Source organism: Rhipicephalus sanguineus, chromosome 1 (assembly GCF_013339695.2).
Source record: "Rhipicephalus sanguineus isolate Rsan-2018 chromosome 1, BIME_Rsan_1.4, whole genome shotgun sequence".
NCBI lineage: Eukaryota > Metazoa > Arthropoda > Arachnida > Ixodida > Ixodidae > Rhipicephalus > Rhipicephalus sanguineus.
In genome coordinates this window covers 278,569,683-278,858,040 of record NC_051176.1, presented here as the reverse complement: position 1 = coordinate 278,858,040, position 288,358 = coordinate 278,569,683, and the positions used below count along the sequence as shown (strand labels likewise).

The 288,358-nt window shown below is 45.3% G+C and overlaps 11 protein-coding genes across 20 annotated transcripts in view; 5 read left to right on the top strand and 6 right to left on the bottom strand.

Annotated features, from left to right (window-relative positions):
• Window positions 1–11,900: 11,900 nt before the first annotated feature.
• On the top strand, window positions 11,901–16,561 carry LOC119379072 (eIF-2-alpha kinase GCN2-like). The gene has a single exon (XM_037648237.2). The coding sequence runs from the start codon at window positions 12,085–12,087 to the stop codon at window positions 16,483–16,485; it is 4,401 nt and encodes a 1,466-aa protein (XP_037504165.1). The 5' UTR covers window positions 11,901–12,084; the 3' UTR covers window positions 16,486–16,561.
• Window positions 16,562–17,729: 1,168 nt separating this feature from the next.
• On the top strand, window positions 17,730–27,011 carry LOC119379073 (unextended protein). The gene is made up of 6 exons (XM_037648238.2): window positions 17,730–18,398; window positions 18,673–19,922; window positions 20,404–20,547; window positions 20,608–20,751; window positions 24,827–25,075; window positions 26,427–27,011. The coding sequence occupies exons 1-6, from the start codon at window positions 17,836–17,838 to the stop codon at window positions 26,702–26,704; spliced, it is 2,628 nt and encodes an 875-aa protein (XP_037504166.1). The 5' UTR covers window positions 17,730–17,835; the 3' UTR covers window positions 26,705–27,011.
• On the bottom strand, window positions 26,973–39,837 carry LOC119379074 (exocyst complex component 6B). Of its 2 annotated transcripts, XM_037648239.1 has the most exons (16): window positions 39,601–39,837; window positions 39,018–39,183; window positions 36,773–37,345; window positions 33,554–33,600; window positions 33,332–33,452; window positions 33,180–33,251; window positions 32,888–33,091; window positions 32,719–32,828; window positions 32,535–32,646; window positions 32,388–32,467; window positions 32,260–32,317; window positions 32,131–32,203; window positions 31,960–32,066; window positions 29,551–29,692; window positions 29,413–29,486; window positions 26,973–27,267 (listed from the first exon to the last, which is right to left on the bottom strand). In XM_037648239.1, exons 1-16 carry the CDS (start codon window positions 39,717–39,719, stop codon window positions 27,040–27,042), a joined length of 2,286 nt encoding a protein of 761 aa, XP_037504167.1. In that variant the 5' UTR covers window positions 39,720–39,837; the 3' UTR covers window positions 26,973–27,039. The 2 variants fall into 2 exon arrangements, 1 of the variants encoding a protein (XP_037504167.1); XR_005181106.1 differs by lacking the exon at window positions 31,960–32,066.
• A 5,442-nt stretch (window positions 39,838–45,279) lies between these two features.
• On the bottom strand, window positions 45,280–77,460 carry LOC119379071 (UV-stimulated scaffold protein A). 2 transcript variants are annotated; one of them, XM_037648235.1, is made up of 10 exons: window positions 77,237–77,460; window positions 76,820–77,030; window positions 76,626–76,745; window positions 71,670–72,234; window positions 71,459–71,609; window positions 71,348–71,383; window positions 71,117–71,288; window positions 70,918–71,034; window positions 49,743–49,975; window positions 45,280–46,827 (listed from the first exon to the last, which is right to left on the bottom strand). In XM_037648235.1, the coding sequence occupies exons 1-10, from the start codon at window positions 77,341–77,343 to the stop codon at window positions 46,728–46,730; spliced, it is 1,812 nt and encodes a 603-aa protein (XP_037504163.1). In that variant the 5' UTR covers window positions 77,344–77,460; the 3' UTR covers window positions 45,280–46,727. The 2 variants fall into 2 exon arrangements, with proteins under 2 accessions (XP_037504163.1, XP_049267814.1); XM_049411857.1 differs by lacking the exon at window positions 45,280–46,827 and having other exon boundaries at window positions 49,738–49,946; window positions 77,237–77,431.
• A 15,204-nt stretch (window positions 77,461–92,664) lies between these two features.
• LOC119379066 (protein phosphatase PP2A 55 kDa regulatory subunit) lies at window positions 92,665–148,054 on the bottom strand. 6 transcript variants are annotated; one of them, XM_037648221.2, is made up of 8 exons: window positions 147,796–148,054; window positions 125,734–125,799; window positions 125,043–125,170; window positions 117,899–118,337; window positions 117,315–117,479; window positions 116,994–117,255; window positions 93,283–93,406; window positions 92,665–93,207 (listed from the first exon to the last, which is right to left on the bottom strand). In XM_037648221.2, the coding sequence occupies exons 1-8, from the start codon at window positions 147,854–147,856 to the stop codon at window positions 93,055–93,057; spliced, it is 1,398 nt and encodes a 465-aa protein (XP_037504149.1). In that variant the 5' UTR covers window positions 147,857–148,054; the 3' UTR covers window positions 92,665–93,054. The 6 variants fall into 6 exon arrangements, with proteins under 6 accessions (XP_037504149.1, XP_037504151.1, XP_037504147.1 ...); XM_037648223.2 differs by having other exon boundaries at window positions 125,043–125,140; window positions 147,796–148,051; XM_037648219.1 differs by lacking the exon at window positions 147,796–148,054 and adding an exon at window positions 126,501–126,627.
• On the top strand, window positions 127,163–129,397 carry LOC119379065 (clathrin interactor 1). The gene is made up of 3 exons (XM_037648217.2): window positions 127,163–127,453; window positions 127,559–128,404; window positions 128,462–129,397. Exons 1-3 carry the CDS (start codon window positions 127,413–127,415, stop codon window positions 129,117–129,119), a joined length of 1,545 nt encoding a protein of 514 aa, XP_037504145.1. The 5' UTR covers window positions 127,163–127,412; the 3' UTR covers window positions 129,120–129,397.
• LOC119379070 (bridging integrator 3) lies at window positions 131,429–136,261 on the top strand. The gene is made up of 7 exons (XM_037648234.2): window positions 131,429–131,774; window positions 131,934–131,991; window positions 132,071–132,111; window positions 132,169–132,230; window positions 132,293–132,429; window positions 132,741–132,781; window positions 135,712–136,261. Exons 1-7 carry the CDS (start codon window positions 131,767–131,769, stop codon window positions 136,109–136,111), a joined length of 747 nt encoding a protein of 248 aa, XP_037504162.1. The 5' UTR covers window positions 131,429–131,766; the 3' UTR covers window positions 136,112–136,261.
• A 328-nt stretch (window positions 148,055–148,382) lies between the features above and the next one.
• LOC119379067 (cytochrome c oxidase assembly protein COX15 homolog) lies at window positions 148,383–166,319 on the top strand. 2 transcript variants are annotated; one of them, XM_037648227.2, is made up of 7 exons: window positions 148,383–148,803; window positions 148,907–148,975; window positions 149,042–149,184; window positions 149,277–149,396; window positions 153,781–154,354; window positions 158,992–159,105; window positions 166,103–166,319. In XM_037648227.2, the coding sequence occupies exons 1-7, from the start codon at window positions 148,750–148,752 to the stop codon at window positions 166,241–166,243; spliced, it is 1,215 nt and encodes a 404-aa protein (XP_037504155.1). In that variant the 5' UTR covers window positions 148,383–148,749; the 3' UTR covers window positions 166,244–166,319. The 2 variants fall into 2 exon arrangements, with proteins under 2 accessions (XP_037504155.1, XP_037504157.1); XM_037648229.2 differs by lacking the exon at window positions 148,907–148,975 and having other exon boundaries at window positions 148,384–148,803.
• LOC119379069 (zinc transporter ZIP13) lies at window positions 166,261–227,817 on the bottom strand. The gene is made up of 7 exons (XM_037648231.2): window positions 226,965–227,817; window positions 226,141–226,245; window positions 180,596–180,789; window positions 174,123–174,212; window positions 171,725–171,908; window positions 169,259–169,358; window positions 166,261–166,455 (listed from the first exon to the last, which is right to left on the bottom strand). The coding sequence occupies exons 1-7, from the start codon at window positions 227,266–227,268 to the stop codon at window positions 166,380–166,382; spliced, it is 1,053 nt and encodes a 350-aa protein (XP_037504159.1). The 5' UTR covers window positions 227,269–227,817; the 3' UTR covers window positions 166,261–166,379.
• An 18,076-nt stretch (window positions 227,818–245,893) lies between these two features.
• LOC119379064 (hexosaminidase D-like) lies at window positions 245,894–252,748 on the bottom strand. Of its 2 annotated transcripts, none has more exons than XM_037648216.2 (2): window positions 252,619–252,748; window positions 245,894–248,397 (listed from the first exon to the last, which is right to left on the bottom strand). In XM_037648216.2, exon 2 carries the CDS (start codon window positions 248,383–248,385, stop codon window positions 246,715–246,717), a length of 1,671 nt encoding a protein of 556 aa, XP_037504144.1. In that variant the 5' UTR covers window positions 248,386–248,397; window positions 252,619–252,748; the 3' UTR covers window positions 245,894–246,714. The 2 variants fall into 2 exon arrangements, with proteins under 2 accessions (XP_037504144.1, XP_037504142.1); XM_037648214.2 differs by having other exon boundaries at window positions 252,316–252,718.
• Window positions 252,749–272,677: 19,929 nt separating this feature from the next.
• LOC119379062 (mucin-4) overlaps window positions 272,678–288,358 on the bottom strand; it is a 16,479-nt gene continuing 798 nt past the window's right edge. Inside the window, exons 1-3 of the mRNA XM_037648212.2 lie at window positions 285,171–288,358; window positions 278,029–278,081; window positions 272,678–272,781 (exon numbers count right to left, since the gene is read on the bottom strand). The exon at window positions 285,171–288,358 is cut by the window's right edge and continues 798 nt beyond it. Of these exons, the coding sequence (XP_037504140.2) occupies window positions 272,746–272,781; window positions 278,029–278,081; window positions 285,171–288,358 (3,277 nt within the window). The 3' untranslated portion in view covers window positions 272,678–272,745. The remainder of the gene's footprint in view (window positions 272,782–278,028; window positions 278,082–285,170) is intronic.

Genomic DNA, 288,358 nt, shown 5'->3' with positions numbered 1-288,358 from the left:
TGCACATGGTCGAGGTTAAGGAAATGGGCCTGAAATTACATACATGTGACGTGCGACCAGATTTATGCAGGATATGATTTTAGCAGTTCTCCACTCGGCAGGAAGTGAGCCCGTCATTAAAGGTCTGGTTCTGTGATTCTGAGCGGTTCGACATGCTAAAGGAATTTGCGGAGTTTCTATTATCACTGGAAGCAGCGGGTCTGTCATGGTCATTGGCGTAGCCAGGTGGGGGGGATGGGGGGGGGGTTCAACTCCCCCCCCCCCCCCCTTCCGCCTCCGAAGATTTCCAATTTTACATGAATATATATACGCGCACACATACAAACGCACGCACGAACGTACATAAAGTACGGTTGAGCCCCTGCCTCCAAAAAAATTTCTGGCTACGCCAATGGTCATGGTGTTCAGGACTAAGGTCATTCCAAAGGCATTGACCATTCCAAAGACCAGTTGGTCCTTTCCCAGGGCTTAAAGTCTCCCTTCAATGGAGGGGGGGGAGGGGGGGCTCAGAGGGCAGCGACCTATATACATACATACACACATACATACAGCCCCACCTTAAGAAATGGAAGGGGGGGACCCCCGAGACCTCCCCCCCCCCCCTTGACTTTAAACCCTGTCCTTTCCACAACGTTTTTTTTAAGTGCGAATGCACTTTATAAGCGACCCTGAGTCCGCCGTCCCATAGCAACGGCGCGAGGAGCGGAGAGGAGCGTCTGTAGCAACGGCGCAGCGACGTCACGCCCCACGTGACTGCGCGCGCTCCGCCCTCCGCTCCGTGGCTGCGCGCGCCCCGCGCATTGCCTGTGGTGATGAAGGCCGGCGGCGAGACGCCGAACGAAAGTGTGCGAAGCGAGCCGAGCACCCCGAAGCCGATCTGGCGCGGGGACGCGCGATGCGTGAGCGAGCGCGGGCCCTCGAATTCGATCGGCCGGACGCGCGCTTCAAGCGAGACTTGCTGGACTGCAGCTTCGGATATAGCTGCGCGGTGTGCGATCGACTGTGGTTCGACAACAACCTGAGCCCCATCTCGGGCGTGCGCAACGCCGCCAACAAGTTGAACGCGTTGCGGGTTCTTTGGAACGAGTTCGGAAGACAGATCATCATCATCAGTAAAAGTGCTTTGCACTTAAAAACGGCCAGACCTCCGTGGGTCGGCTGGCGCGTGCTCTCTCGCTGCCGTCTCCTTCGCTCGGCCAACACCACCTAGCTCGGCTCTGCAGTTTAGTCACGCGCGCCCCCTCATAGCATCACCCCGTGCTTCGCACTTCCTCATACTCCCCTTCGGGGAAATGCGGGTTTTTTTTTTCTATACTGTTTTTCCGCAATTCCAAAATTTCCGTGGCCGGCTTTTAAAAAAGTTACGAAGGATTTTAGAAAAAATAGTTATTCTTAGCTGCCTTAACGTTTTTATTTCATATTTGAAATAGAGGACTTAAGCGCGTATCTGTTTACAAGGTTTGGGTTGCGAGTTTTACGAAGCCTTTTTACTTTTCGCTTAGCTTGGATTATTTCGCGCGTTATACCTGGATTTGTTTTCTTTGACTTTTTCGTCTTGACTGGCACGTACATTGGAAGGCTGAAAATTGCAATGTTACAATGTCTGCGTATTTTTTCCACTAAGCGTCTATACTATGGAAACGTCCGTAAAAGCTCTTTAAATGTAGCGTATTCAAAACTCAGATGGTCGATAATACTGACGTCTGGAATAGGCGTTTCTGAGCGAACGGTGCATTATATTCCGCCGTTCGGATATACCTTACAATTTATGTTTTCAAGCGGAAAGTCATGACTGAGAAACGCCAGATTAAGAACATTAGGTGTAGTTCCCTTAGTGCGCGTGAGAATGAGTAACAACTACCCGATTCACGTTGAAATGCAACATCATATCACCGATTATTTCAGATGATTCCGATGGAAAGTGCATGACTTTCCAATCAATATCGGGTAGGTCGAAGTCGCTCACTGAGAATGGCCGGTCACATGGCACATGACGTTGTAGGGTAGTCACACAGTGAACGGTGACGCTGCAGTAAGGTGTGCGACAGTGGTAAACGCACCTCACGATGAACGCGTGCTGGGCCAACGTTAGCTTGCAAAAGATTGCTTCAACATGTGCTACATCAGGAAGCCCTGAAAAAGGAGCAGCCTTCTTTGTAAATACGGCAACGCGTCCCCACCACTTATCTGTCTGTCTTTTCGTAGAACTGAATAGTGTGGTGGGGCCAATCCAACGTTCAGGATAGCCAGAGGCGTGTGCCTTCCCTCTTCCCAGCCCCTCCCACTGAAGCCCTTACGATGCAGAGCAACAACGAGGTATTAGGGGAGGGAGCCCCCTCCCCCCTTCCTTCCCCTCCCCCTTGTGCGCACGTGTATGAGGATATCATGCGTCAGACATGTTTCTGTCACTGCAACAAAATCCGGTTCTAGACTAATTAAGGCCGACTACAGTGAATCTGCTTTAGCAACAATACTAAGTGCATTTAAATCTATGAAGCTTATTTGGAATGCTGCTGGATTCGGAGTGGGCGCAGCGACTTTAATCCGCCTTATTGTTCTGTTTTTTTTTTCAGACTCTCATCCCAGCAGTGCAGCTCACCGTTAGTTCTCAGTTTGTCGTAAGTTAAAAAAAAATTACAGCATATCCACGGGTGAATGATGAAGAGCTTGGGCGCAGCTCCTGAAGCAATCATGGTCTCGGGATTCGCTGCTCGTTGAGCCCGTTTCGCAGCGGCGTCCTTGGCGCGCACCGTCACGGGATCCGCCTGGCTGCCGCCAAGCGAGCGCCCGCCGCTGCGCATCGTCCATGCTCCGCCAACGATCCGACACGTACGGCGACGATCGAGGAGAATGAGAGAGGCGCTCGCTCCCCGCGCATCCCCGCGCAGCCCGCGCAGCAGCCAATCGGAGAGCAGCGGCACTTCCAGCGCCATCTAGTATCGATTCACACAAGCGCCATATTGCACACAATTCTATTGGACCAACGCCATCTAGGAAATGAGACGAGGAATGGTGATGACGACACAGATTGTGTACAGCGCCATCTAGAATATCGTCCCTGAACTGCAGTTTGTATGTACGTCTATGAGACAGCGTCATCTATTGCATCATACGGGAGATCCGTTTACGCCGGACAACGGAGACGTGACAAGGTTAGACTAAGAGGAGCTACGCCCCTAAAAAACACTCTCTCCTGCTTCCTTTTTTTTTTTTTTGCTGTAGTTCCAGAGTTCTTTTTCTTACGTCTCGAATATAAACTAAGAAAATTTCACATATTAAATAAATAATTGGTCTCTTTAAACCTGCGACAGCTCGTAACACCCCAGTTTTATCTCGAAAGTTGGCAAGTCTCATAATTACCGGTCGATTTTTTTTTTTTTTTTTAGCGCAGGTTTCGCGAAATCTGAATTCTTTCTGTCTCTTCTCTCTTTTCAAAATGCTTTTAACGATTGCTTCATTTATAACTTCTTCAATGGAGCTATAACTTTCTTTTTCATTTTCAGGGACACCATAAAAATATTTGAGGTTAGACCTTCTAGAACAATTTGTGTATGGTTTCCTCCAAACTACCCAACTCATTAATACAAGCCGCTATTTTACCACCTGCCGTCAACAGCTCCAACTTGGATTCAACTGCGGTTAGTAGTTATCCCTCGATTTCCTTCAGGTCCTCAGCAGTCAGTTGCAGTTGCTTCGAAATAGCAGCGGTATCAGAACCAGCGTTGGTTTCAATGTCACCACATAATGACAATAATGTTATATTCATATTATATTTGAAAATAACAATAACGTTTTGAAACACCAACGCATTCACGCACCAGCTCAATGAGCAGCCTTGGGCACGGCAGCACAACCAAAAACACATTATATGACCGAAAACACTTCTCACGACGTTTTCTCACCTGCGTTGTGGTGGTCCTGCCGTGCCCTTTGCGCGAGACGCCTTCGTATGCGCCAGGGGCGTAGCCTAGGGGGGGGGGGGGGGTTCAAACCCCCCCGAAATTTTTCAATTCTGCTTGCGTATATATATACACACACATACAAACGCACGCACGAACGTACATAAAGTATGGTGGAACCCCCCCCCCCCCCCCCGAAAAAAATTTCTGGCTATGCCCCTGCGTATGCGCCTTTTATATGTAACGATGTCAACTTTGCCACTAGGGGGCCGTTGATTCCAGCTTCAGTTCTGATCTCCTCCTGCCAGGAGGAGATCAGATACAATGGGCCACTGAATATCGGTACCTCGGGGTGGTATTGAGCACCTCTGGCGACTTGTTGGGGTTGCATGAAGAAAATCTGCGCAAGACTTCGCAGAGAGCAGCAAACGTGCTGCGCCGGAAAAGCCTATGGGGATGCAACCGTTTCCTCCTCACCCGAGACTTGTGGAAGGGTGTTCACGTCCCAGGCCTCACACTTGCCAATGCCATATTGTGCCTCACTGTGAAAACCAGGCAATGGCTAGAGCGTGGCCAACGGGAGGTGGGCCGCATGGCCCTTGGATGCCACGGGCGTGTCGCCTTAGAGGCCATTCAGGGTGGCCTGGGATGGTCCTCATTTGAGGCGCGCGAGGCGAGAAGTAAGGCTACATACGAAGGACGCCTGCGACTCATGGACGACGAACGCTGGCCCAGGCGACTGACTGTTCAGATATTCAAGCCTAACCGGCACACAAACGCAGTGGTGCAGGCGCCTGGGCAACCTGAAAAGAAAATTTGGCTTCTCTGCAAAACCTGTGATTGAGGACAAGATGTACAAGTGGGCCCATGCTGTGAAGACGCAGGTGTGTGAGGAGGAGACGGAGCAGTGGCGGCGTGCCATGGAAAATAAATCCACACTGCTCATACCGCACTCACAAGGCCGACATTGGCACGGAGCCCCTTATGATAACAGCGGTGGCAGTGCACTCGTTTTTGAGGCACGTGTAGGAGCGCTGCGTACGTTAGGATACCGTCGCAGGTTCGAAACATCTGTCGACGTGGCCCGGGCCATATGCCGAATATGCGGCGTTGAGGAGGAGACCACAGAACACCTCGTCCTCCGCTGCGCTGACTGGTGCCCGGGTCACGTAGAGGGCACTACTTTCCCGCTGGCACTGGGATTCCGAGGAGATACGGGGAACACAGCGGTGGCCAGAGTGGTCGTCACAAAACAGAGATTGCTGCAGTGGTGGTGCAGAACGCGCAGACAATGCCGACGCGCAGACAATGTAGACGTTCAGACAATGTAGCCGGTCTGCAAGGAGACACTGGCTGGCTGTTGCAAACGTGATAATTCGTTTTGTGTGTGTGTGTCTATCACACTTTTTTTCCCTTTCTTTTCTGGTTAAGGCACTTGAGAGCTGCCTACCCGTTACAAAGGGCAGGACCACAATTCATCCTCATCATCATCATCAGTTAGGGTGCCTCGATGTGCGCGTGCCTCCGTTTGGAGGAGCACATCGAGGCACCCCAGCTTCACTGCTGCTCTCACAGAGCGCGCAACGTTGGTGACGTTGTTCTGTATCAGTGGCCTGGATGACACGAGGATTTTCCCCATCGTCGAATACCTGCATCATGCTGCCGTGTGCATCAGATGCTGACTCTTCGCAGCCCGTCGACTGTAGTATCGGACGACCAACAACTGCGCAAAGAAGCAAGGTTTAAGACTGGGCTAGTTGGTGATTCACAAAACAGCGCACAAGCGGACGACGGACAGAAAGGCGGGGACGAGGACAAGCGCTGTCCTCGTTTCCGCCTTTCTGAACATCGTCGGCTGGTGCATTCTGGTGGTCTTGCCATGCCATTATTATTAATATTATTATTATTATTATTATTAATAATAATAATAATATTATTATTATTATTATTATTATTATTATTATTATTATTATTATTATTATTATTATTATTATTATTATTATTATTATTATGTGTCCTCGTCCCCGCACCATGGCTCCCAGTCGGGATGCATGCTTGCTATGCTCCTGCCCGTTTTTCGGTAAGCAGCAGTTTTTCCGCTGTGAAAGTTGTTCTAAACGTGTTCATGCGAAGTGTGTAACCTGGCCTGATGAAGAGCTGCTACTTCTGAAGTCTGGATCGCGCTCATTTTGCTGCAATTTATGTGATCTGAGCAGTTCTTCTGGTAAGCCTAACGAAGACAACTCGGCGGCGTGCAGCGATGAGCCCTGCAGCTCTCAAACCGGTTCCCTCTCCACGTGTGCCCCTCCAGGTGGTGACCTCGCCGGGCTGCGCCGCCTCCTCCTCGACGCGTTGGAGGGAATCTCGTTCCTCAGCGACGAGGTATCCCAACTACGCGAAGAAAACGAGCGCCTCCGTAAGGATCATTCCCGCGGTGTTGAACAACAAGCCCGTGTGGTCGCCTCCCTTCGTGCAGAGGTCCGCTTCCTGCGTGAGGAGCTGACGCGCCGCACGGCCGCCGTGTCAGTGAAGGCACCTGTGATCCCTCCAGAGCAGGTGACCGTTGGCCGATCTGTGACCTCCAAGCAACCTGCGTACTCTGAACAACCTCTGTCCAAAATTCTGTCATCTTCGAATTCGCTGCCATGTGACGTAGACACGTCCGAGCGTGTCAGTGTGATGCCTGCGACAGCCTCTTCTGCAGCGGTAACTGAGGGTGTAAGAAAGAAGAAACCCGCCTCGTTTGGAGCATTGAAGACATCCACTATATCTGTAGCTCAGCGGCCACAACGGCCACAACGGCCAAAGGCCATTTTTGTTACGAAGCTGAGCCCGGAGACCACTGCTGCTGACATCAAAAAACATATTGCTTCATTCGATATGTCTCCCATGTCCTGCCGGCGACTTCAGACAAGATTCCAGTCATATTCTTCATTCTATATCGAAGTTGACGAGGAAACGCTACAACGCCTGAATGACCCTTCGATGTGGCCCCTCGGATGCCTCTTCAAGCCATTTCGTGGGGAGCTGCGCGATGACATGCTTCATCCCTCTGAGCAAGTGACTGGAATCGAAAGTGCCGTGTAACGTAGACATATTCTACCAAAATGCTCGGGGTCTGCGTACCAAGACACTGGAGTTTTTCTCTAATGTTCTTTCGTCTTCTTTTCCTGTTATCGCTATTTCTGAAACCTGGCTCGGCACTGAAATTCCCTCATCGGACTTTTTTCCCCCGACCTACACCACCTTCCGCCGTGACCGAGATTTCAGTGAAACCAAACAGAAAGGCGGTGGCGTGCTGATTGCCATTGACAATTCACTGAAATCCGTTAGACGGAAAGACCTAGAAACTATCAAAGAATCCATTTGGCTAGAAACCAACCTTGAGCGCAGTGAAAAATTGTTGATTGGATGTCTCTATTTACCGCCCAGCATGTCCCCTGCCTCGTTTCATGATGTCATGTCTTCCATTGAACTTGTGGTATCTTCTCATAGTGGGCACAGAATTATTGTTCTTGGGGATTTCAATGCACCTGGAATTGACTGGAGCACGCTTACCTTTTCTCATTACAATCATTTCATAGAGAAAAAGTGCAGCCTGCTCTTGGACTTTCTGGCGTTTAATTCCCTAGTGCAACATAATTCAGTCGTCAATTCCAGTGGCAACGTCTTAGACCTGTGTGTGTCAAACGATCAGCCCCTTGAAGTTTCCCGCTCCAACATCTCTCTTGTACGTCCTGACAAATTCCACCCACCACTTAACGTAAGATTATCTGCATCAGCCGAAACAACGAGCTACAGCAGTTACGTAAACAAATCTCCCAGATTTGCGTTCAAGCGAGGTGATTACACGGGCCTCTATCATCACTTGTCCACCGTTGAGTGGTCACAGGTTACTGACAAACCTAATGTTGATGACCAGGTTGATCGGTTTACGGAGCTTGTACTGAGCAGCATGCTTAATTTTATTCCCCAGTATACACCTAAACAACGTAAATATCCCCACTGGTTCTCATCTGAACTTATCAGTGCACTGAAGCATAAAGATCACGCACACAGGAAATCTAAATGTTCTCCATCCAGCGAGTGGAAGGAAGAGTTCAGCTTTTTTCGAACTCTCTCTAAACGCCTATATAAACGGGATCATAGTTCGTACATTCAATTCTTAGAAAAAAGCGCCTCTGACAGGCCGGCTGAGTTTTGGAAGTATGTACGTAAACGGTCTAGCAAAAGCGGAGAGTCCTTCAGACTACTAGACTCAAATGGGGTAGAAGTGCATGCCGTTTCTGACTGTTTTGCCACACATTTCTCATCCGTTTATAAGGCCTCAGACTCCAGCACTGATATCAGACAACAGCCCAAGGCAGTTAGCTCATCCAGTGCTTTGTCGCTGGATGAAAATCTTATCAGCGAATGCATTAAGCGCTTAAAACCATCCTTGTCATGTGGCCCAGATGGCATCCCCTCCGCCATACTAAAAGCATATGGTACTATATTTGTCCCAGTACTGACTACGATATTTAATAACTGCCTGGACACTTCCACATTTCCTAGCATGTGGAAAACTGCTCGTGTTTTCCCAGTATTTAAGTCGGGCTCTAAGACAGATGTTTCTAATTATCGCCCGATTTCTCTACTATGTGCCACATCAAAGATCTTCGAATTGGCTCTTCACAAAATATTGTCTTTTAGTGTGAAAAACTCACTGATTCCAAATCAACATGGTTTTCTTGCTGGCCGCTCAACTACCACAAATCTTGCTAGTTTCATGACGCAGATCTCCACACCTATTTCTCAGAGAGGACAGGTTGACGTAATCTATGTGACCTGAGCAAGGCTTTTGACGTAGTCAGCCACACACTGATTATGGTTAAACTTGCGAACTTTGACGTTGACTTGTCGATTGTGAATCTCTTGCACAGCTATCTGCTCAATAGATCTTGTTATGTTGCCGTAAATGGCCAAACCTCTTCTTTGTATAAAGTGACTAGTGGGGTCCCTCAAGGGTCGGTATTAGGCCCACTCCTATTTTTAATTTACGTTAATGATGTTTCTTTTGCCATTCGTAATTCTTCTTTCCTCTTGTATGCCGATGACATCAAGATATTTAAGGAAATTCATTCAGTTAACGACTGTCGCTTGTTGCAGTCAGATTTGTGTTCTTTTTCCGAATGGTGCAACGGCAATAACCTTTCTCTAAATACCTCAAAGACAAAATTCATGTCTATCACTCGCAAAACATCTAGCGTGTCATTTCAATACTTTGTCAATTCTGTGCCGTTATGCAAGGTTTATGAAATCAGTGATCTTGGTGTTGTTGTTGACAGCGCGTTAAACTTTTCTTCTCACGTTAAGCGTGCTGCTATGCGGGGCCTTCGTTCTCTCGGATGTGTTTGTAGAATATCTCGAGAATTCAGGTCTCCCATGGCCCTACACAAATTGTACACGGCAATATGTCTTCCGCAACTTGAGTATGCGTCCGTGATATGGAATGGCATTGCTCAATCCAGCGGTAACACCATTGAACGAGTCCAGAAAAAATTCCTCAGCATATATAACCATCGCTTTGCTAAAAATGACTCTGGATCTCGTTCAAATACTGCTGAGTCATTATCACTGCCATCACTTCACTGCCGACGAAATCGTTCTGATCTCTTATTTCTCTACAAGCTAGTCCACGGTTTCATATCCTGCCCTGTACTTCTCAATTGTGTAAATTTTCGAATTCCGCGTAAGTTAACCAGAGAGAACAGACCGTTTCATGTACCCGCCTGCTTCTTCCAACACTCTACCGTTCACAGAATACAAAGTCTTTATAATGTTAATTTTCTTGATCTTGACGTTTTTCATAGTCCACAATCACTGTTTTTATCCGAGCTTTGCACTGTTTTGACATAGTATGGCACAGTGTACATAGTCTTCCCTTCTCCGTCTTTCCGCATAGTTGTATATGTGCAATCTAATTTTTTATTCCCCTTCAATATTTCTCATATTGTCTTATTTTACTCCTCCCCTTTAGTGTTCATTTCTCTTTGTCTACGTGTTTTTGCTCTTTTTTATTTCTGAAGACTGTCTGTATTGTATTGTTTATTTTTATTGATTTTATTTTTGCGTGCGCCTGCACAAAGACCTCACGGTTGTTCCTGGGCACGTTAAATAAATGAATGATTGATTATTAGTCACGTGTCGCACTCGCAAAACTTCTAGCGTGTCATTTTCATACTCTGTCAATTTTGTATCGTTATGTATGGTTTGTGAGATCAACGACCTCGTTGTTCTCTCTGAGAGCACCTTACAATAATTTTCTGCTCACACTAAGCGCGTTGCTATGCGTGGTCTTCGTTCTGTCGGCCTGGTTTGCGTACTATCGAGAGATTTCAATCTCCGTAAATTTTACACAGCAGCATGTCTTCCTAAACTTGAATATGCGTCTGTGATCTGGAGTTGCCTTTCTAAATCCAGCAGTAACACCATTGAGCGGATCCAGAAAAACATCCTAAGCATATAGTATAACCATCGCTTCGCTAGGAATGGCTCTGGATCTCGTTCTATCACTGCTGGATTATTGTCATTGCCCTTACTTCCCTGGCGACGAAATCACGAGGATCTTCTTTTCAAGCTTCTTCGGGGTATCATAACGTGCCACAAGCCCATAACCTGTTCGGTGGTATTGTTTTTCGAATCCTGCGTAACATAGCCAGAGAGAATAGACCTTCTCACGTACTTACCTGCGTGCTTCTGCCAACACTTACCGTCCGCAGGATACACTCTTTATAATGCTTATTTTCTTGATACCGACGTTTTTCATATCTCGCAGTACTTTTTTCCTCTGTTTTAGGTCGCACATTGTACAAGTAGTTTTCTCCTTTGTCTTTCAGCCTAGCTTGCGCGTTGTTGTATGCTATTTTATTTATCATTGTCCTTCTATATATTCCTCTTGTTGTGTTACTGTGTTTTTGCCCTGTTGTCCAGACTTTTTTTTTTACATTTTTCCTCTTTCTGTTTGTATTTTCTCCTGTAGACTGTCTCATTGTATTGCTTATTGTTAGTAATTTATTTTTGCGTGCTCAAGAACAATGACCTTGCCGCTGTTCCTGGGCACGTTAAATAAATCACTGATTATTATTATTTTTTAATTTTTATTATCATTATCGTAATCGAACTACCTATACCTTTATAAATGAATACCAGTTTGCTAAATTCCGCTCTCTAAACACATCATGCATTTACTCTTTGGTTAGGCAAAAAAAAAAATGAGCCGAAAAAAATTTGCCACAATGCTTTATTAGAAGTATAATGATCGCGTCATTCATTTGCATGGTGCCCGGGATCATTTGCACCGTACAAATAACAATTGACTACTACAGAAAATTTAAGTTTAATCATTTATGTCTGAATTACGTTGCCTCGTCTCATCCTAAGCGCGACGCCGTATAAGTGTCTTTGACGAGTCGGTCTTAGTCCTTACGCAGCGGCGAAGGTATGCGACCTTGTTTCAGTGCTAGAGCGAAAGGTCCTTCCGCTGATTATGAGGGACGCCGTAGTGGAGGGCTCCGGAAATTTTTAACGTGCACCTAAATCTAAGTACACCGGCCTCAGACATTTTCGCCTCCAGCGAAAAAGCAGTCGTCGCAGCCGGGATTCGATCCCGCGACCTTCGGGTCAGCATTCGTAGCGCCATAACCACTAGGTCTGCGTACAAACTATCAACCTGGGGTGCTATCGCGGAAGGATTCTATTTTTTATTCCAATGCTATTCGTGCTTTTCGCGCTTGGCCATTGGTCAGAACGACGGTCCGTCCGCGTTATCAACGCGATCAGCCAGCCGCAAGTGGTGGATGATAAGAATAGCATAGAATATATGGCATGGAATCGGAAATAGCATCGTTCCGCGATTGCACCCCTGCTCTTTTACGTCTTCAAGTTCCCGCGCCGGCTCCCCACGTGAGCGTGACGCAATTCCGGACGTGAAAACAGGCGTTGAGCCTATATTGCGCGCAAAGCGCTCGTGCGTGGTGCGGTTCAAAACTTCGCTGACATGTGCTGTAGTATTCTTTGTCACTTTAGAAATCATGTGCGGGGACAGTGAATCGGTTTAGCGTGCGTTGTACTGGCTCTGAAAAACACCGGTCAAATGTTGCCGGTCAGTAAAATAAATGTGAGGCCATTCCTGTGAGCGCATAAGATGGAAGAGGAAGATCTCAAGGAACGTCAGGAGAATGAGATGAAAGTGCTACAGTCGATGTTTCTGGATGACGTGAAGGACCTACGGAAGAACGACAAATGGAAAACGTGGCGTCCGCCCGAGCTTTTGATCACTCTGAGGCCTCAGCAGAGTATGACACCCTTCCAAGCGCACGTGCAAGTGGATCTTCACGTCAGGTGCAGTAGCCAGTACCCGAATGATGTGCCGTGTGTGGACGTGTGCAATCAAAAGGGACTGTCGAAACAAGCCTTGGCAGAACTTCGCAAGGAACTGCAAGAGTTGACAAAACAGCTTGTTGGGGAGGTCATGGTGCTTGAGCTTGCCCAGCATGTGCAGTGGTTTCTTCGCCAGCACAACACTCCCGAACGTGGCTCCTTCTACGACGAAATGCTTAAAAATAAAGAAAAGCAGGAGGCAGAAAAGGCACGCGAGCAGCAGAAACAGCTAAACCTGCAGCGGCTAGAAGAGGAAAAACAGAGACAGGCCTTTGAACTCGAGATATTGCGTCACCGTCAGGAGATGAAGGTGGAAGCCAGGAGGAGGCGCACTGATTCCAAGGCTTCTGAGAGTAAAGAGCGCACCAACTGCGCACATAAACCTGAGCTGCTCAGTTTCTTCTCGAAGTCTGCTGAGCACACGGTGCAAAAGGGTGCTTGCCTTGGTCACAGTGAACGTGGACACAGTACTTTCGGAGGCTTTGACTCGACGACAGGTGAACTTGTGTGTATTGTACAGTGGACCTTGAAAACCGACTATCATGTGGCGACTGTTGAGCAAGAGCTACAGACACTTATGAAACTAAAGCATACAAACCTAGTCCACTACTTAGGTAGCTTGTATATTCCTGAGCAACGGACTTTCTACGTACTGCAGGAATTTGTTAAAGGCTGCCCATTAAGTTCTTTCATAGCTCAAGGCATTCCACTTGATGTGGCCCTCTTGCGTGGCTACACGACCGGCATCCTTCAGGCATTGCAGTACCTCCACTGTAACTCTGTTGTGCACAAGGATCTCAAAGAATCTTGTATATTTGTTGACTGCTCTGGTGTTGTAAAGGTGGCTGATTTTAGCATACCTAGGAAAATTGTAGACTTGTGTCTACCAGCGTCCTATGATGCAGGACCTGCCTGCAAATCTAAAAAGAAAAATGACATCTTGCAGTTTGGAAAAGTGCTTCTGTCCTTGCTTCGTGGAGAACATGCAACCAGTACAGATGTACCTAGCAGTCTCTCGTTGGATTGTCGAGATTTCCTGGAGCATTGCTTGGCTGCTCAAGAACAAGACCGATGGTCATGTGAGCAGCTTTTAAGTCATCCCTTTCTAATGGAGAGAGGCCCAAGTGTTGAGAATGAGCCTCTTGACGATGAAGGACCGGATGAGTCTGGTAGTTGTGCACTGAGTTCTGCAGGTCATTCACGTCTCCAGGGAGAGTTTGAAGTGCTTAGATGGTTAGGAAGAGGTGGATTTGGAGATGTCTTTAAAGTGCGTAACAAGCTTGATCGTTGTGTTTATGCAATCAAGCGCATTCAACTCAACCCATCTAGCAAAGTGCTTAATCGGAAAATAATGAGGGAAGTGAAACTGTTGTCAAGACTTAACCATGAGAATGTTGTACGTTATTACAACTCTTGGATCGAAGTCACAACGCAGGAGGAAGTTCCTGAAACGCTGGCATCTTCAGGTGTGAGTACAGAGTCAGCTAAAGGTACTTCACATGAGTGGAGCATGCCAGGTGTCAATGCAGAAGATTCAAGTTCTTCAGACAATGTTTTTGGATGTGCTTTTGGTGACTCCTCATCAAGTGACAATATTGTTTTTGAAGGTAGCAGGGAAGCTGTATCAGAGGTGTCGGAGGAACCAGCAGCTGTGGCCCAAACACGACAGTTTATGTTCATTCAGATGGAATTTTGTGAAAAGAGCACTCTGCGCACAGCAATTGATAATGGCCTCCACAGGGAGCCAAGCAGAATGTGGCGTCTCTTTAGAGAGGTCATTGAAGGATTAGCACACATTCATCAGCAAGGCATGATACATCGAGACCTAAAGCCAGTCAACATATTCCTTGACTCAAGTGACCATGTCAAGATTGGAGACTTTGGACTGGCAACCACAGCATTACTGTCAAGGGCAGAAACATCTGAAGTGCCAGAGCACATTGACCAACTCACATCTGGCAGCTTGACAGGCCGTGTGGGCACTACACTGTACACAGCACCTGAGCTTTTTGTCTCAACGGGTGGCCGTGTTGTGTACAGTCAGAAAGTGGACATCTACAGCCTAGGCATTATCCTCTTTGAGATGTCCTGGCCTGCACCCAACACTGCTATGGAACGAGTCAAATTGTTGGCGAACTTGAGACTTCCCAGCATTAGTCTTCCTGCTGATGCCTGCGACTTCCTCAGCAGCCAACAAATAAGCCTGATATGCTGGCTGCTGCAACATGACCCATCACAAAGGCCTAGCGCAGCAGAACTGCTTGCTTCACCTCAGCTGCCGCCACCACACTTGCAGGAGGCCCAAGCAACAGAAGTGCTTAATCACACCGTCTCCAATCCACAAAGTAAAGCTTATAAGCATTTGGTTAATGCACTGTTCCAACAGGAGGCTACTATTGTCCAGGACTATGCCTATGATGTAGATATGCGCAAGGGCAACCCATTGCCTCAGTCAGCATTGCTTTTCCGTCATGTGAGGACATCTTTAGAGCACGTCCTTTTTAGGCATGGTGCTATGCCGGTGGTCATTCCAACACTGCTTCCAAAATGCCCAAGCAGTGAAGAAGATGACAATAAGGTTCATTTCATGGACCATGGAGGGTTGATAGTGTCATTGCCTCACAACATGAGGGTTCCCTTTGCTCGTTACATAGCTAGACGCAGTGATGTTGTATCACTGAGACGATGTGCAATTGAAAAGGTGTATCGTTCGCGAAAGGTATTTGGTTGTCATCCCCGAGAACTGCACGAATGTGCATTTGACATTGTTTGTTCAAGCCATCAGAGTGCCTTAATTCACTGTGCAGAAGTGCTTCACATTGGCAGTGAAATAGTAGCCGAGTTCCCCGAGCTGCAAGCACGAGGATATAGCATACGCTTAGGTCACACAGGCCTTTTGCATTCATTATTGATGCATTGTGGTGTTCCTGAAAGCAAGTGGTCACAAATATCGGCAGCATTGCGTACTGTTCAGTCTTCTTCTAAGGTACAACTCCAGCAGGAACTTGATGCAGTGAACCTGGGGGACCAGGCTGTGGCACTGCTGACTCAGTTTTATGAAGTTGAAGACAATTTGACTAAGGTGTCCTCTATGTACCGGTTTGTGGTACGCCAGAAGGGCCCTGCAGCTGCCCTTGCCAGGCAGGCTTTGTATGATCTTGAGGCAGTGCTGCAGTCATCCTCTGCCCTGGCATTCCAACTGCCAGTGACTATCGTGCCTTGTCTTGTGTGTGATGAGCGCATGTACTCAGGCATTGTGTTTGAAGTTGCCTGCCAGTCACACAGAAAAACACATCGTCAGGGCCGTGATTTGTTAGCTGTGGGTGGCCGTTACGACAAACTGGTGGCTTCTTTTGCCGTGGCTGGTGCAAAGAGGGACCTAGCCGCTGTTGGAATCAGTTTCTCTGTTGAGAAAATCGTACAAGCACTGGCTGAAGATGGTGAGACACCATCTTTAGTCGAATGTGTTCTTGGGAACATGAGTGAAGTATCCACTTCACTACGAGATCAGCAGCTTGCACTCTTAGCACGACTGTGGAGCATGAATGTTCCAGCAGTCATGGCACCTCAAGATGGCCTTGAAGAGGCCTCCTCATTTTGCAGAGAAAACTTTGTTCCTCATATTGCCCTCCTTAAAGAAGCTGAACCTGGTTATCTGAGGCTGCGAAGCCTTGAAAAAGACCGCTTTACTGAAAAAAGACTGTCTGTGTCTGAGCTTTGTGAACTTTTTGATAAAGCTCCCCAGGCTGAATCAACAAGGCAAGACACCAATTCTAGTGGACCAACTTTACGAATTGTGTTTAGTGTTGCAGAAAAGATATCAACAAGCAACAAACGGAGATATGAATCTCAGATTGCAACTCAACTGGCACCGTTGGCTCAAGGGCTTCTTGGAAGGGTTTCCGTAATAGATGTCATAGCAGTAGAGCTTACAGGAGATGTACTGCGGTCAGCTGTTGCTTTGCTCAACATGGAAGCTGACAGGCGCAGTTATGAAAGCAGTGTGACTGCCCTTGTAGAAAAGCACTCCAGGTGTAAAAAACAGTTGCTTTTGCTTGCAGAGAAAGTCTACAGCCTGATATTTGAGATTAAAAGGACAATTTTTGTGCTGTATGCACTACAAGATAATAACTACAAGGTTGTTGTTGTTCCTTCGAGAAGCTAACACTGGAGTTTGCGATGTACAGTTGTCTAATGCTGCCCTGTATTGTGCCAAAGCACTGGCTGGTCATTTGTTGTTTGTTAACATATTCATCTTGTCATCTTCTGCATCCTAGTCAGGACATTTCTGTTACCCTGTTTCCAGTATGTTCTTTAATACTGCCCTGAGATTTTATCAATAAATAAATTTTTGTATTTCTTATTGAGTGCATTGAATCAAATATTGTGCACTGGACTTTTATTGTGCACTCTAAAAATGATAAAAGCTGTTCGAAGTGAAGCTGGACAAGAACACTCATTTACTCAGATTTTGATCCACATTAACAAACCACAGGTAATCAAAATTAATTTAACGTCGTTCCCCATGGTGTGCTTCATAATCAGATTGCGGTTTTTGCACTTAAACCCCAGAATTGAACTTTTTCTTTAAGGCTTAGGTGCCCGATGGCCCCGTTCAATGCAAAATAAGTTTGCCAAGGTTTCAAGTTTTTAATTGATAAGCTTATTCTCGCTAAGACTGTTCTTTATCGAGAAATTGTACACAATCAAAATTTTGGAGAATATGCAGAAAAACAAAAGGCTGTGGACTGTGCACAATGCATTTCTACACAGTTTTGTGTGATGCATTGTGACGCCTCAATGTAGCATTGGAAATTTCGTCAGTTACTTGACCAGCTAGCAAACAAATCAGACTGGAATTCGAGAAAGTGGCATATATTCAAAAGATAGACCCTGCAATGTCAAAGTTTAGACTAGTTGGTTCTGCATGATTAATAAAAATTGATGAAACGATGAGAACACATCCCAGTCTTCAGAAGTTGCGTGATTTCCCTTGACTTATACGAGTGCGTCTGCATAATTTACAGTAATACAGAATTATGCCGCGGATAAAGCTCAGACTGTGCGTTTCATTGTGTTATAATTAAACGTGTAGTTTCATTTTGTCGCATGTCCCACACATGTGCTTTTACGTGCACAGTGGCTCGAGTGCTCAAGCTTACGGCACCCAAATTTGCGAGCTGGCGCATTCGGAGCATGCAAACCACGCTTCCGCGAACGTTCGTAGCTTCACAATGCTGTCGGAGGTGGAGAGGCGCGCCGCCACCGCCGCAGCCGGCGCGCATGACGCGGAGGCCATGGGAGCCGTCGACAGACAGGGATCAGGTGCACATGATGTGGTGCAGCGCGGAATCGCGCGCGCGCTGTCCGATCACAAAACAAACCTGCGTCGAGCGCGAGCGGCAGCTGCGAGCATCGCGCGCGCGGAGACAGCAAGGAGCGCGCGGAGCCCCGACGGTGGCGACATCGCACGCCTCTGCATTCTGCTGCAATGTTGATGGTGTAAAAGCGTAATATGGCGTCTGCTAGAAATGGGCTTCATAGATTTCTAGTTCTCTGGCTTTGTAGTCGTTGCTCAGCGCTTTATATTGGTCAACCTCTCGCGAATCGTGAGGATTTTGTCACCGTGGACAGGATTGAAGCTGTCTGCACGGACTGGAGTTCTGACAGCGTGCGTGTTCCCAGAGTTTTTCCCAACTCTCGTGTGGCTGTGCGCTTGCGAGGCACGGGACTGCTACCGAACAGGACCAAGATTGCGTTCACCAGCGAAAGCTTGGAAAACGGTCAGGAGTGCCATAGCCAGCAATTCGTCGGCAGACAGCTTCGAGTGCGCGCTGACAGCAACGGAGATGTCGTCGCCCAGGGCGTCATTCCCGCGGCTGCCTCGCACGACTCGCTCTACCTGTGCACGCGCAACCGCGGCCGTTGGAGGCACCAAGGTAAAGCGGTCAGGCTCGTGTACGCCGCCGCGCCGACGAGGCACGCCGGCCCACTCAGAATGCGTCGCAACCTGGGAATTGGCAGGCGCTCGACTGATCGCAACGGAACGGGCTTCAGGCGCAACCTGTCCAAATCCGCGTGAGTGTGCTTACTTTCGTTTCTTTTGCCACCTGACGCCATAGCAAATGCGCGCGCGCTTCTAAACGACGCACCAGGAGCAATGTTGGCTGGCGTTTTAGTAGGGTTGTCTATCCGAGCTCGTAGTACGCAAAGTGACTATATCGCAACTGATTTCCTTTCGATGCTGTACGCTCTTGCTGACACAGTCAACGGCGCACGAAAGGCGCCGTGCACGTGTTGGCGGTAGCGGCATGCACGGCAACCTGCCTGACCTGTGCCGGTTGCATTTCAGGCTGGACGACGGCGAGACAGCGCAAGTGGCGAAAGTGCTGGGCCTGCGGGCTTTCGGCGAGCGAGTGGCCACCCTGGACTCCGGCATGACGCAGGTGCCCGCAGGTACTACGGTGGAGCTGCAACTGTTCGGAAACGGCTTCACCAACCAGAGCTCGTTTGCGTTCACTCACGAAGCCGCGCCAAGGGGTTCTGCGTGCGACGAGGTGCCTACAGTGGCCGTGGCCCACGCCACTAATGTGGGCAGCGGCAAAGCGTCAGTGTTGGTGAGCCTTCCGGGCTCCAGTGTGCGCTACTACGTATGCAGCAAGGCGCCCCTTAGTGAGGATGTCAAGTGGGTGCACCAGGGCGACGAGCCCTGGGTGACGCTGGTGACACAGGGGCGGCTCATGCCCGTCTGGGTGCAGGCTATCATCCTGGCTGGCCTGCTTGTGCTGTCGGGCCTCTTCAGTGGCCTTAATCTGGGCCTGATGGCTCTTGATAAGACAGAGCTACGCGTCATTGAATCGTGTGGGACACCCAGTGAGCGCAAATGGGCCAAAGTCATTGCACCTCTGCGAAACCATGGAAACTACCTTCTCTGTTCACTGCTTCTGGGAAACGTGCTTGTTAACAGCACACTTACTATCCTTCTGGACGACCTCACCTCAGGTTTGGTGGCTGTCGTCGGTTCCACCATCAGCATTGTCATCTTTGGTGAAATCATTCCTCAAGCCATCTGCTCCCGACATGGATTACAGATTGGTGCACGCACACTGTTTATTACAAAGGTGTTCATGGCCCTGACACTCCCTCTGTCATGGCCCATTTCTAAGATCCTCGACTGGGTGCTCGGGGAGGAGATAGGCCATGTCTATGACCGGGAAAAGCTGATAGAGTACATCCGTCTCACCAAGGAGTACAACAAACTAGAGAATGAGGAAGTGGACATCATCAGTGGGGCACTAGAGCTCAAGAAGAAAACTGCCAATGAGGCCATGACTCGTATGGATGACGTGTTTATGCTGCCTGTTACAGCAGTTCTGGACTTCGAAACAGTGTCTCAGATCATTGGACAGGGTTACACTCGCATTCCAGTATTTGACGGTGATCGCAATAACGTCGTTGGACTGCTGAACATTAAGGATCTGGCTTTTGTGGACCCCGAGGATGAGATTCCTCTCCGGACATTGTGCGAGTTCTACAATCATCCTGTCACGTTTGTCTTCGAAGATGAAACTCTTGTCAACTTGCTCAACGAATTCAAGAAAGGTAACTGTTCGGGAACGATTGTTCACCACTGCATATATTGCAAACAGACAAGAACGTTTTCTATAGAACAGGCTACGAGAAGCATTAATTGAATGTGACTGTTTATATTCTGCACTAAAACATATTGTGCATCTTAATCTTTTCACCAGTGAACAGCAGTAAGGCTTACACATATCATTATAGTACAGTGCATCATGCATCATACTTGTAAATTGTGTCATATTGTTAACTTTTAACTGCAGTTTGTCCTCAGCACTGCCATTGTTAATGCCTTGCTTGCTTGATTATACTGTTACAACAGCTTATTGGACTTGCTACTTGTGATCATCCCAGTCTCCCCTTCTTGTCATGTTCTCTGGCACTGTTATAATGACCAACTAACCAAACAATATGATTTGCTTGTCTCTCTCTCCGTTTTAAGTAGTCCTGTATCAGCTGAGCATTTTTCTTTTCTTCGTCTTCTTTTCTTTCTTTTTTACAGGGCAGTCCCATATGGCCTTTGTCCGTCGTGTGAACACAGAAGGAGATGGTGACCCATTCTATGAACTTTTGGGCTTGGTCACCCTTGAGGATGTAATTGAAGAAATATTACAAGCTGAAATCATTGATGAAACAGATGTTTTAAGTAAGTGTGTCTACTACTGGCAGTGTTGATAAAAGTATTCACACACATATTTTGTTGCAGTGGATAATCGGAGAAAGCAAAAACGAAAAGAGGCTCAAGTGCGCCAGGATTTTTCCGATTTTGCCAAACTTGGCTATGGCCGGCAAGGCAAGCACAACATCTCACCGCAGCTGGCTCTTGCGACGTTTCAGTATTTGGCTACCTGTAAGTGAACCAACTTTCTGCACAGCTAGAATTCAGTTCCTATAACACTTTGTTTCATGAGCACCTGCATTACTGCCTTCTTGTTTACGTCAGTTGCCTGAGTGATGGCTTATATGTGGGTCTGAGCGTGGCAGCTGCGCCTAGTTGGCGATTTCATCTATTTTAAAGAATTTGATAAGTTGAAATGAGTGAATAGCTGTGAAATTCCTACACTATCATTCAATTTTAATCATGCCACTACCCACCTTCAAACCACTAAACTGGCATTTATTGTCTTAATTTGGACCACAGACACTTTGTCAATGCTGTCTAGCCTCTGTCACATGGATGGAGTTGCATATAACAATGTATAGAATGCGGCATAGCTTCTCACAGCCGGGCCATGCATTCTCGCAGTGTTTTCATGCAGAATCTGCAGGCGGACGTGAAGAAAGCAAGACCTTGCCTTCTTCAAACCCCCATATATATATATATATAGCATGCTGAAGCACTACAGTACTGCCATACGAACAAGGCCAAAAATGAACCTATGTACTTGGATCTTGGGTAGTGCTTTGTGTGTTTCGTGCATTTTTAACCGATCACCTTCAATTTATTTTCATTTACTCAATATCCTCAATCCCTATCACCTGTTCTGTCTGGTGTGCCTTAGGGCTCTGTTCTTCGGCCTCTTCCTCATTTATATTAATGACCTCCCACTTATCATCCAAGATACGACTCTCTGCAGGCAATTGCATTTTATACCGACTAATAGCAAATCTGTTAGTGTTCTGCTCTTCAGGATGATCCCTTACAAATCCATTTGTGGTGCTGGAAAAGGTTCTTGTCCTTCAATGCCAGTAAGTGCTCATGTGTGTGTATTTATTAACAACTCTACTTTAGCACAGTGTGAGACAACTTGAATACCTCGGAGTTTATCTGTCTTGCGATTTATTATCGATCCACCACATAACTAATTCCTGAATTGCATTTTAGATTTTCTACATTAGCACTTGCCTCAGTCAAGGTACTTGTATACGAAACCTTAGAAAACCTTAACGGTTTTCTAAGGTTAAGGTTTTCCAAAACCTTATTGGAAAATCTTAGAGCACAAGAGAGACAAAAGAAGAAAAAAAAAAGATGCCACACTGGCACACCCACACGCATCTGTTCTTTTTTCCTTCACATTTTACCTTTCTTGCATTCTAACGATTTCTAATAATGTATAGTTGTATACAACTTAAGAAGTCCGGAGAGGCCCTGCCCAGACGACTGAAGCGCGGCAGTTGATCGCCTTCGCGACTAAAGAAATAGTCCCACTCATGCACTTGGCAATGTTCTACGAAGGTGGGGTCACCGGCTGTCCGGCTCATGATGTCAGTCTGGAGTACGCGCCCATTGGTGCAGGCATTCTGTGCACCCACCTTTGCGGAGGAAATGCCACGGAATTCTAAAGTTGTATTCGACTATAGTGCCTGTTATCCCACCTATTTAAAATGTATTGTCTTTTTTTTTTCTTGCAAAACTGGTCTGGTAATCGAAAGATGTTTACTAGAAATACAAAATGAGCACTTTTGACACCAAGAATTCACACCAAAAAACACTGTGTTTGTGGCAGAATAGTGAATATAACTATGTACCACTACAGCACAAAAGACATGGAGCTGTACTACAGCCCAGCGTTGTCCATACAGCTGCATTGGTTAAAAAAAAGCATTTATTCAGAAAGAGGGAGAACTGAGGCAGCTTTATTTTTCTTGCATAAATACATTCACTACAATGTAAATATTGACCCACATGGCAAATATTTAATTAGTATCTGTGTATGCATGTATGAACTAAGCATCAAATACATTTGACTGGTTACCTAGCACACCTAGCTTAAACAGCTAGTGCTGTTTTACTGTTGCTGGATCTGTTGTGTTGCTGTAAGCAGTAGGAAGAGCAAGCAAAAATATCATTTTTGGGGTGGCACATCCTGCTTATTGAATACTATTAGGGCTGTTTATACAGAGTCACTTGCCTAATTCTCCATGTGATTCTACTGTTTTCCATTAGTTTTCCACGTATTTTTTCTTTTAATGTCTTCTTGCTTTCGCGATTCTTTTCTCTTTTTATTGGCGCCAGTACTTGGCAGATTTATCTTACTTGGATTAACTTATACCAGCGTCCATAGGTGTGTGCACGGGGGGAGGGGTGGGCAGCCGCCTTCCCCATACCTTTACTCAGTTGGACCTGTCCCGTCATTGTTTAAAGTGTAGGGTTATGGCCATGCAAGTTTTTGACAATGGTGGCCGAGGACCCCTGATGTTGCAATTCAAAAACTGTTTACTTCCCACTTTTACCTCCAGAAATCCGGGAACCAGAGGCAGGCCATTGTCAGAAGCACGTAATCACTTCATTTTCATTCTTGCATCCATCGCAACATTTGTTTTTGTTCATACTCGACCAACGGAGAGTGGGGCTGTGGTGAAACTTCGCTCCCCCTAATGGAGAATCCTGCGCATGCCTATGCCGTTGTCCCATGTTCATTTTTGGTCAAATTTGTTGATCGTGATTGGCTTTTTTACCCAAGCTGTAGAAGGGAGCCAATCACTGCTGCAAAAATTCAATCCCGATCAGGCTTAATCGCAACTCAGATATGCAACTCGTGTTAAAAAAAAAAAAGAAAATGTGTCACCACCATTTCTCTTCTAGCTGACATTAAAATCGGTTGCTGCAACCAGTTTTTGACCATTTTTGCTCATCTTCGTCATAGGTTCAACTACTTTCCAAAATGCTCATGAAAATTCAAAGGCACAAAGTAAAGTTTTCATTCAATCACACTTTCTAACATTGCATTTCCATGAAATGACCTGCTTATTTTGGACGGACCACACTATATATGTGGGCTTGCTTCAGGGGGCTACTCGCATCATGACTTATGCCGTCCAGCCACCTCATAATGAGTATACATTTTACATCTCAGAGTTAAAAAAGAAAATATAGTGCACAATCTTGCTTGTAAGCATCTAAGGCTCATCGTTAGGTGCACCAAATCCTAATGATTATGTATACACTTTTTTTTTTGTGTGGGTGACAGATGCCAAGAGCCAGATACTAGCTCGTACCCATTTAGATAACAGCATCATTGCTGCAAAAGGTGTTCATGTCTGTATTGAATTCTGGGAACAGATAAAAGTTTAACCAAGCCTTCATATCACTTCATCGCCTACCTGGTCAAATTTCTGCATTGTGGTAAGCATCTACAGGTTTTTCCGCTCAATTTAATCCAAGTGCCATCCAATTTGGCTGGCGCTTGCATTAAATTGAGCAGGAAAACCTGTAGTAACCTGTAGCATTCTGTCCTCTTGTGTTGGTCTGCTCGGCCGTTCCTTCTTTCCCCGTAATGCACTATACCAGTTCAACAAAGATGGTTGTCCTGAAAGAAAATGACGGCCCTTTGCCAACTCTTCTCACCGCAACTTTTAGATGGATGCACAAAATTTACACAGAACATTGTATTAGTTTTTGGTGTTTGCCGTGACTTCTTGATGAATATAACCAATGTGGATCATTCCTTCTACATACCAAAACGCTGTTGCCATCACTTTGGTAGTAGACTTCCGCTGTAAAGTCTTCGGTGCCCTTGTGAACCATTACGTTTCTAGATTGTAGTGTTAAAGCCACATTTCACTGACATTCACCAAATGGCTAGAAAGAGGAGGAATTCCTCTTTCTAGCCATTCGAGCTGTGGTCACTGTTCAACTGTTCTTGCAAGCCGTTCTTTGGTCCTATTTCTAGCCATGGTGATTGATAGCTACTAAGTTGGAAGCCCATTCAATATCTTTTACCTCTTCAGTAGGCCTTTTTACACACTTTTGAATGAACAATCACAATCAAACTATCTTATTTCTTCACATAAGGATCCTAACATGTTAGTGAATGAATGATCACTCCACTGCACTTTTTGTCACAGCTTTGCACAATTTGTGATCACCATTGTACATAAAGTAGCGACATAGGACATGTGACTCTGACACATCCTATCTCAGTATGCAGAAGTTGCTGAACGTAAACAATGTTTTAATGGAATGCTTTCATGTTTTGATGCAGCTGTGGAGCCATTCAAGAAGAACCTCATCTCAGAGTCTGTCTTGCGGCGGCTAATGCTGCAGAACATCTTCATAAGCATTAAGATGCATTCTCGCGATGACCCAGTAATTTATGTGGCTGGCCAACCAGCAGACTACTTCGCGCTGGTGCTCGAGGGACGGGTCAGTGTCACAGTGGGACGCGAGAAGCTGCTGTTCGAGACAGGGCCATTCAGCACTTTTGGCATTCCAGCCATATACCGTAGCCCAGGTGAGCATACCCAGTGCACACAACCGCTGGTGTGTGTCTTTCACTTCTTTAAGTACATCAATGATTTCCCATACGTACTAGGAACGCCACGAGCTTTGACTGCTGCAGTCATTTGAAGCAAATGGTGCTATACAGCACTAATCCAGGCATTGCAGGGTGCTCATAAATATATCAGATCCTTCCTCTTTATTGGTCATTAATGTTGTTTCATCATAATTGCTATGAAAGATATAATCCGTGACAGGTCAAAAGTGCAGTAGCAAACAAACCTCAAAGGCAGTCTTTGCGTAGCAGCTGAATCATGCATGTCTGCTTGCTGATGTTACATGAAGGTCACTCGCAGCGCTACTGTTGCATGCTCACACATGCATGTAGCCACTACCCTACCTCACTGGGTAGACATAGTATTTCGATGACACAAGCAGGATAGCTTTCATGGAAAACACCCACTAGAAAACTTTCCTTTGTGACACAATAGCTGTGTCCCAAATTCTCATTATAGAAAATAACTTGGCCATTTGATGAGACTATGTTCTATATACAGCATACTGTGTAGTGTTTCGTCTAAAATGTATGAAACCACTGCTGCAGAGGCATGCTAGTTCCTTTTCAAAAGCAACAAGTTTTTAATAAACAAGAAAAGTATTGTCACTGCAACATAATTCATGTGCAGTTGAGTAATAAGTTTCTGTGGTGTGTGCTACGTCCTAATCCCTTCTATCTTTGAATTGTTGTGCCACTGATGCTGGATAGGTTGTTTTATACACTATTTGGAAAAAAAAAAAAAGAAGAAAGAAAGCACTTCCTTGCTTCTATCCACAGGCAGTATCTGTTTCAAGCAACTCACTTAAATTACATTCAGAGCAGTGCTTCTGCATGGCCAATGTGGCAAAATTTCACTTTGGTTGTAAGTCAGTAGTGTGGGCTATTGTAGTAATCTTGACAGTGAAATTATGGCATACTAGTTATTGTGCAGTCAAAACACTGCAGGTCTGTTAATTGTCCAATTTTCTTTCAACAGCATCTAAGAAGACGTGCACTTGGTTCGTGAATATGATTTAAGTCCCAGATTATGGCCTCCCGAGGCTTGGAGGTTATGCCAGAAAGCCGTATTAGTTCTCAACATTTCGGGTTCTGTATCATATCCAGCAAGTGCTAACAGTGGCGTTTTTCCCTGCTTTTGCAACACATCCAATTACACTTCAGATAAAAGTTTTGTACAAAGGCTGCTCTATATCTACACTATTTGAAGCTGTGCTTTTTATGCAGTCTTAAATTTCATTGCTGTTTATTGCACCATTATTTCCTATAAGTTTAGCAGTTGTCACTCCAAGAGAGACCTTTTTTACAGACACCTCCGAAGGCGCAGCACAGCAGAATTTGGCTTCCGGTGAGCCTGCTAGCTGGCCAGTGCCCGAGGAGCCCTTTGTGCCAGACTACAGTGTGCAGGCGGTGGCAGACACGGTGTACATGCGCGTGCACCGGTCTGTGTACCTGGCGGCCCTCAAGGCATCGCGCCTTGACCGGCCAGTCACACGGACAGATCTTGAGGTGGACCACATGCTGCGCAGTAGCGCACCAGAGCGGCCCAATGACAGCAGCTCACCCCTCCTGGGCGACAGCAGCTGATGGCTCGTCAATGCCAATGCTACTCCTAGTCATCGCCCCAAAGACGGTCTATGGGCCGCATGCCACTTGGCTGGCTTCCTCGCCTATGCCAGTCTTTCAGCAGCAGTCTTTCTTGCTCGTTACGCCCAATTTTGGGCCTCGTGCCGACGAGCGCCCTTGCATTATTCCATGTTAGCAGATTCTTATCTCTGGTAGCCAACATTCTCTTGCTGCAGAGTTACTGTTACTGTTTTTAGTAGTGTATACAAGAATGGTCACACAGCAGTAGTATGTTGCCAAAGCGATCAATAAAACATGTTTCAGATTTGTTTGTTCACTGGCACAAAGCTTGTCGCTCAAGCTACCAGCTGCCGCAGCTGTTTGAGCACAGTTTCTTGCAACTTTTTCTTGTCTCGTTCCTTCTGCTTTAACGATGAGAAAATGTTCTTCTTTTTGTCAGCCTCTCGCACCTTCTCAAGAAGCAGCAAAGCAAGGCTTGGGTTTACACGCAGGTACCGGCTGCTCTCCTTTCCATGGTCATGGAAATATGTCGACCAGTCCTCTGCCATGAACAGATCTAGAAGCTGCAAAAACATACGAACCTATTTAGCCAAATGCATTCCTTCAAGTATGCAAGCTCACACAAGTGAGTGCTAAAGAATTTAGATTGCCTCAATTGAAGTACACAGTAGTTTTTGTAGTCTGCCCCCATAAAAACGCCAACGTCACTACCACAGCAACAGAACATCACAGCAACACTGCAAAAACATTTTGTGTTTACGAAATAAGTAATACTACGTGAAACTAAGTAACTGGGCCAGGACAACTGTGAAGCTTGCTTCTGCAGGAAACCACACAGGCTTTTTTGCAGCTCTGTGCTCCTTTTGGGTGGATACCAACTTTCCCCTTCAAGAAGCATGCTCCTGCTTACAGCCTGATCACAATTAGACTGAGTGCACTCATTTGCAAATGGAAAAGAAAAGGAACCCAGCCCACTCTTCGTCTGAACATATGTCAGTAATAGCACATTACAAAGACTACTAAACATCGAGAAATAAAAGGTAGTGCGTCTTTTAGTTGGCAACAATGTGAGCTTACGCTTTTGAACTATTCAACCAAATAAAGAAGAGCAGTTTGCAGAGCTACCAATCTTATATTTTGACAGATACTAAAGTCAAAGCTAAAGAAAATACTAGAAATTTCTCAGTTATGATATTAACTGTTAATGCATTATTTACAGAATATTCATGAAGGAACAGCTAAAATTTCAGTTACTGTTGTACACTGCTGTCGGTGCTGCACAAGTATGTTCATATATATGTAATCAAGCTAGAAAAAACCGTCCTATAATTGCACTTTTATTCCATCAAAATCCGTTTTCCTGAAACCTACTGTAGTTGTGTACAACTTCATTAGTCTGGAGAGGCCCCACACAGATGACCAAAGCACGGCAGCCGATCGCCTGCACGACTATAAACAAATATTCCCCACTCGTGCACTCGGCAATGTCTTTGGCCGTCCGGCTCATGACATCAGTCTGGAGTGCACACCAATTTGTGCAGGCTTGTGTGCATCATGCTTTTAAGAGGAAATGTCTAAGTTTTACCCAACTAGAGATGCAAATAAAATATTATGGATGGAAAAGTGTTGCAGGGCCGCTTTAAAAGTTGCCAGGTATGAGGTTGCATATAGCTTCAACACACAGGGTAACTATGCAGTATGCACTGACAACATCCTATGATATTTTAAGAAATATTTTTATTTAGCAGCACTTTCCCTTCATGTATTAAGCAATAACAAAAAAAGGCAGCCACCTAGTCTTAAAATTATTTCAGGGGTAGTGCTCCGATATGTCAATGAGCTGAAACATCCCTAAGGAAATCCTGTGGAAAAGTATAGCACTGTACTAAGTATATATAAAAAAACGCTCACTGACACTTTCAATACATCAAATGCTGCATCCCTGCAAGAGCACTTCTATAATACTGCGATCACTTCTCACATAATTGAAAATATTCAAATTGCTGAAATGGCCCTGTTTTGGCAGATGCTGTAAAACAGGGCATTGAATCTGAAGGGCAGTACATGCCATGGAAGGAAAACGAGCAAGGTGACTGTCACAAAATATGAATGCCTCGTGCAGCAAGTGTATGACTTACACTCAATGACTAGCAAGCATCACTGCAATACAGCCATGCAATGTGGTGAAGCATACTATTAGAAAATGTTTTCTACTAACCATCTCCATGCAGTGGAGAATGTCATCTAGTGCTATGTCTAGTATTGAATTTGCATTTCACTATTTTGTGATCCCCTCGAGATTCTACATAACCATGTTCAACCGTAAACATAGTTAATGCTTGGTGCGAATGGTCCTTAGTTCAAAAAGCACTTTTTTCCTCCTCTTTCTCTCTACAGAGATTTCGTGCAGAGGCTTGGAAGCCATGTTGAGCCAGTGGCTTCAGCCAACTTTTTCCTTTTAATCTCTCGTCTCTCTCTCTCTGAAGTCACCATAAAGACAGCATAGCTTAAGCAGCAAATTCATTCTAGCAAGAATCGTGCAGCTACGATCATATTACCAATGACTACTGCAATGTTTCTGTTACTTCACTTAACCATGCAGAAGCAAAATGTTCAACAAACTTTTAGAGTACATCGTAGCCTGCATTCATATGTTAGACAGGCGGCAGCAGCAATCAAAAGCTCAAAACAACATTTTTCTGACATACCTGACGCAGTTCTACAAAGAACATCTGCAGCACACCCTCCTTGAAGCCTTTTACTGGTTCTGAGCTCGCAAACTCTGCAAACACATGGGAGAAAGCTGTCAGTACTAGTTCTACTCAACACTGCAGTCAGTTACCCACGTTCACACTGAATGACGTCCAAGTTGAACTGCTGCAAGGCACCCATGGAAATGTACTTGACATCGTCTGAGGTGAGGATGTTCAATAGAGATGTAGCAAGGTGCTGGCAGGCAGTCATGCAAGCTGTTTGAGCCACTTTGTCCTGCGTGTATGCAAGCAAAATTGTGCACAAGAAAAGCTCACTTGAACATTATCCACTTCGCTACATCTTGAAGCTGCAACTGGACTACAATGGATGTCATTTCAATTACCCATGGCTATGGCCAACACAAACTTGTGTTTGCTTTTCATTCCCACTGGAATGTAGCCTTTCAGCCAAATTTGCGACTTTGTGCTCACTAATAATACCATAGACTGTGGTCTGCGCAACAGCGGGACATCAAACATACCCAATGATAATGGCTAATACAAAGTGATGTGCACAAATTTGTCCATACATGACTCGGCAGCAGGGGCATAGCCAGGAAGGGGCTTATGGGACTCCAGGTGTGTGGCCGAGGCAACGTCCCCCACATGGCCCAGTCAAAGCAAACAATTCTTTGAGGATCTTCAAAGCGAGGGGGCTCATCATGGCAATCCCTGGTAGCCACAATACCTAGCTATGCAGTGCATGGCCATCAAAGATGAAAGTGACATCAAAGTTCCCATCTTCATTCAAGCATCTGTGTTTATTACACAGTTACCGAGACCTGTAAACACACCAGTTGTATCAGTCCATTCCCTGCTGTTCTACCATTACACTAAACACCTCTTGCTTATCTCAGCTTCTGACCAGTTAATATGCACTTGCATCCACTTTGACTCCCAACTCCTATGACAGGTGGGCACGTTCTACGAATCTTGCTGGGTGAATATCATAATAAATAATATCTAGGTGTTTAGGCGCCAAAACCACATGATCATGAGGCATGCAGTTGTGCAGGGCTCCGCAAATTTCAACCACCTGGGGCTCTTTAACGTGCACCTAAATCTAAGCACATGGGCCTCTAGACTTTCACCTCCATCGAAATGCGACAGCCGTGGTCAAGATCAAACCCGCATCTTCCAGGTCAGCAGCCAATGTGAATATCATGGCGCTCCATTATAATTGGCTGAGTAGTCTCCAATCTTTTGTTGCAGAAGACACATGCCTCATCATGTTGCGTACATTTGCTCCGATATGTTCTGTCCTCAGGCAGACAGCTCGAACCTCAAATAGCAAAGCACTGCATTTGTGTTGTCATATATATTGTGCCTTTGTCATATTTGTACATTTCCATGGTCTTCTTTGTTTCCATCCTATATATCAAACTTACCATCCCCATTTAATTATGTCACTTCCTTTTTGTGGACTCCTGATTGTCTATTGACACTTTCGGTTACCCTGTACTTGGTTGCCAACTTCCTTGGTCTCTTCCTTGATTATGCATAATGTACAATATGCATTATGCCTCCGAAACAGGGCCCCCTTGATTTAAAAAGAAGAAAGAAAAAAGACGTAGGGGTAGAACAGTGGCCTCACTGTTCTGCTGTCTGCATGCGGCAGAAGTGATTGCGGGAGCCAGAAACATGTCACAAACATTGCATCATGAACACTACCAACTGAAACACACCCTCATTTTTGCCTCATGGGAAGCAAAGTGAGATTAACAAAGCATGCAGTGAGATCCATCACCACAGACACCTTCATGTTTGTGAGCAGAATTATGGAGCCTTCACCCTTAAACGTGCAAAGAGAGGCAATATTTTAATAATACAGAATAACTGAAAGAAACAAAACATTATAAAACAATTCTGACCGATGACTTCAAGGTTACGAGCACAATGCTTTGGTGTGGCGCTGCAACATGTGATCGGAAAGTGTGTCTGTTAAAGTGTATTTGTCTGCCATCAGCAATTTCGTCCATATTTCTCTGTGGTACGGCTATGGATGAATGGAGCCAAGAGCACTCTTCTTCTCTAGCACTTTACAAAAAAAAATGCAATTCCCTAGATTTTTCTCTTTAGTGACTTCCAGTCAAATGTGAGAAATAAGCTCTTGTGTCAGGGAGGAATGATGCGGTGATTCATCTGTGGTCAAGTCATACACTAGGATAATCTGTGACGCATTTCTTTGATTATTTGACTTCAAAAAGCAGGAACAAGATATATGTACATATACACACACACAGTCATCCTCACATCCCCCTTCTCTACTCTTGTTTACATATAAACTGCCCCCCCCCCCCCCCCCCCCCCCACGCACACATCATACACACAGGCAAAATTTCCTGGCTAGGTTAATATAGGTGTGGAAAGCTGAATAAAAGCTTCTGTACATGCAATGCACTGTCATAGCACACTACAATTTGCAGTAGTTTTTGTATAAGATTACCTTTCCTTAACCCATATGTTTAAGATCAGTGAAGCACACCTTTATAAAATACATACCGGCAAATTTGTGAATGCTTGAAACACATTGTTCAAGAATGCAATCAGATCCATCATGTAATTGCTGGCTTGGCCTTCGGGTTCAACCAGAAGCCAGTCATAATGGGCTGAACAGGAGAACAAAACACAAGTTGGTTATTTCTCCTACACCATCGCTACTTTTCAACTCACCAAGTTCCAAAAACTCTCCTATCTTGGCCTTCAGCTGTTCATAAATTTGGTCCTCAGCATCTTTTCGGGCATCCTGCATTTTATTTCAGTGCACATTGTCACTGGGCATTGACATCCTCTCTCTCTTACCTTGAACATTGTCCGCCCTTGCAGTTTAGCCACATGATGGCTGTCACCACACCACCGGCTGTAAGAAGCAACAGTTGCCTTGAGCACCATATGTGAGCATGCGGCTGCATTTCCAGAGTGATACTCACTTGAAAATAGAGGAGATGAACTGCTCCAAGTACACACTAGCATCTTCAAGGTAGTTTGTATTTATCGTGATTTGTATTAGCTATACAAGAAGACAAAACGGGTTATACTCTTCAATCGGGGCAACTGAAATTGGCCATTGTACACACCTGCAGAAGACCAACATTTGGTTTTTTGATGAGTGATGAAAGGCAACCTCCTAGTGTTCGGGTCAGTAGCAGGTTGGTAGCTTTCCGCACCATGTCCTCAACTTCAGTTTGACTGCAAGGTACAACACCAAAAGACAACAAATAGTCACGCCTGTCAACGTTTTCTTTTTTTCCTAGCACACACCTGACATTGAGGTCTTCAGAAAACTTGAGGCATTCGCGAATAAAGCCTTTGACTTCGTCAAAGATGCCAGGTACGAACCGTGAAAATGGAAACTTCTTTGGGAATGGTGCCTGAAACGTAAGAGCAATACATACACTCTCCAGCCACATACTATAAAAACTTCACATACCAGTTCCAGTGCCTCATCTCGAAATGGGAAAATGGCCACAACATTCTGGTATTCCTCTTCAGTTGCAACTTCAATAGGGTGGTAAGAGTCATCATCAAAAATGCTGCGGAAGGTCTGAACACAGTGCTTCATGAGGATCTCATTGTAATGCTCCTGTATCTCAAGTAGCAAGTTGTGCACTGGGTCTACATGATATCCATAGCTCTGCAAAAGAAGAAAAAAGAGGGGAACGGGTGTTAGAGTCTAAAGCACTAGTTTCACAGAGTTCAAGGCTGCCGAAGGAACACCTTACCCGCAGTGTTTCGCTGAACAGGAGAATGAGTTTCTTAACATCAAGCATCAGGCTGGCTTCTGTGCAGTAGGCCTAGAATTAACCAGATGCCATTCAAACTGTCTGCACACTCAAAAAAAAAAAAACAAAGAAATTCTTAGCATGCTACTTACAGTGTGTGTCCTTAATGCTGCTGTTATCTTCAGCAAGGCATTCTCCCAGACTTGGTCCAGGTATGCCTGGTTCACAAGGCCACTAGCTGTGTTCAAAATGTGGTCCTCAACCACAAAGAACCTGAGAACATAAAAATGATGCATCAATGACAAGCTGTCTGAGAGAGTGCATTAAAAGAATAATTGCTTCTGCAATTATTCTTACTTGCTTGCACAACTCACCCAACAATTTCCGCAAAATATTTACGATATCCATCACTTGTCTCGTGCTGAAAATCATGAATGTATTAGAACCGGCATGCTAAGAAATGGCAGAAAAGTACTACAAGCGATTAACAAAACTGAGCCCTCACTAAAACCTACCAGATAAATACACATTCAAACTTAAAAAATTATGCAGCATATACTAGCAAAAACGTGATACTGGAGCACATTTGGCCATCCCGTGTTATTAAAGGGCCCCTCAGCAAAATGGGAAAAATATGGCTGCACATTAAAACTTGTATGTCATCAGAAAGCACATTCATCACAATAATCTTTATAGACTTCACAGCAAAGCTACAGCAAAGCGAAGCAAACAAAACGTTAAAGGGGCCATGAACCACCCCTCAGGCTTGGTGAAAAACGCATCCTGCAGAAAGCTCAGTCAAATCTTGCAGTCGTGCGCGACAAAGAGAGTTTAGAAGCACAGCATGAAGTTGCCATTTTCTCCAGTGCCCTCTCTTTATACAGAAGCCTGTGCTCACGTTCTTCAGAGATGTCACTGTCGGCTCTTTGGCATCACACAACAGATAGCATGCTATTGGCTAATAGCCGACATAAATCAAGAGTGGCATTTGGATGAGAGCTCTGGTGCAGGGAAGGCAACTTGTCTTTTTTTCCATGAAATCATGGAAAAAGAGGCAAGTTACCTTCCCTCCACTAAAGTTCTCTCTCACAGCCTCAACCAGCAATACGTAGATATGCCACTACAGCTATTTCCTTTGTCAGACCCTAGGGTCAACACGACATTCATTTCACGACCTGCGACTCCTCTCTCTCTCTCTCTAGTCCTTCATTCTGCATCACATATGCAGAGGCGACTTCAAAACGCTCTGTGTTTCACGAGAATCTCAGAGTTGCCTCCATCAACACTGGCTATTCACACGCAGAGTGTGAGCTCTGCTGATGTAGGAGCAGGTGGGCTCTTCTGAGGAGGAGGAGGACAAGTAAGCTTTTGCTGAAGGGCACAGGGCAGGCCCTGTACCTCCCCTGTATTTTAAGGCTTCTTTAAGACCCATTTTCTCTGAAACTACTATATGTAAAGCGTTCGGGTTTATTTCATTTTATTCGTCGGCGTTTCTTCTTGGAATTACAACTGTATTTCAAGTGTTGACATTTCTGAAATTTTTTTTAGCAAGGCAAGTAAATTTTGTCATTATTTTTTAAATAAAATTGCTGAAAAATTACAACTATTCTGCATACATACACCATTCTAGTTCAGTAGCTTAGTATTGATGTTTGGTTTATTCTAGTGAAAAATCAGCCTTCTGTTTTTTTTAAGTTATTTAGATAATGGGGCAAATGTAACCAAAACATCGATTTCGAGATATTGGGAGTTAAAGAGGAAAAACCAGTTTATATCATGTTTTGTTCAAAAAGATGCACTGCACAATTTAATTAATAGCAACCTGCCATATAGTCATCACACGAATCAGCTTTTCCCTTCTTTTCTTGCTTTCTTGGTTCTCTGCTTTGTTTTGTCATATCTTCCGTCTCTCTATTGGCCAAATACTGATGATTGCGGTCGTTCTCACCCAACCATATCACAGTGTGCGCCTCGGTGATATGCCAAACGGCCTTGAGAACGTTTACTCGGGCCATGCAGGCCTTTTTGAAAGAACGGTTTCAAAGGTGGCAGTTCTGACGCTTTCCATTCCAAGGGACACGATCCATTGTGTTCTCTACGAGTGCCACGGTTCTTCCGCATTCTGTGCAGACACAGTTACTCATAATCATGGTTTGTAGAAGCTCCACATCAATCAAAGCGTAGCCATTTTCACAACAGGTAACATTTTGTCCTTGCGACAACGTGGAATTAGGACAAAGCTTACTTGCTGAAGTGCTCGCGTGAGTGCTCCCGGTCTCGTTTCTGTTAGTAGCCGAAGCGTGTCGATTTCCAATTACGCTGCGCTTTCTAAACAGTTTCTTTGATTTGTCAACGCGAGAATATCTTTTGCCACCGCAACCGCAACAAAATCATCAAAGGCGCAACCAAACTCAAAATAAATGCACAGAACCGCGTCTCCATGCGCGTCTCACACACACAAGGCAAGTGGACTCGGTAATTGCCACGTGTGTTAAAAAAAAACTGCACGATGTGCCTTTCAGTACCCTAAATACTTTTTTAAAAACTTGCTAAGCTCAGAGAAACTACCAGTTTCGATTTTTTTTTTATTCCCTCGAGGCAGAAAGCTCAGGTTGTGCACGGCCTGAAAAAAAGGGGGCTTGTCTGCTCCTGAGTAGGTCTCGAAAACCTGAACGTTCTGGCCCAATCAAAACGCAAAAAAAAAAAAATGTGTGGGGCACTGGATAGCGTTAAGGAGGGCCTTATCATTCCAAACAAGCAAAAAACCAAATTTCGATTTTTCTTTTAATGTTACCTCCCCTACCCTTCTATCCCTAAACTTCATCTGTTTTTCCAGCAGCATCACCTATTTTATTTACACTGCAGAACAAAAGCCTTGCACAGTGATCTTCAAATACTCCTGTCTTCCCACTATTTGGTGCAATCCTTTATGCTTTCCCTTGCACATTTCTTAATTTCATCACATTATCCATCCTCGACTACTTTTCCTTTACCTTGGCATCCCAATTCTTTAAATATAGTATACCACCAGTTATCCGCTCTGTGTATCACACAGCAAGAAAAATTCCCCTTCCACATCGAGTACACCCACTTGCTCTTTAACGATGCTGCAGTAAACCTAGCACTTAACATGCCTATCATTTTTAATCCTATTGCACATTATTCAGCCCTTAACTTTTCAAGTTTCTTATCTATCCCCTATGCTTCAAGCCCACTGGTTAGTACTCTTACATAGACTTTTACAAACCTTTAATGAAGTGTCCAACTCTCCATAAGAGTATCATAATATTGGTTATCAAATGCTTTCAGACGACAACCATATATTAAGAGGATGAAAAATTACATGCAAAACTTGAAAGGTAGTGGTATTGGAGCTCAAATAAAGAAATGTACTGTACTGGAGTTTGAAGTACTACTACAAAAATAAACTTTTTTTTTGTGAAGCAAAAAGTCTGCACAACGAAAATGAGAAGTGTGCAGTATGTAATAAAAACGTACACAAAGAAAAACAATAAGAGACCTTTAGCACTAGAAGACAAACCCACACCATCTGTGAACAAAGTTGGTGTAACCTTTGGCCAAAAATTTCATACCATGTTCATCTGCGGTTGTAGGGCAAGCCGAGCCTGGTGCTTTCGTTGCTGTCGGTAGTAAGCTTCGAATGTTTCCCGTGCTCCCAGTACACTGTATATGTGGTGGCAGCGGTACACTGGGGAGAAATCTACCAAGTCCTGCGCGCTCATATCTTCGTCCTGGTTCTGTTCTTGCTTGCAGCCCTGGTTCAATGCCACCTCACCAATGCGACCTGAATGCTTGCGAATGTTCTCAAGGAAATCTTTCAGCTCTGACAAGGACGCTTCCTTTATACGGTCACGCAGTCGTGGTATACAGACTGCCATGGACTGGGCAAATCGATGCTGCGACACTCGTGGCAAATATGTGTGCTCTAGCTGTTCAATAGTCTTAAGTGCTGGGTAATACCGACGTTCTTTCATCTGTTCCATTAATTTGGCATAAACATCAAGTACAGGAAGGCACACACTTAGGCTTCCAATTGTCCAGGCTATGTTACTTTGAATGTGACCATACTTGACTAATTCATCAGCCCTTTGTAGGACACGCTTTGCTGTTTCTTGCAGCTCCTGGTCTGTTCGGGTTACTTCATTCTGCAAGAAAAAAAGTTCGGTATGGACCTGTAGGCTAGATTTTTCACAATTTCAGCTTTAAGCATTTTCAGTGTTAGCCCCAGAACCTATCGCCATAATTTTATTTAAAACCATTAGTTTTGCACTAAGCTGTCTCGTTAGCTACACTTGCAGCATGCTTGCTATTAGTGTTTGTGCCATAATAGCTTGAATACTATTGCTTAACCTACTTCCTTCAAACTGTGAGTCTTTTTTACAGCGTAAGCCGTTATGAGCTCACAACAACAGCCAATTTTGGTGGTGCAGTTGTCTGCCGCCACTGCCGCCAGTGCCTGTCGCAGCTATCGCACAAAATGAGAAAAAAAACTTGGGTTTGAGCGGGCATTGAACCCAAGAACTCTGCGTGGCAGTTAAGTATTCTACCACAGAGCTAGACCAGTGCTTGAAGCTTCTTCACAAAAGGACCCTATACAGGCATCACGTCGGCGAAAGAACAGAACAGATGTGATATTGCATAGCAGAACAGTAAAATCACACCAGGCATCACACAAGGTTTAATGCACCACGAGTGGGTAGTTTGAAGCTTCCCACCCATTACGAAGGGCTCAGTCACAATTGTTCATCAGCCACAGCATCAACAAAGTGTGCAGCTATGTAGGTGCTGTATTGCCTTACAGATGCATAGTGGGTACATTGTTACTTTGCAAAATTATGAATTATGATGTAGTGGGTACTTCCCTACTTTGCAAAATGATGATTATGGCACAGTGGGTACCTCGCAACTGTGCTTGTAGTAGTTTCCCTAAGAGACTTTACAAAGGGCTCTATGAAGGCCGCTCCTCCAACTTACACTGGGACTGTGCAGCATGTTCTGTGCAGGCCTGGCGTTTTCTTTACCATTTGTGAATTCTCGTGAAGTACCATCAGGTCTCCCCACATCTTCCAGTGCCTCAGCAGGCCTCACCAAGTATCGTCAGGTCTTGCCAAATTTTGCAAAGTCTCATGACATATACAATGCTTTCGCCTAAGTAATTTACTAAATTATAATGTTTGGGCAAGTGATGGCTCTGGATATGCGCTGCATTTTGTAGACGGTATTTTTTTTTTTTACAGGCCCCTGCCACTTAGTGCTAGCTTTGATTGTTGCTAAACTTAATGCGACAATGGCAACCGGATTACCAACTGTTGTCAGCTTTTCCAATGAGCCAAGGCAACATTATTTATAAAAGCATTTATTGCTTTTAAGCAGGGTGTTGCATTTTTGGACGGTAAAATTCGAAAAGACTTACTAGTAACGAGTTGGACTTGTTCAGAAAACTCAGAATTTTAAAGCCCCCGGTAGTGATCAAATAACAGTGTACGAAATGTTACCATCGACATGTGTACCATGTCAGTGATGATGCCTGGTGCTGCTAAGTGAATGAAATGACACATTTGCGTGAACGTAAACTTCATGCTAACACCTCAAGAAGTGCTACGAAATAATAAGCAGTTTCTGAGCAAGAATCATTGCTAAGTGGCAGTAAAATGGCAACAGTAAGGCGCGCACTTTATCGTTACATCAGAAGTTAACTGAATACAATGAAAAATCAGGGGAGGTGTTTATTCAGACTCACAGAGCAACTGGGAGCCCGGTGGCGAACTTAATGTACATTTACGCATACTCTGGTATAAGGCACAAAGCAACACTCACTTTCAGCTTTTGTGCTTTGCTCCGTACTTGCAAAAGCTCTCTGATGCAGTCAATGAAGCCCTGGTAGTGGAAGTTGCACATCTTTTCAATCTCTCTGTCATGATCGCTGATGCGAGCGTCCAATTTTTCGAGAAACTTCTCATGTTCGTCTCCATCATAAATAGCCCTGTGCACGAGGTCAGAGTGAAAAGTGAGGAATCAAGGAATATTAGAAGCTTTGGACACATATACCGAACACACCCCCTTTTTGTCAGACATGTTCACCAGTGACTCCCGACAGCAAAACGCAATAACAATTACATCCGTAGTGGATCGTGCACAATTTTTTAAAACGCATTAAGCTGTTCTGACAGCAATTCTATGGGTTTCATGATCGACATTCCTAGGAGCAAGAAACTGGAGCATAAAGTTTAACACTTAGTGAGATTTAATTTACAGACTGCAAAGCTTAACATGCATGCATGACGACTTCCATCAAGGATCGCGACAAATACTACTAGAATAATTTCCAGACACTGTCGAGTATTAACGCGGTATTAGTGTTTTAACACACAATGATGTCATCAAGTGCCAGGAAGTCTACCTGAGCACCAGACCGACGCTGCTCGAGTCGCTCGTTTCCAACTCAAAAAGTAGGTGCTCATGTTCAAGTCGACCAGTCGTGCACGGGTCTGCAGTTGCTTCTGGTTTGCTCTCGATCATCTGGTTGCGTTAAGGAAAGCAAGCTCCACTATGTAACGGGCTTAGAGGGCCGACAAGACATCAAAACGGCGAGCGACAGGACGTCCTAAACCACGACACTGCAACCCGCTAATGCCGCTAACGCGCGCAGCGCCCCAAACGTAAAACCATTGTAATTATTTATTTTTTGATTAATATTTAATCCATAGCTATTAGGTATACACACTAACAAGAAAAAAAATCTTTGCGGCTGTGTTTTTTTTTTTGCATACAGGTCTGATTGACCTCTGAAAAATTCATTCGCGCGCTTTGACGGCCGACAGCGCGCCAATTCAAATCGGCTATAGTAATCACTGATAGTCTCTTGTTCTGTGCTGGAACGCAGAACTCTCATATTGTGTCCGAGGCTTGCACGCGAGCGGAATAAAAAGGAAAAGCTCCCATGTATGGAGGCAGCCGTCACAAAGGTGTTTTACTAACTTTTTCTAGTTGGTGATCATCATCATACCGTACGATGACGGTGTGATCATCATACGCATGATCATACGATATGATCAATCACGAGGCTACACGACTGCGCGCAAGTTCTCGTCCTTCTTCCTGCTTTTCTGGGGTGTACAAGAGATCACACACACACACGACTCCACAGTAATGTGGCATCCTCGCAGACATCCGCCGCAAAAGCAGCGAAACCAAGCTGAAGCCGTGTTGTTCGCAACGTAAGTGAAGTTAAAGAATGTCCAAGAATCATCAATCATCCGGAAGAACTAAACTGCGCCCGCTCACCTGGCAACTGGCGAAATTGCGACAACACCGTCCACCGTCTCCACTTCGTAGATGTGGTGCTGTATTTTCTTGTTAAGAAGGTCTGTTTCGCTGTCGATATGTATGTCCGCCATTGCATGAGCAACGCACGTGAGCCTCGCGTGCATGCATGAGCAGTGGCTTGAATGGGAATCTATAGTAGCACGAGCGTCTCAAGCGAGCCAGCGAGCTGTCAAAGTCTTCATTGATGATGTTGATAGCTGCGGTTGTGGATGCTCACCGTATGACAGGATTGTAACAGTGCGGCACACGTACAACATGCACTCCGACATAACATATCAACGCACATCCTGTAATACAGCTTAAGCATGTGGCTAGTAGTTGACCCAGCAAACGTATCTAACATTTAAATAACGAAGTGCAGTTACGAGGCAGTTGCAAAAACAGCTCGCCAGCAAGGCTGGCGAGCCGACTACCAGACCTGGTGTCGCGGCTGCATGCCACCCGAGAGCGCGGAGAAGGCAGAGGAACCAGGCCAGTAGCCAGGAATTTTTTGGGGGGAGGGGGGTACTTCACCAAAATTTCGGGGGGGGGGGGGTGAATCCCCCCCCCCCCTGGCTACGGGCCTGAAAGGAACTACCCCGCTACTGCTATCTACTTCTCGCGAGGAGGCAGGGTTTTCATAATCCGAGGGTCCGGGTGGGTGCCACTGCATGACACTTTTTTTTCCTCCCAGTGTGCGAGGCCCACATGGAAAGTGTGGAGTACAGCTATGCTCAAATGTATATTTTCCGCAGGTGTAACTTCATTTTTTTCAATTACAATTTGACCAGGCAGGCAGGCAGGCAGGACCAGGCAGGACTCAATGAATATGCGGATGCACTGGCAATATCATCCTATGATGGCCCTATTTTGTCTGTATTGCCCACGTCAGCGTATGTCACAGCAGCGAGATTTGAAAAGCGTACCACGGCCAATAACTTCGATAAATCTCCTTTGTTATCATCAAATTTCCCACAGCTAAAGTTTCCTTGGAAGAGCAGGTGGTGTTCATCTAGGATGGAAGAAATACTAATTACAAGGCTACACTGTCGAGTCCCACCACTGAACTTTTACCTTCACAGGTCGGGTCTGGCTCAGTCACCGTTATGCCTCCACTGTAATGAGAGGGAATCTCTGGAGCACTTCTTTTTGACGTGCCAAAGATTTAAAACACAAAGAAAAAGACTACTAGAAGAACCCCTGCGGAAGTTGGGCTTGAATTTGTCACTTCCGGTGATTCTTTCATTTGGGGCAACCATATTTGGTTTTAGCCACAGGAGCGTTTTCAACGCTGTCTCTAATTTTTTATGAGAATCCAAAAGAATTGAATGTTGAGTGTAGCCTCAGTTGTCTTATGTGCAACTGTATATATTCATTTTTATTATTGTTCTTGTTGTTTCCATATAGGCGGTTTTTTTTTCTTTTTTTTTTTCTCTTCTTTAAATCTTGCGAGTTTATATGTAAAGGATAAACATTTCATTTCAACTTTTTCCTTCACTAAGTGAATTAGTTTCCTAAGCAAGGCACCGTCCGCTTCATGGCCTATCCCCCGCAGTGGGTTGAGCCAAAGTACTGAGGAACCAACCAACCAACCAACCAACATCAACCAGTCCTTAAAGTCGAGGAAAAAGGGGGTCTCAGACAACCCACCAGTATTTACAAGGGATCTGCGAGCTCCCTCGCTAGATTGCATGGTTGTATGTTGGCAAAATATAAATTTCAATTAGTGTACAGGCAGCCATGTATGCCATGGACCGATGAAATGTAGGTCTCTCAAGGCTAATTAAATATTGCATTATTGTATTTTGTGTAATAAAGCACATTTTTTGCTAACATTTACATTTCCCAAGTTTTAGAAGATCTCTGTTGTACAAGACCGTCGAGGCTGTTCGAAAATGTTACCTTTGTCCTTGATGTAAAAATTCCTATTAAATAGTGGTAAAGCGAATAATATTACATGCGTTACAAGTGCCAAGACTTCGTTTCACTGAGCTAAGCCAGATATTGTAGAGCTCACTGGCAGCGACTGGAAATCGCTTGTTTCAAGTCTGCATCATAAATTGAGAAAAAAAAAAGACAACTTTAAAAATTTCATCTGTTCCTATAAAACTGTGTGTAAGACAAGCTATCAACTACTTTTCCTCTCTCCCTCTTTATTTCCCTCTCCACCTTTGCTCGAATCACTAGGAGCCCCCCTTCGATGGAACCAGACTTTACGCACAGACATCAACAATGGCCACTGCTTACTAAAGTTGCAAAAGATTTAATTACACTACATGAACAAGCGTACAGTGTGTGTGGTTGTGCAAGGTGTCAGTCGCTGGACATTGTTTCCTGACAAAGCCACTGTGACAACACCAAGCTGGAGCCATGCCATATTCCAGCCGTCACATAGCAAGACCACGTGATAAGCAATAAGACTAACAAATTAATCCTTTAATGCCTAATATGGCATATATGTAGCGCCTTTGCAAATGTTTTCAGGTAAAACTCGCGTCTTACCCATTGCTTGCACACCGAAATTCCTTTAAAATCAGGTTAAACCTAATTTCTACCCGAAAATATGCCTTGCTGAAAAAGCATTCAGCAGAAAAAGGAAGCCCTTCATTGCAGACAGGCCAGTTTCCCAGGCAAACATTGCTTTGACATTGTCACGTATTCAAAACGGCAGTTGTGATACATACAAACACTGTGCAGATCTAGCATGGCTAGAGAATTCCTGCAAATGCAGATGATGTACGTGAAATAAAAAAAGTCCGATAAAAGAAAAGCTTCACATAACGTGTAACAAACAAATGTACATGCTTTGCAAAATGAACCAATGCTTTTTTTTTTTTCTTTTTGCAAGGATATAAAAAAAAAAAGCACACCTAATAATTTCTGACTAAGATTATCCCCCTAATACTACAAACTGAATATAAAGCCCAATTTTTACCCTCCACATTTTGAAAAAATAACACTAAAATTAAGGCCTTAAAAGATATGTTATGCTGCTTTGATAATTAAAGTTCAGATTTAAGCACATGAAATAATGCATAGCAGTGTTTTGGGTATACTATAGAGCTTTCAGTAGCCAATGGCTAATATGTTACAGCACTAACTTCAAGTTTGAGGTTGATTGTGAATTTTGATGATAAATGATGAGCCACGACTGTCATGGCACCAGACTTGAAGGAAATACAACACATGCGCGACTAGGCTCCTGGTGCCATGAGTCTAGCCATGCAAGGTGCCTGGTCAAGGTGCAAGGGGCCTGGTCATTTGAGATTACTCAAATAACATGGCATTTTCTCTATTGCAAATGTACTGCTCATGGCCAGAAATGAAGTGAAGAGTAGTTTCCTCAACGTGTAAACCTTAAAGCGTTTTAAGGATGCTAATGTCTACTATTCACACGCTCACTTTCACGAACTTCAATATCATACTGACCAATTGTCCAACTATTGCCAATCCCACCAACAGTGATTAAGATCTTAAGCAATGACACAGCTTTTACTTGTTTTCAAAAACTTGGACGCTTTAGCTTCGCCTTCGAGACTAAAATGCGATAGCATAATCGGGCCCTGTTCACATCGCCTTCTCGGTCACTAGCCTGGCTTCGCTTCTTGGTGGAAACCTCAACCGTGCCGCAAGTAAAAAATGACCATACTTTAGCAATCTGCAGCATTTCCTCCTCAAAGGTGGATGCACACAAGCCTGCACCAATGGGCCCGCACTCCAGACTTACATCATGAGACGGACAGCTGGGACCCCGCCTTCGGAAAACATTGCCGAGTGCATACTTTAGCCGCACAGACAATCGGCTGCCATGCATTCGGTCATCTGGGCGGGGCCTCTCCGGACTTCTAAAGTTGTATCCGACTATAGAATGCCAACTGCAAGTACAGCTGGGAAGTTCCCACTGCGCCATAATTCTTCCTTTGGCAAATTAGTGAAGTACCCACTATGCATCTATAAGGCAACATGCGCACCTGCACACTATGTTGTTGCCGATAATGATGATTAATTATGCCTGTGCGCTTTGTAATTAGTGGGCCTTTAAACCAACCACTCCTTGCACAAGTCGCATGTTTTGACACCTGGTGCAATTCCATGCTTCTGCCACACAATATTACATGCATTATGGACACGCCTCGCACTAAATGACATTCATATAGGGTTATTTTCCAAAGCAGTCTCAAGCACGGGAGTGGCTCTGTGGTAGTACACCTGCTTGCCACACAGAAGTTCTAGGTTCGATTCCCATTCGAACCTAATATTTTTATTTGCATCTATGTATTTCGAATTTTCGCTCACAAACAACGCTGACTTTTCACTCATAACCAATGACACCGAAACTCCCGCGAAACAAGCTCTTTAACACTATCATGTTAAAATCAACTGAAATGGGATATAATCATGATTGCACTTTTATACTACACAATGCATATAATTTGCATGCAACCAACCTCACCCAATTTACTATACATCTCAACCTGAAGAAAAGTCAGTTCACTGTTTCTTACCTAAAAGAAATAATTTGATAGCAACATGCATTTGTTTTTACAGAGTGTATAGGTAAACATGAAAATCCAGCAAGAATTTTTAATGTATTAGTTTGTGGTTGCAAAAGAGTTGGAAGTATGTTGGTACGCGTTACTACAATAACAAGTACACACAATTGCTCTTACTTTTTATGTTGTCTATGTTGAAACAAGTTTCATCACCATATTTGTTTACTATCTGGACCGATTTAGAACAGCTCCTCAAAAGAAAAAAGAACAGAAGCATTCGCTAACCTTAGAGAACCATTTTATTTTCATACTCTTACGGAAAAGAGATCCAATGCCATTCAACTTCCCGCCAACTCAACCATTGCATTCTAAACAAGTAACAATGCTATAAAAAGGATTGTGGTGAATTCATGCTTCAATGGTTTGTCACATTTCCACTGACATTATCTGTATGTATAGCGTGCATCTGATGAGACAGTGCAAGAAACGGTTCATTCATGCTTTACAAGGGGGAAGTGATTCTTGATAATAATAAAAAAACAGGAAGTGAGGAAAAATGAGAGCCCCGCAACTGTCTATCTCAAGGATGACACCTCAGCAGTAGCTCTCAGGGGGATGGGATAAGAAGGGATTAAAAGAGTAGTAATAGGAAAGAGTAGGAGTGGGGGATCCGGTCAGCGGAGTTCATGGACGGGGCACGATGAGCCAGTGCACGAGGACATCACGGAAGGGCGGGCCTTAATCGGTGAAAGGTGCTCTACTTGGCTGACGTGGGAGCCGTCACGGCACGACGATCAGCCAGAGGCACGGACATCACAGAGAGTCGAAACTAAATCCGAGAGAGGTGCACGGCGTAGCGGACAACGCAACCGTTCGTAGTGACACGACGATCGGCAAGAGGCGGAGAAGACTCGGCATCGCGGACGACGCGACCACCACGCATGAAATCCACCGAGCGAATCATGCTTTACAAGCATAAGCATCTCTTGTTCTTTGACACGTTTCAGCGAGTATTTATGTATTTCCTCCTCTATACAGGTCATAGTGGTCAAACATAAATGCCAGCAAAAAGGCAGACCGAATTTGATCAAATGAAATCACAATAGTTTGTGACAAAGTGACAGATCATTTTCAAGATGAGACAGCAATAAGCCTCATGAAAAATGTTCACTGAAGAACATACCATAATTTCTCGCATACAACCCACACCAAAAAATCGAAAAAATGGGCTTAAAAAGTGGGGTGCGGGTTATACTATACAGGGGTTATATATGCATAATTTTTTTTTTCTTTTTGCAGAGTTAAAGTTAGGGGTGCGGGTTATATGCGAGAAAATACGGTACTTGTTACTCCAAAATGGTGGGAGGTCATTGCTGCATAGAGAACATGTGTGTTCAATGTGACGAATGCATTAACACAGTAGCACACTACCTCCTGAACAAAGCTACATGCTGCTCACAAGGTATTTCAAACATATATGGAGAAACCATCAACCACACGGTGCTTTCTCGATGGTCAGTTTAATTTTATAACAAACCCACCCAGACATTTCAGCTCATTGTGCTCAGCATCACTGCCTTGGCAATCACCCATGTTTGTGCTGAGGTCATGCTCAGCACCAACTTAATGCGATTAGAAATTCAAAAGGTGTTCTGCAGCAGGTCCCTTCATCCAAGTTCATAGGAGGCAGAACTATGCGAGCCTATCATACAGCAAATTGTTAGCTCTCTCATGTCCCTAATGCATAGTTCCACTGATGGCCAAACTTGTCCTGGAACTTCTTGCTGTCAATAGAATCCATTGATTCAGCCACTCTTTTTGCTGCCCGTCTGCACAGAAAAAAAAAAAATTGCTTCATATGTGAAAAGCAAACAACACAGTGACACAAGAAATGACATTACACGAAAAAGCAGTGACTATTATTATGATAGAAAACTGACCGTTCAGTTTTCATTGTAACAACTTTTTTCTTTTATTGTGTATCTGGAGTGGGTGACTGAAAGCATGCATGCGAGTACCCTAGTGCACTTTTACCATATTGCAAAGTGCACATTCTACAAAAAATGTAGTTCTGTATTTAGCGCTGCATGTGCCTTGCATGAGCACGAGATTCACTGTGTTTGTTGTTGCCATGTGTCAATTGTGACAAGTGTGAGCAGCTGTTGAGTGTTACGTTTGGCCTAAAAATTCATCGAGGCCGACGCCATTGAGCGTACAGCTGTCTACCGGAATGCTGTCCCCCCCCCCCCATATCGGCGCTTAGACGGAGGCAGGAATGCCGATTCTTCCTGGAGGAGCTTTTGCCGGGCGAGCGGACATGTCGCCGTGGATGGCTTTCCCAGAAAAAGGACGTCGGAATTCGGAGACCCCTTTTTGGCTTGTTGTTCTCTGCGTGAGATAGCACCACGGGAGATTTTCTCACCCAGCCACATCTGCCTTCTACCCTACCGCAGCAGGGAAAATTAACCTGCGCCGGAGGGAGCGGTCTGCGTGTTTTCCGGAATTCGACACACCCGCTTTATCGTGCGTTTTGGTCAGCGTGGGAGTGCGCCGTTGAAGACGCTCCCATCAACCCAGGTGGGGCCTTCACCCGAGGCAGCCATCATTCAACGCTTCTTCCAAGTATTACTGGCAGTGGAAGCGGAGGTCATCGGCCCTTTCCCCTTTGGACTGAAACTCCTCGCCGACCTTCTCACCTACGAGTCTTCGGGGCGTGGCGAGTGTATTGTGTGACTATTTGCCTCCTTTCGGGAGGCCGGACGCCAAGACGACAGGTCACCGGATTGGCGGGAGACGCTGACACCGGTTTGCCAGTGCTTCTGCAGTGACGTTCTCGGGGCTATAAAAGCCGAAGACTTTTGATGTTACTCTGCTCTCTCTTTTCACTCCAATCTCTTAACCATGTAAATAAATCTACGTTCCTTCCTGAAAGAACGCGCCTCCTCACTGGAAATCATCGGCTATGGGGACGGACGGCGGGAGCCAGCTACCGTAACGAGACCCGCCGAACCCGACTCCTTACATGAGGCAGTAGCACGCAATGAGGTCTTGCTTATCTTGCAAGTGATCGCGAGTGTTCAGGATACGAATGTCACTGATGTAAGTGCTTTCAGGTGGGGAGAAAAAGGAAGTTTCCTCTTGCACCTTACTGCTTGTTTCAGAATATCACAGACCTCACTCTCCATCATACCAAAGTTGAAAGAAGCTATTCTGACCACTCTAAAGAATAGGATAAATTCCCGCTAAAGATATTAGAGCAGGCACTTCTACCGCAAATAAAAGCTTTTTGGTGAGTGCATAGAACAATTTCAATGTAGCCAACTGATTTTTCGGAGCTGCTCACACCTACCAGCCGCACCGCTACCAAACCTACAGGATTATGTGAGTGTCCTGTGGTAAAGCAGACTTACGACATTGTAGCGGGTCTTGCTCGATCCTTAGAACATAATGCGCGCGCTATGTCGCAAAACAGAAAACGTGGCCACCACAAACAAAAGTGCTGAAATTCAGGTTGTCGCCTTGTTCACATGCGATTTTAGACCGCAGCTCTTTTGTTTTTGCAACATGCAACAGTTCTGACATTGCGAGTTCAACAGACTAAGTGGAGAGCAAGTGGTTCAGTTCAGTGAACATAGTAACAGTGGCATCGCATGACTCAGTGGCATCACAAAACATCCAAGGTTTGGATGGCAAGCCATGGCAGCAGCAGAATGGACACAGTAGCTTCTTTAGGTCACTCTAGCTTTCACACAGCATTGGAGCTGCATCTCTTTTGGCTTTATGCATGACAAACAGCCACTGTGAAGAGGACTTTGCCAGCTCGGCATGAAGTCATGGTCACCGTATATCAGGTTAAACAAACAACAAAGTTGATTTATGTATGTTATCTAAATTAGTTTTCCGTACTGCCCTATTATATGAACATTTTTGCGGCACCTTCCAAGTAAAAATGGAATCTGTCAGTGACCATACTTTGCATAAAAGGTCGATTTCAATACAACGAAATGTGAATGTAATAATACAGGTTGCAGATTTTACTGACTTCGTTATACAGTCCAACCTACATATGCCAAACTCACAGAAAAAAAACGCGAATTAGTTTGATATATTGTATAAGTTGATATAAAACTTTTAAAGAATCTACAGAATCTTCTATGCGAACTTCAGTGTGCAAGTTGGCTGCACAGCACTACACGATAATACAAGGAAGGCGGTTTTACGGCAATAGGAAGGGATTCATTATTTTTCCTTTAGTTTTTATTTTTCCACAGTTTGCAGTAGGGGTGAAGGTTATATGCAGGGGCGTCATACGTGACAAAATACAGTATCAATGTAAACAGTGCCTCAATATCTTCAAACACAGCAGCATGTACTCGTGGGGCGCCTGGACCCTCTAGTCCATCTTTGCACCACTCGTGCTCCCAAATGCGTGTGGGAAAGCCCCTTCCACAAGAAAAAGCCATCATTTTATGAGGGAAAGCCAACTTCTTGGTGAGTTCCTCGCCGCTCAATGTATGGAGTGTTCCGGCTTCGATATAGCCCTATATTTTCGTATGAATTTACACTAAAGCATTCAAAAATTGTTCAACATAAAGAATAATTCGATACAGATGCAATATCTGCACAAAGAAGTTTTACTCTTGTAAACCGTCTTTAAAACATGCACAGATCAGTGAACCGTGTATGCCAACAAGATACTGCATCCTGTTTGGATTAAGATGAGCTCCCTCCTTACGGCACTCACTTGTTGAAAACCTTCTTCTCGAGGCGCTGCCTCGCAGTGGTTACTGGACCACGACGAGTGCGCTGCTTCCGTACTGGTCGGCCCACACGTAGCTGGACACCTGTGGCAGCCTCAAGGTCCCGCAGCAGCTGAGGATCTTGCCACTCAGGCACACTCGGAGTTGGCTGCACTAAGCTTGAGTCCCGTGGGTTGCCAAGATCATCCCTTGCAACAATGAGGCCATGCAGAGGGCACTGCATGTTTCCATCTCTAAAGCAGGCATCCACAACCTCATACCTATGACCCAGCAATCATCACCACCATCGACACAAGCAATTTATTCAAGTCCGATGTCACAAAAGAGGAGGACATCAAAAGGGCCATCTTTCCAACCTTACAATGCTACATGGCACATGCAGTGATGCTACCGAGAACTTCTGATTTGGAGCAATTTTTGGAACAGCAAAGTTTTCATTTTGGAGCATTTTGGAGCAGCGAAAATTTCCATCTTGGAGCAGGTAATTTTGCATCTGGGAGCATTCTGGAGCAGCTAATTTCACATCCCGTAGTACACTGGAGAAGCAAGTTGCATTTACATTCAAGCACCTTAATAATTAATGTGGGGCTCTAATGAAGAGCTAGAAATATTTCGATTCATTGCAAATCGTAAGTAAAAAATCATCTCAGGAGCACTCCATATTTAACTCGATAATGCAAAAATAAGGTCATCATGCAGTTGAGTGTTCTGGAATAACCTATTCAGCGAATATCATTGAGACTAGCAAATAAATAAAATTGTACTTCATGAAATAACACTCTAAATACATCTATGTGGTTATCAGCAGACGTGGTAGACAAATGCCGCGATGTACAATGCCTCAATGCAAAACAGTCACACTGTCTCTAATGCATTCCTCTAAGACGACTCCAAGGCGAAAGCCAGGTTCTTTTTCTTCTCAATCGATCGTATTGCTGGGTGCAACATGACGTGCCTTAGCTAGTCACAAAGAGCCAACTTCCTCCGACACTCCCTTCCCTCTTTCTGAGGCCTCTCCGTGCGGTAGCAAGACCGTTCTCCCAATGCTTCCATACTATCGTTTGCGCATGTGCCATGTTGCCTGGAAGATGGAGGTCCGCTTCAAGTCAAGCTTTCGCGAAAGTGTCCGAACATGCGTTCAACGGGGTACGTGATTTAACAAACTTCGTTCTTCGTTTAAAGTGAAGCTCTATATATAGCTAAGACATTCCGTTGGTATGCCGAAAACCCCCTAGTGCCCTCTAGGAAGCATGCAAAAAAAAAATTCACAGGGTCCCTTATGCATTCGCCTAAGACGACTCCAAGGCAAAAGCCATCTCTTCTTTTTCTTCTCACTTGATATATTGAGCCTGTGGCCCCTTTTGAATGCTTTCTGCACCTAACGTGGTTTTGCACCGCCACCAGGATCAGAGATGTTGCAAGCTTTCTGCACCCCGTCTGGTTTTGCACTGCCTCCATGATCGGCACACCGATCACAGAGGCAGTGGAAAGCTACAATGTCATGTGACGATGTCATCATGTGACTTCAAGGTGTATGACATGACAAGTTTTAGCGATCTATGAGGTCACGATGGCATCATCACACGATTTTTTGCATCACTCCTGTTGATGCCACCGATGGTCAATTTTCATGTTTGATGAGGCGTCTACGGCTTTCACATTAATATTGCATATTGAACGTTAACAGCGTGGCCATTAACAACCTGGCTTTACATACCAAACTGGCTTCCACCATGTCACCACTGTGGCATGCGCTCAACAGCTTTGCTAGTCATCCACCTCATAGAGTGGAAGGGCTCCTCAATTTCTTTTTCTTTTTATTGCGATAGCAACTATATGGACACTCTCGATGGGCTTTTGTCATTGCCGTCGTGTTCCGTATAAATTACAAATTGATAACATCACCCCGCACATCATCGTACGTTCTACCCTCGAGTAAAAGATTGCAAGCTCTGGTGACGAAGGCAGCTTAAGTGGAGATGAAACAAGTTGGCCGTCTCTGTCACATGGAGGGCACATGCGATAACATCAACCTGAGTGCGAGACCTGCCGTCGATTGCTCATCAAACTGAGAGGAAACGCCCTGCCCGTCTTTCGTAAGGTGCATGAAGGGACGCCACGGTAGGGGACGGGGGGGTGGCTGCGCCGCTCGAAGGTTGCTGGCACGCACACTATCTCGAGGCATCAGGAGACTGCTCGTAAACTTGCTGTGCTCTCAATGCTTACTCCGCCTTTACAGAACTGACAGTACGAAAACCGCTTCGGTCCCTTGAGTGGCCATATCAGGGGCGTAGGCAGAAATATTTTTGGGAGGGGGGGCACCTCTTTGATCTGAAGTGGAAACCGGGCAGGCAGATGTGATCGAGTGTCATTTTGGGCCTGTATAGCATGGCAAAACAAAAAAAAAAACAAAAAAAAAACAATGGGTGCATGGGTGGGGGAGCGCACGCGCCCGATGTGCCACTACTTGGCTACACCACTGCCTTGAACCAGCGTTTTGTTGAGTTATACAAGATCGGATCTAAAAAGAGTTAGCTGTTAGCCTTACTTCGCATAAAAATACAATTTGTTAGTATCGCATGCATTACTTCGACCTTAAAGGAGTACTGACACAAAATTTTGAGGGCAAGATAACTTGTAGGATAGATTTGTGTGGACACACACGCATCTACAAAATATCAATGGATAATACAGCCAAGGACATATTTAAAATCAATTTTAATGTGTGTGTCACGCCACTGCATGCGAAACGCGCCTTTGGTTTTCGTGTAAACAACCATTCGCCACCTGCGTCACGAGATTGTGTTGGCTGCTATGATCATTGCGAGCGCTTTCTCCTAGCAGACCTTTTCAACGGAAAAAGGGCGCAGACTTTCACAGGAATACAAAGGCTGATGTCCTTGCCTCGGCAGTGCATTTTTGAGGGTCACGCATATTTACAACACCTCAGAGGGGATTATAGCAGCACCCAGGAAGCCTTCGTTGAAAGAGTTGTCAACGCGAGGCTCGTGTGCACGTGGTTTTGTGCGCTCACGTAGCCAGCTATGTTTACATGAAAACCACTCTAGGTCCCGCCCCACTTGGCGCTCACTGAAAACGAAACTGTGAGTGAGCGCTACAAAACCGTCTCCAAAAAATTAACAGTTGCGCACTCGAGCAAACGAGCTTTCCAGCTGTGATAAGTGGGTCGTTAGCTACCTATTGCAACAGAAAAAACACGGTGCAAAATTTTCGTGTCATGCTCCTTTAAGCGAAACTGTGATTTTTTTTTTAACCGCCAGCAAGTGACCCTGGAAAGCAAGGGCGGACGTATAACATGGCGTAGCCACTTCACAGTGGGCCTTCCGACTCTAGGGCTGTCAGCAACGAGCCCGCTACTGACAGCTGCACATATTAAAACCAAATTGCGGCTGCTCCAACCAGGAGGCATGCGTTTATTAATGAGATGACATTTTTTAAAAACGCAAGCAAAAAATTCGAATTGAGACGTACCCTAGCACTCACAAGCTCAAAAGGGCAGGACTGCAAGAGCGATTACAAACCCGGATGTGCTGGCGGAAGGAATTACGAAAAAGCTCTTCTGGATGAAGATCCATGGTTAAAGTATATTTTTCAATCCGCGATGCCCATAAAGAGAAGCGACAGACATTTTAGCGGCACGCATGTAGTTATTAGTGAACAATGTTTTAATTACATGCCCTGCGACGCTTGAAATGAGCTATCAGCAGCGTTTCTGGAGCCGACGACGTCCGCCGATGAATCGCCGCCACACGGTGAAAAATCTTCGAATTAAGCGGGTTTTCAAGGCAAGGAACTTTGAATTACTGAAAGTAATCAGAGATGGTCATTTGCCATGTCTGCTGGCTTGCGGCTCTAAGGGTTATGTTTTCCAGCAATATGCAATGCCGATTTTGCCGCAATATCGGGGAAACGGCGGCCGTTTGGAGCCACAAGGCAATGACATATAGCAGTGTTGATTATTCACAGCTGAAGACCTCAGCCTCGCTGTTGCCAGCGCAGAAAAAAAATTCGGCAGATCCCAGGTACCATGGGAGTCGATGTTATGCGAAGCATGTGGCGGGTAGCCGACTGTGGCGTAAGCTTTTTTTACTGAGCGACACGTTACAAAATGACGCTAAAGATTTGTATAAATTTTATACGCACACATATATATGTTGAAGAGCCGCATATGTGTAATATAACCAGTTGTTTACGGTTGGGTAACGCTGCCAATGGCAACGTGGGTATTACTAACACCAGAAGAGGTAAGCTGATATGTAGTGCTTATACGTGTCCCGAGAACGCACGCACGTTTCACGAACCCGTGTGCATGTGTGCAAAAAGTTCTTGACAGTTCTTGAACAAGGGCATCATCACCGTGATCAGTCAGCACCAGCAGCTGGTTACGACTTGTCATAGGATCCGGTCGTGATCGTGGTGACGAGGGGTCCATGTGTAGTGAAGTATGTGGTATAGTAGAGCTGTTGGAATTCGTGGATGCCTCGGTCATTTCGTCGACAAATCGTCTGTCGACAGAGCCGGCGACATGTCGGAACCGGAAGCCACCCTTCGCGTTGGTGAGGTATAAGCCGTTCAGGCTCGTAGGCCTGGATAGTGCTACGTAGACCAACATCAGTGGATGGTGTTTGTCGTATTTGTAGACTACCTGGGCGTATGTGGCCTACGTAGCTTAGTCTACAAAGCGGCTGTCAATCAATCTGGCGTCATCCTCGGTCAGCATGAGGCCATCGCCCAGCCTTGTAAGAAATGAAGAGGACACTGCGTCGTTCTGGCGGACCAAGTGCGCTTTACGGTGCGGTGATGTGGATATCATATGTAACTTTCGTTAATGTATTCCTCCGGGGTCGAGCAATGCTTAAATATAGCTTGCTAAATCATAGGAATACAAACGTAATGTTTATTAGAATGCTATAAAAGCGGAGCCAACACTGGAACTACAGACGTTAATCTGATATGACGCCTGTATCGTAGGAGTAGACATCGTGGGAGTATCATGTAGTGTTGATTGCTTTCTTGTAAAATTAGATAGCCAGCACCACAACCACAATTGACATTGCACCGATATTACGCCAGCGTAGGCTGTTTTTCCAAACCAATTTATAGACCTGGCGTGGCTCAGTGGTAGAATACCTGATTGCCACGCAGAATGCTTGGGTTCGATTCCTGCTGGGATCCTAACTTTCATTCTTTCCATTTGTTGCGTCAACGCTGCCGATGTTGGTTTTCCTTAACGCCTAGCATTTAAGTTAACAATGTTTGTTCTCGCCGTTCCTGGGTAGATATAAACTGTCAATCACCTGTGGCGCATACCCGTACACCGCGGCCCGTGGTAAACGGGTATGTGCCACACGTGTCTAGTGGAAAGGGTTTGACGACGTACGCGACAAGATTTTAAAGTTATTCATGTCATGACCCGGCAGTCATATTCGTCAAATCCTCTTACCCTCCCATGCAAAGTTTGGTCTACACCAAGTTAAGGAGGCGATCATGAGAGCACCCAGACGTAGGCGGCTAGATAGATAGATAGATAGATAGATAGATAGATAGATAGATACGTAGATAGAAACGCTCAAAGTGCCAGAGGTTCGCTAAGAAATGCTTCGCATTTAAAAAAAAGAAGGTCTCGTGGTCAGCTGATACGCGTGCCTGCGGAAAAGAAGACGTGTTTCACTGCAATGCAGTGGTGACACGCGGGCAGTGTGTCACATGCACCTCACAGCGTCAGCGCATCATGATTTACCCATTCTTTCTGAAAAATAAAGAAAATAATAATGGCCAGCCTGACAGAATTTGTGATGTGTTCTTGCTGGAAAACATGATCATTCAAGTTTTGGAAGTAGGTGTTGCAGGCAAGAACTCTGCCAGCAGAGCAAGTCCACAAATTGCCGGAGCAACCGCCAAGCGGAGGTTCGCATACATCGCGAATTTCGTCGGAACATCCTTTATATCCTTCATTATTTTCTTTATTTTACCAGAAAGAATGGGTAAATCACGACATGCTGACGCTGCGAGGTGCATGTTACATGCTGCCCGCGTGCCACCGCTGTGTCGCAGTGACGCACGTCTTCTGTTCTGCAGGTGTGCATATGAACTGACGAGACTTTTTTTTGCGCTGGCAACAACGAGGCTGAGGTGCCTTACCTATGATTCATTAGCAATGCTACGTGACAATGCCTTGCAGCTCCAAAGGGCCGCCGTTTCCGCGGGTTTGCGGTGAAATCAGGATCTGGAGGGTGATTCCACGTAAGATCGAACAAACGATGGCTGGTCGACCTCTTAAATTTATTTCAAAATTTTATATATTGTTGCCCGATGAGTGGAAAGAAGAGATCCGCAATTTGTTTTGCCGCCAAAAATTTTTTCGAAGCACAGGAAATCAATAATGACGAAGAGGTGGAGTGGAGCGCTCATCAGCTCTGCTGTTTTGGCCAACTTTCGTTATGAATTGCACAAAATATATTAAAGTTAGGTAGCTGAAATTTATTTACCTAAATATATGCATGTTTTTGCTTCTGCTCAGGTATTTTTAGTTTTTATGTGTAGTGTAGATGTTTTTATAAAAAACCTCAAATATGGACCAATTGGCAAAATTTTCTTTACTTTGAAGGTCTTTATCTCCATAAAGCCTTGTAGCAGAGCTACAAAAATTCCGCATTACGTTCTTCGCATGCTTATCTACCAAACTGCCAAATCTTGTATTTATATAACTTTTCAGTAAAGAGATATGATCAGGCTAAGTTCAAGAAAACACCGAACAATGGAAACTTCTGACAACAATTAAAAAAAGAACATTTTTTAAATTTCTTAAACTTTGTCCACTTATTCTCTTCCACATCAGCTTTCAAAATCATTAAAAACATGTTGCATAATGTCGTTGCACTAATAGTTATGGCCCCTCCAATGAGACCCTTAGGCAAGGATGGGCAATTCCGACTTCTTGCCCAGCAAGTGTATACAATGCAGGCAGGATTGAATTTCTTTTTATTAAAAGGCCAGCAGGTACCTAAAAAGGTGTCACCGGCACTGAAGACGCTAATTTTGAAAATATTTGGTCACTGCAGCGGCCACGAGCGCGGGGCTACCGATCAGGCGCGCGGGCACCCGAGATGCTCGTTCAGTGATGCTACCGAGGACTTCTGATTTGGAGCAATTCTTGGAGCAGCAATATTTCCGTTTTGGAGCACTTTGGAGCAGCAAAATTTTCATCTTGGAGCACTTTGGAGCAGATAATTTTGCATCTGGGAGCACTCTGGAGCAGCGAATTTTACATCCTGGAGTGCACTACAGAAGCAAATTGCATTAACATTCAAGCATCAGAATATTGCTATGGGGCTCTTATGAAGGCTAGAAATATTTCGATTCATTGCAAATATCATGGAAAAAATCATCTCATGAGAACTCCATACTTCACTCGCTAATGAAAAAATAAGGGCTCATGCAGTTGAGTGTTCTGAATTAACCTCTTCGGCGATTATTTTCGACACTAGCAAATAAACAGAATACCAGATCAATAAAATTGAACTTTATGAATAACACTCTAAATACATCTATGTGGTTATCAGCAGACATTGTAGACAAACGCCGTGATGTACAGCAGTGCCTCAATGCCAAAGAGCCACACTGTCCCTAATGCATTCCCCTAAGAAAACTCCAAGGCGAAAGCCAGGTTCTTTTTCTTTTCGATCGACGGGTTGATCCTCCCCCTCCTCTGCAAGCTTTCTGCACCTCACCTGGTTTTGCGCTAGCTCCATGATCGGCGCACCGATTGCGGATGCAGTGTAAAGCGACGATGTCGTGATGGCGTCATCACGTGACATCACGATATATGACGCAATGATGACGTCACAAGTTTTGACGATCTATGACGTCGTGATGGCGTCATCACGATTATTTTTTGCATCAATCGATTGACGCCGCCGACGGTCAACTTTCGTGTTTGATACAGCATCTGATGCTTTCGCATTAATATTGCGTATTGAACGTTAACAACCTGGCCTTACATACCAAACTGTCCTCCACCATGTCACCTCCTTGCCATGCGCGAAACAGCTTCGCTTATCATCCACTTCACAGAGTGAAATGGCTCCTCAACTTTTTTTAAATGTTTATTTTGATAACAATTATACGGACGCTCTCCGCGGATTTTTGTCGTCGACATTGCCGTAATTTTCTGTATAAAGACCGAATTAATGACATCACCACGCGCATTCTAGCCGCGGGTAAAAGCTCGCGAGCGCTGGCGACGAACGCGGCTGAAGCGGAGATTAAGCTAGCCGGCCGTCTGTCTCCGTCGCACGGACAGCGCATGAGATAACATCTTCCCGCGTGCAGGCCTGCCGTCGATTGCTCATCAAACAGCGAGGAAACGCCCCGCCCGTCTTTCGTAAGGAGCATGAAGGGACGCCAGGGGAGCTGAAAGGGGGGGGGGGGGGCGCATCGTTCGAAGGGCGCAGTCGCTTGCGCGCGCGCTACCTCGAGGCATCAGGAGACTGCTCGTAAACTTGCTGTGCTCTCAACGCTTACTTCGTGTTTAGAGAACTCAGAGCAAGAAAACGCTTCGGTTCCTGGAGCGGCCATATTCCCTTAAACCACTGTTTTGTTGAGTTACGCGAGATCGAATCCAAAAGAGTTAGCTGCTAGCCTTACTTCGTTTAACAATACAATTTGTTGGTATCGTATTCGAGTTTTTTTACCCGTCAGCTATTGACCCCCGAAAGCGAGGGGCGGACGTGTAACATGGGGTAGCCGCTTCACTGTGGGCCGTCAGCGACGGGCCCGCTATTGACAGCTGCGTATTTGCGGCTGCTCCGACCAGGATATATGCTTTTATTAATGAGATGACATTTTTAAAAAGCAAGCAAAAAATTCGAATTGGAACCCTAGCACGTGAGCTCGAAAGGGCAGGGCCTTTTAGGGGGTATTCACCGCAGAGTGATTAAACTCGGACGTGCTGGTATAAGCAATTGAGAAAAAGCTCTTCCTAATGAAGATCCATGGATAAAGTATATCCGAGGAAAAGTGTGAGCGCGTTTCCACCGTTCGCGTGCTCTTCCATAAACGCGAAGCAAGGAAAATTCGATATTGTTCCATATATATACTGCTAGCGATCCCAGATTTCATTCCGCGATGTCCGGAAACAGAAGTGAGAGACATTTAGCAGCACACATGTAGTTATTACTGAACATTGCTTTCCTTACGTGCCGTGCGACGCTTGAAACAAGCTATCAGCAGCGTTTCTAGCACAGACGACGTCCGCCGATGAATCGCCGTCGCACTTTCTCACTACCGAGAGGCCTAGACGTCACGAGCCTCTGCGGAGAGCGCGTTTTGCTGTCGAGCCGACTTGCAGAACAGAAGCTGCGTCGGCACCGTGCTTGGCATCGTGGCTTATTCGGGACGCACGCGCGAGCGCTGTTTATTCAGCGGAATAATTCTTGGTCCATGGTTGCGACTTTGGCAACCCCAAGATCAAGCTGCACATGTTCTGACGCGCCGGCCGTGCAATTGCCGGTGATAGACGCCCCCAAACCCGAGACTTTGGCGCAGTTTGGCGCAATTTTCGTCGATATTATCAGGATGGCGCAGTAAATACAATTTGGCGCACTTTGGCGCAGTTGGCGCAGGAGTGCAATCACTGCTCGTTGTAAGAGACGGCGCAGTGAGAGCTCGTTTTCGCATCCTCAGACCAATTGAGTTCGAAACAGCAACACCTCTCGGGTGACTTGAACGCACGTGCACCGGTAGTCGCAGTGATCTGGTTAATTGCGTCGATTTATTTTTCAGGGGGCATAAGAATGTCATCGTTAAACTGTGCGTTCCGTGAAGATCTTTCACTGCAGTGGTAGCGAAAGCACGCGTAGCACAAGTAGTCCGTCTCACTGACAGTCACTGATCTTTCAGACGTTAAACGTTCCTTCAAAGCATTTATGTCTAGGTCGGTAACTCTGCGAAATTTTGGCTTCTTTGCAATAATTAAAGGATTACTGACACGATTTTGAGACATCGCAAAAGGGACATTTTTTGCTTCGTTGGTATGCAGTGTCCACGCTGTCCACACACTGGAGTCGGAGAACACGTATAAAATATTTTAATTTGACTTTGAAGTTTTCGTCGCTGAGCATTTGCAAGCCAGCCACACTGCAAGGACATTATCCCGACGAGTCAAGACAGTTCCTCCGAGTTCGCGAGTTCTGCGTTCTGCATGCAGCCTAAATCGTAGAAATCACTGTCAGGGTCACTGGACGACAATTCACTCATCGTTGTCTATTGCACCACGAGCAGATGACGGATTTCCCGCTAGTACAACGCGAGTTTCTGTATCTCCGTGATGTCACACTGCTATGAAACGACACCCCCTCGATATCGAAACCGAAAGTGTCTTTTTAAGGTGGCGCTAATTAAAATATATAGGATGCATTCCCAGGCACCACAATAGTCGTTTTAGGTTTCTCGACACCAGTATTTTTATTTAGAGCAACAATCCGAAATTTTTTAAAATTCGTGTCAGTACTCCTTTAAGCTTCTTGTGCTTCGAAAGGGAGTCTCCACAATAGACTCATTCAGAGCTATACTTTCTCGTCATGAGACGCACAGGAAGACTAGAGTAAGAGCAAAGCACAAGAAATATCCGCGCCGAATGAAGTGTGAACAGCGCACCGAACGCGCGGCCAGTTCAGGCCGTCTGCTGCCGACATCTAATATAGGCAAGCGCATCCGGTTACCGATAGTTTTGCTTTTCTTTCCTTTGCCAATCCATATTTTGCTTTGCCACTGGAGTGCCACGTTCATGCTTTCCACTGATCGCAACTGGCGCAGCGCAGTTTCTGTGGCAGCAGCGTGCGTGAAGCGAGCACTCATAGCTCCCTTATAGTTTTCATCTTGCTTCCATCTACGCCGTGTTATCAGCGCCTAGCTGAGATGCGAACAGAGGGCGGATAGAATAGCGAAGCTCCAGTGCACGTGCGTTCAAGTCACCCGAGAGGTGTTGCTGTTTCGAACTCAATTGGTCTGAGGACGCGAAAACGAGCTCTCACTGCGCCGTCTCTTGCAACTTGCATCTCGGGTGCACGCGCGCCTGCTCGGTAGCTCAGCGCTCGTGGCCGCTGCAGTGACCAAATAATTTCAAAATTAACGTCTGGAGTGCCGGCGACACCTTTTTCGGTACCTGTTGGCCTTTTAATAAAAAGAAATTCAATCCTGCCTGCATTTTATACACTTGCTGGACAAGAAGTCGGAATTGCCCATCCTTGCCTAAGGGTCTCATTGCATGGGCCGTACCTATTAGTGCAACGACATTATGCAACATGTTTTTAATGATTGTGAAAGCTGATGTGGAGGAGAATAAGTGGACAAAGTTTAAGAAATTCAAAAAAAGTTTTTTTTTTTTTATTGTTGTCAGAAGTTTCCATTGTTCGGTGTTTTCTTGAACTTAGCCCGATCATATCTCTTTACTGAAAAGTTATATAAATACAAGATTTGGCAGTTTGGTAGATAAGCATGCGAAGAACGTAATGCGGAATTTTTGTAGATCTGCTACAAGGCTTTATTGAGATAAAGACCTTCAAAATAAAGAAAATTTTGCCAATTGGGCCATATTTGAGGTTTTTTATAAAAACATCTACACTACACATAAAAACTAAAAATACCTGAGCAGAAGCAAAAACATGCATATATTTAGGTAAATAAATTTCAGCTACCTAACTTTAATATATTTTGTGCAATTCATAACGAAAGTTGGCCAAAACAGCAGAGCGGATGAGCGCTCCACTCCACCTCTTCGTCATTATTGATTTCCTGTGCTTCGAAAAAATTTTTGGCTGCAAAACAAATTGTGGATCTCTTCTTTCCACTCATCAGGCAATAATATATCAAATTTTGAAATAAATTTAAGAGGTCGACCAGCCATCGTTTGTTCGATCTTACGTGGAATCACCCTGGAGTAGCCACATAGCAGCCAAAGTTTTCGAATTAAGCAGGCTGGTGCTGACGGCTGCTTCAAGTTATCCACTCAAATTTACATTACAAAACATGGCAGAAACTCTTCGAATCAAGCGGGATTTCGAAATAACCATGTTCGAATTGGCAGGACACCAGTTGGATGGCCTTATCAGACAAGTCAGCACTCCAATCTTATTTAATATGGAACGAGAAATGTCTCTCAACAATCTCCAGTTAGCTTTGTCCAGTGCAGGGGCGTAGCCAGAAATTTTTTTCGGGGGGGGGTTCAACCATACTTTATGTATGTTCGTGCGTGTGTTTGTATGTGTGCGTGTATATATACGCAAGCAAAACTGAAAAATTTCGGGGGGGGGGGGGGTTTGAACCCCCCCAACGCCCCCCTTGGCTACGCCCCTGGTCCAGTGCCATCTGACTCCATCTTAAACCAGCAGATTTCCCAATATGTATCAAAATCCCCTGTTGCCGTCCTTGGGCACACTTGATTCATTACACTGTGAATATCAAACAATGCTTCCGTACACAAAAAGGTACAAGGTGCAATATCATGATCTGCAAGGCTACAAATGCCTAGCCTTCTTGCTAATTAGACCATAAATCTGCACATTCATAATAAATCGACATATATTTGCCTCTAGTGTTTATTAAGATATAGTCAGTTACAGACAATATCATACTCACAGTAAAGTAAAAAGTTGGGCGAGTTGGTATTTGTTCATGACTGAGGGGCGCGAAAAAACGGCACACAACGAAAAGAAGTACACAACGAAAAGAAGTACACAATGAAAAGAAGTACACGGGACGACGCGCTTTCCTGAATAAAAATATGTCTTTCCTGAATAAAAATATTCCAGTTGCTAGTAAGCGCGTCGTCCCGTGTACTTCTTTTCATTGTGTGCCGTTTTTTCGCGCCCCTCAGTCATCATACTCACAACTGAAACAGCCTGACCTTTAGTGCAACTAATACAATAACCAATACCAGCAGCAGCAACATTCTCATGCAAGTGAGGTACAAAAGACTGTGCTGAAGAAGCAACAGCTTAGGTACATATATGTCTAGGATGGCATACCCCTACATTAAACAAATTTCTGTGCTTTTAAGATGTAAAAGGCTTATTCCTGTATTCTCGAACGTCCCCTCACTCAACGCTCCATCTCGACTTCAGAAATTGGATGGCAGTGCCACATCTCATCAAAAGTGGCCACTGCGTATGAAAGATAATTGGCAGAAATTGTTGCAAAGTGCGCTGTCATTTCCAGTCAAGCAGTGATGCAGTGCTCAACTCTGTCAAGTAAAGACAAATTTCGAGTCAAGGCTTGTTTGAGAATACAGGGATCAAAGAGATCAAGGAACAATGCTGTACTTTCAAAAACATTTTTTTAAAACTTTATAACTTACACAACAATGATATCTACAAGAAGGAAGAGTAGCTGTGCTGCCTTATTGGACACCACTCGAAATTCCTACCTATGATGCACTTATCACCTAGCATACATTCAGCAAATAGTTAAGGTGGATTGTTGGCATTCAATGTTTCAAAGCAACACACATGCTATGACAGATGCCACAGTGGAGGTCTGGATTAATTTTAACTACATGGGAGTACTCAAACAAGCACCCAAAGTATGGCACATGAGCATTTTTATATTACAACAAAATGCAGCTTTCTTGCTGGGAATCAAACTTAGAACCTCTTGCTTAGCAGCAAAAAGCCATTGAGCCACCACAGTGACCTTAAAGGGCCAGTAAACAGGCTCTGACTTTTTTTTTACATCTCCCAAACAAGCTCACCAATTCGTGCACAGGGTGTCTACCGAGTTGACTTTTCTAAATTCCCTGAGTTTTCCAGGTTTTCCCTGAGTGTTTTTGCTAAAATTCCCCAAGTGAAGCAGAACTTTGTTTTATGTCAAGATGGGTAGAGACCATATTGCTCGGTGATGTCACTCTCTAATACGCACATTAGAAAATAAAAACGACTTAATCCCATTTGAATAGTACAAAGGCTGAAGCCCCCACTCAGCAGTGCATTTTGGTGGGTCACGCATATTTACGACAGCCCAGAGGGGATTATGGCGGTGCGTAAGAAGCCTTCATTGTAAATGTGCATAGGGAAGCAGGAACAAGATTCTCTTTACCCCTTTTGGGCAGTAGCAGGCAAAGCAACCTGAAAAAGGGGGCAAACTCAACAGGCAGCCTGACAAAGGAGGTGGACGACAGGCACTGAAGGGAGGGGGCGGAAGCTGGCTTAAGGGGGGGGGGGGGCGATCGCCGCTACCCCCCCCCCCCCCCTGGATCCGCCACTGCTATGGCTTCAACGGAAGTTTTGCAATTAGAGCACAACACCTGCAAAGGTATTAGACGTCTGCCGATCCCCACTAAAGATACCGCGGCACACGCGGCCACGCCCGCTGGTACAAAGTACGCACTTCCTGTCGGACTCACGCAGCCCCCCCCCCCCCCCCCCCCCCCCAAACCGCCGGCTCCTATCATCATGTGCCCATCGCGCGAACGAGACGGTCGGCTTTAAGCCCCGTTCGTCGGCAGCGCTCGCGCGCTTTCACTCGCGCATGGAGCATACGACGCGCGGGGTGATGTAATCGCGATTTGGACTTGATAAGGAAGATCATGGCGAAGGCATAAAATTCGCGTCGGAGTGTCTATACAATTGCTATCGCAAAAAAAAAAAAAGGAATATAGCTGCGGGCTAAGTTCTCATGAAAGCACGGCAACAGCCTGAATTACGGCACATCCGATTATGGTGGAAACGTTACTGTTTTCCGACATCGCGCGCCGAATCGAGCCACGTGCTGGTGTCGCGAATTTCGGCCGCCGCTATGCCTTGGCTCTGAAAAGTTCTGTAATTGGGCTTTGTAGCAAACATCCACGTGGTGTGGCTGGTAAATGCGAGCTGCAGCCCCCCAAAATATCGGTCGACTGCCTAAAACTTGTTTCAGCATGTGCCCTCATCGGGAAAAAAAAAAAAAAGAAAGCTTTCACTTGCTGTGAGTTACGCTAGCTCTTGCCTGGAAATTTATTATATTCTTCACGGAGTCCTAAATAGCATCTTTGAAGCTCGGGATCCGAGCGAGTGAGCTCTCCGATAACAGCCAACAAGCGTCGTCTTTTTTCTCGCCGATCGGGATGGCTTGCCAGATACCGGCCTTGTCGAAGACATCCGCTTCCTGAACGATCGCGATCGCTTGCAAGATAACTCAAGCTCGTTACATCTACTGCTACCGCTTCTACAACTAATCATGCTTGTTACTTGACACGCAGCGATAACAAAAACGCCATATCGGGCGCTAACGCACAGCACGCGCGAGAAAGAATACAGAACTACACCGCGTAGTCACACCCTGACAACATTGCGCGATACGATGTGTCGTGGTTCATGGTTCCCGCATGCCGCGCATTAGCCTGATTCTCTCCCACTCCACCGCTCCGAAGGCGATGACAGCATCGAGGTGCGCCACTTCCCCGCAGCCGCAGCGGCCGTTTGATTTGAAAAATGCGTTCACAAAATATCGAGCCAGCGCTACCGCGACTTTCGTTGCCTTTCAATAAAGTTACTGTGGATTTTCCCTGATGGGAGCACAATTTCCCTGAGTTTTCCCTGAGAATTTCCAGACTACCCAAAATCCCTGAGAATTCCCGGTTTTCCCGGTCGGTAGACACCCTGGTGTAGACAGCCACAATGATCACAATTCATGAATATCACAGCGCTGCGCGCCGCACAGGAGTTCCATTTCGAAAAACAACTCCCGCGCCCCCCTCCAGCACCTGTCCAATCCTCCTTGTACGCGCAGTGACGTAAGTTTGCCCATAGCATACCCATAGGCAACATTGCATTGCACAGACTTCGTTGATTGGTCCTCTGCACTACGAAACGGTGCTTTGGCCCTGCGGTGATGCGGTTTTGGCCGCACATTCACGGCCACCTGGATCGGGGCGGCGCCGCGCGCCCCGATCCAGGTGGCCGTGGCACATTTATCGTGCTTCTTCACTGTGCCGCTAGCACGACCTCCTCAGGAGGTCGTGGCCGCTAGAGGGACCCCAGCACCGCCAGGACTGGGGTATAATAAGATCGATTTAATCAATGTAGACAAGGTATTAGGCCAGCATGAAACAAGGAAGTTTTTCTTTTTTCTTCGAGCATGGTGGCAGACATGTCACCGCCCCGTTATAAAGGGGACGCTCATAGCATCCATCCATCCACTTAAAGCCCCTATACTTCGTAAAAGTACCGCCATCTGCTCTCCCCTCCGCCGCCTCCTCTCCTGCGCGCTCTCGCGCGCGACGACGGCGCCCCCTCGAACGCGCCATGCGGACGCGTGAAGCTTTCAGGCCGGTTGCGCGCTGGCGCTGCCACTTCAGCCACAGCTTTTCTAGTCCAGCCGTGGTCGCGTGCCATGTCTGGCATACGGCTGTGTGTAATGACTCTATTATTTCTGCGTTCATTTTCTCAGTTGGTGTAGGTGTGCGCACCATCTAATTCCCTTACAACGCGCCAGGAAAGCTGCTGCAAGCAATGTACAATTTGTAGCAAATTGCATGTCGTTTACGGTTCTTTTCGGAGCGCAGCGTTTCCCCGTGTATTTATTGCATCGGCACGAAATATTTACATGGCAGCTGTGATGTCAAGCCACGCCGTTTGGGAAGGAATAGTTCCCGTGCGTATAAACTATCTCTATCATATATAACTGCAGCAATGCCTGCAACCCCCATGAAGGTGCTCGATCAAAATTTCATGACATTTCATATATGTTACTTCTCCTCGGCCTGCCCGCCGCGGTGATGTAGCGGTTTCGGCGCTCGCCTGCTCACCCGAAGGTCGCGTGTTCGGTCCCGGCCGCGCACGTTAAACAACACCAGATGGTCAAAATTTCATTTCCGGAGCCCTACACTACGGTGTGCCTCATAATCATATCGTGGTTTTGTGAAGTGGAAGATTTATGCTTCAATAAATTCAGTTGTTAGTCTGCGCTCGTCCTGTGTACTACTTCTTCTTGTGTTCCGTCAACCGCGCGCAGTTTTTTACCATTCTATGTTATACCAACTAGCCCCCCAACGCACTTTACTCAAGTTAGGTGGAAATCTTATCACAGCAGCAAAACACCATAAGCGTCGGAGAACGTTCTAAACATGAATGAACGTTTATTAAAATAAGCGCATGGCTGCACTTTAATTGAAATTTTAAATTTATTGCTTTGATCTACTGCGCGTCAAACAGGCATCTGCTGCAACTACCGCAGCGTGTTGAAACTTATGCGCTAAATCTGTGACGCGATAATTCATGATGACACGCCGGCCGATGAGCCGCGGTCCGCTGAACTAAAGCCCCGCTCATGTTCCGAATTTTCAAAAAGTTCCTGACTGTCACCCAGAAGTGGTTCGCCAAATTAGACAATATGATGGAGGAGCTGCACGCAAATGCACTGCTTTCGTAGGTTCTTTTTTTTTTTTCTCTCGCTATCGCACTTTCATTCCGACGCTCGCTCCGTCTTCGCCCTTCCATCCGCACATCACAGTGAAAGGTTGGTAGAATATGTGGAACACAGCCTAGTGTTCTAGTGCACGACATTCGTTCTTTCAGAGTTATTAATATGCGGGGTTTTACGTGCGAAAACCGTGATATGATCAGGAGGCACGCCGTAGTGGAGGCCTCCGAAAATGTCGACCATCTGGTGTTCAAGACAGTCACTTGCTCGAGAAAGTGACTGCCTTGGTGCATGACAAATAACACGAAATTTCGCGTGACATTGAGTAAGTAATACGCCACATATCTCACACGGCAAAGCAAGACGCCTGTCAAGAGTAAAAACGCATGAGCATTTACCTCACAAAGCCGCGCCTATCTCGGCTCGAAGTTTGCTCGACCGATTCTGCGGAGCCAGATTTTGCGACGACCTGCATTTTCTTTTCCGCACGGAATGCAAAAAAACTTTTTCACATGGGTGTCACGGTTATGGCAGCCAAACGCACAGCAACCCGGCATCGCGAAAATACGAGCGAGACGCACAAGCACGCTTCAAACTTCGTGCACTTCACATGGGGCGAACACACAGCGCATGGCACGTCGGAGCGTTCAACATGGCGCCGAGAGGCGAAGGAGATAAAATACCGAGAAAGAGGGCGCGCGCTACCACGTGACCGCAGTCTCCCTATCAGAGGCGTGGAGAGGAGGAAGCGGCGTAGATCAAGAGAAAGCTGTACTTTTCCGAAGGTATAGGGACTTTACCAGGACTACCGGCCACTCACAGTCACCAGCACTATGTACAGACTTTTTACCCAGGGCTGGATCAGTGGATGGGCTGAATATAAAGGGCAGCTTACAGAGCTACAGAACGGTTTTCGCAAGGGGCAGGGACTTGAGGACAACCTTTTTGTTCTCACACAGTGTGTGGAGATCGCCAGGAAAGAAGGGCGTACGTTGTTATGCTGCTTCATGGATGTCGAAAAAGCCTACGACAATGTCCCACATGACATCTTGTTCGCACGGCTAGCCGCACTGGGCATGCCGGAAAAGCTATTGGCGACAGTCAGGCGTCTTTACGCCAACAATAGCATCATTGCCCACTTCGCCAATGTGAAGAGTCGGCCGGTAGGCGTCTGCAGGGGTCTCCGACAGGGATGTCCGCTTTCGCCGATTCTGTACCTGCTATACGTGTCAGGCATGGAACGAGCACTGCTCGAGTCCAGTCTTGGATTCCGCCTGAAGTATAGCACAAGCGGAATCGATGAAAATCGGCGGCTGCCTGGCTTGGCTTTTGCGGATGACGTAGTACTAATGGCTGAGAGCAAAGCAGAGCTGCAGGCACTCCTGGACATATGTGCCACAGAAATGACCTCGCTGGGTTTACGCTTCAACGCCAAAAAGACCAAGGTAGTGCCATTTGCTGGAAACATGGCTGAAGCTGTAGACCTCAAGCTGGGAAGTGAGAGCATCGCAGTGAGAGCTGGGAAGTGAGAGACTACATATAAGTACTTGGGTGTGCTACTCTGCTCTGAGGCCAGTATATACAACCAGCAGGAAGCCCATATCCGCCAAGCCTCACTGCGGGCTCAGTGCATTCTTCGGCGCCGCATCTTGTGGGGGTGCAACCGCTTCATCATGGTGCGGGACATATGGAAACTTGTGCATGTTCCCTGCCTTACATTTGCCAATGCAGTAGTCTGCATGACAGCGGCCACCAGAGAATGGCTGGAGCGGCGGCAATGAGAAGTTGGCCGCACGGCGCTTGCGTGCCATGGAAGAGTGGCGAACGAGGCAGTCCAGGGGGACCTAGGCTGGTCTTGTTTTGAAGCTCGCGAGGCCTCCAGCAAGTTAGTGTACCGGGGTCGCCTTCAATTCATGTGCAGAGAGCGCTGGGCAAGGCAGGTATTTGAATACCTTGCGGCAACATGCATACGTACCTCTTGGGTGAACCGGGTGTACCGGCTCGAAAAGAAGTATGTAACCTTCACAGAGCCGGTACAGGCTGAAACTGCAAGGCTCTATACCAAGGAGGTGCGTAAGCGGGTGCGCGACAAGGAGGAGGAACTGTGGCAACAAGCAATGAGTGGAAAAGTTACCCTCGAACTTTACCGCAGCAGTAAAGGCAACATAGGCTCAGTTCGCATGTACGATAACAGCACCGGGAGCTCGCTTCTGTTCGAGGCTCGAGCTGGCGCGCTTCAAACCCTTACGTACAAGAGAACGATCGACAGGGAGATGGCTTCGGTGCTGTGTCGCGCCTGTGGAAGTACGGACGAGACAATTGCACATCTTGTGACTGAGTGAGGACAGATAGGCCTCCCGCGCACGGAGTCATTGCGCACCGCGCTGGGCTTTGCGGGGGAAGATGGAGAGACTGATCTACAGGCAGCGAGAGTGTCGATGCGGCGCCTTGAACGCTGGAGGGCAGTGGTTGTTGCGCAGCGGTCGAGGACACAGGGTGGCGCAGTGTAGTGACAACATAGTGTTAGCAAGCGCGAACCGAGCGTACCCTTGTGCTTTCTTCTACTGTGCCCCACTCTTTTCTGTTTGTTCGGTTTTCTTCCCCCTTGCTGGGCCCGTCCATTGGGAGGGGTTGGGTTTTTTTTATTTGTTTTTTTTTGTTGTTGTTTTTTCTTTCCGTCTTTTTTTTCCATATCCGTGTGCTAGGGTGTCATTACAACCATAATTACACCCGCCCGTTAAAAAGGGAACAGCAGCAAATCATCATCATCATCATCACACGAGCGACACGTTGAAGAAGCCTTGCTCGGCCGTTGACTGCGTGTCGATGACGTAATTGCTGACGTCGTGTTACGTTGCCAAAGTGGGCATAGTCACGACAGTGGGCTACGCTTACCCCTCTTGGCTGCCGAAAAGGATGGGAAAGCCAAGCGAGAAACCGAAACCAGCCGAAGCGGTTGTTCTATACGCTGCGACTTCCTTATTACAGCACTTATTCGCAAAATTCTTGTGGCAGCGTGTTCACGTTGTACAAGTGTGCAGTTATAGCTTCGTCACACATTTTGGACCGCGGGGTTGTTTACTGGCTCTTTAACCAATAGTCTAAATTAAGCAATCAGTAAACTGTGCACTGATATATTATTCATAGGTGTCAGAATAAAAGTGTGAATCTTTAGAGGGAAATGAGCACCTAGGCAAGGGGCATATGTCACCCCTACCCTTATGTAAGACATCATTGATGAAGCATTATTAATTAATATCTGGGGTTTTACGTCCCAAAACCAAGATATGATTATGAGAGACGCCGTAGTGGAGGGCTCCGGAAATTTCGACCATCTGGTGTTCTTTAACGTGCACCTAAATCTAAGTACACGGGCCTCTACCATTTCGCCTCCATCGAAATGCAACCGCCGCGGCCGGGATCGAACCCGCGACCTTCGGGTCAGCAGCCGAGCACCGTAGCCGCTATACCACCGCGGCGGACTGAAGAAGCATTATTGAAAATAATGCAGAGAGGAAATGAAATGACAGAGGTGAATGTGACAAGCAAAGTGACAAAAAAGAAAGACTGAGATAGAAGAATTACAACAGGTTACCGTTGGGTTACGGTTACCGGTTACCGTAATTACAACAGGTACAATAAATTAATAAAAAAATTATGCAGCCACCCTCTTTGGCACAGCATACAAATGGATATACCTGGCACAGTGGGACAGAATTGGTGCAATGAAGAGTGTGTACTGACCTTCAGCCGATCACGTCGAGGGCATAATTTGCCACTAGGAAGTGGTGCACGGCAGGTCCACTTAACTGGCTCAAATTTCCCACTAAATTCAATGCGCCTCTCCCGAAATGGCAATTCCTGCAGAAAGGGAGTCCATTGAATCTAAAGATTTGGGCACATTCCAAGAGGCTTTCTTTTTTAAAGTTCAGCACTGCCACACCTTTGCTTGCACGTTATCATCTTTGGAGGTCCCCTTCCAGACACAATTCAGGTCACTGAAGCCACTGCCTCCTTCTTTTTCAATTTTGTCTTGTTCCCAGTAAATCAAGTCTAGGTCAATATCTCGTACTGGAGCACTGTTCGATGTGCTTGGACCAGCCTCCTCGAGGTCTCTGCAAGAAATGCTCTTCAGTTCAAACAAATACTTCTAGAAAAAAAAAGAAATACTTACTTAGTACTGGGCACAATCTTACCAATTGGCTTGCCACTAGAAAAGACAAAAAATGACAAAAGGTGATGTGATTGAAAAAACAGAACACATAACACTCATGCCATTACGCACTCATTACTGCTGCATTCGCTGCCAAGAAACTTGTTAAGCCTCCGCAGTTGTGCCTCTCGAGAAGTTGGGTCAGACACTTCATGAGGTTCCTTAGGTTGAGTGGCTTTATCTGGCGTCTTTACTTTTGGCTTTTTCTCTACAGGGCCAAGACCTGTAAGAGGGTCACATGGAAGGCATCAGCAATGGATGTGAAACTGCAAATCAAACTCACCATACTCAGCCCGGCGGCCAGCAGGAACCACAGGTTCATAGCCTTCTTTTTCTGGCACCTCTTCAAGTTCACTGTCAGATGACTCCTCAGATCCCACATTTAAATCTCCAAACTTCTCATGTACAATTTCAATGCGGTGCTTGAGGTCAATTGTGTTCCTCAGTACCTCTCTTGGGTGGTCAAACTTGGCCAGTCCTTTAAGCCACTTTTTAACCATTGGAAAGAACGTCTCCATTAGCTCTTTGTGGAGTCGTCTCAGGGTATCCAAAACTTCTTCATTGTCCGCTGTCTTCAGCACATTCACTTTCCGTGACACTTCTATTTCCAGACTGAATGTCAAAGGCACTGCATGATCTCTAAGACGCTCGGCTAATGATGTTCCTGGCAATGGATCTATGGTGCGTACAGATTCCTTGCCTTCGTCTTCTTCTGCCTCACTGGGCACCAACAGACGAAAGCAGTTTTCCATTTGCGTGACAATCAGCTGCACATCTGGTGTCCGCTCAGAAATCTCAGAAAGAAGCCTTCGAGACCAGGCGGGCTGCTCTTCCGCTCGCTGCACCTTCTGGGACAAAAAAAAAAAGCTATCTTAGCACAAATAAGTGAATGCTATACCTGCTGATTACTATATGCACAAGTGGACACAGCCATAGAAGCACTAAAAAACAAAAGCTGGATTTCAGTGGCACCTTGGCATTTTACCACGATCAAACTGCTAAAATCTGTACATATACCTCTTTAATAAATTAACTGTTACTCACTTAAGTGAAATTCTGACAACTATGCTCATTTGTAATTTCAAGAAGATAGAGTTTGCACGAATTGAGCCCTCCTATTCCCACATGCAAGGTCAAGCACCATTACCATAAATCGGTTACTAGTAAACCATCTGCTGAGCAAAGGAGACTGCACGTCATTTTACCGTGAGTACATATGTACCATTATCCCCAAATAATTCATGAGTATGATGAGTTTAAAGTTAATATAAATGTCTGCAGAACTCAAGCAAATTCTACAAAAAAAATGCTTACATAAATTCAGCATTTACTCAGATATGAAAGAAAGAAGCTGCATATTTGTTTGTCAATGTATTCAATTTGCAATGGCACCTTCAAAAAAGATATCAGTTCAAATGGCTAAGGATGACAATGATTAGAAGTTCACACTTGGGCAAAGACATTGTAATTTATGTATCAAGGCTGCACTATGGGCCATGAGAGCCACTGTAATTCAGGACTCCATGTTAACTTCAGTACCTTGGATTCTTCAAAGTGCCCCTGAATCGCACCCCCATCAGAATATTGCTATTATGGCTAAAAATTGAACCAATAATATCAACCTAAGCAGCAGAACACAACAGCCACTGAGCTGTTGTTATATGTTGCGGGCTTTTCTCTACATGCAGGAAAGAAATAAACAGGCAATGTATATCTTTCTGGAAACATCTCAATTTATGCTTTATGACTCTCTACAACTGTATAAACGACACCTTGACAATTCGAACAAAAATATAATTGTTGGGGTTTTACATCCCAAAACCACGACATGGTTATGAGAGACGCCGTAGTGGGGGGCTCCGGAAATTTCGACCATCTGGGGCTCTTTAATATGCACCTAAATCTAAGTACATGGGCGTTCTTTGAATATCACCCCCGTCGAAATGCGGCCACTATAGACACGAATCAAACCCTCGCCCTCAAGCTTAGACGAACAAAAGTTTTAAAGTTAAAATTTTATTCTGGGGTTTGACATGCAAAAGCAATGTTACAATTATGAGGCATGCTGTAGTCGACTAAAGATCAAATTTGACCATTTCACATTCTTTAAAGGAGCATAGATGCAAAAATTTTTTATCTTGTCTTTTTTGTTGAAAACAGCAGCTAATGACTAACTCATCATGGCTGGAAATCTTGTTTGCTCTAATGCACAACAATATGTCATATGGCACCATTTCTATAGCGCCACATTGCAGTTTAGGTTTCACAGAACAGCAAGAAAGGCGGGTCTAGGGAGGCTTGAATGTAAGTATGGCTGGCCGTGTGACCACCCAAAACTGTGATGTGCATGCCGCGCACAGTAATGCATGCACATACATTGCATTAATAGTTGATCTGCTACACTTGCGCATGCTTTTCAATATCTTCGCCATCGTCAACATCTCCATTGTACAGAGACATCGAAGACAAAGACTGTAACAAGTCTAGGGGCGTGGAATATGCCGACATAAGTGGTTGTGGTTTCTCTACCTACAAGCCAAGTCGATTTGAATGTTGTAAGGTGCTGTGTTTTGCACTCAACTGCCTGCCACACACCTTAAAATTCTGTTGAAATATGTTCTAGGCTATATTTGGCATTGATATTTTGTAAATGACCTGTGTCTGTCCATACAAATCAATCTCGACTTTTATCTCATCTTCAAATTTTAAGGAAGTACTCGTTTAACGCGCACAAAAATTGGAGTGCACGGGCACTCTTTCATTTCACCCCCATTAAAATGGGGCCATTGTGGCTGGGAATCGAACCTGCACACTCATGCCTAGCAGTGCAACGCCATAGCCACTATGACACTATGGTGGGTAATTAAGAAGCTTGATAACAATTTTTAAATAATTCATCATATTTCACAAACCAAAAAAATTCTGGTGGCTTCTCAAGAAGATTCTAAAACAACATGCACATGGTCGTTGACTTTAGTACGAACATGGCACAGCGTGACTGTGCTATGTGAAGTGTGAGAGCACCTGGTGCAGCCACACATCAAAGTGAAGCAGCGCAGCACACTTAGAGATGGGGCCTTGTGCTGTGTGCTACAGCATGGAAGGAAACCATGCTCCCTTTGCTGTGAAGCATACAGCATGCTTACAGTGAGCATGCCTGACAGCATGCAGGAAAACACACTTCACTCAATCTATGTGGTGCTGTTTCCCATGTACGACTGATCAGCCCCTCCTTTTCTGTACCACGACCTCCCTGTATTATCGCAAACTTCTCAGGACTGGTATGATTTGGTTAATACAGATCTTAATTAATTAAGCTCCAGATCATTTCAACCACTTGCGGTTCTTTAACATACACTGATAGCACGGCAAGCAAGATATGGTCCCATGCTTGGTTAAATATATATTTTATTCATTACCAACTGCACCGGTGTGATTTATTAATGGCACAACTTAAAGGGGCCCTGCAACACTTCTCCAAGCAGCCATGGAATGGCTTCACTAAAGGAGCTTATTTCCTAACGAATTGACCACCACAAAAATTTTTAGAATCCATCCAGTATGAGCGGAGTTAAAGATTTGTCGCATGCTGTAATTGCTTTCTCTCGTCCTGACGAAAGCACTGGAAGCTAAGCAGGGAGGGGTGCCACGGGGGAAGAAGGTATGTCACGTCACGCGCGCCTCGTGACCTTCACTCTAAGAAAAAAGCGAGTATTTGGGGAGTATTTCCGCTACACAACAAAATAATCGTCATCTGGCTTGCTCGCGTTTCCTTTCTTGAAAACCCGGCTCTCGTCACTTTCCTATCAAGAATGCTATGCCACGCTGATAACGCGCGCGCCGTTCGTGACCGGCAAGTGCCGGGACCGCGGTGATAACGCGAGGAAAGTACGCGAGGTGGATGACGATTATTGTTGTGTAGCAGAAATACTCCCCAAATACTCGATTTTTTCTTAGTGTTGAGCACTTTTTTTTTTTGTCTTTGAAGGCGCGACGTACTTTCAGTGCGATCGTGTGCATGCGCAGGCAAGTCGTGGCCTCCCGCAGCGGCCGCAGTAACTACCGAGTGCGCCATGTTCAAATCAGCCAGCGGCGTGGAACTTGGGTCAATGACTCAGTGATTTTGAGTAAACAGCATCATTTGTCGAGAGAAGAGGAAGCTATTTTAGCTGACTTTGAGAATTTATTGTAAATCCCAGGCTGCGTGCTGTGCTATGATGTTTGGGTCGCGTGTTCTAGACAGCCTCTGCTACTGATCGGCAGTGTTTTCTGACCATGCTGAAAAAGTGTTGCAGGGCCCCTTTAAAGAGACCCTGCAACACTTTTCCAAGTACTAATCATAAAATGGCTTCATTAAAGGAGTTTATTGCCAGACGAATGAACTGCCACTAATATTTCTCAAATACGTCAAATACAAGCGAACCTGCACCCTCCCGTGCTTGGTTAAACATATATTTTATTCATTATCAACTGCATTACCAACTGCATTACGGCACAACTTAAAGGGCCCCTGCAACACACTTCCAAGTAATTATCAAATGGCTTCAGTAAAGGAGTTTACTGCCTCACGAATCAACTGCCGCAAAAATTTTTTTTGAGTCCGTGAAGTACGAGCAGAGTTACAGGGATTTGTCGCACACTTTTAAGCACTTTCTCTCTGCTTTCGTACCCGCCAGCGTGCTAAAAGCTACGCAGGGGAGGATGACACAAGGGCAAGAAGCTACGTCCATTCGTCAGCGTACGTCATGACCTTGACCACTATTTCTGTTTATATTTGAACGCCTGGCTTACTTTCAGTGTGATCACACAAGCGAGCGCACGGGCACGTGGCGGCATCCCGCGGCGGCAGCGGTAACTATGCAGCTCACGATGCTCAAATGAGCCAATGGCCGTAGACTTTGTGTTTATGGCATGGTCATTTGGGTTTATGGCATCATTTCTCGAGAGAAGAGCGAGCGATTTTTAGCCGACTGAGAATTGTAAATTCCAGGCTGCATGCTGCACTATAATGTTTGGCTCACATGCTCTCAGGAGCCTCAACTACCGATCGGAAGCGTTTTCTGACCATGCTGAAAAAGTGTTGCAGGGCCCCTTTAATAACATGACTTCTGTACGAAAAAATGCTGTTTTTCAAATGTTTTTCATTGCAAACAGTTATGGTATGCCGTGCTTTAACAGCCCAAATTACAACCGCATTACGCAGTGCAAAAAAAAAAAAAAACAAGGATTAGTTCCTCACCTTTTCACAGGTCTTCAAGTATTCCACGGCAAGGGAAAGGATTTTGTAGCTGGCTCCGAATTTCTCGTTCCACTTTTCGATCGTTTCCAATGATTTCGTCTTTAAATTCTTGGCGGCTGCCTGCAAGGCAGATATTGTACACACAATATAAATCAAACGTCAAGCGATAAAGTAAATATCAAGGGCATACGTACCGGAGTTCCGGGAAGCGGCAAGTCTGGGTTTGTTTCGACAAGCAGCTCGAGGATCCTCTGAAAATCTTCCAAGATTAACGTCCGAAATAAGTGCGACCTAGTGAACAGTTCATGAATGACAGCAAGCGTATCTAAACGGACGTCGGCGTCGTCTTCCTCCAGCCTCTCCTTCAACAGATCACAGGCTTCCCTCAACAAACGGTCGGATGAACTGAAACAAAATTAATGCCTCAGACAATTACGTTTTTACATTTTGAACTGGCACTGACAACTTGGCTTTGCACTGGCAACAAGGGCACTACACAAGGATAAAACCAGAGAGTTGTGTAGCAGAGCGCGCGCCCTTCAAATCACGCACAACGCAATAAGGGTAGTATTTTAGTAACTTTACAAACAAGCAGGGCAAAGCTGACTCACCGACACAACAGCTTCAGTTTTGCCATGCACTCCTTTTTGACATGCACCGCTGCCGAAGATGTAAGCGTATCGATAACCTTACATAGCTCTGAATTTACCTGAGCCATTATAGCTTATTTAGCGTTTCGCAGAAAAATTCAATGCATAAGGTGCATAAGGTGTACAGAACCAACTCAACGCCAACAGAATACAACAAGCGCCATGAAAGGTATATGGATTGGCTAGCGTTGGATCGGCGAAACTTGGCTATGGTGCTATACTCGGCGACAACTTTTCTTGACAGCACTGTAGGAGGCGTTGCACTGTTAAAGTGTGTTAATATTCTAGAACACTGTTAATATTCTAGAACACTATAGCACTGTGGAAGCTACAGAACCAAAGCGCATGCCTGCTACCGCACCAGAAAATAGTACTTTAGTTTACTGATAATTCTCTGATTTGCCTTGCTGAAATAAATGCTGCTTTATTTATTATGAGACTCAAACAGTTGCGGGAAGTCGCAGGTAAAATACAGTTATTGTTCACTTTGCAAGAATCCTTTCCTTTTCTTTCCGTTTCTTAGACAGCACCACCTTTTCAGCACGCCCGTTTTCCAAGTAAACATGGCGTCCGTGACGTAGTGGGCCAGTGGGCGGCCGCAAACGTGCTCTTTAGCTCTCCAAGAAAAATATACTCGTATTACGACACGAAAATGTACACTGAACAATCTAAATGTCACCCCGTTCGCATTTTTCGTGTATATGTTTTTCTAAACTGAGAGCGAGCAAAACCGAAATCAGCCGCAAGCTGCCGCACTACTTGCGGAGCAACACGAATGTGCGGAAGCCCCGCCTCCGTAGCCTTCGCTCCACTGTCAAGATAAGTTGTCGCCGAGTATATCAAGGAGGTTAAAATAAAATTTCCTTGGGTGCTATAACTTGGCTCAGACTACAGCTCAGACAAAGGCTCATTCACACTTTCACACCGGCGATATAGTGCCTAGAATATACTTATACCGGCGACTAGATTTTCCTGCGCTTCTGATTGGTTCAGAGGTTTGCGACTGCAGTCGCGCGACTGAAAAATCGAGCAGCGAGCGCAGTCGCTTTGCGACCAAAACGGCCATAATTGCTACCGTTTGCGACCAGTCGCTTTGCGGCTAACTTAGTCGCGCGACCGTTGCTAGTCGCCGGTGTGAACCACGACCTCCTCTATGGTGTGAACGAGCCTTAATTTGGCTGCGACCGGACGTCGTGTGCTAATTTCCGAGAAGTCTGACTATTCACACAGAGGTAGAATGACCAGCCGGCATTCTTTATTAATAAAATATACTGTTGGAAATGGAGACATCGCAGCCAGGTTTATATTCCGCCGGTTGTGTGGTTACACCAGAGAACATATCCTCAGCGGACGGCAATGTAGGTACAATTCTAACCTCTGTAATGTAGGTTCGGTCCCTACCGGCGGCAAGTTGTCTTTTCGTCCATTTTAATTTTTGCTTACATTTATGTCATACTTACTACACTACACTTAAAAGTCCTCTTTGGGCTGCGCTACACTGTAGGCTGCGCTAAACAGGCGTGACCCCCAAAAATGCACTGTCGAGGCTAGGACGTCAGCCTTTGTACTCCCGCGCGCAGCCCAGCATGGCGGCGTTTTTTCTCTCCTTTGAAACAGAAGCCTTCCTGGGCGCCGCCGTAATCCAGTTTGGATTGTCCTATATAAATAGGTGTTACCCATGGCGTTACCCCCCACAAGTGCACTGCCGAGGCTGTGACGTCAGCCTTTGTACTCCAGCTCATAAAGACCTCCCTCGACGTGATGCCGTCCCGTGGCGCAAGCTTCAGACGGGTGTCTTTCCCAACCCGTGACTTTTTAGCAAGGTTTATACCCACACCGCGACACCCTGCTCACAGTTGGACATGCCCACAGTACGGTGATGCTTCCTCCTGCTTAATTACCACCGACTCGGCATAGCAACGCCTCTAACACGTATTGGAGGCCGCGGCGTCCCAAGGGATTCCCGCCGACCTCCCCAGCGTAACCGACCTCTCGGTCGGTCCCCTCTTTTGGGAGAAATAAAGTTTTGATCATCATCATCCCGTACCACAGTCCAGGAGCTGTTTCTTCTTTCCCGTGAAAAGGTATATACCTTCCTTGGGCTTCATTGCATGCCTGTTGGTTTTATTAGGTAACTGATCACTGAATCTAACAGCATTGTTTGGGGATCAACAGATCCAATAATTAATAAAGCAATACAATTTTCATAGCGCTCGCTCGACGCATGAGAAACCTGTTCGAGAACAAGATACCGACGTTGCACTTGGCTGAAAAGCTAAAAGTAACACCGTGATCAAGTAATGCGTGTAAAAACGTCAAGACATCCTCAGTATATATATATGCTTTTTCGATTCAATCTCAGGCATCTTCAGGCCTTCTACAAAATGGTTCACAGGATATATACTTAGAATATTCCTACGACGCGCGCGTTTGTTGGGGATGTATCATCCGAGCCCGTCAATCAAAGCTCGTTCACTAATAAGGTAAATGCTGTTAGTGGCTCTGCCATCGGTAAATTAGGTAGGTGTTCGGGAAAAGACTTGTCCCCTATCTCGCACTTGGAACAGGATTCGAGTTCCGTCAATACACAGGCCATGGACTTTAAAAAAATAAAGTGCGTAACAGATTCGCTTTTGACGCATGCGCGTTGGCGACAACCCGGGGCTATTGTGGCCGCAAAGCTTTGGGTACCCCATTCTAAAATTGTGCCCGAAGTAGAGTAGGCTGTTCATGCACTATATGTTATATGGTACTTGTCTTACACTCAAGCTTTTGTTGGTCATTGCCAAATATTAGTCTGGACTATTAGAATGCAGCCACAACGCCCTATCACATCACTGGTGAATGGAGATGATCAGTTTACTAGACGGCTCTAATGTTGCATTTAGGCATGCCATCGAAATCGTTTTGCTCATAAAGTTAAACTAATTACGCGTTTGCTTCGGGGAGTTGCTCGCGCACTGTCCACTGAAGCCTATACATGGCTTGCACCCACGTCACTTGACGTCACTGCTGGGAGCGAGTCGGCCATATTGGTGAACAGTGGTTAGACCTTGTTCAGCGCTGCCTGGTCGCACCTGCGAGTTTCTTCCTCTACTATGGTTATATGCGCAGTTGTAGGCTGCTCTAATTGTAGCGACAGCTGCGGAAGAAAGAAGCAGCCCACTAGTATAAGCTTCTTTCGAATACGAAAGGTTATTGAAGCTCAGTGCGAGCGTACGAAAATGCTTGGCGCGAACCGTCAGAGGACCTGGCTGGCGCGCAGAGGGCGTGCAAATTTCGACGAACAAAACCCCAACGTTCGTGTGTGTGGAGCGCACTTCGTAGCATGTAAGCAAAAAAGAGAGGAGATATGAAGACACTGATCAGCATGGATGCTCTTTCGTTCGTAGGAAAGCCGTCCGCGTTGTTCGACGAGACGAACCCAGACTGGGCGCCGCCGTCTCTACGGCTCTACAGCTGCAAGCATGCAGGCGCTGCGCGACATGAGTGCACGAAAAAACGGCGTCATGAAAAATGGCAAGCGGAGGCCGAACGGCGCCGAGCACAGGCCGATGCGTGTTGATGAAGCCGAATGCGGTTCGCTCCCGATGACAGTCCGCATGCAGCGTAGAAACGTCCAACTACCATCAGCACTACGTTCACACACACGTGCTGCATCCTTCTATGTTTATGACCAGGGGCGTGGCCAGAAATATTTTTCGGGGGAGGGGGGTTTCAACCATACTTTATATATGTTCGTGCGTGCGTTTGTAAGCAAAACTGAAAAATTTCGGGGGGGGGGGGGGGGTTGAACCCCCCCCCCCCCTCCTCCTGGCTACGCCCCTGTTTATGACATACTGGACAACACAGGAGACGTGCGATCGAAAAACGCGCTGCGGCGTGTGCACCTCGCAGCACTCGCACGAGAACTAAGCGCGAACATCAGCACTTGTTGATTTAGCAGCGTTCGCGCATCGCTACGAGGGTGGTCCGATAAGTACTTAGCCTCACCGCGAGAGCGCGACGCTATCGCACGAGACATATACTGACGTTGAGTATGCTCTCTTAGAGGGACACATGCAAAGGTCCAGTCGAATCGGGCTCGCGGTTTTGTTTTGGCCGCTTGAGGAAGCGGGTGATTTTCGTGTGCCCGTTAAAAATGGAAAAAGAGCAATATCGGTCGGTGATTCGATTCTTGTTTTTGGAAGGGAAATCACGCAGCGAAATCAAAGAGCGACTGGATGCCGTCTACGGTGAGTAGTCTCCATCGATGGCGACTGTCAGAAATTGGTTCAACGAGTTTAAACGCGGTCGCACGTCGGTTTTTGATGAGCCTCGCCCAGGGGTCCCACAAACGGCTACCACGGCCGATAAGGTGGCAAAAATCCACGACCTCGTATTGGCAGACCGCCGACTGAAGGTGCGCGAGATAGCTGAGACAGTAGGCATCTCAAAAGACTGCGCGGTTCATATGCTGCATGAAATGTTGGGCATGAGAAAGCTGTGGGCGCGATGGGTGCCGCGTTTGCTCACTCCGGACAAGCGCGTCTGCGAGACCACTTCAGAGCAGTGTTTGAAGCTGTTTAAGCGTAATCCAAACGAGTTCCTGCGTCGTTTTGTGGCCGTCGACGAAACATGGATCCACTGGTACACACCAGAGACCAAATAACAGTGGAAACAGTGGACTGCACCCGGCGAACCTGCTCCGAAGAAGATGAAGACTGTCGCATCAGCCAGAAAGGTGATGGCCACCATTTTCTGGGATTCTCAAGGTGTGATCTTCGTCGACTACCTTGAGAAGGACAAAACGGTGACAGGACCCTACTACGCGGAATTACTGGGCCGATTCGATGCCGCATTGCGAAAAAAAAAAAAACGGCCACATTTGGTGAAGAAAAAGGTGCTCTTTCACCATGACAACGCGCCAGCTCACACCTGCGCCGTCGCCACGGCCAAGTTGGTCGAACTGGGCGGCCGGTCTGGAGGCAAGCGCTCGCTCCTTCCTTTACGGCCTGCGCACGGGGGGCTGTTGCTACCTATGGCCGCAATTTCGTGGGGGCGCTCCGAGCCAACTGCTACTAAAGCCTTAACTGCTACTAAAGTCCCTCTATTTTTCAAAAGTAGCGAAAGGTCTTGATCCAGCCGCCGCGCCCTGCGATAGGTGGGTTGGCGACACGTGACCTTTTCGCCTTCGCGCCCCGCCCAAAGGGTCCAGCGGCGGTAGCGCTGTGCCGGCGATAGGTACGGATCACTGTGTTTTCAAGCGTGGAGTGGGGCGATTTTAGCACGTAGAGAGTACTTCACGCGCCTCTGTCGCACTGTTGTTGCAAACTAGAAGCGTTTATGTACCTGAAGTTGAGTGGACGCAGGAATTCCGCGTTTGAATTTAATGTTTGGAGCGTGACGTGCTAGTATGCCGGGTCTGTATGCCTTCGGTTGGCTCCCCGCGCGGAGGAGAGAAAAAAGCTTTCTTTTTTTTTCGTTCCTCGCGGTGACAAAAATATATGCTGAAGGAAGGCCCAACAAAATCAGTCGCAAGAAATTTGTGCCCACAGAAAACACCCGGATATGCGAAGTAAGTGATTTTGTAATGGTTATAACTTCAAGCAGCCTTTCGCCTGGCCGGCTTGCTTTTGTTCGTGCATATGCATGAGCATTATCTCAGCAACGCTATTATTTCTTCGGCATTCTTTATGCCGTAGATTTGTGCGCAGTAGTCAATGGGGACCCTTACAAAAAAACATACAGCCAATCTGCAGAAATTCTACAGACCACGAGTCACCCCTGATTCGGAATGCGGAAAGAAAAGTGAAAGACTTTCTGTAACCCCTTGTCACCTCCCAGTAGGCAATTGGAACACCCTTTCTGCAGAAACCTCTTAGAGTATAAAGAAAATAAGCTTAGTTAAAAATACCGTGTAACCGTGGGAAGACTTCCGAACACCGACAAACACAGTCAAACCAATAATAGCGCGTACTTTGCACTACGCAATACAAGAGCGCTAGGTGCCCGATGAAGTTTCCGAAAGTACCAGTACGCTGACTACCTGCCTATTTTATTCGAGCTAGAAAACAAGCACTTTTAACTCACCCAAACACAACCTGTTCTTCAAGTTACGCTGAATGTCAAAATATGCAAAGAAAAAAAAATGCCCTGCATGACTGCTGCTGTGGGGAACGCGCTTGGAACCTGCTTCGGAAACGCACGCGTTGTATTTCAATATTTAACGTGCTCCGTGCTCGTTAACGTTATTTTCCCTGTAGTTTGATAACTGATGAGTATCTTAAGCCACAAATATTAATAATTTAGCGGTTCAAGCGAGCACCGAGTTCGGTTTCAGGCGCCAGCAATATGCACGGGAGCGAGCGGCGCGTCGTCTGCTATCGCTGCTCCTTGGACCCCTCGAGAGGGCGCGCGTGTAGTTGTCGCTACCTTTATAAATATAGGGACCTTAACTGCTACTAGAGTCACTGGAAAAATTTCAGAGTATCGCATCTGTTTTCCGCGCGCCGCCGCCGACGCGATTGGCTTATTCGCATCACGTGACCTCTCGCCGCCATATCCCTTCCAAGCGCTTTTGGTGCAGGCGTGTTCAATCCAGAGCGTGGCCGGACATTTAGCAGTACCGCGGTCCCCAGAAGTACTTCGTCGCTTTTTTAAACGCGTCATGCAGACAGGGGCGTAAGGAGACATTTTTTTCGGGGGGGGGGGGCACGGCTCGGTGTGCCACCCCCTGGCTACGCCACTGCATGCAGATGCCAGAAGAGAGTAGCTCACCATCAATCGAGCGTTACTGGTGAGCTACTCTGGGAATCTCGTTTGCCGTGTGGGAAAGATTAATGTCAAAGAGCGCCGTTCTACGTGGCTGCATAGTTGGCCTGAACGAATTCGCCCCCCTCGAATAACACTCCTTCCTGCAGTGAACTACATTAACTTTGCTGGAAAAGATCTTATGCGACAGGATACTTCGCCTTTTCGGTTCGCTATGGTCAGCGATATTGCAAACTACATACATTTCTATTTGCTAGGCTGTTTATATCTCGATCTGTTGAACAGATTACGCATGCTATCCAAGTTATAAGCGTGTCACGCACGAGAGCGAAATCGAAGATTTAATAAAATAATAAATGTTTACTGGTATACCTTGAAGGAAATTGTGGCATGATCTTTGGCATTGCACAAAACAGAAGCGTGGAACTCCGTTGATAAACTTGGTATAAATCAATGTTATCAAGCGTATTTTTAAATTTGTTGCAAAAAAATGCCGCCAATGCTGCATTGCATCGAGCGTACCCTTAAAATACTGTATAGTTGGTGAGAAATGGTCACAGCAAAAAAAAAAAAAAAGCAGATCCCACGCATTGAGGGAGTCGATTTTATGCGAGCCCTAGGTCTATATACACAATGTGTTGCAGTAGCATGCGCTTTAAAAATTCGGGGATGTGCTATTTCTGATCAAAGGAATATAAAGCACCGTGCCGACAAAGTTTTAATAAGAGTGCATTATGAAAAAAAAAAGTGCAACAGTGCAGAAACCGAACCCCAGCTGTTTACGCGCTGGCAACGCCAAAAAAAGAAATGTTTTGTCGGAAACAGCAAAATATTTGCAAATTCATTGCAACGTTGGGAATATTAAGGAGACAAGAAATAGGAAATGAAACAATTAAGTAGTGATGTCAATCATTTTTGATGGCCTATTTTCTACGTATCGTAAGATAAGATGCACCTTACCTACCGCACGCCGATTCGCCCGTGCGTTCGGCTGCTGGCGTGCCGAATCAAGACGTCGCGCACAACTTCCAATTACCGTACACACAACTTCTATTACACATATCAACCAGTTGAACAGCAAGCACGGTGCGCAAGCAAGCTATGCGTCAGCGATCAGTCGAAGGACGCAATGTTGAATGTTCTCGATGTTGTTCGATAACGTTCTCGAGTGCAGTGAACCTGAACACCGACTGCAAAGCTAGCGCAAACAGTCAAGATTCACCAAATGTCGAAGTAAATGGCATCTCGCACGATGTCACTGCGCTAATGCAACGATGTTTACAGATCCAGACCTAGCGAACACGCCCGGGCGTGACACGAAAAGAGACCGATGAAGCCATGAAGAGAGTTCGCGAGCACATGGCAACATTCGCCGTACGTTTCATTAGTTACACCGCTAACCGCGCAGTCGATCCATACCTGTCGATGACTCGAAATCACTTCTAATATCCTCTTGAAGAAACACACACACACAATGCCGTTCTGCCGAGCGTAACACGGCACCGAGGCTAAAAGATCGGTCACTTCTCAACACACGCTAGCAACGCGCCGGACGGTCTGGAAGGGACATGGCCGCCGCCACCCAATGTTGCCCGCGTGCAGCCTACCTTTGCGGTACTCTGATTTTCCAGTGACTCTAACTGCTACCCAACTCACTCCCGGCCGTTGCGGAGGCTAGCGCGCGCAGGGAGTGCTCGGCTTCCGACTAAAGGGCGAGACAGACGGTACGATTTTTCATGCGACTCCACGTCCGACTGGTCCGACACGGCGGAGGGGGAAACCGGAATGGTGGCCTTTCATAGCATCGTACAGCCACCATTCCCTCTCCCCCACCGCGGCGTCGGCCGTCGGATCGCATGGAAAATCGGACCCGTCTGTCCCCCGCTTTACCGTGGCGCTTTGCGATAGAAACATGGTAGCAAGTATATATGGTGACTCTGGTAAATTCCGCTTTACAGAAGTGGTGGCGCAGGCCGCTCATAAGCCCGCTTCTGTTGCTCGGCAAAGCATCGACGCGGTTATAACACAGCCTTTTTTTTTTGGTTTCTGTAACTTCGAGAATAAGTAAGAGGATGAACATTGCATTTGGTTGAGGAAACGGTTTAATCATGGTTTAGGAAATGTTTATTTCAAATGTATGTGCCGGCCGTCGCTGTACTTGAAAATAACAAAATTGCACATTTTTTGTTGGAGGCATCTTAATTCGTGCTTTAATATTGAAACAAATACTTCAAAAAAAGTGAAAGTCACTGCATAATGGGGATGGCCACGCAGCAGATGGGAAACAGAATGTTTTCCTTGGTACTACAACAATATGCGCATGGAGAACTGAAAAAAATCACTGCTGGTAAAACACTGCAGTGATGATCACAGTTTAAAGGAGTCAAGTCTGTCACAGCCTGATATGCTTCCGCGACGGCTTGTGAATAAAACCGGAAGGCCTGTCATTCTGATCTGTTAACTTTTTTGTGTAGTTAATAAGAAGAATCCGGAGAAACTTCTCAGAAACATGAGCCAGCACTCTCGCGTGACTCTTGTCCACACCTTCCGGACAGTCCAGAAGTGGCAAATCTTCAAGGTATGGCTCAACAGTCAATTGCAGAGTCTCGAGGATTTTCGTTCGAGGAAAATATTTGACTACTTTCTCGAAGAACGTCACAATTGTGTCCAGCATTGATAGTAACTCCGGCTTTGGGTAGTGTAGATCATAGGCTTCTTGCTGACGGAGAAGATGATACAAAGGACTGCTCGCTCTCTGATTTCTTGCGTTCCTTTTCGGAAAAGCGGATTCCGCATCCACATTAAAGTGTTTTCGAACGAGAACGGTATTCTATCGCATACAGTGTGAAGAACTCAACAATGCAGCCTTTCAACGAAGCCCCACCAGGTGTTGACTAATCCCCTCTGTGACGTAAATATGCGTGGCCCACCAAAAATGCACTGCTGTGGCAGCTGGGGTTCTTAACGTGTACCTAAACCCAAGTTACCGTACGGGCCTCAAACATTTTCGCCTCCATCGAATATGAGGTGGTCGGGTCTTAAAAAATATTGTTGTTGCTATACTCGGCGACAACTTTCCTTGACAGCACTGTGGAAGCTACAGAACCGAAGTGCATGCCTGCTACCACGCCAAGAAATAGTACTTACGTTTACTGATAATTTTCTCGTTTTTCTTGCTGAAATAAATGTTGCTTTATTTATTATGAGACTGAAACAGTTGCGGGAAGTCGTAGGTAAAATATAGTTATTGTTCACCTCGCAAGAATGCCTTCCTTTTCTTTCCATTTCTCAGACAGCACCACCTTTTCAGCATGCCCGTTTTCCAAAGTAAACATGGCGTCCGTGACGTAGTGGGTCAGTGTGCGGCCGCAAACGCACCGTTTAGTTCTCCAAGAAAAATGTACTCGTAATATGACACTAAAATGTACTCTGAACAATCGAAATGTCTCTCCCGTTCACATTCCCTTCACATTTTTCGTGAATATGTTTTCTAAACGCGTTAACGATGCGAGCGAGCAAAACCGAAATCAGCCGCAAGCTGCCGTACTACTTGCGGAGCAACACGAATGTGCGGAAGCCCCGCCTCCGTAGCCTTCGCTCCAATGTCAAGATAAGTTGTCGTCAAGTATAGTAGCGCTGCGTGTGCGTCTTCTATTGCCGAGAAAGGCAGACTGTCCCCACACGCACCCTTCACCGCTTGCTACAACCGAAAGAAGTAATTAGCACGAGAAATTGGCCGGGAAAAGCTGGTTTACAAAACGAAGTGCATGCGGCGAAACGCGCTTTGGGCGGTTGGCTCGCGACGCCCTCACGCGGAGCGCGCCGTCGTGACTGTATAGAAGAAGTTCCATTGTACTCCCGGCGGCTGCTCAGGCCGTAAGGGAAGGAGCGAGCGCGCGCCTCTAGACCGGCCGTGAACTGGGCTATGAAGTGGTGTCCCATCCCGCGTATTGTCCAAATTCGGCCCCGAGGGATTTCTTCTTGTTTTCCATCTTGAAAAAGTCACTCGCGGGACAAAAATTTGAGTCGAATTAAGAAGTTATCGCCGCCACAAAAGCCTACTTTGCAGGTCAGGAGAAAACGTATTTTTCTGACGGGATAAAAAAGTTGGAGGGTCGCTGGGTCAAGTGTATAGAGTTGAAAGGGGACTATGTTGAGAAATAAATCGACACCATTCCAAAATTTTTGTTTTTCTTTTGAAGGCTAAGTACTTATCGGACTGCCCTCGTATTTCATAACTCGGAGCTGGCGAAGGGGCCATTTTCACGAACCATTCAACTTACCTTGCAATCACGATCAAATTTACGGTCGCGAAGCTCGTTTTCAGACAGGCTCTTTACCCAGCCGCTGGTAAACTAGCCGTGCGGTTCCATTGATTTGTACGCCTTTATTTCGCCCAGAGTAACCAGGTCAGTGCTGAAAACCAAATAGTCCAGGATGTCCTCGTACCTGCGACACGTCTGGGAAGACGGAGATGTTCGATGTCGTGTCCGTTCCGAGTCGAAGCGTGTAGGGATCCACTCCGTCGCACAACCGCACCTTTTCCTCATAGCGAGAACACGCTTGCCCTATCAGTTCTGAATAGTGCGCCGCATTTAACGGCTGCCTTGTGCCAACCGGCGGCATGATGCACGAGAAACGGCTCGCGAAAAAGAAAATGACCGTGGGAATGCGGTTCTGTCGAACTAGGGTGGCTAGTCGTACTGAACAACACTGTAGTCGTCGTAGGGCTGGTACGTGCGGCTGTTCACCAATATGGCCGCCGCAGTAGGACCGCAGCAATGGTGACGTCACGTGCAAGCCATGTATAGACCTCGTGAGCTGGTATGGTGGCGCTACTGCTCTCGCCCTCTATCGGGCTAGCGGCGCACTGTTAGGATTGTCGCCTACGGGCCCGTCTGCATGTTTCAAGGCGGCGGCTACGGTTGCGGCGGCCGCTGTTCTCCAAGAACGGCCACCGTAGTTCTTTTTTTTTCTGTCTGCGTGTGTAAATACGCTGTGCTAACTTATGTTTATTTTTGTTTTTCTTCCTGTCTGAAAAACCTCTCAAACTACAGCCGTTTAAAGCTGTAGCCGAAAAACCAGCATGCAGCGACTCTTGTTAACGTAAGCATTCAACAAAACATCGTTCCCTTTTTGCATCAAGCCATTCGAGAGAGACAAGCCGCCCTCAGCCCGTCTTTTTGCTGAAAACCGAACTGCGAGCCCTACTAACAAAAAAAAAAAAAGAGAAGAAACAGCCGACAAAACACAGCTGCTTGCGCCGGAAACAAGTTCTTTTCCGTCCCTTGGTCACCACGCGGGGAACAGTAGATTACCGCCCCCCCCCCCCACACACAAACACGCTCACAACGCACACACACACACAGGCGAGCGAGCGCACACACTTTACAGACAGTGAGACTGCAAGAGCCCATCAGTTCGTCACTGGTTGTCGTCTGCCAGGAAAGCGCATCGCCAGCCAAGGCCGCCAGCCCGCGCGGGAACGTGAGGACAAGAAGCGACGATCGTGTGTTGTTCTGCGGTTTCCGTAGGATTGAAATTGCAATAACATGTGTTTCAAAAGAAGTTCTTGGTAGCTTGGTACGAAGTTGCACGCTAGTGGTCGGTGTGTGGTCTGAAAGAAGAATTGTTGTGCGCGATGGAATCTTCCGACATTTGGAAATGCAGAGTGCAATCGAAAACCGTGGACTACGACGTACGAGTGGAGGTGAGCTTTTGATTTTTCAGTGCTCTACGTGTGCTGAGCCATACCGAACTGTTTTTGTTCCCAACGAAGAGGACGCGGCAAATTTGTGTCCGATTCCGCACAGGCTACCCCTGCTCGTCGCTCTGGCTGGCAAGAAATCACGCGTGAGAGCAGAAGACGCAGACAGGCACATTGCCCCTCTAGGTGGCCGTTGTCAGCCTGCTATCTTTCTATTTCTTTGTGACCTTGTAAGCTTGTTTATACATTTAAAATAAATAATAAAAGGCAAAAAAAAAAAACGCACGAGAGTGGGGACACTTATGGACGGAATTCGAGGCGTTGCTTACGCAGCCCCGCACAGCTGCGGCAGAGTTGCCTTTCATTTTCGTCCGACTTCTGAGGTAACCCGCAGAATTTTAAAGCTAGTTGCTTCCGAATGGTGTTCCTACAGCTGTTGTGTTCAAAGCTGCAGCGCACTAGGCCTATATCAGACAGCAACTTACTTGACCGCAAGCGGCAACATTGTAACATGTTACCTACTTGAATGAAAAGCAATGCTGTGATAAGTACCATCGTGCAAGCAATGACGTACCTACATGTACGTCATCGCTGGTATGTTTTAATATGTCTTAAACGCTCCTTTTACGATCATTTCTCTATCTTGGCATGTGCTGCCACGTTGCGGGGATACAAGAATTTGTTTTTATTGCACCGAATGCTGCCGATGTGTCTCCGTTTTTTTTTTATATGCTTTCTACAACAGTGCGCCGACTAGTTTCGGTTACGTCCTTCTGGTCGTTCCCGCTTTTCGCGCCCGCATCCACACATCTGATCGCCGTCTGGTTTAGAATCTCTCAAAGGGTGACCATTTTGTTACGCTCTCGTTTATCGCTCCCCCGGGCACGATTACGCCCGTTTCCTGTAGGCGCTGACTGACACAAACGATGCCGCTGTGGTTGAGTTTCCTGGGGTCCACTGGCCGAAACAGAATTGATTCACTGGATGAGCAGTTAAGAGTTCAGACTCAAATATGATGAGCTAGCGACATTTCAAAAGCGTGTGCGGCGAGACGATGCCGACTTGATCAAAGGCAAAGGTAACTTTTCTTCAGTGTTTACACTTGACGCCACAAACGCCACTTCGTGCACTTTTGTAAGTCGGTGAACTGCACAGATGTTTATTGCAACGAATAATTTTTTTAACAGTCGTATAAGCTTTTTTTCTTTTACAATTTATCTTGGCACTATATACTGGTGAATAAACTATTTGTATGTAACAACACAAACTATTGTGTTGTTACTTTACGGTCGCCCTAAAATTCTTTTTCTTAAACAATTTACCTTAAGAATTTAAATCAGTAATAAAAATCAACCCTGGCGGTCGCATTTGGCGAAAAAATTTTGAATGTTGACAGGATCCAGGGCTTGAGCAGCTCGCAAGGGTGTCAACAGCCAGCTCGCTGCCTCGTACGCATGTCATGCCTCCAACTGCCTTGGAAAGCCATTCGTACACTTGCGTTCACATATCGTGGTCCTCTGGTGCATGCAAAACGTTGGTGCATGCAGGTGTGATGTGCGACAATGCAGACTTTTTGCCACATGACGAATGCTTGTCTGCGTACGCTTTGCCATTCACGTGTCTTAGCCTGTGTAGGCTAGGATAAGTGTTCGGAGTCTGCGCCAGTCCGTTCCGCGTGGTAATCAATCCACCCTCGCATTTCCCTCCACGACCAGCAGCCTAGTACAACCGTGCAGAATCGCAGCACAATTTCAAGCAACACTTTCTAGCAAATAATTAGGAATTTCAGTCTCGCATAATCGCACCGAACAGCTCAATATGTTGCCCGTATATCTACCTTGGAGGCCCCATATACAAATCAACCAATGCAGTAATCAAGGGCGTCCGCAGAACTTTTTGCAGGGGGGTGCATTAGCAGGGGGGGGGGGGGGAAGAGGGGGCTTGCATCCAACACAGGTAGCTTTTCTTTCACTGCCGCGACATCACCGGCAAGATTAGTCAATAATAGTGTGTAACGTGCAAAGATGGCTGGCAGTCCTGAAGGTACTGCATAGAAAAATATCCGAAATTCCAAGGGGGGGGGGGGGGCAGCCGCCCCCCCCTTGCACCCCCCTCCGGACGCCCATGGCAGCAACGCAACCTTTCCAATTTTAACATCAACGTTTTCATAGTGTTGAAAACTGCAACTGAAAATACATCCATAACTTCACAATGAAAAATAGTGTTCTCTGAACTGTACCCAATAATAAATCTAGAGACAAAATTGATATTTACATTTCGCTCCAAAACATATCGCTAATTCGTGCTTCTGCAAACCTTTGAGACCATTTTGACAATTTCACGGAAGCTGTAAATATCAAAATTGTCCACTTGTGATGCTGTAACGGATGCACTTTACAGAACCGATATATATTATTGACAGGAGTTAGTTTTGCAAATGTCGTGCTTACATCTTTTGAAAACGTGACTTTCCACTTTTCTATTGTAAAACAATACTCCCCGAACCAATACTTTGCTTCTGTCACTGAAATTTAACTTTCTCACATGCTAATGTCAGCCAAACTGGCCTATGAATTCTCAAAAGCACTTCTGGTTTTTACATGCATGTGAATAGGTGGCTATCAGAGTTCGCCTCAAATGTCGTCCACACTTAACATCACAAAGCCCACAATTAATCCAGATGTGTTAAAACCACACATTAAGCAATTTTCACCAAATATGAGCACAGTTCTCACAGGACATCACCTGATAAAGCAATTTTTGTAGAGAAGATGTAAAAAGCATTCCTTGCATTTCATGTCCAAATGCCACAATTGTCTTGCCACAAATGTGATATTGTAAATGCCTCACAAAGATAGTGCCCTACGGTGATTTTAGGCACAGAAGTTTTTCATAAGCCACACGATCAAAACCACAAGCACACAAGGAAGGCACTTTCTTAAGACGTCGTTTTATTTTCTCCCTCTTGTCAATGTACGAGAATTCGGAATACGACAGTCTTGTAAACGTTTCGTTCGGTTGTTTTTTTTTTTTTCCGAGTGCCATTGAGGAGCAGCACGCAGCATTTGAGCAACTGCCCCCCCGTCGTCCACAACAACATGCAATGGCATAAACAAAACACCAAGGGGGACCTACGTAAAACAGAATCGGTACGACCTACAAAAACCTCAGTCACCCGTATGGTACAACAACGGGACTGCGGGGGGAAAAAATAAAAATTGCCTTTCTAAAACAGGTAGGGGGAGGGGGATTGGAGGGGGCGGGGAAATGACACTATGTACATTTTTTACATTGTGCTGTAGCATGGCCCAAGCAATAACTAGAACTTCTCCTGAAATATGTACAGGTTGTTCGTGGCAGCTACTGCAACCACATTTTCTTGGGGATGCCACGCTGTGTGCAAGATCTTGCGGTTGAAGTCCAAGCAATCTACACTGATCTCTTCTTTCTTCCGCTTGCCGCCCGTGCACACCTGCAGATAAAAAAAATAGATTGAAACCACAATGACACAGTGCTCACCCAATGTGAATAGTTGTCAGTCACACACCTTCCGCGCTTTTAGCACCGTCCGCGGCTTGGCTATCTCCCGGGACGCCTCCAGAGTCACGTCGCGTTTCGCTGTCCGGTCAAACACCCGGAAAAAGTTATTGTAGGAACCAGTCATGATGTAGCTGAAAACAGCAAGACACCACAAGATCAGTCAACTTGCAAAATAAACTAACACAGTCAATGGAAGAACAGAATCTTTCACACTGCCCATGGTTAGAGTGCCTCTGACACTCCATTCAGCGTAGTTTCATGTGACGACCACCCGAATGCTATCCCTTCTTGTACTGTTATGACTTTCTGGTGAGCTTGTTGCGTCTAGACCATAGTGAATGTAATGGCACAGACGAGTGTCAAAACAAGTAGTAGGTGATACAAATGGGCATAGACTACTGTCATTTCTGGAAGTGCACAAAATATATGGCATATATCAGGCAGAAAAATGAAGTATACAACCATCACATGCATACAGTCATCACTTCATCGAAATGACTTTTGCCTCTATAAACATAGTACTGAAAGACTAATTTTCTGTCAACATTAGGGATGCCACGCTCACACCTAGTCCAACCTCTTTGTACGTCCAAAGGTGCATGCTCATGTCGGCAATAAATAGTAACATCAAACATCAGGAAGCTGTTGAACAACACTGGATCATCTTTCATGCTAAAACCAGTGAATTCTCTCCCGAAGCTCTATCAGTCATTCCTGTAGTGTATTGCTAGGCTAGTTGAAATGAATTCACACCTGATATAAGCATGCAAAACAATAGCAACACAAAAAGGCATGTTGGTTCACATGCCTCTGCATGCTAACCAACTGCAATGTCACTTAGGTGCTGGCTGTATATCATCCACCCCCCCCCCCAAAACAAGGGCACGTGTTTATAGCCTTCGCCTCTAAAGGGGCCCTACAACACTTTTGAGCATGGACAGAAAACAATGCCGATCGGCAGTCGAGGCTCCCGAGAACACGCGAGACAAACTATAAAGCACACAGCCTGGAATTTACAATTCATTCTCAAAGTCGACTGAAAATCGCTTCCTCTTCTCTCTACAAATGATGCCATATACCCAAATTACTGCACCATATACCCAAGGTCACCACCGTTGGCTGATTTGACCACTGTAAGCTGCATAGTTACCGTGGGCGCCGTGGGATGCTGCCACGTGCCCGCATGCGCGCTCGCTATCACACTGAAAGTAAGCCGCACATACGAAGAAAAAAGAAAATAAAAATTGCTCAAGGTCATGATGCATGCTGCGAAGGGCAGCATCTTGCCCCCTTGTCACCCACCTCCCTGCATAGCTTTCAGGGCGCTCGCTGGTACACGAGGAGAGAGAAAGCGCTTGAAGCGTGCGACGAATCCCTGTAACCCTGCTCGTACTTGACGGATTCTAAAAATTCTTGCGGCATGCGATTCGTGAAGTGTCGTGCACTAATGTGAGACTATTCCATTATAACGCAGAAAAGTTTTGCAGGACCCCTTTAAACGTAAAAGGGTACATAGAACTTCAAACCTTTTTTTATTTATTTATTTCTTAACATTTTTTTTACACCTGCCGAGTTCATGTTTATGGGCTGTTTCAAATATGCGATTATTTTTCAAGTGTAAAATGTTTTTAAGATGCCAATTATTTCATGCGCCTTTTTTGGGGTGCAATGATTTTTCCTAAACTGAGAGAGTTAAAAAATCAGCATATCACAATAATTTGGAATCGGAACTGCATACAGTAGAACAAGAATGGATGTTCTAAACCCATGTGCACAAAAGTTGACGTACGTTGAACATCCGCGAGTGAGTATGTCAAGCTGAGATTTCACTCGCGAACGTTCTACACACCATAACTTTTGTGCAAATGTGTTTAGAACATCCATTCCTGTTCTACTGCATGCAGTTCAAATTCCAGATTATTGGGATATGCTCATTTACTTCGTAACTTTCTTACTTTAGGAAAAATTTGCCTCCCAAAAGGCAAATGAAATATTTTATATTTTAGAAACTATATTTTATACTAGAAAAATAATGGCATATTTGAAATCAGCACAAAAAGACACATGAACTCAGCAACTTTAATTAAAATCGATGAAGAACTTAAAAAAAAAAGGAGTTGAAAGAGCAGTGTCCCTCCCCCTATAATGGGCCCGACACCAAAATCGAAGCCTCGAGATTGTGTTGTTTGATTGTCCTGAATACGTGGGCTCTTCTGGCTAATTATTAGTGGAAAATGTTGCCTTCAAAGGGACACTAAATAGAAACAATGAATCGGTTTAGATAGATAAATTGTGCTCAGAGAACTATAATGTCGTTAATTTCGCCATCATAGGTTTATTAATAGAGGAGAAAATCAAGTTCGAAGTTTTATTTTAAAATTTCGCGCCGAAATCTCCCCGCGTGACGTCACAGATTTCGAAGTGTATATCTTATTTTGGCGCCATTGGTTCAACAAAATTACTCCAAACTTGGTTATGTTAAGTCTATGGCCCCCTCAGAGGACAATTTACTTCATTTTTACTGATTAGGAACTACGTAGTCCCTAGTAGGCGCCGCCAAAACATGTGACGTCACGGCAAATGGTGTGGAAACTTCAAGGTGGCGCCGCTACCCATATTTTGTTTTTGCACGTTTTCTCGCTAACTAAGAGTCTTCTCGCCGCAAGCGTGGTTTTTTTGGTTTCGTGAAAGAGTACTTTACTAATATGAGAAAAATCGTTTTGCTCTTTAGTGTCCTTTTAAGGCATTCTAATTTGGTTTTAAGGTAAGCGCGAGTGCTCATATGAGTTGGCAGCACCTCGTGACATCGCCACTAGGCAAACAAAAATTTCATTGTCAGGGGTCCTTTAAAGGGGCCATGACAGTCGCCCACAGATTTGTGGTTTTCAGCGAAAACTTGAAGTAGAGGGTCTATTATGCCTGAACAGATTGCAAAAGTGGGCCGTAAATGAATATTTCAGTGCAAAACAAGCCCTAGAAGTAGCCGGCTGTAAACCCCACCCACTGCCGGCGACTGCCATTTTGCAATGGCACGTGTGCATTGCAAAATGCACACGTGCCAGACACTTGCACAGCTAGCTGCTTGTTACGTCATGGCTCACAAGTGCACCAGCGTTGCCCCGACTCTCGGGCCGCTCGTGTGTTTATAAAAATATTCGATTATAAATTAAGTGCTCGACTAAATGCGCTAAAATTTCACCAGCTTATTTGTGAATGCACAAGGATTAATCCACATAACACAGATTATGATAGGAAATTGGGTGTCATGGCCCCTTTAAGCTGTTTCAGGTTATCAGTCATGCAGTGATGCTACCATGGACTTCTTATTTGGAGCAATTTCTGGAGCAGCAAAAAATTCCATTCTGGAGCACTTTAGCGCAGGTAATTTTGCATTCGAAAGCACCCTAGAGCCACTAATTTCACATTCCGGAGAACATTGGAGAAGCAAGTTGCAATGGAGTACATTGGAGGAGCAAGTCTCATTACTTTCAGGGTCAGACACCTGTAAAAAACTCAAGGGTCCCTCATACCCCGAAGGCGAAAGCCATCTTCTTTTCCTTCTCTGTTGATGTTTTAATCCTACCCCACCCAACTCTGAAAGCTTTCTGCACCTAGCGTAGTTTTGCATTGCCTCCAGAATCTGAGGCATTGCAAGCTTTCTGCACCTCCTCTGGTTTTGCACTGCCCCCGTGAATGGCCCACCTTTGACCAAACGACGATGGCGTGGCGTGACGATTTCATCATGTGACGCCATCACGTGATGACTTTTTGCATCATTCGTGTTGACGAGGCCCAGGGACGCCTTAATTATCAAGGCTGTCTTGACCAGACAATAGAAGCTGTGCTGGCACCGTGCGGTGGTGTTGTGGCTTAATCGGTACACACGCGCCAGGGCTTTGGTATCCCCAAGATCAAGCTGCACATTCTGACACGCCAGTGGTGCGAGTGCCTGTGAAAGACATCAAACCCTTGACTGCCACAGTTTACGTCGGTTATGGATGGCGCAGTGAATCCAATTTGGCACAGGAGTGGAATCACTGGTCATGCTGAAAATATTAGTATGGTCAAACTCAAAACATATCGAACTTTCTAGCTGCGCTTCATGGCTCCTATTAAACGATGGTCCAGACGGTATACTATTAGAACAATTTCCAAGCACAAAATGTGGTGCATGAGATGACCATTAGCACCCTTTCTCTTGCTCTCTTTGATGCCAAGTTTTATCTTCTGGAAGCAGCTATTGGGTTTCAGATTGCAGAGAAAAATTAAAGATGTTTTGTTGTGATCTTTGCTCGGTTGCCTGTTTTCCACTCTGCATTGTTGGCATGTTTTCAACCTAGTTGAGCAATTTCTCTTTATTTCCCATGCCTCACTCTGGGAGGTGTGTTACTTTTGCCAATAAACCCAGTTGTCAGTCAGTGCTAGACGCATGTGTTGTCTCTCTTGAGGGTGTCTGTGCTGATGCTTCCTCTTCAAGATGAGCCAACTTGCCAAAAAAGAAGCATTGATGAACATCAGCCTAGCCAGAAAATATGCAACCCAACCATTAAAAAATTTAAAAGGACCGACAACTGCCCAGAACACGTAATGAGATGACTCCACTGATGGAAAGATTGTCCGTAGCATTGACTCAAACCAACCCTTTTTTCTTTCGTGAGAGGTGGATTTATATGTTTATTTCTTAATTGAAAGTCGCGAAAAATGGACTGTGGCGCCTCTGGCGGCAAAAACATGAACGATCCGATGAACCCAGCCATGTGACTTGATTGCTGTACGCGGTCGATGATCTTTTTGTTAGTATTGAAATATTGTTCGTTTCTTTATATTACAAGGCATTACTCCATAGAAATGTACATACAGGCCTGCGTTAGTAGTATGCATTAAAGTGGCGCTGCCTTCGCGTGACCTAATGATCCCATGCTCGTCAGCGCGTCTTGAGCAACTTTTCGGCGTGCTCATGCAACCGTGCACTAGTGACGCAGAACTATCGATGGTACTATCGATACTATCGATAGCTGAGTCACTATCGAACTATCGATGGTCAAAAATACTATCGATAGCGCTATCGATAGTAAAAAATTCGATGGTACTATCGATAGTGTAAAACCAACAGCGCGGACTCACTGCAAAATAAACTTGGTTCCCCGCGCGTGTGGTACATAGTGGAGCCGTAGGAGCAGGCTGAAGGGCAAGAAAGTTGACATGATTCTGTTTTTCGCCAGAGTGCTTTGCTGACACATCATCATAAAGTCAAACTGTTCATCTGTAGCGGAAAGGAAGCCTTTACATGTGGTGGGACTGCACGGCTTCAAACTGATATTGGATTTTATGATTTCAAAATAAAAAAATATCAAGGAGTTAATTGTAAGGTGTAATTGGTTGCTCTTGTATACAAGTTTATTGATGGATATATTTCGCCATTTTCACGGCGGAAATTAATTTCTCTGCGAAAAATTGCTCACAAATTAAGCGAAGCTGGTAGTAGGCTATCGCAAATATTTTGGCAATATGGCCGGCCAGCAACCGCATCCTTATTCACACCACTATCGATAGCATTGTCACGTGGTTGTGACGGTGAAGAATGCTGCGGCAAGACTGGGAAATACGGAGCTCTTTGTATGCGCGAACTTGTGCCCAGAAAATCAAAACTCAAAATACAAGCGATACATGCTGCGCACTGATAGCGGCGGGAGCAGTCGTCAGCTGTTGAGTGATCTGATCATCGGTGGAACGCGTCGTTCTTTATACATCAGTCATCAAACCTTCCAGAGTTATCGCTGGTGCTCGCGTAAGCTATCGAATAAACTTGACTATTCGCGTTCGGCGCGTGTCTTAACAGAATGATCTCAAACAAATATAAAACTTCTCAAACATTACGGCACGGTCTGCCTCAAACGTTGCTAACAGTCTTTTTGGGTTACTGAACCCGAATACCTCAAAACAAAGCAATAAACGCGCGTGGCAGTAATATCGCTAGTAATATTAACGATGTCACTACCAATTGCACTATCAATATTTTGTCGATAATAGTACTATCGATAGTTTGTTTACACTATCGATAGTTTAAAAAAAAACTATCGATACTATCGATAGTCAATTTACCGATAGTTCTACATCACTACCGTGCACGCAGTTTCCAGGTCTCTAAGATTTTGGAGCGACATAGTTTTGCTACCTACGCTTCGTCTTAGAAATGACGCACACTGCTACGTTTTCGATGACTTGGCTTGGCTCGTGCATCGAGAGAGTAACGACACCGGGACAGGCCACCCATGACATAGGCGCAGGCAACCTTGGACGCATGTGCACACAACGCGGTACAAATACAGGGAAGGTGTATAATGCCACATCATCTCATTGTAATAGCTTGTTATTTTCAAAAATAGTTGAAAAGCTATAAATAAAGGTGGTTAAGCATAGTTACAGAAACTCCCGCGAAAGCAGAACAACGATAGCTTTCACAAATTGGGAAAAGGGCTGGTGGCATCGCTATCAATTCTAAGCGTTGCTGGAGGAAAGGTACGTCAGTGTTTAGAGGCTTTCAGATCGAAAAATACTGCTTGTAAAATAACTGTGTGCTTTCGGGATTAACTACTGCAGCTACAAACACTGCGAAGGGTGAGCTTTCTGTTGCGCCGTACAAAAATGGGTTCAGAAAAATCAGTTGGCGGTCCCTTTAATTTCCCCAGCAAAAACAAGCTAGAGATAAGTCAACTGTATCTTCATTATAATGATTGCGGTTGCCAGACATCTTTTAAAGATTCCACTTTCCATTCAAAATAGCATGACAAACACGCGAAACTAATTTCTGAAGCTTATTATATCCACAATATCGGCGAGGCATGTGTAAGCCTCCCCTCGATTTTCCACCTTCCCAAGAAGTTAGCACTTCTGTCCTATCAAACATTTTTATCGCCTCAGCGCAGGCAGAGTTCTTCATTTGTTTTTTTTTTTCTCTTTCACTGAGATAGTGGTGGTGTATATGCTGACTGGAAGAATAAAACATTTGGTTGTCATTCATTGCCATGGTCTGCGTCCTTTCTTCGTCCCATCTTTTTAGTGCTGTTTTCCTACTGGTAATCATGAACTAACCAGCCCAAATGCGTACCCTGCTATAGTCCATACTCTCAGCAAGCAGCATCATTCTCCCTTAGTAACACTGCCATATTTCACAGGACAGGCTTGTGATTAAGGCATTGTTTTTCAATTATCTAAAATTACCAAAAACAACAGAGTTCACACGATGTAGAAGCAAAAATGGGGACCAATAAAAAAGCATTGCATTTTTAGAATAATTTGTCTTGTATTATTTTGAAGGGTGTGCGAATATTTGAAATTTCACATACAAATAGAATATCTTTCTTATTCAAATTCAATTTAAAAACGCATAATAGGATTTTTCCTAATATTTGGCCACGGCTGAATATACACAGTTCAAGAAGCGAATATTCGGGAAAATTCAAATATTTGAAGCACAACATAACCTAACAGGTTATGCTGTGCTTCGTGGCTGCTGCATACTACCGTTCAGTGCAAATTTATGTTGTTCCCAGCAATTTGCTATGTTTTACAATAATCACCGTAAAAAACACATGACACTCGCATGACCTCTGTGCTCAGTTTCAGCCTGTCCAGCACCCCCATGCAACAGGGGTGGCTTCTTTATCACTAAGCTTCATTCTGCAGGTTTCATATACATCATATGCTGTACTTTCGCATTATATAAACAGATGCAATAAAATAACCACCAAGAATGTTACCTAAACAATGTTTAGACACATGAAAGAAGAAATGGCCATGTATGTGCATCACACTGCGTAAGGGAGAGGGTGCGGTATCAAAGGATAGATGTGCTGCAGCTTTATGACATGCAGTTTCATCAATTTGTTTTAAGGGGTGCTGACACCTTTTTTTCGAAAGATAGTTTACTCTGCCGTACAAACCTCCTGTATGCAGAGATGGCTCTGAGCAAGTATGAAGCTCAGCAAATGCGGATATTTTATGTTGGTATTAAAGTCAATTTTTCCATGGCACACATACAGACATCGACATCATAGTCGGATACAACTTTAAGGCAGGAGAGGCCCCGCCTAGACGACCGTAGCGCGGCAGCCGATCGCCTTCGCAACTAAAGAAATAGTCCCGCTCATGCACGCGCCACTGTTCTCTGAAGACGGAGCCACCGGCCGTCCCGCTCATGACGTCAGTCCCGAGTGCGCGCCCATTGGTGCAGACTTGTGTTCATCTGCCTTTGAGGAGGAAATGCCGTTGCCTTCTAAAGTTGTATCCGACCATAGCTTGACATCAGGCTACAGTGCTAATTCTGGTGACCTCAGGTACCAAAACTCCCAACATGGTCGCTTGTGCATCACCAAAACATTCAAAATGGCCACTTTTGAGTCACCAACCGAGCCACACGGTGCGGAGCGGCCGTGGAGACGTCACTATATATCGTGCGAGCACGTGACGAGAAGCTCATACCGTGTTGTGACGTCAGGGTACAGTAGGAACAGAAACTAGCTTTTAAAAACACACGGTAATTACTTTTTCAGGGTGTACTCGCACTTGGCACTACCTTTTCTAGGCTCTTGAAGGCTTGGCCTTTCATTTGACGCAAAAAAAAAAAAAAAAAAAAAAGACAACTGAAAATTTTCCTGACAGTACCCCTTTAAAAGAGTATTGAAAGCTATGGTCACTTCTCATTTTTAACTATGCACATACGGCCGAGGATAGGAAAGGGTTAGGTGGAGTGACGAAAGTAAGAAATTCGCAGTCATAAAATGCAATCAACTTGCACAGTGCAGGTGGATTGGAGATCACAGGGGGAGGCCTTCATCTTGCAGTGGGCATAAGGTATGCTGATGATGACATATTCCATTTTCGAAAACAGTTTCTTGCCTTATTTATATCCGAAAATTTCAGTATTTGCACACCCTTAGTTATTTTCTTTGCTCGAGCACGGCCGGACTAGAGTGGCGCGCGGACGCTCCTTCTTACGGCCTTCGTTACCGCTCCGGACACAATGGGAGAATTCCTCAGCGGTTAACGGCAGTGCCTACCGCGCAGTGACAAACACAGTGGCAGGGTCACGGCGACACCACGGGAATGCGGCGGGAGGTGGAAACAGCTGCACGCTGCAACACCACTCTTATGGCTAGAATGCATGCGGCGTTTTACCGGCGTCCGAGCGTCGAACTTTCGTCCAACAGCAAGCCCCCAATGCATGGTGCACAGCGAAGATCCTGTGAGGCAAGCATGCATTCGCTTTTGCTTTGCATGGGCGGCAGGGGCGAACACAACGGCAGGGTCGCAGCGACACCATGGCGATGCAGCAGCAGGTGGAAACAGCTGCACTGCGAAGGCCGTAAGAAGGAACGCCCACGCACCTCTCCAGTCCAGCCGTGGCTTGAGACAGCCAACCCTCCTCCCATCCCATCACCGCCTTTCGAGTGTGATTAGCGCTTAATAGCGTTTAGCAAGACTCACCGTGCATAATTTTTTTTTTACATTCTAAAAATAATTTCTCTGAGAAAGATTCTGAAACCCAGAGAATAGTTGAAATTAGAGGCTGAATAAAACTTCACATACCACTAACTTCCCATGAAACTGCCCAAAAAGAACTAAAGTTCCACAATGTATAAGGGTGACGTTTTGGTTTACGTACTATCCTTCCCAGTCAACAACCATATGTGTAGCAAACTAGCACCAAATTTTCTTCCAACCCAGACTGCTTAATCCACATTAGTTTCATCCCAGTTGTATACATAAAAGATGATGTACAACTTCCAATGCAACACCCTTCATACCAGCTCTCATAGCAAGTGCTCGGCTCTTTTGCAACATCTTTTGCAGGGATGCATTGGCCGAGTACCTGCAATGCAGTCTCCAAACCAATGTGACCCCGAGACACTCAGTGGATGCCCCACTTGCCATGCTAGAGTTCAAGATGCATACTGACCCTTTCTTTAGTCTCCATCTCATAGACTGCGATGCAAAAACACAAAACGGGTAACTAAAGAATGTGGGCTGGGCACATAAAAAAATAAACAGATTTCCATATTTCTGACCGATATTGGATCACATGCGTGACTGAACAAGAGCTGCAGAAGCCCAGAAAGCGAGATGTAAATTTTTGTGTTGAAACTGACTTGATGGGTGTTGATAGCATTTCAGAAACGCTTTGAAGTCTTACTACAGTCGTATAAATCAAAGAAGTGTGACAACTCTGCATACCATGTGTGGTATTTGAATCTAAAACAAAATCCAGGGGACGCTGCGAAGTTAGACAACACTGGCAAAGCTGGTGGGCTACGATAAGGCCCATGTGCAGATGGATTGTTGCTGTTGGAAATACTGCGGCTTCTAGATTGTGATGTCAAAACGCAATGTTTTGACGAAGGTGAGAGTGTCCTTGCTCCCGAGTACTTGATTTTGGTTGTCGCGAAAAACAAGGTTGACGACAACATAAATGTTGCACTGTTCATTACAGATCTGCAGGGTTGCAACAGCCAAAACAGGATTTGGAGCAACTTTTGTAGCAGCAATATGTTGCTTTTGGAGCACAAAAATCCAAATTTGGAGCAGCTTAAGGGGAAAAAAAAAAACTTTTGCACAGAACAGCAAATTTGGAGTGGTATAACAAAGATTGCTTACTTTTAGAAATGAAAAAAAAAAAAAAAAAGTACAGACCACTCAACATCAACTAACTCATGCACACAGCACGCGAGCACTGCTATTTCAATAAAAGCAGTGTGTTGAACGACTCAACGGTGCAAACGATGACAAAGTTTCCATTAGCATTCGCAGCGCCTGTCAAATCATCCAACAGGCGCTGCAAATAACTAATGTGGACCTACCAACCTGGCGACCTCGAAATTCAGATGATTCGTAAACAGGAGCGTGTGGGGGTGGCGAAAAAGCAAACTGGCATAAGTTTTTGTTTCGTAGGGCTGCAGAAGCGTCATACACAGCTCTGAATGACTGCCAGTAATTTTTTAGACATCAGCGATCATACTAGCATAGGTCGGCAAAAAAATGTGGAGCTCACCCAGACTCGCGAGTTACCAACATTTTCTTCAACCGGACTCCCTCGGACTCGTGGCTCGAGCTGAGCCCGAGTCGACTCGATTCCGTTAGCATATAATTAACTTTTTCGACCATGGTGTCAACGCTCTTTAACATCAATATCTTACATGATCAGTGCTCAATGTGGTGCCTTTTGATCTCGTGTCTTCAAACACGAGTCATCAGTGGTGCAATCCAGTAAGGACATTTTTACTAAAAGATGCTGCTAACATTTGTATCAAAAACTTCCGTGAAAGAATTTGTGGGTGGGGGGAGGTCAAGGCACACTCCTCCCCCTCCGTAACACATGCCTCTGGATCAATTAAAATTGAACTGGCGTATGAACGCTAGTACGCTGAAGTATGTGTTAGTAGACGTCAGTATAAAACAAAAGCCATCATAAGGCTGACAGTAATGCTGAAGGTGAGTAGATAGTGCAGAACTGATGTTTGGGTGAGTTGGATTCTGTTAAACAGAATCCAACTCTCCTGGTGAGAACAGCGCTAGTGTTCATGTCTCCTCTTCACCTCTGTCCTCGTATCTCGCTGAATCCACTCAATATGAGTAGATAGGACTATAGGTCGGCAAAAAATGTGAAGCTCACTCAAGAAATATTTTGTGCTTAGAATTCACTCGCACTCAGACTCACCAAAATTTTTCTCAACCGCACTCACTCGGATTCAAACTCTCAAAACTATAACTCAGCCGGACTCAGACTCATGACTCGATCAGAGTATGAGTGAAGTCAACCTATGCGTAGTAGCACATGTAATTATACGGCACGTGTATGCATCAGTCAGTAAGGAATAAAAACTTGGAGGGCGCTTGAGCTTCGTTTTCAAGAGCAGAACATGACAGCATAATCGGACCTTGCTCACATCACCTTCCCAATCGCTAGCCTCGCTTTGCTTTTCGGTAGACACCTAAACCGTGCCACAAGGAAAGCCAGTGTGGGCGCGCACCGGCACCTATATCCATGCATGCAGCGTGGCAGCAATTGGAAAACGTGCCCGTGGGCCCATTGCACCATCTCAGAGGTTTTCGGTCAAGCTGCTGAAGAACCTCCTGGATGTCCGTACCACCAACACTAAATGGTGTATATAAATAGCTCGCCGTTAGTATGCTAGAGCATGTGTGCGCAGTGGCCAAGCAATTAACTGCACCGTGCCACGAAGCAAGGGTTGCAGGTTTGAATCCCCAATCCCACTAGAACCGAAGATTTTTTAAATTTATTTGCATCCACCTCGAATTTTCGCTCACGGACAACGCAGATTTTTCGCACGCAACCAAAGACACCGTGATGACACTGGAATTTCTGTGAAACGAGCTCTTTAACGCTATCGCGTTAAAATGCACTGTGTCCCATGACAGCTAATACCAATATCCACTTCTAAATTTTGGTACACTTTTCCGCAAGGCACAGGTGTACTGAGGCAAAAGTGGCTTTAAAGTGTTCCTAACGCGATAGAACAAGGCCACGAATTTTTAGAACCACTGTCCTTTTTTTTCTTTTTTTTTTCCGCTTTGGGGTTAGGGTTTCTTTATCGGGTGGCTTATGGCCATATCCGCACAATCGGGATGTTTGCACAAAATTCGGGAGTCTCCTGGGCAAATCGGCAGCGTTGGCAGGCAGGCAAACGGCCAATGTTTCCACCGAATACACCAGCGAGATGATGTTTTTTACGTGGAGCTTCCGTTTTGATTTCAAATGTCTATGTAAAGCAGCACTGCAACCAGCTGAAAAAGGAAGTTGCCTAAAAACTTCCTTTTCCGCTGGTGCTTGGTGCTTTGTGGCGTGCTTGTCATCTTTGTAAGCTATCTTAGTTATACTGCTCCACAAAGGTGTGCTTTGTGTTGGGCGCCTGAAGCCCAACACAAAGCACGCCTACACCTTTTCTGTGCATCTAGAGTCTCGATTGGATTACACGATGATGCCGAAACTGCAGGTGGGCAACGTGGCCTCCATTTCTTGCTAGAATTAGCGCAACTGAGAAAATTGAGGCTAGTCGGTCATTTGGGCGCAAAGCGGTGAAATTTCACGAATTTCACGGTTTTGGTTCAGCTTGGCGCACAAATATGTCGTCACCCCTTGAGTAGCTGCGTCGACACTGCCGCGATCACCGTGCGTGATGCCACGTTGTTTCGCTTAAGAAAATGGTCAAACCAGCCGATGTTGCAGGCGAAATCAGTGTAGCCCACCGCTAAGTCTAGAGAATCGGCCTGCTCTGCCAATGTTGTGACTGGAAGGGGCTCCTCTCGCACGATGCAACCACACAATCAGCGCCGTTTTGACGTCCGGAAACTTCGAGCCTTGAATCCGCTTCTTTGATTAAGGCTACCTTTCTTTGCAGCATCAGTGACTTGCTTTGGTTTGGCGGAGTTATCCTCACATCGCACGGCCGACGAAAAAATCCGCGCGACGTGCCTTGCGTAAGATAAAATGCTGAAATTGCATCTTTGATGGTAAACAAAACGACATGTACGGCCCGTGCTATTTTGCAGAGTCTGCCTCCGTGCACATCTATAGCGCCACATGACGTGATACAGGATTGCTTGACAAAGTTGTTATGCTGCTAGGTTTCGACTTCACTTTCGGGAACAGTGTCCACTTCGTCGTAAGTGCGGCAGCCTCGCGCGAACCTCGTGAAACATACGACGTTTTGCCGCTAGTATTTTGTGAAACTTCAGCGGCGAAGTTTTTGTTCCAATCTCAGTCAAGATTTCGAGATAACCAAAAGTGGGCACTGAAATACTTTGAGATAAAGCGCAATAAATACATTGCACCTATGGGAAATCGTTTGGTACTATGGAAAATTTTGCAGATTTTTCAAGATATACGAGTTCGAGTTAACGAGTAACGTTTCAGGTTGGTGACTTATTACTTTATCCTGAATTGCCGAGAACAAACAACCATAGTCAAACTAATTTTGCCAATGCGGAGGTTGGTTATTTATGCCATTCTTCGTCAATCGCACAGAAAACGGAAACTTGTGAAAAGATACTATGCCATCTTTCTGCCTCACTAATGCGCATAGCGGAACACACAAAAGCTGCTTCACAATGACTTTTTTTTCTTTGGTGACGAGGAATCCACCCACCAGTACTGCTACTGCACGTGTGAAAGTGAATGTCATCTGCTACATGGACCTCAATAGCCAGTTTTGCGCTCTCCGCTAAGTGGCGTATTGGCTTAAATTATTCGCGAATATGTTGAGCTTACTTGCGGAAACAAATAGACTGCACAATCCATGCATACAATACCATCCACTAGTTGTGCTACTTGCTCCTTAGACTCATCTGTGCATACTGGACACCAACCTGGCTTGTGGAGACTGACATCACTAAAAAAAAAAAAAATTAATTAAAGGGTCATGTGCTGTACGCACCTCACAAAGTCTCACTTAAGCCTGGCAGAAAACACTTCCACATAAAAAGCTTGTCGCAGCATTACTCAGTCGGGCACACATGTCATGAAGTGACGGTTTAAATTTGCAACTATATCCAGTGGCACTATCACACACACCCTCCACATCGGTAGCTTTGGCTGCAGTAGCTGCAGAAAGTTGTCTGAGAGTATTTAGCGTACTAGAATATGGAATAGTGGTATGAGTGGTTGGCACAGTGCATGCTTTTCTGAAAGATGAAAATTATCGAGGGTGCTATGGCTGGTTGACAGGGTCTAATGTCCCGAAGTGACTTGGGCTATGGGAGGCCACATTGGAGGGCTCTGGGTAATTTCGACCACCCAAGGTTCTTTATGTACACTGACATCGCACAGTACACCGGCCTCTAGCATTTCGGTGGAGGCAAAACGTGTCCACCGGGATCGAGCCCACGTCTTTCAGGTGAGCAACCGAGCACTGTAACCACTAAGCCAGCATGGTGGCTTCAGGGGCGCAGTCTTTAAAATCCATTCCTGCACAGATGCCCACTGTGGCTGGAAAAATGAGATGTGTGGCCCAATCCACTAGGTAACGCATATCCTTTGCCACCATATGTCACCGCAGACCTAACGAGGAAAAGTTTACAATGAGCGCTGCAATTGCTCCCGGAAGCAGAGCTGCCAGTGGTCTGAAACTGCTGTGGTATGCCTTTTCGCACACCACCTGAGTGTAGCTTTAGTTGTACTGAGCCTCAGCTGGGGAGGGCTCCATTACAAGGGGTATGGAATGTGAAAGCTACTTCGATGGCAGAACAAGCACAGATTCTAGCACAAGCCTGACTGCAGGCTTCCCAACTTTTGCCATGGCCCTCACAATACAATAGAATGGGAGGTGGCAAGATTGATTATTGTGTGTTCCGTACCTAAACTAGGTGGAACTGATTATGCCATCTGATTTGCCACTTACATTTGTGGTTTTATTGATATTACTTTTTTCTTTTTTTGCACAGACTGGAAAGTCTCCCCTCACGTTAGAATTAAGTGAACATGGTATTCGCAGTCAAGAAAATTCGTGAGACCAAGCCCATTGTTACCATCCTGCACAGAGAGCCTTGCTAAAGGGCATGGTTTCGCTACAAATCAGACTATGAACATTTTGCACTCTATCATTGTCGCAGATTTACATATAGGGCACCAGTGGCGTACCAAATCGTTCGCGAGTGGGGGGGGGGGGGGGGCTGGCTGGCTGGCGTCGCTCACTCTGTCCGTCATATTAAATCTACACAAAGAGATTGTACAGGTTGGGCCTCTATACCACAACAACACAGCAGTGTTTAATTTTATCGCCAAGTTTCATAAGTACAGCCATCTTTAGCCTGTTCTTCATCTGAGCATTCCCCATCTGCAAACTTCACACTCTCAGTCTGGCGTAGTAAATACGGCGAGATTGAAGAATCTGCACATGTGGCTGACAAAGCATGGTACTTCGCAGAAATATTCAGAATAAGCCAGTGCCAATTTTTTTACTGTTAGAGACCTCTAATATAAATTCTTTCTAAAGAAAAAGAACAAGTTCAGTCAATTAATATTTATAGAAACCACATTGAGCTGGTTGTGTATACTATAACATTGTAAATAACTACGAATTTATATGCTAGGTGTCGTTCCTTGCCCTCCTACTTTTCCCAGCTTGGGTGGGGAGTGAACGGGAAAGCGGTGAAGTGGCTCTTTACTGCTCCACTCCGGCTACTCCAAGTAAATTAAATTGCCTACGTAATTCTGTTCAAGCTCAAATATTCTTTGAAAAAATGTGGGCGATTATAACGTTAAACTGCCCCGCATTGTTTCCTTCCGTATAGGTCGTTAGCTGTTAATGATTGGTCGAAATTTTCTGGGTCATGCTCACAGCACCTGCTCGTAACACGACGCAACAAATGATGCGCAAGTGATCCACTGCGTAATTACCACTTATGCATGACTACGTTAAAAAAATACTCTTTTCAATACGGCGTACTGTTTGACATTGGCTCTTCGCTGTTCACCAAAATTTTTTGGTGTGCCATAAAATTGCCTCCTTGTTACGCGACATCACAAGTCGGCGAAAACTCGCGGCGTTAAAACGAAGTGTGCACAATAAGCAGCACATTACTGTGCTGAATAATAACTAAATCTTTTTTTTGGAATAGCCAGACAGTGTCTCATTTTTAACGTAATTCAAGAAGGCTGCCCACCAACCACTTTGGCAGCAGCTACTTATAGCAGTGGGCGAGATGGATTCATATGTGTATAACAGATACTTTCACTTGTAGTATTAACGACGTTGATCTGTTTTTCCGCGTATAGAACTCTCTGAACTCATCGTTGCTGACAGAGAGGTAGAGAGAGAAATAAACTATAAGTCCAGAAAACCATGGACGCTGATCATCTCCCTTGTGAGGTATAGATCAAGCTACAGGGCAAACTTGAAAGCTGGGCTTTTCAATGTGCTGAGTCCACTGCCTTGTTACAAGCCGCCGCGACCGCTCCAGGCTACCGTATGATAAGCAACTTGTGAAGCAGGCTATCGGAGACTAAAGTGGGAATCTTTTTTAGCTCTCCTGGATCGGCACAACCAAAATACTCGACACTTCTGCACACTCATCAGCTCACAGCAGCTTGGATATGAAACAGTGGCGATGCTATTCGTTTTGAAAGAAACAAAATTTCCTGAAATAGGAGAGCGTTTGATCGGGCTATAAAACATTTACTGGTTCCCGTCCATACTTGAGTCGCCGATTACTTAAATTTCAGGCCAGGCCAAACAAAAAATCATGACAGATAGCTGTAATCTTGTAGAGACCCTGCTGAGCGATAGCCTCCTCTGCAATGCTTGAGCACAAGGCGCGAAAGCGTGGAATAGGCAGCCCCGCACTGCAGAGAGCCTACAATGCGTGGCCACGACACAGGGAGGATCGTCACAGCAGAATTGTAGGAAACTTATTTTACATAATGACGTTATTGCTACGTTCAAGTAAAACTTTGCCTCACTTGTTACTTTCCCAGTCTGCAGCAGACAACGACCACTGTCGAAAGTGAGGGGGGGGGGGCTAGCGCCCTCCATGCCTCCCCCCCCCCCCCCCCCCCCGGTAGATACGCCTATGTAGGGCACATAATTAGGTGAATAAAGTCTAACTTGTTTCAGATGAGCCCGAAAATGCCGCGAGAAGTGGTTCTCTATGCAATCACCCTTCAAAACGTGAGCAAATTAACGACCAAGTAGTCTTTTTTTTTTTTCGCAAGTTTTAGTACAAAGTGCTAACAGCCCCTTCAGTGCCCAAATTAAGCCTTTTCACTTTCAAGTAACCCCCACTGCGTGCTTACGAGTAAACTAAGTTAGCCTTTGTAATAAATCTGCTCTACCAGGAGAATGCCTGTGAAGAAATTCTCCGAGACGTCTTCAAAATATCCACTCGTCATAATGGCTTTTAAAGCTACGCATCAGTTGCGCCAGGCTTATCGCGCTGCCGGGGAGCTGTGTTGCTTCGGCCGGAGAAGTACGCTACTCAAAAGGTTGAATGTCATCACTATTCCTTATCAGAAACTATGAGGGCAGTATGCCTTGCGCATACTGCCCTCATACTGACTGGCTGCATGAAGATAGACATCTGGGGCCGTATTCTCAAAAGGCGACAATCGCAAAAGTATCGCCTTTGGTGTGCGCTGATTGGCTATTGACCAAAACAGGAAAAGTGAGGGCGCCATCTAGTATGTCCGTCGACGTAACGGTGCTCTACGACGCTCCTGCAGTGCCTGGAATAAACGAACACACCTTATCACCGTCAGTTGGTGGTGAAGACTAGCATTTCAGTGACGTAGGCGGTAGCTTCTCGTATTCGATCCTCGGTGGATGTACGCAGCTTTTTTTGCGCTGAAGCTTTCAGCGAGCATTACCTTGGGATGTTATCAGTACTCGTTCTTTGCCAGCGCCTGTTTTTTCGTGGTTTGAATGTCCCAGGAACATGAACCGTGCGTTGCTCGCGTGGCTTATTGCGAGCCGGCAACATGCTGAGATGTTGAGACGATATTGCTGCGGCGGCACACTACAGCTGAACTCTCCGAGTACGCCGTGTTAAACTCTCAACGAAAATACATTTCACGCAAAGCTGCATGCTTTAAATATTATACTGTGCATTAAACAATTGCACAAAAAAACATTGAAAGCACTTTCAACACGTCCTATATTTGAAGTAGCCACAGCCAAGCCTGGCCACTGCGTAGAAGCCAGCATATGCTCGAAAACGCCGCACTCCGGTCGCTCTGCGCTTGTACGGTACGCTCACTCCTGTGTTGCGAGACCTTCGTAATACCAACGGTCAGTGCAACAATGACGTCACAGGCAAGTGTTTCTTCAGTTACTGAACGCATCAGATTCTACATCACCAAACGCAATACTATGGCCTTTTGCGATCGTTTGAGAATATGGGCCCTGCGATAGCAACTCTTGAGGGGCAGTTGCCATGAAGGGGTGCACAGTGAACTCCTGTCATGAGCCACTATCACCAACTATCCTTAACTCTTGTGACCGTGGGAAAATTGGCCACATCTTGTGTGTTTTCGTAATTATTTTTTTCGTATGAATAATGTGATAGACACAGTGTAATATTATATATCAATATGAAGCTAAGTGATTGCACTTTTTAATGGTATTAGATTGAAAAATTCATTATGAAGTATTTATACGCAAGAATATGAAAAACTAGATTTATTGATCATTGTGTAGAACATTTTTAATGTCATGCTCCCAACATGAAAAAAAAAAAAAGGTATCCTAAAGCATGGCTTCAGCGCACACAATAAAAACATTCTAAGCTTGTAAGCTACAAAAGAGTTCACATTTCAATGTCTGACATTATCGAAATTGGTGGAACTATATGTCTGAAAAATCTAAGATGTAAAAAAAATTTTTTTCTAAGGTTGGTGTGCTATTGGCAGTGATGCTACCGAGGACTTCTGATTTGGAGCAATTTTTCAAGCAGCAAAATTTGTTTTGGAGCACTTTGGAGCAGCAAAATTTTCATCTTGGAGCACTTTGGAGCAGATAATTTTGCATCTGGGAGCACTTTGGACTGCCCCGTACATTGACCCTTGCGATAGCAATTATATGGACACTCTCGACGGATTTTTGCCGTCGCCGTTGCCGTAATTTTCCGTATAAAGTCCAAATTAATAACATCACCACGCGCATTCTAGCCGCGGGTAAAAGCTCGCGAGCGCTGGCGACGAACGCGGCTGAAGCGGAGATTAAACTAGCCGGCCGTCTGTCTCCGCCGCATGGACAGCGCACGAGATAACACCTTCCCGCGTGCGGGCCTGCCGTCGATTGCTCATCAAACAGAGAGGAAACGCCCCGCCCGTCTTTCGTAAGGAGCATGAAGGGACGCCAGGGAGCGGAAAGGGGGGGGGCGCATCGTTCGAAGGGCGCAGTCGCTTGCGCGCGCGCGCTACCTCGAGGCATCAGGAGACTGCTCGTAAACTTGCTGTGCTCTCAACGCTTACTTCGCGTTTAGAGAACTCAGAGCAAGAAAACGCTTCGGTTCCTGGAGGGGCCATATTCCCTTAAACCAGCGTTTTGTTGAGTTACGCGAGATCGGATCCAAAAGAGTTAGCTGCTAGTCTTACTTCGTTTCACAATACAATTTTTTGGTATCGCATTCACTGCTTCGCTCTTAAGCGAAACTGAGTTTTTTTAACCGTTAGCTATTGACCCCCGAAAGCGAGGGGCGGACGTGTAACATGGCGTAGCCGCTTCACTGTGGGCCGTCAGCGACGGGCCCGCTACTGACAGCTGCGCATTTGCGGCTGCTCCGACCAGGAGATATGATTTTACTAATGAGATGACATTTTAAAAAAAGCAAGCAAGAAATTCGAACTGGAACCCTAGCACGTGAGCTTGAAAGGGCATCCTTTTAGGGCGTATTTACCGCAGAGTGATTACAAACTCGGACGTGCTGGCGGAAGGAATTACAAAAGAGCTGTTCTGGATGAAGGTCCATGGATAAAGTATATCTGAGGAAAAGTGTCAACGCGTTTCCACCGTTCACGTGCTCTTCCATAAACGCGAAGCAAGGAAAATTCGATATTGTCCCATATATCTACTGCGAGCGATCCCAGATTTCATTCCGCGATGTCCGGAAACAGAAGTGACAGACATTTTAGCGGCACTCATGTAGTTATTACTGAACATTGCTTTCCTTACGTGCCGTGCGACGCTTGAAACGAGCTATCAGCAGCGTTTCTGGAACAGACGACGTCCGCCGATGAATCGCCGTCGCACTTTCTCGCTACCGATAGGCGTAGACGTCACGAGCCTCTGCGGAGAGCGCGTTTTGCTGTCGAGCAGACTTGCAGAACAGAAGCTGCGTCGGCACCGTGCATGGCATCGTGGCTTACTCGGAACGCACGCGCGAGCGCTATTTATTCAGCGGAATAATTCTTGGTCCATGATTGCGACTTTATTGGCAGCCCCAAGATCGAGTTGCACATGTTCTGACGCGCCGGCGGTGCGATTGCCGGTGATAGACGCCCCCGAACCCGTGACTTTGGCGCAGTTTGGCGCAAATTTCGTCGATATTATCAGGATGGCGCAGTAAATACAATTTGGCGCACTTTGGCGCAGTTGGCGCAGGAGTGGAATCACTGTATTGGGCAAAACAGGCGTTTCTTGTCCTCTTAGCACCTTTGTATTTTGTCCACTTCGTCAATCGGTATGGCTTGTTCTGAATGTACTTGTTTTGGGGAGGTGTAGTCGTGGAATCTCAACGACGCCCATATAGTTCAACAGGCAAATGAAATTCACCATCTCTGCGGTCGTGACCATTTCCCAAGAACCATCATCTTTGGCATAAGACTGCTTCTACAGGATTTGCAATCACACACACTCATTTATGTTAACACAAATCCTCTTTATTACCTCCACTGTGAAAAAGAAGCCCAAAACGCAGATTTTACATGTGACACATACCGCTTCACTGTGCATCACTACTCCGACGTCACGGCCGGGTAGCCTTCTTGGGCTGAACATTACTCTCTACTGGTTGAAGGTTATGTCACCAAATTTTTACCATATACTGTTGAGACATAATAAAAGATATAGTGCCAACATCCTCACGACATTTTAATTGGTGTAAAGAATAGATGTGCCAGAAAGCGTAACGTATTGATCAACACCCGACTAGGATTCGGGCTCGTTCTATGGTTTTTTTTTATCATCCGAACTATATTTCCATGACTTGACATCAGCCTCAGTCACTTCTGCTAGAAACAGCATAAAAATCGCTTGCAGATGCAACAGAATTCTCCAACGAACAACCTTTCTGAGAGGGTCTCACTACCGTTTCGTCTGCCATTTTCGCGAACAAACCAAGCGATCTGCTATCTTAGAGTAGCTGTAAAAGATCGCGGCTGCTTAGGAAAAAAACTAACTACGCAAGAAACGAAACATTACTGCTTACAGAATGTGCTAGACAGTGCAACTGGTTGATAAGAGCATCCGTATTTTTGAATTCTCGCACGGCGCATTTGGGTCACCGGTGACCCACGCTCTATAGGCGTGGCCACAAAAGAGTTAAAGCAATGACACAGCAAATATCACCTAAAGTACCCACTAAAGTGCCCCTTTTTTTGCCAATGCGTGGAAAATATTCCAGCTTTCTCGCATGACCGTCCAATAGCGCGGAGTCTGGCGCGGTGGCCACGCCAAGGAGCCCTGCAAAACTTCATTCAACGGCTGACAGAGAGGAATGACACACATGTTGGCTTTCTGCTATACATTACCTGTGCATCTGTAGTGCTTTCTGCTACAGAGCAAAAACTACCACAGTTTCACTGAAACACAATAGTGCTGCGTGCAGCTGATAATTCTTGGCTAGTTGCGTGCAGTGCATCAGCTACTCTGCTCACGCTGTCACTGCAGGGCTGCTTGCTGTACTGTACATGCACAATGTCGACCGCGGGAGGGGGGTGGGGAGTACTGCGATAGCAATTATATGTACACTGTCTGTACAGAGTCCAAACCGATAACATCGCTTACGCATCGTCTATTTCACGTGCGGTGAAAGCGCGCTAGCGCTCGGGACGAACGCGGTTGAAGCAGAGATGAAACGACCCGACCGTCACCTTCGCGCGAAGGGCACATGCGATGACATTGCTCCGCATGCGAGGCCTGTCGTCGCTTGTTTACCAGTTATTTCGTCGGGCAAGGGACCATAAGGGGCGCCGTTGAGACGGGGACGGTCGCGAGCGCTGGCGAACGCGCTATCTCGACAGACATCGGTAACGGCTACCCTTTTAAGTGCTGGGCTTCCACTTAAAGCAGTAGTGACACAAAATTTTGAAGGCGAGATAACTTGTGGGATAGATTTGTGTGTACACAAACGCATCATCTGTGTGTGCGTGTATACAAACGCATCATCGATGCCGTCGACAGTCCAGCATCAGTGTGCCGGACTGTCGCCGAGCTCACCAGAGTGAGTGAGTAAGTTAAGCTTATCGAGGCTGAAGCTCTGCGGGCCCCACTTGCCTCCCCGAAGCGCAAGAAATTGAATTCCTCGGGCCAAACTGAGAAGTGCATCACCGGCAAGACGCGGCTGCAGCGCTATGACACGTTTACGTTGGCAGCACTGCGGCGCAAAGTGCACAGCTACTTCATGCGCAATGAAACTGAGTTGAACCTTTCTACCACCATTAAAAAAAAAAAAGAAGATGAATCCTTTCTACTACGTGGCCAGACAACTTTGCTCATGTGGCCAGACAAAGCACTGGACGCGCGGGGCAAAACTGGATTTCCGGGAGATTTTCCTATGACCCGTACAACCGGGAGAAACGTTCAAAATCCGGGAGTCTCCCGGGTGATCCGGGAGACATGGCAGGTATGAGAATTAGTTTTCACCGTTCTCCAGGAGCAAAGTGACAATGAGCCATCAAACACCCACATGCCAACAATGAGCATCAAACACCCACATGCCAAAGACATCCGATCCACACCGAAGAGTCTCAGGCGTTTTGAAAGAAATGACTGCCTTGGTCAAAAACAAGACTACTTCAGCTCGAGCCAGTGCTAACCAATCAGCAGGGCACGAGCAGGAGTCACACTCTGCCCATGAATTCTCTTGCTCTGGGCTCAATAACCACACAACATGTAGCGGCACTGCTCCTGCAGGTCAGGGGAGGTCATTTGATCTGAGTATTGTAAGGCCACTAGTTCTAAATAGGTTCAGATATGTAACCAAGCTTACCTGTCAGTGCCGTTCCAGCAGCACTCAAACTTGTCAAAAATGCAGTCATTCTCGTAGAGGCTGCAAAGCTTGGTGCGCAGATACTCATGCACATTGTAGCACTCCACTGGCTTATTGTCCATGTTTAAGTCCCACACTTTAACAGTTAAATAGTCCCTGGAGATCATGTAGCGGCCGTTGTTGCTGAATTTCACGTCCGAGATACTGGAGATGATCTCGGAGAAGAAGCTGCGGTTGGTTGGATCCTCTGGCTCTTCAAACACTGCCGAATGTAAAGACTTGTGTCACTCTCTCTCTCTAGACAGAAAGCTGAGAACTTACGTTTGGCATGCTGATCACAAAGCGCTGCTGCCCTCATGTCACACAGCCGGATTGTGCCTTTGCTGCTACTATAAACAAACATATGACACTGAGTTGGATGGAATTCTGCTGCAGTTATTACTTCTGTCAGCTCCTCCATATTTGTCGGTTTGATGTCTACAATATCTGAAGGACAATGGTCAAGGAAGGTTCACGCCCCTGGTACACTTCTGGTGAACACAGTAAAACCGCACATGAAAGCCAATTCATGTATACGCACATAAAAAAGAGAACAAACATTACCCTGTAAAGTAAGCATGCCATGTCAGCAATAAGAGTGAGCACTACTGAACAGGTTTAGACTGCGAAGGCATCTTTAGGTGAATGTGCACAAATATGTAGGTGAATTCATGCATTGCAAAAACGTTTTGGATATTCAAGCAAGCATTCAACCCCCTAAGGACTACTAGCATTCTTTAAAGCAGCAATGCAATGGTGAAACTTAATCACTGTTCCGGCATATATACAGTGCAGGCTGTATATACAAGGTTACCCCATTACTTCAGTGACCTTCACAAGTATGTGGGACAGAGCAACAAGGATACTGAAGCTTTGGTCAGTTATTTCCAGATGCCAGAGGTTTATGCGAAGGTCATCTGCAGAGAGGTACGTTTCCTGGTCGCTGTTGACAGAGATTGAGTTGATGTGGTAGGTATGTGCATTGGCAAAGATCCGCCGTGGTGTTGCCTCGACCAAAAGATCCATGGGCTGTATCGTAGGCACCCGCAACGCTGTCATACCACCCACTTCTGTTCGCGAGCTGTAGCCGTCTATGCGCTTGTCCCGTTCAGACACTTTCCACAACTTGATCGTTTTGTCATTAGTTGAAAGCAGAAAGTGTGCTTGGTTCTTACGGCGTAGCCACCGGATTTTGTTGATCTTCTCCTCAATCTCAAGACTCTTGAGGTAGTCAAACTCTGGCTCGTGGCTTTGAAACGTACTGTACACATTGTATTCCCCTCTCCTAGGCTGGCTTTGCCGTGACTGAAACAAAAGAAAAAGAAAGAGTCATGCTGGACTCCACATTTCATAATGCTGAACATGTAACAACCACTAAGCTACAGTCAGCCGGTGCAGTATTCCCAACACATAAGCATAAGAATGTTACAAAACCAGAAGTGAGGCAAGCAGACGTGGATGCCAGAGGGTCAATATCTGGGGTTTAACGTCCCAAAACCAAGATATGATCATGAGAGACGCCGTAGTGGAGGGCTCCGGAAATTTTGACCACCTGGGGTTCTTTCACGTGCACCTAAATCTAAGTACACGGGCCTCAAACATTTTCGCCTCCATCGAAAATGCAGCCGCCACGGCCGGGATTCGATCCCGCGACCTTCAGGTCAGCAGTCGAGCGCCATAACCACTTGACCACCGTGGCGGGGGTGGACGCCAGAGGGGGGAAACTAACACAAACACTCCACTTCTGCCCATGGCTGCACACCAAAACATTTGTTCTAGCGAACTATCAACTTTCTCTGCCCAATGTTACGAATCAATACGAGCTGGTTTAAGAGGCTGCTTTTACTATGTAGAGCATTGTTGCCATATGTGTAAGCTATTCCACAGACTGCCATGGCAGAGTACTACACATGCCTGAGTAACTCAGAAAACCACGTGTGTGCCAACTTGCAAAGAAATGGTGTAGGAACCACATTGTTTCAAGGCCATTGAAAAATGCTTAAAACTAAGTAATAAAATAGATGTTACCACTGGGAGGAAAAATCATCTCTGGACTGTTGCATGCGCCAAAGCATTATGTGATGCTTCGGGACTTGTGGCAGCATCCAGGGACCTCTAATTGAAACAAAATTCAATTCACTATGATATTATGGTGGTAAGAATATTATGTCTATTTGCTGGGTTACACAGCAAATGAAAACTACAGTTCAGTTGGCTGTCATAAAATTGAACCCCTCTGTTCTCTTCTGTGATGAATGGGTATTGATGTCGGTCTAAAACCTAATAAATTAAAGCAGCTCCCTGCCAAATAACCCCATACTATTATGTGTTGTGCAGTCACAGCTGCACGACAAGCGGCTCGCAAGCATTTTTTTCTTTTTTGTGGCTCGCAAGGCTGAATTCAGACTTCCTAAATGTGTTTGTGCTAGAACCGGAGCTTGGTCATACAATGATAAACAATTTCGACAACATCAATTGTTGGCAGTGCCAGGAACATCAGGGTGAAGAAGCAAAATTTGGGATTTGAACCAGGTTTTTATGTAAACCGGTAATTCTGTTCCATGATCTTCAATAATTCACACTCGTGTCTCGGGCTTATCCATGCGATTCCAATACCGCATGCATCACACATGTCAGACTGCATGGTCAGTCTCACATGGCTTGGCTACAGCACTAAGAAATGCAAGAGTTGCAAGTAGTCATCATAGGTCGGCAAAAAATGTAGAGCTCACTCGGACTAACTCATGGAATATATTTTGCCCTTAGGGCTCACTCGGACTCAGACTCACCAAAATTTTCCTCAACCGACTCACTCAGACTCGCGACTTGATCTGAGTCTGAGTCAACTCATGAGTCTGTTAGCGTATAATTAGATTTTTCTATCAGGATGTCAATGCACTTAAACTCGAATATCTCACATAATCGGTGCTCTACGATACTCATTTTTATCTCATACCTTCACATACGAGTTATCAATAATTGCAAGCTAGTCAGGACATTTGTATTGAAAGATATAACTCGCATGTGATATTTTTATCATGAACTTCCTTTGAAAACTTTCGCAAGAGGGGATCAAGGCCCGCCTATGATCAATAAATATTGAGCTGGCGTATGAACACTAGTGTGTTGAAGTATCTGCGAGTAGAAGTGAGTATCAATGTGAGCAGTCATAAGACTGATAGTAATGCTAAAGTTGAGTCGTTATCACCATAGGTCGGCAAAGAAATTTGGAGCTCACTGAAGAGATATATTGTGTGCTTAGGGCTCACTTGAACTAAGACTCATGGCTTGATCTGAGTGAGGCAACTCATGAGTGAGTTTACAGACTTACGGTAGTCATACACTAAGAGGCATGAGTTTAGAAAGAACCACGGTGCTGTGGGCTTGTCCATGCTCAAAATAATTTGAAATGCACTTTCATCAGCGTAAGTGCAATTTTGGCCAATCATGCAAAGGCAATCGGTTTGTTTTCTGGACAGGAGATTGCACTCCATGGTCTGCCATCTTGCTTATGGCAGTGTTTTGCTTTACAACTCTCTCATCTAGTTTTTTTGAAGGTTGACTATTTGACCATTGGCTGTTTGCCTATCACACCATAGGCAAACAGTCAATTCAACACTATAAAGCAGACATTTCGGGACAACTTGGTGTCTGGGGGAGCCAAAGCAGGGCAAAATGCCATCCCCAAAAGCAAGCTGTTGTTCAGCAGGGCCACGACAGTAAAAGCTGGACGTATCCCACCTAAATCGGTACACCTGGTTACCTTACACATGGATCATTTGAGACTGGATACACTGGTTTTGCTGTTCTTGTCATGCAGCACTAACGGCAACATTTACATGGATATGGCAGAAAATATTTAGAGTAACATATTCACTCCATGCTACGATTTATATAAATGCCCACTGATGTCCAGCATGGTGTGCCGTTCGTGCTTTCTTAGAAGCATGGGTTGTTGGGCGAACTAGAAATTCACTATGAAATAAAGAAATTTAAAAACAAGGAGGGGGAATGTGGGGGGAAACAAGATACAAGGTGGTGACAACATGAGCCTTTCATTGCCACCTTGTCCCCCCGCTTTTCCTTGAGAAAAGGGGGGAAAGGGTGGGGATGGTGGGGGGGCTTCGTCTCACAATTACCTAATTCTCTATAAATCTGCTCTTCTGATCATGCAAAGTTCAAAATAAAGTCCCCACTTGTGAGCATACTGTAACTAAGCAGTTGAGCATGCATACTACAAGACATTGGTTCTTTATAATTCAACATAACCCTTGAGCAAGCTTTGTGCCACAATGGTATGAGCACTAATGAAATTACGTGCAGTCAAAACAATTGTACAACAGGAATGCATCAGAGCATTTACTAGCAACCAAAGAAGAAAAGTGGCCGTTTGGCAGCACCGAAACAGACTACATTTGCAACTTTTTTGATAATGATAGCATTCTTTAGGTATCAGGTTGCTTTATGGCTGATGCAGCATCAATACATGGCTTGCACGTGACGTCACCATTGCTGCGGTCCTACTGCGGCGGCCATATTGGTGAACAGCCGCACGTACCAGCCATACGACGACTACAATGTTCAGTACGACTAGCCACCCTAGTACGACGGAACCACATTCCCACGGTCATTTTCTTTTTCGCGAGCCGTTTCTCGTGCATCATGCCGCCGGTTAGCACAAGGCAGCCGTTAAATGCGGCGTACTATTCAGAACTGATAGGGCAAGCGTGTTCTCGCTATGAGGAAGAGGTGCGGTTGTGCGACGGAGTGGATCCCTACACGCTTCGACTCTGAACGGACACGACATCGAACATCTCCGTCTTCCCAGACATGTCGCAGGTACGGGGACATCGTGGACTATTTGGTTTTCAGCACTGACCTGGTTACTCTGGGCGAAATAAAGGCGTACAAATCAGTGGAACCGTACGACTACTTTACGAGCGGCTGGGTAAAGAGCCTGTCTGAAAACGAGCTTCGCGACCGTAAATTTGATCATGCTTGCAAGGTAAGTTGAATGGTTCATGAAAATGGCCCCTTCGCCAGCTCCGAGCTATGAAACAGCGATGCACGAACGCTGCTAAATCAACAAGTGCTAATGTTTGCGCTTAGTTCTCGTGCGAGTGCACCGAGGTGCACACGCCGCAGCGCGTTTTTCGATCGCTCATCTCCTGTGCTGTCCAGTTTGTCATAAACATAGAGGGATGTAGTACGTGTGCGTGAACGTAGTGCTGATGGTTTAGTCACTGCATGCGGACCGTCATCAGGAGCGAACCGCATTCGGCTTCATCAACACGCATTGGCCTGTGCTCGGCGCCGTTCGGCCTCCGCTTGCCATTTTTCATGACGCCGTTTTTTCGTGCACTCATGTCGTGCAGCGCCTGCATGCTTGCAGCTGTAGCCGAGCCGTAGAGACGGCGGCGCCCAGTCTGGGTTCGTCTCGTCGAACAACGCGGACGGCTTTCCTACGAACGCAAGATAATCCATGCTAATCAGTGTCTTCATACCTCCTCTCTTTTTCGCTTATATGCTACGAAGTGCGCTCCACACACACAAACGTTGGGGTTTTGTTCGTCGAAATTTGCACGCCTTCTGCGCTCCAGCCAGGTCCTCCGACGGTTCGCGCTGAGCATTTTCGTACGCTCGCACTGACCTTCAGAAACCTCTCGTATTCGAAAGGAGCTCATACTAATGGGCTGCTTCTTTCTTCCGCAGCTGTCGCTACGATTAGAGCAGCCTACAATTGCGCATATAACCATAGTAGAGGAAGAAACTCGCAGGTGCGACTAAGCAGCGCTGAACAAGGTCTAACCACTGTTCACCAATATGGCCGACTCGCTCCCAGCAGAGACGTCAAGTGACGTAGGTGCAAGCCATGTATTAAAGGAGGCCTTCATTCTTGTGCACCTTGCACATGGCTTGGCCCATTTTCCCATTAAAATGCTGTTTTGGAAAACGATGGTGCAAAGGACTGCTCTTTGTGCAACTTCACTTGGCTGTTACAACCCTTGATATCGTTTCCTTGCCACAATTTGGTACAGACAGTCTCACATTCAACCAAAAACAGCACAAGTAAAGCTGCACTTTGCAATAATAATAATAAAAAAAGAGCGAGAGAGTTCTAATGCAAGTATTTTTTGTATTGCAGTAAACAAAACTTTTATTATGAAGGGAGAGAAAGAAGGCTACATTGAACACTAGTGCTTGAATTCCTTATTTTGATATACATTTCTCATGCTGACCATATAAAAAAAAAATGCTCTTCCATCAAGTTTTTCTTGCATGAACAATTTTAAGCAATTCATTGGCAGCATGAGTAGTGTTAGTAGGCAGCACTGCCTTCCGCCGTGGATCTCTTACAAAACACTACTTGTTAAAAAGGTGTTAAAACAACGAAAGTATCAAAGCTTTTGAGCCTTCCCTGAAATGTGACCTAGGCAAATGTACTGCATGAAAAACGAGGAAAACTGCAACTGGACAGATCCATATGTCATTGTCCACAAAGAAGCACACAAGCAGCTACTCGAGCATCTATAACAGACAAGGAAATGTGCAGCTGGAAAGTTGGCAACAGGCCTCTACAACCTCTCTAAACCCCGTGCTTGACAAAACATGCCCTATACCATGCCAAACACAAAAGCACAAGGCAGCAAGAAGGCTATCACTCAACCCAAGGCTGTAAGCATCAGCTGGAACAAGCATAATATTATCAACCTGGTCCACTTCGTAGCATAGCTGGTTAATGTTCCTTGAACTAAGGAAAATAACAGATCTGCAATACACTCAAGCTCTACTGCATATAAGAGGGTGCAAAGTGTCAATATCTTGCATACCCCAGCATTAGACGTGATAAACGCCTTCCTAATATACTCCAGTACATAAAATATTTTATGTGAAAATAACACAGCAGATGAATAAGCAATGAAGCTATTCTGCTAGCATCACGGTAGATGAACACTTAATTAACGCTATGTGCTCCAATAGGCTTCAAGCGACAACAAGGCCACTATTTTGTAGCAATGCATTATGCTGATCTCTATACCAGCCTTGCCCACCACTCAACGCCAGCTGATCCCGTTGATAATGTGAGCGGACCATCGCACTGACCACCAGCCAAACAAAAAAAAGTATGAAAAGGCTTTAGCATAAAAAATGACATCACTATAAAATACCAGCCTCGCCAAGCAACAATCAGCACCCTTCTTAAGCATAGTTTTAGTCGAAATTTTCAGAATCGCACTGTACGTGACAAGTTCCGTGTGGAATTTATGCTTCAAGTCATCCAATACTGCAAGGCACGTTTAGAGGAGCCCCAATGCTGGACCATGCACAACATAGCTTTCCAACGCAGCATTTAGCCTAACTAGTTAAAACACCGTGAAAGAGTATGCATGCATACAATTTTGCAGCCATTGCAGCTTCTAGTGCCATGACACTACAAATGCAATAGGCACGACATCTCGCATTGTACAGTTGGAATCACTTGTCTAGAGCGGTCAAGCGCATGGTTGTGCATGTTGGTGTCGTCCGCAGCTGCTACTTCTCAAGCTCCTGTCCATGCTTGAATTATAGCACACGGCCCTAGCATGCGGTATGACTGTTTGCTATTGTTACGGCGTCGGTCTCTGCATATTTCTGCAAAAAATGGCAGCTGAAGTGGCCGACTGGGCACTCAAGACAAGTGCGATTCCGGCTGCACTTGTAGAAACGCGTTATGCGGCGAGTAAATATAAGCAACATTTACCACGCTTACAGAATGGGAGAGCTGCAAAATGCTCTCCTACCTTGAACAGCATGTGTTGTGCATTCCCGCAAAAGGTGTTACGAAAAAGTGTGACACACGATTACGCGCCTGCCAGCCGAATGCTGGACGGCTGAAGTTCCACTAAACTGGCCGTGCGTTAGCCAAGGTGTGGCGGCGTTCCATGGAGCAGGGCTCGCGGGGGCCGGGCGAGGCCTGCTCCACGGTGCGTGGCCAACCGGCGCGCGCCAGGTAGGCGTGCCTGCACTCACCACAGGGTCTCGCTGAAAGATGACAACCCGGCCACCCTTGTCGCCTGTCGCCAGCAGGTCGCCGTCATGGTTGAACTCCACGCACGAAATTATGTCCGCTGCACGGAGAGCAATCGGTTGTTTACCGTCTACGGCGTGGGAAAAGCGCGCGCCAAACAAAAATCAGGCACCCCTGCTACACACACACAGCAGAGAACACGTAAATCGACCAGCAAACTGAAATGCGCGCTGATACGCACATAGCACGCCAACGAAAACGTTGCGCGCCCACGGGGTTAACCACTGCGCCGGTACACTTCAAAGCGTCCGCGACAACAACAAAAAAGCCGGCCGCGCGGCCAAGGTCACTTTTAGCGTCCCCGCGGTTCATCAAAGAAAGGTCTGTCACCGCGCCCAGCGACCGGCGACAGTCGTAAGCTCCGATACGCCGATCTAATGCCTCCCTCCGAGCTATCTAGTAAAGACATCAAACTAGAACCGCATTTAGCGGCAAGCCAATATCGGTACATGCAGTAATGTGCAACATGCAATATAAAGCACTGTAAACACCGATACATTCACATTAACAGCATAACGACAAGTCGCACAGGCCACCACGAAACGAGAGATAAAGCACAACGCCAAGTTTTCCACAAACTTCTCAAAATTTGACCGCCGCTTAGGCCTTGCATTACGGTCGCAATACACTCACCTTCAGTTACATCGTCATCTAACGTCCCCTTCACTTGAGAAAAACACCACTGGATCTCTCCATTACCTGAAATCACGCAACAAATATCCACAATGAAAAGCCTGATGACTTTTGTCGCTGGCCGGCGTCAAAGAGATTGCCATTATCGAAGATGCACAGTAGAGCGGAGTTTTCAAAAGAGAAACACACATTTACCTGCCATTACAATCGCAATAAATAACGCAAAAAGTTCTTTGTACTCCTTGAAAAATTAACTAAGAGTGTCAGACGCTTCTAGACACGTAAATTTCATTCGATGGCCTTAGATTTACAAACGAATCGTAGAAAAAGATTTCAAGATGGCGCACTGCCCGACAGAAGCGCCAAAATGACGTCACGGCGCAATGCATGCCGGGGTTTTTTTTTCTTGCGTGTATTTTTATCGCGGGGTAGTTCTAACCGGACGGAACGCCGACAGCTACGAGACCCATGAACCAAAACAAATTTTAAAATGTAACTTTAAAAAATGAGAAAAAAGAAACCGGCAATGCACGCACTGCAACGTGAGGAATAAAATGCCCACAAGTTTCGGATCGGTATCGGTTGACGAGAAGGCTTTCTGAAACAGTGATAGTGAGCAGAAGCTGCGGGGATTACCTGATTGCGATAGTAAAAACAGGAGAGTAAATGAAAACAGCCTTCCACTGACAGCGATGACTAATTGATCGGTTATATTTAAAAAAAAGGGGGGGGGGTGTATGAGGGCGTTTCATACAGCGGCAGCCTACCTGACAAAATACTCTCCGTCGAGTCCTCGCTCGACGAAACACCCTTCTCCGAATCATTGCGTTGTAGCTGTGCATTCAGATCGGCCAAGACGCATTTCGCCAGCCGTGTCATCGGACGTGCTGGCGACGAATGATCCGGACCATGCACACCTTGAGGAAGCGCGCGCCTCAGGTTACCACGGGATGCTCAGTGATCACAACGTCAAATAAAGACGACGACGTGTAAATGTTATTTCATTTTTATTGTAAATTTCGCACATCTAGGTCCTTTACTTTCGTTGTCAATTACTGCTACCGATTTCTTCGTTCGCGCTCGTACTTCTAGGTTGTCGGGATCAAATACACAAATTACCAAGGCACGCTAGGTGCACGTGCGTGCGTTTGCAACCGTGTGTCGCCTCAAAGCCGGCATTCATCGCAGCCTTATCAGGGTCCGGTTGTGCACACATGACGGCGGACAAAAGAGGTATTTCTTACGCGGCCTACGTGACAGGCGAACGAAGATAAGATGCACACCTCCTGAACAGCTGAGCGAAAGGCAGGTGCACCGAACAGCTGAGAGACAGCAGCAGATGGGTGTGTGTGAGAAATGTGTTGGCGGCTAGATCGGCGGCAGTCCTTTCTGCTTACCAGTGCGAAACATCGACTCGTAGTAATCGAGATGTTTGTCGGCCGGGCTAAACATTAGACAGGGGGGAGGGGCAGAGTGTTGTGCCGGCGCAAAGGGTGTCGCCGGCGTCAAGGCCGCCGCCACCTAGCGTGGAGTGCAAAAAAAATGCACTTGCTAGATCACGTGATAGGACCGCCATCGCTCATGTCGTGTGGATAACTGCTTGCAACCGTGCGCTACTTATTTGTGCGGTCCTCGTAGAAAGTGCCACCGGAGCTGCCGGCCCGATCCGTCCGAGCACCATGAATATGCCGTGGAAGATCAAGGAGCTGGTGGATAAAGCGTAAGTAGGTCGTCGGCCGGCCACCGATTCCAGCTGTCGGGTAGGCCTAGGCTGGCGCCGCCGGAGAGTTTTTTTCCTGTCGACTGACGATCCCTCTTTGCGCAGCACCAACATGGTGATGAATTATACCGAGATGGAGGCCAAGGTGCGCGAGGCGACCAACGACGTTGCCTGGGGTCCACCGGGCCAGCTGATGCAGGAGATCGCGCAGGCAACTTTCTCGTACGACCACTTTCCCGAGGTGATGGGCATGCTGTGGAAGCGGATTCTGCAGGACAACAAGCGCTGTTACCGGCGGCCCTACAAGGGCCTGCTTCTACTCGACTACCTGGTGCGAAACGGTTCCGAGAGGGTAGTCACCTCTGCGCGGGAGCACATTTACGACCTGCGAAGCCTAGAGAACTATTCGTTTATCGACGAGATCGGAAAGGATCAGGGCGTCAATGTGCGCCAGAAAGTGAAAGACCTCATCGACTTCATTCAGGACGACGAGAGGCTACGCGAGGAGCGCAAGAAGGCGAAAAAGGCCAAGGACAAGTACATCGGCTTGTCCGGCGAGTCGCTGGGCTTCCGGTACAGCGACCGGAACAAGTTCGACGACATGGACCACGGGTCGCGCCTTGGCCGCCGGCACAGCTTCGAGGACTCGCCCGACAACAGCAACGATGAGGAACGCGACGAGCGGCCAGGCGGTGGCGTCACGTATCGCGACGAGCCTAGGACGCCCAGCTGGAAGCCACAAGCCAAGAAGCTTGACATGGGCGCCGCCGCCAACTACGGCCGGGAGGCTTCGCCGCCCGCTAGCCCGGTCGCCGCCACCGCGCCAAGTGTGCCAGCAGCTGGCGACTTGCTGGGCGACATCGCCAGCACACCGACGACCACAACGCCGACCGCCAACGGCGACTTCGCCGACTTCAGCCAATTCCAGAGTGCTACGGCAACGCCGCCCAGGTAGGCTAACCGCACCGCCGCTGGCGGCTGGCATCACAGCTTGTCTTCTTTTTACAGCGCCCAAGACGAATTCACGGACTTCGCGTCCTTCACATCCTCGAGCAGCATTCCAAGTGGCCTGATCGACCTGCCCGTGCAGGCGACGAGCGTTCAACCCAGTTTGCATACGACTCCCGGTGCACCGCCCGTTCTACCAGTGAGCTGTCCGAGTCTGCACACAAGCCCACTGGCGGGACTGCAGCCGGTGATACCTGCCAGTCCATTGACAGGCATGCAGCAGGCCAGCCCCATGTCCCCGCTACAAGCAACTCTGCAAACAAGTCCCCTCTCCGGTCTACAGTCACCAGCTGGTGGCATGATTGGCCTCCCAACGGGCTTTCCTATGGCAGCACAGCCAGCCGGCTTTCACTTGGGTTACCCCATCTCGCCTCAGGCTGGCCTTGCTCAGCCCTTCCAAGGGTTACCGGGCCTTGTGCGGCAGCCTAGCCCTGGCTGCACACCTCTCACACCAAGCCCTGCTGGAGCAGCACCCTGCATACTAGGGGGACCAGTAGGTGGCCAAACGCCACAAGGAAAGTGTGGGAAAACGTGGGTGGACTCCGGCAGTATAAACATCAGTGTGGACAACCTGAGCCTGACCAGCAAATATGCAAAACCAGCGGCACCTTCTATGAACCAGCTGGCGGCAGGTAGCTCTTTGGGACGACTGCAGTGAGGTTTCCATGGCAGGAATCTTGAGCAGGGTGGGGCTCCAGCCCCCGGGGGAGCTCGTGCTGGTCACATATCATGCGCGGGGGGCCTCTGCCCCTGGACCGGTGCTTGTCTTCCATTGTTTCCCCTCCCGTAACCCAGGACAGGCAGAGAAAATTGCGCTCAAGTGACACTGTGGTCACCCCCGGGCTGAATAAAGCAATAGAACAAAGCAGCTCCAGGGCCAGCCTGCCTCCCCTCGATGGCCGTATATTTTTTAATAAAAGCCTGGCCACTTGTTGATTTGTGTCTGTGGCACTAGTGACTCTTGGGTGGCTGCTGTTGCTGCGTCTTCTGTTGAGCCTGCAGGCGCTCCAGTTTCTCCAGGCTAATGCTCTGCAGTGGCATCAGCTTGGGCTTGCACAGGACTGGCTGTGCACTGGTTTCACGGAACAGCAGCCCTCGGCTGGGCACGACTTCGTGAACCGCTGCTCCTGCAGAATTGGAGCCAAGGTGGGGGTGGTGGGCTTTATAGCTGCTTATCTGTACTACAGCTGCTTATCTTGCGTGTAATGGTAGCAACTCTGTCAATGTGCCCGGGATATCCACTGCTGCTGTAGAAGTCACTCAATACTAGACTGCAGTATCTAGTGGCTTCTAAAGCTGCACACCACTTCTCATTAGCCCCATGACATTTCATCTCATGTCTAAAACAATTTGTTTCAGGCAACCCGTTTCAGGTTTGCCTATGCAACTGAAACTAAATACAGACGCAGTTATGTTTTAGTGTGTTATGAACAGAGAATTTGAGGACTGTGACAATGCTGCACCGTATCTAGTGAAATTGAAATGCCTGTATTTGTAGCATTGCTTTAAAATGAACTCGTCACGCTGCACACCAAAAGTTACACCATTAAATACAAGCATTTATATAAAGCATGTCCAAACCTTCCTTACAGCACAGTTTGCTAGAAAATTAAAGTCCACCTGTGCTGCTTTGACTTCTATTAGACTGGTATGACTGTCAACACATGCCCCTCACAGGGTCATCTTTGAGCATCAATACACATTGAGCACTGTTCCTATTCTCAGCACAATTTGCTTTGATCCTGCTGCAGTATAACATTTGTACATCGATTGTAAATAGTTTGGGTTCTACGTCGCAAAACCACGATATCATTATGAGAGAAGCCGTAGTGATGATAGCGGAAATTTCGACGACCTGGGATTCTTTACCGTGCGCACGAGCCTCGAGCATTTTGCCTCCATCGAAAATGCTGCCGTACTGTACTTGAAAGATTAAATGGACATCGATTCCGAAGATCTGAACTAATCGTGCGACGTGTATCTGAGAGCTTATTTCGCTGCCAACAGACCGGATGGGTTAAGGCGTTAAGTAAGATTGTGCCTACGTTGGGTAAAACTGGAACACTTTAGATAACTTTGTAACATTGCTCCGCAAATGCAAAGTTCGGCTATTCGGCGCACTATTTTCGTTACTCGAACAAGGTGTTCCGATGCCGTGTTCACCTAAGCTGTGGTAAGACAACATCCGCGACGAATACATTCGGAACTGCGGTATCCGCACGCGTGCCAAATGAAAAGTGCAAAATACCTTCGGATGCGTGCTACATACGGTTTACGCAAGAACTGCGCTTACAGCTGTCCCAAATAAGGACTATGACGAAAGGGGCGTTAGCACACGCGGCTCCACACTTCTAACACGAAGCTTGCCCCTTTTACAACGCAGTCTTAACACGCTATCGTCCTAACGCGGAACTGCCCAGAAAAAGAAAAACCGTGCAGGTTACATGCGAAAGAGCAGGCATCAAAGGCGGTCAACGTCCGCCGCAAAGGCCAAGCTACGCGACCTAAATTTCCACACTTTCTAAGCACACACATGCATGTTTATGGTCAAAAATTGGCATTAAATGCTGATACATCCGATAATATTCGTACCAAACATTCCTAAAGGAGTCGATGTTACAATGCGAAGGAACGAACCAAACACGCCTCCCCCGTGTAAACAAATCGGTAACCGTAACAACCCGACTATAACCCCACGCTACATGGAGGAAGGAATGCACGCAACAGTAAAGAAACGATGATGATAGTGGCATTGCGGCTGTTAGCAGGTGGCACCACCTGAGGAAGCTCGAGTAGAAAATTTAGGCAAGTTGGAGCGGACGGCACGGAAAGACGAAACCAGAGCTTTAAAAAAATGTGAGTCGCCGGCTGTCGCCGGTGCATTAGCTGTGGTGGATGGCAAGTGTGCGTGATGGTCCCAGAATAATTAGGACATTACGAAAAAAGCTACTGCATTAGCAGCACTGAGAACTGTCTGGAAAGCGAACGCCGCATTCAAGCAGATGGTTCAGAGTACCACCTGTAAGCACCTCACGCATATCGCCCTCGTTTACCCCAAAATCGATCGCAGCGCCAACAGTGGCCGCCCCCTTTTTGGCTGAGTGTGGTGAGTGTGGCGCGAGGAGCCAGTGCCCCAGTGCCACTGGGTTACAATCCGCTAATGGCTAGCACAGGGGCTAGAGCTAGAGCTAGAGCCATTAGGACTGAGCAAGTAAGCGCGAAGTTCCTCTTATAAGTTTGATTCAGAGTTTAAATGCACTTGCGTCGGTTATGCACGCAATTCGGTTGCTCAAGCCAAGAAGGTCATGAGCTGGTGAGTGCAACATTTTGCAGTACTGCGCATTCTGTGTTACCGACTACACGCGATTTCCGAAGTTTGAAAGTAAGAAGCTGCGCCGACCTTCGACTGTGTGAGAGTTTTAGCGCAACTGAAGTTAACCTAGTGCGATTGACATTTCTGTCGTCTTTCAAGGAACCCACTGAAGCGGTTGTCAAAGGCGTCGTCGAAGGGCTCTCCAGGAGCCGAGCTTGTGAGTACTGAAACGACGCTTGTGCAGCTTTTTCTCACGGTGCCCCCCCCCCCCCATCTTCACCTATTTCCCTCGACAGGACGAGAGAACTATCGAGGAATTCGTGTCCAAGTTCGTTCGGTAAGAGCGAACACCGAGCGGGTCAGGTGTGACATTCATTTGCCGCGATACACGCAGACTCGAGAGGGATACGAAGAAACTCCACAACGATGCGAAGAAGTACGAGGACACGATGCTGGGTATGGTGCTCGTTATCTGCAGCGCTCGCATCGGTTCCAACTGTCGCCGAATGCTTTTCTAGCCCTGTACCACTGCGAGAAAAAAATGAGCAGCGACCTGGCGAGTGGCGAACTGTGCCACGAGAGTCCCGAGCTGCGCCGTCTGGTCGAAGAATGGCTCGGCTTTGCGTCGTCTATGGACACGGCCGTCGATGACCATGTGAGCACCAAGTTCAGGTTCAGTCAGCAGTGACACTAGATACTCGCATTCACTGCTGCAGTGGCTTCCGTGCTGGGATTGTTGCGTAATTTTCTTGCATGCCATGCCTTTACATTAGTGGCCATTCATTACACTGATTAATGATTGACAACAGCCACAATTCTGCATTGCATAAGCCACAGCAATGACTTCCCCACTAATACTTTTATGTGCACCAGTGTATACAAGTAACAGACCTTGAACCACTACACTGTAAAGTAATGCAGTGTGTGGAATATTCATTGCACTAAATTGGCCAACATTTTTTGCAGCTTGTGGCCATCAGACGTTGCTTAGTGGACCCTCTTAAACGGTAAGTACATTTCTTTGGCAACAAGTGTACAGTGCATGTTGACAGCTCTTCTAAAAAATGCTTTGAAATCGATAGCAAGCCCTTATAGTATTGCGCTAGATGCCACCATAGCTGTATTATTTTCGGACTTCACATTCATGAAACACGTGTTTTGTGGGATTCGTTAGGCCAATAAGCCTGATGCTTTGGAGCTAGGCTGGCTCCATCAGAAGCACAGTGGCACCTACATGTACCTGGGATGATCAGCCAGGCATGCAGAGACATTCCTCAATTCTTGACTCCACCAAAATAAAGCTGCCTCCTTTTTCCAAGGCAATAGCCTCATTCATGGTTACACAGTGGTAAAAGAATTCACTGTGTTGTGCCACAGCAATGTGTTCCCTGTTGAGGTGCCGAACGTCACTAGAGGCCTAGTGCTCTGCAGCTTTGAACCGAACAGGCAGCGCCACCAGACGCGCGCGGCGCAAAAGTTGGGATTGTCGTTTGTTGCTCCCGGGCGCACAGTCACGGTAGAAACACAGGGCTCCTCGCCGAAAGGACGTAAAAACGTCGCAGTAGTTCGGTACTTTTTCGTACTTCTGCGTGCATGGCTGGCACAACAGCTGTAGGAACACCATTTGGAAGCAGCTAGCTTTGAAATTCTGCGGGTTACCTCAGAAGTCTGACGAATATGAAAGACAACTCTACCGTAGCTGTGCGGGGCTGCGTAAGCAACGCCTCGAATTCCGTCCATAAGTGTCCCCACTCTCATGCGTTTTTTTTTTTTTTTCGCCTTTTATTATTTATTTTAAGTGTATACACAAGCTTACAAGGTCACAAAGAAATAGGAAGATAGCAGGCTGACAACGGCCACCTAGAGGGGCAATGTGCCTGTCTGCGTCTTCTGCTCTCACGCGTGATTTCTTGCCAGCCAGAGCGGCGAGCACAGGTAGCCGGTGCGGAATCAGACACGCATTTGCCGCGTCCTCTTCGTTGGGAACGAAAACAGTTTGGTATGGCTCAGCACACATAGAGCACTGAAAAATCAAAAGGTCATCTCCACTCGTATGTCGTAGTCCACGGTTTTCAATTGCACTCTGCATTTCCCAATAATGTCGGAAGATTCCATCGCGCACATCAATTCTTCTTTCAGACCACACATTGACCACTCGCGTGCAACTTCGGACCAAGCGACCAAGAACTCCTTTTGAAACACACGTTATTGCAGTTTCAATCCTACGGAAACCGCAGAACAACACACAGTCGTCGCTGCTTGTCCTCACGTTCACGCACGGGCTGACGGCCAAGGCTGGCGATGCGCTTTCCTAGCAGACGACAACCAGTGACGAACTGATGGGCGCTTGCACTCTCACTGTCTGTAAAGTGTGTGTGCGCGCTCGCCTGTGTGTGTGTGCGTTGTGAGCGTGTTTGTGTGTGTGGGGGGGGTTTCTCTTTTTTCTTTTTCTTCTTTTTTTTTTTTTTTTTTTTTTGTTAATAGGGCTTGCAGTTCAGTTTTCAGCGAAAAGAAGGACTTCTCGAATGGCTTGAGGCAAAAAGGGGACGAAGTTTTTTTGAATGCTTACGTTAACAAGAGTCGCTGCATGCTGGTTTTTCGGCTACAGCTTTAAACGGCTGTAGTTTGAGAGGTTTTTCAGACGGGAAGAACAACAAATAAACATAAGTTAGCACAGCGTATTTACACACGCAGACAGAAAAAAAAGAACTGCGGCGGCCGTTTTTGGAGAACAGCGGCCGCCGCAACCATAGCCACCGCCTTGAAACATGCAGACGGGCCCATAGGCGACAATCCCGATAGAGGGCGAGAGCAGCAGCGCCACCATACCAGCTCTCGAGGTCTATAGGATTGCCAGGTCCTTTCAGGCAAATTCTTCATTTCAACCGTTTATGATGAAACTGAAGCTACAGCTCACAAAAACTGTAAAACAGATCGCAGGTGGCAAGAAAAAATCATGCTACACTGATGAATACTTTGCCATTAAAAACCTACATAGGCCGCATTCTTTATAGTTATGGTACATTCTTAAAAATGCCAGAAAATGTCACTCTTTGCGCTACATTTCTAAGAACTCACAAGATCTTTGCAAGCCTGTCTAGTAACCACTGCTGTTCCTCTCATCATCTTGCCCTCCAAGAAGATTGTTGCGCTAAGTTTTTAAAATAACGAGTTTTACCCAAGTCTGTCAAATGCATGCCTTTAATTCATTAGATGTGTTGCATGCTATTTCAGTGCAGCATCACTTGACAAGCCTTGTGTTTTGAATAGGTTTGGTGGGCCTTGTTAAAGGGACCGACAATGTTAAAGGGACCGGATCGCAGGCGCGCACAACTCTGTACAGTTACCGAGAAGGTGTATAAAGCCACATCATCTCATTGTAACAGCTTGCTATTTTCAAAAATGGCTGGAAAGCTCAAAATAAAGGTGGTTAAGCATAGCTACAGTAACTCCTGCGAAAGCAGAACAACGACAGCTTTCACAAGAACTAGCGGCATTGCTATCAATTCTCAGCGTTGCTGGAGCAAGCCTTCATGCGTGTTTGGAGCCTTTCAGATTGAAAAATACTGCTTATAAAATAACTACGTGCTTTTAGGATAAACCACTGCAGCTACATACGCTACGAAGGGTAAGCTTCCTGTCGCGCCGTAAAAAGCTGGGTCGAGCAAAATCAGTTGTCGGTCCCTTTAAGAATAGTGATCCCCCCCCCCCCCCCCCCCCAAAAAAGCGGCGAAAGTCAGAAGGATAATTATACAAATGCTAGCACTGATTGAATTGTATGTGCCATCATGCCAAACAAACATTCTCCATTGCTTTTCATTTATGCACACTTCTAACGTAGTGTAGCATTATAGTCGGGTTGGCCAAAGTAGTGCTCACTGAAAAACTGGCAGTGTTTCGTTTGGTTAGCGTGCTTTGTCCTCCTGTCCGTGCACAGTTACCAGGGTGTGTTTGCCGAGGTGCAGGCAGCGCTGAAACGGCGTGACCAGGCAGCCCAGGAGTGCTTGCGCCTGGAGCAGCGCGCAGAACGACTGAGTGGCCGTGAATCAACAGGTGCCAACCTGGCACGTCTGAGCGAATGTCGACAGGCTCTAGAGGCAGCTCGGGCCGATCTGGTCACCCAGGGGGCGCTACTGGCACAAGACTTGCCTCGCTGGTATGCAGCCAGCAGCCTCTATCTGCAGCCATGTCTTGAGGCTTTGGTGCATAGCCAAACACTGCATTGGGGGCAAGCAGCCACCCGTGCCCACGACCTCATGGCTCCTGGGACACGCAGCCCTGTGGAACAGCAGCTAGCCACTGCTAGGTCTCTCTCTATTGTTAGCCTGCCCACCTAGGCACACCTGTACACTAATCATTGCTCCATGCTTCAGTGTCTGCACCACACTGTGTTGTGCACCTCATGATGCAGAACCGTCCTTGTTGATGCTGCAGGCTTAATGATGTTTTCCTGCAATGTTTTGTGCAGATATGGCTCAAGATTGGTTAATTGTTGCCTTTGCACACATTTACTGTTTCGTTATATAAGCAATAAACCGCAAGAAAAGAATGTACTTGATATTCATTAAAGGGACTTTCTACCACTCAGAACATGTCCTTGGATTGTGCAGGGAATGAAGATTGTGTCACATCCATGGAAATGAGCATGGTTGTATCCCACAAATAAATTACGATGTTATTAATTTGGCTCAGAAAACGATGCAAGGCATTCGACAAATCCAGGGAACATCATGTATCAAAGAACCCATGCAGAAAGTTGCCTATATTGCTGGGATTCATTAAAGTGTTGCCCAAACATGTACATTATGCACTTCTCTGTGTCGGCGAGCAATTTCTTATTTCCAGTTAACGAGTGTTTAAAAGTAGTGCAGACGAATGGAATGGTTCACTGCAGCTTGACCGTTGCACAAGAAGCTCGGATTGGCTACACAAACTGCGCCTGTAGAAACATGATTATGTTCAATTAAAGGAGTACTGACACGATTTTGAAGTGCAGCAAAACGGACGTTTTTGGTTTCCTTGGCATGTAGTGTTAACGCTCTCCCCACACCGCATCCGGGAAACACGTATAAATATTTAAGTTTGATTTTAAAGTTTTCATCTCCCAGCATCTGCAAGGCAGCTTCACCGCATGGAGAGCCCTATGACGTTTCAAGTCAGCTCACTTGGTTTGCGAAGTCTGGGTTCTGCATGCAGCCTAAATCACAGAAATCGCTGTCGGAGGCACTGGACGACAGTTCACTCATCATGAACCACGTTCGACTGAAAGCAAAGGACCGCAGCTGCATATTTCGTGGGTTGCAGTCTGCCCGTGACGTCACGGGCAGACTTGACACGTCACTATGAAGCCACCCTCTCGAAACCGAAACCGAAACTGCTGGTTGAAGGAAGCGGTATTAAGAATACATGCAATGCATCCCCAGGCACCACGACACTCTTTTTAGGGTTCTCGACACCCGTGCTTTCATTTAGAGCAACAACCCGAAAAATTTTTAAATTCATGTCAGTACTCCTTTAATAGAAATGCTGATGACTTATGGAACAGATTCCATATTAATGATGGCTACTATGGCCGGAACTTCAGCGACAATGTAGTAAAAATGGTACTATGCAGCACATTGTGTTTCTCACTTTTACCAGTATGGCATTATTATTGCGTTCAGTGATTGGTGTTATGAAAGGGAAAACTCAGCCATACATTTTTATAAAAATCCATAAGGATTTCTCAGTGAAAAGAGCTTCTCAGCTGACGAAAAATTGGTCTTGGTCCAGGTTTTTAACGGAATTTGAAAGCAAGAAAATAGTAATTGGTTTATTTGTTGATTTTTCCAAGGCTTTTGACTTGGTCAATCATGAAGTCTTGTTAGGTAAGTTAGATATTTATGGTATACGTGGATGTGGGTTAAATTTACTGCGGTCATACTTGTCCCACCGGCGACAAGTTGTTCAAATAAATAACTCGCGATCACAAGTTCTGCCACTGCATTGCGGTGTTCCACAGGGCAGCATTTTGGGGCCTTTGCTGTTTAACATTTACATAAATGACATCGTTAACATTAATAATAATGCCATGTTTATCATATATGCAGACGACACAACCATATTTTTCTCTGGCAGTAACATTGACTATCTTATCTCTAATTGTAATAACACATTAGTTCAACTCCAACAGTGGTCATCGTTCAACTCAATGAAGATTAATGAAAATAAAACAAAGGCCGTTATATTTCGAGCCAAAAATAAGCCTATCCCTCCTCATGCAGATATAATTCTCAATTCCCTTCCAGTTGACATTGTTGACCACTTTAAGTGCCTTGGCGTTGTATTTAGTGCGCACATGTCTTGGGAATCTCACGTAAATTTGGTATTAACAAAACTAGCTAGAATAACTGGTATAGTCGGTCGACTGCGATACATTCTCTCTCCAAAACTTAAAATATTAGTTTACCATTCTCTTTTCTATTCACACATTAACTATTGCCAACTTGTCTGGGGTACAACTACATTTTCTAATTTACAAAAAATTTACATTATGCAGAAACGATATCTACGTAATGTTTACAATGCTGAGTATAATGCAACAACCACAGGCTTCTTCCACAAAACCCGTATAATAACAGCCCATAAGCTATACTATTATCGGCTGAGTTCTAGATTTAAATATGAAGTGAGAAATAATATACGTAATTTAGATACCCTAGCACATTTGGAAACAAATGAGCATTGCTATAAAACAAGACACAGAGAGCATTGGAATGTTGTCACACCCCGTTTGAATACTGGCATACAGCTTTTGTCTTATTCTTTACCATCGTTGCTAAACCATTTTCAGTTAATTAATTATGATTTGTTTGGTTGTTCCTTAGCAAAACTTAGATCGATGTTTGTAGAAGAAAGCTAATTTCATTTATCCTGGCGTTGTATTGTATTGTATTTTTTTTTTCTTTGCATTTTTTTTCTCAGGCTGTTGTGTATTACTTTTATTCTGCACTGATAATATGTTTTGACTTGTTAAGTGACTGTTTTTCCTTGCTGTTGGCCACACGCCATACATTACGGGCTACGGACTAGTCAAGCCGCCTATAGGCAGCTTTTTTTCCGTTGTCCTCCATCTGTAAAGTACACGGTGGAAATAAAGATTTGATTGATTTGATTGATTGATTGTTTCAAACCCGAAACCAACACCATTCCCGGGGCGGTCGCTTTATCATTGAACTAACCAGGAGGCTAGCTAATGGTGATGTGAGAGCGAATTGACAACAAGAACCACATGGATACTGAATATGGCAAATCATTTCAGCGAAACCCGTAACGTTTCCTCCACTTTACGGGTTATGAAAGGGAAATTCAACCATTCGTAACACAGAAATATAACGAAATCCATATGGATTCTCAGCAAGCAAAGGTTCCTATAATTATCTAAAAATTCGTCCTCTAGACACAGGTGGATGACCATTTTCCCTTTCATCGCCCTTTCTCCAGCTTGTGGGATTCCACCGATTTTTCAGAAACCAGAGAAACCCATACAGTCTTGAAGGGCTTCTTGCCAGGCTTAAAAATTTCAAACAAACAAGCGTGGGGCATAGATCGCTCGGTAGTGGTTGTGTCTGCAAATTATGAAATGCCCAATGCCCTCCTTTGCGCAGGAACTTCGTTTTGTTAAAGTTAGCACACATCTTTGCCTGCATAACAGGCACCTTGATCATTCATTGCTTGTCTGAAGTTGCATTCCACATGCAGCCAGAGCGGGCTTGAAACGTTGCTGACCATGACGCTTGACTTCGGTTTTTAGTCCAATGCAAAGCATGCAACAATGCCACTGCAAGTGCGCCAAGAAGCAAAAAGGAGGTTCAGCACGTCACATCAACATGACAAGTTCCCTTTCCACAGGCACTTCAGAGAATTCAAGAGGGTTATGCCACTTGGGGATGCAAGCCAAAGCAAAGGGGAAGAGTGTGGGCTCGGGCAGTGAAACTCTCCTCCTGGAGGCATTAACAGGGCAGTTCAACTTCTAACATGGTTAATAAAGCACAAATTTGAAAAATTGTTGCGGTAAGGTGCTCTTCAGATGGCACCTTAGAACTTCCAGTGATGAACTAAAATTTTCAACAGAGCCTGATGATGGGCCTTTTACTGTTAGACTATGCAGATTGAAAAATTTTTTAAATTTCTACTAGCATCCTAGAAAAAACTCTGCATGTTCAGACACTTCAAGTGGTAAGCTTCCTGTTGCACTACAAGATAGGCAATTGAACTGTGCACAGTCTTTTAGATATACACGTCCACAAGCATATCATGACCTGTGTGGTATGTGGAAACTGCACATGATCACTGTCAACTTTATAGTTACACAGATTACAATGTTTTCAGGGTGCCCCATTTAACACGGCAAAGTTTTTAAAGGGACACTAAAGAGCAAAACGATTTTTCTCGCATTAGTAAAGCAGTCTTCCACGATACCAAAAACACCACGTTTGCTGCGAGAAGACGCTTAATAAGCGAGAAAACGCGCAAAAAGAAAATACGGGTGGCGACGCCACCTTGGAATTGCCGCACCATTTGCCGTGACATCACATTTTTGACGGCGCCTGCTTGGGTCTACGTAGTTCCTAATCGGTTAAATCGAAGTACATTGTCCTCTGAGGGGACCAGACCATAACGAGTTTGTGGAAATTTCATCGAGCCAGTGGCGGCAAAATACGTTAAATGCTCTTTGAAACCTTTTACGTCACGAATTACAAAGTTCGGCGCGAAATTTAAAAATGAAACTTTGAACTTGGTTTTCTCCTCTAATAATAAACCTATGGTGGTGAAATAAGCTACACAAGAGTTCTCCGAGCACACTTTATCAATCTAAACCAATTCATTGTTTCTCTTTAGTGTCCCTTTAAAGAATTATGGCAGTGTCATTCACAGTAACATTCTGAAACAAACTATTATAATGTAGTGATTCCAATTTTTTTTACTTTTCACTCTTACGCAGCGGTCTGCTGGTTGCGACTGATGGATAGGGAATAAATTGCTACAGCCACCATGTTTGTTTAGATCTATTCTCAACAGGCCTTAGTCTCCCTTTGCCAAAAGGAGGGTCCTCCAACCTCAACTGGCTGCTTGCATGTATGTGTTTGTGAGGGGGTATGTGTGTAAGGATGTATTGCTGATTACCAGGCCAAGTTGCAAGTTGCGAGTTAGATTTACTGCATCTTTTTTTACAAAGGTGAGGCTGTTAGCACAAAGACTCATCAGAGTGAAGCATATTGTGCACTAATCTGAAAGTCATTCCTAGCTGGTAATGATTTCAGTGGTGCTTACACCTTGTGAAAGAAAATATGGATATTTGTAAAATTCCAGGGCATTTTTTGGCATCCTCATTTGCACCTCGGAGCACAAAATTAGTAGCACCAAGCGACAATTTTCCAGATAAATATCTACAAATGAAGCTTCTATAAAAGCATGATAAACTGTACTTGCCTAGGAGGCAACTAAATTCAAATGTCCTATGTAAACTTAGACCGCAGTACAAAAACAAGTTTTGTTACTAGCGGGGCGGCGCCAGGATTTTTTGACTGGGGGGCAGCCATGACAAGCGAGTCCCTTCGAGAGGGGCAGGGAACTTATCTGTTATGTTATGAATATCTTTTGATCTTGGAGAGAGAGGGCAGGTGAGAATTGTGGGGGGGCTACTGCCCCCCACCCCCCGTCCCCCCCGCTGGCACCACCCCTGGTTACTAACCACAATGTCCCAGGCACAATGTTTTCCAAAGAGGACAGATGTGTGCAGGCAAAATGCACGTAGTTAAACATAGCATTTTAGATAAGATTAGTGATTTATGGGATTTAATACACACTATCAAACATATGAAAGCAACGCCAAATTTAATTGAAGTATTACGCCACAGTAACTGAAAATAAAATGTGCAGCCTCGTGGTGAGCTGCAGAATGCCACGGCCACAAGGTTAATGTGACTGGTAAAATCAAATTGTAAGCCTAAAGGCCCTGTACAATTGCTTAAATGGGCCCTTGCAATAGCATTTTATGGACACATTTACACCAGGCAACATTATATTGTCGAATGCAAAAAATATCACTGACGGCTTTTCTTGAGTCTGCAGGTGCAACACATTCAGTGCATCAATTAGGGATGGTCAGGTCAGGTGTTGTCCACATTTTGGTGTGCTTGCCCCCATTCAACATGATCAAATGACAACTGGCTATCTAAACTTAAAAATAAAGAAACTGTACAGTGTGAGCAATGGGTGTTATAGGTTCTGTTAATGTGCAGCAGTGACTCAGTAGCATGTTCATGCTTTGTCTATGTACTGGAATATTGACACCATATTAAAGCATGAATCTGAAAATATGAACAAAGAATCTATAAAGCTGCATTTTCAAGAAGAAAAGACTTGTCTCTTGAAACTCCAATTCTTTGAATTTCACTTGAAGGGGCCACTAACCACTGTCGTCTCGTGACAATATATATATATATATATATATATATATATATATATATATATATATATATATATATATATACACACACACACACACGGTTTCGAAAGAACGTTCCTGTCTATTGGTTTAATTATATGAAAGAAAACTAGTCACAGTGAAAAACATAACAACATTTATTCTGAGCTTTCGGCCGGGGACCGGCCTTTATCAAAGGCCGGTCCCTGGCCGAAAGCTCAGAATAAATGTTATGGTTTTCACTGTGACTAGTTTTCTTTCATATATATATATATATATATATACATACATACATACATACATACATACATACATACATACATAGGGAGGAGAGAGGGAGAGAGAAAACTTCATTCGCACTCAATTTGATGCGATTCTCCATATACAGAGATAGAATTTCGTTAGTAGTGTTCAATAACATTACAGAAAAAGTACAGTCAGTTCTACGTAGCATACACTGGGACAACCATACATATACGTGCTCTGCGTGTAATAGTATTGCAAGCAACACGTTTTATACATTACCCACACAATTTTATGCTTGATGAAAACTTCAGCGCAAACCAGAATGGACCACAAAGAATAAATGAGACAAGCACAGCACCAGTGCTTGTCTCATCGAGAACGTCTAGAAGCTGCTCACTAACAAGTGCGTTTTTTTTAATGTAGGCAACAATGACTGCACATTTCCTTTTCCGTAATTAGTACTACACTTTTTTTGCAGATATTTAAGTTTGCGTATCATATTTTGCCTTGTTTGCTCCTAGTCGAAGTAGTGTTTCTGGCGCATTGGTATTATTACTATTATTATATAACTATTATTCTTAACATGTCAACCACAAGTTCTTTTTAAGTAAGAATTTGTGGTATTAGGGGCGCGGTACATTCTTTATACTCATCGTATTTGTATTTGCAACTTTGCTTGGAGCATGCGAACTTCAAGTAGAAAATAGCGCAATAATAGAAGACAAGGAAAACCAAACAAGATAAAACAAAAACCAACGGTGGACCTGTTTGGTCTTTGTCTTCATTGTATTGTGCTGTTTTCTACTTTGCTTGGAAGGCCCTCTGACCTCTAAAAGTATGCCTATGCAAGCTGTGTAAGCACAAGCTTTCTTTGGAAAAAATATGGGCGATTATAACGTAAAAATACTTGGCATTTTTTCCCTTCCGCATTGGCCATTAGCTGTTTATGATTGGTCAAAATTTTCTGGGTCATACACATGGCAGCTGCTCGTAACGTGATGCAACAAATGACCCCCAAATTTTCCATTGCGTAATGACCACTCATGCATGACTACATAAAAAATAAAGTAGGCTATTTTCAATACGGCATATTTTTGGTCATTGGTTTCTCGACATTCGTCAAAAATGTTCACCGTGCCTTAAAATCACATGCTTGTTACGCGACATCACGAATTTGTGAAACCTCGCGGTGTTAACGTTACGTGCACACACTAAACAGCGCATTACTATGCTGAACAATACCTAAACGTTTTTTGGTATAGCCGGACAGTGTCTCATTCTGAATGTAATTCAAGGAGGCTACCCGCCGATCACATTGGCAGCAGCTACTTATAGCAGCTGGCGAGATGTATTCATATGTGTATAATAAATATTTTCAGTTGTAGTATAACGATGCTGACCTGTTTGTATGCGTGTGCAACTCTGTGAACTCATCCTTGCTGAGAGAGAGGGAGAGAAATAAACAGCGCTGCGTGTGTGTGCTTCTTTGCTGTCCGAGCTGTACTTTGCTTTGTAGAAGTCAATTCGAGATGACTGAAGACCAACTAGCCCGGATGTCACTTCAGTCTCCTTAGTCCAGAAAACCCAGATCGTGGGATCGAATCCCGGCTGCGGCGGCCGCACTTTCAATGGAAGTGGAAATGTTTGAGGCACGTGTAGAGAACCTACAATGCGTGGTCGTGATACATGGGAGACATTCTCCACAATAGAAGCGCAGGACAAATTTCGTTATATAATTAAGTGATCAGAGTGTAGAAGTAAAAGTTCACCTCGGTTCATGGTTTCCCAGTGTGCAGCCGACAGTGACCACTGTCAAAAGTGGGGGGAGGGTGGGGTGGGGGGGCTCTGCCCCTTTTGCCCCCCCCCCCCCCTCCCCCCCCCCGGTAGATACGCCTATGCTAAAAACTACTCTTCATTAAAGGAGGCTTCGTAAGCCAGAAAAGACAAAAGTAAAAAGTGGCTGGTTACGCCACCTTGAAGGATTTTGAAGGAGCCTTCTTGGGCCTTGTTAATTTTTTTAGGTAAACATGAACCCCATTGCATTCTAAAAAAAACCCAAGACTTACTTTAGCTAGGTGCTGATTCGGGCCAGTTGGTCTGTCGTATTAGAATCCTAAGTCACACTAAAAGGCAAGTACATATGTAAGAGCAGTATGTGCTGTTCTCATGTCAGTCCTTGTCCCCTTAGAATATTTTAGAAACCCAGTCACTTTAGCAAACTACGAGGAAACTTATTGAGCCAACGACCCAAACACAAAAAAAAGCTTTAAAAAATGCTACTGTGAAATTGAGACTGGCACTTCAGACCAGCTGTAAATGTAACACTGTCATGACGACAAGGTATTGACATAAAATTTTATAATCTTTTGTTCGTATTCCTCATGTAGTAATCAACCTATTTCCACAAAGTTAATGAAAAGGTTTTGAAGCAACACTTCGTCAGTCTAAACTAATGTTCCTATTTATGATCACTGACATTTTAGGGCAGTGGATGGGAAGTTCACTGTTTCGTGTTCAGTCTTATGCCTAAGGAGGCACTAAAGAAGAGAAGAAACTATTTGAGCTGTAATTGTAAATTACGCTAGTACAGTACACGGGGAAAAAAATAACACTCTTACCAGGATGTCACGGATTTCTATGGCATCAAAGGCCCAGTAATTCATTTTACTGGCAAAGATGTACAGAGTGGTTCTTTATGAAAAGGAACACACGACTGGGCCATGCTCTGTGGCAGCAAAAGTATGTTCACTTTTGACATGATATACTCTAAAAGCGAACATGCTTTTGCTGCCACAGAGCATGGCCCAGCTTTTGGCATGATATATTGCAACTCTCATATACATATCGTGGTTTTGGGACATTAAACCCCAACAATTATGATGGCAGGAAGGTGGGCAGAGTAGCCAGGCATGGTCAGTAGGCAAGTGTCAGATGAATATCCTCCCCTGCCAGGCTGCTGTTCTGGCCATTAATATGTAACTCCGAAAGTGGACTTGCTTTCTCTTTCTGGTGCTCTAAGCAGCCGCCACAGAACAAAGGCCAAGAACTCGCATGTTGTCTTTCATAAAGGAACACCCTGTAAAACAGTGCATTCTAAAGGAGCCAAAGAAAGAGGGCTTATTAAGTTTCGAGAACTCTGCTGGTGTCTCACAACGATCAAAATAAGAGAAAATACTTTGAAGTCCACAATTTCACATTGGCCTCAAATTGCTGCGACTTTAGCACAAAATTCAAAGAATTGAAGTTTGGCCTTCACCTTCTGTAACTGCAATCAGGTTCTTACTGTGAAATTAACAAAACATTTTAAGGAATGCTGAATCCGCGTAAACTGATTTAGCATTTCTATTTAGTGTTCTTTTAAATGTCAGTGCCTTCAGTGAGGCTGTGCAGTTTCCCCCCCAGTGCACAATTTGCAAAATACCGCAGTTTTCATCACATCTTGGTGTTTGTTAAATCAGCCAGATTCAAAACTTCATAAGCTCTGATTTGCTTTTCTGGTACACACTGTTGCCCAAGTGAAGTGCTGTGCATGATGGAGCAAAGTGCAGAACAATAACATGTCAGCCTTGAATCTGCATCATTTTGTACCACATACGTTTAGTACTTACTACATTTACACTTCACCGTCTACTTCATGTTATCAAGAAATAGCTCAACTGGCAGCCATCATAGGTCAATTGGTAGAACATCGGACGCTTAAATCAAAGGTTGTGGGTTCGAGCCCCACTGACAGAAAAGGCGTTTTTTCATCCACAATATTTAATTTACATTGATGTCATACTTAATACACCAAAGTTAAAAACTACATATAACGTCCCCTATGCTTTCCTGGGCCTCATTATCTGTTGGCTTCATCAGGCTGTGTCTAACAAAGAAACCAGCCCCTCATCCCAGCAGACTTGATGCCTTTAGGTAGCATCCAAGGGTTTCTTGGTCAGCCGCCAGCTCATAAAAATATCATGTGCTATGTGGCGCCAGATGGCGCCACATAGCACATGATATCTATAAACTTGGCTGGAGCCATTCTCAGCCTCCTAAATCTTCCACCCAGCAAGACAGATTTCTGTCAAAATGTTTACATTTAAGACATCTGGCAAAAAGTGTTGCATAATCGCCACCTTGGCTACAAGTGGTGCTGGCCAACACTCCCAGGATTACATGCCCAGAAATACCTAATAAAGTGGATGGGAGAACACCTGCCATCGTAGCTCAATTGGCAGCGGTTGTGGGTTCAGGCTCCACTAATGGCAAAGGTATTTTTTCGTCCACTGTAATTCATTTCCATTTATGCTGTACTTACTACACTACAGTTAAAAGTGACAAATCATGTCCCCTATGTTTTCCTTGGCTTTGTTAGGTTGTGTGCAACAAAGAAATGACCCCCTTGAACCATTCCCTTGCTTTCCTAACGCTGAGTAGCAGGCCAGAAGATGGATTCAGGCCGACCTCTCAGCTTTTCTGCCACAATAAACCTTTCTTTCTCTCTCTCTCTCTCTATGCGAACCTTAAAGATGAACAGTAAAAGTCGATATCGCCATGATAACACAGAAAAGAAATTTACCAGGGGAACAAGGAATGTACAATACCAATAATAATAACTGAAAAAAAAAGAAAGAAAAGGGGGAAGAAGCCAGAAGTTTTAAATCATTCCTGTGACAGAACCCATATTCATGGCTCTAAATGGTATGCTCTAGAATAAAGACATAATAAAGTCAGCAAAGCGAATGAAGGAGTGACGAGACGGAAGGCGGTAATCGGTTATGCCGTTGCACTCTAAAAAAAAAAAAAGTATAAAGGGCGTTTTGCTTTGTTTCGTGCCACAACAGTAATATATATTGTGTATCTAACTCGCATTATCGCCGCGAGCCCGGCATTTCCTGGTCACGAACGCGATGCGCGTTATCAGCGTTGCACGCACGAGTGCGATTGCGCAGGCTTATTTCGTATACGAACTTCAAATCTGGAGACTGTTACAGAGTGGTTACAGAAAACACCCTTTAGTTAAAAGACTGTGACACAGTCCCGCCAAGTTTGTGTGGATGCATTCTTTTGATGGCTGCTTTCGACAGGCGGCACCGTTTGACAAACACGGTTAACTTGTCAGGGTCTCGCATCGCACAAGTGCACTTCGCCAGAGGTCACTGTGGCAAAATGCAACTCGAGGAGCCTACATACGCGGCGCCCGTGCGTTGGCTCAACTACGGTCCCTAGAATATGGACCGTAGCTCAACTGCACAAGTTGCACGGCGCGCGCCATGATGTAGAATGCATACATAAGCTATAAAATTGACGCAAGACTCCACTCACGGTCATCGCTGCGGTCCTCTTGCTCCAGGGAATGCTGTGGAATAAGGTCCGCAGAAACCATCTTCACCTTTTTCCACAAATTAAAGGAACACTAAGACACAAAATGAACTCAAATCTGGCGCCGCTGGCTCCACTTGCAGCTCCGCCAACACACTGCTTTGAAAATTACGGAGTACCGGAAATTAGTGACACAGTGACACCACCACAAACTTTGCACCTTCGTCAACTCTCTTAGACGCAGAGTTTGTTCTAAACTGCTCACGTCACCCTTTGAACCACCTTAAAAACTGTAGACAAAACAGCCCACACCCATTCGCACGTGCGCTGCGTGCACACCTGCGCACTGCCAGCCAGCACTGCGCTGTGCTAAATTATGACGCATGGCTGTAAATGGCACTTCCCGGTTGTAAATTCAATAATACGTTTCAATATAAAGTAACACCAAGAAACTATATATGCAAACCAAACGTTTCTCTGGTATCGATATTGCTTTAAAGTATATGTGTTCAGCAACATAGCGGGGGCAAAGACAAGGTCTGTAAACGCTGTACTAATTTTGTTTTGTGCGTGAAAACACGCCTGCGGCATGCCTGCGGCACGTTTTGCCGGTCCGGTCGTGGTTTCGCCCTGGCTGCGTGCAAAAACTTCAGTCGTGCTCGACTGGTGTTCCAAGGGTGTTCTGTGATTTGGCTAGGCAGAGTTGGGTGTTACATTGAAGTGGTGTGATGCTTTTTGTGTGATCGCTGCTTATCGATAAAAAAATATAATAATAATAATAGGGAAGCCGTGCGCGTCCTGCTATTGAAGTCGTCGTTCGGAGTGACCGGTCTAAAAAGGTGCTGCTGACCTCCTATGAGCCGATTCTCGAGTGATTACTATTGTAATGTTTCTCTAGAAAATTATTCAGTTTAACACAACTGAGGCACCGCCTATCCGTGCAACTGGCCGTGTACAATGAATGTGTCACAGCGTTGTTTCTACTTGGGCGCCTTTAAACCCGGCTGCAGAGTGAGTGAACATCAACGATGCATATACCATTTCCATTATTTCTCTCTTGGTGCATTGGATGTTACTGGGGCCGTGCGTTTTCCTTCTTTCTGTTCGTTTTCAGGCGATCTTGTTTCGGGAAGACGTGCAGCATCGCATGCTGATGCATAGGAAATGCAAGCCGATCCTTCAGGTGCGCGCATCCATTGAAAAACACGTGAAGTTGCTACACGCACGGTTTTTGCATCTGTTTCTCTAGACGATCGGCCGGCGACTCCAAGTGACCGTCGCACAACCAGCAACTGAACAGCTGACGGAGAAGTCGCAAAGAGTTGTAGGAAAGTGGCTTCTTGCCTGCAGTGGCATGGCCTTTGGTTCCATCGTGCTAGGAGGTGTCACGAGGTGGTTTGTGCGCTGCAGTACACTACCATGTAACCTTGTAACGAGCTTAGTTCATCCTAACGTTGTGTCCATATTTGTGCTCATCCATGCAGGCTGACAAAATCTGGTCTTTCAATGGTACACTGGAACCCATTTGCAGAATTTCCGCCTTTCGGACAACAGCAATGGGAGCAGGAGTTTCTGAAGTACCAAGAATATCCGGAGTACAAAGCGTACGTATCGGAGCTGCAAAAACAATGAATTCCATTTCCTAGAAAGCATTGCTAAGTGTGTTGTCAGACTTCGTTCATTTTTATTTCTTAATAAAGGGCAAATTACTCTATAAATTGAGTGTAACATAGGTGGTTCGTGAGGCAACAAAAGGCTGCTGTCAAAAAATTATATCCAGGATTTGCCTTTTGTATGTCTATGGTCAGCTGAAATACAAGGAAATAAGTACGGATGTACACAGCTTGCAAGTCATGGTGGTCCTGAAGCATGCATGTTCTTGATGCATGCGTTTACTGCCTTATCGCACACACCTGTTATACTTTTTACACACTCACTGTGAATGTAAATCATTGTAGCTGTGCTCTGTCTGTCTCAGCAGTGTTTGGCATAAAGCGAAACACTGCAAACATAGATGCAGCATTTTTGCTTGGCACATGGTGGCTTAATGTTACGCTGTTTTCTTCTTAACTATAAGGTTTTTCAAGGCCAACTGTAACAGATTTTTATATTGGCTAAATTTTTTAGTAACAGTAAACACCAGTGAAGCAATCTTGGGAAACCCACAGGGCTGGTTATTCTATACCTTTCTCGCTTGTTAGTTTTATACCGCTGTCACATAGTGCACTGCTGATCGTGGTTAAGCCAGATTGGAATCAAATTTCTCAACAGTGATTGGCTCCCTTCTGCACCTTGCATAAAGGAACTAATCATGATCGGCCCAATTGCGATCAAAAGTGATCTTGTGACACCGGCATTAAACAGCACATTAGCAGACAAGACGATGTACCCACGTGGTGGTTGTAGCTATGATGCAAGTTCCAGCAGGTGCCGCCATATGTTTGATGTCATGCTGAGGAGCCTGACATTCTAGGTCTAAATGCAAACATCTGTGGTGTGTCACCATGTCATGTGTTCCTGGACTTAACAAGCAGCTTTCCAGGGTGTTTGCAAGCAAAGGCATCAAGGTGGCATGCAGAACAGTGTCAACAGTTGCTCGTCAGCTGCCACGGCCAAAAGACTCAACCATTCAAGGAGAAATGCCAGGGGGTTGTTTACAATGTGTTACACTCTGAGTGCCCCACCACTTACATTGATGAAAGCAAGACCCTCAGTGACAGAATCCGCCAGCACAAGAACGACGTACAGCAACTGGAAGCTAAGCACAGCACTCCTTCTGAGAACTCCAAGAAGCTTGACTGTGTAATCAGTTTCTATGGAGTCTTCATAATCATATCCGACACCAACCTAATAGGGAGGCTTCTCCTCGAATGACGGTATAGTCAAAACACCCGCAGGAACATCATCCGCTCGTTGGGTACACTCCTTGCTGTGTATGCTCATGGCCTTTGCAACACGATGGAGAGTAGGAACTCGCAATAAAATGAGAGAAGCAAAAATGATGCCATTTCTTTGAAGACTTCAATCAACCTCTGAGGAAGGGATTAAATCAGTCTCAAAACGTTGGGACGACCTTACATTTTGGCTGGTGCCACTTTAGCCTTGAGAATTCTAGATTAAGCGTCACTCCTGGTGATCGGTAACGGCAACATTTTTTTCACCTTTGGTATCAAAAATGGCCATTTTTGTGAAGCTTCTGCTTGTACATCGAACATCGTTTCACACGCAGAGGTTTCGATATCACCACTATCTAGAAATAAGCTTTTTACATGGTCTAAAATTTAGTCGCCGTTGGCCTTTAGTACAGTGCATCAATTGTTAAAGGTAATCAATCCCTTTCGCTTGGATTGTCGCGGTGTCTCTGGCCAACACCTGCCTACCCATGGGGGAGGTGGGGTGACTGGGACACCTGCGTAATGTTTCTGTGAATGGGATTATGACCATGCTTGTACTGCCCCTTGCTAAACCAGACGGCATCGCTAACAAGAATGAGAGAGGGAGAGAGTGGCCAGCTTTTCGGACTCTGCAACCGAGCAGAGACAAGAAACATTTGAACAACGAATTACGAAGGATCCTCTTTTAGCTCCCTAATCCAGTTGTAAATATTTGAAATAAACTTCTTGTAGCATTTAGAAACCTTAGCATCGTTGAATTAGTGACATCGAACCTTTTTATAACATCATTAAGTGTGCCTACTTTATTCGGGATGTTTTCATTTAGTTGAGGAAGTGTACAAGAAATACTGTGATGCACAAATACTATGTGAACCATCTTTGAAAGGACGTGTGAGAACAGCAGTGAAACCATGTATATATGCAATTATTGTTCTGTGATCATTTTGAAAAGGCCTAGAAATTCAGATATTAAGCATTAGCAAGATACATAAAGTAGTACTTGCAACTCACAAAAAATGCTGACAAATTGTTCATATTTCCAGTAACGTTGAACGTGGGATTCAAGTAAAAGAGCATATTTTACAATTTTATGTTAACAATACAGCTACACAAAACTACAAGAATTAAGGTTTTGTGGTGATAATTCATGTGTATATCTACTTCAGGTTTTAGGTATGAGTTCATTCTTCTATTTAAAATTCACTTTCCCTGCATTTCTTGCATCTTCATGATCATGAAGGCTTACAGCTGTAAAACAGATTATAAAGATTTTTCAATTCTTCAGCAAGCTTGCGAAGCTGTGAGCTCCGTGCAGTAACTCTACAGGAGTGTCATACCTGCCATATATGTATATACAGTGTATATATGAATATCATATATGCATATACACCGTGTCCCAGCTAAACAAGCTAATTTTAAAAAGGGGAAATGACGTACAACAATAGGACCCATAGTGTTTTATTAGCTACCACCTTGCGAAACTGGTGAACTTTTATGTTAGCCTTGATTACCTCATTAGTGAAAATTATAATTGCCCAATGTACTAAATATTTGCACAATTGCCTTAGCTCGTATGTCAAACTGCACATCACATTTGAATGCGTTGTTTTGAGCTTGCTACATCTTTACGTGCCATTTTTCCACGTTCCATTGCTAACGTGAATATTGGATGAAATGAGTGCATGCCTTTGACTCTTTTATGTGTGAGAGTACCATGCTCAAAAAAGGGCTTAAAAATACTTCTTACCATAACTCCAACCAAGGGTTGACATACAGGGTCACGCAGCTGCTTTGCTCATAGCAGCAACCAGCAGCTAAACAGCCACCTTGTCACTTTTTCGTATTTGCCAAGTAAGCCTCTGAGTAGACAGTTTTTCAAGAACTCCTCTCAAGAGCACTGCTGTCGCACACCCAGTTTGCTCTCTTTTCCGCATTGTGCACCAAAACTTTAATACATAAAAAAATCAACTAGGAAAGATGTAGGGAGATGAACATGATGCCTTCAAATGTGATGTACAATTTGACATGTGAGTTTAGTCAATTATGACAGTAATTAGTCATTTCAGTAACTAATCTTCACTAATGAGGTCATCAATTCTTACAGAAAGGGTCACCAGTTTGGGTAGGGCAGTGCCTAAAAAAACACCATTGGTTTCATTGTCATAGCTCTTTATCTCTTTTTATGATTAACTTTGCCTGAGTTAGGTGGGACACTGTGTGTACGTGTGTCCACTTACAGCATGCATACATACATACATAAACATACACCAAGTGAATCTTTCTCTGGATGCAGTTATTTCAAAGCATTCAAGAGCAATGGATGAACGTACAAAATGTGTATTTTCTTCTTGTATACCTTATGATATGACCAGATATCATTCTAGAAGCCTTCAGGTCAGGATGTGTTAAACATACTTGCATTTAAACCATGCTTATTAACATATGTAGTGGTAAAGTCTGTAATGAATAACTTGGGCATTGGGCAGCTCTGCAGGAGTTAGCAGCAGTTGGGGAATTTGGCTAAGCATTAGTGTTGGTGCCCATGCATGCACAAGTTCCAGCATATTATTAGTGTCTCCACATGTTTCTGGTGCATAGTTGTAGGGAAATTTATGAATACTTCTGCATTGAGAAAGAAAGTGTAATGAAAGCATGCAATTAGTGACATTACAAAGGGGATATGTATCTGTCACAGTACATTTTATAAGTGTAAGTACAGTGACATTCTGCAGGTTATGTCTTATTTTGGTGATACGCATGAAATACTGCAGTATACTGAAGACTTTTATTCAGCTTAGTTGTATGTGTAGTCAATGTTCAGATGGTTTTCACTGCTCATGTCCATGACTCTGCTCTGTAACTGTAACGGATTCTGAATTTTCACACCAGTTAGCTCAAATATTTGTGTTAACAATAATAATATAAGTTGTTGGTCACAGTTTGTTGTCGCTATCACGCTCTTCTCTGAAATCTTTTTCAATAGAGATTACAGTTTGTTTAGAATTGTGCCTACTGTGGTGCCTATAGTGATCTTCCTGCTGCTTCATGATGCTGAACTCATTATTTTCTCTGCTGCTTTTCTCGGCTTGTGTAGGTTCAACCAGGAGATGACACTGGCCGAGTTCAAGCGCATTTGGTACATTGAATACCTTCACCGTATGTGGGGCCGCACTATTGGTGCAGTGTTTTACACTGGTGCCGCCTGGTTCTGGTGGCGGGGCTGCCTGAGTCGCCGGGCCAAGGTGCACATCAGCCTTCTAGCTGTGGGGCTGGCTTTTCAGGGGTTCCTGGGTTGGTACATGGTTAAAAGTGGCCTCCAGGACCAACCCCATGTAAGCCAGTACCGGTTGGCTGCTCACCTAGGTACTGCATTGGTCTGGTACAGCCTGGCATTTTGGTCTGGCATCTCCCACCTGTCAACCCGGCCCATGCATGCTCCCGCACTGCTGTCAAGAACCATGCAGAAGTGCGCCCATGGAGTCCTCAGCTTGGTGTTTGTCACGGCCATGTCGGGTGCAATTGTGGCAGGTTTGCGAGCAGGCCTTGTCTACAACTCCTTTCCCAAGATGGCTGATCGCTGGGTGCCTTCTGATATAATGGCACTTGAACCCAAGCTGCGCAACTTCACCGAAAACCCAACAACAGCCCAATTTGACCACCGATTACTGGTAAACTTGTATTTTCTCATTGTAGGCTTGTTTTCTAGCATGATAATAGTGAGTGGCACATTGTCTAGTTGTTATTGCCAGATAGGAGTAAAATTAAAAGGATTGGCTAGTTAATACTTTACTCGATGATGAGTAATGCTTTATTTGTGAACACTATTGACAGGATTCAAGCCATATTTGATAATGGCTGAACCGAAAAAAAAAACGTGGTTGATCCCTCTGTCATAGGAATCTGAATAACACGAAAGTAAAACGTGCCCTCATAGAAGTAACAGAATGTTTGCTGTACATTGATATAAGAGAGTTTGCACAATGTCTATTGATGTCTGGCAGGTGTAGCATGTGGCATGTGTAACATGTTAAAATGTGATTGAACACCACGGCCGGACTAGAGGGAAACGCAAAGCGCGTCGTGCCGCCCCGGTAGCCCGGCCACGCTTTTTCTCGGAGCGAGCGCGTGAGCGGGGAACGCGATGTTACAGCCAGGTGAGGCAAGCGTGAGTCGCAGAGCTATTTTTGGTTTGGATTAGCGTGATGCTATGAGCGAGGCCGACGCTTTTACAACGCTTGTGCTGAGGTCGCCACCTCGCAGTGTGTTAAGGCATTGACAAAAATTGAAGTTCTAGTGGGAACGCGCCGAATGGGACGGACGTGTAACGCGTTGCAGGTACTAATTGCGGATGCCACAGTAATGATGAATTACTTTACTTTGCCGCTCCCAGAGGGCGAGACCACCCCATCGACCGGGAGAGTGGTAGATATAAAAGGCGCGTTTGTAAAGCCTCTAGAGTCTGTGACCATGGCGCAGTGGATAGCGCGCCCGGCATCTGTTGTTGCGGACCGAGCGGTCGTGGGTTCGATGCCCGTTGACGGAACTTTTTTTCTTTGCCATCTGATTGTGTACAATTTTCCTACGTCATTTCCGTGACAGAAATACTTCACTGAAGTCTTGATGGACCCCAGCATAAAACACTTTCGTGTTAAAATTCCCACAGTGACCACCATGGTATGTCCAGGAAAAGTCCCACTATGCCGTTATCATCACTATGTCTACTGCAAGACAAAGGCCTTTCCCAAGGAATCTCCAATTACTAGGGCTCCGTGTTTTTGGAGTTTATTTTCCTTGAATTTCGGAGGGTGTTTTTCGGAGTTTATTTCTTGGGAGGAAATTCAGCGTTTATTAGAGTTTATTTCTCGTAAATCTCCAATTCTCCAAAATTCAGTGTTTAATTCTGCATTACAAGTTATTGCAATGTGTTCGTATTCATTTTACTTCCAATGAAAATACGCTGCATTGTTGCTCATAATCCTATTTCTCCATCCTTTCATTTTTTCTCACTTCCTATTCATTTACCCTGTTAATACAAGTCTTAAATCTTAAATGAAATTATATCTGAACTAGGGGTGTGCGAATATTCGAAATTTCGAATATTTTTCGAATAGTGTTTGCGATTCGATTCGCACTGGAATTTTACTATTTGAACTATTCGAACTTTCCAAAAACAAATACAGTCAACGTGCGATATAAAGTGCCCCTTCAGATTATCAATATGCTTCACCTCATTACACACTCGTATTGCGGAAAAGCTACCTTTCAAGCTCCGTTACTGTCGAACTTTTCCAAGAGACAGTCAACGTCCGATTGAAAGTGGTCCCTAGATTTTTAATATGCTTCACCTCATCACACCCCGGTATTGCGGCAAGGCTGCCTTTCAAGCTCCGCTACGGTCGAACTTTGCTAAAAGACAGTCAACGTCCGATTGGAAGTAGTCCCTAGATTGTCAATATGCTTCACCTCATCAGACCCCGGTATTACGGTAAAGCTGCCTTTCAAGCTCCGTTACAGTCGAACTTTGCCAAGACACAACGTCCGATTGAAAGTGGTCCCTAGATTTTCAATATGCTTCACCTCATCACACCCCCGTATTGCGGCAAAGCTGCCTTTCAAGCTTCGCTACGGTCACAAATGTACTAACTCAAGAAAACGCTGGTTCCAACATGAAGATGAAAGATGTGGCAGAGTTGGGGGCTCAATTAATGCTGTTTTTGGCCTGAAATTTGGGCAGGAAGTCCGGAAAATCGGACGCCGAAGTTTTTTAGCATCCAAAATTTCAGATGTTCTTATATATCGATGTCTACGAGGCAGATTTGGAACTCCGGACTTGAAGGGAGCGCACCCTTGTCCACCACATCAGTTGGGCTCCCACAGAAGTTGAAAGAGGAGGAGAGGCTGAGGAAATGGCACCTTTGCCTATCACGTGTAAAGTGTTGTCAGCAACACTTTGGTTGCACCAAATCATGTACATAAATAGAATTCGGCCTCTATATTGCCTCATTCTTGATGAGAATTATGAAACACCACCCCACCAGTGCTTCATCAACCTAGTGAAAAGAAACACTTTCATGTTGCTATCTCATAAGAATATGCTTAGTAATCCTCACTTAACTTTTTTTTCTGCAGTTTCGCTTCGAAGTATTCGAAAAATATTCGAGAAATATTCGAAAAATATTCGATTCGATTTGCACTCACACTTCAATATTCGAATTCGCTTTGCACCCAAAATTTTGCTATTCGCACAGCTCTAATCTGAACACGAAAATCTGCGAACACACTAAGTGTATTTTAGATGTCTGGAAGGTTTGAACACACAAACAGATATACATACAAGCACAAATACTTAAATACTAAACACCTACGTTTGTTTGTATCACAACCTTAAAGCTTGTTGTTATAGACGCGAGCATATTTTACTAGGTAGCTGCCGCTGATGGCGGTGCACTCCTTTCGATCGATCGTTCTCAGCTTTGAAAATGCCCTTTTAAAATCGGAGTTTGTCGGATAAATCCGAATTGTCAAAAATTTTACCGGTGAGTGTTCATCGGATTTTTTCGGATTTATCCGAAAACACGGAGCCCTACCAATTACCCTTGGCTCTTATGCATGCAAGCTTCCTCATTTCATCACTGCACCTAATTCCTTGACATCCTCGACTGTGCATCTCTTACTGTAACATCCATTCTGTCGCTTTGTATAGACACCGGTTACCTGCCATATGCACTCATAGCCTAAATAGTATTCACAGTATCCATTATTACAGAAAAAAATGTTTGTGATGGGTGATCTCCATATGTTAAGAAAATTTTCTGGAATGTGCAGCGCCACACTTTTTCCTGGTTGTGTTGTTAGGGTGCAAGGGAGGGGGGGGTACCGGGCGGCTGTTGCCTACCTGGCTATAAAAGCTTCAAAGTTTATAATTCTTATCTATAATTATTATCGAATGCTGGCTGGAAGTATGCATACTGCTTAACCTTCAGCAAAGCATTTAAATATACAAGGGTTCTTAGGTGTGCTAGTTGGTTCATGAACATTGTGGCAGAAGAGCGCAGAAAACAGGACAAAGAACATACAGGACACAGCGCTAACTATCAACTGGTCAGTCGGCACTGTGTCCTGTATGCTTAGCTCAGCAAAAAATGCGGAACTCACTCAGACTCACTCATGAAATATATTTTGCCCTTAGAGCTCACTCGGACTCAGACTCACCAAAATTTTTCTCAGCTGGACTCACTCGGAGTCAATCTCGCCAAAATATTACCCATTCGTGCTCACTCAGACTCATGGTTCTATCCGAGTCTGAGTGACTCTGAGTGAGTCGACTCATGAGTCCGTTAGCGTATAATTGGATTTTTTGACCATGGTGTCAGTGCTCTTTAACACCAATATCTCGCATATTTGGTGCTCTACTTGGCGCCTTTTGATCTCGAATCTTCAAATACGAGATATCAGTGGCTGCAATCCAGTAAGGACATTTTTTATTGAAAGTGGTGACTCACACGAGATATTTTTATCAATAACTTCCTGTGAAAGAGCTTGCAGGAGGAGGTCAACTTGCACCCCTCTCCCTTCTACGTAACTCACGCCTCTGATTAATAAATATTGAGCTGGCGTATGTGAAGTATGTGTGAGTAGGCGGGAGTATAAACGTGAGCCGACATAAGGCTGATACTAATGCTGAAGTTGTGTAGATAGAACCATAGGTCAGCAAAAAAGTGTGAAGCTCACTCACACTCACTCAAGAAATATATCTTGCACTTAGGGCTCACTCGGACTCAGACTCACGAAAATTTCCCTCTACCGGACTCAGACCCATGAGTGAGTTTGTCAACCTATGCCTGTATGTTTTTTGTCCGGTTGTCTGCGCTGTTCTGCCGCATTGTAATACTGTGTGCTGCAGAAAAAGAAAGTTGGTGTGCAAAAACTAAGATTCTTGCTGCATTAAATTTATGGCTTCAAGATCAATTTCTTAAGAGCCGACCATGGAACATTCATTGCCATAAGGTTACTACCACCAGAGCTGTTATATCCAATGCATTAGGAGGTACTGCATTACGTTTGTAAGGAAATGTGCTTTGGGCACCATCTGTAGAGTTGAGCGCCATGTCCCCAGATACAAATATAAATGGGGTGCCTTTGAATTAGACCTTTTTTTTTCCCTAACTCTCCTATCTTGAGAATGAGGGGACACTGAGATTTGTCAAGTGTTTGTGTTCAAGAAAAAGTGCTTAACTTTACTTTTATGTTAATTTTGTTTTAAGAACAAGAAAAGACTTGATCGACCAAACTGATTTTTTTGCAGGGTGAAAGTGTGGTGCTCCTTGTGACTGGCCTCTGGCTTTGGGGCAGAAGGCAGCCACTACCGCCGCGTGCAAGGAAAGCACTGCACTGTCTTCTAGCTGCAGCTTGGCTCCAAGTAAGAGAGGTGTAGGGCAACTGTCGTACCACTTAATGTTTTGCAGCCAGACTATGTAAAAGCTTTGGCTCTTGAATAGTTAAATATGGCTGTTGCCTTTGAGAACTAAATGAGCATCTAGCAGGGGAAGTGCTGCGTCTTGTGAAAACATTTTTCTTAATAGGCCTGGTATTGCAAAAGTGATGCCTATTACCGTATATTGCCGATTATAAGTCGATGTTTTTTTTTCATAAAATGACCTTCCAAAGTTCGGGGGTCGACCTATAATCGGAGTCGACCTATATGCGAAATCGTAAAGTCGACTTATCTGTGGGGTCCGACGAAAGGTCGTCGTCCTCGGATTTCCTGCTGTTCGATGCATCGATAACATCAGCCGCAGAGGCAGCAGAGTCGCGGCAACAGCTATCTCCCAACGCGTGCGCGCCACTTCCGGAGCCAGACATTTTTTGCGATCTGCCATGACGATTGCGAAACTACTATAGCGAAATTACGGAGCGCATTTAAAAATCACCGCCGCGCGGCATTAATGCGAACTGCTTGGGAAACACGGTCTTGAAAGCAGCATTTCAAACCTTTGATAGAGGGCGAACGATGCTCTATAAATAAAGAGGAATTTATCTTGCGATGCGCCCTGCAGTTTTGTTTTCATACAGTACAAACGATTCGTTGACATACCATCGGCGTTCCACAGAAAAGCTGGCAGCACCGTGTGGGCTGGCAACACTTTGCGGAGAACTAAACCACATGACCAGTCACATGCACCCACAAGCATCTTCGCGTCTTTTTGCACTCACGCCTGTTCGCCATTTCTGCATTTTGCTTCGCTTGCGAGCAGTGGTGTGCGCGATTTGCGACGATGCCAAACGGATGCCAAGATGCCACCGCTACGCTGGCAGCAGTACAGCACTGCTTTCAAGAGGCAAGCAATCTTCTACGCAGAGTCGGAAAGCAACGTTGAAGCAGGGCGCAAGTTTGATGTGTCGGAAAAGTGCGTGAGGGAATGGAGAAAACAAACGACCAAGATCTTCGCGTGCACTGCTACACGCCGTTCCTTTCGCGGATTGAAGTCTGGACAGTACCCTGCCGTTGAGGAGGCGCTTCGAGATTGGGTTCACGACCAGAGAAGTAAGAGCCTGAGTGTTTGCTACGATGATATTGAAGCAAAACATGTACTGTCAACGATGCCTGGTATGGACTGCCAACTGACATGGTCCGCGCGGCGTGTTCCACGTGCGGCATCTCAGTACCACCGGCACCCGTTCCGACAGCGAGCAGCAGCAGTGGCTCACACGATGGCACTGACCATGACTGTGTCCTTCTCTCAAGCAACGACGAGTCGTAAGTGATGTTTCACAGGCAAATAAATGTTCCTTTGCATCACTCCCTCTTCTGAAAAATTTATTGGCGAGCTATGGCTGCAGCATGAGCCTGTGTTTGGAGCCAACTTTTTTTTTCCCTAGAAGGAGTTGCAAGTTGGGGGGTCGACTTATAATCGGCAATGTACAGTAGTCAGAATAGCCCCACATCTGTGGCACAAGCTGAAAAAGCCTGTGGTACTTGCATATCTGCTTTCCAAATTTAGAACCTCTTAAGATGCAAAAGATGCAAACGAGTAGATGACGCCTGTTTCCTCAGGCGTCATCTACTCGGTTTGCAAAGGCTAATAACGTCCTTTACCCAAAAAACCCAGGACTAATTATGGCAAGTTTACCATAAAATTTTCGTCTGTATCCTTGTGGAATTCTTTACCTTTGGAGATCAAAAATAGATCCCGAATGTTTAAAAAAGGCTTGCGTTCGCACTTATTAATTTATTTATTTATTTATTATTTAAACATACTGCGGACCAACATTCCTGGTCCAAGCAGGAGTGGCAAAAGAAAACATCAGTGAATGGTTACAGCAAAAACAAGAATACATGACTTTGTTGCAAACAAAAGAACACTATCATTCTTGCGATAAAAGAGGCATCACGTCTGTGCAACAACAAGATTACAAACATATGGGAACGCTATACACCAACAAGATAATTTTCCAGTGACGCAGCAAAAAGAAAGAAAGAAAAGACGAACATGAGAACGCTAAAAGAGGCATCACGTCTGTGAAACAACATTATGACATTTGGGACGCTAGACACCAAAGAGATAATTTTCCAGTGACGTAACAAAATTTTCAGCGGTAAAAATCTCCTGAGGCAGTGAATTCCAATCTGTGACTGTTCTAGGAAAGTAACTATGTTTGTAGGCATTAGTTCGTGCAAATATGGGCGCCAATGATCGGTCATGTCTACGACGGGTTGTCCTAGCAGTAGCTGGTTGGACACAACATGGTACATTTATTGTAATTTTTCCTGACTATAATTTTATGTAAAAACGTTAAACGGCTCAACTTTCTTCTTGTTTCTAACAAAGGAATCTTGTGTAACTGCATTAGTGAACTAGGTGAGTCGAGTCTTCTATACTTGTTAAAAATAAATCTGATCGCCTTACGTTGCACTTTTTCAAGAAGCATAATGTCCTTTTTTGTAAAAGGATCCCATATGACTGCAGCATATTCGAGCTTAGATAAAATGAAAGTTTTATATGCCAAAAGCTTTACGCTTGAGGGAGCATGTTTTAATTTTCTTTTTAAAAACCATAATTTACGGATCGCTTTTGTGCAAATGTCTGTTATGTGTGGTGTCCAAGTAAGGTTGCAGCTGAGAGTAATGCCTAAATATTTATATTTATCTACTTGTAACACTGGACAGTCATGAAGAATATAGGGGAAGATGACGGGCTGTTTCTTCCTCGTAATGCGTAGCAGAACAGTTTTCTCGGAATTCAGCACCATATCCCACCTACTACACCAATCATCTATTGCCATTAGCGCTGTCTGTAAAATGTTTTGATCAGCCGTAGAGGATATATTTTTGAACAAAATACAGTCGTCTGCAAATAATCTAATGCCTACATCCTGGGTACAACATCGACCAAGTCATTCACATAGATTAGAAATAACAGTGGACCCAGGACACTTCCTTGGGGAACACCAGAACTGACATGGAGCACCGCTGACTCAGAGTTTTTTATTGCAACAAACTGCACACGATTAGAAAGGTAAGCAGCTATCCACTGGATAATGAACCTTGGTAGCCCTATTTGCTGCAGTTTGTACAACAACTTCCCATGAGGCACTTTATCAAATGCCTTGCTGAAATCTAAGAACAGTACATCGACTTGTCCTGCAAGATCCAAAACGCATGAAAATCATGAACGGTTGTGATAAGCTGTGTAATCGTGGATAATCCTTTACGGAAACCATGTTGATGGCATGTGAGGATTTTTTTGTTTGCTAAAAAATTGTTTATATATTTAGCTACTACATGTTCAAGCAGTTTACAGCAGGAACAGGTAATAGAAACTGGCCTGTAGTTCGAAACCAGTAACCGGTCACCTTTTTGTGTATAGGTACAACCCTTGCTTTAAGCCAATCAGTCGGAACCTTACCAGTAGTAATAGACTGGCTGAAGAGGTTAGCTAATGGTTGTGATAACTGCTCAGCGTAACGTCTAAGAAAAGCATTCGGAATTCCATCAGGCCCTACAGATTTTTTATTGCTCAAATTAAGCAGCATGTTCATTATACCCTCACACGTTATACTAAATCACACTCCGAGTCAGTAAAGCGTCCAGTAGGCCCTTCCCCATCGGACTCAGAGAAAACCGACTGAAAATAATTATTAAATGTATCACAGATAGCCCTGGGTTCTGTTATAAGGTCATTATTCACTTTTATTTTGTCAATTTCTTCATTTCTTTCACTTAAATGACGCCAGAATTTTTTAGGTTCAGATTTAACGAATTCAGCGAGCCGATTATTAAAAAAGTTTTGCCTGGCTGCATTCAAATTCGTTGAGAGCTTTTCTTTAAGTTCAACAAACTCAGGTAAATGGGTTTTATGCTTTTTCCTAAGTCTTTTAATCCTACGCTTCAAATGTATTAGCTCACGATTAATCCACGGGTTTTGCACGCTCCCTGCGAATTTTCTGAAGAGGGATATAACTTTCAATACAGTATTTGATTACCGCAGAGAACCGCTGCCATGATGTCTCAACATTTTCTATGTTAGTGTTAAGGTGCCTGTCCAGGTAATCAATGATAGCAACATCATCTGCCCTCTCAAAGTCCCTTACGAGGGCGTCCTTGGGAGGACCACTTTTATGGCAACGGGAAACAGACCACGAGAACGATAGTAATCGATGATCTGATATACCGGATTCCACTGTCACAGTTGCTTCATTAAATCTTTCAGAAGTAAACAACAAGTCTAACATTGTACTATCCCGAGTTGGGCTTTTTACTTGCTGTTCTAAGTTATGAGTGAACATAAGGTCTAATATTGAATCGCAAGAGGGTGAAACACCGTAAGCAAAAGAGTTCCAGTTAAAGTTTGGTAAATTAAAGTCTCCTGTTACAATAATGTCTCTTCCACTTACTTTGAATAGATAATCATAAAGGCTTGACATAAAGGAATCCGGGGCATCAGGAGCACGATAAACAGCACAAAGAAAAAACGAAATACCATGCGACGAAACTTTTAAAAGTAAACTTTCATGTGCATCAATTTGCTCCTCGAGATACACATTAATGGAATCCTTTGTTATAACGGCAAGACCACCACCCCTGGTGCCTCTGTCACGTCTGCATATATTATAGCCGGGCGGGACAACTTCATCGTCACGAATACCATCATGTAACCAGGTTTCTGTAATGACTGTGATGTGCGGATCATACAAAAGTAACAGATGTTCTAGTTTATCTATTTTATTGACTATGCTCCTTGCATTCAGTGATAGCATACGGAGTTCATGGTTCCTTGATCGCTAGCTATCTCCCGTCGAGGCAGCCACAGGTGAAATAATTTTCCTGGAGTTTGAGGCGTCATCCCATGTGTAAAATTGATTATCTACGCGCAACTTCTCGTGTATTAAAGTTACCGTTTACCAGCTTCCATATCTCGCTTAGCTTCTTGCCAGAGAAGTTTACGCTTCGAAGTGTTTCTGCGCTATAATCATTTTGAACATATATGCGCGTCCCTCTCAGTTTACCAGTATTGCGCAGCACTGCTTGTTTCTCGCGAAAATCCTGGAAGTAAAGAATAACTGGTCGCTGCGTGCCTGATTACCCAACCGATGAATTCGTGCAACTGACGAGCAGTTAACACCCATTTTATTCTGAAAAACCTCTGTGATAATCTTAGTGCGCAATGCGGTTTCTGATTCATTAGGTGTCTCAGGGATCCCGAACACGACCAGATTAGACCGGCGGCTACGATCTTCAAGTTCAACCAGCTTATCATGTTGTGAACTGATTCTTTTCTCGACGTTCAAAATCGTTGGCCGCAAAGTTTCGATAGAACGAACCTGTATGTGTAGTTGCTTCACATCTTTTTCGAGAATACCTAGACGATTCCCAAAAACTACTAACTGCAGATTCAGTTGATTCAAGACGATTCTTTATCGCCTGTAATTCTGTGCGAATGTCATTTTGTCCCTGCAAGATAGTTTGAAACATCTCTTCAACACTGGGACCTGGGTTTTCCTCAACGTCTCCGCACAACAATAGTACACAGACAAGGTAGCAATCATATGCAATCATCATGCAAGTGCGTGGGCTCGGCACAACAAGAAGTAAGAGTTCATCCCCAGATCTAACCTTAGAATGAGAACAACTAACCTGTACAGCAAAAAAGTAATTCCTGATGAGCGACATAGTTCCAGCCGCTTCGCCGTGCCCACTGAAGAGGAATCGCTGAAGATCGCCTTTATGCAGTCTGAGGCTTGTGACGTCGTCGACTTGCGTGATACCACTGGTAGGCTCCGTGACGTCGTCCAATATAGCTGTTGTCACAGAACACGTGCGGTTGTTGTCGCTGATCGGCACATGCTGGTAATCACTGCCGTCGAAGCTTTCGGCTGCCGTCGAAGTTGCAACTGTCAGGAAAACCTGTACAGCAAAAAAGTAATTCCTGATGAGCGACATAGTTCCAGCCGCTTCGCCGTGCCCACTGAAGAGGAATCGCTGAGATCGCCTTTTATGCAGTCTGAGGCTTGTGACGTCGTCGACTTGCGTTGATACCACTGGTAGGCTCCCGTGACGTCGTCCAATATAGCTGTTGTCACAGAACACGTGCGGTTGTTGTCGCTGATCGGCACATGCTGGTAATCACTGCCGTCGAAGCTTTCGGCTGCCGTCGAAGTTGCAACTGTCAGGAAAACCTGTACAGCAAAAAAGTAATTCCTGATGAGCGACATAGTTCCAGCCGCTTCGCCGTGCCCACTGATTCAAGTGCTTAAATTCATAGTGCTTAATATTATACAGAGTATGTTATAGCATTTTTGTGTTATTTTGTGCTTATCTTCATATTTTGTATAACTTATAGTCCCTATCTCGTGCTTATCTATATATTTTGTATATCTCAATTTTTCTTTCCTTACCGTCATAATGCTTGATATTATACTGAGCGAATGTGTTTGCATTTTTTGTGTTAGTTTTTTTCGTGCTTATCTACACATTTGTATAACTTATATTCGCTATTTCGTACTTATCTGTATATTTTGTTTATCTTAATTTTTCTATCCTTACCACTGTTACTATTGCGTTGTATCTCTGATTAATGATTTTATAGGAGGTCTCACTCACAGTCTTACGACTTTGAGACCTCCTTCTGTATTTGTATATAACACATGCAATTTATCATTTGTATTTCAATTTCAAAATAAAGTTCAAAGTTCAAAGTTCAAATGGTACAGTATGGAGAATGAATGCATCACTGCATTGGCAGAGCAAGAAATCCTGTTCCTATTGTGTGCATGGTAGTCTCTCCACCTGCGCTGTTGTTCACTTGAAGGGAATCTCCATGTCCATTGCTGCCCTTGCAGCCAAAAGTGCAGCTTCAAGATTTGGATAGATTACTCTATTTAGACACTGCTGAAGCACTGTGGTGTTTAATTTCCAGGCTACCCTGGGAGTCTCCACCCTCCTAACATATGTTCCTGTATCACTCGCATCATCACACCAGGCAGGAGCAGTCACCCTGCTCTCGGTGGCCCTGTGGCTAACCCACGAGCTCAAGCTGCTCAGGAGGATACCAAAGTGAATGCGCAAGGCCACCTGAGTTTGCTAAAGTATGTATTATTGTACCACGTGACAAGAATAAAACTTCCAAGAAGTGACTTGGTCCATGACTGGCTCGGTGACTAGTTTTGGGCACCTTGTTTTATATGGTCTGGATACTAATCCAGAAATGCTTGCATAGCTGCCATCACAGCAATTCCACTGCATACACACCCCAGCTGCTTGCTTGATTCCCTGTGGGAAAAAAAAAAAGAAAAAACGCTGCTGTCGTTACTTAGAAACTACTATTTAGTTAGGTATTCCTCTAACTGTAATGCTGTAAAGTGCCAAGATATGCCTTGAACTTGCAGTTAAAGGGGCCTTGCAATACTTTTCAAAGTAGCCATGGAATGGCTTCTCTAAAGGAGCTTATTTCCTCAAGAATCGACAAAAATCGCAAAAAATTTTTAGAATGCGTCCAGTATAAGCATAGTTACAAAGATTTGTCGCACGCTGTAATTGCTTTCTCTCTTCTCTTGCCCCGACGAAAGTGCTGGACGCTAAGCAGGGAGGGTGGCATGGGGGAAGAAGGTATGTGACGTGCGGGCAAGTGACAGCCTCCCGCGGCGGCCACAGTAACACCGAGCGCGCCATGTTCAAATTAGCCAATGGTGTGGAACTTGTGTCAGTGACGCAGTGATTTTGAGTCAATAGCATCATTTGTTGAGAGAAAAGGAAACGATTTTTAGCTGACTTTGAGAATTTATTGTAAATCCCAGGCCGCGTGCTGCGCTATGATGTTTGGCTTGCGTGTTCTCAGGAGCCTCACCTACCGATCGGCAGCATTTTCTGACCATGCTGAAAGAGTGTTGCAGGGCCCCTTTCATTTACTGGAGTGTGCAAATGGTAGTTTATGAAAGACATTCAATTTTATTTCATCTCAAGGATGAGGGTAAACTCCAGAGAAAAGCGGCATTTGCCAGTTGAGGAGAATCCAGACCTCCCTGGTACATGTGGAAAGCAACGAGGACATAAGAGCAAGTTCATTTAACATAAATCATGATATTCACAGTATAAATCCCAATATAGTACATCAACAACAATGCTATACTATACACAAACTCTAAAATGCATATATAGTTTCCTTAACCTCTCTGTGGTCTGTTGTTCGGCCCCTCACGATAATGCAACACACCCACAGTGGTCGGCTGTCAGGCACCACATGCTGTCCCAATGTTGCTGAAAAACTTAGGCACCAAATCAATTGCAAAAATAAACATCTGATCACTTTTTCTTGCACAGTTGTTTTTCTCTCGCAGTGCTCAAAAGTGGCGAAAAATTTTCGGACCAGAACGGCCAGAAAGTGGGCAAAAGTTTCGGACAGCAAAGGGTTAATGCCTAAATTATACAGTAAAAATTATGATATACATAAACACATTGTACTGCATACATTGACGGTTTCCTTATCTTCTAAATTAACATAGTGTGGCAAGTTGGGCGGGTTGGTACAGTAGCATGATGACAGTGAAGTGCAAAAAGACAAGGACAAAGATGGAAAGGAGTAGACGTGAACAAAGTAGACCAGAGTAGACAAGAACAAAGCCAAACATATACAAGGTTAGCTTGCAAGGCAAAGCAAAAGGAGGGCGTAATCCTCTTGACTAAGGCATTTACCTCACTGGAGCAGCAGAAGTATGAGTTTCCAAGTGTTGCTGCTCATACAACAAAGTAATACTACAACAGTTAATACAAAAGAAAATATCAAACTGCTCACAACACAGTTATTTTTAAACCCACCGGCAAATCATCAACTGTTAGCAAAAGTATAAGTAAGCAATCAATACAATACTACAAAAAAAAAAAAACATTCCATTACAAGCATAAGTTATACATCTTGGGATGTAACACAGATAAGATCACTAACAATGTTAGGACAAGAATTGCACAAATAAATAGCTTGCCACAGTTTGTCCTTGTTTTCTTCATTACAACTGAAGTGCAATGTAGGCTGCATCCTGTGTCTCTACTCGAGCACCAATTTGAAAATTGTTCAAAGTTGCTGGAGATGATCTCTATATACATAGATGTATGCATAATTTTTCTTTCTGTGAGCATTTATATTACTAAGAATGTTATAGTGTGCCATTAATATATAAAATCCTATGTTTTGAACAGTTAAACAACAGAACAGCTCACTGTTGCAATACTGCCAGTTTCTCTATATCAGTTTTATCACCATTTCCCATTGCAAAGAAGCAGTAGCTAATATTTTAGTGTACAAGCAAAAAAGTACAGTTGTCTGAGAAGCTTCACAGGCTCCGAGTATCGGATATTTTATAGCAAGGCAACAACCTTAAGTGAGTTAAAACCTTAGGTGAGTTAAAAACAACCTTTTGTGCTCTGTCCAGCTTGGGTTTTTATAAAACTTAACACCCAGAAATTAATGGCCTGAGCCATGCTGAAGTCGTGATCCACAATGAAAAATGTTTACATCATAATTTATTTTCTATTATAATAAAACAATGTAAACTTTCTTCTGCGTTACAGTCAAGCTTATTCAGATACAGCCACTTGCGAAGTTTTCATAATCAATGGTTTGTGGTAACCTTTAGTTCCCAATGTTTACTCTGGAAAAAAAGATGGTGGTGTCATCAACATACATTGTTATTTCATCTGCCACTACATTAAAAATTGTCTGATATAACATTGCAAACAGCAACAAAAGAAGTGAACCCACTGCAAGACACCATGCTAACATCAAAAACAAATAGCCATCAACTCAATTTACTAATGCACTCAAATAATTTAAAGTTCGAGCACAGGTCCTATCAGAACTGTTAAGATGTATGAGACACATTGCAAATACCATTATTTTCATACTTTTGTTTCTGCTGGGCTATGTCAAGGAATCAACACACAAGGTCACATTTACTGCCTCAGTTACAGCTAAAAACAAATCACTACCTGGTGCCATCTCGCATCTGCTTTCGATTGAGTAGCAGATGTTGGATGAATGCTTGTTTTACATAAGCTTCATAATGCAGGCTTTCACACTCACCAAGGGTCCTCTTCTTTGAGGAGGTCTGGCAGCACACTGACCAACGCTATGTTCAAAAAGCCTCCAGAAGTGAAAGGCAGTATCCAGGATGTGGATGTGTCTGAAACATAAATTACTGCTATGACGGCACAATATGTTTGATAGCGAATTAGCCTTTATTTTGACAGCTCGCTGTTGTGAGAGAAAGCAATGCCACATTATTTTATAAAGTGCTGCTGAAAAGATTGGGTGAGAGGGGGGGGGAGGATCACAGGTGGGTTGCAGTTTCGGTAGCACAGGTTTAAGGCTCTGAAGATTGTTAGGCAAGCTTGTTTTTCTTTTCCCATGCATACTTAATTTTTACACAGAATATGTACTCGGACACTATGCTATGTAACACAGGAATATAGGGGTGAAAACTGGAAGATCACAGGTAACCAACTTGCAATATACAGATGATGCCACTTTAGTAGGAGGACTTAAAAGTGTAAAAGTGTAAACGACAAAAATCTTCATTCTGAAGATAAAAGATGAAAATGAGAAGGCTAATCCTTTTCCAAACATAAGTAAGACTAATGATATGACAATAGCTAAATAATAGATGACTCAGATAAACAAGAAAGTTGCAGGTTTTGTAGAATGCCAAGTTTTTCTAATATTCAAAGTAGACAAGCATCACAGCTCTACAAAAGTAATCAAGCAAAGAACAGTACAAGAATAGAGAGAAATCGGTAGATCAGTGGTTCTCAAATGGAATTCCACGGACCCCAGGGGGATCCCATTTAAAGGGGCCCTGCAACACCTTTCTTAGTTATATTGGAATAGTCTCATTATTGACGTATGACTCTTCACGAGTCATATGCCGCAAAAATTTTTCGAATCCGTCAAGTCTAAGTGGTGTTACCAAATTATAGAGATCACGTTCCGCAGCTTTCTCCCTCAACTCAACGCCGCGAGTGCGCGCGGAAAGCTAGGCAGCGAGTCGACGGGGGAGCGCAGAGGAGCGAGGCTCCGCCCAAGAGCGCCGGCGGAGTTTTTTTTCTTCATTTTTTTCTCTCTGACGTCTGGGCGCAACCACGTGGTCTGTGCCGCCACTTCCGGTCGGCTGGCGTCGTTCTCGTTACAGATAGCCACTGTATTCTCGTCGAGCGGAGTCGATCGCGCGTGCTTGAAAACTGCGCGTCGGTTTGGTAATGTTGGGTGTGCACGTCGAACGCCGTAGTGTTTTCATCGCTCTGCCAACCATGGAAGCAAACCTGCGCGCTCGTTTGGAACGAATGACAGCTGAGATCGGTTTCGGCCCATACTCCGATACACCGCCTGGCAGACGACCCCGAAGCGCCGCCATTACCGGACGCCAGCATTGTTATCGGAGACACGCTGCGCCCGTGCCTCGGTCGGTCGTGAGAACGTGCCGACGATGCAGTTCTCAGCTGACGAGGCAACACTCGAACGGCTGCCACTCTCAACGACAACCGGCGATGGTCAAAAGCACAGAAATATTCACGTTTTCGGCACTGCGCATGGCGAAGAAAACGGAACCACGCAACTACGAGCAGACGAGCTGTCGGTGAGACCGGAAGTGCTAATATTAATGTTTGTTCGGTGTTTTTAACGCTATAACATAATATAAACATACATATTATCTATACTTATTGAACTCAAAATTAACAACGAAAGTAATAATGAGGGTGTTATCGTGATTATAACATCAGCCAATGGTGGAACTGCCGACAATCGCGTCATATTTTGCGGACTAATACATCATTTGTCGAGAGAAGAGGGAGCGATTTTCAGCTGACTTTGAGAATTTATTGTAAATTCCAGGCCGTGCGCATCGCTATAATATTTGGCTCGCGTGTTCTCGGGAGCCTCGACTACCGATCGCCAGCGCTTTTTGAGCATGCTCGAAAAGTGTTGCAGGGCCCCTTTAAATACCCACCTAAATAAAAGCCGTGTACTTCACGCTGCATGCTGTGTTGTGACACCCCCCCTCCACTTTTCTTTGACCACCAGCGTTATTCGTAACTGACAATGTATGGTCCCTTGACTTTTCGTTAAAACATCTAGCAGTTTGCCCAATATACACATTATCGCGACTCAAAGAGACACAGTACACAACGTTGATTGCACATACAGTGAACCGAGCGGCATATGCCTCCTGGTGCACTGCATGCAGCTCCTACTAGAAGCAAGGTAGCAAATTTTATAAAGTTTGCACGGGGCAGAAAACACAATATTTACATGGTACTCACAAATAACTTAAATTAATTGCAAGGAAACAAAGGACACTTGAGCATGATGACCAGGAAATAAAAAAACCACACCACAGCACTGCTTTGTGGACCCAGTGCATGAAAAGGCTTGCCTGCTGATGGTTTGGAATTGCCACTGTGTCATTCAGAGTTGGATCTAGCAATACCTCAGTTGTGAACACGACGTTACCGAAAAGTGAAATGGGCAGAAAGCAGACAAAGCAGTGCTCACCCATGTCTTCAAGTGAGTCTGCAGACAAAGCCGTCACTGCACCAGCCACCCCTACAGCTGCTGTGAGAACTTGGGCTTTGGCAGCATCCCATCGGTTGAAGCCCGATTTTAAGAGTATGGCAAAGTCTCCAACTTCGTGTGGAATTTCATGTATAAGAATGGCCAATGTAGTCACCATTCCCATCTGCAAGAACAAAGAAGTCTTCATAAATTAGGCAGACTATGCAACAGTACTTCCTGTCAGATGCAATGATTACATACCATTTATACAGACAATCTTAGTTTCTAGGTGTTATCTGTCTGAAGTACAGAATAGCTCCTCATATCCACTTTGTGAAAGTGGCTTTATGGAATTAATCCAAATTGTAAATTTTGATTAATTTCCATTTTTAACAGCATGTAATTCACAGCACAATGGATACTCATTTCTAATTTGCGCAGTTAATGTTACATGTCTTGATGAAAGTTCCATTATCCTATAATGATATTGTAGAAAAACTTTCAACCATTAATACTGTAGTTCCATCTGGCATAAATAACCTTCGAAAAGACTCAACTTAGTAGTCTTTATTACAACATGATCCACTGACCTAGAGTGATCCAGAATATAACTGCCCTCAAAATACCAGAAGCTGCAAAACGATTGTGCCTTAAGGTCGACTGTATTAAAATAATGTAACACATTTTTCTACTGAATGATAGAGCACATTCTGGGTTTTTATAAATGCAAATCAGAAAGAAACTGAAAGAGGTGATTTACTTTGTTTTTGGTGTTCCTATAGTTACACATTTGTGCTAGAGTGAAATCTGGAATAAATTTGCCACACACAAAAAAATTGGTACATACTTAGGTACTACCAGACAAGAAATGTTGGCAAGCAGCAGAACCATTGTCATGTTGTAAATTTTAAGTTCAAGACTATTCTCATGAACAATGATAGCCAAGCTATAAAATGAGGGGCACAACTGAGGACATACACAGATCAAGGAGATGGAACAAGTGCAACTACTAAATATTTCATTACCAACAGTTTTATTTGCAGCTATTAGTATTCACCAACTAGCCTAACAAGAAGTACTGTTACAATGATAACTAGTCTGCTGTTTACCCCTTTACTTAAACCCTCAGAAAAAATTCGGAGGCTAGGTTGCCGACATTAATAACTGCTGGGGTTTAACGTCCCAAAACCATGACATCATTGTGAGAGACGCCGTAGTGGAGGGCTCCGGAAATTTCGACCACCTGGAGTTCTTTAACGTGTACCTAAATCCAAGTACACGGGCCTCAAGCATTTTCGCCTCCATCGTAAATGCGGCTGCCGCGGCCGGGATTCGATCCCGCGACCTGCGGGTCAGCAGTCGAGCACCTTAACCACTAGACCACCGTGGCGGGTAGATTGCCAACATTAACCTTTTAAGTGCATGCAAATAGAGCACTTTTATTTCAAACAGATGTATTCAATTTGATATGTTGTTTTTCATATCTATATATTTCATTACAACCGAATAAATAGGGCTGCTTCGATTACTGAAGCCTGCCCACCACAGAAAAGTATTCATACTTTTCTGTGGTGTTCAGTGTTCATGTGTTCAGTGGCCATGTCGGGTAGCCACTCCAAGACAACCAGAAACTGTGGTGACCATTCACTGCGCTGTTCACTCCTTGCAAATGACAAGTTCTCAATTGAAAAATCTTGCAAAGGCCTTTGATATTCTTATCATTCTTCTTCTATATGCCAATATAGTTTTACAGCAGAAAGATATTCAGCATTCAATGTGATATTTAAAGCCCTTATTTCTTTAACACTATTCACATTTATTTGACGAAGAGATTTTTACTCGTACATCCCCATACTTATTTTTCATCACAATGAATCCTGTGACTTTGACATTCATTGATATAGTGTCGGCCGCAAAAGCTCCGGCAACGGTGCATTGGTGGATCTAATCGCGGAGGCCACGGCCGATAGCGTCAACACCACGCAGCGTGACAGTAGGTGGAGCATCAATGCAGTTTTCTGTAAAGTCCCTTAATATATAGAAAGTAGCGACACTCTCCCCCATATCCTCTCCAAAGTGTCCAATCATCCTCTCCCAAGTGTCCAAACCTTATCTATCTCCTTTCCCAAACGGCCACCGTGCGGGCGCCGGCCCTATAACCCGGCTCGCGCCACTTTCCTATCAAGAATACTATGTCACGCCGATAACGCGTGCGTTTCCCGGGCGACGGCCCGTGAAGCTGGGAGGTGGAAGGCAGGAGAGGAGGGTGCTCGGCGTGGCGGCTCGGTTAAAAGAAAGACGGTACTTTCCCAAAAATATCCAGGGACTTTAGTTTTCCTTTGCTCCATCACGCACTGCAGATCTTGCAAACTTTTGCAGCCGACAGTACGTGACTCACCTTAATGCCAACAAGGAAACTAGCAGCCACTGCCAAGCCATGAGTGAAGTTATCAATGCCATTTGCCATAAGGTTTAGGTACCCAGTGACCTGCATATGGAGAAACAGAATGCAATAGTAAAGGCACTAGTGTAACGATAGCGATCTTGAGTTTTGTGTACTCAAGTGTAGTACATAATAACATATTAGCACAAATTTTTATTGCCGCCTGAGTGCACAGATAGAAATTCAACTGTATTGCGTTTCATCTTGCTTGTGCATAAATAAATGTGTTATTGTAGTATTATGATCAGTAAATATTTTCTAATGTTAGCACATACAACTATACAACTATAGGTCACAAAGTGCATAAACTGAAATTTCTTGATGTTTACACATCTTCATCCAAATTGATGTCTCATGCAGTCAACAAAAGAATATGCACAAAACAGCTATTGTACGCAGCCATCATGTATGAAGTAAATTAGTGTAGTGATATAGGTAGATAGCATTTAAATACATTTTAAAAATAATAATAATTCTTGGGGTTTTTCCTGCCAATTAAAACCACAATGTGATTATGAGGCACAGTGTGGAAGGCTCCAGAACTTTCGACCACCTGGGGTTTGACCACGTGCGCCTAAATCTAAGTACATTGGTACCTAGCATTTTGCCTCCCCCAAAATGTGACCACCGTGGCTGGGATCAAACCAGCATCTTTCGGATAAGCAGCCAAGCACTGTAGCCACTGTACCACTGCAGTGGCTGTGCATGTTGTAAGGTTGATGCTCAATGGTCAAAACCCCATGCACACAAAATCAATAGAGTAAAACTCATTTGCACCAATGTTGAAATGTCAGAAGAATATTATTACAACTAGGGGTGCGTGAATAGTGATTTTTGAGGTCATATCGAATATAAATGAATTGAAATGAATTGAATATTGGATAGTTTTTAAATGTTGAACTGCCATTTTTGCAAAGATATCAAATCAGGGTTGCACCTTAGCGTTCATAATTTCAGCATTAAGACCAGAAATGGTGCGTCAGGAAGTAATCAGCAGATTCTTCGGACACACAACAACAAGCTCTTCAGAGAGCGCAAACGATCGTTTTATGCTGTATGGTAAAGTCTGGCTCGCCTTATGACACAGTATGTTGCACTATGTAAACTCTCATGCTATATGCCTATACTATGCCTCTGGAAATGAAATTTATCATACTTTTGCACCGATTCTGTGTTTATTTGGGTGCACTTGGCATTGTGATATATTTGTAAACAATTTGCACTTATGAATAACGGCCTTTTCACTCGAAGACCAAACAGAATAGGACCCTACTCGATTCGATATTCTATTTTTTAACCCCCCCCCCCCCAGTTATAACCAATAACAATTGTAATCACATTAGGTCAGAAAAAAAGAAAAATGCAATTTAAACTTTCGATTGCCTCACACAAAAAAATAAATTACATCTAATTACCATACATACAGTTCAGTAAAAAGTTTTCACCAAGATGTTAATGGTACTTTTCTTCCTACCACTACACGTCGTTTACATTTGCACTTCCTCTCTCTGCTCTCAAGTTACACATGATCCAACTGTAATTTCACAAGGATGCCACGATGAAAAGTTGTAGAGCTTTGTCACCAAGATTATCTGCGATTCTTTCACATCTAGCACCCAGGGCAACATTGCTTCATGCTAGCTCACACTAAACGATGTCTAGTCATACCAACGATGTAGCATAGCAGTATAGTAGCGAGCAGTTTACTTTACTACAGCTGCAGCTATAGCTTCACAGAAGACGCCATGTCAGTGGTGTCAATTGCTACCAGTGCTAAATATTCTTATTACCAGATATTCCCTTATATCTTCACAAATGTTGCTGCTTGTCTTGACCTAAATGTAGAATAGCATAGATGAGTAAAAGACCATCAGAAGTGAATTAAAAATAACTTGTTTAAGGGCACAGGGGAAGCCCTATACCTCCCCTGTTAATTTTAAGGTTTCTTTAAGACCAATTTTCTCTGAAACTACTACATGTAAAGCGTTCGGGTTTGTTTCATTTTGTTTGTCGGCATTTGTTCTTGCAATGGAACTAGAATTAAAATTGTATTTCAAATGCTGACTTTCTTGCAATCTTTTTAGCAAAGCAAGAAACTTTCATCATTATTTTTAAAATAAAACTGCCAAAAAAAAATGAAAACTATTCCACATATGTACACCATTCTAGTTCAGTAGCTTTGTATTAATGCTTCATTTTTTCAGGTAAAAAATCAGCTTTCTGTTTTTTCAAGTTCTTTTGATAATGGGACAGATGTAACAAAAAAATTTCGAGATATTGAGCGTTAAAGAAGAAAAACCAGTTTATTTCATGTTTTGTCCAAAAAGAAGATGTACTGAACAATGTAATTAATAGTAACCTGCCACATAGTCATCACACGAATAAGCTTTTCACTTGTTTTCTTGTTTCTTTGGTTTTCTGGCTTGTTTTGTCATATCTTCTGTCTCTATTGGCCAAATACTCTTGATGGCGGTCCATCTCAGCAAACCATGTGACAATGTTGTGCCTTGGTGATATGCCAAGCGGCCTGTGAAAAGGGGGCTTGTCTGCTCCTGAGTAGGTCTCGAAAACCTGATCCTTTTGGCTCAATCAAAATGCACAAAATTGTGTAGGGCACTGGATATTGTTAAGGAAGGCCTTATCATTCCAAACAAGCAAAAAAAAAAGAATTTTCGATTTTTTTTTAATTATTATCCTACCCTGTGTCCTTAACCAACATCAGTGCATTAGATATCTTGCCATAATGGCATCAAGCTATTCAATGATGGTAGTTGGCTCAAGCATTTACAGTTAAACCTCATTATATGAGACGGGCTATAACGAAATAATGGATATAACGAGCAAATCGTAATTCCCCTTGAAAGTCCCCATAGAAACCAATGTATATAAAACCTCGTTTTAACGAGGTAAAATTTGCTTGTTACGGGATATAACCAGGCCAGTGAAAGAAACCCACGTGACTGGTATGGTAAAATTGAGGCGCCATCCACGGACTGGGATCAGAGTTAAAATCTGCATTCCATCTCTTTTCTCCCAGCTCTCTTCAACCCCCTCTCTGGCGGAATCAACTCCCTCTCCTCCAGGAGGCACACTTTCCGCCACCTTGCTGGCGCCGCCGACTTTGAAATCCATTAGAAAGTTTCGTGTCTGGCGTTGGTAAGGCGTGCGTTAGCCGTCGTCGCTCGTCCGTTTCATGGTGCTCGCTCGCTGTGTGCTTGTGCGACGCGGTGTTTTTACAACTCGCGCTGTTCGTGCATAGTGCTTTGTTGCTCGAATACTTCCAGAACAAGTCCCGGAATATATGTGCCGGCCCCCAAAAGAACGACAGGTGAGCGTGCCCTTTGAGTCGCGGTTTTCATTGTGTCAATTACATGTCCATACCGAGTAGTAACTGTTCTCTGCAGTGGGGCTACAGTTAATGTTTTCAAAAATGAGTGATTTGAAAAGGGCACGATGCTGCGTTTAAATCGTTATACGAACAAGCAGCGGACATGAAGCCCATGCGACGTAACTATAGTTACAGGTTTACAACTCTCACAGAACTGCGTGCTTGAGTGTGTGCTTTGCATTTGTCTCCGGTTAATTACTTGCCATCGCCTATAACCATGTTTGTGAGACATTAGGTAGACGTATGAAAACTTGTGCTGCTCTGAGACGAACAAACGAGTTCACTTTTGCACGAGTCGAAGGCACTGTTTATCTGATTGGAACTTGTCCCTTTTCTTCACGGTGGAAGCGTTTTTAAAGTATTCCGGAATGCCACACAGCTGATCGGTGCGCCCAGAGAAAAGCTGAAGAATTGCAGAATCGGCGCATTTCAAGAAGAAATGCCATGAATCCTCCGATATCATCTGCTCATTTTCTCCACGTTTATCATCACTAGTTATACGAAAAGCAATGTTTTTGGCAATGTAGTCAATAAAGTGCGGCCAATATTAGTTGTGTTATATGTGAAGTTCATTTTGAAATGTTTAAAATGATCTTTACATTATTTATTCTATTTTTAGGCATGTCAACTGCTTTCATTGTTTTTGCATTGCAGTGAATGTTCAATTTTGTTAGTTATGATGATTTTGTGCAATATCGCGCACATATATCAGAAGCTTTTCTGCACTTTTGTCAGTATAAAAATTGTGTTTTTTAATATCTGCCCTAGTGTTATGTTCTGTTTTTTATTCCACTGTTCTTTAAGTTCTTAACTTTGCCGAGAACTTTCGTGTTGTTTGGTGATCATGAACACGTGTATGTTAACCTCCTGTTGATCACTTCTGTATCGCACCACATTTGATGAAAATGTTGATTTTCGGAAACGAGGACAATAAAATGAGACCAAAGATATTTTGTGTTGTGAGTGCAATTCATTCTTTTGCGTTCTGGCACATGCTGCACGACTGCAGTGTTTACAGAATGCCTGATTGCAAATTCCGTACATTCAAACGCGCAACGAACGCGCGGCGCAACACGCGAAGCGGACGCAAAAAAAAAAAAAAAAAACGCGGACGAGCGGCTCATATAAAAAAAAGGAGTGGGAGAGGGAGCCCGCGCACGCAAACAAAACAAAAAAAATTTAAAAAAAAAACGGCGCGCGCGCGAGAGCTAGGAGAGGAGGCGCGGCTGGTGTTAGTGTTGCTATAGTGTTGCCATGACGACACATACCGTGTGCGCCGCCATTCTGCAGTTTGAGACTCTGAATCCCAGCCGCCAGGATAGTAACTGAAGGGACGTTTGGCGCTACCAGCGCTGACGTCATGAATTAAGGCGTCCTATGGGAGGTATACGGAGTAACCTCTCCCTGATATAACAAACTAACATTGTTAAGAAATCAAGTTTTCAGGCAATGTCACAGTAGTGTGCAACACAGATTTGAGACGGTGCGCAACGCGACAACTGTATTTAGCAGCTCAAAGCTCCCGCCACGCACCCTCTGAGTTAAATCATGGTGAATTCCATTGGCGGATTCGGAGTTGCCGATGCCGACGAACTCTGCTCCGGAGCACTCCACTCCGGCGGAGAGCAACCGCAGGAAATCTGCTACTGGAACACAAGCGCCCTCATCAAAGTAAATGGTAGGGGGCGCTAGCACATGCATCTGCTTCGCAAGCGGCCAGCATTCCTCGCGTTTCACGCTGTTTTCGCCTTCACGGGCGCAAGCGGAGAGAACGGGCGCGGTCGGACAGCGCATTGCACCGCGTACGCGGTACGCCACGCTCTGCGCACGCGCGGGGAGCATGCGTCTTCTGGTCAAATCCCCCGCTTTTCGCAGAGTAGAGAGAGCTGCTCCGTGATGTGAATCTGGCGGCGGAGCTGCTCCGGATCAGACAATGAAACACACAGGGTGCACTCTCAATCTGCCTATGGAACAGACTTGGTCCGAATGGAGCAGAAAAACTGCTCCCGGAAGTGCTCCGAATCTGCCAATGGAATTCACCATAAGAGTATTTTGAAGAGTAGGTGCGTGACTTTTCATTTTGATCTTCGCAATGTGGTTATTTTGTTGTGTACCGACATGCGGTGAAATGCTATTTCGCCCACTATTTGTTTTAGGTAAGTACACTTGTAATATTTGCAGGTAATTCCCGCTGCGGCTATAACGAAATATTGGTTATAACGAGCAAATTGCAACGCCCCTTCAATTTCGTTAATATAAGGTTTAACTGTAATGCACAACAATTTGTGAGAAAGTCACAGTTTTACCCAAAAGGTGAAGCACTAATAGAAATAGCAATGCATATAGCTATAAAAATTTTCATATCGATCCTATATATTGCAGTGATCATTTGCATACTAAATAAATTAATGTTGTGTGTTCCCTCAGGTAAGCATGAGTACACCATACTAGATGACTCCAAGCACTAGCTTTCATGACATTAGCCTGATGACCAGCGCAAACAGAAGTGAGCAAACGCATTGAGTTGCTTCTCTTTTTTGACATTACACAAGTTGCAACATTAGGCACACAGAAATCCGAGGATGCTGGCACAGACAATCATACGAAGCTGCCAACCCCCTAGGCTCCCTCAACCAATTGAAACGCCACAGATTACTTGCAAAATTGGGCATGCACATTGTTTCTTATGACCTGTGCAGCATGGAGCGCACCGCATTTTGTGACTTCGGCATCTTCGTGGCAGGCTGACTATAGAGGAGACTTAACCTTAGCTGCATGCTCCTGCACCCCAACCCCTCCCGATTTCCGGCCTGGGCGCGCTCATTTGATCACCATGTCTCCCCTCTCCCAGAGAAAGGTCAACTAGAAAAGCGTCCAGTTGGGCACCCTACACTGGGGGATTGGGGAAGGAAAAAGAAAAACACTGCACTTATGCAAGGTACACAACTACTGAGTGTCACGTTGTGACTAAAGCAATTAGGGTGAGGCTGGCACTTCCCCCTCTGCACGCACACACGTGGAAAGTGGCAAACAAGCTCACGTGAATAGCTTTGAAGTTCTGCAGTGGTGAGACTGGCTTGGCAAGACCATTTTGGTTGACATCAGAGTGAGAAAAAGTTTGCTCCACATCGGGCCCTGTGGCTGAGAAGACCAGCTCGAGTATGATGAAGGTGAAGACACCCAACAGCACCCACAGGCCGAGTGTCAGGTGTGCTTGTGCGGGGCTCTCGGCACCTGCATGCATGCAAGAAGAGCACTAACTGAGAGCCACGAAATGATACTACCAAGAAGTCACATTGAAACCACAGTGACAAGTAATGTGGATATTTGGGCTTTTTGGTGCGGCATACTGGCGAATTAGAATGCATAATGACACAGGGATAGAAGAAATGACAGGACAGACGAGCACTGTCTAGGGCTTGTTTGTCCTCTCGTTTTTTAGATGCGAAGCATCTGACAGCGGAGTTCAAACCGGTGGTGGTGGTGGTGTGCGGCGTGACCACCCCTACCGCGCATGTGCATACCCTCTCCACTTCCCCTTTCCCCCTCTCAAATCACCCTCCCCTCTCCATTTTCGCTTTCTCCTTTCCCCTCTCCGCTTTCCCTCTCCACTCTTCCTCTTAAACGCGGGCTAGACATGCCGAAATTCTCTCCTGCGCAACGCCGCGATGAGCGCCAGCGCATGCGCGTCCCCTCCCCCTCTCTCTCCTCTCCTACGCTGCCCCCCTCTCGCGCACCTGTCGACCGCGTTCACCGCTCGCCCTGTGAGAATTAACGGCCAGGCTAGAGGGAAGACAAGACGCGCGTAGCGTTCCTCTTCGCGTTCCACGACGCGAGGTCGGTAGCATGCCCAACGAACGCCAACGGAACGCGATCGTGCAAGTGATCCGGCTTCGCATCGCCTCATGGTCCCCTTTAGCGGGAAATGGTGTAATTTTTTCTGTCTCTGTGTCCTTATGCACGGCAATTCATAAAGAAGCTTGAAATAGTATTAAGCACAAGAAAATTGTTGGTGGCGCATGCATGAAACTACAAACTATAAACAATAAAATATGCCTCATTACCTCATTGAGATGTGAAGTCATTGAACAAGGAATGTCACTGGAATAAACATTTCAATGAGGGGACTTGTCTTTGTCAGGCTAACCTCTCTTAGCCTTAACAAAGACAAGTCCCCTTGTCTGGCTCCAGCGACATTGCTTGTACAATGACTTTTCATCACTTCAAGCCTGCATCTAACCGCGAATTTCTGCCTCATTTGGATTACTTCATTGTGCACTATAGGCCATCCCTCTTGTTCCAATACTGTACAATAACATTTCCATAGCATCCTTTTTATTCACGAAATCAGAGTGACTTCCAAAATTCTATACAACTGTGTCCTTCAAAGTGCTATAAATAAATAGTACTTTGCCACTGAAAACCTTTTTGTCCAAACAAAAGCTAAACTATTCTGTCCTATAACATTTGTGGCCCAGATAAGCTGTAATAAATGGGGTTGCATAGTGAGGGCAATAAAAATGAACGATGGAATGAGAAATGAACGTGTTCATTCTCATTGCTGTTGACACCACGGGTATATGCCAGGAACTACAATCAATTCGTAAATAAAAGAGCTGATAGTTATAAGTTAATGGATGGCTGCCAAGAACATGTCCTTTGAGCATGTTTGGTGGCCCAAAAGTAACAAACCTAAATGATTATCCCACAACAGTATACGGTTTGATAACTGTAAATTTAAAATCGCAATACCATACTTGGTCCATCTACATGTCCTGCAGACATGAAATGAATTAGATGTGACATGTAAATCTATGAGTTCTCGGCGGATACTACATTGAACCCCTTTTACATTGCATGGCAGGGGCGCAGCCTAGGGGGGGGTGTCAAATCCCCCCCGAAAATGTTCAGTTTTGCTTGCGTATAAATACACGCACACATACAAACGCACGCACGAACATACATAAAGTATGGTGGAACCCCCCCCCCCCCCTGAAAAAAAATTTCTGGCTACGCCCCTGTTGCATGGTGTCTTGATGCCACAGCACCTGTATTACAAAGTAGGTAGAAGTTCAGAGGAAGACGGAACCTTGAATGCCGAAAAATCCTTGGAACACAGGGTGTCACTGGAACCAATGTTTCGACAAGCGAACTTTTTTTTCTTCAAGGCTGCACTCCTCAAGAAGACAAGTCTGCTTGTTGAAACGCTGGCTCCAGGTCTTTTGTGATTCATGCGATTCATCTTTTTATATATATATATATATATATATATATATATATATATATATATATATATATATATATATATATATATATATATATATATATATATATATATATATATATATATATATATATATGTATATGTATATATTATTTTTTTTCACAAAAGAATATTCCTGGCTATTGGTTAAATTATATGAAAGAAAGTCACAGTGAAAAAAAGGATATTTATCTGAGCTTTCGGTCGGGACCGGTCTTTATGAAAGATCTTTGATACAGGCCGGTCCCCGGCCAAATGCTCAGAATAAATGTTAAGTTTTTCACTATGACTTTCACACACACACACACACACACATATATATATATATATATATATATATATATATATATATATATATATATATATATATATATATATATATATATATATATATATATTGCGATAAGTTTACAAATTTAGGAAAACCACTCCAGAAATGGCGACAATGAACAATTTCTTCTTCGATGAATTATCTTCTTAATTGCCTCGGTTTCATGCTTTCGCAAAGATGAAGTGACGATCACGTGAACGGCGTTCTTTTTTCTAATCACGGGAACGCCACAAAGACGAAGTGAACATGTAGCTCGCGCGCGCCTCAATACACGATCGAGGTGCACGGGGGTCATGTGACCTCAGGCCGAGTAAGAAGGGACACGTGGCGAAAAGCCGGCGTGATGTACAAAAAAAGCGCGTGGGCATGAACCACAAAAGATCATGACGCGCATGCGGCTCCAGCTTCGTCTTTGCGGCTCGCGTGACCTTTTGTGTGCGCGCGCGTTTTTGTATTTTTCGCCACGTGACCCTTCTCATATGAGGCATATAAGGCTTTCGCCTTAGTAATCTTGGCTCAGCCTCTGTTTATGCAATCACTACAAATTGGAGGTGTGTGCAGACCCTGCGTGAAAGTTGAAAGTCCGCTGTGGGCATAGGCGTGCGCGGGGGGGGGGGGGGGTCGCTGCGATGAACCTTCGCCACCCCACCCCCCCCCCCCTGAAGGGGAACCCTCCGCATGCCTATGGCTGTGGGCACTACCAGAAGATAACCGCGCCTCAGTGCGCCGCGCCGTTTCGAAACTAGCCTCTCCTCCCTACCGTCGCTTCAGTCAACAAGTAACACTCGAAAGCGCAGCCACTTTCAGAGGAGTGCGCTTTCTCTGCCACGGCCCCGTGCTTGCCTCCAGACCGGCCGTGCCCCTGCCCACGAGGAGTGCGGAAAGGAGGAGAGAGAGAGGGACGTCGTCTGGACGACGTCATCGCGCTCGGCCGAAATGCACGCGGTGCGCGCCGAAGCGAACACAAAGTACCATGCAGTAAGAAATAAAAAATACGGTCAAGGCGGCGCGTGCATCCACCGCTGGCCGGTTGGAACTGTGCAATGATCCATTTCATTTTTCATTCTTGCCGTCCACCATATGGCGAGAAAAGATAAATGAAAGGGGTCGTGTAGTCTTCTCGCTGGTCAAATAAAACACGCTCGGCTCACAGCTCCCCGGGCATTTTACTGCAGAGAGATGCGCGTCGTCAATCAGCGCGCCCACGCCAGGAGGGCTGGAAAGCGAAACAGAAGCAAAGCCGTCGAGGCCGGCCGATTGCACGTACGCCAGCATGCGGATCCCGCTTACTCCATGGCTAAGAGGCGTCTCGAGGGAAAAGAGCGCGCTTCGCGATGGCGGTTGTAGCCACTGCGCATGCGTCACCCCTATTCCAAACCACCACAACTACTACATACGCTAATCTTTTGGGTAGGCACCAGGGGCGTAGCCAGGAATTTTTTTCGGGCGGGGGGGGGGGGGGTTCAACCATACTTCATGTATGTTCGTGCGTGCATTTGTATGTGTGCGTGTATATATACGCAAGCAAAATTGAAAAAAATTCGGTGGGGGTTTGAACCCCGCCAACCCCTCCCCTTGGCTACGCCCCTGGTAGGCACGTTATATTTCGGGCGTGCGTACCCAAGCACTCTATAGAACCTTCTACTAAGGGAAAATCAGCCTGAACCGTCTCGCGCAAACCGCCGCTTTTAATCTGTTCGAATGTGCTTCGATAGGGTCGCGTTTTTATTTAATAATTATATGGGTGCGTAAATATTCGTAAATATGACATCCTGAGGTGCACATCTTCCAAATGAAAAAGCTGTGAAGACCCTAGATCACATGCTCTGGGACTGCCCAGCGCTAAACGGTCTCAATGGGAATAAAGAGTTGGCAATCCTCCCTCCACAGCTAGGAAGAACAGGGCCAAAACAAGCCACGCGTCAAGCCCAGGCCACCGCCGGAAACCAACTGGTTCCGGCCGACGTCTAGAGGGGAAGGAGACGGCGAAAGGGGGAGCTGCGTCTCGCCCCGATCACCCATACTTTCTGACGGGTGCAAATAAAGGGCTCTCGCTCTCTCTCTCAGACTATATATTATTTTTGGCGGAATGCTGATGGATATTTGATAAAATTTGTCGGGACGTTGCAGTTTTCTATCAATAACCAGCGACACAAACGTGTATTGGTGTCTGAATAACCGTCAAGGTCATGAATGTGAGCGTTCATGTCCCCTAGAAGGATTATTTCGGCATCATGACCAAATTTTTTAATATCGGTGCTTATGCATTTCACTATCTCCAGATTCTTTTCTCTGCAGTTATTCCCCGTCCAATATCTATATGGCAACATTCGTTGACGTCACGAAAATAAGCAAAGTTAATTGGATAGAGCATCCACGCAAATTCTGTTTGCGTGGGAGGGCGATGGACGTGGGAGGAACTAATATTTATTCTTAGGTTGTGACGGATCATGTTTTTTTTTTTTTAATACGCAAGGGCCAACAACACTTATTGGAGTCTCGAGGAAGAGATGATAGGCGTACTGACACAAAAATTTTACATCTTGTTTTTTTTTCTGTTGCAATAAGTAGCTAACGGCCACTTATCACGGCTGAAAACCTCGTGGGCTCGAGCGCGCGATGGTTAATTTTTTTGGAGGCGGTTTTATCGCGCCCAGTCGCAGTTTCGGTTTCAAAGAGCGCCGAGGGAGGCGGCACCCAGAGTGGTTTTCGTGTAAACTATAGTGAACTATAGTGTAAACATAGCTGGCTACGTGAGCACACAAATACAGGGACCTTACACAAAACCACGTTCACGTGAGCACTGCGTGGGCAACTCTTTTCAGCGAAGGCTCCCTGGGTGCTGCTATAATCCCTTCTGGGATGTTGCAAATATGAATGACCCCTCGCCGAGGCAAGGTCATCAGGCTTTGCACTCCCGTGCGGCGCGCAAGTCTGCCCCCTTTTCCTTTGGAAAGGTCTCTCGCAAGGATCATGGCAGCCAACACAAACTCGTGACGGGCAGGTGGCGGTTGGCCGTTTACATAAAACCCAAAGGCGCGTTTCGCGTGCGGTGGCACGACACGCACTTTAAAATTGAGTTTAAATATCTTCCAGGCTATATTATCCGTTGATATTTCGAAGATGATGCGTATGTGTCCACAAAAATCTATCCCACAAGTTATCTCGCCTTCAAAATTTTGTGTCTACTCCTAGCTTTGACGATGGAAGAATGATTCTGCTAATAATAATAATAATATCTGGGGTTTAACGTGCCAAAAGCACAATATGATTATGAGGGACGCCGTAGAGGAGGGCTCCGGAAATGTCGACCACCTGGGGTTCTTTAACGTGCACCTAAATCTAAGTACACGGGCCTCAAACATTTTCGCCTCCATCGAAAATGCAGCCGCCGCGGCCGGGATTCGATCCCGCGACCTTCGGGTCAGCAGTCGAGCGCCATAACCGCTAGACCACCGTGGCGGGGCAAGAATGATTCTGCTGCACGACAGCTGCACGTGGAACGTTATTGCGCGGATAAACAAATAATTTCTGCTCAATAATTTCCACTTATTCAATAAGAATGTGCATATTCAACATGTTGGCTACATATTCTTAGATTAATTATTCGGCTAGTCACCATTTTGTGGCTAGCCTACCTTGCCTTTCCATCTCGTAATGCTTCATTTTCTCTCCCCCCCCCCCCCCCCCCCATCCGGCTATGTCAGCATATTTTTATGGTCCCCGAGACACACATTAATAATAAGTACATCATGTAGTGTTCTAGGTGAGCTAAACGATGCATCCGGTTTATTTTAGCTGAAAGTAAGTCTCTGTTATCGATGCAAAGTTTAAAGGCCAGCTATAGCCAGTAATTGCCTTTGCGGTAAATAATTACGGAAGCACTAAAGATTATGTATATATGTGTATTTTACAAACCACATGGTAACTTTCCCCCGCTCTCCCGGAATTCTTGTAAAACAACTGTCAACGAGTTATTTGCGGTGAAGAAGACGGCTGCAATATTGGGAAGGAAAAAAAAAAACGTGTCATTAAGGCGAACTTTTACGTCAATAATGTAGTCTATATCGTTTTACAAAGGCATTGAAGTGTAATGTGATGCAATAGAAGTGTAAGTGATAAGTGATGCAACAGAAGTGTAAAGAAAACGAGATCGGTGGCTCTCAGGGGGGCCGGATGCTGCCTATCGTCATCTAAAGCTATGCAAATCTTATAGTATACTATGTGAAATGCATCTGTACGTTTAGCGACTTGGCAACTACGCGCTGGCGGTCAACTATAACAAGTACATGTGATATGGCAGGGTCTCTCATTCGTATGTCGCAGGGGTCGGCAACCTGCGACCCGCGGGGCAGTGTATTATATGGCCCGCGGCACAACGTCAGAACCTCCCCCATGAACGCCTCCCGGCCAACCGATAAGCACCTCCGCGACTTTCTGTGTCTCGCCTTGTAAGCTATTTTTATAAATTGCAACCTTGTGACATGCGATCAGAAAATAAACATGATTTGTATTCAAGTTTTGCACATCATTGTCAATTCGCCGAATTTCTTCTCTTTTCCTGCATAGCGTACCTCCACCCCCCATTTCGATTTGCCATGCAGCTTAGGCCGTGTCGGCTTCATGCAACTCGACCCTTCGCCTCAAAAGGTTGCTGACCCCTGGTATAACAACAACACCTCACCAATCCCAGAAAAGAAGCTGCGTATACAATAATTAGGTTCAAACGAGCGACGAATCGGGCTAGTCTCTCGCGCTTTGTACTCATAGAAGATTAGAACAGAGAGATGCCGACGGCCGCCAGTGGCTACTTGTGATACCCCGAAGTCTGCGTTCTGAAATATGCGAGTCCTTCTACTCTGATCCGCAATGCGCGCACTCTGGGGTATCCAAAACTTACCACCGCATTCGACAACTATAATTCTGGCGAGGGATGTACCCTTGGATGTACCGCTACGTGCAGAAGTTCGTTCGCTCCTGCCTCAAAACTGAAAACCTTCAACGCACGTGTCACCAGCCGGTCTACAACCATTACCTTGCCCTAACCGTCCGTTTGGGCGCATGGGCATCGATTTGTATGAACCATAGAGTTTCCTACAATACTTACCAGAGGGAACTCTGGCGCTAGTGTCTATGGGAGCTGCAGTGCATCGCGCTTCAGCCAGCATGGGTACAGTGTAGCATGGGAATCATGGGTAGTACACGGATTTGTCTAAACTTCGTTCTTTCGGCTCCGTTTGGCTCCGCGTCGCCTGCATCCGCTTTGTCGCAAAACGAAGTTCAGCAAAAGTCAGCAGTTCCACTTCACCACTTTAACTTCTTTAGCCTCACCGATTCAAATCTGGTCACGAAGTTCACAACGATCCATTCTTTTATCCGAAAGAAAACCAAAACATAGCAATAAACAAAGCCACAAGTGCGTTCGAAGCCCACAAGCACGAAGACTAGGCAAATCCGTGTACTACCCATCATTCCCATGGTGGCTGAATGATCGCAGCGCCAGAGTTCCCTCTAGGTCATTTTAGGAAACTCTATGGTATGAACCACTTCCTCTGACGTCGGCTGGTAACCGCTGGGCCATCGTCGCTGTTGACCACCTTACGCGATAGGCCGAAACTGCCGCCCTCCCAGCGGCTACAGCGCGCGATGTTGCCTCCTTCCTGCTGCATCGATTCATGCTGCGTCACGGTCCACACCAGGAGCTTCTTTCTCAGCGATCGAGGCCGTGTCTCCTTGTCGGAAGTCGTCGAAGCCATGCTGTTCACCGAAAAACTACTGCTTACCACCCGCAGACGAATGGCCTAACCGAACGCTTTAACCGCACGCTCGGCGACTTGCTCTCAATGTACGTCGCCGCCGATCACACAAATTGGGATGCCATCCTGCCCTTCGTCACCTATGCCTATAATAGAGTTTTTTAGCAAGTTGCGGAAGTACGGTACGCAAATAGAGCATTTTAGCAGGTTACGGAAATATGGTACGCAAACACGGTAAGGCAGTACGGTAACGTTCCTCCTTTCCCGCTCGTTGTGCTTAACCCGCTCCCAGTTCCAGTGACAGTGCGCCCCCCGAACGACAGGTTCCTCGTTAACAATGCGTCGGCTGACAGGCCACAATGAGGCGTGACAACCACACAGTAATTTTTGAAAAAGCTTTTGTGGTGATGGGGGGGGGGGGGGGAGGTGATTCTTAAAAGGAAGAAGGAAATGAAAATGGAAATTGGGTGTGGAGTGCACGATAACTGTCTCTCAAGTGAGGACACCTCAACCGATACACTCACGGGGGTTGGGGATTAAAGGGACAGTGAGAGTGAAAAGAGTATGGTAAAAGAAGAAAAAGAAAGGTATGAGTGAAAAAAAAAAAGTGATGGGGTGCCTTCACCAGCAAAAACATAACGAGCGAGAAAGGAGGAGCGCTACCGTATGGCCTTACCGTATTTGCGTACCGTATTTCCGTAACATGCTAAAAGACTCTAATACCGCCCCTCAGAGCACTACTGGTTTTTCGCCCTTCTTATTGTACGGAAGGCACCCCTCGCACACCATCGACACGATACTTCCATACAAGCCGGATCTATCTGAGTGTGTGTCTATTTCTGACGCAGCCAGGCTTGCTGAAGAGGGTCGCGAACTTGCCAAGACCTTTACAACGCATGAACAAGAGCGGCAGAAGAGCATTCGCGGTGGCATCGCCACTTCTGAGCCCACGTATACCCCCTGGAGCACTCGTATGGTTCTCGGTCCCTGCCACTGCAACTGGCCTCTCTTCAAAACTGCTGCCGAAATACGAAGGCCCCTACCGTGTCGTCGAGCGCACATCCCCGGTCAACTACCTGATGGAACCCATCGAACCATTTTCGGACATGCGCCGTCGAGGGCGCGGCATTGTCAACGTGGAGCGCCTCAAGGCCTACTGTGACCCGTTCATACTGACAAGCTGTTGGGTCGCCGGGCGGCTGCCTTTTCGTACCCGGGGTATATATCAAATGTCAAACAGCCAGCAACGCGGCCATTGTCGGAACACCGAATTCGCTTCAGAACGTCATTATCAACGGCTACGAAATAAAACCCACCTTGCTCGAACAGAAAATATCTTATGGCGGTCAACCTTGGCCAGTAACACGTAATTTTAGTTTCTCACGTGGTGTAACTCACTCCATGTGGAGCTCAAGAGAGGTCCAAACTGACGTTATGCAAGTATCGTGTATAGCTAATTAAATACGAATCACTTATTGGCGAACCGCATCAATAAAATAATATCAATCAAGCAATCAAATCAAATAAATCTATATATCTAGCCGTCTACGTCTTTGTGCTTTCGCGGTCCTTTCGCTCATTTGTATACGTCAAAATTTGCATGGCATCAGTGGCGTAAATTCAGAAAAATTACAAGAGGGGACACACATCTTGCAAAGGCGGCCACTTTGTTTATACAAATATAGGTTTTATTTTTAATAATATAAAATTAAAAGCATGCTTTCAAATAAAATGAAAAAAAAAACGAGCATGAGCCTCGTCGCGGGTCAGGCTCATGCTCGTGTGTGAAGATAAACGCACGTTGGTGAAGTTATTTTCTAAGTGTAACTCGTAGGATAGGCTCTAGCATATCTCTAGTTGATATGTCATTCGGGTTAAACCATCAAATTAAAATGGTAGTAATTCAATCATAGTCAAGCAATCGAATTCATACTTCATTGTCAATGGCTTCCATCAAACCGTCGATGTAAATAAATAATCGTAGATGATCGGAGACTATTTATTTTGCATTCTAAAGCCAATCATAATACACATTAGCAGCACGTCAGAAGGTACCCGTAACATTTCAGAAAGCTCGTTCTACAATGTCTTTTGAAACGGAAAGCAGCTTTCACTTTTGTACTTCGTTTCTGGTCTTTAGAAGAGCTTCAGATTTCACAGTTGGTTTTCCAGAGAGTGCGCTCTGTTTTAACTGTCAAGCAATTCACAAACGATGTTCGAAAACTAAACGTCAAGGGGGAGAGGGGGGGGGGGCACTCCTGCAAGTGGTGTCCCCTGCCCCCCCCCCCTCCCCCTCAGCCTGAACACAAGGGGGCTATGGCATGTGTACCATATTTACTCGCATAAAACCAACACTACCATGGTTGGTCAAATACTAGCGTTGGTATGGTGGCCAGTGGCGGAGGGTGCTGAGCGTTGGATCGCTGTCGATTTTAGCCGGTGCTGGCCAACATTGGCTGTAGTGTTGGCTATCTGCTAGCGACCTTACAAATATTACATATGTGCTACTTGGGTTCTGCCACATGGTCTATAGCGTTTCTTCAACGAACGATGCTCATGATATGCACGTCAGCTCGCCGGAGCGTGCATCCTCGGCGAAACTGACGAGTGCGCTCGAACGCGAGTGCATACGTTACCTCTGACTACGTGCCTGGTGAGCTTGCATTACGCACACAACTACGTGGCTCAAAGTCAAACAATGCGCCACAGCCAGCTCCTTGCTGACTACATCGCAAAACACCGGTTCCCACAGCGCATGGGATCTAATGGATTTTTTATTTGTTCACAAGAGTATGTTCGTGCCGTATGCACTGTCTCAATCTCGCTCGTTAGTAATTTTCAAGTATAAAAATGCAGGTTTCTGCACTAAGCTCGATAGATAAAACAGCGCAAAAACACACAGAAAGACGCACAGATACAGCGTCTTCATCTGTTTTACGTCGTTTAAGCACGGACTAAGTCGTCCAAGCACCCGTTTTAGCTAAACTCGGCACATACGTATACGGAGCGTTGAGGACAGATTTCAGACAGCAACGTAACAGAATCCCTGTAGGCCTTCCGAAGTGCATCGCTCTGTCTTAGATATAAATGTTGCTCGGACTAGCGTACGTCTGCATGCGAAGGTCTTCGGCGACGGTGAAAGCCGACGGTATTGTGACCGGAATCAAATGACAATCAAAGAAGAGCCAGCAATACATATCCGCTGAAGCAGTTCTATAATAACAGGGGCACCGGCAGCATAAGTCGCCACTTTAGATGATGAATCATCGCTAAGTACTGCAAGCAATTAACGCGGCCCTCGTTGTTCGAACGCGCGGCCTGCAGTCTACCGCCATCAAATTATATATATATATATATACACACTGCAAGACGGGTATTCCATATTGTCAGGCCTACCGGTATCGACGAATATGCACCGATATACCAATATACAGGAATTTGACAAACACGCAGAACGCCTACAGAATTCCCTATCACAACAAAATTATCCCGAAGGCATTATTGACGATGCCATACTACGTGAACCGGAATGACATAATTAAGGAGCCAAAAACAGTATCCAAAACAACTTCCCAAACAAATCTTGTACTAACATCAGTGCCACGAGTGAACAACACACTTTCCCGCCACTTCAACATAATCAGGCAAAGCACACGACTGACTTCCATCTTCGCGGAGCCACTTCGCGTGGTGTACCGCAGGGATAAAAACCTGAAGGACATTCTTGTTAGAGCAAAAACAAACCCCGCCAGAATTGAACCAGGGTGCCGCCCCTGCGGAAAAGTTCGTTGCAAGGTATGCCCACACATGGTCCCAACGCGTGAATCAAAGGCAAGCTTCTCAGATTTCAAATTCAACATCACCTAAAACCTAAATTGTGACTCCAGCAATGTGATATACATGTTACATTGCAACGTCTGCGGGCAAGAATACATCGGACAAACGGACACGCCATTTCGGCTACGGTTTAATAATCACCGGTACCACGCCACTTCACTGCCGAAGTAACATTATCCAGACATCTACGCTTAACTCTTTTACAGTCCGGTTTGCAAAACACGCGCGCGCGCGAACAACGTGAGGCATATTTTATCTTTAAATTTAGAACATTAACAGCCGGCATCAATGAGGACCCTGGAAGACCCTCCTGCCTCCGAGAGATAAGCCAAAATGAATTTGGCAACACGGAATCATAACTGGGACCATGCCTGTTTCTTGACTGGCTCGTACGTATGCAGTGTCGTTTACTTTCTTGCTCTTCTTCTTTTCTTTTTTTGTTGATTATTTTCTTTTCACTACTTGTACAATGTAAAGTGCTTACGCTTTCCTACCACTTGGAGGCTATTCACACGGAGCGGGCGGAGATGAAAGCTGGAAAGCCGACCGATTAAGGGAACACTTCCCTCACATGCCTCATCCTGCCTTCCGCGACGACAATTTTGGGTGGCCCGGCGCAAGACGCGAACCGGCAAACACTTTAGGCCATACGCAGTTTGCTTTCTTCTTTTTTTCCCCTCGCCTCGTGACTTCGTCGGTGTTCCTCTCTCTCCTTTTTTTTCCTTTTTTTTCTTTTTCTTTTCCGTTTTTTCCCCCTTTTTTTTGTAATCTGTCTCCCCCACTCTCTTGAAGGCGAGAGTGACGCGGCAAGGAGCAAATTCGAACTTCGACGTCAGTTTTAACTCATCCCCTGAGGAAGGGAGGTCCCCTCCCGAAACTGTTGGGAAATTAATATTTATATCACTGTTGACAACGCCTACGTTGTGTTATACCCACTACTCGAAAAGAACTGGCCCATTGAACTATTAATCTACACTTATGTATGGGTCATTCCATGCCAAATAATCCAGCGTTTTTCCGACCATCACAAATATGGCTGAAAAAATTTCCACGTTTTTCTTGAAGTTCGAAACTCGTCCTGCTCGTTTATTTCTGCTGCCAAAAATTTTCCCGCCTATTTGTGAGAGTCTGTAGTTTTGCGCCGACTTAGCTAAAGGGCATCAAACAACAATTTTTTTCAAAGGACGTTTATGGGATGCACTCGATAAAATGGTATTTCCGGCAAGCTAATGAAGTGATGTAACTGTAAAAATAATGACTTATTTATGTATATCGATTCTTCGAGAGCTTTTCGCAAGAGCAAAATTGAATAAAGTTGCAAAGTTTGATATTTTTTTCCGGGAACAAGGCAAACTCAAAGGGTATAAATGAATTATATACTGCTGGCCTGTTCGACATACTACGAAAGAAAAATAATTTAGTCGCTGAAGGTGTAGCAGATCGTTTGAACAAAAATTGCGAATATCACTTTTTTTGAGAAAAGCTCTGTATTCAGCGTCAAAAAACTTGCCTTGGTGGTCGGACTAAAAATATGCACGATACTTCATTTGAAAACTCTATGTATTAGCTGAACATAGGCAAAGTTACAAAAGGATTTTTTTAACTTGAGAAATATTTTTCTTGAAATTTTGTATCTCCACCAGCTTTTCACCGACGTAACTCAAGCGGCATGAAGCACTCGCAACGGCAATCTTCAGTCCATGCCCACTGACCTGGGATGCAGACATCAAACATGATGCTGTCTATAACGCAATGGAAAAGGAAATGGGGTTGCTTTATTTCTCAAGTTAAAAAAAATAATGCCGTTTTGTAACTTTGCTTATGTTCAGCTAATACATAGGGCTTTCAAATGAAGTATCGTGCATATTTTTAGTCCGACCACCAAGGCAAGTTTTTTGACGCTGAATACAGAGCTTTTCTCAAAAAAAGTGAAATTCGCAATTTTTCGGCGCAAAACTACAGACTCTCACAAATAGGCGGGAAAATTTTTGGCAGCAGAAATAAACGAGCAGGACGAGTTTCGAACTTCAAGAAAAACGTGGAAATTTTTTCAGCCATATTTGTGATGGTCGGAAAAACGCTGGATGATTTGGCATGGATGGAATGACCCATATATATATATATATATATATATATATATATATATAGGGTGAGCGGAAAGCAACTCCCTACTAAGAATTGTTTATAGGGTGATTCCACGTAAGATCGAACAAACGATGGCTGGTCGACCTCTCAAATTTATTTCAAAATTTTATATATTATTGCCTGATGAGTGGAAAGAAGAGATCCGCAATTTGTTTTGCCGCCAAAAATTTTTTCGAACCACAGGAAATCAATAATGACGAAGAGGTGGAGTGGAGCGCTCATCCGCTCTGCTGTTTTGGCCAACTTTCGTTATGAATTGCACAAAATATATTAAAGTTAGGTAGCTGAAATTTATTTACCTAAATATATGCATGTTTTTGCTTCTGCTCAGGTATTTTTAGTTTTTATGTGTAGTGTAGATGTTTTTATACAAAACCTCAAAAATGGCCCAATCGGCAAAATTTTCTTTACTTTGAAGGTCTTTATCTCAAAAAAGCCTTGTAGCAGAGGTACAAAAATTCTGCATTCCGTTCTTCGCATGCGTATCTACCAAACTGCCAAATCTTGTATTTATATAACTTTTCAGTAAAGAGATATGATCGGGCTAAGTTCAAGAAAACACCGAACAATGAAAACTTCTGACGACAATTAAAAAAAACCCCATTTTTTAAATTTCTTAAACTTTGTCCACTTATTCTCCTCCACATCAGCTTTCACAATCATTAAAAACATGTTGCATAATGTCGTTGCACTAATAGTTACGGCCCCTCCCATGAGACCCTTAGGCAAGGATGGGCAATTCCGACTTCTTGCCCAGCAAGTGTATAAAATGCAGGCAGGATTGAATTTCTTTTTATTAAAAGGTCAGCAGGTACCTAAAAAGGTGTCGCCGGCACTGAAGACGTTAATTTTGAAATTATTTGGTCACTACAGCGGCCACGAGCGCGGAGCTACCGAGTAGGCGCGCGCGCACCCGAGATGCTCGTTGTAAGAGACGGCGCAGTGAGAGCTCGTTCTCGCGTCCTTAGACCGATTGAGTTCGAAACAGCAACACCTCTCGGGTGACTTGAACGCACGTGCACCGGTAGTCGCAGTGATCTGGTTAATTGCGTCGATTTCTTTTTCAGGGGGCATAAGAATGTCATCGTTAAAATGTGCGTTCCGTGAATATCTTTCATTGCAGTGGTAGCAAAAGCACGCGTAGCACAAGTAGTCCGTCTCACTGACAGTCACTGATCTTTCGGGCGTTGAACGTTCCTTCAAAGCATTTATGTCTAGGTCGGTAACTCTGCGAAATTTTGGCTTCTTTGCAATAATTAAAGGAATACTGACACGATTTTAAGACATCGCAAAAGGGACATTTTTTGCTTCATTGGTATGCAGTGTCCACGCTGTCCACACACTGGAGTCGGAGAACACGTATAAAATATTTTAATTTGACTTTGAAGTTTTCGTCGCTGAGCATTTGCAAGCCAGGCACACTGCAAGGACATTATCCCGACAGGTCAAGACAGTTCCTCCGAGTTCGCGAGTTCTGCGTCCTGCATGCAGCCTAAATCGTAGAAATCACTGTCAGGGTCACTGGACGACAATTCACTCATCGTTGTCTACTGCACCACGAGCAGATGACGGATTTCCCGCTAGTACGTCGCGAATTTCTGTATCTCCGTGACGTCACACTGCTATGAAACGACACTGAGAAGCCACCCCCTCGATATCGAAACCGAAAGTGTCTTTTTAAGGTGGCGCTAATTAAAATATATAGGATGCATTCCCAGTCACCACAATAGTCGTTTTACGTTTCTCGACACCGGTATTTTTATTTAGAGCAACAATCCGAAATTTTTTTAAATTCGTGTCTGTACTCCTTTAAGCTTCTTGTGCATCGAAAGGTAGTCTCCACAATAGACTCATTCAGAGGTATACTTTCTCGTCATGAGACGCACAGGAGGAGCCGCGCCGAATGAAGTGTGAACAGCGCACCGAACGCGCGGCCAGTTCACGCCGTCTGCTGCCGACATCTAATATAGACAAGCGCATCCGGTTACCGATAGTTTTGCTTTTCTTTCCTTTGACAATCCATATTTTGCTTTGCCACTGGAGCGCCACGTTGATGCTTTCCACTGATCGCAGCTGGCGCAGCGCAGTTTCTGTGGCAGCAGCGTGCGTGAAGCGAGCGCTCATAGCTCCCTTATAGAGTTTTCATCTTGCTTCCATCTCCGCCCTGTTATCAGCGCCTAGCTGAGATGCGAACAGAGGGCGGATAGAATAGCGAAGCTCCAGTGCACGAGCGTTCAAGTCACCCGAGAGGTGTTGCTGTTTCGAACTCAATCGGTCTGAGGACGCGAGAACGAGCTCTCACTGCGCCGTCTCTTACAACGAGTATCTCGGGTGCGCGCGCGCCTACGCTCCGCGCTCGTGGCCGCTGCAGTGACCAAATAATTTCAAAATTAACGTCTTCAGTGCCGGCGACACCTTTTTAGGTACCTGCTGACCTTTTAATAAAAAGAAATTCAATCCTGCCTGCATTTTATACACTTGCTGGGCAAGAAGTCGGAATTGCCCATCCTTGCCTAAGGGTCTCATGGGAGGGGCCGTAACTATTAGTGCAACGACATTATGCAACATGTTTTTAATGATTGTGAAAGCTGATGTGGAGGAGAATAAGTGGACAAAGTTTAAGAAATTTAAAAAATGGGTTTTTTTTTTTTAATTGTCGTCAGAAATTTTCATTGTTCGGTGTTTTCTTGAACTTAGCCCGATCATATCTCTTTACTGAAAAGTTATATAAATACAAGATTTGGCAGTTTGGTAGATACGCATGCGAAGAACGGAATGCGGAATTTTCGTACCTCTGCTACAAGGCTTTTTTGAGATAAAGACCTTCAAAGTAAAGAAAATTTTGCCGATTGGGCCATTTTTGAAGTTTTGTATAAAAACATCTACACTACACATAAAAACTAAAAATACCTGAGCAGAAGCAAAAACATGCATATATTTAGGTAAATAAATTTCAGCTACCTAACTTTAACATATTTTGTGCAATTCATACCGAAAGTTGGCCAAAACAGCAGAGCGGATGAGCGCTCCACTCCACCTCTTCGTCATTATTGATTTCCTGTGGTTCGAAAAAATTTTTGGCGGCAAAACAAATTGCGGATCTCTTCTTTCCACTCATCAGGCAATAATATATAAAATTTTGAAATAAATTTGAGAGGTCGACCAGCCATCGTTTGTTCGATCTTACGTGGAATCACCCTATAACTTTTGTAATACTTAACCAATTTTAATGAAACAAAAAGCACTTTGTTCCTTGCAGTCTGAGCATTGGAATTCCGTGTAAGCACCACCATTATTCACTAATATTTTTGAAACAATTGGAGGCGTTTTCGACACACTTCTGCAGATATTCATGTGGTACGTTTGCAAATACTCGCTGATTTCGCTCCTCAAATTCATCAATACGCTTTTCGTGTTGTGCGATAAACTTCCTTTACAGCGCACCCAAAAGAGGATCAAGGCTCTGGGCGTCAGGACTCCTTGCAGGCCATTCTAGGGGGCCACGACGCCCCAACCAGCCTCCGGGAAAATGTGTCCCGTATAACGTGTATGGACACACACAACCTTCGTTGATGTCGTGTCTCCGGTACCTCCAATGACCTAAATGAGATATGTAATAAATTCTCGGATTGTAATGAACAAAATTATTGTTTTATTAACATTGGTCAAGTATTATAAAAGTTATAAACAATTGAGTTACTTTCCACCCACATGCTATACGCTCGGACGTATTAGTGAAGCGTATTTGAAAAAGTTCGGCTATTAATAAACTGCACACCAGATATGTGACGTGTCTGCGAAGTCCCGGGTACATTTCGGATAATGGCAAAACAGAGGTCTAACTAAGGGTGCGAGGAGTCCCACATTCAGCTATCGCTCCCTTTGATTTATGAAAGTGACATACATCTGCGAAGGCTTCCTATTGTTTGAGCTGTGCTTTGTGGGGATCGAGAGCGTCCTCCTACCTGGCGCCTCGTTCCCCAGCTGCCGCGCGCGTGCCGGCCGCGTAGCCCGGGCGCACTTAGGCACCGGCAATCGCCAAGATGGCGGCCAGGGCGCCTCTTTGTCTGGGCGAGCCAAGCGTCGGCTCCGTCCCGCGCTGGCATGTCCGGACACGCTACGCTGGCGCGCTGCGCGGGCCTACGTCACAACGCAGCGCCATTCCCCATTGGGCCGCTGGTGACATCCTCCTCTCCTACGAGCTAAGATGAGCCCGACGATTCGCTCGTGGCGGGAGCGCGGGAGATGCTCTCAGGCTAGCACGAGAGGTTGACGCGCTACTCTAGCAGGCGGCTTCTCGTTCGTGTGCTCGACCGCTGCCCTTTGTGTGGTAGTCTTAGCGCCGCTGGCAAGCGTACTCGATCGGTCTTGCGGAGTTCCCCTTACGGCCTGCAAGCCTGTGAGTGTCGTACTGTGCTGCATCTTGGGTTAATAAACCCGTTGTTGTTGTTACCCTGCCTCGTGCGTGGTTTCTGCGCCGTGCCGGAGAATCGACGAACCCGGCCGTAGCGTCTTTGTTCGCTGCGGCAGTGGAGAACGTCGCGTCCCTACACGGTTGCGCTCGTAGGTAAGCCTAGTGCAAACCTATCTCCACACGTGATATCGCTGATATTGCCACGCTCGTTTCAGGGCGCAGCTCTTAGGCGCCCGTTCCGGGGATGAGCGGCATCGCCATCGCCATTGCCGTCGGTGGCGTAACCGATACACCTGAAAAAAATAAAACAGGAAAAAAGTACCAACGATCGCATCGGATTTAAACCCGGGCCCTGTGTGTGGCAGTGGAGTGTTGTATTACAGAGCCACGCTGGTACTCGAAACTCACTTGGAAAAACACTCTATGCAGGTGTCATGTCGGGCAAGGAATCGCGTTAAGCTGTGTAATATAGCGTGACAGAAGAGTAAAAAATTTGGCGGATCCCACTCCTTCTAGGAATAGGTTTCATGCTCTACCGACTGAGTTAGCCGGGCGCAGGGAGACGACAGGGCGACGCAGGAGTGGACAGAAATGTCCCCGGCATAGCCGGCTTGCCAACGGCGCTAAGACTACCACACAAAGGGCAGCGGTCGAGCACCCGAACGAGAAGCCGCCTGCTAGAGCAGCGCGTCAACCTCTCGTGCTAGCCTGAGAGCATCTGCCGCCGCGAGCGAATCGTCGGGCGCATCTTAGCTCGTAGGAGAGGAGGATGTCACCAGCGGCCCAATGGGGAATGGCGCTGCGTTGTGACGTAGGTTCTCTGACGTAGGCCCGCGCAGCGCGCCAGCGTAGCGTGTCCGGACATGCCAGCGCGGGACGGAGCCGACGCTTGGCTCGCCCAGACAAAGAGGCGCCCTGGCCGCCATCTTGGCGATTGCCGGTGCCTAAGTGCGCCCGGGCTACGCGGCCGGCACGCGCGCGGCAGCTGGGGAACGAGGCGCCAGGTAGGAGGACGCTCTCGATCCCCACAGCTTGGATATTGTTTTTCTTTTTCAACCTGCGTGAGTGTGAGACAATGGAAAGAATAATGGTCAACAGAGGCGGCGGAAAACCCGTGACAATAGAACCAGCCGACGGAGTAGCTGAAAGGGTCGTTTAGTTCGGCATAGGAGAGCCTGCTGACAAATCTTTGTGACAGTGTGTGGATTCAAATTTGGGGTTTTGCGCCTCCGCCTGAATGAAAACCTGCTGAAGTTCCTTTGTGGTTCATGCAGCTGGCGCAGGGAATTAATTTTAAGCTGCCGCAGCACAGCCTTATACCGCCTGACACACACACACACACACACACACACAAAAAAAAAGGAATTAAAAACTTGAGTTTGCACAGTGGTCTCGCGATCTCCAAGGGACAGCCGGTCGCAACGCGGGATGAGATTCCTTGCATATTTGTAATATACAAGATGAAAAAATATTGTCCAGCGCTCAGATGTACTGTCCCGAGCAAAAGTTTGGGGACCAGTTAGTGCCGCAGAAGTTTTCTTTTTTGCTTCTTTGCAGCTTGAGTATGTTAGTCGAAATTGAGTGGAGCCTACATGTTCGACGAATGCAATGTACTGGAGCAATCCTATTTGCTGTGAAGTTGTACTAGAAGAATTTTTTTTTTTTTTGCTCGTGCCAAGGGCCACAAACTTTCGCTCGCGACTGTGCATGTCTTGTATTAGCACTAAGCTTCCAAGTATATGCAAAGTGACCCAGCGAAATTTCATCGATGAGCAACGGTGCGAGAAAGAAAAGAAAAAAAACAACAAGAAAAACAACCACGCAAGAATTCGTTAAATTAAAATGCTGAGCACGTTACATCCATGGAATCCATTGTAATGTACTTATAATAAAAAAATAACATTCCCTACATTACAAGACGTAATAAAATGTTGCTTGTGCATTTTACGTATATGCCAATCGGCTACCAGGACATAGCAATGATGCACGGAAATCTCCCGGCGGTTGACTTGATCGTCAATGTATAACAGTCTGTCACTACAGCATCGTGGGAAGAGCCAGAGAGCATCTGAGATAACTGGAACCACAGGTTTAGAAGACAAGTGTGTGACCAGTGGAATTCTTCTCTAAGCACGCTAGAGCACTGCACGGGCTCGGGCCTACCCGAAAACCCGGGCCCGACCCGGCCCGTGGGCCGTGCCGGGCCGAGCCGGGTAAAGCAGTTTACGGCGGGCTCGAGCCGGGCTCGGGCCTGAAACTCCGTGCTTGGGGTCAGGCCCGGGTTTGAGGTGGCGGACTCTGGTCGGGCCGGGCTAAGACTTTTCCCAGTTCTTAAGATTGTTGCACATACGTTGTGCATACATATATATTCCACACATTTTATCTCGAAAAAAACCCGCATTTCCCCGAAGGGGAGTATGAGGAAGTGCGAAGCACGGGGTGATGCTATGAGGGGGCGCGCGCGACTAAACTGCAGAGCCGAGCGAAGGAGACGGCAGCGAGAGAGCACGCGCCAGCCGACCCACGGAGGTCTGGCCGTTTTTAAGTGCAAAGCACTTTTACTGATGATGATGATCTGTCTTCCGAACTCGTTCCAAAGAACCCGCAACGCGTTCAACTTGTTGGCGGCGTTGCGCACGCCCGAGATGGGGCTCAGGTTGTTGTCGAACCACAGTCGATCGCACACCGCGCAGCTATATCCGAAGCTGCGGTCCAGGAAGTCTCGCTTGAAGCGCGCGTCCGGCCGATCGAATTCGAGGGCCCGCGCTCGCTCACGCATCACGCGTCCCCGCGCCAGATCGGCTTCGGGGTGCTCGGCTCGCTTCGCACGCTTTCGTTCGGCTAGTTCGGCGTCTCGCCGCCGGCCTTCATCACCACAGGCAATGCGCGGGGCGCGCGCAGCCACGGAGCGGAGGGCGGAGCGCGCGCAGTCACGTGGGGCGTGACGTCGCTGCGCCGTTGCTACAGACGCTCCTCTCCGCTTCTCGCGCCGTTGCTATGGGACGGCGGATTCAGGGTCGCTTATAAAGTGCATTCGCACTTAAAACACTTTTATTATATTGGGCAAGCTATTTCGAGAAGTCCCCGGCCGCGGCGGCTGCATCTTCGGTGGAGGCGAAAATGTTTGAGGCCCGTGTACTTAGATTTATACTCTGTTCCAGAAGTTCCGTGCAGCACTGTGGAAGCTACAGGCCTTCTCAACCAATCAGGAGGGCGAGCACATCTAAGTGTATCCTTCCGCGCCCTGTCGTCTGCTAGCGGCGAGCGCTGCAGCGAAAGCGGCAAGAGCGTCTCAGGACACTGTGCAACTGCGCAGTGAGATGAGCTGTAATTGTGAAAGCGGTTAAATATTCTCCTCGGCACCGTAAAAGCGCGCGTCTTCGAGATACTTGCACGATATCGCACAGGTGAACCAGGCGCCGCCATCTTGACTAAGGAGTGACCAAATCTGCCACCGCGGACTAATCACAACCCAAGACTGGGTCCTCCGCGGCGCTGTGGACGCTCGGGCTGTGCGGACTACTCATAAAAGTTTAGACAGTGTCGTACCATTCCTTCGTACTTTATAAGTAAAAACATAACACATACGAGCCACAACAGCGTTATTTCTTTCGTCATTTGCATGTTATAACACGTACAAGCAAGAACTCTTTCTTCAGTATCATGGAGCCACAAAAATTGTTTTATACAGAAAATGCGACAAAATCGTCATACAAATCACAGCTACAACACGCAGAGAAGCCTTCAAGTAAAAATCCTCCGACGAGACCGCTTGCAAAAGTCATGAGGACAAACAACGGGCTACGTATATGGGGCACTACATCTCGCTTCGCAACAACCTGCGCTCGAGGGTCATGTAGCCTTGGCTCTGCTGCACGGAACTTCTGGAACAGAGTATAGGTGCACGTTAAAGAACACCAGGTGGTCGAAATTTCCGGAGCCCTCCACTACGGCGTCTCTCATAATCATATGGTGGTTTTGGGACGTTAAACCCCAGACATTATTATTATTATTATTATTTCGAGAAGTGTTATGAGGGACAAGTACTGAACGTTCGCTCTTACATATGGGCTATTTGATTTATCTGAAACGGGCGAGCTAAAAGTAAACAGACCAGGCGCTCATATACTTCACATGCCACTGTTTTCTGCTTAGACACAATATTAATGAGAACTAACAGACAATAACGCCAAGGAAAGTATAGGGGGTGTTATGTGTAGTATTTAGCATATAAATGTGAAGAAAGTAAAGTGGACGAAAAGATAACCTGCAGGTTCGGTCCCTGCCGGCGGCAGGTTATCTTTTCGTCCACTTTACTTTCTTCACATTTATATGCTAAATACTACACATAACACCCCCTATACTTTCCTTGGCGTTATTGTCTGTTAGTTCTCATTAATATTGTGTCTAACAAAGAAAACGAGCCCTTAAGAATCATCTTCTTTCCTTGTTTTCTGCTTAATTGCATTCGCTATTATTTTATATCGCAAACGTTATTTTATAACCGCAGTAGTAAATGTACTATATAAATTTATATCTATTACTTATCAGAAGAGCGATTACAGAGCTCCAAAGCGGAGCAACGCTCTTAAAAGTTCCAGCAGTCCACTGAAACAAAAGGTATGCGGAGAGTCTCGTTACAGAGAATCACTATATACAGACACATTCTTTTTCCGTGGCTCCTTCACGGCTCCCAGTGGTCATGCGACGCGACATGCACACGCACAGCCTGCTTTGTGTGCCCGCATAGTTAAAGGGACACTAAAGAGAAACAATGAATTTGTTTAGATTGATGAAGTGTGCTCGGAGAATTCTTGTGTAATTTATTTCACCACGGTAGGTTTATTATTAGAGGAGAAAACAAAGTTCAAAGTTTCATTTTTAAATTTCGCGCCGAACTTTGTAATTCGTGACGTAAAAGATTTCAAAGAGCATTTAACGTATTTTGGCGCCACTAGCTCGACGAAATTCGCACACACTCGTTATGTCAAGTCTCTGGCCCCTCAGAGGACAATGTACTTCGATTTAACCGATTAGGAACTACGTAGGCCCAAGCAGGCGCCGTCAAAAATATGTGACGTCACCGCAAATGGTGCGGGAATTCAAAGGTGGCGTCGCCACCTGTATTTTCTTTCTGCGCGTTTTCTCGCTTATTAAGCGTCTTTTCGCAGCAAGCGTGGTGTTTTTGGTATCGTGGAAGACTACTTATACTAATGCGAGAAAAATCGTTTTGCTCTTTAGTGTCCCTTTAACGTCTGAGCTTTCGTCTTCTTCCGCTATATGGTGCGAGAGCTACATGATACTGCCTCAACAGCGTTCGAATGTGCAGGAATAGCATAGGTCCATTAAACAAGGTGTGGGGCAAAGTATATTCGCGTGACCAAATATCCGCCTTGAAAAAAGACACTCGCTACTTCTGTGTCGGGAGATGTCCCCTTCCCTCGAACCATATGCACCCAATGCGTAATCACCGGGAAACTTATTCGCACCTTTATTACCAGACTGAAACTAACCCCGAAAATCGATCGAAATCTGTTCGACCACCTCCTGCCAATCCTACAGGCGTAGTCCCACCTTCTACCGGTACAACATCGTTAGCAAGGCATACACCATTATACTATGAAAAAAAAAAAAAAAAGGACAGTACAAACTGTGCATAACATACACTGCTTAAACCTGCAAGGAGAAGCCCTAAAAGAGGAGCTTTATAGATTCTATTAAAGAGTGGCACGACGTTCGGGTGCAAGAGAAATGAAGGGATGAGCTGGACAGATATATGTTTATTCTGCAGAGGTCCGAGACGCCCGAAATTTGCTCCAGTGGTGGACGTCTGCGAACAACGACTGTCGACGCATTCACAATTCGCAAGGAAGATTTCGTGTGCCCCTGCGGCTAGCGCAAGCAGTTCAAGAAACTTTAGCGCTGCAAGATATCTGATGCAACAGCGCATGGCATGCTTACAGCCAGAATCTCTTGATAATTTGACTTTTCGCACAATAACATGTGAAGAAATGAACTGTAAACTATGCCACAAAAACTTATAGACTGTACCTACTATAGCAGCGCCGCGATATATGAAGTGAATGCTATGACAAATAGTTAAAGGGGTGGTGCCATCAAATTTCGAAGCTATAACAAGCCTGTTGTCGGTTTCCTCTGTATGCAAGGACACTCCACACGAAGGGTCGGACACAGCAAACGTTTAGAATATATTTTAATTCACTTCCAAAGTGTACCTAAATGCCCATTCTCCCAATCGAGACCCATCGCTAGCGCGCCAACTCTGACGTGGCTCTATAGGAGGGGCAACGAAAGTTGTAGTGACGTCGCACCGCATCTGCCGTAGTGACGTGAGTTACCTCCGGACCTCCGCCACCTCCGCAATGTACGTACCGGCTATAGTAAACTAGAATATATTCTAGTTCACTATAGTACCGGCAAAGCATCGGCTGCTACATCACTCGCCGAGTTTCGATCGCTTGCTGGCTAAGTGTGTCACAGCATTGCGTGGTCACGTGACCAAGCCCCCAACACTGCTACGTCACTACCCAACTTCGGCGCCCAGAAACCGAAAGTTGTCCACATCAAAAGGCGATATTAAATTATTTAGCGAGAATACATGAATCTTGGTGCGTGTATCATGCTTCCTGGAGCTATAGGAAACGCTTACAGCAAAGAACGCGCAAGCATAGGCGTATTTACCGGGGGGCAAGAGGGATGCCAGCCCCCCTTACTGACAAATGTTAGGGGGGCGGAGCCCCCCCACTTTCGACAGCGGTCATTGTCGGCTGCGGACTGGGAAACTAACAAGTCAAGCAAAGTTTTACTTGAACGCAGCAATAATGTAAATATGTTATAAAATTTGTCCTTCGGTTCAGCTGTGACAACTGTCCTCCGTGTTTCATGACCACGCACTGTAGGCGCTCTCTACCTCGCCACGCTGGTCTCACTCGACTGCTGACCCGAAGATCGCGGGATCGAATCCCGGCCGCGGCTGCATTTTCGATGGAGGCGAAAATGCTTGAGGTACCTAGATTTAGGTGCACGTTAAAGAACCCCAGGTGGTCGAAATTTCCAGAGCCCTCCACTACGGCGTCTCTCATAATCATATCGTGGTTTTGGGACGTTAAACCCCAGGTATTATATTATTATTATTGTAGGCTCTTTGCGGTGCGGGCTGCCTATTCCACGCTTTCGCATCTTGCGTTCAAGCATTGCAGAGGAGGCTATCGCTCAGCTGGGGCTCTATAAAATTACAGCAATCTGTCATGATTTTATTTTGTTCTGCCTGGCCTGAAGTTTACGTAATCGGCGACGCAAATACGGGCGGGAACCAGCGAACGTTTTATAGCCCGATCAAACGCTCTTATTTATTCGGGAAATTTAGTTTCTTTTTTTGAAAACGATTAGCATCGCCACTGCTCCATATCCAAGCTGCTGTGAGTTGATGAGTGTGCAGAAGTGTCGAGTATTTTAGTTGCGCCTAGCCAGGAGAGCTAAAAAACATTTCCACTTTGGTCTCCGATTAAAGTGCTTCACCTTGCTTATCATATGGTAGCCTGCAGCGGTCGCGGCGGCTTTTAACAAGGCTGTGGAGTCGAGCACATTGGGAAGCCCAGCTTTCAAGTTTGCCCCGTGACTTGATCTACCTCACCAGAGAGATGATCAGCGTCCACGGTTTTCTGGACTAATCCTTAGGAACAGACACAATCCTTTGCCCACCTGTAAAGGATTGTGTCTGTTCCTAACAATGTTCATTTCTATCTCTACCTCTCCGTCAGCAACGATGAGTTATTCGCAGAAAGTTGTAAACGCGCAAGAACAGCTCAACATCGTTATACTACGACTGAAAGTATCTATTATACACATATGAATCCATCTCATAATAATAATAAAAATATCTGGGGTTTAACGTCCCAAACTATGAATCCATCTTGCCCGCTGCTATAAGTAGCCGCTGCCAATGTGATTGGCGGGCAGCCTTCTTGAATTACGTTCAGAAAGAGACACTGTGTGGCTATTCCGAAAAAAAAAAAATATTGTTCAGCACAGTAACGCGCCCCCTCTTGTGCAGACTTCATTTTAACGCCGCGAGCTTTCGCATACTCGTGACGTCACCTAACAAGAAGGCGATGTTATGGCACACCAAAAATTTTTGACGAATAGCAGAGAACCAATGACTAATAATACACCGTATTGAAAATAGCTTATTATTTTTTTTTCTTTACGCAGTCATGCGTATGTGATAATTACGCGGTGGATCACTTGCGCGTCATTTGTCGCGTTGTGTTACGAGCAGGTGCTGTGAGCGTGACCCAGAAAATTTCGAGCTATCATTAACAGCTAACGACCTATACGGAAGGAGACAATGCGGGGTGGTTTAACCTTATAATGACCCACATTTTTTGAAAGAAAATTTGAGCTTACACAGTTTGCGTAGGCAACTGTGAGGGGCCGGAGGGGAGCAGTAAAAGGGCCACTTCACCGCTTTCCCGTCCACCCCTCACCCAAGCTGGGAAAAGTAGGAGGGCAAGGAACGACACCTAGTATATAAATTCGTAGTCATTTTAATCTTATAACTATAAAAAACCAGCTCAATGTGGTTTCCATATATATTAATCGACTGAACTTGGTCTTCTTTAGAAAGACTTTATAGTAGAGGGCTCTAAGAGTAAAGAAATTGGCACTCGGATTATCCTGAAGACTTCTGCGAAGTACCTTGCTTTGTCAGCCACATGTTTTGTTCAATAAATGAGAATTTTAGGTACTACAGTCATAGCAGGTTCTTCATACTCATCGTATTTACAACGCCAAACTGAGACTGTGAAGTTCGCAGATGGAATGCTCAGACGAGGTACAGGTTAAATGTGGCTCTACTTTTTGAACTTCACGGTAATATTTCAAAAATGTTAAACACTGCTATGTTGTCGCAGTGTAGGACGGCCCAGCCTGCACAATATGTTTGTGCAGAGTCTTCCTTGATTGAAAACAAACAGTTTTGAAAAACAAATCATCTAATCATCTCTATGAATATAAAAAATCATGTCAAATTCAGAGAAAATGTAGTTCTCTCTCTCTCTCTCTCTCTCTCTCTCTCTATATATATATATATATATATATATATATATATATATATATATATATATATATATATATATATATATATATATATATATATATAGACACACACACACACACACACACGGCGGACAGAGTGAGAGACTGACGCCAGCCTCCCCACTCGCGAACGAGTTGGTACGCCACTGCGCGCGAGCCACAAATTTGGTGGAACCACCCCTTTAATTTCTTCCTTTCGGCTATTTATGCGTATTTCCAAAAGTACGCGTGGTGCACAGAGTTCGTTACAATTTTTATCTATAGTCGGATACAATTTTAGACGTCCGCGGCATTTCCTCCTCAAAGGCGGATGCACACAAGCCTGCACTAAAGCCCCTCCGTGCGTTTTCCGCAGCAGCAGACGCGATGGAGGGGCTTTAGCCTGCACCAATGGATGCGCACTCCAGACTGACGTGAGGGGCAGGACTGCCGGTGACGCCGCCTTCGGAAAACATTGCCGAGTGCATGAGCGGGACTATTTCTTTAATCGCCGGCGAGATCGGCTGCCGCGCTTCGGTCGTCTAGGCGGGCCCTCTCCGGACTTCTTAAGTTGCATCCGACTATAGGTTCGCGTACTTATAACAGAGGTTATGAATTTGGCTTTTTTTTTCTTCTCTATTTCTCTTGCTGCGGCAAGGTTCTACTATGATGAAGAGAGGTGCTACATATCCAGAAGGGTGCACGATTTGGTTTGTTGGTACTTTACATTTCAATAGACAGCGGAAAAAATTTAATGTTTGCACTAAGTCGCGCAATGCTTGGCACAGCGAAGCACGGGCCCGTCGCCGCTCGTACTCCCCGTCGACCGACACGTCTAGCTTCGAGAAGCGCGGCTTCCTCCTCGGCAATACCATGGCAGTACGCACTTTCTTAGGACGCATTCTCTGGACACGATCGGGCGCAGCCACGTTATGCACTATAGAGCCGAGGTTGCGCGCGATGTCTCCTTCGGTGGGCGTGGCTTGAATGCTTCACCATCCTCACGATCACACCATCACATCTCTCCTCCTCACGCTCACTGCCCTTTCCCACCTGCTTGCTACACTATGCTATATAAGGCTATGCTGTGGTCTCCTAGCGTGCCCGAGTTTGTAGTCAGCACTCAAACGATGAAAGGTGCAGTACAAGGCTATATGAAGGAAGTTGTGGCAAGTGTGCGTTTTTTGAGCGTCCGCTTTTCAACAGAGTACCTTTTTTCTGTTGGAAAGAAAAAGCTTTATAAGGATGTAGTACGTGACCTTGTGTTGCCCATCCCAATGTACAGAGCGCTATATGCTGCTGGCAAGGGTCAGAATGTACTTAAGCGAGTCAAAAAAATGGAAGCACCTCCAAATGCAAAATCTTTCTTCTTTAAATTGCACACAGGAACACTACCGGTAAAAACCTTTTTAGAGGAGCGAGGTTTCTATATGCCATGGGGCTCCGATTGCTTAATATGTAACAAACCTGAAACAATTGACCACGTCTTTCTGCACTGTTGGAAGGGGGTGTACTTTTGGGACGTGTTGCAGAGGACAATAAAAAAAGAATTTCCGTTAGACCCTCATGGAATTCGGTATTTAGCAATAGACAATGAGGACGGGCTACCTTTTGACTTAATCATGATGACTGGCTTGCACAGTATATGGCGCTCACGAATGGCTGGATTTTACTGTGACCCGGATAGAAGACCAGCAAGACAGTATTTTCAAGAAAGTATGGCCCGGTTTCTTGAGGTAGAAAAAACAAAAGAATGTGTTCCTTCATGGTTGGCTAGGGTAGAGCCCCTGCTTACTATGAAGGAATTTTAAATCACAATGTTGGTGATCCAGTGGTTGATGGTATGTGTGTCTACATGTTTGTGGTGTCTTGTAATATAATTCAGTTGTCCCCGTTTGTGTGATGTACAACCGGAAATAAAGAAAAAAAAAAGCCTGGAGAGCCGAGTGGTTAGGACGCTCGCTTTCGGATCGAGGGTAAGCGGGTTCGAATCCCGCCTCCTGGACAATTTTTTTTTTGCAAGAATTTTTCTCTTTCTTTATTTCTTTCTTTACGTCTCTCTGACTGCTTCTGTCTGTCTTTCTTTCTTTTTTCTCTCTCTCTCTCTCTGTATTCGTTCTCTCACCCATAGAGTTTCCTACAATACTTACTAGAGGGAACTCTGGCGCTAGTGTCTATGAGAGCTGCAACGCATGACGCTTCAGCCAGCATGGGAATGATGGGTAGTACACAAATTTGTCTAAACTTCGTTCTTTTGGCTCCGTTTGGCTGCGCGTCGCCTGCATCCGCTTTGTCGCAAAACGAAGTTCAGCAAAAGTGAGCAGTTCCACTTCACCACTTTAACTTTTTTAGGCTCACCAATTCAAATCTGGTCACGAAGTTCACAGTGATCCATTCTTTTGTCCGAAAGAAAACCAAAACACAGCATTAAACAAAGCCACATAAACAAAGCCACAAGTACGTTTGAAGCCGCAAGCACGAAGACTAGGCAAATTTGTGTACTACCCATCATTCCCATGGTGGCTAAACGATCGCAGCGCCAGAGTCCCCTCTAGTTAATTTTAGGAAACTCTATGCACAGGCTACGCCGTAGCGGTGAGTAACTGATGGCGATAGGGTCGACATTTTACGGCTGGCAGCTTCGCTGTTAATAACAAAGTGAAGAGAGTGTTCTCTTTTCTGTCTCATCCGTTCTTACTGTGCTCGCTGTAGAAACTCAACTCATGCTGCAAATCACTTTTCGTGCTACAATGTCTGCTACCAAACGCTCTTGATGATCCCCATTGCATTTGCGGAAAAAAAAAGGTAAAGTATACCTCTGCCGAATAACCGTTCATTGTACCCTGTATGTCCGGTCACCTGTTACCACAGTGAGGCCCTTTTGGACAAGGAATTACTGTAGATTAAAGCACGCTTCTTAGCGTAGCATGCGCCAACAAAACATCGATATATGCTACGCCTTCCTCTCGATTCCATGTTAGGGCAACATGACCTAGATTATTGCCTCGGGCCTATGTCGGGCCGGGTCTCGCTTTGAGTCACGGGGCCGGGCGGGTAAACTTCAACGAGTACCGGGCCGAGAACCACGGCCCGTGCAGTGCTCTAAAGCAGGCGTCGTCCTTGTGTCTGTCCTCGTTCGGCAGGTCACACACTTGTCTCCTAAACCTGCTGTTCCAGTTACCTCAGATGCTCAGTGGCTCCTCCTACGATGCTGTAGTGACGAAACACAGACTAATATACATTGACCATCAAGTCACACCGGAAGATTTCCGTGCATCACTGTTATGCGCTGGTAGCCGACTGAGAAACGGTAGGAAGATTACATGATTGCCTGACTTCATCAAAAAATGTGGCGGAAAAAAACCGGTAAGTGCTCATGAACGGTTTTATAAGTGCGCATGGCATTTTGCTAGAGCGCATGCGGTGAACCGCGAGTGACGTCGAACACAAGCGCGCGCGCGCAATTGACGTCAGCGAAGCCCCTGAGACGCTTTTGCGACTGTCTTATTTAGCGCTGGAATGCGTGTAGTAATGAATGCCGAGACGAACGCAAGAAGAATTACGAAAATTGGTGTACTGTTGTGCCAGAGCAGGTGACCGAACGTCGAAGCAGGGATCAACCCCTGCTTGCTTTGTATGCAATCCGGGGAAAACGGCGTCTTCACCCGGCCGGCCCCGTCAACTGACGCCAGTCGTTCTTCAAAGCTGCCCAGCTATGGAAAGGCTGCTCAACTCCTGCGGTGTAAAGGAGGTTCAACACCTGCGGCTGGCGGACGGTCAAAGTACGAAGAGGACGTCAACACCTGCGTGCGGCTTCTGGCAGCGCGTCGCAATTGAGACTTCTAGCAGCGCGCCGCAATTTAGAGAACTTGAATAGGAGCCAACACCTGCGTGCGGCTTCTGGCAGCGCGTCGCAATTTAGAGAACTTGAATAGGAGCCAACACCTGCGTGCGGCTTCTGGCAGCGCGTCGCAATTGATACTTCTGGCAGCGCGCCGCAATTTGGAGAACTTGGATAGGAGCCCAACACCTGCGACCGGCGGACAGTCAACAGGACAATGGACGGCTAGACGATTTAAGGCCGTGCCGGTCCGTCGAGGAGGAGGAGATCGGAGAAGGAGAACGACTCGAAGGGAGTCGAACCAGCCGACGTGGTCGGGCTGGCAGTCATGTTGCCTGGTAGCAAAAATATGTAAATAGTTTGTACATAAAATCTTTTCCTTCTTCACCTTGCCATTACTGACTACTCCGAGCACAACACACACCCGTGTTCGCACCGGCCACGCAACCCGAGTCCCAACAGCGGTTCCAGAGGAGGGATGCAACGGCGCGTATTCCCAGCAGCGAGCCTGAGGGACGACATCGGAACCTAAAGGTGGCGGTAGCGATGGGCCACGATACCTCATTCCTAACAGTGGTGGCAGCGGTGGGATGCCACGACCTCGTATCCTACGCCGCGCACCCGAGGGGCCCTACCCCAGTCGTAACAGTACCAAAACTTATGTTATTTGTCTTCAAAGTTCAAAACTCGAGCAGACGACGACAAGAAACGTTCCCTCTCCCGCTGACGTCAAAGGCCGTTTCCAATCACCGCGCGCCTCTTATAGAGACATACCGGAAGTCTCTTTTCATGGTGGCCTTCACACAGTGCCTTGCCACCGCTCTTTTTGACGGCGTTGCAACCATGGCTACGACGAACCACGTGCGTCGCCTAGCAGACGGTCACATGGTCCCAACTGAGCGTTGCGTGTTTCGCAGCTGTCGGTGTGGCCGATATCGCCCGATGCCGCAAAAAGCAAAACCCAGCATAGTATCGTTTGATTACCATTCCCACCAGTTCCACAGTGCATCAGTCAGAAACAGAAGTGATTTGTTTCTGAGAAACCATAAAAAATGGGTTTTATTTTTCTAAGGCTCAGTTACATGGCCTAGCTACCACCATATGAATATTACATGACACTTTTCGCGTCAAACCAATCAAAACGCACGGCCTTTGTCGTCACTGCCACATTACGAAACGTCACTTCCCATAACAAAAATAGCCGATGTGTGTCGCTGTAGTCCGAAATCAGGGCAGTTTATCCGGTGAAATAAAATTATAACGGCTTCGTTTTCGGCGATGTCACTTGCGCAACGATGTCGGCGCATTCCACAGTACCAAAAGAAGCGTTGAAAACGACATGCTTAATTTGTGTCGCAGGGCCCCTTTAACTACATTGGATAAACAAATAGAAATGCTAAAAAAATGTTCTGACGGCTGCATTTGAACTCTGGACCATTAATAGGTCCATTCGATTCACCCTGCACTATCTGAACTGGTTCATGGTGGTGACGTCAGAGTGCCGTCGTCGTGCAGGGAACGTTTCAGAAAGTGCAGCAGCAACGAGATGCCGAAACGAATACGAGAGTGCAGATGTCGTGCAAGCCCTCTGCTACGGTCGGCTGTCTCGCGAATTGTGGAGGTTGTGATTCGTAAAAGTCGCCGCCGCTTAAGGGGTATTCAGACGGGGGAGAAATGCTCGGGGGATACAGGCGGAGCCTAGTGACGTCAGCTTGCGAGGAGAAGTCTCCAAAATGGCCCCCACTCACACGAACGGGGCGAACGGAGGGGGAGACCAGTGTTACCAGACTACTCCTGTGGCTTGTACCGCCCGTTTCACCAGCTGCTGACGACGATGACCCCAGCTAAAGTGTTCTAGAAAGGGGTAGTGGGCTGACTGGAGGCCGTGCACTGACGCACTTTATGTCTCACCTGGTAGATGGCGCCACCACCACCTGCAATGTAAGCGACGCGTTGCTGCCCTCAGCGCGAAGGTTAGTTTGCCAGCGCTTCAAGCACAAACTACTCTTGTGCAACCCCTGTACATAGCCATTTTCGTTGCTTTGTTTTCTTTTGCGTGAGCATATTCTTGCTTTGGCCGTTGTTCTGGCGCATGAAGTATCGCTAAACATGAGCGCGTCATCAGCGGGCGCCGGATGCAATATATGCAGTAAACCGCCAGTTTTGTATTGCAGTAGCGAGCTCTCCCTTAAAAAAAAAAAGATCTCGCAGTTTTATTGCGTTTAGATAATTAATTAATTTATGGGGTTTTACGTGCCAGAACCACTTTCTGATTATGAAGCACGCCGTAGTGGAGGACTGCGGAAATTTCGACCACCTGGGGTTCTTTAACGTGCACTGACATCGATTGCCTTTAGATAAAAGAGACTAATATTTTCATGCTAGCGTTTGTACTCGGTAGTCTCTTTAGTGAGGTCATACTCTCACTAAATAAAACAATATTACTACAAACTTAAGCACCATACACGCTCTCAGTTAATATATTCTCCTGAAAAGTGCAAGAAAATGTGTGGGAGTGCACAGCAGGAAAGACCTATCCTAATCATGCCCAAGAAATAAAAGACCGAAAGTCCGAAAGACCATGCAATCAGATTTTGCTTCTTGAAGACCCCTGACATGCTGGAAATTATATTTGTGTAAGAAATTGCATTCAAACACCGCTATCAGTTGAGTGCAAAATTCAGTTAGCAATTCTGCTGACACTATAATATGCCTAAAAGGTTCATTTGCACTCTTTTCTACAGAACTATTTGTCCGCACTCCTGAATTTAGAAAAATGAATTTGTAATGAAGGTGTGGAAAAATGTAGACAACAATCGTTCACAGAAATAAGTGAAAAGTTTATTTGGTGTGGCAGCACAATGACCTTACTCCACAAAAGCCATGCGTATCAATCACTTTCATTTTTTTTTTCAAAGTGAAAACAGATGGAAAAAAGCTGAAATAGCTTGAAGAGGGCCTTGCCCCATTTTGTACTTATCAGCGTGTGCGGCAAAAAGCATGTCTCCTAAAACAGCCCAATAGATGCTAGAAAAATACTCACAAAGAGACGCTAAATATTTTCAATAGCATACTTAGCATAGCATAAATTAAAAAAAGTTCACAAAAGCACATGAATACTCAACACATATTGTTCACACAATAAGTAAAGACACTGAATCAGAAGAAATACTAAAAAAATGACAAATAATAGACACATTTCCATTCAAACACATGCATTTTTATACAGCTCTACTGACGTTCTGGTAGATCATATTAATCGCACTGTTGATGGTACGCCAAGGACCAAAGCCACCATTCACAATTGAATTAAGCAGAGTTGGCACTTATTCAAGGGTTTATTGCTATAGTATGCATGGCGAGTGGCAACATACTATCTTGCTTGTTTTTCAAATCTGGCATTTTGTATTTGGGTCAGTGAAACAGAAAAAGAATATTCAGAGAAGATTCATACTTCAAGTTTAACCTACACTTGTAAAATCTAAACGCAGGAACAATAATAAAATTTTAAAAATCTTGTATAGGAAGGAAAAAAAAATTTAAGAGCAGCGGCTTATCTTTAAGTGCTTTGCTTTTTGGCGTTTGCCTGCTCTGTCTGTGTTTTACCCCTTAATGTAAAAATGAAGTCGCGTAACAACATAGAATTGGATTATTTTTTGAGAGAGCATTGAGGCATGGCTTGGGCACCCAACCTCTTGCCAAAGCCTTGCTTTCACAATGGTCAGCACATCTAAAATGCTGTCTGCATGGAGTTCTTCACATGAAAAGCAGCCCGTGAACAAGTCTTGTTACCAATCTACATTATTCACAACTACAGGAACTGAAAAATGAAACGTATTGACGAAGCAATGCTCGGCCGAAAACCTGCAGCGACGACGAAACACAGCAGCAGCCCTACAGCAGCGGGGCGAAGGCGCGAAGGCTCCCATTGCTGACGATGATAGCGCCGCCACGCGGGCACTCAGGAAAACGAAAACTCGTTTACATTTTCTGCGCCGCGGCAACGTACCCTCTCCCTGACCCCAACTGCAGACTGGACACCCACTGCCGCTCTCTGCAGGTGCAAGTGCAACAATGTGGCCAAACAAGAGCCTGAAATTCCGCCATATCCCCCACCGCCGGGGGATCGTTTGTCCTGCCGGGGAAAAGGTCCAACAGGGAAAAATCTAGGGACTTTACCTCCGAGGAGCCGCGGGGGGGTCACGCCTACTCGCTAATCCGTGACGTCGCGGTCACGTGATCCGCAATCCCCACCGTCTCCCCCGAGCATTTCTCCCCCGTCTGAATACCCCTTTACGCTGCCTGGCATTTCTAACTACCGGAAAACGTTCAGTGACATATTTGTTGGGCGCCGTTAAAATAGCCACGAATGCAGCCGGCTGCGTCGTCTGCTGCGGTTACAGCCATCTTGTGCTGCACGGACTCGGCACTACCTCACGAGTAAGTGCAGGGAATTCGTGAACTAGCCTTGCACGACGGCTGCACTTTTTCGAAACGAATACCGCGGTGCCGACGCCGCCATGTTGAACTCGTGAAACGAATGCCGGAGTGCAGCGCCACCGTGAACCGGTTCACGAAGTGCAGGGGAAACGAATGGACTTAATACCGAAACCAGATAAGATAACCTTCAAAATTCTCCCCAGTGTAAGCATGAGCGTTCAGATGCTTGACGCTTTTTTTCACAACAGTGATCGTTTCATAAACAATTTCCTCCGCGCAAGCCAGCGCGCTAAGACGCTAGGCAAGTTTTTACAACGCGCTGATGTCACAGTTGAGTCGAATGCGGGCGCAGGTACTTCATAAGATACTTTTATAACAAACACTTCATCAACGACAACGCTATGCGTTCTGACTTGCAAACATCGGTTTCTGCTGTAATTTGCTTAATCGCTAGCAAAGTAAAAAAAGAAAACGCAAATGGACCTTGTAGGAAAGAAGACCGCTTAGAAGTTTTGGCTTTTTTTTTTTCCTGGGAAGGGGGGGGGGGGGGTATTTTTGTTCAGGCGCCAAGAACTCAATTCAAACATGATCAGTTTCGCCTGAAGGGCGAAGAAGTGACCAGGAATTTATACACTCCCCTTCCCCTCCCCCCCCCCCCCCCAACACCCACCCAAGAAACGACGCCACCCCCCCAAAAAGAAATTATTCAAGACCAATCCATCCCCCTCCCCTCGTACAGACAGGCACTCATGCACATACACATCCACATCCTCCTAACACTATGCACCGCCCCCCAACAAATCCAAGCTCCGGATGAAACCCTGACAGTGAGACAGCAAGGCTATAGCGTTTCGCTTGAGCTTTTCGGATGTGAATTCTCAATATATACGCGGATGCAATAGATGTATGTATACATGTCGCCACGACGCAGCACGCAGGGCAACCGCTGATAGAAATAGCGTCCTGGCAGCTACCACTGCAGGAGTCGCATGCCGGCATGATGATGACGGGATGGTGATATGGTGAAAGACAGGAAACCGTCGGTGCTAGTCAGAGCCCAGCGAAACATTCGATAACATTACCGCGCATATGCACGAAGATTGACTCGCCGCCAATAAAGCGCAGTTCAACTAGACCTCAAACGTCGTGGTAAACGTTCCATAAAACGCATGAAAAATGTACTGGCCTAACCAGGGGCGTAGCCAGAAATTTTTTTCGGGGGGGGGGGGGGGGGTTCAACCATACTTCATATTTGTTCGTGCGTGCGTTTGTATGTGTGCGTGTATATATACGCAAGCAAAATTGAAAAATTTCGGGGGGGGGGGGTGAACCCCCCAACCCCCCCCCCCCCCCCCCCCCCTTGGCTACGCCCCTGGGCCTAACATTCGACCACACATCCCGCCTTCAGAATTTTCCTTCTAATCGTAGCTCAGCTCTGTCGCTTGTCAATTTGGTGTTTGGTCCCGATGCATGCAGTTGTCGCTGGATTTAAAGAATATATAGTCAGGCTTGAGCCCAATTGGACGGCTGTATCGCGTACGTGGCATCAATATTCGATTGAATAGCGTTGCAAAAGCTGTGTCCCTCCCGCGCATCTTCATCGAAACAAACCGCTTCGCCAGCTGCCGAGAGAAAGCGTCCGTCAACGGCAATCGCCGACGGCCTTGGGTACATATACCGCGCTCTCGCCGTCGCCATATGCCCCCCCCCCCCTCCCCATGCAACCAAGCCGAATGCGGGCTCCCAACTCCGGCATCCTTCTACGCGGCGCTGCCAGCTTCGCGAAATGGCGGCCGGAGACAACAGCGAATCACACCATGTAAATGCCCGTCACACAGCAGCGCGCGTGGCATAAATGAATTGAATCAGATACCCTACAGTGTCGTTTGCGTTTCTCTCTCTCTAAACGTAAAGCCGTCTGTCGAGCCACGTATACCACACGGACCGCTACGTGTAGCATCACAGGGGCATCGACCGACACAAAGGTCAACGCCGTGCAACCCGCGGAATTAGCATCCTCTTGTGCGAGGCAGTTTGGTTCGCGGCCTCCAGCGGAGGTGCCACGGGCACACGCGTGCTGCGCCAGCGACCCTATACAAATGTCGACTGAAAAACCAGCGTGTTCCGAGCGCCGTTGCTCTCGCGTCATACTCTACATTAAAGCACTGCATTCACAACGTGCCATTTCGAGCCGCTTTGTAACACTAAACAAACAAACCACTTTGTTCGTTTAGCGTTAAACGGGACAAGGGTCTCCCAGCAAGCACCATGTCCTCGATTCAGTCCTTCAGGTCAAGCGGATGTTGCCTTCGCTGCTGGCCAAACCACCTGTTGCACATCATGGGAGTGCGCGCGGCGAATCAGTTCGCATATAATGCGTTCTATTTTCCTTCGCACAAAAGAGACGACGCAATGGTACACTATAGCAATGGGCGCGAGGGCCACCATTGGAAACGCCGGCGCTGCTATCGTCTGATGTCGAAAGTTGAGTCACGTGACACAGTTTCACCGGGGCGATTTTATACTGCGGTTTAGGACGTCAAAATCATTTCGATCGTTCATAAACGTTGCCCCTCGTCGCTGAATAGCAGCGACTGTCTAAGAGACAGAAAAAAAAAATGTTGCTCGAACCCTCCAAGACCAAATGAAATTACAGGATAATTGTTCATTTGCTTTGGTCATGCTGTTTGTAGAGAATACAGCGACACGACTTAGACTATGAAAAAGTAAACATGTCACATAATTTTCTTCGAAGGTCCCTCCTTGATATTTTGTACTCGGTAACTTGTCGATGTCAGCGTTAAAGGTGCAGCCGGTTTACAGTTGGGGCATGATCGCGTTTGCAGCAGCGAAAAAATACATACATTCTTAAAAAAGTTTTTAAATGCGAAGCATTTCTTAGCGAACCTCAGGCACTTTGGCCGTTTCTATCTACGTATCTATCTATCTATCTATCTATCTATCTATCTAGCCGCCTACGTCTGGGCGCTCTCCTGGTCGTCTCCATAACTTGTTATATACCAAACTTGGCAGAGCAGGGGATCAGTGTATGACGAACACGATGCACTGGTCATGACATTAATAACGCGAAGTACCTGTTGTGTACGTCATTAAACCCTTTCTCTCAGTCACGTGTGGCACATACCCGTATACCAGAGTTCATGTTATGCGGGTATGTGCCACAAGTGATACAGCGTCTCAACCAACACAGTAACCGCAAACACACATGTTGACACGCAAGGAAAGTGATAATAATATTAATAAGTGTTTCGGTTTTATGTACCGAAACCACGATATGATTATGAGAGACGCCGTACCGAAGGGCTCCGGAAATTTTGACCATCGGGTATTCTTTAACGAGTACCGAGATCGCACAGTACACGGGCATCTAGCATTTTGCCTCCGTCGAAATGCGACTACCGTGGCCGGGATCGAACCCGCGACCTTCAGGTCAGCAGCCGAGCACCGTAACCGCTACACCACCGCGGCGGACGCAAGGAAAGGGAGGAAGCTGAAGACAGAACACCTCTAGAGGACGCTCAACTGCCATCCACTCGTCCACGTGGTCCGCAACGTGGACTACATGGATTACATGGACTACGCAAAAACCAGGGCCAATGCTTCCTACAATATATCTGCTCAGAGAACCAGGCCTCTCATCATTACCGGTGACTCAACATTGAGTTATCAAGACCCAACAACGCTTGGTCCTTATACTGCGTGAAAGACAGCTCGGATGTGGAAAGGGCATCAAAAGATCTGTCTGCCACGTCCACGACATGAGGCATCATAGATCATTTCATCGTAAGAGGCATCCAGGATTTCCACCAGCTGCACTATACCTCGCACTTCACCACACTTCGAATCCTCATGGCCGCGATCACGAACGGATCCGATTAACAAGTCCGGTCAAGGTGCTAGTGCTCACTGATCATGGTGATGATGACCTTGTAGAAGAACTGTCAAGAACTCCTTCTATATATGCACATGGGTTCGTGAAACGGGCGTGCGTTCTCCGTCATATCAGACAAGCATAGGCTTCAAAAGCAACGTCGAGCGGCGCCGCAGCTGTTATCGCAACTGGGGGCATCCACGGCCACAACACTGCCGCCCCCGCTTCCGCGCACGCGCAGAGCTCCCGGAACGCATCTGTGGTGCGTCACAATGTAACTATCGCTGACTAGCAGTGCAGCATCGTTACGCAACTGTAAACAACTGCTTATATAATACATATGCTACTCTTAAATATATGAGTGTACGTATACCAAATTCCACATTTCTCTGGCGTCATTCCGTAACGGTTCGCTCAATGTGAAAAATTACGCCACAGTCACTATCCTGCGCATGCTTCGCATAACATCGATTCCCACGGTATGTGGGATCTGCCGATTTTTTTTTACTTGTTTTAAAATCAGCACAGCAAATAAATACGACGTGAACCATTACGTGATACAAAGAGCTGATAAGAATGCGTAAATTTCACACTGCAAAGCAAAATGATGACCATTATACCATCTAATTTCGTAGCTGGGAGGCCTTTTCTGTGTTTTTTTGTTTGTGTCTTCGGAAAAACCGACTAGGCTTTTCATCACGCGCCTTGTTCACAAAAGCATAAAACTGAGGAACAGACGAGACGCTGAACAACTACATCTACTTTTACAACGGTAAATCGTGAGAAAAGTGGCTTGACGCGCACAATGACGTCTCGCATAGGTAACTTCAATTCGCCTGTAGTGGAGGGATCTCGACCCCAGGAGTTCTGTTACGTGCATCTAACCCTAATTAAATTGTTTCATCGAAACGCGGCTGCCTGATTTGATCTCGCGGTCAACCGTGAGCATGCGCTCCACAGCATATCGTTATGGCGCCCTCGGCAGCTCTTCTGTCTCCGAACCATGCGCCGTGGTCCACCGTGTCTCCGGATTCTGACAACGATATTTAAAACTGACATATCAACACATCGACCCGTACGCAATTCACGCATGCTAGCGCGGCCTCTTCGCGAACATTCGCCGCTGCCTCCACCCGCCATTTCCCCTCTTTGCCGCTTAGACCATATGCGACACACGAAAATGGGAGTTACAGAGCCTAAACTCGGCTTTCTAACTTTAACAAGCTCACTTTAATGGTTCGGATCTCCTTCTCTTCATGGCAGGCGTGTTTTCATTCACAGAGTCGCTCTTCGCGCTTATCACGCTTCTCTTCGTCCTCCTCAGTGATGCACGCTCGGGTGAACACAATGATAAAGAACGTTACGGAGACACAGCTCACGAGATCTGGAACGAACACCTCTTGTAAAGAAAGCATTTGAGGGGTAGATTTAGTGCACATACTAAAGAGACTCATGCTAAAAGACTGGGCTTGCAAACACGCGGGCACAAGAGAGAAGTCAAGACACCCAAAACGCCTTGACTTCTCTCTTGTGTCCGTGTTTGCACGCCCAGTCTTTTAGGATGAATACGTACCAACTAGCTCAGCTCTCTGTTATTCTAAGGAGACTTAAGTACTGCCTGCTCAGACACTAAATCATCATCATCATCATCAGCCTGTCTACGCCCACTGCAGGGCAAAGGCCTCTCCCATGTTCCGCCAATCAACCCGGTCCTGTGCTTTCTGCTGCCACGTTATACCTGCAAACTTCTTAATCTCATCTACCCACCTAATTTTTTGTCTCCCCCTCACGCGTTTGCCATCCCTTGGAATCCAGTCAGTTACCCTTAATGACCACCGGTTATCCTGCCGACGTGCTACGTGGCCGGCCCATATCCATTTCTTCTTCTTAATTTCAACTATGATATCCTTAACCCCCGTTTGTTCCCTGACCCACTCTGCTCTCTTCCTGTCTCTTAAGGTTACACCTATCATTTTCCTTTCCATCGCTCGCTGCGTCGTCCTCAATTTAAGTTGAACCCTCTTTGTAAGTCTCCAGGTTTCTGCTCCGTAGGTAAGTACCGGTAAGATGCAGCTGTTATATACCTTCCTCTTGAGAGATAGTGGTAGACTACCATTCATGATTTGATAGTGCTTGCCGAATGAGCCCCATCCCATCCTTATTCTTCTAGTTATTTCACTCTCATGGTTCGGCTCCGCGGTTACTACCTGTCCTAAGTAGACGTACTCCTTTACAACTTCCAGCGTCTCGCCCCCTATCGCAAAGCGCTGTTCTCTGCCAAGATTGTTCCACATTACTTTAGTTTTATGCATATTAATTTTCAGACCTACTCTTCTACTTTCCGTATCCAGTTCAGTAATCATGAGCTGTAATTCGTCTCCCGCGTTACTCATCAATGCAATGTCATCAGCGAATCGCAGGTTACTGAGATACTCTCCATTAACTCTTATCCCTAATTCTTCCCAATCTAGGGCCCTAAAAACCTCCTGTAAACACGCGGTGAATAGCATTGGAGAGATCGTGTCTCCCTGTCGTACGCCCTTCTTTATTGGGATTCTGTCGCTTTCTTTATGAAGGACTATAGTGGCTGTGGATGCGCTGTAGATGTCTTCCATTATGTTTATATAGGCTTCGTCGATGCCCTGATTCCGCAGTGCTTGCATGACTGCTGATGTCTCCACCGAATCAAATGCCTTCTCGTAATCTATGAAGGCTATGTATAGGGGTTGGTTGTATTCCGCGCATTTCTCTATCACCTGATTGATAGTATGAATATGGTCTATTGTTGAGAAGCCTGTACGAAATCCTGCCTGGTCCCTTGGTTGATTAAACTCTAATGTCGTATTAATTCTGTTAGCAATTACTTTTGTGAATAGCTTGTAGACAACGGACAGTAAGAGAGCCATTAATTAATGATGTTTTACTCGATCTGAGTAGCGGGTGGGCGAACGCAGCATACGGAGAGCCGTCTCAAAGTGTCAGTCTTCGTGCGAACTTTTGATGACTCGAGCAACCAGCTTTAATCTTTATTTTTATTGTGATTATATGAACATTACAGGCGCATTTTCGCCGTCGCCGTCGGCGAAAATGCGCCGTGAGGTTCCGTATAAAGTCCAAAGGCGATGGCATCGCCCCGCGCGTCACATGCGAGTGAAAGCGTGCGAGCGCAGCCGACGATCGAGGCTCAAGCGAAGAGGAAACGCGCCGGCCGTCTTTAATCGCACGAAAAGCCAAATGGGTGGGGGGGGGGGGTTCGTGGCTCCGGCAGGAACTATGTACTTTGATTGGTCGGGCGCGGTCGCCCCATCAGGACAGGGATCAGCAGACGGCTCATACCTTTGTACGCGCTGTGTCCTCACCGCACAGTTTGCGGTAAAGCGACAGAATGCTCTAAGGTCGCTTCGCTCGCTGCAGCGGTCGCGTTTTTTACGTCAGCGCTCTGTTGAGTTAGGCCAGGCTTGATTCTAAAGGAGTTAGCTGCTAGACTTCGCATAACATTTCAATTTGTTTCTGTCGCATTCATTGCTTCGCCCTTGCGGCGAAACTGACCTTTTTTATATCGCTTGTTCAAGGCAGCGCTGCAGCGCGCCACATCCTCCTGCGAACCGAGACAGCTGAGGGGGCATAATCGCTTTTTTAAAATAGTTTTTTCTCATTACCGACTGATATGCTTACGAAAGTGATAAGCAAGGCGTCGCTCCGCGGATCGCCAGTAGCGCGGCGGCGCCAGCCGCGCGTCGAAGCAAAACTGCGCAGGTGCACTGGGGCGTGGCTTTGTGTCGTCTGCTAAGCTGCTCGGGCGCGTCATGCCTGCGTTTTCGTTTTGGCGAAGCTAACTTGGCTCGTCTCTAGAACCAATCATTGCAGTAGGTGATCAGCGGATCCCTCACCCTGTAAGTTCAACTGTATCGCGATACAGTTGAACTTACAGGGTCATCAGCAAGTTCACATGTATACGAAGATGTTCACATGTAGCTGCTGCGGTAGCACGTTCTTCTGAGCCAATAAATGCTTGCGTCGATGCAGGTTTTGGATAGGGTAACATATTAAATGTTGCTCTGTGGGTTAGGGCTGAAAACTGTGGTACCTACACAAACGCAACGCTAACTTTCCCCCGGCGGCGCTACTGAAAGCGAAGCTTTATTGACGACAAATTTATATATTACGTTAAAATACTTCCGATGTCAGATTCTGCTATTTCCATTTGTTGTACCCAACGCGTCAGAAGAACCAGACGACTCCAAAGTGGAAATGGGGTGCTGGTGAAACTTGGTGAAAAGCCAGGTGACATTGACTCTTGGATATCATAACGTTTAAAGAGCAGCCAACAGAATGCTCCCCAGTGGTCGCGCTGAACATACAAATTCACTTTCAGGGACTGCGATTTCACTGAAAATAATCTCGCAATCTCACACAACTTAAAACCTGAGTGCAACATAGTGAATGCTATGTAGAAACCTTTGTGAAAAAAGACATGCATTTTCACTTACTGTGAATATAGTTGCTCAACTTTGTATTAACCATGTCGTACGCGTACACACATATGACACACACTACGATTTCACAGTGCTACACAATGTCACAATTATTCCACAGTCCACAGCATGATGTTAGTTTCGTGAAGTGTGAAACACACTTTATGAAATTGACATCACACTGTGCGAAAAAAATTTAAGTTCCTTTTTTTTTGTAATTTGCATATCAAATAACTCTGTGCTGTCTCTGTGCATGCATGCAATCATGAAATTCAATAAACTGATTGTTGCATTTAAACAGATTACGTGAAGTGTAATAAACAACAAGAGATTCGTTTCATCCTCTCATGATAAAGAGAAGCTGCTTTTCCAGAAGTAGCCATGCATATGTGATATGCAGTGCCGAGAAATTAAGATCGTACTAGCATCTGCTTTTTTTCCCACTACCACAAGCTCTATGAGGTACAAGTAACTGCTGAAATCAAGTGCCTCACTCTCGATCACAGATAAAAAAAGTCACACACTGACACTGCCTACAAAAATAAACCAAGATGACACCATCAGAAAGAGACAATAACTGAACTTACAGGTTTCATTTAAAAAGAAGCCTCAGACAAGCAACTATAACCATCTATGCTAACTGTATAGCACAGATGATTTTGAAGGTGAACATTTTGACACTTTTACCTGTCTTATCGGGGAGATAAATTGAGATTGGATAGTGGCTACAAACAAAAAGAAAAATTTTAATAACCTAACCTTTCGGGACCAGTTTGGCAGCATTATGCAGATGCCTAAATTTTTCTCACTCAGGTAATTCTGAGCGCAACGTTCAACTTGCTACGCTGATTCTTAATTTACTTGCACGCCTCTGCGTTTGCTTGCTGCTCCATTTATAAGCCACCAGCCTAAATACTGGCTAATATCACTGGCTGCACTGGTACGCTGCAAACTTGCCTGGTCAAAACAATGAGTGCAGCAAATACTTTCACAGTTATTTGCACAACTGCCAACTACTACACTTAAGTTGCAAACAAGCTATCCAACAAGCTCAAACATGTGAAGTGGTAAGAGTGAATCCATGCATAGACACACCTCTCTGAAGACGTCCCCAAGCTTCTGGTAAAAGGTGTAGGAACACATCACCTAAAAGGCCACCAACAGCAAAGCTGAGGAGCAGCTTAAGCGTACGGCATCCATCTGAAACAAATAGCGAGCACAAAAACCTCCTGCAAACTTTTGCGGAGAAAGCAGAAAGCCAAGCAGACACACACTGTCAAACGATATATATATATATATATATATATATATATATATATATATATATATATATATATATATATATATATATATATATATATCGAGAGAGAGAGAGAGAGAGCCAACTTTATGCAGGTAAGCGATTCAGGTATAATAAGTGGTTAAGTGAGGCTGCATTCTTCTAGGTGAGAGGGTGTAATATGAGGGCTTGCACATCGACGCTCTCCACAAGACTGAGAAAATAGCTCGTCAAGTAGGAGATATAGGTTCCAAAGCGTATCGAGAAGACGCAACCACACTTCCGACTGCGCACATGCTGTTTCTCAAACCTGGCCGTATCGCGCGGCACTTCACGGTGCCGATAAGCATCCATGTGCTCGCAGCGTCTCCTCAAAAGGCAAAGTGAATCAAACAAGCATATATTCCCATTACTATTACACATCCCTGTCTCTCTCCTGAATTTTTTCTCCGTTTTTCTTCCTTTTTTTTCATTCTTCAGAGGTCGCACTTGCGAGTGGGAGTTACCACATTTTACCCCGAAACAAGGTAAAAGAAAACTTTACAGTGTGACACGACTTTCATTCGATATTAGTTCTGTTAAAGCAACGGTTACGCGCAGCCAGCACGGGTTAACGTCCAGGATGTAGAACTGCACTCACTGCGATTCTGCTTCAAGTTGACACCTGTGTCAACAGGCACGAGTAGGAGCGGGAACACACCGCTGAGGCCCACGACGCATGCGGCCACTATGGAGAAGACCCACGTTTGGTAGGTGCGCACGTCTGAAGGGGCTCGTACAGATGAACTGTGCTCGGATGTGAAGCTCCATAGCTGCCAGACCTGCAGAAGAGGTGTCCCTTCTACGAAGGAAATGTTCGACGACCGTTCGTGATCACACAGGACATTGCCGACACCCGCGGTGGCCACGACACCGAGCCGTAGCAGCTGAGCGGCCAACGGCATGCTTTTCCAAGTGGTTTGTGCGGGAGGGCCTGGCTTCAAAGGCAAGTCGAAGCACTCAGTTTCACCGGAGCCATCGCGTTTTGTATTCTACCACGCAACCGAGATACACAAGATTTATCTCCATCAGCGATGGAGGCACCGTAATCTGTCCGGGTGAAGTACACGACAGGAAGTGCTCACCGAAGAAGTTTGAGGCCGCAACGAGATAGCACGGATTCTCGAGTGGGACGAAGGCTCCTTTGGCTGCCGCCGCTGATGGGCAACGTCAGGCGGTGGAGAGAAGAGGATGGAGAGTGCGGCAGCAGCAGCAGCAGGCCCTGGCAGGCCGTCTTCCCACGCCAACGGTGAGGGGTGCTTCGCCGTACGCGTCGATGCTGCCACACACGGGCTAAGTTAAACGCAGCGCGCTCGCGAGTCTGCCTCGTTCGTCAGGATATGCTGTACTCGGTCTCGCAGCGAGGGGGCCTCCAAGAAATCGCAACCCGCGCGACAAGCGTCCAGCGCATCACACCGCATCAGCGAAGTTTACATTGAGCAACACACAAGTGTCGAAGGCCCTCATCTTGAAACAAGCAAAAGAAGAAAAAAAAACGTTAGTTTCGGTTTTGTTTATTACGCAAGCGTAAAATGTAATTGCGTACTTATTATTAGTTTTATTTACGAATATTAATTATCATTGTGTAAATGTTGATCTCTCTGAAACGGCAAACCAGCCCACAGCAACGAGCGTCGTCCTTCAGTAACTGTGGATGGTCTGGTAACGTTGACACACGCTCCCGCTCCGAATAGCGAGTAAGCGAGCGCGCGGGAGCGCGCTACATTCAAAATACTATTAAATACCTCCAAAATACGATTTACTCGCATGCGTACATCTTCTTCTTTTTAACGTCGAGGGGAAGCGCTTCCGTTAAAATGAAAAAAGTAACAGTCGTGCGAACTGCTTTGAAACTTCTGACGTGCTGCGAAAGCAGAGAGAATGAACAGGAACACACTAAAATAGCGCTCTTTTCTGTGTTCCTGTTCATTCTCTTGTTTGCGCAGCACATCAAAAGTACGAACGAACTGGTCTGCAAGGAAGTTGTCGTGTGAACTGAAGAAGGCTTCTGCAAAGCACACGACGGTGCATAACTGTGCAGTCCTTTCACTGTGTAGCCGTGTAGCCAAGGTGCACACGTACACTGCACAGTGAAAGCAGGGATCTGCTAGCCACCATAGCCAGAGGGAGGGGCCCGGGTTTCAACAACAGTTCAACACCCCGTAAAAAAAAAAAGAAAAATAAAGCTGATATATACACACTCATAGGCGTGCGCACGGGCTAGGGGGGCAGCGGAGAGGGGGGCGCCCCCCTAGTCACCTAAGGGGGGGGGGGGGCAAAATCTGCCCATTTAAGTCAATGTCTATACATTGACTTAGTAGGGGGGGGATGAACCTTCGACCCCCCCCCCCCCTGATGGGGAAGGGAACCCTGCGCACGTTTTTGTACACACTCAGATACATACAGGGGGCAGGCCCGTAGCCAAGAATTTTTTTCGGGGTGGGGGGGGGGGGGGCACTTGCTGAAACCTTGACTTTTTGAGAAAAACACTTTTTATTATTTATTTTTGGTAAACACACATACCTCACCAAAATTCTTGGGGGGGGGGGGGGCTAGCCCCCCCCCCGACCCCCCCTGCAGGCTACGGGCCTGCAGGGGGGGTCGGGCCCCTCCCGAAATAAAATCCTGGCACGTCCTTAATTTGTGGTACGGCTGCAACCTGGCCACAAGTCACAACCTAGTCACAAGAGGTGCCATATAGGCCAGACGTTTCTTATTTGAAAGCTTCAATAAATACGCACGGTATGAGGCGCGCGCCCATGGAGGTGTGCATGGACCCACTTCTAGCGCGCTTTGATCCGCAACCGGGGGCTACAGAAAATGAAGGCGGGCGGTACAAATACGCTTCTAAGCCCATAGAACTACGATATCGTTCTATAGTGTCCTTATAGCTCAAGCCACCCTTTGTTCCCTCACTTGAAGAACATTGAAGAACACTTTTGCAGCCTCTGTATGCAAAGCACAGGCGTGCGGAGGAAAATTTGGCGGAATCTGCGAGCGTGCCAAACAGGTACGTGTCTTGATGTATTTCTCGTGCGCCCCTCCATGCAGTGTGTCGTCCTCGCGGCGCAATAAGTGCTCATGATCAGTCGGTCCCTGATGCCTGGCTTCTGTGTGCACCAGTGCAGCAAAAATTATTGACATGACTGGAGAATGGTCTCCCTTCCGGGAACAAAACAAAACAAAAACTTATCTTTGAATATAGGGCACATGTCAAGAGGCGAGCAAGTGGAGACTGAGAAACTTGTGCATACATAAGGCAGACTAGAAAAGAGCGCTCTTCTTCCACTGTCTTTTTTTTTTTTTTCTATGTTCGCGCGCTGTGCCAGACGCTGTCGTCACCAAAACCAACTCGCCCAAGCTTCTTGTGTATATAGCTATATCAGGGGCGTAGGCAAAAATTTTTTTCGGGGGTCGCACCTCCATGATCTGAAGTGGGGGCAGGGCAGGCAGATATGGTCGAGTGTCATTTTGTGCTGTGTATCCCATGGCAAAAAAAAAAAAAAAAAGCTCGGAAGGGGCACGGGCCCAGTGTGCCCCACCCCCTCCTGGCTACGGCCACTGAGCATGGGCCGGCGTCGGCAGGGGGATGCAAAATGGACACAGAACCCTCTCCCCCCCCCCCCCCCCCGGGCTTAGTCTCCTTCATTGGAGGGGGGCCCCCAGAGGGCGGCGACCTATACATACATACAGCCCCTCCTTAAGAAATGGAGGGGGGGGGGCACCGAGCCCCCCCCCCCCCCCCCGACTTAAGTACTACGTCAGTATTACCGAAACGTGCACCTTATGGTGCATTCATGTGAATATCAAACGTAACTTTCGTTCATTTATTACTCCGGGGTGGAGCAATGCTTCAATATAGCTTGCTGAATCATATATAGGAGTACAAATGTAATGTTTATTAGGCTGCTATAAAAACGGAGCCAACACTGGAACCGCCGACGTTAAACTGATATGACGTCTGTATCGTAGGATATACTATAGGCGTCATATCATATATAGCATATATGTGTATATATCATATATAGCGTTCATTGCTTTCTTGTAAAATTAGATAGCCAGCACCACAACCGCAATCGACGTTGCACCGACATTACACCTGCATAGGCTGTTTTTTCAAGCCAGTTTAGACCTGGCGTGGCTCTGTGGTAGAATACTTGATTGCCACGCGGAATGCTTGGCTTCGATTCCTGCTGGGATTGTAATTTAATTGTATTATTTCCATTCGTCGGGTCAACGATGTTGGATTTTCTTAACACTCTCGCATTTATATTATCGCATTTATTCGAATCTAAGCCGATGTTTTTTCGAAAAAACGATGTGCGAAAGTGTGGGGGGGGGGGGGGGGGGTGTCGATTTGGATTCGAGTACAATGATTTAAGTTTTTTTTCTTTTCTGGCCTTGTGAATTTCGGGGGTCGGCTTAGAATCGGGGCCGGCCTAGATTCGAGTAAATATGGTACCAATGTCTGTTCTCGCCATTCCTGGGTATAGATATAAACTATCAATCACCTGGGGCACTTACCCATACACCGCGGCCCGTGGTAAACACGTGTCTGGAGGAAAGGGTTTGACGACGTACTCGACAGGATTTTCACGTTATTTATGTCATGACCCGACAGTCATATTCGTCGAATCCTCTCACCCTCCCATGCCAGTTTTGGTCTACACCAAGTTAAGGAGGCGATCATGAGAGCACCCAGACGTAGGCGGCTAGATAGATAGATAGATATAGATAGATAGACAGACAGACAGACAGACAGATGATAGAAACGCTCAAAGTGCCAAATGTTCGCTAAGAAATGCTTCGCATTTAAAACCCGACTGCTCGCGCTGCACAACCGCTCACCGGCCACCGTATATACATATGCACTGGATCTTGACCTGCACTGCATGCTTCACCCGGTTAGTGGAAAGTTTTTCTGTCCCGTATGTTTCTGCCACTTTTTTTTACATCGTATTTTACTTCCATTGTTATGCACTAATGTAGCGGCCGTGGTACAGTGAAGCCCCTGAAAATGATGGAGACTGTTTTAGGGAATTACCAACGGTTAAAAAGAACGGAGAGTTTACCTGACCTCCTACTCGAACCGATCGGAAGGTTAATCTAGGGGACATTATTTGTGCCAGCCGCCTTAAATCACTGGCTTCAAACCGCCAGTGAATTAAGTTTGTTTGTTTCACGTCCGTTTTCACAGTTCGTTTCAATGCAACCCCCAAACCCCCGTGATTGTCGCCATGATTTCAGCAGCCTCCCTAACACACTGTCTGTGCACGCAGTGGTCGTGGCGAAGTTTGTAGGTAGAGTATAATCACATTAAACTATCTGTTTACAGGTAAGTGCTTGGATAGCACTTACCCGTAATGAAGTTACGTCTGAAGACGCGAATATTATCGAGGTTCTCCAAGTCATTTTTGTTAATCCGCGCCAGTCAAACACACCGGTGCTTCTTGGAAAGTCGCAGTGTGCATTGACAATGTCGGGTGATAAATTTCGGCAAAGAGAACACCCAGATGCTTTGTTCCCTCTTCGTGGGCTGCAAAATCGAGTTGCTTCACCAGCATCTGATAATTGCACAAACTTGCATCATGACGGCGAACTGAGCGGGCACAAGCAAGAGAATAACACAGCAGCGGTCGGCGACAGCAGCAGAGGCATGTCGGTGGCGCATTCCTGATGTGACGAATGGCCGCTGCGTGACGCACATATCCTGATTGATAACTGTATAAATAAAAAAGTAACAAACCCCTCATATTGTAGCCGTATAGAACGCGAGTATTAGTTGCAAGTTGTGCTGGCAATTGGGCCTTACCAATCAGTCACGCATGAAAATATTTCTGAAAACTCAAACTGCATGTCTTGGTTGATAGAGCACTTTTTTTTTTTTTCGATTGTGAATTTTCATGCAGCTGTTTGTTCACTAGTGGAGAAGGCACATTGGCATCCTGTTTTTTTTTAACAATCGCTGTTTCATCAGTTACACTCCAGCATCCTATCTCTTTTTAATTTTTTCATAAAAGCCTTCATTTCTATGCCTGTAATGGCTCCAGTTCTATCAACTTGAATTCCCTGATTTCTTTTCCATCATTATTCACTCAACACATCTCTTGCTTATCATATATCAACCGCTGATACCCAGAGCCTCTGAAAAATGCATGCCTATCATGGGCAGGTGCGGCACCAGGATTTCTTTACTGGCGGGTTACCCATGACAAGTGAGTTCCTTCAGGGGGGCAAGAAGGCTGGGAACCTATGCGCTTCGTTTTGAATACGTTTTCTCTTGGGCGGCCAAAGGAGGCCTCCTTTGGCCGCCCAAGAGAAAACAGGGCAGGCCATAGGTCGGCAAACTCACTCATGAGTCGACTCACTCCATAGAGTTTCATACAATATTATTGTAAGAAACTATGACTCACTCAGACTCGGATCAAGACGCGAGTCTGAGTCTGAGTTAGCCAGGGTGAGTAATGTTTTTGTGAGTCTGAGTCCAAGTGAGCCCGGTTGAGAAAAATTATAGTGGGCCTGAGTCCGAGTGAGTCCGGGTGAGGAAACTTTTGGCATGTCCGAGTCCAAGTGAGCCCTAAGGGCAAAATATATTTCATGAGCGAGTCTGAGTGAGCTCCACATTTTTTGCCGACCTATGGTCCTATCACCTCAACTTCAGCATTACTGTCTGCCTTATGTCGGCTCACGTTTACACTCACGTCTACTTACACATACTTCCACGCGCTACCGTTCATATGTCGGCTCAATATTTATTGATCAGAGGCGCGAGTTGCGCGGGGAAAGGGGGAGGAAGTGCCTTGACCTAACCCCGCAAACTCTTTCACGGGAAGTTATTGATAAAAATATGTTGCGTGAGTCATCTCTTTCAATAAAAATGTCCTTATTGAATTGAAAACTCTGATATTCTGGTAAGTCGTATTTGAAGGTACGGGATCGAAATGTGCTAATAGAGCACCGGTTGTGCGAGATACTGGTGTTAAAGAGCATTGACACTATGGCAGAAAAAACTAATTATAGGCTAATGAACTCATGAGTCGACTCACTCAGACTCACATCGACCTGTGAGTCGGAGTCTGAGTGAATTATATTTTGGTGAGTCTGAGTCCGAGTGAGTCCGGTTGGGAAAAATTATATAGAGTCTGAGTGAGTCCGGTTGAAGAAAAGTTTGGCGAGTCTGAGTGAGCCCTAAGGGCAAGATATGCTTCATGAGTGAGTCCGAGTGAGCTCCACATTTTTTGCCGACCTATGGGGTAGGTGGAAATTTTCGGAGGGCAGCTGCCCCCCGCGACCCCCCGCTGGTGCCGCCCCTGTTCACGAGTCTAGCAGGGTGAATATCGTGGCATTCTATTACAGTGAGACTAATTTCCAGATTTTGTTGCAGCAGACACATGCTTCATCTTGCTGTGAGAATCGATTCCTTTGGTATGTTTTTATCCTCAGGCGGCCAGCTCACGCTTCGCATAGAAATTTGCACTGCCCCTTATACTATATTAGACAGATCTTGCATGGTCAGCTCTGCCTTCTGCTGCTCTCTACTATCTCCTGTTGTACACTCTCCAGTTCCCCGTAATTCATCATTACCTTTACAGGTTATGCTTTGTCTTTTCTTTACTATCAGTTTTTATCTTGTCCTTCTGGCCATATGTTATAAAGCTGCTGTAGCTGTTGAAGAAAGCGAACTGAAATTGGGCCTTGAACAGAGAGTTTTTTGTGAACTATGATGAACTTTCCCAGTACTTTCAAAGCTTATTTCTATTTCTGTTAGCGTATAGAACTTCTTGCTTCCTTTCTTGTGAAAGCCTGCAGAGGTTATCCACACGTAGATGCCAGCAGATTCATAAAGCAGCTGTTCAGGGAGGGTTGCTGTATGTTCTAGAAGAGCATGGCAACATGCAGCAGCTTTCTTCGACAGATGGTGCCCGCGCGGGACCAGTTTATCTATTGCCTCCTTGGCAGCAGCTAGCTTCCCCTTAAACGAAGGCAACGTTTCATTTTTCTTTTCTTAAGAACTAGAAAGTAACTGCATGAAGTGTTGCTTTTAACCATTAGGACCATAAATGCGCTTGTTCTGCAAAATTCAAGCAAAAAGAAGAGCAGATGGTAAGGTGCAATATCTTTTTTCCCAGATTTTAAACTGAAATACACAGACCTCAAACGTGGTCCAAATGTTGGTACATGTGGACCCCCTTTGCAGGTCTTTACAAGAAAGCGAAAACTTTCATACACAGGCAGAAAAAAGTAATCAGCTAGCAAATGCTATCAAAGTTCACCGCAGTTCATAGGCAACTTTGTGTTTGAGACCAAATTAGATTTGACATCCTTCAACAACTACAGTACCTGTATAAATATGGCCAGAGAGACAGGATAAGAGCTGCACCATGTTCTTGGGGTCACTTTCTGTAGCTTTGGAGAGATAAGCGCAACTCTTATCATTTCCTCAAAACTTCACGTGAGGTACAGACATTACTTACATTAATGCAAGTTGACCTAGATTTGCTCCGTTACTTTTTATACATGGAAATGATTACTTATATTCTTGTAAAAATTCTTCTGGAAAGGTGAGAAACATGTTTGCCTTTTGCCTTTGGAATTCCAAGTCATATTTTCTACTAGGTACACTTAAGGAAGTAACTGAGCTACCATGCTTAAATGAAATATTTTATTTTGAATTAACATCACATGAATAAGAACACCTTTCTACACTATTCTAACAAACAGTATCAACAACATTAAAATTCACTGCAAAAAAATTGTTACAATGTTATAAAAATGCTTCAAGCCAACATCAAGTGCTCTCATATATTAGTTTCATGAAATAGCGTTCTTACAGGCCACATCTGAATTTGAATCTGATTGCAATGCCAAGGTGAGGTGAACAAGACAGAGTGCACTGATGTTCAGAGCTAAACAGCAATATCTAAGCAGATGGAAGAAATAATATTGAGTGGCACAGAAACATATCCACTGATACAAACTACTTTCATGACAGCAATAAGCATCTCAGTTTTTTTCAATAGAGTATATGTTCAACATTCAAGTGCACATTTGAAATTATACATTATCTTATGCAACAGTGCATTTGTAGCCTATAGTTCACAAAGTAATTTATTTTAATGAGACAAAGTGTGTATTTAACATAACAGATAAATTACAGTCATATTAAAGGGACACTAAAGAGCAACTGCATTCTTTCAAAACTCTACCCTTGCCATATTTTCTAGGAAATCGTTGTTTCATAGAAAAGAATACAAAGGCCAAGCTTCCCCTGCATGAACTTAGTGCCAAAACTTCATCACCGACATCTAATTGTGACATCAGGGATTTCAAAGTAGTTTCTTGTATTCAGTGCAGTCTTTTAAATATGGCGTAAAGGAATTTCTTCAAACTTCTAAACAGTCACTTTTTGGTTCCTTCAGCATCCAAAGTAGCCAGTCTTTACTGATACACCGTAACCTCAAACCAAACATTCAATACCCAAGCCTTTACAGAGCTGCTGCGGGAGACAGGGACACAACCCATTTTGTTTTACTTATTTTTCCATCCTTTTGGCTTACAAACCTCCCCTTATAAGAGCAGTCATTTTACACAATTTTGTGTCACTTTAACATGCACATTCAATAGATAAAAATGTTTACATTGCCCTCTTGAATGTCATTTACTGCAACATTATTTCTCTATTTTTATCACAAGCGCCACCTCAGAGATGTTTTTGTGAGAAGTTTGTTACCAACCCAATGTTGTTATTTGGGTGTGTTGGTGTAACTACTTCACTGGAGGTCACAAATAAGGCATACCACTTTATAGACAAGAATGAATGAAGAAGACACTGGACACACTGAATGTTACCAAACCAGAAAAATTACTATACTAGCAAAATTTGTCAGCAAACTAATAAAAACAATGATTCGGTCATGTTTCAGCCCTTCATAGAAACATGAATGCCAAGTTATTTTTACAGTTGTTATGACAGGTTTGAATTTTTTTTTTAATGGCTTACAAAGTGTAATTGCGCAGCACTATAAAATCTTTTAAGACAATGTCACAGGTTTGCTTTAAGAGTGTTAGCAGTGACCCATCGATAAAAATGACAAGTATGAAACTGGTTTAAGAACTGATGCGAATAATGTGAATAAGGATTAAGTACACCAGCTTCCTGCTCGGAAAGGTGACTAAGTGGCACAGTATTTGAATGTGTAAATTACAATCATTCAACATCATAGAAGAATAAACATGTTGTGCTGGTACAGCTCAAAAACTGTTCTCTTCAATGCTTCAACTGCACAGTGCCAACATTACTACGTGCAAAGTATTGCAATTTCAACAGCAGTGTCCAGTGTATCAGTAGACAATCAAAACCTTACTTTGAAGAAATACTAAATGATTTATTTGCTGCTGTTTAGATGCAAGAATAAACTTTTTGCAAAGCACTCATATATTTGCACGTTTCCTACATGCAGCTAGTCATACTAACTTTTTGCCAACCTCTTGAGCATTCACAGAGCTCTTCCTCACGGGACACTTATTTCCATATGCCGAAAAATAAGCAACTCGCAAAAAGACCATGCTGCAGCACAGTGGGCACAGTCTTAGAAAGCTATATACAAGATACCTGTGGAGTTCTAATACTGTTCTTTGTTCAAGCACCCGTGGTTCAGCTTCTAACACATTTGTTGAAACAATAAGTGTTGTACCTCAGAGGTAGTGCACTAAACCACCTGCATGGTGGCACTGTATCACCATGCCGTTTCCAGTGTCTCTGTTGTAGAGCGCTATCTTTGTGATGAGCCCAAAAAATGGTTATATAGACAGGGACGCAAAACCGGCATCATTTCCCAAAGATTGCTAAATGCCTTAAAGCCTCCAGTTTCATTCCTTTTTGCCAAGCAAAACTGGCTTAAGTGCTTTCTTAAGTGCTTTCATACAAAGTAATGGTATGTTAAACCCACTGTGAAATTCAAATGCACAGAAAGGAAGAATGTAGTGCAAGTGAAGGAAAATGATTGCTATAATAGCAGAAAAGGGGGCTCTTCTGCCATGGTCACTGTAACAGTTTTACTCAAGTTTAAGATCTGAACAATTATGAGGCAGAAGAGGCATCAGTACATCATATTCCAAGATGGCTCGCCTCTAAAATGACTGACCAAACACAATGCTGCCGAGACTCAGTAGGCTGATGAAGACAAACACATTCAGCATGATGTATGGCACAAGTAGTGTTGCGCGCGCGTGTGTGTGTGTTTCCGTGTGAGTGTGAAGTAAGAAACAATAAGTCTTGCCTTAATAAGTTCAAAAGTAAGTTTACAATGAGCCGCTTGCTGATAAGAGCAGCTGTGCCATCAAAGTGAGCCAAGTCATTTGAGCTTGCTTTCATAAGCAGACAGATTATGGCTATGCCATAACAGTGCAAGGGTTTGCAAGGCTTTTAGCAGGTGCCACAGCACGAAATCTTCATGTATCGCAGTACAATCAGAAAGCAGTCAATAGGGCATTACATTTTTTTTTGAGGTGCTGAGAACACCACAAATTATGAAGGACAAACAAATGAAGCACACATAAAAGTGACTAACAATAAATGCCAGAGTGAAGAACAAATCTACCCTACCACCGGAAAACTAATACCATCCATGACGACTGTCGCTCAATGCCTACAATCGTTGCACTTTCAACAAAACTGCCTAACAATGCCATCAAAGAAACTTGGATTAGAATATAACGAAAAAACTAACAATAAGAAACAATAAAGATTTTTCATAATGCTATATACAGTATAATGAAACCAACACATTCTGACAAGATGTCAGTTAAATGGGAACGGAAAGCAGTAACACTGCAGCAGGAGCAGAACTGCACAGTGAAGCAGAACTGCACAGTAAGAGACGTGAAGTACTACAGAAAATCTATGAATACCCAGTGTGGCACTTCTAGCAGAATAAAATATGAGTACATCTACCACATGGACATATCTGTGGTTAGTTTGTAAGATTGATGCTTTCCAGAATGGGAAACAACAACAATATTTTCACAATGAGAACATCAGCATGAGTGGGAGATGAATTTCAAACCAGCTATGATAAAATATTTTTCTTTTTTACACATATATGCCTCAGACAAGTGCGCATGGAAAAATGCTTTCAGGCAAATGTCACTGAAAGATTCCTACAAGCGTAATAATAAGAAAGCACAGCAGATGATCAGAGCATTGACTTTAGTGTAGTGCTTGTAGGTGCAACAACTACAATATCTGCAACAGACTGTGAGGTATTTTCCAGAATATTTGGCAGCAATTACACCTATGAAGGCACTTGAGTTAATTATGGACACAAAAATTGAGATGTGTGAAATGAAATGGTCACTATGTAAATGCTGCCACAGCAGGTTTGGAAGTGTAATGGTCATCAACAGCTTGAAATAAATTTGAGATTTGGACTCCACTCACACTTAAGCCATCCAGTGATTTTTAAGCAGCTGAGTCAAACAGTTAGAGAGAAACATTAGCAGTGCATTATATGCTGAGACTGTATAACATCAGCATCAATAAAGCAATATGCATCTAATCAAATCACATTAATTTACTTTTCCAACATATTATGAAAAGGTTCCTGCTGCACCATTTTTCCAAATAACAGCAAAGGGAACAATGCCATAGACCAAGCCATCACCAAAAGACCAAAGAGCTATATAAGATTACCACCAAACAATGTGCAAGGCAAAAGGTAGGACTGAACTGAAAAATGAAGTACAGCAGGAAGAACACACAACACATACAGATTACCACCGAATATTAGTATACAGCAAATGCAGACAAAGAGAAACCGTGGAGTATTTTCATACAAAACTGGCCAGGCACATCTGGGCACATTTTTTGCCTAGTGTATGTCGTACATATGTGCACACACACATACACATCCTACAAATTCAAAACCCAGCAACAATAAGCTAACTTTAATTATGCAAGATTTTAACCACATGCAAAACAATAATTTGGATGCTACATCTGAACAATTTGAATGATTAAGTGCTGCCTAAAGTATGCATGTTCATTATCATTTCTTGGTTTTGAAGCAGTTTTTCTTGCTCATTAACTGAAATAGTAAATGTAATATTAAAATAGTAAAAAATAGTAAATTTAAATGAAATGGCAAATGTAACATGGCACATTTCGCATTGTATCATTAGTTTGTGCCTTAATTCCCCAAGGCATCATAAGGAACCAATGCTGAAGGATGCCTACATTTTGCCCATTAAATCTACATGCCTAGGTTTATATTTGTTGCAACTGTTCCTTGCCAAAAATTCAATAAGTGTAGGATCATCAGTTAAAAACTGAGAATGCTAAATATTCTTTTTCCTTTCTGAAATCGTGCGTTAACATATATTATCATTACATGCAAAACACTCTGCATTTTTTTTATATAACTATTAAGTTCACCATTCTCAGGGCAGCAGCCTATTTTCATCCACGGCAAGCCCACAGCAACTCTCAGCAAACTTCAGTAACCTATGCTTAGTGCCACTGAACTCAGTCCTCAGCCCACAACTTTCCCGAAATAGTCATTTAGCATAACTCTATGCCAACCTTGGCTGTACTTCCATGGCCACCATCCTGTTAACCCAAGAGACCACCTGTTACTTCCTCTATATACATCACACAACATGCCGAACTCCCCTTTAACAAAAAATCTTGAGTAGGTCACACTGGCTCCCACTATTGCACTACTTTCCCCTAGTTATTCCCATAATTTTTCATTGCAATAAATGCACCTCATTTAGTTCAACATTACAACAGTAAAGTTTGAGAATACATAAGAACATTCAAATACCACTGCCTCTTTTGACACAAGTTCTAACTGCATTTACTTTCAACACACTTGTTGTGCAGGGCACCAACCTTGAAGGGGTCATCAACCACCTTTCCAAGTAATCATCGATTGACCACAGTATCGGAGCTTATTGCCTCGCGAATGGATTGGCGCAAGAAATTTTTCGTATCCATCAAGAACGAGCGGAATTACAGGGATTTGTCGCATACCAAGTGCTTTCTCTTTTCTTTCGTCCCAACGAGTGCTCTGGCATCTACAGAGAGAGGGATGACACAGGGGAAACAAGTTACGTCACTCGCGCGTCGTGACGTTGACTGCACGCCATGAAAGGCAAAAACTCTGATGCTGTGATTCCAGTGCACACCAGGGGTGCCACGCCAGCGGGCGGTACGGGGAGGCAGTTGCCCCCCCCCCCCCAGAATTCTCGCATGCCCCCCCCCCCCCCCCTAGATCAAACATAATCATAATGCAATGCGTAAGTTCCCCGCTTCTCTCCTGCCGCCCTCGAAGGGACTCACTTCTCGTGGCTGCCGCCCAGCCAAAAAATCCTAGTGCCCTGGTGCACACTAATGTTGCTACTGCGTTATTTTAGCACACTACAGAACGCAGTGCCCGGCATGTGGTGGCACCCTGCGGCAAGAAGCGTATCTGATCCAAACGTCACTCTTAGTTTATGTCGGCTATTGGCCAATAGCAGCAATCTGCTGTATGACAGCCTTCCGAAGAGAGGTACGGACCTCTGTACGAGTAGAGCACACTTCATAAAGTGGCAACAGCGTCTGCTATCTGCGGAACATGTTTTTTCACCAAGCATGAGGGGTGGTTCAGGACCTGTTTAAAATTTTCCTTAAAAAGCAAATAGAAAAGTTGCCTCTTATTTCTTCTCCTTAAGGCTCATTTCATGAAATAGAGTAGCAACTAACACTAAGAAGGCCAAGTGTCTCATATATCATCTACAAAAATGAACAAATAAAAGAAAAAAAAAACTCGGGACAGTTATGTGGAAGTAAGATCCCATTTCATGAACCTACACAGCTTTCAATGACATTTTGCATTAACATAGGAATGCATAGTTCATCCAGTTTTACAGTACTTACATCCTAGCTTACTTCATGATAACACCAAAAGACATTACAACATGCTGTGTCAATTCCAGTTATATGAAAATGCAGCATAAATATGAACTCATTCGAACCTCAATATATTGGGCATGTTGTAGCATGTTACTAAGTACGCTATAAATAATAACCAAATATAATAAACATAAAACGCCTCTGGCATATAATGAATATATGCTTGAATATACGAACAGCGCAACTGACAAGGACAGAGGAAGGTAACAACACACAGCGCTGACACAGCGTTGAAATTCAGCGCTGTGTGTTGTTACCTTCCTCTGTCCTTGTCAGTTGCGCTGTTCATATATTCAATTATGACCTACCAACTTGCCCAAGTTTCCACGCTTCATAGAATATATGCTTTTTCGAGTATCAGATATAACGACGGTATTTTTTGTGTAGGTTGGAACACTGCTGTAAAGCAGTTCAACTGTACAGGGAACTACACATTAAAAGGATAAGTTATATTCAAAGCACCTTCTTTATTTAAAAAAAATTTTTTTGCCATTTTCGGTAATCTGAGGTCCAAACTCAGGCGGAGGAGGAATAAACTTTTATTGAAACCAGCAGTTTGGTTGGCTGGGCCTAGGCCTCCCACGTGGGGACGTCGAGGTCTTGCCTCTCCGTCCCCTCGCGAGCCTGCTGGGTCGAAAAACAAAAGAGGGGGGGCAACTGCCTCCCCGTACCGCCCGCTGGCGTGGCACCCCTGGTGTGCACCGGAATCACAGCATCAGAGTTTTTGCCTTTCATGACGTGCACTCAATGTCACGACGCGCGAATGACGTAACTTGTTTCCCCTGTGTCATCCCTCTCTGTGTAGCTGCCAGAGCGCTCGTTGGGACGAAAGAAAAGAGAAAGCACTTGGTATGCGGCAAATCCCTGTAACTCAAGCTACTCTTTTTTTTTTTTTTGTTAGCCCATCAGGCAACAGTCGCCAGTCCAAAGGCAATCCACAGCAACTGGGACGTAGCAGTGCAACAACTAGGAAAAACAAGATATAGAGAATTAAAAAAAAAAAAAAAAACAGAAAACGCTGGTCTATGTATTCAAAGGCGTTGAGCACTTGCAAGCTACATTACAGATTCAGCGTCTTCTATATGATCGACTAAAAGGGTAGAGCGGGAAATGAAGCAATGAGGTGGCTGTGAGAAATTCTGCTAAAATATTGAGTACTAGCAGTACAAGCCTTCCATTCAAAGGTCCCTGCACAAGTAGAATCAAATACCCACATACCACATCCAGAGTCACTACACAAATACAGAAAATAACTACGTACCCCATTCAAAGGTCACCACACAAATATAATAAAATAACTGCATGCAATTTTTGAAATGTGCACTTGTCGACCTTCTCGAGTCCTCAGACGGCACTCTTTCGACTGCGCATCTGACATTTACTGCTAATGGCAGGTTTGAGAGAGCATTCATGTGAACATGCACTGCCACACTAATGCGCAATACTGAACCATTCCTTTTTCTTTTATTTATGGCTTCCTGGCTATCATGGCTGCTGCAGCTTTGACAGCCAAAAATCACTGGAGAAGGCACCACAGGGCCATGGAACATAGAGATAACAAATCGTGGTGCATGCTCAACAAAAAACAAGTAGTATCATAATGTGCTGTTTCCTCTTTTGTTTTTCAACCATGTGTCACCTTCAGCAATGATCGCAGGCAATTTCAGCTATGGAAGCCATAGTAAAAGGCAAGGGAAAAAGGTTAAAGCAGTCCCATCAGTGTGACAATGCATGCTTAAATGCAAGCTCATCAGCACATGTCACTCATAAAAAAACAGACCAATGCACATGCTCTTTACAAGCTATCACAACCTGTGCCAGATAAGAAAGCACCAAACCAGACAACTCAACAGAACTCTAAACTGCATAGCATTAGGTTTTGTTGCTCACTAGCTATTAAAAACCAAACTAAATGTAAAAAATCTATTTCACAAAATTCACAGCCTAGTCACTGAGAAAAAAAAACGTGTGGGCCATAGCTTAACCGCTACTATAAAAAATAGTTACAAGTGCTCAAGCAATGAAAGAAAGTATGCTATGGACTACTGCTAGCTGGACATTGGAATGTATTCATCTTGGAACAAAAGCATGAAAAGAACCGGGACATCAACACAGCACACAGAAGCACTGCATCCTGTTGCCCTTGGTTTGGTTTATCCATTTCTGAAACATAAGAGTTCCAACATAAGAGCCTGAAACACTGCCACAGTCTTGGCTCATAGCTCACTGTGGGCCATAATGTCGAGCTTCAGGAATAGGAAATTGATTAAGGCTAAGGCAACTGTAGAAAATGGTGAAAACTTGAAAGGGCAAATGTCAGCCACAAGCAAGGGCATTGTTTCCTGGTCTCTGAGCAAAAGAGAGTGAAACAATGGACAAAATAGAAACACCAACAAAAATTGGCCGCGTATCTGTGTGCTACCCTGCAAATGTCGTCAAATGATGACAGTCTTCTGCCGGCAGTTTTTTTTTCTGTCGGCTGTTTCTGCGCAGCCTAAGAAACACTAGCATTTTCGGCGCAGCCTAAGAAACACTAGGGTCTTTAGAATTACGTATCTATGTATTTTCTAGTAAAGGAACACACTACCTAATACTTATGTATTGATGTTGTGCCTCAGATATGCGTAACATTTGCTTTTTGATCGACAATGTTCACAAGTATGAATGCAGCTACCAGTTCAAGATGGATGGGCATTCAGCAAATGTTTAAACTTTGGCCAGGTGGCTGAAATCTGAATCGTATGACAGACAGACCAAAATTTCTGCTCCCCAAGAAAGATTATCGTTTTTAAAAACTTACACAGGCTGGATACATAACATACGTGGTAAAAGCTAAATCTGTAAATCGAATTATGAGTTGAACTACCTGCATCATAAAAAGATGGCTTTACACCATGCTAGCACAAAAATGCCAAGCTACCATAGACATTGGCAAGGTGCTGTGATAATTATTTACCTGGAGAGGATACCTACACTTTGGCAGTAGAACAGATGGTACCGAGGAGTACAGCTTACAGCAATGTATGCTACAAATCCATATAATAGTGAGGAGTGTGAACAAAAAGAGCATGGGATGGGTTACTTATGTAGAGAGCACAAAGAATAAGGGGATCCAAAGGCCCCAATTTGTTGCTAGCCTTCCATTGTGGCCATGAGCAGCACCGCCTAATGCTCCCAGGGCTACTCTTATCTTGTGTGTGTACACAAATACCCTAGAAAGTGAGTGCAAGAATGGCGCTTTGGTAGCTTAATTGGCAAAGCACCACATGCATAACGATTACATTTCAGTTCCCACATGTAGCAAGTTATCTTTTTGTCCAATTTCATTTCCATTTAGCTTATTCTTACATGTAAATTAAACATAATGATTCTTCTCCATAATTTCTCACTACTGTCAGTTCCTTCAAATGGGTGTTTATGTAAAATTTGTCACTCAAATTTAGTTTATAAAAAAAGGAAACAGAAACAAAAGGCACCCATGAGGACTGGATTCTACTGATCCCTACATCCCAAATTTCTGGCACTGAATTAAACAGTGGGAGTTTCCAATTTGACAGCCTTGACACCATTATTAATATAAAAGAAGCTCTCCAGTGCTCAGCTCCAATTTCATGCAATATTGCATCATGCATAAGTTATTTTTGTGAAGTGCTGTTGGCCAACGTACTTGAATAAGCTATATGTACATTTCATATTATACAAGCAGCTTACTTATAGATGCGTAACTGAAGCTAAAAAAAAAGATGAAGAGCAGCTACTCTTGTGCTTCAATAACATTTTCAAGTAACACAAGGCTGTGGACCTTAGCACTCAATGTCTACTGGTTTTTTCTTTTCTCTTGCGTAGAAACATATTGATATGTACCTTAATTACAAATGTTGATGCAAATATACTAAACAGCAATTGCTGCATGAACTCTCAGTGAACATAAAATATACAAACATACGTGTGTACTGGTATCAGCAAAAATCAAACTGCCTCTACTGAAAATAATCATAGTGCAATGGCTAAGCAGGGCAAAAGACAGAGGTGTGCATACTAAGGATCATGGCGTTTTTTTTTAAACAATACAAATTTATAGGGTGTTTTTTTTAAAACAATACAGATCTGTTATAAAAATCCTATGACAGCCAGGCTCCTGTCTGTTTTACGCAGAAACTCTATGTCGAGGTGGAAATACTTTGCCTCAGATAAGGTGACAGCGAAGTGACTAATTAACAAAATCTTGTTAATTAACTTGTTAATTATCGATCTGAGGGCACTTGCTCATATGGGAAAGCTGTAGGGCATCACAATTTAGGGCATACCCATTTTTTAGAAATGACAAAAAAGGCACGTAATTTGGAATATTCATACCGTAACATTACGAGCAAGCGCCCCCCCAACGGTGAAAGATAATCAGACAAGATTTGGAGGGGGGGCCCTTGCTCAGTTGTGAACCGAAATTCAAGATGCCGGCGAAAGAGCTGCTAAGAAGAATGTACACCTGTGCTTCTAATGAAATGCTTTAATGAGTACGCATGCATTTGCTGGTTTTACTGAACTGGAGGGAATCCTCATGTGAAATTTCATGTGTGATGACAAGGGGGGAAAGACGTTCTTCAAATGTTCCAACAATTTGTGATAACTCACAACGCAACCCCAAGGCACCACACTGTAAAAGTGCTAAGAAATCGTGCACATATCTAAAGACTTTCAGAACTTGGGTTCCTAGGAACCACTGCTGCACGATTCTGTAGCGAAGAACAGGTTGAAAATAAATGGCAGGAGTGGGGGGAGGGGGACACTTGCTCGGTCATTGGCGCATATTTCAAGTCTCCCGAAAAGGGGAAGGGGGCGCTTGCTCGGGATTTTATGATAGTCAATATGTAAGGCCGATATCACTGGAACTACCTCTGACAAGGTCAGAGGAAGTTCCAGTCCAATGTAAACAGAGCAGCCACGTATCTGCATGCCGGGTGCAGTCAGTTTCGATATTGGCCTTAAAATTCGATGATAAATATCTCAAATTACCTGCAACTTCTGTCATTTCTAAAACACAGGTATGCCTACAACTCCCTAGCATAAACTGCCCTAAAGTCAATAATTTAAAGGTTAATTGAGCAGTTTTTGTTAATTAGTGTCTTCAATCTCACTTTCACTTTGGCAAAGTATTTCCGCCTCGACATAGAGTTGGCGAGCGATGACGACAGCAGCCTAACTGTCAAGCATTTTTATTCAAGAGTCTGTATTGTCCAAAAAACACCCTGTAAAAATGGCAAGCTACCTCCCACATGTGCTTCATGCTTGTAAATACGCCAGTTATTAACAATGAATTGAATTTCCTATGCTTTAATGACTGCCAAACTCCTCTTAGCTTAGCATGTGACAGCCACTCACATATTTTGCTTATAATTCACCTTGTCTGCTGTAATGCTCTTCTAGGCCATATACTGTAATTAAGCAGCCGCTGAACCTGCTGCTCAAGCAGTGTGAGCTCAGCATGTACTGGATCAAGGAATGTACCTATCCACTCTACCACGGTATGCGCATCATACACTTGAGACATCGCATCGCCCACGAACTTGTGCAGATGCTTAGATGTGCTCAGTAGCTCAGTGAGGTTTTTGGTTGCCTCAAGAATGTGATCAGGACTGACAAATGAGAGTCGGACATTATAACTATCTAGCCATCCAACATAATGACTGTTTTTTTCCATGGCTTTCTTTTGACTGTACAATGTCACTAGCTGCTGGATTCCTGTGAGTATCTTTCCACCAGGGAACTGGCAGAAGAGCAAATGGGTGCTTACACTATCATCAAAAATAGGCAGCTGCCTATTGCACTGCAAGTGTTCCTTAATTTGAGACAGCTGCACTTCATCCATACACCCATTCTGCAGGTAGACCAAGTTAGCAGCCAAGGATGGCATGGCTGCTGGCAGAAGCTCACAAAGTGCAGCAAAGTGGTCGTACCGCTGCCACCCCGTCAGTGCAATGCCACGTACATTTAGCAGTTCTCTGTGGTTGTTAAGTGTTTCTATCCAAGAATGGTGGTTTCTTAAATGGTATTTGATGTCTGGAAGCAATTGCTTTGGACCTGTAGCCCCCTTGAAAGCACTTGCTATCCACACCCCTTGGAAACGGGTATATTTGAGCCAGTGCTGGTCTTCAATATATTTAGATATATTAGGAGAGTATTGCCAGACCATGAGGTCTACAGGGTTAGCAGCACCCCACTGCTGCACCTCATTAGCATCTATGTCGCGCAACATGTCATCCCACATAATGGGACGAACCCCATACTGGGCCACATGAGCTACAACCTCCTCTACGTGCTCCAAGAAAAGCTTATGTTTTGTGATGTTTGCCACATCCATGTGCCTCTCACAGCGACTGCACTGACCTAATGAGTAAACCTCATCGCAACCAATATGCACATACTGAGCATTACGATGCAAATGGAGGACTTGGTCAAGCATAGCTTTTACCAGGGCAAGAGATCCATTCAGTGATGGACATAGTGCTTGAGGACTATGGCTCAATTCCCGAAGGTCTGAAAATTCTTGCAATTTGAGTGCAAACTCAAGGTGGCCAAATGTTTGTACCAGCGGAATCACCTGCAGATGATTGGCATGAGCAACAGACAAGATATGAGCTATGTCAGCCTCGTTATAGGCATTACTGGCAGCAAGAGGGCTGAGCATGCCTGTATAAGGAAACATGTCTTCGTACTCCATTAGAAGTCCGGTGGCACCAAGCTTGCGCAACAGGGGAAGCACTGCATCATAGTATTCAAGCTTAGGTGGTGCACCTTTAAGGTCAAAATGCACTATACGTTCGTCAAACTGGATTGGTGGCAACCGTAGGCTCTCTTGAAAACTTCCATGAGTTGCAGCCACTGTGGATGGTGGATCAGTAAGCACACCAGCCACCCACTGCACTGTTTCAACAGGTGTCCTGTCAACTGTTCTGGTGCTCTGCCAGTAAAGTATAAGGAATGCTATCACAAGGACAATAGCAATTAGCTTCAAAAGGCGCATCTTCAGTGGAGCCATGGCACAAGGGTGCCCCAGCTTGAAGGTCATTCAAACTGCAGCCTGCAGAAAGAAAGATCAGTCATTCAGTCCCACTCAGAGATAGATTAAAAGATAAACTCGCCTTAAATGAATACATTAAATGTTCTATATGTTATGGCTACTTTCAGTGGGCAAACATGACGGCCTTAGATAATAGAATGCGTTGCTGACCCCGTGGGCTTTCACTTGGAAATTCGACAATAGCACATCTTGGACAGCACACTTAAGTAGACGCAAGTCAAGCACTAACTTGCAACTCAAGTTTATTCAAAGCATACAGCACAAATGTAAAAAATTAAGGAAGATGCTCAGACCACATTGGGCACAACAGGTCAGCAAAATAAGCTACCTTCACTGGTGTATCAACCAGTTCAAAAATGGGGAGATGGGGTCAAACTCTCCCCCCTCAGATATATATGGTGGCCAGGATGTAACTCCCTATTCAGAGTTGTTTAAAACTTTTATTTGACTTCACCAATTTTAATGAAAGAAAAAGCATTTTGTTCCTCACAGTCGGAGAATTTATTACATATCTCGTTTGTGTCATTGGAGGTATCAGCGGCATGACCTCAACAAAGTTGTGGGTCCATACGTTATACAAAACATTTTTTTCAGGATGCTAGTAGGGACGTTATGGCCCGCTAAAATGGCCTGTAAGGGGCCCTGACGTCCAGAGACATCTCCCTTGGGAGATGGGCTAGAGAGGAAGTTATACGAAAAGCTCCTGGTCAATTCAAGAAGCGAATTCAGCAAGTTTTCGAAAACGCACTGCAGGACTATCTGCAGAAGTCTGTTGCGAACACCTCCAAAAGTTTATGAAAAAATTGAGTGAATAATGGCGATGCTTACCTGGAATTTCAGCAATGCATAACAATTCTCAGACTGTAAGGAACAAAATGCTTTTTGTTTCATTAAAATGGTAAAGTATTAGAAACGTTATAAACAATTCTTAATAGTAGGTTACTTTCTGCCCACCTTGTATATATTGAGAGAGACTTTTATATGTAACAATGCTGTGGGAGGTCAAGGAAAATGCTACACAAACAGCTTGAGATGGCTTGGCCATACTATATACACAATGGCGGTTAACAGGACAAAGCAGGAAAACAAAGTACAGGGCACCTAACATGGCATACACTGGCTAATGTTTCTAGCACATCACTATTGTTATAAACAAGCCAGAGTTTGTACCTTCCGGCAAAAATAGTAAATGTGCATGAAGCAGACTTGAATAATACTGTGTTTTTTTAAAAAAACCAAAGGTGTGAAAAATGTATGGCATGTTACCTCCTACACAACCCTCATGCTTTTGAAAGAGCACAAGCTTAATATTTTCATTCGTGGTTGTTGCCCAAACAAGCAATGTTGATAGATGCAATAAAATCTTAAGAAATATTGTACCAATTGTGTTATAGAGCTTAATAATTGCATGGTTTACGTGGTCATGTGTTCTCCAAAGTACTCGTCCATTGTTGAGTGTTAAAGACATAGACAAGAGCACAGAGACACACGGAACGCACACTAACATTTTTATTAGCAGACTGACGTGACCTCACATACCTAGATACAGAACTACATTGCGCATGACAGCAAGTACATATCAACAAGAACCACTCAAAAAACACGTGTCATGCCACTTAGACACGCAATTTCCTTGTCGGATAGAGAGATAGAAGCCTGGCTTACGTATTTTGCTTTTAAACCCGAGATTTTGTGAGCCTCGATAATGAGGAGTGTCATTTCATTGGCGCTTTTTGAGATTATGATGCACTTGTGAAACTCGGGTGAGCAGCCACAACTGTTGCAATCACTCCCCCGTCTTGTTTTTTACGTTGTCAGCATGCTCGCGAAGCCTGTCGTTTACGCAATGACCAGTTTGTCCTACGTACGAACCGTTACATGTTAGAGGAATTACGTAGACAAGGCCTTCATTGCATTCCACATATTTCGTTTGGCGATTCTTTGTACAGGTTTTTTCTTTACCATTTGGGTTTGTCATTTTGCACACCTTGGCAAGTTTCTGTGGGGCGAAAAAGACTACTTTAACACCTGGTCTGAGCAATCTTTTAATGTTGTGAGAAAAGATGTGAATGTATGGAATCACCGCTAATTTCTTTTTTCCTTGTCCGTCCTCTCGGGAAGTGGGGGATCGCTCGAGCTAGATGTCCCAAGATTCCTCAGGAGCTTCTCTGTTACGGACACGATTAGGGGCCTCTGATACCCTGCTTCTGAAATCCATGAAATTTGCTGGCTTAAACACTTCTCCATTAGGTGGGAGCAAGACTTTTCCAAACCGTTTTTCATACAAAGATTGGCGACAGCTCTCTTGACCAATTTCGAGTGGGACGATGTGAACGGCAGAACAGGTTTATTGGCCCAGGGTAGCCCCAGCTCACGTGGCTTTTTTGAAAGAAGAGCCTAATATCGAGGAAACGAACGTTTTCTTGGCTAGTAAGTTCATGTGCGATTTCTAAGGGCTTCAAGCATTTTCTAGCAAGAGAAAGAATGCTTTCTGCTTCCTGATTAAAATCTGCCAGGTCACATTCTAAAAGAAACAAAAAATCGACAAATCTAAAAGCTTTTACCACCTTTGTGGATGTGAGATCAGCAGCAAGTGCCTTGTCAAGCCGAGATAAAAAATAAATAGCTTAGGGCAGGTGCTACGCACAAACCTATGCAGGTGCCTTTCTTCTGTAAAAAGCATCTGTCCTCCCATTTGATGAAGGTCGATCGAAGATAAAACTGGAACAGCTTTAGAAAGTGGCCACTCGAAATACCGGAAGCATTTTGAAAAGTTACCTCACCAAAATCATCAATAGCACTTTGAACACTGCCTAATAAACCCTCATGGGGTAGACTGTAAAATAGATCAGTGATGTCAATTGAAAAACCTCGAAGGTTTTTTGCTCTCTATCTGACAAGGAAATCATGTATCTAAGTGGCATGACACGTTTTAGTGATTCTTGTTGATATGTACTTGCTGTCATGCGCAATGTAGTTCTGTATCTAGGTGTATAAGGTCACGTCAGTCTGCTAATAAAAATGTTGGTGTGCGCTCCGTGTGTGTCTCAGTGCTCTTGTCTACATCTTTAACTCGCAACAGTACACGAGTAATGGCAAACCAACAAGCCCAAGTAGATACCCTTCTAAATCTCCAAAGTACATTTACAGTGTCCTGATTAATATTACTTGCTCTACTTCTGTCATTTTGCTCATTTAGCAAATTTATAATTGCATTATAGTTAAATTTCAGGTGGTTCTGATTAACCAAATAATTTACGCCTGATTACATAGCCCTTGTTACTAAGTCTGTACATGAATTTACTGATAGAAATAAACTCATGTATATCGTGCACATATTAATTTATCATTGTTCTCAGTGTCTGTGATGTTAACGTGAAGTATAACTAGAAGTCCCATGTGCTCACCTAGACCACATTCAACTAGTTTTTTATCTGAGCGCTGAATAATTTCTCGATGTTTACAGAGCTGCCACTGCCTCTCCCCCTAGGACCTCTGTCATCAAGGAGGCGTTATCCCACAATAAAAAATCCTGGCGGCGTCCCGGCGAGCAACACCGGCACGAAGTTTTCGATTTCGCTGAAGAACACACTTGTACTAAGTATCGAACTCAAATGATCCATGAAATTGTTTAACCATCTTGCCAGTTCACATTCTTATGCGGCTGTTCGCATTTATTCGCACGAGATTTCCAGCAATGCCTGTAACACATTTCTGCGCGCTTAAGTACGCCTGTGTACTCTGCCGCAGCGTGGCCAGCGTGGCAGCGTCGTTACATGCACCAAAGGACAGTTTTCATATCCTGCGGAAAAGCACGAAGAAAATGAACCACCTCACGATAACATGTCTAAAAAGACAAGAGACGCAGCATTGCGCATAGTATCAGATACTGCCAAGCAAAAATACGAACGATTTTACCGTGGCGACGAAGCGCAGCAACTTGGTTGTAGGTGTTCTGGGTGCAGCTGTTCGTATGCGCCGCACAAGCAGAATAGCTAGTATGGGGACTGTCCTTGCATGTTCATTTCTCGACGTCGCCAAGCCACTGCATGACAAAGTTCTGCATCGCGTCCGTTATTTAATGGCCGAGATGCTGCGTCCCTTCAGCTACGATTTTGGGCACCTCACGACGCGTTCCTGACCATGTAGCACGTAACATCGACATTTCACGAAAGGACGGAACGTGTGTGCGCGATACAAATAAAGCGCAATCATACGCACTGCCTTGCAAGGCGCGTGTGATGATGATGACCACCGTGCATTTCTCAATAGTGCGGCAAATGCGCCCTGGCTAGGCGGCAGGTCTGTCCGGACAGTCCAGACAAACCGGCGAAACGTGTGCGTGACTGCGCAACAAATTTACGCGATCACAAGTAGCGCGTGACTATATTGCGAAGCGCGCGCATTTTTGAATTCTACAGAATAACGCTCCGTACAGACGGGACAAGTTGCATTCTGGCGTTCTCGCTTGCGATAAATCCACTCGCGAAGCATCTCGTCAGGTTTCGTTGCGTGCAGTCGGGAAGCGATTACGAGGGCCGAACTGTCAGAGGTTCGGCTCTCGCGTCACTAAGTGCTATCGCAATATATTGGCAAATCCTCTCACAAGGTGGGGACTGGCGTGCGTAGCATTCCGTTAAGAGGTAATCGACTTAAGTTTGCTTTCCTGCAAAACTATTTTCCAACCGAAAACTCTTGTTCACAGAAGGCTTTTTCTGGCTCGTTCACCCCTCGACATTCCAACAGAGGTGCGCGAGTACCACAAAGGCTTTTCAAAAGTCACTGCAGGAAATTAATGTCACCATTCCTTGTAAACTCTGCGGTGTGCAGAGAGAAAAGAAGAACCGAAAGAAAGAAAACCCACGGAGAAGTCATAAGTGGAAAGAAGTTTTTTTTCTGCTGGTCTGTGGTTTAGGCTGTTTGGCTAAAAAATATATTTGCTCGCGCATGCCCAGTAACTATTTTTCAAAGTGTCATGATGTTATGATGCGTAGGTGGTGGTGGCGACACTGGAATAGGCACCAGTTACTGATGCTTGGGAATAGTTCGCACTGCAAAACAGCAAACTAAGCACTGAGCAAAGCAGCCAACGTATGCAGAAGACTATTTCGAAGAAATAAATAAGTCGTAAGCAGTTCAACTGGAAGTATGGTGGTGACGAAAAGGGATACAGGAATTTCAACTAATGATCAATGTGAATGCGAGTTCAACGATGAGGTTCGGTTAAGCTACAGGCTACCCACATACCTGCGTGCAGATGTGCCTCGTCCGAGGGAAAGCAATAAGATGGAATTCTAACAGTTGGTGTGATCAAAGATGCAGGGAAAGTTGTATTGAAAAAGTTTGCATACCCCTAATTGTAATGCCTTAATCAGCAAGTGTTGAGGCATTTCACACAAGGGAGACTACAATTTGAACAATTAAGAAGCACACTGGTGCAACCCCTTACATTTGGTACGTCGTCAAGGTAACTTCCAATAATATCAGTGTAACAGTGGACTTCACTCGAACCAGACAACTATAGCTGCCTTCAGGAAGGGATGTTCCACAACAGTTCGCATACATGTCAGTTCATTGGCATGAATGTGACACCATTATTGTGACAAAAAATTCCTTTTTTCCCTGGAAATCACTTAGGTAAACAAAACAGGTCGATTCCACGAAAGATCGAAAAAGGGTGTATATTTGATGTTTCCGATTTTCCTGATAATTTTGTATGTTGTGCACATATGATTGCACAGCACGAAATCGCAGTTCCTTTTCAAATAAAAATTTTTTTCAACACAGCAAAATTCGACAAGTGTCGCCGGTTGACGACGACCATTTTACGAAGAATGCGTTTTCGTAACTTCGGAACCATGCTGGCAGCTACTCAAGCTATATATTACAAATGTATTTCTTTTTGGCGGAAGTAGAAGTAAAGAGGAAATAGCTCTTATCATTTCATGGAATTCTGAGTAAATTATGTATTTTTAAAAATTCACGAAAAACGCTGCGTTTTTGAAAATCAGTCAAATTTGGGACGCTATGGCTACTTCTGTGAACATCTTAGCTTGTTCATATTTGCAGTATGAATAGGCCTTTATGTGAATAATGAACCTCTGCATTTGTATTTCTCTAATAATATTCAAAGTAGTAAATTTTCATGCTCGAAACACCAAAAAGAGAAAAGTGTTCCTCCATTCAAAAATCTATATTAAAAAAAACCCAATCTCAATTTTGTTCAAAGTCCCCCAAAATGTTCTCAAAGGACTGCAGAATGATATTATGAAAAAACATGTTGCATCATTTTTATTAGAACAAAAGCAGAAAATGTCAAACATTGTGTTTCCAGAGCGTGGTGGCCACTGCGTAAAGGACATCTCTAGTAACAAGAAAATACAGTAACACGTCTTTTTTCTTCTCTGAGCTTCGCTAAACATCAGTAATGATCTATTGTTGGAAAGTGGGAACTGTTTTGTAAAGAAAAAAAGATCGTTCCAATTAAATGCATTTGCGACACCACTTACATTCCTCGTCGACGGGCAGCACGGACATTTTCATTCCTCTGGATAATTTTTTTTAGTAAATGCGCTTATATGAAAGTAACGAAGCTAAACGCGAAATATGTGTAGCTGAGTCGATCATGCATTGTAAGAATGTGAGAAATCGCAAATGGCGGCAGTGGTGAACGGCGAGTACCGCAGTGCAACCTAAGCACAGCAGCCACACATTGCTTGCCACGCTATGCACGAGAAAAAGCTGGGTTACAGCTTTTTCTCGTACATTGCATTGCGTCGTGCATTACAGCATTGCGTTGGTTACACGATACATTTTTCACCGCTCGTCGCTCTCCCGCCCGGTCTCTGGATCCGCACAGTGCGGATCGTGTGGCCCGCGCTACAAGCACTCGTGTAAACGGAGTAGCATGCGTTAGGCGGACAGGTGCAAAGGGCGGCGCGATGGACGCCCGCCTGAGCAGACGACAGCAACGAGTACGGCTGTGCCAGTCAGCCAAACACCACCTGAGATAGAAGTTAAGCACCGAAATTGTGCTTCACTTTGATGCGATCACTATCCTACGCTCTGAAGGTGGTTATGGGTAGGCGTTATAGCCATGGCCGAGATTTTGTACGGACTGCCTCATGGTGCACAAAAAGAAAATTCCGCTGCAGCAGAATTTTCGTTACGTAGAAGATATCGGATCGAGACTCTTTTGCGGAGGGTCATGAAGCAGGATGCGCGCTCAATTCAAGAGGGAAACCAGATCTGCCAGCACTCCTTCAAGAGAAAGAAGGATATGCAAAGCAGATGCAATGCAAACAAAACGTGTTTTGTCCGTGGCCAGAACTGCTGCCACCAATCTTCACGTAATCGATTCTTTTTAAACTCTGCATTGATCACATAAGGTTTGACAACGTACACATTTGGGCCAACAAAAACCACACCTCTTGGCGACCGCTCTCCAGAAATTCAGTTCCATTCATGAAGAGACCTTGGCTTTTATACCAATCTCTCAATTCTGGCACAGCACGTCATCATAAGAAACGCATGGAGGGAATGCGTTCTTTAGCACTCAAGATATGAATTATACTCAACTGAAGTAGATGAAAGAAAAGGAGGCTACAACTGAAAGTGCATATACTGTGGACTGAGGGATGTCTAACACTGGCGTGAAGTCGCAAACCACGCGAATGCATTTAATCGGAACGGTCTTTTTCTTTACACAACAGTTCCCAATTTCCGACCATAGATCATTACTGTTGTTTAGCGAAGCTCAGAAAAGAAAAAAGACGTGTTACTGTATTTTCTTGTTAATAGAGATGTCCTTTGCGCAGTAGCCACCACGCTCTGGAAACACAATGTTTGACATTTTCTGCTTTTGTTCTAATAAAAATGATGCAACATGTTTTTTCATAATATCATTCTGCAGTCCTTTGAGAACATTTTGGGGGACTTTGAACAAAATTGAGATTGGGTTTTTTTTATTATAGATTTTTGAATGGAGGAACACTTTTCTCTTTTTGGTGTTTCGAGCATGAAAATTTACTACTTTTAAAATTATTAGAGAAATACAAATGCAGAGGTTCATTATTCACATAAAGGCCTATTCATTCTGCAAATATGAACAAGCTAAGATGTTCACAGAAGTAGCCATAGCGTCCCAAATTTGACTGATTTTCAAAAACGCAGCGTTTTTCGTGAATTTTTAAAAATACATAATTTACTCAGAATTCCATGAAATGATAAGAGCTATTTCCTCTTTACTTCTACTTTCGCCAAAAAGAAAGATATTTGTAATATATAGCTTCAGTGGCTGCCAGCATGATTGCGAATTTACGAAAACGCACTCTTCGTAAAATGGTCGTCGTCAACCGGCGACACTTGTCGAATTTTCCTGTGTTGAAAAAATTTTTTATTTGAAAACGAACTGCGATTTCGTGCTGTGCAGTCATATGTGCACAACATACAAAATTATCAGAAAAATCGGAAACATCAAATATACACCCTTTTTCGATCTTTCGTGGAATCGACCAACATTAATATTGACTTTCCATGTCCCACTTGATCAACAGGTTTTATTTTCTTCCATATGTTGCAGACTTAATTACACAATTATAATTTAAGCGAAGTAATTTTGCTTTCTTCTTGGATACCAAAAATAACATCCGTTCTTTTCTCTTGTACACTGAATTTTTCTTCACTCCTCCTCGCATTATTACCCGACAACATTTTGTCAACAGTCTCAGTGATATCCAACATATTTTAGAGAGCTCGCTAAACAGACTTTATGACGCAGATTAAGAAAGAGCCATGACGTAATTTCCATTTTTTTCTTCTGCTGAAGACTAGTCACCATATAACGTTCATGGAGGCACAACCATAAGTTTGAAAGACAGCAAACAATCTTCCAAATCAATATAGTCATGCAAGAGCTATTATAGTGCTATTATAGCAGGCCCATAGCCAGGGGGCGGGCCCAGGCCCCCCCCCCCCCCCGAAATTATGATGACACATGGTGTTTTATCGAAAATAAATCATGAAAATAGGCGTTTTTCTCAAATAGTCAAGGTTTTCAGCAAGTGCCCCCCCCCCCCCCCCCCGAAAAAAATTCCTGGCTACGGGCCTAGTATACAGAGTGTGCAAAATTATGAGTTTAAGGTTTAATATATTATGACAACTTACTTCAACTACAGATAATGCTAATGGCAATTACTAAGCCCTTTTCACCTCCCCCAGGCCCAAGGAGCCTACTCCTACAAATATTCTTCTGAAGATTTTTTAAGTTCGTGTTAATAACTGGAAGAGTTGATATGCTCGCAAGCTCTGACCACATTTGTCATAAACTTGAAAATGTAGGTGTAGGATCTCGCCCAGTGGTGCCAGTGAGCAATTGATGTAACGCATCCGAGTGAACTGAATGTTGGAGTACCAAGTTGTCTGTGCGTCCAATTAAAGGGACACTAAAGAGAAGAATGATTTTTCTCATATTAGTAAACCACTCTTTCACGATACCAAAAACACCATGCCTGCTGCGAGAAAAGTCCTGGTATGCGAGAAAACGCACATAAACAAAATGCAGGGGGCGACACCATTTTGAAGTTCACGCACCAGTTGCTGTGACATCATAAACGTCGACAGCATCTACTAGGGCCTACATAATTCCTAATCGGTGAAAATTAAGTACATTGTCCTCTGAGGGGACCACAGACTTGACATACCAAGTTTCAATGAATTTCGTTGAGCCAATGTCGCCAAAATACGAAAAATTCATTGAAATCTGCGACTTCACACCAGGGGCAGCGCCAGGATCTTTTTACTGGGAGGCACCAACGACAAGAGTTCCTTCAAGGGGAAACGGAGGTGGGGAACTTATGCGTTGTGTTTTGGGGAAGGGGCACCAGCCCCCTCGTGCCCTCCACTAGCACCGCCCCTGCATCACGTGGAGATTTCGGCGTGAAACTTAAAAATTAAACTTTGACCATGATTTTCACCTCTATTAATGTTTATGATGGTGAAATTAACGACATTAGTGTTCACAAACTACAATTTATCAATCTAAACCGATTCATTGTTCCACTTTATTGTCCCTTTAAACCACCACAACTTGCTCCTGGCCGAGTGCTCCTCCTCACCATGCAAGGAGGAAAAGGAGAAAGCGTGTACCTGCGAGCAGAAAAACACGCGTTGTAGATGACGAGCAGACGACATGTTGATGTCACGGTGAACATTGAGGGGATGAGGAATGCCAGAAGTCCCAGAGAGGAGAAGGGATTGTTTCCTGGAATTTGTGGGGCGCCCGCAGCTTGTAGCGCTGCCGCACTTGGCATTGTTGATCGTGACGGCATTCCGACCTCGATGCCCGCGTTTACTTGAAATGTTTAAAATTATTGGAGGTGTTTGGGGCCCTTTAAAGCAGCCAGCAGAGGCAAGTACTGAAGCCTCATTCAACAAAACAAAGACGAGTCAGTGCTACTTTGCACAAAGTTGCCCTTACAGAATATATTATTCTCAATAAAACATAACACATCCATATTGACAATTGCTCACTCTCTTAACGCGGGGGTTTGAACAATCATGCAGGCGCTTTACTCTTGTGTGAAAATTTGTCACAATGTCATATGTAAACCAAAATAACATGGTTATGTTTTCGAGCAACAACACCATAAAGCTATGCGAATGTGTACTTAGACATGTACAGTAGAGAAATGACCAACCTGAAGTTTATGTATATGCTCATGGAGGCTCGGAGAGTACATTTTAGGAGTCCATCTTGCAGTATTTCCATAAAATAGTTTAATTTCATTTTATTTGGACGCAATGTCGCATGACAACTGAAGTGAAATAAAATTAAGCACTAAATTTAAATAGGTCATGAACCATCCCTCGTGCTTGGTTAATAAACAAATCCTGCGGAAAGCAGACACTGCTGTGAACAGCACAGCCAAATCTTAGAGTCAAGCGGGGCAAGGAGTTCACAAGCAGAGCGTGAAGTTGCCATTTACTCAGGTGCCCTCTTTTGATACAGAGGCTTATGCTCACTGTCTTCAGAGCTGCCGGCGCTTACTTTTTGACATCAAACAGCTGATAGCATGCTAATGATCAATAGCCGATATAAATCGAGAGCGGTGTTTGGATAAGATGTGCTTCTTGCCACGAGGTGCTGCCACATGCTGGCAGCATTACAGAGAAGCCACACTTTCACACAGAAGAACCAACAGGAGAGAGTGATAACGTTTCATCATGCGCACTGACGTAACTTCTTTCGCCTGTGCCATCCCTCCACATGTAGCTTCCAGCACACTTGTCCCTGTATCTCTGCTCGTTCTTGATGGATTTGAGAAATTTTTGTGGGAATCAACTCGGTGGTGCAAAGCAACAAACTCGTATACTGAGGTCACTTGATGATTACATAGAAAAGTGCTTTGGGACCCCTTTAAATGTTTTTCATAAACATAATAATATTAATATGTGTTTTTCGTGTACCTTTCAGCTTTTGGTGTCTTGCAAAAAAGGAGTAATCGTGGTTTTTTACTCTTGGGCAATGGATTACAGAAGCACATTCTAGCTGCTAATTGTATGGTGAAACCTATTTAGACTTCTTAGTGTCGGACATCTCCAAGCAATGTTTTGAACAAGATTTGCTCAGATTCGAAAACAACTTGAGATACCATCCTCACAACCTCTTAATTTTTTCCTGCTCGTAAATGCTACGTTTACAATGTCCACAGCATCCATGACCACATGTCCTTACCTTATGTGATAACTATATGGGCAACTTCTGTGTCTGGGCTTGCGTTGGTAGTATGAATTTTTGGATAAAGCTGCTCATATCACTGGGTGCTTTCAGATAAGAACGGCGGTGCATGTCCGTGAACCCCCTTTAATTTCGCTGAAAAAATATATTTTGCTGTTCGAGTCTCCCCAGGGCCATGAAATCATTCTTAGTTTTGCGAAAAAAAAAGTTTGCCAGAGTAAAAAAAATTTGGAAGTCTCCACTCAGCAGAACCGCCTTTTTTGCGAATTGGGCAAAAATGGGATTTTGACGAGGTCCTACAAAATAACTATTGTAGCTGTGAGTCAAAACTTTTTTTGACATTCTACAAGTAACGTACATTTACAAAATGTTTCTTACAGTTTTGTTGGTCGTATTTTATGAAAAAAAAAAAAAAATCGCAAATACGGCACATTGTTCAGTAATGCTCTGGTTTCAGATTTTTTTGCTTCGAGTCTATAACACTCAGAATTTCCAAAGTTTCCCAGAGTGTTGCCACACATTGGTTTAATAATTGTGTTAAATATGATTGCCGCAAATGATGTCAAACGCAAACCAAAAATGCACAAGTGAAGGCATGTCTCTAAAGATGGAATACTTTGAAATGCAATAAAGAAAAAAGCCATCTTCGATTTTCTTTAAATACTTCAAAATTAAAGCCTAGTGCGTGCTCTAACTTAATCTGTAAAAACATGTTGCATTACTTTTGTGAGGTTTATGCTGGCCTGACGCACGAATCACATGTGCGATTTGTGCGTCAGGCCAGCGTAAACCTGGAAGCATAGACTGTCACTATCAATGTTTGTATGCATTCTTTCTCGTCATTTTACCTTCTTATTGTTGAGTAAATGATGACATCTGTGTCTGACATGTGTTAGACAACTCATTGCAATGGACGCAAGTAAAACGTACGATTGCTGAACCGCACGTGTTGCATTTAGTAATGCTGCAGCAGTTCTGTGAAGTTTTCTGTGCTCTAGTTCAGCTCCGTTTGCAGACGTTGTTTGGGCTGCATGAGTGCTTGAGTAACATTGTCATGCGCCAGCGTTGCGCGTGATATCTTAGCCGTCATGTAGCACAAGAGAACGGTGTGGCGCGCCTTTGCTTGCAAGCACAGTGCTGTTAAGTGGCAAAGGCAGTACGAGGGAATCAATCGCGATCTCAGACACGTTTATTCATGCAAGCGGGGCTTCTTCCTTACTGTTCCCGTTTACGAACTGTGCTGCTCGGTGAACTGCAGTACAGTGGAAAAACAACAGGAGCAAACAACAGGAACATATGGTATCATATTTCAGCAATGTTATAGCTATGTTGTAACAGATAACCTAAAACAGTTCCGTATCACTGATAAGCTAGTTATTCAGGTGTCTAATGCTGAACACCATTACACATCAGATGTGCAGCTTTCCAATCTTCCCAGACAGGCAGCGATAGGATTGTCGGGGCAGCAGTGTATTAATTGAGGCACGCAATATAAATTTTCCACTTGATATTGTGGGAGATAGGACAAAACTCCACACACCAACTCTAGCACAAAATTCCCAATATTTGTGTCAATGTAGATAATCCCAAATTGTTGTTATACCAAAGGAACTCCATGCAAGCTTCCAATACGTTTCCACTTCAGAAATGTGAAAATATCCTATATTCAGTATGAGAGGCCCGTTTCTTTTTTCCCTGAATATTCATACTCTATTAGAAAATGTCATTATTTGTGCACCTTTATTAGAAGGATGCACTGTTTGTTAACGATACGTGCAGCATCACTATTTCATGAACTGTCATGTTTATATGACCTACAGCAATTGTGGGGCAAGTCTAGATAGAGGCACTATAAATAGGATGAGCAGGGATGCTCGGATCAGCAAAAGTTCTGAAGCAGCACGAGCAAATATTTGGAGCACGCATCTGCTTTTTGAAGCATAAAAGCACGTCTATTACTAATGGGTTATAACACATACAATAGTGCTCGAGCTCTACTGTCTTGCCACGAAAATTGCTACAACTACACTGAAAGAAGCACAGATACTGCATGTTGTCGAGTTTTACGCATCACACTGCCATTATGGGAAGAGATGGTAAAAGATACTCCCCGAATGCTGTCAAAACTCAAGATGCTGTCTCTGTAAGCATTTCATGGGGAGACTCGTTGAGGCATGATTTGTAAACTACAGCCTACTTTTGATGAAAACCAGCAGACAATGAAGCCAATATATGGGGTAATAATTGTACAGTTTTAAGTGTATTGTAGTAATTGCGATATACCGTAAAATGCCAAGCAAGAGCCCCCGCCCGAGCAAACGCCTCCCCTCCCTTTTTCGGGAGATCTGAAAAAAGCCCCCCCCCCCCCTCCTCCCCTGCCGCCACTTTTTTTTCAAGATGTGCATCGCTTGTGTAAAAAGAACCACAAGAATGAGTACACTGAATGCATATCTAATGTTGTTTATGAAATTCCGTTGTCACGTGGCCGGTCGTATATTGGTCATTGTTCACCGGGCATATCTAATGCACTAAATGGTTCGGAGGAAGGTGTGCTGCACACCAGCCTCTCCGGTGTTGGCAATGTACCACCAGAAGACCGCAGGCTGAGTGCGTGGACTTAACTTTTGCATCCGACTCTGAGGAGTCCTTTGGCGAGTTTGACAGTGACGAGGGGGAATAAAAAGAGTAAATAAATAAAGCATTTCATTAGAAACATGGATGGACATTTTTATTTTTAGCGGCTCTCCCGCCGCCATCTTGAATTTCAGTCCGGGACCGAGCAAGTGTGCCCCTCCCAAATATGGTCTGATTATCCTTCACCGTAAGGGGGGGGCACTTGCTTGGCATATTACAGTAGATGTGAAGAACAGTGGACGAAAAGACAACTTGCTGCTGGCAGGGACTGAACCTGCAACCTTCAGATTATGTGCCCAATGCTCTTACCAATTGATCTATGGCGGCAATCGTCCCCTCGTCCACTTATCGGGTATTTATGGGCATGGAAACCTGGGAGTGTTAGTCAGCACCGCTCGAAGCCATGACTGCGAGTGTGGAACACTCTTTCTTTTTACCAGATGTTAATGAGAACTAACAGACAATAATGCCACAGAAAGTATAGGGGATGCTATTTGTAGTAATTACTATGACATAAGTGTGCAGAAAGTAAAGTGGACGAAAAGATAACGTGAGGCCGGCAGGGACCGAACCTGCGACCTTCGAAGGTCGCAGGTTCGTTCCCTGCCGGCGGCACGTTATCTTTTCGTCCATTATATCCTAATTACTACAAATAGCATCCCCTATACTTTCCGTGGCATTATTGTCTGTTAGTTCTCATTAATATTGTGTCTAACTGTCAAGACGTTTATTAACGGGCACTCAGCGACGGCGCACGGCAGCGACAGTCAAAGCGGGGCCGACTCTCTGCACGATGGGCGTGCTCTCAGAGAAGGGAACGACCCACTGGAAGGCGCTCGAGAGGACGACCCATTACTGAGTAGGAACGCTTCGCTACAATTACCCCGGCTACGAAAAGGGAGCCGCCTGGCGACCTAGCAACTTGTCACTATGAGCGGGTCATGGTAGGGCTTCAGGCGCGCCACGTTGACAATGTCGCGCCCTTGACGGCGCATGTCCGAAGATGGGTCGATGGGTTCGATGAGGTAGTTCACCGGGGATGTGCGTTCGACGACCCGGTAGGGGCCTTCGTATTTGGGCAGTAGTTTGGACGAGAGGCCAGGTGCAGTGGTAGGGACCGAGAGCCATACGAGTGCTCCAGGGAGGAACGTGGACGCAGAACTGGTGGTGTCACCGCGAATACTTTTCTGCCGCTCTTGGCTCTGCGTAGTAAATGTCTTGGCGAGCTCGCGACACTCCTCAGCAAGTCTGGCTGTGGCAGAAATAGGCGCACATTCAGATCGATCCGGCTTGTAGGGAAGGATTGTGTCGATGGTGTGCGACGGGTGCCTGCCATACAATAAGAAAAATGGTGAGAAACCAATAGTGCTCCGAGGAGCGGTATTGTAGGCGTACGTGACGAAGGGCAGGATGACATCCCAATTCGTGTGGTCGGCGGCGACGTACATCGACAGCATGTCGCCTAGCGTGCAGTTGAAGCGATCGGTGAGGCCATTCGTCTGCGGGTGGTAAGCAGTAGTTTTGCGGTGAACAACGTTGCACTCTTTGAGAATTGCTTCGACGACTTGCGACAAGAAGACACGGCCTCGATCACTGAGCAGCTCCTGGGGTGGACCGTGACGCAGCATGAATCGGTGGAGCAGGAAGGAGGCCACATCGCTCGCTGTAGCCGCAGGGAGGGCAGCAGTTTCAGCGTATCGCGTGAGGTGGTCTACAGCGACGATGGCCCAGCGGTTACCAGCGGACGTCAGGGGAAGTGGCCCATATAAACCGATGCCAACGCGCCCAAACGGTCGGTAAGGGCAAGGTAGAGGTTGCAGATCTGCCGGCGACAGGTGCGTTGAAGTTTTGCGGCGCTGACAATCGATGCAGGAGCGAACGAACTTCTCCACGTAGCGGTACATTCCTCGCCAAAAGTAACGTTGGCGAATGCGGTGGTAGGTTTTCGATACCCCAGAGTGTGCACACTGCGGATCAGAGTGGAACGACTCGCATATATCATAACGCAGACTGCGGGGTATTACTAGAAGCCACTGGCGGCCGTCGCCGTTGTAATTGCGTCGGTGGAGCAGGTCGTCGCGAACGGCGAAATGGTGGGCTTGACGACGCAACAAGCGAGTGGATGGTGTGGCCGATGGATCAGTCAGCAAGTCTATCAGTGAGGCAATCCATTGATCCTTGCGTTGCTCGGTAGCGATGGTGTGAATATCGATGGAAGAACGACAAAGTGAGACGCTGAGTTGTGGGCATTGTCGTCAGGCAAGGGAGAGCGCGACAGGGCGTCGGCGTCAGCATGCTGACGTCCATTGCGGTACAGCACGCGGATGTCGTAGTCTTGCAGGCGAAGTGCCCAACGGGCAAGACGGCCTGAGGGATCCTTCAATGACGACAACCAGCACAGTGCATGATGGTCGGTGACGACATCAAATGGGCGACCATACAAATAAGGTCGGAACTTTGTAAGGGCCCAAATGATTGCCAGGCATTCTTTCTCCGTGACGGTGTAGTTGGTCTCGGCTTTAGTAAGCGTACGACTTGCATATGCCACGACGTATTCCTGGAACCCAGGCTTGCGCTGCGCAAGGACAGCACCGAGGCCAACACCGCTGGCGTCCGTGTGTACCTCTGTAGGATCCGTAGGGTCGTAGTGGCATAGAATGGGAGGAGAAGTCAACGAACGACGGAGCTTTGCGAATGCGTCGTCGCACTCTGACGACCACGAATTCAGGGGCCCGTTACTTCCAAGGAGCTTGGTCAGCGGTGATATGATAGTCGCGAAGTTGCGGATGAAGCGCCGAAAGTAGGAGCATAGTCCTACGAAACTGCGCAGTTCTTTGACCGACGTAGGTTTGGGGAACTCTGTCACGGCCCGAAGCTTGGCTGGATCTGGGAGGATGCCGTCCTTGGACACCACGTATCCTAGTATCGTCAGCTGCCGTGCTGCAAATCGGCACTTTTTGAGATTCAGTTGTAGCCCGGCGTCGCTCAAGCGCGTCGAAACCTGCCGCAGGCGCTGAAGGTGTGTTGAGAAGTCCGGGGCGAAAACGACGACGTCGTCGAGGTAGCATAGGCACGTGTGCCATTTCAAGTTGCGCAGAACGGTATCCATCATGCGCTCAAAGGTCGCGGGCGCATTGCACAGCCCAAACGGCATGACGTTGAATTCGTACAAGCCGTCGGGTGTGACAAACGCTGTCTTCGGTCGAGCGTCATCAGCCATGGGGACTTGCCAGTACCCCGAGCGCAAATCGAGCGATGAAAATAACTCTGCTCCTTGCAGGCTGTCAATCGCATCGTCTATTCGAGGTAGGGGATACACGTCCTTACGGGCGATCTTATTGAGTCGTCGGTAGTCCACACAGAACCGCACAGATCCGTCCTTCTTCGCAACGAGAACGACAGGAGACGCCCATGGGCTGTTTTGAGGGTCGAATAACATCGCGGCGAAGCAAGTCTTCGACTTTCTCGGTAATTACACGACGCTCTGTTGGCGACACGCGATATGGACGTTGCCGCAGTGGTGGTTGGGCGCCAGTGTCGATGCGATGCGTGACAGCAGACGTACGGCCGAGAGAAGTTTGCGCTACATCGAACGAAGAACGAAATTCTTCCAACAGGCATAAAAGCTTGGAACGCTCGACCGACGTAAGGTGTACAGCAATCGAGGAACCAAATAAATCAGCGGGTGACGAATCAGATGTGGAAACAGCACTGAGAGAATGGGAGTTGGCGCAGTGCGTGTCACCCGGTGCGTCCATAACTTGTACGTCTTCAAGGGCTTCAGCTCTGCCGAGACATTCCCCTCGCACCAACCTAACAATGTACGGGGATGGGTTCGTAACAAAAATGTCGGTGTCGCCCTGAATGACTTGCACGGTCGCAAATGGCACCAACAAGCCTTTTCTAGTGAAGACGCTGTCGGATGGAGAGAGGAGTGCAACGGCGTCGGCAAGACCGGTGCAGCAGACTGACACAGCCGTTGACGAGTTTGCAGGAAGTGTGGTGTCGTCTTTGACGAGTACCTTGGTCGCAGCCGGTGGACTGTTCGCCAGCGTCAAATCTGAGAATGGTGAGAGCTCTATTTCGGCTGGTGCGCAACGAATTACGGCGGCGTGACGGGCGAGAAAATCCCATCCCAGGATGACGTCGTGAGAGCATGAGGAAATTATGATGAATTCGACGGCGTACAGAGCGTCCTGAATCATGACACGGGCTGTGCACACCGCTGTCGGGTTAATACTGTGAGCGCTGGCTGTACGGAGGGAGAGCCCGGAAAGTGGCGTCGTCACTTTTCGTAGTAGTCGGCTAAATTTAGCGTCCATAACGGAAACGGCAGCTCCAGTGTCTACAAGGGCCGATGTGCGCACACCATCTACAAACACGTCTACTACGTTTGATGGGCTTTGGCTGTTCGATAGCGCCGCAGCCCTTGCCTCTTGGACTGCGACGACTAGTTTTCCTGGTCTCGTGCGACCGGACGAGGCCGCAGCGGTGACAGTGAGCGGCGTCGTGGGGACGGTGAACGACGGGTAGATGGACTTGGGCGTGACGTCGGCGACTTAGGCGGCAGCGGGTCATAATACGGGCGGCTGGACTGGTTGGTGACGGCTGATCCGACTCGAGGCGGCTGCACGCGGTTGCAATAGCGGGCTACGTGACCGGCGCAACTGCACGCAAAGCAGATCGGGCGGTTGTCGGGCTAGGTCCCATCCACGTGGCAGGACGCGAGGGACGGGGCGGCTGCTGATATGACGACTGCATGGTGGGCTGCAGACGGGGCGTATGGATGATGTCGGCGTACGCAGCCGGCACACTCGCTTCGAAGGCCTGAGGCCTGGTGACGGCTCCAGCGTATGTTAGCGGGGGCACCACAGGGAGCGCTGGGGGCGGCCTAGCTGCAACTTGTGCGTAACTGAACGGCGCAGACGCTGGAGGGGGCTGTGGTATTCCGGCATAACCTCCGCGATTTCCTGCTCAATAGCCCGGCGTAGGGGAGGCAGCAGTGTGGTCGACGACTGTACAACATCCTGCGGGTGAGAGAAGGCCAGTAAGGAGAACTGGCGGGCAATCTCCTCCCGCACAAATGACTTGATTTCGGCGAGTAAGACGGAGTGGTCCGACACGGCCGACAAGCCAGCGAGATCGGCGTCGCGTGATGGAGGTCGACGCGTCATCAGCCGCTGCCGGCGTAGCTCCTCGTAGCTTTGGCACAGCGTGATGACCTCTGCCACAGTGCGAGGGTTTTTGGCGAGTAGCATGGTGAAGGCATCGTCGTCGATGCCTTTCATGACGTTCCGGATCTTGTCGGCTTCAGACATGGTTGTGTTGGCTTTCTTGCACAAGTCGAGCACGTCTTCAATGTAGCTCGTGAGAGACTCGCCGGACTGCTGGGCTCGTTCACGTAACCGCTGTTCGGCTTGCAGCTTGCGAACGGCAAGGCGGCCAAAGACGTCGATGATGGCGGTATTGAAAGCGGACCACGTAGCGAAATCGGATGCGTGGTTGTTGTACCATAGACTTGCCACACCCGCGAGGTAGAAAACGAGGTTGCTCAGTTTGCCTGCCTCGTCCCATTTATTGGGGACGCTCACACGTTCGTAGATCGCGAGCCAGTCCTCGACGTTGGTGCCATCCGCGCCGGTGAAGATAGGAGGGTCACGGATGCGGGGGACACCCGGACATGGCGTCGGTGCAAGAGGAGGCGTTTGCTGCGCGGCGTCTTGAGTCATGGTAGCAGGCACGGTACGGGATCGAAGCTCCAAGGGCATCGAATGCGGACCGTAGTTGTTTAAAGGGCACAGCGCTCTCCACCAAATTGTCAAGACGTTTATTAACGGGCACTCAGCGACGGCAGCGACAGTCAAAGCGGGGCTGACTCTCTGCACGAGGGGCGTGCTCTCAGAGAAGGGAACGACCCACTGGAAGGCGCTCGAGAGGACGACCCATTACTGAGTAGGAACGCTTCGCTACACTAACAAATAAAAACGAGCCCTTAAAGGGATACTGACACAAAATTTCGCGGCCGAGATAGCCTGCTGGATCGATTGCCGTGTACGTGCGTGTACCATCTGCAAAGTATCGGCAGCGAATAAAGCTTGGAAGGTATTTTATATGAATTTTGAAGTTCGCGAGCGCTATCCAGCATTATAGGCCGCACATAGTGCATTGACACCCTCGGAGGTGACCCGAGGTGACCCCCCTACTTCCCCTATGTAACCGTTGCAGCCGGTACAAGTTACCATGACGTCGTAGCCGCCATTTCTGTTTTGACGCGCTTCCCGACGAATCGCTCCTCGCCAGCGCGTCAAACATGAAGTGATTCGCCACGTCGAAAATTCCTTCGATCCCCGCCGCAAGAAAATCGTCGCCATCAGACGATGATGAGCCCGACGACAGACCGCGCGGAAATGCGTCACTGTTCTGTGTGCTCACGTGACCGAGCGTTTCACTCGCTAGGTGGTGATACGTAGTTGCACCCGGCGGCTTGCCGTTTTCGGAGCTCTGTCAAACCGAAACTGAGGTTGTGTCGGTAATGAGGAGCTTGTAATTAATTATCTGTCGCGCGCTGCAGCAAACGATGTGCCGTGTTATGACTAACAGGCCCCCAGCAACACATTGCAGCAAAAAAATGCGGGGCGAAAATTTTTGTGTCAGGACTCCTTTAAAAGTCATATTCTTTCCTTCATTTTTACCAGATGATGTCACGCAGCACGTGAACCTTTAACGAGCAGCTCATTTGGTAACAGCATCGCGCATGTAATCCGAAGGTTGCAGGTTCAGTTCCTGCCGGCGGCAAGTTGTCTTTTCATCCACTTCATTTTCTTAACATCTATATCACTATTACTACAATACACTTCAAACAGGAAAATCAACGTCCCCTATACCTTCCTTGGCTTCATTATCTGCTGGTTTTCATTAAGGTTGTGTCAGACAATGAAACGAGCCCTCAAAAATTTTTTTCCTTCAGTCTACTTTGAGGTACTCTGCAAGCAGGTACATGAGGGCCACACACAGCATGTGCCCTCAAGGAGCTTGGAAAGGGTGTTGTGCACAGTGAACTGTCCATAGTCGGATACAACTTCAGAAGTCCACGGCATTTTCTTCTCAAAGGCCGATGCACACAAGCCTGCACCAATGGGCGCGCACACCAAACTGACGTCACATGAGCGGGATGGCCGGTGACCCCACCTTCGGAGAACATTGCCGACTGCACGAGCGGGACTACTTCTTTAGTCGCGGAGGCGATCGGCAGCGGTGCTTCGGTCGTCTGAGCAGGGCCTCTTTAGACTTCTTAAGTTGTACCCGACTATAAGTAGTTGAGGGAATGCATGTTGAGACATCCCAGGACAGTGGTATATGGCGGAGAAGCAAAATTTTGGTGAGATTTCGACACAGGATATGGTAATAAGAGGAAGTGGCTGGAAGCCAAGATGCAAATGAAAGTGATGACATGGGCCTTCCTAAGGCCACACCACTTGAGTGTAAAGCATCTTAAGCATGTCAAGGACCATTTCGATTTGAATTTGTTACTAAAGGCCAGAGCGGTGCCAGTTAAACGATTTTGTTTTTGTTTACTGGCTGTCATGGACTGCTCACGATACTTCATGAACAAGACCTTGAAGTGCTTCAAGCACTTCCAAGATTAGCAGTAGCATTTATATATACTAGTCTTTTACAGTTTCACAGCACACCAACACTTCCACAGCTTCACAGACCCCTTGTGTCTATTCCGGGCACAAAAACGTAAACACGTCTATTCTACCTGACGTCAAAGCTACGTTACTGCCAATGCAATCATGGGGGGAAACAAGCAGCATTGTTTCCTTATCTCCCCAGCTGATACGAGTTGACAAGTGTCTACTAGAGAAGTGAACAAGGTTTTACTTGAGTCAAGTTGTTGCTCCAAAACACCAGGGGTTGTGTCTGCACCTCTGATTGATCACTTTGACTTGCAATAGGGCACATAACACACCTTCAGAGAACAAGAGTTCGCAGAGTGATGTCGCATTCGTGTCGAAAGCATTAAACAGTGTTACAATACCACACGAAACATTTATTATGCATAAGTAAATAAGCTGTGAGCAACCAGCGTCACAGTGATTAGCAAAATATTAGGCACTCTCCGACTATTCCAAAAAAAGCTTTAGTTTTCTTCAGCATATCAGTGCACATGGTCAGTTCTTATGGTTTGCACGCGTCTGTACATGACATTTTAAGATAAATGCTTTTGGCAGCTTTCTTTACATGATGTTACCGACAAGTGCAGGGGCATGACCGGAAAGATTTCAGGCAACTGCCGAGGGCAAATGGCAAACTCAGAATAGGAAACAAATAATTTTAGGTCGCACCAAACATGCTGGTGAGCACAAAGAATCTTTTGTGAATTAGACTTGTACACCTTACACAAAATAAATAACCGATTACAATTACTTCCTTTAAAATGTAACTGATTGCAGTGGTCAATTACAGCCACAGAAAAGTAACTGAGCAATTACAAAAATGTCATTGATTACTTGCATTACTTTCCTTCACAATTTTATTGCCATAAGACGGTAACACAAGTTTACTCACAACGAACTACTGTGGCTTGCATGGTAGAGAGAAGGCTGGAGGCTTGTGTGATATAGTGTTACACGTTAACTTTCAACAGGAATTATTTTTAAAGTTGTCGTCACTGATTCTTCCACGTTTCCTTGTTAAGAGGTCATCTGCTACACTGAGCAATCAATGCATGCACTGGAGGGAAGGGCGGTATTATAACGTAGGAACACCTTGCACACCAGTTCATAGCTGCGCAGTGCTTCAATGCTAGTGTCCAGGTCCTCTATGAAGCATCGTGCTTCGCTGTTGCCAGCGCTCAGGTAAGCCGTTGCAGGTAACGCCAAGGAAAAGGTGAAAAAGGCTATGTAGGGACCGCCGTCTGACAGGATGAGGGGTCCCTACAGAACGGTCACATATGTTTTGGGACGAGAACTGCCATAGAAGACTGGTTACAACTTGATTTTGGAAATAAAAGTTGAGTACCAGTAATCAATTACGAAAAAATGTAATTAAATTACCCAGAATGTTAGTTTTGAAAAAGTAATCGATTGCTTATAACGCATTACATACAACTCTGTTGTGAACCTATATATATATATATACAGAAAAAGGTGCATGTACACTGCCGTGTGTTTCTACTATGACCTGCAGGTGTCCAGAACGCCTGTCCATTAGCATATACCATTAATTTAAAGGGCCCCTGACAGCCGATTTTTTGTTTGTGACATTTATGTTGCAATAAGTAGGCCTATGTCTTGTAATCACAGAATGACACCGCAAATGCTCCTACGTGATGTCTAATTAATCCTAGCAGCGTTAATTGTGGTCATCTTTAGTGTAGGTTCAAAACGCGCGCCGAAAGAGGATAAGAAACTAGCGCCGCGCCGCGGCGGTCGCGCCTCGGGGCACGCGTGTTGACGTGCGCTCAGTATTGGGTGACGTCAGCCACGCGCTTGTTGAACTGCCAGTTGGAGAACACACACACGGGGAGCTCACGCTGCCTGCCGACCCGTACCGAAGAAGGAGAAGGTGGGAGAAGCAAAGAGCAAACATGTTTCGCAATATACCACAGTGCACCGCGCATATTTCTGTCTGTGACGTCGACAACACTTGCTTTACCTCTGCAACGTCACAAGGGGCCTACGTCTACGTCATACTAGTGGTTATGTTGATAGGAGTTCAAAATTCAGATGAGCACTCAGGCTTACTTTAAAACGAAATGAAAATATCTTAAAGGCAACGGTCGTCACTCATAATTGGTCAGAAGTGCCCCCGTATGCAGGACTATCAAACAACACAAGCATTTCGAGTTTCCAAATTCGGTGTCAGGGGTCCTTTAAGGCATAGGAACATCATCAATACATAGAGTCCAGTATGGGAGTACAAGCATTTATTGCAAGTTAAAAAGTAAAATGAGAATGCAAGCATGAGTGTTCCTATACCCTCTTGCGTGTCCTTTTTGCAGGTGCCACCTGAAAAGAAATGTTATGGTTATACCACCACAAAAGCTATTGTCAGGGCTCATAGCAACGAAGAAAAATATTCAAGGGTTTTAAAGTAAAGTACTTTCAAGGACTTACAGCAACATTTTTTGAGATTGTACAAAAAGACAACACCATCTTTTACAGCATGGAAGCTCATCTTTCAGTGCAGACAAGCAAAAGCAGGTGCATTTTTTTAGACCAATAGTTAGTTTTCGTAGCTTCTTTCTCAGGTCATCTCTTGTTTCTCGCAGGTTTTATTGCACTGCACTATTTTATCCAGATTTCAGTAACCTTCTGCTGGTTTACTTAAACTGATTCACCTCACAATCTAGACGTATTGCACAGACAAAAAAGGGGTTCATTTTAAAACAGTGGACTAGAGGTTAAGTTCCTGAAGCTTTCCCTTCAACTTGTCACCCTTTCTGCAAGCTCCAGTGTTTTCTTTTGCCGTTTTTCTAAAGCTGTTTCACTTGACAATTAAGGTGATGTCTTTTGTGGATTTCACCTGCTCAGCACAGTTGTCGGCACAAGCAGTCAAATCGGCAACTGTTACTTCCAGACTCTTTTTCACCTTGATATCATGTGTCTTTTCTTCAATGTGGCATTTCCGTGATGCCTTTGCATGTTTTATCAAGTTTTTTTGTTTTATTCTCCACATAGGCCCAGTAGCAGATGTGCACGGCTGAGAAAGATCTATGCAACCCCTTTTTTTATTCCGAAGTTCAAGATGCCACTAGCCTTACCATGTTCCCATAATGAATGCAGGATTAGCTTTGGCTGGTGCTGCTGCTGTAACAATGCTACTGCAGTGTGGCCACAGAAATAAACTGGATTAGATGCCTTGGTGGCTGGAGTACGCAGTTGCCAGTCGTTCAGGAGCACAGGCATGGCTAGAAAGGAGGGGGTTCAAGCCCCACACCCCCCTCCAAATTTTCCGAAGTTGTGTGAGTATGTACGTACACACACATACAAACAAAGCGGTTGGACAACCCTCACACCTACACACACACACAAATACTAAACAATATGTGCTCTGTTCATGCAAATATCACTTTTTTAGTTCAAAGCGAACGGTAACCAGTATCTAATAATTTTGAAGCGAATTCAAATAGTAGCAGAGTGCAAATTATAAGCAGCAAAATACCATTTTAGTTTAAAAATTTGCCACACTCAGCCAATATAAGCCCATATAAGATGCTACTAAATATGCTTTTAAAAACTGATTGTGGTGCAGGTAATACGTGCACTTAACAGGAACCTCATGGAGTGAATTTACGGCGTCCAAGCAACAAACTTTCATTTGCAGTACCGGATGTTTTCGCCCAAGGTTGGAGCCGCCAGAAGTGTTAAGCATACAGCGACCTGCCCCAACCAACTGGGAGGCACTTCTGGCTACTGCATTCTGGGATTGATGGCAGTGGCACTGGCGCATTAAGTTTTAATGTTATAGCATTAAAGAGCTTGCTTCGAAGAAATTCCAGTGCCGGCGTCGCTGGTTGTGAGCGAAAAATCAGCGTTGTCCATGCGCAAAAATTCGAGATAGATGCAAATAAAAAATAATAAAAAAATCTTTGGTTCAAGTTGGAATCAAACCCAGGAATTCTGCGTGGCAAGCAGATGTTCTACCACATAGCCACGCCTTCACTCAAAATTGCTTCGCGAGGGGGGGGTGTGTTATGTTATGTAGTGCGAGGACTGTAATTAACACATGTAATATTGCATGGCAGAAGTGTAGAATCACACCAGGGGTCAAAACATGTGAACTGTGCAACGAGTCATTGGCTTAAAGGCCCACCAATAGACCTTTTTCAAGCAATCCCAGAACCCCCCGCGGGCGCGCGAAGCACTATGGGAAAAGTGTGTACGACGAGCCCGCCGGCTGTTCCGTCGCTTGCTCCTCGTTGGCGCCGTGGGAGCACCAAACGAAAAAAACGCTTCGCCGCTGGTTGACTATTATTAAATCCTAAATACTACACATGTCTGAACGCACCTGCATGTATCTCTACGCATGAAATGTGAAAGGAATGATGCAGTCAGTGTAGGTATTACCGAGCGGATGTATACCGGATGGAGCAATTAAGCGGCATGCGAGTTATCATGTGCCGATACATGCAGTCAAAACGTGCTATCGTGAGCAATGTGAGCTGGAACACCGAATTCATATTTATTCAATGATTACTTGTTCACAAGCCGCTATGGCATTTAATGCCATAGCGGCTCGTTATCGGGTTTAACGAAACCGTAGAGAGGTGTTACAGTGTTCAGGTATACAGATGATTATTTGATCTTAATTGAAAAGTCACGCGCTGTACGTAGAAGTGAGCTCATTCTAAAATTCTAAAAACGGGATGGGACTAGAATTCACTTGCGAGATGCCTTGCTCTGATAATTTGCAGTTTCTTGATACATGCTTTCAAGTTTCACTGCGGAGCATGTTTGCGGGCAGTATAGCCAGCGTTCAGCGAAATCGGTGTTTAATATCGCGTCGGCGCATTCGAATATTGTTAAACGAGGAATTGTTATGTCATGATTACGCACGGCATTGGAAAAAAACTTGCGCGCATAAAATAAGCAGTAGTTTCCAGCTGCAAAGTGATCAAAGAGGCGGGATATCCTACGTATCGTTGTATCAGTTTGCAAGAATCTGTTCGCATGGCAAAGAAAGATTAACACGGACGTCCTCCATCCGTATATAATGAAGAAACTAGAAATATTGCAGTTATTCCACATATGTATAGGATGTCGCATGGCCTGAAGAACGTAGGGAAGCGATGTGGGGGTGAAGGTTCTGTTTGCTGCCCCAAATAAGCTTAGTCGCATAAGGTCGCAGGGGTCTGCTGTGGGCAAAGAAAAATGCGGTCAGAGGCATGCCAATTGTTTTGTAAATTGTGTAGGAGTTAACCGCAAATTTCTCTTTCTTGTGTCTACATGTACATCGGCCAGACTGGTCGATTAATACGCGACTCAGCGAGCATCAAAATTCATTGAATGGAGCCGTCTCATCTCGCACCGCTATGTCAGTCAGGAAAATGTAATCCCATCTTCGAAAGCACAGTAACTTTGTATACCATCAACCTAATCAGACAACACGAGAAATTTTGGGGGCATGTCATGTCACAAATAACGCCACACTTTGTGTCACTCAACCTTCTCAGTCGTTACAAGACAAGGAATTCAACTTTGTTAATCGACTGTAAGCACGCGCCTTGGTTGTTTGACTTTTTGTGCCTCTTTATGACACGCGCGAGGCGCTCCCATTTTTGTATATATGTTTTTTTTCACGCGTGCAATAAACTTTCAGTTGTGTGTGAGCGCTGGTTTGTGCGTTTCCTTCCTTGTACTGCTCCTTTCTTTTTTCGCTCTAAGTATTATTCCAACCTGTAGTTATAGCACCAACGAATGTTAGTAAGCACTTATCGTTCTTTACATATATGGTGCAAGTGACGCAATGAATGTATCTCATTTCCCCAAATGCCGACTACACTTTCTAGTGTACTCTTTAAAATATCATAACCTCACACTGTGTTCGTCGACACTGTCGATGGACGTTGACTCTAAATGCATCCGCGAATCATAGACCGCTCCTACACTTCATAGGCAACCGAGTTGTATTTTTTTTTTTCATTTATGCCGTAAGCTGCACTGTCACACACAAAAAAAGAGAGAGAGAGAGAGAAATGACGCTTCTGAGCCGCTCAACTGGTCCAACAGTGGGAGAGACTGAAATCGTCGAGAGGCCGTCGCAGTTAAATACTGAAGTTCGTGATTGAATTGCACAGTAACATGTTGCACCTTGCCAAATTCACTATGTCTAAGAAGTCCTGGCACGGCGCAAGCGGAAAGCTACAGCGCGAGGCCCGCGCGCTCGTCGAGGCGGCTGCTGCGGTATGCTGCGGCCATAGCCTCCTCTATGCTGCGGCGTACACACATTTCCCATGACCGCTTGCGCGCCCGTTGGTGGCGCTCGTGTGCTTGAAAAAGGTCTATTACAAAGCACACAGGCGTAATTAATTATCATTATAAACAACAGCATCAACATGTGCAGCTGCACCTACGCACGTGTTGCCTTACGGACGCGAGCGGGTACCTTGCCAACTCGCAAAAGGAAGAATTATGTCGTAGTGGGCACATCGAAACTGTACTTACAGTAGGCATTCAAAGATAGTTTGAAAGGACCAATTTACAGGCGCACAGAGGTTCCTTTCCTTGCAGCACGGTTTAGGTGTCCACCGAGAAGCAAGGCAGGCTAGCGATTGAGAAAGCAATGCGAACAGGGTTCGATTACGCTACCACATTCTACTCCTGAAGGCGAAGCTCTAGTGCCCTCCAAGTTTTCTGATCGTTTGTGTACTCTCATGTTTTCTTTCCGTTTCTTTTCGACAACCACAACAGTTTTACCACATGAAGTTAACATGCAAGTACGGTTTGTCCACCAGTGCGTGCCATGACTCGTGGCAAATGGGCTGAACAGGCAATTGCCACGTAATATTGGCATAGTAGGCTGCCCACATTGATGGCGGCTTGATCGTGCTCGCCACTGGACAATCAGCATGAGGGGTGGTGCAGGGAAAATGTGGTGGCGCATCTTGGTGAATTCTTTTATATATGAACTATGTTGCAGAAATTCGCGTCATGAGGATCAGCGTGGCTTTGCGGCAGTGCAGAATTCCCCTGAATAAGTGGTTCCACGGCATAGCAGCCCCACACTGCAGTGAAACCATCTTTTTAGGTGGGTTACATGTGATAGAATACGTATATTCATTCCAGTATTCAAAGCACCAAATATTCACAAAAGACTATTCAAAAGGCATCTACTAAAAACTGATTTAATGGAAACTTACTGACGAAATCCAAGGATATTTAAGGGCCTTGAAAATGTTATTTTAAATTTCCTGGGTTTTCAAGGAATGTCATGAACCCTGTATTGTGCATCATTTATGTAAAAGTGAACACAGTACATTTTTTTATAACGTGGTTGACTGCTATAAGATAAAGCGCTAAAGCCCCAAGATGCACTTTTCAGGCGAGCACAGGAAGATGTAGCAAAGGTACGGAATGCTTTGTAAACTCGCAACAACACACATTGTAGAAGCCAGAAGGAAATATCAATTGAGTTATACTTGAATAGCTTTCAAAGCAGTGTACACAGAAGAGGTGCAGCTAGCATTGCTTTTGCAAGCAAACCTTCACATATTTAAAGAATAAAAGGTTTTTGTGCATGCATTGCATTCTCACCTCTTCAGGTTGCCCAGTCTTCAATGCCTTAGCAGCAGAGCCCTCCTCGTCAACTGCGAGAATTGAGTGAATCAGATTTACCTCAATATCATGTGTACAACATTCCATACTTACAAATTTTACAGCTCAATGACATTACAGCATGCAGCCAAATCGTTGCCTCGCATCAGTTAATATATGAAAGTTGAGCACCTGTGCTACCACCAGGACAAGAGAGGCCAAGTCAAATTCTGGTGAAGCTTGTTGATGTAAAGAATACTGGAAAATGCTACACATGGCTAAAGCAACCGGTGTCTAGCCACATATTAACAAGTTCCAGAAGATCAACTATCAAGCACTAAAATAGTCAAGCTAACCAGATAACAAATCAAAGACATATATTGCAGGGGTGGAAGCAGACTCCAATGTTTCTGAGCAGGGCTGGGCGCAGCAAAATGACAGTTTTGGAGCAACAAACTTGTAGTTTTGTAGCAGAGAAAGTGAGTATTGGAGCCGTTGAGATCCTAAGAACATTTAAATTGGCAAACTCTTACTTTCAACAAATACAAATGCTAAGAGAGAAAAGTTTATGCACAAAGGGAAAATTTCTATGAAAAATTCTATGCTCTTCCTGCCTAGTGACTAGAAAAAGAAATCTGATCAATCTGGAGCTGTAGGGACCTTAAATTGCAGTACAACCTCTAGTAACCAGATCGAAAGCATAATGCAAAAGCAATAAAATTCTATGTATTGAGCGTAAGAGTCATGAAATGCATAGCAAAAGCAAGTAGTCACACTACTGGTTTAACCAAAGTCTTCAAAGTAGCCTAACTAACACTGCTAACAAAATGAAACTTCACTTTTTTATTGATTAGTTTGATTTGATCTGGCACACTTGCATACCCTGCCAACTCTCCCGATTTACCCAGAAGGCTCCCAAATCCTGACCAATCCTGCAGATTGTATGGGCATAGCCATAAATCTCCCGAAAAAAACAGCTCTAACCCCACCGCGATAAAGCAAATAATAACGACAAAGGACAGCGGTTCCAGAAATTTCTGGCCTTGAGGAATCCCAGAAGCTTTGCACAGGGGCCGAGGGACCCTCCCTTCTTTCCACCGATATAAAGGGAGAGAAGTGGGCGCATCTGGTTATGCCTTCATTCAAAGTACCCTTGCCATCGCGTCTGCGAGTGGCATTTGTTATTTATAGGTTTGGTGTGTTATCTTTCTCAGTGAACAACTTGCGATAACACAGACAAGTGTTTTTTTCCAGCGACATGCTTCAGCGCACACATATCATATGGCTGCCGTTTTATGCACAACACAAACAGTATCCTCATGCAAACGAAGTGTCATTCGCAAAGAAACATTAGTTTTCGCACTTTCAACTGCGGTGCAGAACGGCCAAGTCAACTTTGCCGCACCACATAAGTGTCACGCGAAAAAGCGTACTAAAGGTGTTGCGTCTTGAGACGTATGGACACGTGAGAAACACCAAATACATTTAATAACGGATTAAGCGGTCATGCCGACGCAGCGGCACAGCGCAGTCGGCCAGCGACATCTTTGGAAGGAGGGAGTCCAGTGAGACAAAACAGGGGGTTGGCCGATCTTGGTTGTGTGGTGCCCTCTGGATGGTAGTGCGGCCACCAGCGCCCGTGCAGCTGCTATTTTTACCCACAGATGGCGACACCTGCTCAAGTCACTACACAACAAAAGGTGTAAAGGGGCCACTAGTTGTCACAGGACATAGCAATTCCCCCCCTTTATTACACATGCAAGAATGCGCCGTATAATTACGAGTTCCATTATAATTGCCAATGTCTAAAAACTTGACTGACAATTATTCACAGCTGTCTATCACATCGCTGCAGCCCCGAGAAACAGTAAATGAAAAACCTGCTATCACAAGAATATGAGGGTGATACAAGAAGGTGGCAACCTGCTTGTACCACCCTCAAGAAAATTACCTGGAAATTGACAGAATGTTCAACGAAGAAGAGGAGACAATGAGCTTGAAAGCTTTTCCTTTTGTGTGTGGCATTTCGCAGTTCACTTAGGGTGACCCTTAAAGGGCATTTCATAACATTTGAGCATTGTAAAGAGACAAGCATGGTGTATAGGTCGTATGTTGATGATCATGGCTAGAAAGTATCAAACTGCTCCATGGTGCAACAAAGCCCAATTTATCAAACGAAAACCTGTTAGCACTTCCTAACGACGGATTCTCAGTTACTGCAGGAGTCAAGGGCACACACAAACACCTCTGCATGAGACACAGTGCCTGCAATGTCGTCGACTTTGACCAATCATCGAATGCAAAAAGCATGAAAATGGAAACAAATCTCACAGCAAAAAGACAGAGAAAAAAGGGAAAAGAAGAAGGCAGAACATTATGATGCAAAAGTGGCCAAGCTTCTCTGCTGATCAGTCAGAGAAGGCAGAAAATGAATGCTGCTTGCAGATACTAGTCAAGGTAAAGGAGTGAGTGCCCACTTTGGCAGTGAAACTCTACTCCTTGAACCATGGCAAAACAACTTTTCAAGTTCTACCTCCAATGTACAACCAAAAGATCTGAAAAGGCCTGGTGAGGAGCACTTTAAAGAGGGCTTAAATGAAAACAATATTTTATTGGTGGATTAGAGTACGGTTCCTCATAGTTATCCCTCGTTTCGCTGTGCTTAATCAGACAATAATAATAAAGGAATATTACACACCTCTGCACATAAGATCTATAACGAGGCTTTATGACGCTGTGGTAAGGCAAATCGTATCCGTAATGTGTGACACAGCACAGTACAAGCGCTCATAGGAATAGATGTCATTAAAGTACAACATGTTTGAACTTTAGTGCCGTCACATTATATACTGCACTGCAAAAAATATCACATTGTGCACTTTTTAACTTAAGCCACAAAGCACACATACAAATTTTTTTTCAGTTGCACAATACTTATTACTAACAATGTTAGGTTGTAAGCAAAGAAACTGAATAAATTTTACCTTCATTAACCACTCAGGCTCGCAAGACTTTTGTAGGTCAAATACGGCTAACTAACTGTAAAAAATTTTTTATTTGATTTTAGAGCCTATGAATCCATGCCGACTGAAAATGCAAGGCCCGTCAAAATTGCCATCGCTGTTCAATTGTTCCCGCATACATATACAGTGTAGCCTATTTATAACGAACCCACTTACAGCGAAATACATAGGAGTTATAATGAAGTGATCTTGCTTTCCAGTTCTAATTTCCGCATTTTCAATGCCTTTTAAGTCCAGTTTTAACGAAGTAACTAAACGCAACTTGGCGGATATAGCGAAGCATTTTTTTTCGAGAAAAACAAAAAAATTTTTCCATCAAATACCATTTTGAGCTTTCGTGTGGATCAAAAAGGCCGAAAAACCGCCAATTCTTGGCTCCTGGCAACCTCCTCCGGCATCGTTTGCCATTTCGCTCCGCTTGGCTCCTTGCGAAATCTTGCTTCACCTCATCACACAGTCGCCCGGTCGCAGTCTCCAAAACAAGCGAACACTTCCTATTCTTTTTTCCAGTGCCAGGCAGGCAAACCGTCGGGTAAAAGGTTGTTGGTATCTGACCTCGTCACACTGAGCCTCCCAGTTTGTTTCACAAGAAAGCCGCCCCACGCTTTGGGCCACCCCAATTCAGTTCCGCTTGTAGTGCCTCATCGTGGTAAAAAAGTCAAGCAAGTAGGTGTGCTCCTAAATTGCTTTTTCTCCACGGCGCAGCGCCACTATGTAAGCCTACCTAAGCCTGCCATGCCTGCCTGCGCTAACAAAACAGTACAATCGTACATCCTGAAAAGAGAACAGCAGAATCAGTCGTGTGCTCATGCTGTCTCAGTTCACAGATGAAAAGCGGCTCATCGCAGCGTGCTTGGACTTTCCCGCGGTAAGACCTTGGCCTGCCCTGTGCACCGACGAATTTTTCAATGATGTCATGTCCAGTGATACCCGGAATGTCCACCTCATCCACGACCAAACGAAAGGTGCTCTCTCTCAGAGTGAAACGCGCCATTTTGGATGAAATTCGCCAGAAAAACAAGACCAACATTGCGCGGAAGCATGGAATAACCCAGTCGACTTTGGCGACTATCATAAAGAATGCAAGCGAAATTGATGCTGTTTTGGATGACGACGTTAGCAGCGGTGAGTGGAAGCGGATCTGCGCTGCCGCTTACGGCCATGTAGAAGTGGCGCTCTACAAATGGCTTGTAGATGCTCGCACAAAGAACGTCCCACTCAGTGGGCCAATCCTGCTAGCGCAGACCAAACATTTGGGGTTTGTTCTCGGCCACGAGAACTTCAACCCAGGCAACGGATGGTTGCAGTCATTTAAAGGGACACTAAAGGCAAATAACAATTTTTGTCAGAGTGAAAGCTCAATGTATGACAACGTCTAAAACGGCAATATTATCAACAGCAGTGCCCTACTTACCGAGAAATTAAACTAAATGTATCACACGATGAGCGCCACGAGTGGCACATTTTGGAAATGATCCCGATGAGGTGAGAGAGTTCGACTACAATTAATCACTCGTAATCAAACTAGCTGCAATAAAAAAAAAGAACCTTCCATGCATCAAGAGACGTAATGAAATGCTGCTTATTCATTTCTGTTTGATTCATGGAAAAAAGAACCTCTTTGGCATTGCCACGGGGAACGGCGCGCGTGGTTCAAAAGTTCCATTTTCGCCGAACTGCGCTTCGCCTGGCGCCATGCTTCGCTCACACGGTCGCGTCTCAGTGGTAGTTTCGGTATCGCGCACTGCCGAGTGTGTTTTGCACGCTCGTGAAAGTCGCCCTGACAGAAAGTTCAACGAAAAGGCCGCGTGCATGTGATGTTGCCGGATGCCCAATTGGTGCACGTCGCCAGTGCACGCCGCCGCGCAGTAAAGGCGGGCAACGTTGGGTGCGGCAGCAGTGACGTGAGAAAGACTGCTTTCAGGCAGGTGATTTGTTTGAAGTGCGCTAACGCGATGCGGACCACTAAAACGTGATTTTATTTCAAAATAAGCATTTCCTTGGTGCAAAAGTAGCACTACGAGGTTTCTGGACCGTTACATCAAAAATCAACGTTGACTTAATATTTGCCTTTGTGTCCCTTTAAAGACCGCTATGGCATCACGTACAAAAGCATTGTCGGTGAAGCTGCATCCATTGACGAGGATGGTCTCCAGCGTTGGATGGAAAAGCACAGAGGCCACATTCTTGAGACATACGCCAAGAGGGATATCTACAACGCAGACGAAACGGGGCTAATTTTTCAGTTACTTCCAGCAAAAACTCTTGTGGTGACTGATAAATGCGTGGGAGAAAAGAACAGCAAGAATCGCATCAGGGTGTTGGCGTGCGCGAACATGGATGGCTCAGACAAGCGGCCCCTATTGGTCATTGGCAAGCCTAAGAAGCAGCAGGGCTTTGCCAAGGTGCTGTCAATGCCAGTAGCGTATACGAACACCAAGGGATGGATGTCGGGGGACATTTTCCATAAGTGGCTCACTGACTTTGACAAGGAGATGAGCGCAAAGAAGCGCAAGGTGCTGCTGCTGCTGGACAATTGCAGCGCACACCATGTCAACGCTCATCTAAGCGCTGTCGAGGTCTTTTTCCAGCCTCCAAACAAAACACAACCGCAACGATGCAGACGATAGACAAGGAAGTGATCGCCAACTTTAAGGTCCATTATCGCGGCCGTGTCATCAAGCGTCTGCTTATCGACATCCAAACAGCTGACAGCTCAGCTGACTTGAAGGTGCCGCTGGTAAAGGCGATATTTTTCGCAAGTGGAGCCTGGAGGGATGTGAAGTCTCAGACAATACTTCACTGCTTCCAGAAAGCGGGTTTCTCGCGGGACAGCAGCGCTACCGGAGAAGAAACAGCAGCAGTTGATATCGATGCAGTTGCAGCAGGTGATGCCGCGGCAGTGACAAGCTTAAGGCAGCTTTGGGAGTCCGCGGGCAATGCACGCCTTGTCCCAAGAGGGCTGGATTATATGGACTTTGCCCTAGCGGATGAAGACCTCGTCACAACTGAGGAGCTCACCACCACAAGTGTTCCAGAAAAAGAAACAATTGCCGATAGCAGTTCCTCGGACCCGGAAGGTGACGACATCGGTGCACTTTAGCCAGTCACCACTGGAGCAGCTCTCGCAGCTAACGACTTGCTGCTTATGTACCCGAGTCCCGAACCAGACGTTTGCAATCTGTTGGACAGCGTTGAGGCCGCTGTTCTAAAACGCGGCGCTCGCGAAATGCGTGCAGGGGACCCTCAACCACTTCTTCCAGAGGGTGTAAATAAAATTTTCTACTTGGTCTGCATGATGTCTGAATTTTTTTAGTCCAGATATAGCGAAAAAGCGGTTACAGCGAAGGAATTTCTGATTCCCACAAACTTCGATATAACCGGGCTACAATGTACAGCATTGTGCACTTATAAGTACCATTTAAGCACTTCCACACAGGTTGCCACCAAAAAACTCCCTCAATAGGCTTATGAAGCTTACAGAGGCTTAAATATCATCAGGGTTTCACCCAACTGGCTTTGGCAGTTGTGCAGGTAGCTTTATTGATTTGCACAAACTCTGCGACATTAATAATTGTTGGGATTCTACATCCCAAAACCACAATATGATTACGAGGGATGCTGTAGTGGAGGGCTCTGGAAATTTTGAATGCCCGGTGTTCTTTAACGTGGACCTAAATCTAAGTACATGGACCTCAAGCATTTCTCCTCCATTGAAATGCTCAACGACACTGATGTCATATGAAAGATTTCTGCTCGCACAAGCTTGATATACCAGAACAGAATGGTAGAAAAAGGCAAATGCTAAACTAATAAAGCAACCAACTCCTGAAATTGTGACATACATGATGTCCACTACTCCATTCACAAAAGGGTAGTAAAAGTACCATGCAATATAACCATGCCTTCGACAGAAACAAACACAGGCTGCATCTTGAATAACTCCCTCCTCTTGACTATTCATTAAAATCACAAAGTATGCCTAACTGCCGATTCTGACAACAGCCGCAGGACAATACACACATCAATAACATTATTATTGCTGTCTACATATAGTACATGTGTCAATACGATGAAAAGGGATTGACTGTGTCAAGGTTTTAAAGAAATGCTACTCACCATGCGTACTTTCCACTGCTTTGGCACGCCTTCCTCTAGTCTTTTTTGGAGCAACCTCCACCATGGCATGGTCAATCAAAGTGGCAGTCGCTTCAACAGCCTTACGCTTGCTTCTTCGTACCATTGCTTCATCTGTGTGTGAAGCATCGCTTGCTAGAGCCTCGTCATGCGGTTCTTGCTTTGATGCGGCAACACGGCGTAATCTCGTGCTCTTAGAGGAGATGCCCACTTTTTCGCTCAGCTCTTCAGCACCATTATCCTGCAATACGTCCATAGGAGGAGCTACTTGCTTTGGCAGACGGCCCCTTTTCTTTTTAATAGTGCCACCATCGTCTTCAGCAGTGCTTAGCTGAGTTTCTGTACCATCCTCTTGGGAGGTAAACGCACGCTTTCCTCGACCTTTCCGTGTGGTAGTCGTCGGTGGAGGTGCGACCACCTCATCCTTGACCTCTTGCGCAGGCGAAAAAGTCTCGGTGGGCTCACAATTTTGATCTTTTCTGCCCTGCTTGATGGCACGCTTTCTCTGGACCTGCACTGGACTTTGAGTTGGTTCCTTTTCTGACGAAACCACGTTTTCTGCCAGCAGTTCCACTGATGAACTTGGGACCTCCTCTTCATGCACTTTCTTGGGTGCCTGTGTACGTTTAGCTCTAGTTTTCTTCGGTTGTGGCTGCTCTACAGTCTCCTGCTTTAAGACATTGGTGTCCACCTTACTTGAAGCGACGGTACGATATGACCTTGTGCTTCTTGCAGGCCTGGTAGAATCCTCTAATGCAACATTTACATTGTTAATCTCTGCTGAAGTCTCCTTTTCTTCGTTGATTTTTCCGGACGCTGGTGTTTCCTTAGGTCCCACAGTATTCGAACTCTTCCTTGTGTCGAGCTCAAGATGTTCATTTGTGGCTTTTGAAACTGGTTTACGCTTAGCTTTGGATGAACTTGGAGTAGCCCCGTCCTCCGACTTTGGCACATCTTCATCTGTGCACTTTAGAGCTGGCATGCGGCGAGAACGGGCACTCCTGATGGTGGTCTGCTCCCCAGCAACATCTGGAGTTCCATGTTCAAACGGCAGCAGTGCCTCCAGCTCTTGTTCCGGTGCTTGATCCTGGTCATTCACATTTCTTGATGCTGGTTTGCGCCTGGACTTCCCAGCTTTCAACTTTGGAGTGTCTGTTGTTTCACTCTCCATGACATCTTCATCAACCTTACTTGAGGCTACTGTCCGCTTAGATCTTGACCTGCTTGTTGTACCAACCGCCTCGTGCTCCACTGCATCTAAGTGTACGTCTTTTGAGGCTGGTGTGCCACTAGCTCTTGCACTCTTCATTATGACAGAACCCACTGTATCATCTGTATCATTTGAAGCCACACATTCAGATTGCAACTTCACTGCTTCATGCCGTGTGTCATCGTCCTCTTCTCTCACTTTGCCTGAGGCTTGCTTCTGTTTCGTTCCTGAAACTTTTGAGGACTTCGGAGTACCAACTACTACTTGTTTCTGTGCCTTGTTTGCCTTCCCTGATGATGGTATTTGCTTATCTTCTAATATCAGCTCCGACTCTGAGGTAGCTGCAGAGACTTTCATTGATGCCAGTGTGCAGCTAGACCTACCCCTTGCAGGCCTGACAGCCTCTTCCACTGCAACATCACTAGTGTTTGAGACATTGTTTGATAATGGCTTGTGAGCTGTCTCCTGTCGAGAAACATCCACTTCTTTATGCAAGCTGGCTGAACCTGGTGTACGCTTAGCTCTCTTGATTGGAGAACCTGCAGCCTTCTGCCCTGTGGTCACGTCATTTTGCTCCCCTACAAATGGCACTTGTTCATCAACTGAAAAACTTGTGCTAGGTGTAACTGCTGTTTTCTCCAGTGTCATCTCTTCATCTGTCTTCAATGTTGCCGTGCAGCTAGATCTAGCACTCCTTCGCCCAACGAACTTTTCTGCAGTAACATCTTCTGAAACGATATGCTTGGATGGGGAACTGCCAGCTATCTCCTGTGCTGGGGCCTTTTTCTCGAAATTAACTTCACTTGAAGCTGGTGTCCGCTTAGTCCTTGACGCTCTACGAGAGTGCTGACTGTCTAGCACATCTTGCTTTGTTATCTCTTCAACTTGTTGCTTGGCAGTCTCTTCAGTTGTATTCCGAGATCCCGTTGTGCGCTTCACTGTTGTATTCAGTACAACTGGACTAAGTGCATCCTGCTCTAGCACCTCTGCACTTGCTTCCTTTGAGACTGGTGTGTTGGTGAATCTCCCACGTCTTGCCTTGACAGGGCCCTCCAATGTAGCAGTTAAACTGTCAGGTGTTACAACTTTAGATGGAGACATGCCTCCAGTCTTACGCTGTGGGGTTTTTTTGTTCACAATGGTTGTAACTGGTGTCTGTGTCACTTTAGCAGCTCTGAAGGGCTTTGGACTTTCCATCATATGTTGTTTTGTAGTTGCTGCGTCCACGGAGACTGATGTGCGCGCAGCTCTTGAAGTACCCTCAGTGCTTGGTGTGCTGACTATGTCTTGCTCTAGTGTTTCTGCACTTGGCTTTTCTGATGCAATCGTGTGGCTCAACCTTACACTTCTCTTCCTGACAGACCCGTCCAAACCAACACTCGTACTGTCTGAAGTTGCAAGTGCCGGAGACATTCTGCCTCTTGTCCTCTCTTCAGTTGCCTTTTCCTCTTGATTCGTTGGTATTTTCTGAGCTCCTGAAGTTTTGGAAGTCAACAAATCCTCATTGGATACTGGCACGTATTCAGCTACTGAAATATTCAGAGTCTCCGGTGTGCTCCCAGCTTTTTGTGGTACTTCTGCACTGGCTTTCTTTGAGGCCGGTGTGCGACTGGTTCGTGACTGTTTCTTCTTGGTAGGCTCTGCCACAGCAACGTCCGTACCACCAACAGTGACATGTTTGGATGGTGATGGGCTCCATGACTCCTTTTCCAGGTGTTCCACTTCTTTATTCACTTTCTTGGAAGCAGGTGTACGTTTAGCTCTTGAAGAACTCAAAGCGTTTGGTGTGCTGTCAATGTCCTGCTCCGGCACTTCAGTCCTGACAGACTCTTCCAGAGCATCATGCATACCGTCTGAAGGAGACTTTGGCTCAGCAGCCTCATCATTTTGCTGCACCTTCTTTGAGGCTGGAGTCCGCTTTGCTCCTGATGTTCTGACGGACTGTGGCATACATACTGCA

Coding starts and splice junctions, on each gene's coding strand:
- LOC119379072 (XM_037648237.2), top strand. CDS start 12,085: ATGGAAGAGGAAGATCTCAAGGAACGTCAGGAGAATGAGATGAAAGTG.
- LOC119379073 (XM_037648238.2), top strand. CDS start 17,836: ATGGCGTCTGCTAGAAATGGGCTTCATAGATTTCTAGTTCTCTGGCTT. Junction 18,399..18,672: donor CGCAACCTGTCCAAATCCGC/GTGAGTGTGCTT, acceptor GTTGCATTTCAG/GCTGGACGACGGCGAGACAG. Junction 20,548..20,607: donor TGATGAAACAGATGTTTTAA/GTAAGTGTGTCT, acceptor ATTTTGTTGCAG/TGGATAATCGGAGAAAGCAA.
- LOC119379074 (XM_037648239.1), bottom strand. CDS start 39,719: ATGATCGAGAGCAAACCAGAAGCAACTGCAGACCCGTGCACGACTGGT. Junction 37,346..39,017: donor GCAAAGCACAAAAGCTGAAA/GTGAGTGTTGCT, acceptor TTTTTCTTGCAG/AATGAAGTAACCCGAACAGA. Junction 33,601..36,772: donor TACAACCGCAGATGAACATG/GTATGAAATTTT, acceptor CATGATTTTCAG/CACGAGACAAGTGATGGATA.
- LOC119379071 (XM_037648235.1), bottom strand. CDS start 77,343: ATGGCTCAGGTAAATTCAGAGCTATGTAAGGTTATCGATACGCTTACA. Junction 71,035..71,116: donor ATGATAACGTGCAAGCAAAG/GTGTGGCAGTGC, acceptor CCCTTTCTGCAG/GAATTGCCATTTCGGGAGAG. Junction 49,976..70,917: donor CTCGACGTGATCGGCTGAAG/GTCAGTACACAC, acceptor GGAAACATGCAG/TGCCCTCTGCATGGCCTCAT.
- LOC119379066 (XM_037648219.1), bottom strand. CDS start 126,612: ATGACACGGCTGGCGAAATGCGTCTTGGCCGATCTGAATGCACAGCTA. Junction 125,171..125,733: donor AGATGACGATGTAACTGAAG/GTGAGTGTATTG, acceptor CCCACGCCGTAG/ACGGTAAACAACCGATTGCT. Junction 118,338..125,042: donor TCTTTCAGCGAGACCCTGTG/GTGAGTGCAGGC, acceptor CTTTTGTTTCAG/TCACGGCAAAGCCAGCCTAG.
- LOC119379065 (XM_037648217.2), top strand. CDS start 127,413: ATGAATATGCCGTGGAAGATCAAGGAGCTGGTGGATAAAGC. Junction 127,454..127,558: donor AAGGAGCTGGTGGATAAAGC/GTAAGTAGGTCG, acceptor CTCTTTGCGCAG/CACCAACATGGTGATGAATT. Junction 128,405..128,461: donor GCTACGGCAACGCCGCCCAG/GTAGGCTAACCG, acceptor TTCTTTTTACAG/CGCCCAAGACGAATTCACGG.
- LOC119379070 (XM_037648234.2), top strand. Junction 131,992..132,070: donor GCTCTCCAGGAGCCGAGCTT/GTGAGTACTGAA, acceptor TTCCCTCGACAG/GACGAGAGAACTATCGAGGA. Junction 132,430..132,740: donor ACACGGCCGTCGATGACCAT/GTGAGCACCAAG, acceptor CATTTTTTGCAG/CTTGTGGCCATCAGACGTTG.
- LOC119379067 (XM_037648227.2), top strand. CDS start 148,750: ATGAATGTGTCACAGCGTTGTTTCTACTTGGGCGCCTTTAAACCCGGC. Junction 148,976..149,041: donor AATGCAAGCCGATCCTTCAG/GTGCGCGCATCC, acceptor CTGTTTCTCTAG/ACGATCGGCCGGCGACTCCA. Junction 149,397..153,780: donor GAATATCCGGAGTACAAAGC/GTACGTATCGGA, acceptor CGGCTTGTGTAG/GTTCAACCAGGAGATGACAC.
- LOC119379069 (XM_037648231.2), bottom strand. CDS start 227,268: ATGCCGTTGGCCGCTCAGCTGCTACGGCTCGGTGTCGTGGCCACCGCG. Junction 171,909..174,122: donor GTTTCCTTGTTGGCATTAAG/GTGAGTCACGTA, acceptor TTGTTCTTGCAG/ATGGGAATGGTGACTACATT. Junction 166,456..169,258: donor CTCAAAGAAGAGGACCCTTG/GTGAGTGTGAAA, acceptor TTTTTCCCACAG/GGAATCAAGCAAGCAGCTGG.
- LOC119379064 (XM_037648216.2), bottom strand. CDS start 248,385: ATGACCTTCAAGCTGGGGCACCCTTGTGCCATGGCTCCACTGAAGATG.